Source organism: Tenrec ecaudatus, chromosome 10, assembly GCF_050624435.1.
Source record: "Tenrec ecaudatus isolate mTenEca1 chromosome 10, mTenEca1.hap1, whole genome shotgun sequence".
Taxonomy (NCBI): domain Eukaryota; kingdom Metazoa; phylum Chordata; class Mammalia; order Afrosoricida; family Tenrecidae; genus Tenrec; species Tenrec ecaudatus.
In genome coordinates this window covers 44,031,534-44,236,867 of record NC_134539.1, presented here as the reverse complement: position 1 = coordinate 44,236,867, position 205,334 = coordinate 44,031,534, and the positions used below count along the sequence as shown (strand labels likewise).

The 205,334-nt window shown below is 41.9% G+C and overlaps 1 pseudogene; it reads right to left on the bottom strand.

Moving 5' to 3' along the window:
• Positions 1–3,340: 3,340 nt before the first annotated feature.
• Positions 3,341–176,597, bottom strand: LOC142458502 (fructose-bisphosphate aldolase A pseudogene; annotated as a pseudogene).
• Positions 176,598–205,334: the final 28,737 nt, after the last annotated feature.

The following is a 205,334-nucleotide window of genomic DNA, read 5'->3' as shown; positions in this document are numbered from 1 at the left end:
AGTGGAAACCCTAACCAACTTGACACTGGGGGGAATGTAATTGTGTGGCCATTAGTGGACTTTTCAGATAAACCGGAACGTTCACACCTCCTGCGGATTCCGTCCCTAGGAGTATTTACAGACGCACCAGCCTAGTTGGGAAGTTACCTACTCCACCCAAAGGGTTAATTTGTTAATTTAAGAGAAATGTTGTGCCCCTGGGAAAGTTTCATGGATACATGGTAACGCCTTGAAATTTGCCCTTGATTGTTGTACCCTGTGTCGTTCTACTCTGGAGTCCTAAGGGATTCAAGCCTATCTTGATGTCCCAGAGAACACGAGTAGGCTAGACGTCTGGACTTCCTCTCCCTTATCATGGGTGACGTCCACACAAACTCCTCATAAAGGGAAATTAAGGCTCATCAAAAGATCGACTTTATGGGCATTAGAATAATGAATCTTATCATTTTAGTTCAAGAAATAGTGGGATCTTATCACCCGAGTGACCCATGCAAATATGATCCGCTAACTATGCCAACTCAAGTAGGTGAAGGATAGTTTATGAATCATTTTGGATTTTAAAGCCTCAAGAAAAGAAGGTCCCCACATATTACATATATATACATATATATATATATATATATATATATATATATATATATATATATATATATATATGCAGAAGAAGGACCTTTATAAAACATGGACAGAATCCTGTTAAGAATGAAGAGTTGATCCAGAGGTTGTATAAGAACAAACAAACCTCTCTGCTACTGAGTCCATTCTGACACACAGTGGCCCTCTACAAGCTTTCCCAGACTGCAAATCCCTAAGAAAGCAGAAAGCCTCATCTTTGCCCCCATGGAGCAGCTGGTGGGTTCAAACTACTGACCTTATAGTTAGCAGCCCAATGTCCAACCCAGATTACATTAAAAAGGTAAAATTTTAACTGAAATGTGCATTAATTAATGTTCTAATTAATTAGAACATGGTTTCAATATTTACATCGACCATATTTCTAAAAAGAAAAATGTTCTCTTGATTCCTACCAAAATTTTAAACTCCGGTTGATAACTTCACTTTTTAAATTCCAGCAGAAAACAGTTCAAGCTGACTATTTCAGTACGACAGAGAGCAGTGGAGTAAAGAATATGTTTTTTTTTTTTTAACTCTTAATAAACATTTGACCAGATGCCTCCTTGGTCACTCTTGATCTTGATGGCACTGATAAGCCTATGTATAACTTTCCTATGCAATTAGGTGTAATTTTTTTAAGTGTGCTTTTTAACTGATTATTTCTACTGAATTCTTGAAATCTTTTTTTCTTGCTGGAAATTACTTAGTCCTCAAAAAATAATCTTCTGAACTTTACATTGGAGAGCTATGGATCTTCCAAATATCAGGAAAATGAAGTCACTACTTTTTGCTCAATATATTCTTATAAATTCATATTCAAACCTATGTAGCTGGTTGACTAGTATACATGCTTAAGGAGAAATGGCTAAAGTAAGACAAAGGTGGAAGTGTTGTTTTAAGCAGCTCTCACAGAAATAAAAAAGGAATAAAAAGTGGAATCACTTAAACTTACTCTTTGATATATATATATATATATATATATACATATATATGTATATCTTTGAATAACAAACAATGTTTTAAACGCAATGTTCCAAATTTCAAAACCGAAGTCTGTCCCATAAGAAGAAAGTAAAAGTATAGCTATATCACACTAGTTATCTTGGTATAGAACATTCCTATTTAACACTCATTCAGTAACTGAGTATTGGTTCACCATCCACAACGTCTCATACTGAAAGCAGAATACAAGGGCTGCAAAGTTGAATAAAAGAAAATATATCAAAACTACAATGCATGATTTACTTCGTGAACCACTAGCTTCAACAATCACACTTCAAAATTTTTACTTACTCAAGTCATATGATAATTGAACAATAAAGAAACCCGGATTAAGCATTTCTGTTTACTATGTAGTTATTGAGGCACAACATTTTGTTCAAAGATATTTAATTAGTTTATTTTGGAGTTAACATTTGTTTTATAATTTTTAAATGAAATTCAAACTAAAGAACTTTTTAGGAAAAATAGGAGTTTTACATCAGCTTTGGCTAGATGAACCAAAATTCAGAAGGAAACACACACACACACACACACAGAGGACTGAAAGATACCTGTTTGTTGAGGCACCTTTTCCAGCAGAAAGACCCCTGCTTCCACTTGTTTCCATTTGTACTGAAACACAGGAGGGGAAGTAACTTCTTGAAGAACACAACTGGTGGGGGTGGGGCAACAATCAGCAGTAGAATTTGCATTTCCATGGCAATTTGTCCAAATTATCATTTGAAACCACCTTCAAGGATTTTTTTTGACTTGTTTATATTCTACTCATATGATTTCTTCACTTATGAATATATTTTAAATCAATTTTATAAAAATCAGACCTTCCGCATAAGCAACGGTGTTGGGAGAAGTTGTCAAGTGGATTCTGACGCAGAGACAAAATGTGACAAGGGTGTTGCCCCCATTGAGTTGGTAAATTCTAACTGCTGGCATTTTGATTACGAGCCAGACACTCAACCATTGAGCTAACAGGATGCCTTAAAAGACTGTGCCATCGAATGGATTCTGAATGATAGCAATCTGACAGAGCAAGAGTAGAATTGTTCCCGAAGCTGAGAAATTCAAACTCCTGACCTTGCTGTTCCAACCTAGGGGCCCAATGCCCAAGCCACCAGGGCTCCACAGGATACCTTAAGCGATACAAAAAGTGGGTTTCATTTCATTTTGGTTTTATATGGACTTCTCAGGTTTCCGTCATTTCTCCTATGAATGCACCTATTTGAAATGAGAGAAGGCAGTTTCAGGACTTGCTCGTTAGTTTTGCCAGCACAAAACTTCTAAATTATAAAGACTGACCAAATCAAATGCTCGTCTAATTTCTAAAAGGATTCTTTTAAAGCTGAGGTTTTAATGATTCCTATCATGTTTAAAAACACACCTGGAAATTCGTGATGTCCTAAACTTTACTCAGGCTCAGTGATCACAATAAGAATTTTAGGGAATACTTACCAGGGCCACGTGGCCTTGACCCACTGGGTGGCCTGCTACACCAACTCCTTGGAGGTTTCATGTTCACGGCCTTTTCTCTGTAACAGAATCTACCCATACATTCTAGGTTGTGATTCGATACATGGGCAGGCTACTGAGAACAGTGTTTCCCAAGAGTTGCTCATTGCGTGTGTATATTATATTTTTCAAGTGCCTTAAATATGGAACACGTTGATTTTTAAATATCCCTTTCTGATGTTTACTCTGAAAATCTGCTCATTACAAGGATCAGGTCTTAAGTGTGCATTCCTGATTCAGTGTTCAGCGTCAACATAAAACCAAATTCACGAATAAGCATCCAGTCACTGGTTCCCAGCTCCTGCTCTTGCAGGCGATAATCTAGGGCAAGAGCCATAGTTAAGTGCAGCACTTTCCACATCTGTAGAGGGAATAATTAAATACTCGCAGGACTGCTATGAAGATGAAATAGAATGGACACAGAGAACGTGGAAGTTCATTACTGTAAATGAATACCGCCTCGTTCCTTTTTAAGCAGTGCCAATAGTGCAGTGGTTATGGGCCGAGCTGCTAATCAAAAGGTCAGTGGTTCAAATCCACTTACTTTGGGGAAGGAAAAAAATGTCGCCGTCTGCTTCTGGAAAGACTTACCAAAAGAGAAAGAAAAAAAGATTTACATCACTGGAAACCCTAGTCAGATGAGGCGGTATGGAAAAAGAACAGCTCTAGATGTGGAGGCCAGAAAAATTAATCTAAACCAGAATAAGTCCTCCTCGTTTAAAAAAAAAATCACCATTTGTGTTAGTCTGGATAGACTAGAGAAACAAATTCATAGACACTCGTGTATATGGGAAAGAGCTTTATATACAAGAGCAATTGAATGGTGAGAAAACATCCAAGCCCAGTCCAGATCAAGTCTGTAAGTCTGATATTAGTCCATGTGTCCGATAATTATCTATAAAGTTCTCTTCAGATTCACAAAAGGCATGCAATGACGCAGAATACAAAAAGATCACAGGCCAGTGCGTGGGAAGTCTTGTGGATCCAGGGGTGTTGTGGCCTCTCCAGCTTGTAGGACTCTGGTTGTATCAGGGTAGGTCCATGTGGCTTCTCCTCAGGGCTGTCTTGCAGGGAGTGAGACTTGTCAGTAAAGAGTCCCCAAGGGAGTGAGCCTTGAGGGTCACAGGGAGTGATCAGAGAGAGAGTGTCTCCCGCTTCCGAGGAGGAAGTACTGGAGTTCCCAGAATCCTCAGGAGAAGGCCATGCCTACACAGAGGCCTCATTGGCTATATCTTGATTGAAAGCTAGCCTCCACCCCTACACTTTTAATCCTCAAATTGACACCAGGTTATGTACCTACCATACTATTATTTAAACAAATAAAAAAATCAACAACTAAGCCCCAAACAACCCCCCAATTCTGACTCATAGCAACCCTAGAGGACAGGATAGAATGGCCTGTGGGTTTTTGAAACGATAAATATTTACAGGAGTAGAAATACAATTTTTTTAAAAAAGGAGGCATAGCATTGCATTCGAGTTCTTCTTAAATAAATAAGTATATTGCATTTAAGTTCTCAAATAAATAAATATTTATTTTCAACTTGGTGGTTTACGTGGTCATTTGCTGGTACTCAGCTACCTGTGAAAGGGCAGAATGGCAAAAGATGTTTTAAAGCAAAAGAAAATAAGCTCAAAATCAAGGAAATTTTGTTCATTGATTTCTCAAATCCAAGAAACAGAAGGGTTGAGCACGGGGGTGGGGGGATATAAAAAAATCCACGAAACAAGTGAATAAGTTTAGAATATTTCATACAATGCAGATATTGTTATAATAAATGCCAATAAGCCATGAACGCATGCAGGACAATGCTACGCAACTTATTTTTTCCGTGAGTTGTGTAGAAGCTCTCATCACCCGTTGGTCTCCTCGGGATTGGCAGTCTCTGCTGGAGCACAATCTGAAAACCACTGATCTGTTCCAGATGAGAAAACGGCTCAAAGAAAAGGGATTTGCACAAGGTTACGTACAAAGTTATTGAAAAAGCTTAGATCCAGATCTGCTCAAATACCTCTCTGTGGCTATTTCCACCGCATCCAATTTGCCTGTCCTACCAAGAGATTCCCTTGAACTGGCGTTGAACTAGAAGCCTACTTATTGATTAGCTTACCTCCCTTTCGTCTTTTTCTTTTTCAAATTATTTTATTAGGGGCTCATACAACTCCTATCACAATCCATACATACATCAATTGTGTAAAGCACATTTGTACATTCGTTGCCCTCATCATTTTCAAAACATTTGCTCTCTACCCAAACCCCTGGCATCAGGTCCTCATTTTTCCCGTCCCTCCCCCCTTCCCCCTCCCTTATGAACCCTTGATAATTTATAAATTATTATTTTTCATATCTTACTTTGTCCCACGTCTCCCTTTACCCAGTTTTCTATTGTATGTCCCCCAGGGAGGAGGTCACATGTAGATCCTTGAAATCGGTTCCCCCTTTCCAACCCACCTTCCCTATGGCCTCCCAGTATCGCCCAAACACCACTGGTCCTGAGAGGATCGTCTGCCCTGGATTCCCTCTGTTTCCAGTTCCCATCTGTACCAGTGTACATCCTCTGGTCTAGTCAGACTTGCAAGGTTGGATTCAGATCATGACAGTGGGAGAGGGGGAGAGGCAGCATTTAGGAAATAGAGGAAAGTTGTATTTTTCATCGTTGCTACATCACACCCTGACTGTCTCCTCTCCTCTCCAAGACACTTCTGTAAGGGGATGTCCAGTGGCCTACAAATGGGCTTTGGTTCTCCACTCCGCACTCCCCCCGCTCATTCACTATGGGAAGATTTATTTGTTCTGCTAATGCCTGATACCTGATCCCTTGACACCTTGTGATCCCACAGGCTGGTATGCTTCTTCCAGGTGAGCTTTGTTGCTTCTGAGCTAGATGGCCGCTTGCTTACCTTCAAGCCTTTAAGACCCCAGACGCCATATCTTTTGATAGCCAGGCACCATCAGCTTTCTTTGCTTATGCACCCATTTGTCTTCAGTGGTAGTATCAGGGAGGTGAGCACACAATGATATGATTTTTTGGTTCTTTGATGCCTGATAACTGATCCCTTCAGCACCTCATGGTCACACAGGCTGGTGTGCTTCTTCCATGTGGGTTTTATTGCTTCTGAGCCAGATGGCCGCTTGTTTTACCTTCAAGCCTTTAAAACTCAGATGCTATCTCTTTTGATAGCCGAGCACCATCAACTTTCTTCACATTTAGTTGTTCACCCACTTTGTCTTCAGCGATTCTGTGGGGAAGGTGAGCATCATAGAATGCCAATTTAATAGAAGAAAGTATTCTTGAATTGAGGGAGTACTTGAGTGGAGGTCTAATGTCCCTCTGCTACCTTAATAGTAACCCTATAATTATATGCACATAGATCTATTTCCCCATCCTCATTTATAAATATACATGCATATGTACATGTCTTTATCTAGACCTCTATAAATGTCCTCTGCCTCCCAGCTCTTTCCTCTATTTCCTTTGACTTCCCTCCTGTCCCACTATCATGCTCAGTCCCCACCAGGGTTTCAGCAATTCCTCTTAGTTACATTACCCTTGATCATACCCAACCAGGCCTCCCACATCCTCCTCACCACCGATTTGGATCACTTGTTTTTCCCTTGTCCCTGGGTTTATTAACACCACTACCTTTCCCCCCACCTCCCTCTCTCCCATGTCCCCTCAGAACTGTCGGTCCCATTGTTTTCTCCTCCAATTGTTCATCCAGCCTATCTTATTTAGAGAGACCTGCGGAGATAATAACATGCACAAAAACAAGACAGAGCACAACTAAGCAACAATATACAACAAAACAACAACAAACCAATGACCAAAACAAAACACAACAAGAAAGAAAAGCTTGTAGTTAGTTCAAGAAAGGGGTAGCATTGAGAAGAATGAGAATCCTAGAGCATTCATTGTGTTCATGTGGTGCCTGTATTTGGATCAAGAGGCAGTCATCAGTCAGAACAAAGATATACTGAGCTGTCATTAAAATCGGGCAAGATGTGTGTCAGGGTTGTACACTTTCACCATACTTATTCAATTTGTATTCTGAGCAAATAACCGGGAAGCTGACAACAGAATTGGAAGGAGATTTATTAATGACCTGTGATATGTAGATGGCACAAAATGTTTGCTGAAAGCCAGGAGCATGTGAAGCACTTACTGATGAACATCAAGGCCTCCGGCCTGCAGTAGGAGTTGCAACTCAATGTGAAGGAAACTGAGGTCCTCACGATACACCAATGGCTAACATCATGGCCAAAAGACAAAAGAGTGAGATTGTGAAAGAATTTCACCTTGCTTATATGACAATCAGTCCTCATGGCAGCAGCAGTCAAGAGATCAAACGACATGTCCCATTGGGTAAATCTGTTGCACACGACCTTTGTTTGTTTTATATTAATTTTATTTTATTGCAGACTCTGACAGCTCTTTACATATACTCATTGTGTCAAACACATCTGTACATATTTCATCATCATCTTTTTCAAGATTTTTATCATGAATAAATTCTAGAACAGACAAAGCCCAAGTGTTAAACTCACTCATCCTGAAGTTTCCATGGGAATAGACAGTGATTGTAGTACCTTGCCATCACTATATTGGTCTCGGAGTGTAGAGTTCTTTTTTAAAAATCATTTTATTGGGGGTTCATACAACTCTTATCACAATCCATACAAACATCCATTGTGTCAAGCACATTTGTATATTTGTTGCCATCATCATTCTCAAAACCTTTGCTTTTCTGCTTGAGCCCTTGGTATCAGCTCCTCATTTTTCCCCTCCCTCCCCGCACCCCACCCTCACGAACCTTTGATAATTTATAAATTATTATTATTTTGTCACGTCTTACACTGTCCGACATCTCCCTTCATCTACTTTTCTGTTTTCCATCCCCCAGGGAGGAGGTTCTATGTAGATCCTTGTAATTGGTTCCCCCTTTCCACCCCACCTTTCCTCCACCCTCCAGGTATTGCCACTCTAACCACTGGTCCTGAGGAGTTCATCTGTCCTGAATTACCAGTGTACATCCTCTGGTTTAGCTGGATGTTTAAGGTAGAATTGGAGTCATGATAGTGGGGGGAGGGGTAGGAAAGTTGTGTTTCATCGTTGCTACCCTGCACCCTGACTGGCTTGTCTCCTCCCTGCAACCCTTCTGTAAGGGGATGTCCAGTTGTCTTCAGATGGACTGTGGGTCCCCACTCCGCACTGCCCTTCCCTCTCAATGATAAGATGTTTTTCCCTTTGATGCTTGATACCTGATCCCTTCGGCACCTCGTAATCCCACAGGCTGATTGCCCAAGACCTTTTATAAGGGGTAACAAACAAGGATGTCACTTTGAGGACAAAGCTATGACTGACCCAATCAAGATATTTTAACCACCTCCTATGCATATGAAAGCTGGACACTGAATGAGAAAGACCAAAGAATCCATGCATTTAAATGATGGTGCTGGGGAGGCATACTGAAAGCAGCACGGACTTCCAGAAGAACACACAAATCTGTCCTAGAAGTGAGCACAGCCAGAGGCTCCTTAGAAGCCAGCACAGCGAGCTAGATCTCACACACTGCGGCCATGGCCACGTCGTCGCGAGGAAAAGGACATCAGGCCTGGTAAAGTAGAAGGGTAAGAGAGAGGAAGAACGAATGGAAGACCCTCCATGAGAAGGATTGACTCTGGACTCTAGCAACGGTTGTGATGCTGGCTTGGGACTGGCAGTGTTTTGTTGAACATAGAGTCCCTAGGAGTTTGAGCCAACTTGACAGGGCCTAACAACAACAACAACAAACAACAGAGAAACGTATAACTGTTCTACACATGTGGCCTCATATCTACACATGTGACCTCATATGAAGCAGAGGTTAATTCTTCTGTGTCTTTTGTGGCTGTTCTGTTTGATAGCCCCCTCACAGAAGACTTGTTCTCATGTACCAGGAAGGTCTACCAGGGCTCTCACTCAGCTTCAGAATTCAAAACTACATTTATAATGTAAGGGACATGGGACCGTGGCACTATTTTGGCAATCAAATCAACTCGGTGGATATCAGAATTGAATTGCAAAGTAATTGACATGGAGGAAGAAAGCAATAGCGTCATCATTACTGTCTCACTTGATGTCCCTGAAGCCACAGTCCAATAGGATGCTCCTGTCCCATTCACGGAGGACATTGCAAATCCTCACATCAACTTGTCATTTGCAGATTATTCCTTCTGTTTTATATTTGAAGAAACCAAGGCCCCAAATAGCGATTTGTCCACATCATTCAAGCAGCACAGGGATTTGAACTCAGGACTTCTAATTCCAGAGTAGCATTATCTTTCTTCATTGTCAAGTACCAAACTCCTGACATTGTCTAGTAAGGTCATATATATTTGCTTCAAAAAGTCTAAACAATGGAATTAAAAGAAAATGAAAAATTTCTAGGAAAGGACCAGTGGTTAGAAAACAGGACCTTGGTGATAGAAGTGAAGTGAATATTTCAGGATATAATTTGGCAATGAACATTTTGAAGCCCCCTCTGTGTGTGTGTGTGTGTGTGTGTGTGTGTGTGTGTGTGTGTGTGTGATTGTAAAGGCAGCAAGAATTGTAGCAAATTTATTACCCACAGAAAAGTTCCACCACATGTCTGTCATTTCCCAGTCCTGTGGTGACTTCATGTTGCTGTAATTCTATGCTGGAAGTGATACCACCAGTATCTCACATTCCAACAGGGTCACTCATAGTGGCCACGTTTCAGTGAAGCTGCCATACTTAGGACTAGACTGAAGAAAGGGGCGAACCACTTGCAAAAGGTTAGCTGTAGAAAACCAGTGACACATGGTCCAGCACAGTGCCAGCAGGTGATCCCCTCAGATTGGAGCGTACTCACAATCCAACCGGAGATTGCCTCCTCAAAGAAGAGGACCCAAAATACCACTGAAATTCTTGAACAATATCAGTAATAGGACAGCAAGTGACATTTTGCTGAAGATCATCCAACAATGGTTGTAGCAGGACATTGACCAGGGAGCTGCCAGATTCTGAAGAGGGGATGGCATGGGGGTGTAATTGACATCACATCGGTCTTGGCTCAAAGCAAAGAATGCCAGAAAGAGGTTTCCTTGTGTTTTATTGACCAGGCAAAGGCAATGAACTGTGTGCACCCCAACAATTATGGACAACATTGTGAAGAATGGGGGCTCCAGAGCACTTGAATGTGCTTCTAAACACAGTTACGTTGGACAGAATGCAGGTAGATGTTCAAATAGAAGAAGGGGCATGAGTCAGTCAGGGTGCGATGCAGCACCCAGGAAGAATACAGCTTTCCTCCAGTTCCTAAATGCTTCCCTCCCTCCCCCCCCCCCCCGATCCGAATTCTACCTTGCAAGTCTGGATAGAGCAGAGGTTGTACACTGGTGCAGATAGGAGCTGGAGACACAGGAAATCCAGGGAGGATGATACCTTCAGGACCAGGGGTGTGAGGGGCGATACTGGGAGGGTAGAGGGTGAGTGGGTTGGAAAGAGGGAACCGATTACAAGGATCTACATGTGACCTCTTCCCTGGGGGACAGACAACAGAAAAGGGGGTGAAGGGAGGTGTCGGAAAGAGCAAGATATGACAAAATAATAATTTATAAATTATCAAGGGCTCATGAGGGAAGGGGGAGCAGGAGGGAGGGTAAAAAAAGAGGACCTGATGCAAAGGGCTTAAGTGGAGAGCAAATGCTTTGAAAATGGTGAGGGCAATGAATGTACAGATGTGCTTTACACAATTGATGTATGTATGTATGGATTGTGATAAGAGTTGTACGAGTCCCTAATAAAATGTTTTTAAAAAAAGAAGAAAGAAAATGAGGCATCCGGTTGGAAGAAGAATCATCAAACCCTTGAGATATGTATAAAAAAGAAGGAGGAGGAGAAGGGGCTACAGACTGGTTTAAATGCAGGAAAGATCCAACTGGGCCGTGTCTTTTCACCATACTTATTCAAATGACTTGAGCCAATCATCTGAGAAACTGGACTACATGAAGAAGAACATGACGTCGGGATTGTAGGAAGGCACTTTACAGCCTGTGATGTGCAGAAGACACACCCCTCCTTGCTTGCCGAAAGCTAAGATTTGAAGCACTGACAAAGATCAAAGCCTTCAGTACAAATGACAACTCAATTGGAAGAAACCTCAAATCCTCACAACAGGACAGATAGATCACATCATGATATACAGAAAAGATTTAAATGGTCAAGAATTTCATTTTGCTTAGATTTGCGATTCACCCTCATGGAAACAATAGTTAAGAAACCAAGTATTACTTTGGGCAAACGTGGACATGATCTCTTTAAAATGTTGAAGAACAAAGCTGTCCTTTTGAGGACTAAGGTGTGCCGGCCCCAAGCCATGGTATCTCATTGGTCTCAAATGCATGTGAAATCTGGGCCATGAATAAGGATGCCTGGAAAGGAATGGACGCACTTGGATGATGACACTGGTGAAGAATATTGCACAGAATACACTGCCAGAAGAACGGACAAATCGATCTTGGAGGAAGTACAGCAGGATCGCACCTTGGAAACGACTTGGCCAGGCTTCGCCTTACTTATCCTTGGGGAGCAGGCCCTGGAGAAGTTCACTACCCTTGCTCCAGTGAAGAGCCATTGCAAAGAGGAAGACCCTCCAGGGGATGGACTGCCATTGTGGCCAACACAATGGGCACCGACATCACCTCAATTACGAGGCTGGGGCAGGGCAGGTCAGTGTTTGTTTTCTTGTACGGATTGTTGCTATAAGACAGACCCGAATCAACAGCACCTAACCACAAACAGAAAAGCTGAGAGATAAAAAACCTAGCCTCCAAACACCGAGAGAATGATGATTACCAGTTCTGTCTTTGTATTTGTCCTTTATGACTTAATAATGCATGTCCTTTTATTATTTTTTATTGGAATGTCTTTACGTTGAATTTTGTGATGTCACTTTATAAAGAAAGCAAACTCTTATATTCGTGTAATAAAATTTTTATTAGTTTTTTGTTTGCTTTGAAAATCAGTAATAATATTTTTGATTTATAGAAGCTAAAATTTGAGTTCAAATTGATAAAGTATTTTGATATTTCTATATCAGTAGTAGTAAATACAATTTATATACTAAATATATATCATCAATAAATGTTAAAGTTTTCAATAATTTTCTTATGCCTTCTAACACTAGTATAATATGAGAAAGCTCTTTAAAATCCTTAATAGGACAAAAATTAATCTATGTGTTCTATTATTAATTCTGAGATTTTAATTTTTACACTTAACTTTATAGTCTATGTAGAATTTATCATAATTTTTTCCAATCAGAAACTAATTCCTATAGCATTAAAAAAATCCTTCTTTATCCACTTAAGTTTCATTTATCTTTTTGTCTTCCCTAGCAAACAGATTGAGAGAATGACGAGGCTATTTCAGTTGAGCTAGTCTCAGAAACCCACAAAGGCAGTTCTATCCAGTCTTGTAGGGTCACTATGAGTCAGAATCGTCCCAATGACAGACATTAACATATGCTTTTAAAACTTTACATTGCAAGACTAAATAAATAAATACACTTTAAATAAAAAAGATCCATAGCATTTTTCAGTTTAATTATTCTTGATTCTTACTTACTCGTTTATATCAGACTTTTTTTTAATTTCAACTGAAAAGGTCACTATTGTTTACATTTTATTGAATACTTGAGCAAAATTTAAATAAAAATAATATATATACATATATATCCCAATCTGAATTCCCTCAGCATATATTTATTTTGTATCCCCCAAATGGTCCCTCTATCATTTCACTACCTACACACGTGAAACCCACTGCCATTGAGATCATTTGGTTCATAGTGAGCCCGAAAAGCAAAGAGGAATGCTCAATGTGTTTCTGAGGCTGTAAAGCTTCAGGAGTGTATGCCCTGTCACATCTTTCTTCAGCAGAGAGACTGGGGTGCTCAAACTGCCAGTCTTTCCATTAGCAGTCCAACACTTCACCCAATGTGTCACTAGGGTTTCCCACTAGTCAAAAGCCATTAAAACATGTGCATAAGTTGTTTTCTTAAAAAATACATATATAGTTTAGCTTTAGAATTCTTAAGTCTTATATTACTTTTCGCTATTAGACTTTGTTTCATCTCACTGAAAAAGCAGGTAAGGTAATAGAGCAAAGACTTCCAAATTCATGGAGGTAGTGGTTTTGAGGCTTAAATTAGATACTCAATCAAGATATCTTTCAGATATGAACGTTGAGGTCTCAGAAGCTTTACAATACAGCAACACTTTAATTTTTAACCACTCAGTCATGAAAATCTAACACAATGAAAAATTGATTCTACGGAATAGAAAATATAACATCACACAGATCTGTAAGCAAAGAAATCAGTAAGGTGACTAAGACATTTTAGGATTTTTTTTTTGAAATGTTAGTTCAAAAAAAGCAAATAATAAAATATATAAAAATCACAAGCTCTTAGTGCATAGAATAGAAGGGTTTTTTTTTTCCCTGCAGAATATCTGATGGCTTAGAATTGCTGACTTTGAGGACTGAAGCCCCATGGTCCAAGGTAGAAAGACGGGGCTTTCTAGTCTGTAAACACGTATGACCTCTGGGGAAGTCAAGGGTCACTTCTCCCCTGTCTTATGGGGTCACTATAAGTTGTCCTCAATTCTATGGAGTGAGTTGGATTTGGTTTATTGAAAGTAGAGAGAAAAATAAACCTTCGGTAAGAGTTTATCTTATATCCCTGAAAGGGTATCCATGGTGATGAGTTCTTAATACTGATAGTAAGTTTATAATATGTCTTTGAAATGTAAGAGGAACTACTCTGTATGGGCATAAAATAGGTAACTTTGAGACCCAGAGGAAAAGAGGTACAGGAAAACAGTCTAGCACAAGGAGAGAAGACTTCTCAACAAACAAAATGATAATGACAACAGAAAACACATGTAATGTCAGAGATTTAAAACAATTCAGATATCCACTTGGTCCATACATTTATATTAATGTTCAGGATAAATGTGAATGAATAAAATGTGTCTATTGAGATTAAGTTCTCCTTGTTAAAAAAACAAAAAGAAAATAACTATCAACTTTAATCAAATTTGTTACATGGGCTTTTCAATGCCCTAATATTTGTTTTTATCTAAGGGCAACAGAATTTTTAGTTTCCAAGGAAGGTATCTTAAACAACAAGATAGCCTAGTAAAATTAAAATAAATAAATAAAAACAAGAAAATGCAAGCTGCTCTTTAAATAAGTAAATAAAACTAAATGACCAGAGTTTCAGGACTGAAAGAGATAGAATTCAACACTGTGATAGGCCGGTTTGATTAGAGAAACAAATCTAGTAGTACTCATATATGTTTAAGAGAGAGCTTAATATCAAGAAGTAATTATATATCAAGCAAACATCCCAGCCCAGTCCAGATCAATCCATAAGTCCAGTACTAGCCCAGAAGCCCAATGCTAGTCCATAATTCCCTCTTCAGACTGATGCAGCCACATGCAATGATTCAGAATGCCAGAAGATCACAGGGTGGTGGATACAAAGCCTTGCGGATCCACTGGTGGTGGAAGCACCACAGGGCTCTGACAGGTCTCAGTGTGGCCTGACAGCAGGAAGGTGAAGACAGGGAAAGAGAGGCAAGTTTCCAGGGTTCTCCTTATAAGAAGGCCACACCCACAAGGAGGTATCAGGCTGTGATCTGATTAACAGATCCTAGACTACACACCTGTACTTTTACATATCCAATTGACATGAAATTATTTAGCTGCCAAAATTACTATCCAAAAGAAAGCAGAAGAGGATGTGGTAATAATCATAAAATTCAAAGTTGACAACATAAGTATAAACACAAATTCTAATTACTAATAAAAGTATTCCACATTTCACCCAATAACATCATATATCTATCTATAGATAGATAGAGATAGATACAGAGTAGTTGAAAAACTTCAATAATGGTATATTTTTTACAAAACTACTTACCAGAAATTGATAAATTAAGTGGTCCTCAAGTGTAGAAAGACATAGAGGATTTGAACATCATATTAACTAACCTTGATTAAATAGTTGCATGAATGGAATTGTTTGCCTGCAGTTCTTTTCCAGTACCCACGGAGCATTTACAAACATTGCCCAGTTATTCACCCACATATAAAGAGAAAGTAGATGTCCAGAGTAGAATACAGACCAAAATGCAATAAAACTATAAATTAACTGACAAAAGAGAGAAATACAAACACAATCTACTAGAAAACTTTAAAAGACTTTTGAAAATAATCCTTGGTTAAGAATAAAACGTACTGAAATGACATAGTACTCTTTAGATATAAACAACAATGAGAATGCTGTTTCAAAGCCTGTACAATATGAGACATTCACCAAACCAAAACCAAACTCACTGCCATCGAGTTAATTCTGACTCTTTAGAACAGGCTAGAACTACCTTTGTGGTTCTCTGAGACTCTCATTCTTAACAGAGGTAGAAAGCCCCTCATTGTCCAAAGGTTTTGGTGATAGAAACAAAACCGATTTTGCATGATAAAATCATACAAGACCAATGACTAGTTTGTCCCAAATATTTTTTTCAACAACACCAAAGGTGATTACACTCATGGGCTTCTCCACATGGAGTACACAGAAATCAAATTGACTACATCTCTGGGACAAGACAATGACATTGTAAAAAAAAAAATTAATTGTCAATTAAAGCAGCTAAAACGAGGGCAGGGGCTGATATTGGAACAGAGCTCTATCAATTGCTTATTTGTGAGTTTAGGTTGAAGCTGAAGAAAATCTAAACAATTCGGGAAAACCAACATATAACCTTGAGTATTCCCACCCGAATTCCGAGAACAGGTCAAGAAAAGAATTAATGCATGGAAATCTAATGACAGAAGACCTGATGAGCTGTGGAAGGCCATTAAGAACACCATACATGAAGAAAACAAAAGGTCATTAAAAAGATAGGAAAGAAAGAAAAGATTAAAATGGGCATCAGTAGCTAAGGCACATGGACGACGAAATGATGAAGTCAAAGAACTGAACAGAAAATTTCAAAGGGCAGCTCAACAAGACAAAAGTAAAGTCTTAGAAGAAATGTGCAAAGACCTAGAGTTAGAAAAACAGAAAGGAAAGTACACTCCGTATATCATAAACTGAAAGAACTAAACCTCAAGTTGTATTATTGACAGACTTTATGGGCAAACTAATGACTGTTACAAGAATCATCCAAAGAAGATGCAAAAAATACACTGCGTCACTGTATCAAAAAGATAGCCATTGAAATGTCCTTTCTGAAGATGAATGTAAAGGCATTCCTCTTGAAAATGTCACTCCCAGCTTGGCAGACCGTGTGATTTTCCAATTCAAAGTGGCCAATCCCAGTCCATTTCAGCTCACCAGGGCCTAGGCCATTGATCTTTATGCGTTCCATTTCATTCCTGACTAGTTTTATTTTCCTAGATGCATACTTCGTACATTCCAAGTTTTGCCTCATCAGCAAATGACTCTCAGAGGCTTTTACTTGATCCGTGCCATTACGGTCGACTCTCCATGGAGAAGACCGCTCTTCCTCAGTCACGTGCCTGGGGGCTCATCTTACACAACATCTGGCAATGCTCGGCTGCTGTTCATGTCAGTCTGCGACGATGGTTCACTGACCCAGGAGAGTTTCAATGCCTCATTCCTCTGAAGCGGTCGGCCTATTTCTTCTTTGTAGGCTGTGCCTGGTCTGGAAGCTCTGCTGAAACTTGTTCCCTTTGGGTGACCCTGCTGCTCTTTGGAATACCAGTGATATCACAGAAATTCACAAGCCGCCATGAAGTACAACAAGCTGACTTCAACTGAAGAAGCTCAAAAAATCCTTTAAACCTAACATGAATGAGCATGAAAAGCAGACTTTTGTTTGAGCAGCAACAAAAAAACCCCAGAAAATGAGCAGGTAACATTGTCAAGCAAACTCTCAACAGAAAAGTCAGCTAAGACTGAGAAAGTTAAAAAGAAGACACAAATTTAGATAACATTATAATAAACAACTAAAGAGAGAGGAAAATGAAAAAATTGTAGGAATATAATATCACTAAGTTTAAAAAAATCTTAAATGAAAAGGATAATTTTCTTCAAATCCATACACAAATGAAAATTGACTCACTCAAGAAGAGGAAAAAAAGAAAAATATTGTTAAAGAAAAAAAATGAAAACATAGTCAAATACACAGCCCTCACCTTATAACTACTAAATAAATTCTGCTATACCTTATAAAAAGGAATAATTCCTTCTTGTAGATTTTATGTATGCATGTTTTTATCTTTAACTTTTAAATTATAAATGTAATAAATATTTCTAGGAATTTTTAACGATTACAGAAAATTTTGGAAGTAAAAGTCTTATGCTATTTAAAGATTCTATATTTGTTCTTGTAAGTAGTGTTATTGTATTATCCAACAAAATAAAATCCAACAAACCGACAAAATAAACCTAATACCTAAGCAAAAGGTTATATCAGTATGGTTTATATATGTAGGTGCAATATTCCTATATACCACATATATAAACCATATCTATATATGTGAAACATATATGAAAGAAAATAATTGCCATGAATAAATAAGGTTAACCCAAGAGTAAGGATGATAAAACACAGAAAATCTATTGACATAGCTCATTACATTAACTAAACACGGTAGAATTAACATTTGATCCTCTTAATAGATGCCAAGCAAGTATAACATACAATTTAATACTTGTTTCTGATTTTTTTAAAAACACACAATACAACAAAACCGAATTTTAGTTTTTGACTTCATATCTATATTCCCATGGCCACACTATGGTTAGCCCAATCAGGCATCATGCTTACTCAATCATCATTCACAACAGGAAGAAATAATGGGGAGAGAACGCAAAAGAGCTTTCTTTGTATCAGGAGGGAAAACTTACCAGAATTTCCTTTATTACACATTGGGTAGAACTAGATGATTCGGTGAGTAAGGGTGGCAGGGAAATTGAATTTCTAGCAGAAAGCACAATCATTTGGATTGACTTGGTTCATCCTCAGGAAAAGGGCACATTGTAACTTCCAAATAAGATCAGGTTCCTGTTAGTAAGGGAGAAGTGACAAAACGGACTACATTTTTCATCAGTTAGGTCTTGCACTTTTCATTATTTATTCTAGATATGGAAGGGGTTAAACTTTGTCACTTGAGTGATTGGGATCTTATTTCTCTATCATACTGTTTAAACACAAGGTCAGTAGTTTGAACTTACCAGCCACTTGGAGAGAGAAACATGAGGTTGCCTATTCCTGTAAAGATTCACAAAGCCTCAGAAATGCTACGGGATCTCTATCAGTCAGACTCAACTGGACGGCAAGAGCTTTGGTTTCTAAACACATAGAACCATGCCTAGAAGGATACTTCCACAGATGATTTCTGATAGGTTGGGGTTATTATTGCAATGGTTCGGGGATGAGGAACAACCGATATAAGGGACCTGCAGTCTTTTAGTCTCTATATTTCTCCTTGTTCAAATGTTTACACTAAGCTTGTATTGTCTACTCTTGTGCACAAAACCAGAATGCTAATACTTTTATATATATTTATACAGATAGATATGTAATATAAGAAATAGACAGTTAATTAAATGATAAAGCAGTACAAACGGCTCAGTGCAACTCACTCCCGTGAGACAGCTGTGAGACACTGGCAGTCCTTCAAGTCTGTAGAGCAATTCAGGCTATCTGGGCACAGGCCGCAAACAGCAAGGCAGGTCACCAACAGTCAGCCGGATGACAGAGTCCAACAGTCCCCAGCTCAAGAGATGTAAATTCTAATGGTGTGGCGAAGTAGGACTTGAAGGAACCTCAAATTACAGCAACACAGTCCAGGCCACGGGTTAGGTGTTCCCCAGGTAGTGTAGCTTGCAAATTGAGGCAAAGAATAAGCAAGGCAGCCGCACACTGGTCTGATGATCAAAGAGCAAGAGACAAGAAAGGAGAGGCTTGCCGAGCCATTTATCTGTCCGCCCTTCAATTAATCCCACCTGTGTTTATTAGCCAGGTTGGCACAATAAACTAACTACCTCATCTTGCAATGAGAAAATATTTTTGAAAAGTCCGGTTAGTATTTGGGTTAGACAAATCCAGATTTAAGTCCTGTATGTATCACCTTCTTGCTGTGTGACTTGAACATTTTATTTAAGTTCCCGGAGACTCAACTTCCTTATGTGCAATTTAAATAAAATAATATTAACTTCATACATGTATTCACAGATCAAATGAGATTATGTATGAAAATACTTGGTACATAGTAGGTGCTCAACAAACACTGTCTTTTTTAATGCCTGCATTTAGAGACAAGTAAATTATCTTCATCGTTTACTTTTCTTATTTGGGATTAAAGAAAGCAGAGTTTAATCAAGTCTGGTTTGATCAAGTGCCGGTACTTGGAATTTTCATTGAAAGGTGACAAATATGGCATTTGAGATGAAATATTTGATTGGCTTAATTTAACAGTGAGTATAGTAATATTTGCTACATGCCAGCCATGTGGTAGGCACTTCAAAGTTTAAAGATAAAGAGCACACAGTCGTTTCTTTTGAGCAGTTGGAGGTGCTGTAATTGATTGCGTTCAGTTTGTTGAGATATACACAAGTCCGGAGGCATTTTTTAAATGCTGAAAATATAGAAAAGGGATGAGAAATCAGGGAATCTTTGAATTGGGCAAGACCAAGAGATCGTTTATTCAACTTCCAAACTAAATAAAAAAATATATAATTAATCAAATGCTTACTGTTGTATGATAAGCCATCCATTTTTAACATTACAACAAAAAAAGAGAGCTTGTTAGCAGCGTGCTTAAGATACAGGCAATACCTGAGACCCAAAGTGGTGAAGTAACTTGTCCAAACCTCAGTAGCTAATTCACAAGACTAAAACTTGAACCCAGGTCAACCTCAGCCCAGAGTCCATCTTATCAATCTGAACGAGCACACTCTCCCATCTACAGCTGGAACAATTCAATGATTAAAAACTCCAATATATTGAAAGGCAGCCGTTTCACGCCTTATAAAGTTCTTCTTTATAATGCTGTTGAAGCTTTCCCCTTTGCAACACCAATTTCCCATTCCCCCAACGATCAAATGCTATTTCCAGTGCAAACAGACTGTGACAGGAAGGCAAAGACCCTTCAGACATGGTTTCTACCTTCAGGCAGATTCTAATCCCGATCTGTCCTCTTTGGAGGAGCAAAGAGCAAACACTTTCTTCCCCAAGAGAGCTCTTCGAGCATCTGAAAACAGTTCTGACCTTCCCCTGTTCCCTCAAAAAGCAGAACAAAGCAACATAAATCCCACAAGAAGTAGAACAAAAATCCCCCCCAAACATCAACTCCTATGGATTTCCCCCCTGCTGTACGCTACATATTCTTAATCCCATTCACTGACGCTAGGCTTCCAGAGGCTTCTCCACCTAAATTTTCTTTCTCATGATGGGTATTGGAGAGCGGCTCAATAACATTGCTATTTGAATCTGCTTCACTCTTTTTCCTCCGTAAATGCTTATCTATTGAAGTTTTATTTTTCTACTTTATTCTGGATTTATGAAATTAAAATTCTGGTCATTAAAAAATCTTTATTACTACCTTTGTTAAACACAATAGTTGCTTAAAATATTTTTAGTTTATCATTTCCGACCACCAAACTCTTTTTCAGTTTTGATATTGTTTCCCACTTTATCCCGTATTTCTCCCAGCTTTATGAAACTCTCAATCCTAAAAGCCCAACGTTTTTGTGATCTCATAGAAGGATCCAGACAGAGTGGAGAGTTCTGAGTTGTGTCACTAATGACCTCGTTCAAAATTGGACTCGGTTCATTCATCAACCCTCCTTTGTTATCATTATTCAATGAGAGATGGAGCTAACATCTAATCTACTTTATTATAAGAAACAAAAAATATCCCAGAAATTAGAATATACTATATGCATCAGGTTTCCCTCAATCTGCTCATTTGACCTGGGTCATTCTTATAGAACTCACAATGTACCCCAGTAATCACTGCATTCTGCTCAAAGGCTCACAAGTCATTTAGTTTACCTTCCTCTCTTCCTTCCTCCCTGTCGACTTACCACCTCCCTCGAAGCCCCAGTGGTGTGTAGTGGGTATCCACTTGGCTGCCAACCGCAAGGTCAGCAGTCAGAAACCATCAGCCTCTCCGCCAGAGAAAGATGAGGCTTCCTACTGCCACAGAGTTACAGTATCGGAATCCCACAGGGACCTTTCAACCCTTGTCTGACAGGGTTACTGTGAGTTAGAATTGACTTGATGGCAGTGAGTCTTTGGTTTTCCCTAAGATATTCTTTTTTTTCTTCTACTAGTTCCATAAAGTATTTTAGTCAATTTATAGAAATAAACTCAGTGGGAAAAGCAATATGAAAAACCGGAAGGCATCTGGACAAGGGGGGAAATGAGTAAACAATAACAGGCATCTACGATGGTTGTAGTTAGGTGTTCCCTAGGCAGTTTTTGACTCAGAGACCCTGAGTGATAGAGCAGAGTTGTCTCCTGGGGTTTTACAGGCTGTCGCCGCTACAAGAGCACGTCACCAGGCCTTTCTCCCACTGAGCTGCTGGACAGGTGTGCACTGCTGCTGTTCTGTCCTTTAACAGCAACGTAACTAAGCATTAGAGGTAAGATTAGCAGACAGAGCTGCCTTTCATGGACTCCCACAAATGAGCTAGAGGGTTATATGTAGATCATTGTGATGGTCTGCCCCCGTGTACATGCTCTGGTCTGTCCCTGTGTACATGCTCTGGTCTGTCCCCATGTACACGCTCTGGTCTGTCCCCGTGTACATGCTCTGGTCTGTCCCCGTGTACATGCTCTAGTCTGTCCCCATGTACACGCTCTGATCTGTCCCCGTGTACATGCTCTGGTCTTTGTAGCAGCAGACCACTCCCTCCTTCAGAAACACTCTCTTCAGTTGACCTTTGAGACTCCGCTCACCGTGTTCTCCTCCTGTCTTACAGGACATACCCTGTCAGTCTCCTGTCATACATGTGCTCCCCTCATATTCCTACGTCCACTTCTTAGAAAAATTTAAGCTCAGTTCCTACACTACTTTATTTGTCTATGTACATTCTGTTTTCTAACACACAAAAAACCAATAACTCACAGCTATCAAGTCAATTCTGAATCATAGCGACCTTATAAGACAGAGTAGAACTGTCCTTCTGGGTTTCCAAGACTACACATCTTTACCAGAGTAGAAAGCCTCCTTTTCACTGACGTTATTGGACTATTTATCTAGACATGTTTTAAATACCATAAGGACACAATAACTCCTCTAAATTCTAGAACGCCATGTCCAAATGGCTAGCCAGCATCTCAACTGTATGTGTTATAAACATCAACCTAACATAGCCAGAACAAAACCCTTGTTTTCCTCTCCCCACAGTCTGCTCTCTCCTATTTCTTCATAATCCTTTGCTTTGTAGTCTTGAGCTCCCCTTTGAAATCTTCTGTTCAGCTCTTATGTCATCATTCTTCCTTCCTTTTTAGCTACTCTATTTTCAAAAGCGAGTTTCAAAGTCTCTTCTGAAAACCACTTCAACCTTTTCTTTCTTTCCTATCTTTTTAAAATGACAACAAGCTTGTGACGTGTCCTATGTTTTTGTAAAGCAGATCACGACCATCAGTATTGAAACTGGAGTAAAGGTTGGAGTCACCATTGCTTAAATCAACCATTTTAATAAATAATTTCTGTTGGCAAATAAATAAATAACCTTTTGCTCTCTTCATGTGTCCTTTATGTCACACCATAACTTGTCCAGTCTTGGATCATTAGTGCTTAATGTGTCAAATCTATACTTGAGATGGTCTCTACATTCAGGTGGGATCTAGCAAAGGTCATATTTTGGCTCTCATGGATTTGTTTTAATTACCTCCAGCTCCAACTTCAATTTTCATGTGAGCAATTGATGGTCTGTTCTGCCATCAGCCTCTGGATTTGTTCTGACCTGTTTTTGAGCTTCTCTGTTGTTTCTTTCCATGATTATACTAACTTTGATTCCAGTATATTCCATCTGGAGAGGTCCATGTGTATAGTCACTGTTTATGTACTTTAAACAAAGGGTATTTGCAATAAATAAGCCTTTGGTCTTTCCGTGTTCTATGATGCAATCTCTGGCATTGTTTCTGTAACCAAGACATGTTTTCCAACTTCAATTCCTTCTATTTTTTATTTATAACTTTTGCATTCCAATCGCCATTATCAATTCATCTTGATTGCATGTGTGATCAACTTCAGACTATAGAAATTGGTAAAAATCTTCAATTTAGTTTTAAAATTAATTAATGGTCACACTAACTGGTGTTCCTTGCACGCACATGGATTTTACCCATATAATCAATGCTCATGGAAGCAGCAATCAAGAAAAGCAGCAATCAAGACATATTGCATTGGGAAAAGCTGTTATGACAGACTTCTTAAAATGTTAAAGAGTATTGAAGACTAAACGCACCTGATCTACACCGTGATATTTTTTTGTTGTCTCACAGGTATGCAAAAGTACTTAGAGAGGAAGACGACTGAAGAAGAATTGATGTCTTAACTTTGCCTCACGTCCTCTTGACATGTTACCAGGTGGAGCCATCCGTGGAAAAGGACATAATGTTTGGTAAAGTGGGGGGCGGGTCATTGAAAAGGAGTATCCTTAATGAGAAGGATTGACACATAGACTAACAATGGGCTCAAAATAGGAATAACTGCGATGATCGTTCAAGAACAGGCGGGTTAAAAAAACCAAAACTTTTTATCGGCATTTCTTACTCGTTCCAATGTCTCCATTCACATGCAGTTCTGCTGTTCAGTCCCATCAGGTGGGGTTCTACATTCAGCAATGCTACCAACTCCTCTCCCCCTACCCCACTTCCTATATTCTCAGGGAACCATTACTCCTGTCACTGTGTCTGATGGGTCATCTCTCTTGACTACCATGTACTGAGCGATCTTAAATATACAAATGAGCCAATGCAAATCTAACATGATTAATGAAGTATAACACATAAAAACCTTAATAGTAAGGGGAGGGAATCTTAAAGGACTAGAGGATAGTTATGTGGTTCATCAGTGCCATATCACACCCTGGATTTATCATCCTTTCCATGTGGCCCTTCTGAGAGGGGCTGTCCAAATCTTGCTCATGGAATTTGAGTCTCCACTACATCCACTCCTCTTCATATCAATTTGGTTGCATATTTTATGAACTTCTGATACCTCTTCCTGTTGGCAACTCATGATCACCCAGGATGGAGTGCTTCTTTCAAGTGGGCTTTGTTGCTTCCCTGCTCGATGGCCACTTGTTCAACTACAACAGGCAGGTCTTTATCCTGTTCTCCTTGGGGTTGCCATGAGTCAGAACTGACTGGATGGCATCTAGCAACAGCGTCCTCTCTGGTAGTAAATGGAGGTTCTAGGATTCAAAAACTCTAAGTGTCATCCTGAACTACTTCCTGTCTCACCCGGGCATCATTAAATTCCCTTTCTCCGCTTCAGAATACATTCCTAATTTAGCTACTACTTTCTTCTATTGTTTCCAGTCTGGGTCAACACACCACCATCTCTTGACTAGATTGTTTTAATAGACTTCCTAAAGGATCTCTCTGCTTTAATATTTGACCCCTTACAGTTCATTCTGTCTTTAGTGGTCCTTTAAAAATATTAACTTAGATCAACTATGTTATGGTATTAACTCTGCTATGGATCAACTGTTATGGTATTCCAATTTATGCTGAGTAGAATCCAAAGTATCTTGGATTTTCTTGGACTACAGGTTACGACACAATCTTATCTTCATTCTTCCCTTTGCTCACGACACTATTTGAGTCTTATTTACCTCCATGCTCTTACTGGATCTCTTGTACTTTCTCTCTCACTCCCTGGAAGATATTTGCATTCCAGGCAAACTTCTCTTGACCAAGATGCTTATTACAATACTATTATAGATGCTTTATCTCTCTACTCTATCACATTCACCACACACACACACACGCACACACACACACGTGCGCGTGCACACTCACTACCCATCCATGTTAGTATCCTCTGACTTTACAGTTTTTTACTCGTCTATTTTGTTGCTCCTCACCTTGAGCATGAATTTCTTGAGATTGGGGGATTTGTGATTTGGATAGAGCACTTCTCTTTGTTCTTGGCAAAAGCAGACATCTAACACATATTTTGAATGATGTATCAAGCTAGTTATACATTCGGGAAGGTTGACCTGCAAGATTTCTGTGATCTCTTTCCTTAAAGTACTAACTATCAATGTGTAAGAAAGGTGCTCTAGCTTGCTTATCAGACAAATGGCTTGATTTGACTAAGTCTTAATCTTCTAATGGTGCCTGTCAACTCACATTTCCCAATTCACTGGGGAAGCACTTTCAGGTCAACACAATGTTTATCTTCTTATTTTTCTTCCTACCCTGGTTGCCTTGACTACATTTATATGAATGTTCCAATTTTCTTTATGTACATCATATCTCCATCAAGATTTGGATGAAGGAATAGAAACAAATCAGATTCTTTTGTTGGTCACATACTTTTCACATTTTCATTCACCCGTATGTTATTTTTAAGGTGCTCTGGTAGTACAATGGTTTAGGAGCCTAGCTGCTAACTGCAGGGCAGGTGGTTCAAAGGCACCAGCCAGCTGTCCCTTAGGAGAAAAGTGAGTGTGCTCTCTAAAGATTTACAGTCTTGGAAGTCCTTTGCAGGGTTGTTATTATTCAGAACAGAATCAATGGCTGTGAGTTACACATTGTTTTAGAAAATTGAGAGTAAATGGCAAATATTTTTTTGCTTATACCTTTAGGCCCATGATATGGAGTCTCACCTTCTCTTCTTCTTCTTTTTAAAATCTATTTACTGGGAACTCATAGGTGTCATAAAATCCCGTAGTTCAATCACATCAAGCAGTTGTACAATTGCTACCACAATCAGTTTCAAACATTTTCTTTTTTCTTGAACTCCTAGATACCAGCTCTCCCTTTTCCCCTCCCTCCCCCATCACACTCCCTAGGAAACCTTATTCCTTTTTGTTCTATAATAGTTTTCCCCTTTCCTTACACAATCCAATATATCCGTTCACATACAATTCTGTTATTCAATCCCAGCAAGTGGAGTTAAACAATCATCAATGCTATCAGCTCCCCGCTCCCTCTTCTCTCTTCCTGTACCCTCAGGGAACCATTGCTCCTGTTACTGTTTCTGAAAGGTTACCTATCTTGACTTTCACACACCAAATGATCTTAAATGAACATACACAAGTCTAACATATGTAATGAGGTAAAACAAATAAGCCATAATAGTAAGGAGAGGAAGTATTGAAGAACTAGAGCTACTTATATGGTTCATCAGTGCACCCTGGATTTATCATCCCTTCCATGGGGCCCTTCTGAGAGGGACTGTCCTATTATCTTACAGGTGGGTTTTGGGGTTCCACTACATACATGTCCCTTCACATCGATTTGGTTGCTTGTTTTTGAACTTCTGATACCTCTTCCCATGGACACCTCATGATCACACAGACTGGTGTGCTTCTTCCATGTGCGCTTTGTTGCTTCTGAGCTAGATGGCCACATGTTTAACTACAACCCTCTAAGACCCCAGACTCTATGTCTTTTGATAGCCAGGCAACATCAGTTTTCTTCACCACATTTGTTTATGCACTTATTTTTGTCTTCAGTGATTGTTGTCGGAAAGGCGAACATCACAGAATGCCAGGTTATTAGAACAAACCATTCTTGTATTGAGGTAAGATTTAAGTAGAGGCCCAGAGTCCATCTGCTTCCTTGATGTCTTTGCACATATATACCTATACAACTAAATACATATATGTTTATATGCTTTTCTTCTTCCCTCATTTTCCCCTCCTACCCCACTATTATGTTTCCCCATCACTCACCTCTCAGTAATTTCTCTCAGATACAATTCGATTGATAAAAAATGACCAGAAAAGCAATACCCTTATCATCAATTTTAGAACACTATTATTCCCCTGTACCCATCATTGTTGGCTCCTTACTCACCTGCCCCCACCCACCTATGCCCCCCAGAAACCATTGGTCCAGTCGTTGTCTCCTTAAGATTGCCTTTCCTACCTATCTTGAATAGATAACTGGTCCCCCCAAACAAACAAAACAACAAACATACAGATCATCACAAGACTAACAAGGATCCGAACATAGAGCAGATGCCGCTCTATGCTAAGCAGAGAGATCACCTTCTCGTCTTCTCTCCCCAAACAATATGTGCTCATTACCCTACAGTTTTTCCATCTATCTTTATTGACTATTGTTTTATTTCTAACTTCAAAAATTATTTAGAAAATTATAAAATATCGATTTATAGCTTATAGTCACGGAAGTATTAACTTCTCTTAACTCTTTGCTGAAGACTGGGAGCAAGGGAGTTTCCCTTTTGCATTTTCCACAATAAGAAAGGCTGATATTTCCTTGAAGCCTTCCATAATTTAGACTTGGATTCTAGCCTTTCACAAATCTACCTTCAATCTAAAGTACAACTGAAAACCTTTATTTTTCAGAAACTCTGTCTTTCTTAGCTAATCCATAACTTTGACTTAGTCTATTTTGGGGGGAAGGGGGAAGCTTCCCCCTCCTTTATTGATTGTTATGAAGTGCTTTATAGTTATTTGCCAAGAAGAATTTAGCTTGTGTTGGTTCTTATTATTTTTCCAAATATCTCACTACTACTTGCACCTTTAAAATACTGGCAAAAACCACACACAAAAAATATATGTATTTTTTTTAAACTTTGAATAACGATCATGTCTGTGTTGGAAAATCCTGGGGAAAAACACAAGGCCATGGACGATCTCCTATGAATATCGCGGTTCTCACTGAGAGAACTTCAACTTACCATGATTCCTGGTGCAACTTTGATGACTTCTTGGTAAGTTTCAGCGGTCTTTGCTTTGGGGCTAAACACAACCAGGTAGGACACTAACAGTGACAAAAAGGAAGATTCAATTACTTTATTGATTTGTAAATATGTATTAAGTGCCCGTGCTGGACCATGCAATGTGTTAGATAATGGAGCTTCAATTGTAATCCATTTCCAACAATATCGTTAGTTTTCTGGAGCTTAGCTAGTCGGGTAGAATGAAACATCGTGGTCCAGAAAGAGAAATAGCTTCATATGAAAACTGTCTGTTAAATGATGGCTATGATACGTGGTTAGGAAGATAGGGTCACGTGGGGTTCTGTAGGCCAGGAATGAGTAACGTCTGGACAGGTGCCTAGAAGAAGGGCACCTCTGTAGTTCCCCAAAAGTGGGCTAGGAAGACTCTGTAGGGGAAGTTCATGAGAACACATATGCTGCAGAGACGCTAGCGCCGTTTTCTTTGAGGGGGAGTGAGACAGGATGGCTGCTGATAGTCAGCACAGAGGTTCTCAACTGTTTCTTGAGCAAGTTTTGAGTGGGTAAAATGAATTGTGATCTGAAAAAAGAGAGTTAAGTAGGGAATGAAGGTGGTCGTGGGTGGGAAGGCCGTGCAAAGAGCCCTCCAGGCAGAGAGACCAGCTGTGCACCAGGCCCTGGAGCAGCTGAAGGAAGGAGGACCGGCTGCAGCCAGAGGTGGCGATGAAGAAAAGCAGACACAGGTCAACCAGGTCAACCTCCAATAGGTGGGCCGTCGTCAGGCATGCGTACTGGATCGCTGTGAGTTGGAATTGAATGGGAGGCACCTAACAAGATCAAGAAGTGGTCTCACATGTCTGGGGAAGAGGAGGAAGGAGTCCAGTGGGGTATAACAATGGCATGAAGAGATCTGTGTTTGAATAGATCTCATCTTGCTGCAATGTGCACGCTCAGCGACTACTGCAGCGATGGGTAAGAGATGCAGAGCCACCAATAAAATGATTTAAAAAAAGAGAGATGCAGACAGATCATGTCAATACCAATAAAAACATGTCATGAAATCAGGGTAAAATGCTGACAAAAATCCTGTTGGACAGAAATATTGTAAAGGGAAAGTGTATATGGTATGAAGAATAGGATTCATGAACCTTAAGCTCTATGGTAGGGTTTCTTGTCTTAGTAAACAGCACAGCACAATTTAATTAATTATTTCTTTTAAAATATAATGATGGTTTCCATTATGATGGATTATATGAATTTTTATAAAGAGAATCTGGGGTGATGAACTGACCGTGCTGGGGAATTAGCAAGATGGCTTTAATGTTTTTAATGAATATTAGGCTTGTTTCTTATTCTTTATTTTGTTTGCCTAAAAGTAAATCTCATTAACAGTATAGGTAAGTGTTTCCTTCTCCATTCTCTCACCAGAAATAGATATTTCATTGAGAAATCAAGCTTGGCCAACCTTGTAGATAAAAAAATTTTTAGTAGTATTTTATTATATCATTATTTAAATTTTATTAGATTTTTCTTTCAGAATTAGCAACTATTTCTCAAGATAACCACTACTCAAATGTCTATTGCATTCCATACAACTTTTTATTGATTTTCAAGTACTCATTACATAGTAAATCTCCTTTAGCATTTTAATAGGATGAAAACATTCTGTCTTTTCAATATATTTTATTGTATTGCTTACATTTAACTTAATGAGGAAACGTCCTCCCACCCACAAACTTTAGAAAATGATTGCCAAAGATTATACAAATTCAACCTTTTGCAACTTCATGCATGAATGAAGCATGCGGAAACTGGCTGATCATTTACTTTTTTTTTAACTTTAAAAATTAACACAGCTTTATTTGCATATAATTTTTATACTATACAATTCAATAGTTTAAATATATTAAGGGGCTATGCAATTATCACTACAATAATTTTTGAAACATTTTCTACACTGTTACAACCATTATTATTAACTCCTCATTGCTCCCAATCTACCTTGCTGTACCCCTAAGGAATTTGAAAGTTTTTTTGTGTTAATCTCTTGCTTGTAATATTATCAACCTTTTTTTAAAATAATAAATCTTTTTATTGGGGCTCATATAACTCTTGTCACAATCCGTACATACATCAGTTGAGCAAAGCACCCTTTGATCATTTGCTTTCTAATGTGGCATGCCACCATGACTTGCAGGACTGAGTCTGAATCTACTCCATGGCAGTGAGCTTGGTTCAGTTTGAGCAATTAGAATATTATGGTTAATTGGTAATTATATTTATCATAATAGCTGATAAACATGCTGGTAAATGTTTTGCATTTTGCTTTCTTGTAGTTTTGGCATACTTTGTTGGTGTAAATACTCCCATTAGGTTCAATCTCAAGCGACCAACTTGAAATTGCATGATGGACTCTTGAAAACTGGTATTGTCATCAGCACACCATTGTTTGAAGCAATGCGTGAAACTCCATCAAGGCAATTAGGTCCTGTTGGATGTAGTTGTATTGCTTCACATGTCACATTTTTCAAATATTGAGTTTATGAACACTATTTGATTCATTGGAAAACCTTGTCTACCAAATTAGTTTGTCAAACAAAATTTTCTTGTACATTTTCTGTTTAAAACAATGCATTAAGAAAAATTCTAGGAGTTTTCAGATTAACTAGAAACTAATTAAATGTTGCAATTCAGAGTTATAAGATAAATGGGGAATATGACACCTGGGCGAATAAAACACATGACAAAGGCTCATAAAAATTTGAATGAATCTTGAAAAAAAAAGAGGTATGCACTTGCATTAATAAATATCTTCAAATGCCTGAGATGTGATATGTAAAAACAAAACAAACCACCAAATACACGCACACTTCCCCATTTCCGTGAAGATACAGCGAGAAAATAAACACACTCAAAGAATCTTTGGTTGAAAGTAGACCCACTGGTTGTAAAGAGCTTTACTGGCTGTAAAGATCAGCAAGGAGGTAGTTTATATTCTCCTTCTTCTATCTCTCTGTTGAACGTAATAGAATGCTCCTGTCTGGAAACATCGGGTGTGATTTTATAGGAGGTCTAATGAACCTCATGCCTTGAAGGTACGGTAAGTCGTTTGTTTTTCACTTGAGAGAAGGAGATCGGATTAAGGGAACACAAGTTAAGAGACACTGAGCAACATGGAGTCCTTGAACACGCAAAGTTAAAGTGCCCCCACCCAGGTGAATGGCTTCCCGTGTTTCAGCGGTGCCGAAAGGAACGCTTCAAGATGGGAGCAGAATAGCTGGAAAATTCATCCAGTTACTTGGAAAGATCAGCGTAACTCTGGCTCAAGAGTCACCGTTCCCACTTGTGTCTTGTCTCCAAAAATAAAAAACGAGGAAGCCACCAAGGAGAGCCTGTGGTACCATCAATCAACCTGACTATTGTTAGAAAAACGGGTAAGGGTTCTGAACCGCGTCTAGCGGTCCTGACCAGCCCTGTCCACTCACCTTGAGAAGAACCAGAAAAGTAAGAAAACAAAAGGAATTCTTTCTCTCTCCATCCACCAGTCCTCAGCAGTGTTCTCTTAGGTCTCCTGGCATCTGGGCCAAGTTGCTGGGTTACAGGCAAATAGAATCAAAACAAACGCTAAAAGGTACTCTTTTGGCTCTTAACGCATCGGAAAGGTCTTCTGCCTTCCATCCTTCATCCTCGCCAGTTGTCAAGGTCCTTTCTCTTTCTTCCTGCGGGACCCCTCCTGATTAGGAACTTACTGTGGAGTGCAAGAAACCCTGAATTACCAGGCCATTAGGTTCTCTAACTTCCTCCTGAACAGAACCAGGAATTCTAGTTGCTTCCAGGCACACTATCTTTTGGTGGAGTTACCTCCTGGCTCCAAACCTCTGAAAACTGGTGGGGAACGGGGACACTTCCACAGCTGCTTTAACCCTTAGCTCTCCATTTTTTCCCGTTGCCAAGGATAGATTGCCAAGGAAACAAGTGGTATTTTCCACTCAGGACTGAAGTGCCAGATTTCAGTGATGGACTTCCTGCTTCTCAGCACTTGTGATGTGTTAGACTATATTTGAACTTGGACAGGAAAGCTACAGGCATGTTTAGAAGTTTGGGAAATAAGATCTATGGCAAAAGTCAATCAGTTCGCCAGTTTGTCAGCCCACAGGGTGCCAAGCACTTTAATAGAATCAGGGCATTCCAGCTTGCTCTGCAGAGGTGACAAGCACCAGGATGATTTGTTCTGGAGAAGTGTGAGAGGAATCTGTGTAAATCCTCCAATATTTAAAGAGGCATTATGCAGAGGGTGGTGACCCACTGTACTCTAACACCACGGAGGTCAGAGCAAGAGGAAATACACATGAAACATCGGCATTCTATTTTTAAGGAAGAACTTTCCCAAAGTGCGGGCTGCGGAACAGCTTGATGGGCTTCCTAGAAGGATGATAAATCCCCCATCTGAAAGCTGGACTGAAAAGTCTGTTGACTGGGACGGGTCGATGTGTGTGTGTGTGTGTGTGTGTGTGTGTGTGTGTGTGTGTGTGTATCTTAAGACAGGAGCTGACTATTTTCTGATGTACAGAACTTCTAACCATGACTGATATTTTAAAAGCAAATATTCATTACATTTCTGGAAAGGTCAGAGATATGTGTTATTATCCAGTGGTTTGAAAAATCTGAAGCAAGGAAGACAAGGTATCTTTCAGGAACACCCAAAATACAACTGTGAGAACAAAGACGTGTATATTGGATTTATGTATTGTGTTTATTAAAAGTTGGAAGACTCCAGAATCAATTTTATAATCATGGCTCAACGAGATGACTGCATCTTCCTAAAGTTGATTTCTAGCATTTTTTTTCTCTTCCCTTTCATCATTGTGACTGCTGCTCTTTGAGCTGCTGCTGTGTGAGGCACTGGGTACAATGCTTAGTGTATGTTTTTTTCTCTTAATCCTTACACCAATTATGCAAGGTATGTATGGTTAATTTTATTTATCGGATGATGAAACTGGGGCTGAGAGAGATTCTGCAACAACTTGTCTAGTTGCAGCAACTCAACTCGTTAGTTCATGAAGCCTGGATTAAAATCCTGATATTTCTGAACCTATTGTTCTCAGTCAAGGAGACTATGTATGACTCAACTGGTGTCATGTCCAAAGGATTTCATTATCATTGATTAAAATATCATTCATACGTATTAACTTTACTCAAATGAAAACATGCACAACATAAAACATACATGAATCGTCCGTGAAACGTCTTTAAAAATGATTGAAATCAAAATATGTTCCAAGTAGAAACCGCTTTAAATCCCTTCTTCCCATTCTATTCCTGAAATGTGGTTTTTTTCCTGATTATAGTCTTAGGACATAGTTCATTGAGGTTGCATCTCATAACATAGATAGGCTTAGCTTTCGACATCCTTCCTGTTGGCCTGTGTCTTAGTTAGCTAGTGCTGCTATAAGAGAGAGCCCACAAGTGGGGTGGTAACAGTGACTTTTTCTTTTACCATTTAAGAGGCTGCATGTCTGAATTCAGGACAATGACTTTCAGGGAAAGTGTTTTCTCTCTATGGTGGTTCTGGGGGTCAGGTCCTTGCCTCTCAGTTTCTGTTTTCCGGATCCTTGGAGAGCTCCCGTGACCTGGCGTCGGACTGCCTCCATCTCGGCTTGGTCGCTTGCTCATTTTGCTCTTTTGCTATCTCAAGACATAACCTATTGTCTCAATGACATTGAAAAGAAAACTCATTCCCAAATGCTATTATAGTCACATGTATAAGATTTAGGATTTATAAGAAAAAAATTGGGGGTGGGAGTGGGATACTGTACAATCCATAACTGCCTGTATTTCATTTTGAATACTTTTATTGAAGATTACAATCTGAATGAGGTATGTCTTTTATTAGGGCTTCTGGACAACCCCAACTGCCTTTCAAGAAAGACTTTTGATATTTGACCCTCTTTAGCAGGAGCTTCCCCCCTCTTCTCTTGAAGGTGACTGACAAGTTCACTTCATAATAGGCCAGGGCTGCAAGGTGGGACTAGTGCTGGAACAAAGGCAGATACTTTGGGTTCTGGAGCTTTTAAACTATTTACGCCTTGGGCTTTCATTTGCAAAGTACAGATCTAACTCGTTGTCCTCAAATTGATTCTGGTCCATAGCAACTCTGTAGGTCCGTCTAGTGGAACTGTCCTGTAGAGTTTCCATGGCTGTATTCTTTACACACTGTCAGATTTGTCTCACCCAGAGCAGCTCGTGGGATTGGATCACGGACCTGTGAGCAGCTGAGTGCTTAATCGGTGCACCACCAGGCCTCCTGAAAGTATCACCCTCTCTCATCGAGTGAATTCTTGCTCACAGCTACCCTATTAAAAAGCGAAACAAACCCACTGCCATCAAGTCAATTCTGACCCATGGTGTACCCGATAGGACCAGGGAGAATTACTGCCCAGGGTTTCCTGGACGGTGACAGTTCCTGGGAGCAGGAAGCTTTATCTTCTCCCTTTAGCAGCTGGTGCAGTCGAACTGCTGACCTCGTTGTTAGCGGCCCAACTTGGAACCTACAAGGCCATCAGGGCTCCTTGGGTAACTTTAGAGAACAGAATAAAACTGCCCCATGTGTTTCCTAGATGGCAAGTTCTCCTCCTTCTCCCGAAGTGCAACAGGTAGATCCAAACTGCTGGCTTGTAGGCTGGCAGCTGAGTGTTTAACCCACTAGGTCACCAGAGCTCCTCCAAATGGCATCCCTTTCAGGAGGGAGGGAGCAGTTGGCGAGCAAATGTAGAAGGCATATTTTATTTGGGTAGGAATGTAGTAATGATCTTAATATCTCACAGGGGTTAAGAAGTTTCCTGTGATAAAGTAAGCTAGTTAATTATCTCTGTTGCTCTTTGCATCTGCTATGTTAAATGAGATATGCCTTGGCTAACCTTAAACCTAGACACTTATGGAAATTAATTAATTTTTTCATTTGACTTACTTTTATTATATTTCATAAGAAACAAGGAACCTCCAAGGATGACGAATATAATTCTATTGACCTTTTGCCTCTGCCCAACCAGACTCTATTGTCTCCATAAAACGTGTTCTTCCCATATCTTACATCTTTATCATGATGTCAGAATATACCTAGTTTTAATCCCAATGGAATATTTTGGAGCTAGTCTCTCTTTTTTTTTCCTACTCTCTCTATCACAAACATTTCTGCCTTCCCCAATTCAGTTGAACTCCAAATATACCGGATTCTATCCTAAGATGTTCAATGAATCCATCTCCTACTTGCTGTCCTCGCAGCCACTAGTCGAGATAAGGCCTTGATTTGATGTTGCCACGGCTGCTGAATCCTTCACTGAAGGGTAAATATGAACAAGGCTTCCATCCAAAGCCATTGCCTATGAATTTGCATAGAAGAAAAAGTTAAATCCACAACAGCCTACCTGTTTACCACACTTTTCTGGTGACCTGGGCTGCTACTGCAAGTTTCCACCTTAGGAGCGAGTTTAGATAGCATGTCTATCCAAAGGGTGGCTTATGGCTGGAGTAGACGTTGGTCTGGTGCAGGCTCCTTTTCCCTTGTTTTTTGGTTGTCCTTCTGGGATTGCAGAGGTTGACAGAGGGTGAGGACCAGGCTCAGTCATGTCGTAACGTACTGGCTGGATGGGTGGGAGGATCATTGTAAGAAAGGGAGGCCAGGGAGCAAGATCTTCCCCACCCATCTTTTCATATGAGATCAAGAACTTTCCTCCTGTTTCTGCAAAAGTTTCTGCTCCAGGATTTACCTTTGAATTCATGAGCTTAACCCATGACTGAAGTTTAGTCTATTCCTAAGGAGTGGAATTGAGAAAGGGAAAGAGAATGAAATGTTCCCCCAAATGGTGTTTATGCCATGTGATGAGTCAGGAAACAACTCATTAAAAACATACCACATGAAAGATATCATCTAGAAGACTTAGGTGCCCCTGACCCAAGCCATGATATTTTCATCGGTCTTCTATGCATGCAAAAGCTGAGCAATAAATAAGGAAGACCAAAGAAGAATAGATGCATGTGAACTATGGAGGTGCAAAGAATATAGTGTCTTGTGGCTTACCAGAAGAATGAACAAAATGATTTCTTGGAAGAAGTGCATCTAGTAGACTCATGAGAAGCGAAGGGCTCCTGAGTCAGTTATTAGGAGAGCTCAATCCTTGGGCAAAGGTTTGGTAAATCACAGAGTCAGGAAAAAAAGTGGAAGGCCCTCAGTGGGATTGGTTGACACAATGGCTGCAGCAATGGGCTCAGACATAGCAACGGTTGTGAAGTTGGTACGGGACCGTGCCAAGTGTCAGTCTGCAGTACAGAGGGTCACTATGAATTGGAACTAGCTGGATATTACCTAAATACTAAACTATGGAAAAGAGTAGCACAGCATTGCAAACATGTAGTAACATAGACTGAAAAAGAGTTGAATAGAATATTATAAATTATAAGAATATATGGCACAAGGTCAAGATATGACCTTTTAATGAAACTTTGTTCTAGTTGTATGTAGGCAAAAGTTCACATATGCGTGGATGTCTTGAGTCATAGTGTAAACATATTTGCAATGAATCATAGTATCAAAATTTGGAAATTGACAGGCTCGATTGCAAAGACAGCACTCTGCTTCTAGTTTCTCCCTGTGTCATATCTTCCATCTGCCAAATTGCCACTTGGATAGTCTTTTCACAGCAATGTGATCATACAATTGCCTTGTGTAATATCGCTACTCATAGGACTATTTCATGAGTTGGATATCCGAGATCATCAGTATCCTGCTTCCAACTATTTTTTCAGTCTAATTCATTCATGCATTTCTTCTTATTGTTAATCAAGCTTTCTATTTAGAGGTTCTGAAAAGATTGTGTAACAGCGCTCAACAAAAAAGGCCTGGTTTGTGGCAGCCTGGGGATTGGTTTTGCCACCACAAGAATACATCTATCCACACAGCCTTGTCAACCTGACAGCACACCTCTCTTGCCCCATGCACCTTACTCCCATGAGTCACTTTTGTTTTTGCAATTGCAGAGGGACATGAAAGGACAGCGATTTGACGATGTAGAAGAGGTGAAGAAAACAATGAGGGAGGTGCTGTCAACCATCCAAACAGAGGCATTTGAAAAATGTTTCCAAGAATGGAATTGCAGGTTTGACAAATGTAATGTGTGTTAAGTGTAATGGAGAGTACTTTGAAGATGATAAGGTTGTTTTGAAAAAAAAATTTAGATACATAGCTTTGACCAAAAAAATTCCATTTTGGGGGGGATACCCCCTCATATAACCAGAATGCTCCTTAGAGGCAAGGATGGCAAGATGCCAACTCAGGAGCTTTGGACCCTTAGGAAAAATCAGTCCCTGGAGAAGAACATCATGTTTGGTAAAGTAGAGGGGCCATGAAAAAGAGGAGGTCCCTTGACAAAGTGGATGGACAGAATGACAGAAACAATGAGCCAAACACCAAAAGAAGGTTCGGGGTGGTGCATGCCTGGGTAGTGTTGTGCTCTGCTGTACACACGGGTTGGTGTGAGTCAGAACCGACCGGATGGCACCTAACAACAACAACAACAACAATTGAAATAGAGCTGGGAATATATTTATAGGTTCAGTAGTAGGGTAGCAGATGGACATTGGGCCTCCTCACACATACTCCCCCAATACAATAGCACCTTGCCCAGCTAAACGGTCATTGCATGATAACCACCTTCCCAACATGATCACTGAAGACAGACGTGTGTAAGCAAACGTGGTGAAGAAAGCTGATGGTGGCCGGCTATCAAAAAGATATAGCATCTGGGGTCTTAAAGGCTTGAAGGCAAACAAGTGACCATCTAACTCAGAAGCAACAAAGCCCACAGAGAAGAAGCACACAGCCTAAGCAAATACAGGTGTTGAACGAACCAGGTAGCAGACACCAAGGAACAAAAACAATCACTGTGTGATCACCTTCCCCACATAAACGCTGAAGACAAATGTGTGCATAAGCAAGTGTGGTGAAGAAGGCTGATGGTGCCCGGCTACTGAGAGATATAGCGTCTGGGGACTTAAAGGCTGGAAAGCAAACAAGCGGTCATCTAGCCCAGAAGCAACACAGCCCACACGGAAGCAGCACACCAACATGGTGATCATGAAGGGCAGAGGAGACCAGGTCTCAAATAACAAAGGCAGGGAGTGGGGGGGGGGGGGAATCACATCACCGAGAATGAGGGGGAGTGCGAGATGGGGACCCAATGCCCATCTGTAGACAGCTGGACATCCCTTGTAGAGGGGCAGTGGGGAGGAGTGAATCACTCAAGGTTCAGTGTAGCAACAATGAAACTCAAAACCTTCCTCTGGTTCTTGAATGCTTCCTCCCCTCCCAATTATCATGACCCCACTTCTACCTTGCGGACCTGGTTATACCAGAGGATGTACAGCTGTGCAGTAGGGATCTGGAAACACAGGGAATCTTGGACGGATGAACCCCTCAACACCAGTGGTGGGAATGGCGACACCGGGAGGGAAGTGGGTGTAGAAAGGGAGACCCGATCTTGGAGATTGATCTGTAACCTCCTCTCTGGGAGATGGGCAATGGGAAGGTGGGTGAGGGGAGATGCCGGGCAGTGTAAGATAAGATAAAATAATTATTTGTAAACTATTAAGGGAGCAGGGGGAAGTGGGAAGTGGGGAGGGAGAGGGAGGGGAAAAAAAGGAAACCGAGCTGATTCCAGGAACCCAAGTGGAAAGGCGAATTTTGAGAATGACGAGTACAACGAATGTGTAGGGGTGCTTTGCTCAATTGATGTATGTACGGATTGTGATGGGAGTTGTATGAGCCCCAATAAAAAGATTTATTAAATAAAATTAAAAAGAAATAGAGCTGGGAAAAGAGCTGCATAATTATCTTAGTAGTTAACTCTCTCCTATTTGGATCCTTTATTTTCATTAAGTGATTTTTGTATATTCAGTCTTTTCACTCTTTCTTCCCCCAGCGTATTCTTGCAATGTTAAAACTAACCTGCTGGTTGAGAGTCCCCCACCGTGGCTTTTTAGGAGGGGTATTTGTTTCGTTTTTCTCAAGTGAAGGGGCTTTGATTACACGGAGGCTATCATTGTAAAATTCCTACCCACAGAGGATCCTCCTCTAGACGCCCGGCAGATAATTTGTGTAGGGTTTGTGTAACCCCCATTCATTCGTGCCTTCTTCTTTTCAACTAATAGTTACTCATTGTGCCAGATACTGTGCTGAGCGTTTCATGTGGCTAAAGACAGAATAACAGTCAAGTGAGGAGCAGAGACGAAATCCTACATTCTCGAAGCAGAGTCTGATTATACAGTACTTCCTTTGTTAACTATAATTGCTTGTTACCTTACGACCCTCTCCTTTAATTAGAAATGCCAATACAGGAAAATGTTCAACTAGGCCTCACACCTATTATCAACAGTATGATATGTCAAAATTGCAAGCAATTGTAGAAATATACACTCATAATAATAGTGATAATCATAATAATGTGCCTAACATGTGACTGACACTATGACAAACACCTTACATTTAACCATCAGACTGTCAGTTCTCTCAAGGCAGGAATTGTGTGTATGTGTTGTTCATGTCTGCATTTCCAGTGTCTTGCAAATAGTAAAAATTTTAAAAATCTTTTTTGATATTTACTTTTAAAAAATTCTTTTATGCATAGACAATGGAATGAACCCACGGAATGTCCACGAGATAGGTATTATTTCATCTGGGGATTCAATTCTGGTTTTGACAGATAAAGCATTCTTGGCAAAACTAGAATTTAAATCCAGTCCTGATTAACTCCAAGATCTGTGGTTCTCCTGACTGGGCAGTGATGTCTCCGGTTTTGTGAATCCTACGTCTCGCTAAGGAGAACTGCTGAAGCAACGGTGAAGCAGTGGCCCCGCTGCTGTCCACAGGACTTGGTGGAGCAACTGATGCCCTTCTGCAGGGCCAGTGCTCAGAGGGAGAGTCCGAGAATACACAGGAAGACGTTCCCCTTGCCCCTGAACCTTTCTGGGGTCTACTCTTTCAGGAAAGCCACCATTATGTCAAGAGAGGACGCTACAATAGGACCTGGTGGAGGGTCTAGAGTTGGGACTACATGACCTCTGAAGGCCAGTCCAGCAATTGAAGTTTATGATTCCAACCTCTGACCAAATTGCCACGGTGACTGAGATGCTCTTGAATGACCTGTAAATGCATTCAGGCCGACCAATGTAGTGCTAAAGGAAAGAGGGGGAAAGAGAAACTTCCTATGTCCCCAATTAAAAGGCCTTTTCTGCGGGTGCCTTTATCTAAATGGCGTGAGGAAGAATAACTTAGCAGACTTCAGAGAATGTGCTGCACTCCCCATAGCACCCCAAGAAGGAAACACTCTGTACTCATTGAATTTCCTACATGGAGTCTCATTCAGAATATTACCAAAGCACACAGGAATAATAACTTCCCAAATTTCACGTTGAAAGGACGGGCCACAATGCACTGAAGACCTGCTCTGTGCCTTTTACTGGACACAGACACAACAATAGAAGAGAAAAGCTCTTCAGCCTCCAGTATCTCAACTACTGTAAATAACTGGGGCAAGATATCAACCAATATGGCAGACTCAATTGATCATTAAACAGAGGTGAGAATAATGCGTTTTGGAAAAGCATAGATTCAAACTAAGACACAAGGGACACGTTCCACGGAGAAAGTAGGCTTTACGTGGAGCCTTGAAAAAGAAACAGCAAGTATACTAAGGAAACCTAACCGAAACACAAACACCTAATCAGAACTGGACAAAGGCCTTGGAAAAGCAATTTCTTTAAAAGGCAATATAAATGACAGGTGAACATGAAAAAGTTAACCTTCCCAGTACTCAGAAAATGCAAATTAAAGCAATACAAATTTACTTTTCATCTCTACACCTAGTCAACTATTTTTAATGAAAATATGCAATATTGACAAAAATGGCCACATTTTATGCACTCCTTATGAGAGAACAATCAGGCAAGAACCTGGAAAATGTTAATATAATTTCAACCAATATCCAAATCTAATATTTTATTCTAAGGGGGAAAAATCAGAGGGACTCATAAAGACATACATCAAGGCATTATTTATACAAGTAATATATTAGAAACTCTTTAAATGTTCACTTATAGTTATGTACTATTTATAGAGTTATATATAACTATACTAGTTATATAATGATGTGTAACACATTTTAATATATTTTGTAAGAATATTGAATGACATTGGAAAATTTTCACTGAATATTAAGTAAAAAGAAAGGTTTTAAATATACATGTGCATACTTCTTCCAAGATAGATTTGTTAATCCATGGTAGTTCCAATATTCTTTGACAGCAACACAGTTCAAATGTGTTGATTCTTCTTCAGTTTTCCTTATCCAATATCTAACTTTCACATGCATATGAGGCCATGAAAATACCATGGGTTGGGGTCAGGTGCACCTTAGTCCTCAAACATCTTTGCTTTTCAACACTTTAAAGAGGCGTGTGCAGCAGATTTACCCACCACAATGTGTAATTTGATCTCTTGAATACTGCTTCCACGATCATTGATTGGGGATCCAAGCAAGATGAGCTCCTTGACAGTGTCAATCTTTTCTCCATTCATCATGTTCTTACCTATTGGTACAGTCAGGAGGATTTCGGCTTTCTTTACATTGAATTGTAATCTACACTGGAGGCTGCAATCTTTGATCTTCATCAACAAGTGTTCAAGCAAGGTGTGGCATCTGCACATTGAAGCTTGTTAATAAGTCTTCTTGCAGTCTTGATGCTGCATATAAATCTTCCTATAATCTAGCTCCTTTGCTTCTTTGACTCTTTGCTCACTTTACAGATTGAATAAGTATGGTGGTAGCATAAAACTGTGACACACAGCTTTCCAAAAAAATGAGGCAGTATTTCCTTAATCTGTTTACACAACCGCCCCTTGATCCATGGACAAGTTCCCCATAAGTACAGTGAAAGATTATGGAATTCCCATTCTTCTGAAAGCTATCCATAGTTTGTTAGGATCCCCACAGTCAAATGCTTTTGATAGTCAATAAAAGACAAGCGACCAACCTTCTGGTATGTTAGGTTAGATCTTGAAACGTCCTTTGTTGATGAATGCAATACCATTCTTCTAGATTGTATCATTCCCAGCAGAGTAAACCATGTACTTTTCCAATTCAAAATGGTCAATAGCAGTCCATTTCGGCTCACTAACATCTAGGATACCAATCTTTTTGTGCTGTTTCATTTTTTACAATTTCCAATTTTCCTAGATTCATACTTTGTACATTTCCAATTCCTATTATTAGTAGATTTGTTGCAGTTGTTTCTTCTCATTTTTGTTGCACCCCACGAGCAAATGAAGGTCTTGAAGGCTTTGTGCCCACAGGCTTCACTTCCTTCACATCATTCTGGTGGACTTGGCTTTGAGAAGGCAGCTCTTCCTCAGCCATATTTCTTAGGCCTTCAGTATCTGACAATGTTTTGATGCTATGCAAAAGATTTCCAGCAACTAATTCGTCTGAAGTGGACATCCAATTCATTCTTCATAGTCTGTGCTAGTCTGGAAGCTCTGTGGAAGACTGTTTACCTTCAGTGACCCTGGTGATATTTGAAATACCACTGGCATATTATGCTAACCCCCACAGTATGACAGACTGACAGACAAGGAGCGGATGTTTCTCAATGGGTGCATCTAAGTGTCACTGTTTGAGTTAGCAATTTATAATACTTTACTATGTGAGGGGGGGATGGATAAGTAAGAAGAGAAGGCCGTATTTTGTGGAAATAATTTTTATATTCACTTATAGCATATCATTGATTGCATTTAGTAATGGAAAGAACATGTGGTATAGTGCTCTGAAAGACTTCTGTCATGTCAGATTTAAATTCATAAAGGCAAATTTGTTTATGTGAGTTAAATTCCACTTCTACAAATACTTGGCAAAAAATGAAAATGCCCAGGTAATCATTTTTCTTTATAAAATCTGCTCACATAATATAACTATTCATGCAATATTATAAAAATCTGAACTTTGATTGAGTTTAAGGACATGGAATTTGACCCATTGACTATTTAACTATGATTTAATTGGCATATTTCTAAAGTATCTGGAGAAATCTTCTCTTCTTAATAACATCTGCAAATGCTAGGGATTATTTAAGTTGATTTTTTACTTTCCTATTTAAATTAATGAATACCATGGAAAAATGATGTGAGCATGTTTTTACCCTTAAAGAGACATAATAACTAACCAGCAGGCCAAGGGGTGTTGACAATTAACTCTGAAGGGAGTTATCTCTTTCTCCCACCCTCCATCCCACTATCACCTTATGTAAATATTATAAATTACAAGTACAATATAAATTTACCGGAATACTCAGGGAATTAATATTTGCCCTATACATTCAAGCACACATACGCGGTTCATGTGTTTTCTTTCTTTTTCTTTTGCCTTTTAAAAGAAATATGTGTATACTCTCATTATGTACCGAATGGAAATCAGAGAAACCGACACTTCAGGGACCTACCTCGCCTTTCACAATCGATCTATACAGGAATGCTCATGTATCTCCAGCCACAATTGTATGCATGTGTGCACGATGATTACGCACGGTGTGTAAAAGCTGTGTTATGGTGGGTGCGCACAAGGAAAATAGAAATCAGCACTAGTGGAAGCCCGGCATGGTGTGTGTAGGTAATGTAATAGCTTCTTTCTGCAAGGCCTCCTAGGTTGGCTGCGGCATCCCAATTCTGAGCTAAAACCTTCATTGCTATTCCAGTCATAGAACTCAAAGATGGAAAACACCTATTAGGTTACTTCGTTTATCCCCCAAGGGCCAGCCCTGAAGAGTACTCTGATAGCATATTTTGTTTCTCCTCCTCTTTCTCCTCTTTCTCTCTCCTCCTCCTCCTCCTCCTCCTCCTCCTCCTCCTCCTCCTCCTCCTCCTCCTCCTCCTCCTCCTCCTCCTCCTCCTCCTCCTCCTCCTCCTCCTCCTCCTCCTCCTCCTCCTCCTCCTCCTCCTCCTCCTCCTCCTCCTCCTCCTCCTCCTCCTCCTCCTCCTCCTTCTCCTCCTTCTCCTTCTTTTTCTTCAGGATTAGGCCTACCATTGTCTGCACTGGTAGAGTTTCAGCCTCTTTTTTGTGGATAAGTATATTCTCCTAAATAAACATTTATCTAACATTTAGATACATTTTCCAGTTTTATTACTGTTGTGTGCTGGTAATCAAATCTAAGCAAACACCCACCTCCCCCTTTTATCATGCTAATCATCGGGTCATAGCCTCCTAAGCAGTGCGGGGGTGGGGGGGGGTGGGGGGGGGGTGGGGGGGGTGGGGGGTGGGGGTGGGGGTGGGGGGGGGGGTGGGGGTGGGGGGGGTGGGGGGTGGGGGGTGGGGACAAGGCTCCTAAGCAGTGCGGGGGGAGCTAATCACAATCTCTCACATCAAAAACTGACAATATGCTGGACGTTTCTGCAAGCACTAGATGCATTTCATTCTTATAAGCACGTGCTGGGGTCGGTTCTAATAACCCTCACTTTAGTGAGGAAGCTGAGGCTCAGGTACACTTGCCATAAGTCACGGGATTGAGCAAGGAAGGAAGTTGGGGAAGCATCCAGTAGTTGTGCTTCAGAACTCATGCCCAGAACCAATAAGCTGATTCGTGTCAGGAAAACGAAGGAAAGAGAACACGCTGAGGAATTAGATGGCTAACTTTCAGTCACAATAATTATGGCAGAGCCAATATTCATATTAGAGTCTATTTTTGCAGACTATCAATTCCTTTGTCTGGTTGTGAGTTAGTCCTGCCTTCCAATTTGAGGGCTTACGTGTATTAAATAAGAAAAGACGTATTACTTCTGAGCACAGCTCCGATGAGAAGCTGCTGCCGTTAGTAGGTGCGGTCTAGTCATTTCAGATTCACAGCAGCCCCGTGGCCCATGGGAGGCGCGGCCCGGTCCTGCGCCATCCCTCTCATTGAGGACCTTCTTCCTTTGGGCCGCTCCTCCGCTTTACCCAGCCGGATGTCCTTCTCCGGGGACTGGTCCCTCCTGACAACGCGTCCAAAGTTTATGAGGCGATGTCTTGCCTCCCTGGCCTCTAAGGAGCATGCTGGTTGTACTTCTTGCAGGGCAGGTTTGTCCCTTTGGTAGTCCCTGGTACTTTAACAAACATACCTAGGGGACATCAGCAATATTATCCCTGTTTTAGATCCTCTTCTAAATCCGGACTAAACTTTGGCAACTCCCGGTCACTGTATCGCTGCAATCATTGCTGAACAACTATCAGCAAAATTTTACTTGCATGTGACCCTAATGATATTGTTCTATAATTTGAGCATTTGTTGGGTTACCTTTCTTTGAAATAGATATAAATGTGGATCTTGATCAGGCCAAATGGCTGTCTTCTAAATTTCAGAGCATAGATTTTCATTGTCAGTCCATCAGTCTCCTGAGCCTGGTTTTTTGGTTAATGACCTGTTTTCTTCATGCCTGATGTTCTTGATCACCCCCAACAGCTCATCGGGTCCTCAGTCATCAGTGTTCAGTGCATCAAATCTGCTCTTGAAATGATCTCAAAATCCAGGTAGGATAGACTCCAGGTCATATTTTGGCTCTTGTCGACTTGTTTGAATTTTCTTCAACTTCAACTTGAACTTACATGTGAGCAATTTGTGGAGTGTTTCACAGTCATCGCCTGGCCTCATTTTCTCTGGTGAGATTGAGCTTCTCCATAGTCTCTTCCCACAGATACAGTCGTTTTAAATCTATGTATTTCATCTGGAGAAGTCCACACCGACAGTTCCTGTGTGTGTTATTGGAAAAAGGTATTTGGGATGAAGAAGTCATTGGTCTCGCAAAATTCTATCATGTGATTTCCAACTTTGTTCTCTAACCAAGACCATATTTTCCAACTACTATTGTTTCCTCTTTGTTTCCCACTTTTGCATTTTAATCATCAGCACACCACATGAGTGTCTGATTCTAAAAGGCCGATATCAGTCCAGTTCAGCTCACTAATGCCTGGAATTTCAATCAATCAATATGAATTCCATTTCATTATACAACTTCCAGTTTTTCTAGATTCATACTTTGTACATTCCAAGTTCTGAAGGCTAATTGATGTGTACAGCTATTTCTTCTCATTTTTAGTTTTGCCTTATCAGCAAACGTAGCCCCTGAAGCCATTCCTCCCACTGGCTTTACTCCATGCAGTCATATGACCCAGTCTCCCTCGAGAGGACAGTTTTTCCTCTGCCATCGTTTGATTGCCTCCAATCTTGTGGAGCTCGTCTCCTGGCACTATCTCTGAAAATGTTCTGCAGTTATTCATGAGGGTTTTCAGTACCTGACCGTCTTCCAGTGCTACCATTTCTCAGTAGTGGCCAGCCGATTCCTTCTTTGTGGTCTCTTCTTAGTCTGGAAGCTCTGTTCACTTTGGGTGACCCTGAGGGTATTTGACATGCAGTAGCGCAGCTTCCGCCATCACAGCCCCCCTCAAACCACTACAAGGGGTGGTTAAAGGCACATAATCAATATCAAATAGAGGTTCTTCCTTATAGTCTTGCTCTGTGTCGGAATCAGCTTGGCAGCTGTAGATTTTGTTTGGGGTTCCATTTTAATGTTATGGCAGCAGGTTAGCCCCCATCTTACTTTTCACCAACTCGTCTACCATTCTGAAATAAAAAGATCCAGAGAATGGATCTTTGTTCTCCATATCAGGTAATATGTTTGAGTTCAGAAGTGTTCAAGATTTTGTGATCTGGAGCGCGGTCCTTGTTGGATTAATCAGAGGCGCAGTCTGAAAAGTGCCTCCATTTTATTTCATGTTTAGTTGGCAGAGACCTATGTGAGGACAGTTCCTAACCAAAAAATTAGGCTTTGATTCCAAAGTTTGCTGCAATGCAGAATTTTGACCAAGTTTTCTTTCCTAATTCACTGTTTTAAATTAAATTGGGGCAATTAGATTAGCTCATCCAGTCCTTTTCATCACTAAAATAATTAAACTATCATATAAGAATAGTCTATCAGAATGACAATAGATGATTTGCTTGCCATAGCTAAATTCCTCTTTCATCCCTGGAAGAGGTTGAGTCAGGTACTGTAAGTCCCAATAGTGTTTGTTAACAGAATTTTAGAGACCTCAGCAATTCCCACCTACCATGTGCTCTGTGAGAAACAATGAGATATACAGTCTCAGAAACCCAAAGGGGCTGTTCTGCTTTATAGCATCGCTGAGAATCAGAATTGACCCCAAGAAAATGGGTTTAATTTGGGGCTATAGGGAAGGCTCAGTGCAGTGGATGAAACATTTGGTGCTAACGGTAAAGGCAGGGGTTAAACCCACCAGAAACTCTGTGGGAGAAGGCTGAAGTTCTTTGCTCCCCTAAATAGTATCATCTTGGAAACCAGAGTGAGCGATTCTACTCCATCCCATAGAGTTACTCTGAGCCAAAAGTGATTCCACAGTTTGGTTTGGTTGTTTTTTTATATACTCATAGTTCCTTACACCAAATTAGAATATTAGTTGTACTGCGGTCCAAGAGATTGTCTCTCTAAAATTAGAATTGACTCACAAAAACGATTGTCTAACTCGGCTGGACACTGAAATCCTACATTCACGAAGAGTTGGAGACAAGAGTCTATGCTGTAGCTGTGTTAGGGATGAGGCAAGAACATCCAAGCTGCGATAAGAAGTGAAGAATGACGCAGGTGCACAGCAGAGAAAGAAGCCACGTGACTCAGAGAATTCGAGATGGAATCAGTCGGTGCCTAATGACTTCCCGTTCATCTAAGGCCTCTTAAACTTGTTTTTGTGGGGTTTTGTTTCAGGCAATAACACTCTTCCTAACAACGTGAATGTTCCTAGCCCAGAACCCTTCTGCACTCAGCGTTAGCCTTTTACTAGTCTATGTGACCTCTCAAAGGGTAGCTAGGCTGGAACACTGACACTTGGGCAAGATGTCATTAGGAGAGAGCTTGGAAACTCAAAGGAGACTAGAGGGAGGCCTAGCTTTGATAAGCGTCTCGTGTATGCGTGACCTCTAAGGACTTACTGCCACCTTCTCAGCCCTTCCCGGCCACTTACAATTCAACACCCTCATTCTTATTTACACCATTGTCATCTTCAATGCATTTTAATTTTTTTTCTACTTGTACACATTTTATTTCTCCTTCATTGCACCAAAAGATGAGTCGTAGAGAATCGTAGGTTCACGGCTGGAAGAGAACAAAGCCATCGAGTCCCCAGGCTCAGAGTAGTTAGTTGCCTGATGACGCTGGGGTAGGAAGAAAGTGCTACTGGGTCTTGAATTCATTTTCTGATTTCACTAGTTTTTCCACTGGATCATGGTTGCTACTAACCCAGAGGATTCTTTTCCCTCTGCTCAGTTCAGCAGTGACCTCCTTAAAATGCAGAACTTAATTGCATATTTGCTGCCTTATTAACCTGACTTGTACCTTTTTGTTATTGTTATAAGGGGATATCAGGTCAATTCTGACTGATAGTGACCCTCTAAGACAAAGTAGAATTGCCCCAAGGCTGTGAATCTTTTAAAAAAATAATCTTGCCTTGTGGTTTCAATAAAATTATACACACCGGAATTTCAAGAAGTTCTATACCGACTGTTCAGTGACACTGATTGCATCCTTCACAAGGCAAGAACATTCTCATTCTTTCTATTCCAGTTGCTCTGTTTCCGTTAGTCTAGTTTCCTTTTCCCCCTTATATTCTCATCTTTACATTAATGTAATTGTTGGTCATTTGGTCTCCTAGAAGCAGTTCTTTATATATAACGTAATATCTGGGAAACTGGTTGTGCATTTGACACAATTTTGTGTGTATGTGTGTGTGAGACGTTGATGGAAATTTCTGTAGTGTAACAATCTTCTCTCCACTTTCTGGCTGTGTTTACCCTTTTCGTTCATTTTTCTCCTCTCCTTCCCTGCTTTCTGAGCCTGATGCCTGGGTGAATCCTGCCCTTTGGCCTCCTATGGCTGCTTGGTCTAGGGGATGTGTACCGCCTAGATGTCGTTATTCATCTCATGGGCCTGTTTCTTGTTTGTCTAACAGCCGTGCAACCGGTGGCTTGAAGGGTTAAAGGGTGCCAAGGGCCATAGTCTCAGGGGTTCAACTAGTCTTAATCAGGTCAGTAAGCCTGGCCCTTTTACTTTTTCGCTTTGTTACACATTTTTCTTCTACTTTATGCAAGACTTTCTGTTACAATCCCTTTCAGAATGTCAGCAATGGTAGCAGGGCATCAGCTAGCTTCTTTTGGTTTCAGATCCGGGAGCCTGGTTTCCAGTAGCTTATTAACCCTTTGGACTAATTGCTTCCACGTGTCTTTGATTTTCTTCACTATTTTTGTTCCGGTTGCGGGGACGGCGATGGGGATGGAGGCCAATAATTTCACCTTGGATAACCACTCGGAAGTTTTTAAGATCCCTGTGGTTGTCACCTAAGCTGGTGTCAATTTAAGGATGAAGAGTGTAGGGGTGGAGTCTAGGCTGTCAATCTGGAGATAGCCAATGAGGCCTCTGTGTGGGCATGGCCTTCTCCTGAGAATTCTGGGAAATCTCCTACTTTCTCCTTGGAGGTGAGAGACACTTCTCTCTCTGCTCCTCCTTGGGAGACATTGCAGAAGACAAGCCACATGGACCCACCCTGATGCAGCCTGTGTTCAGAGAGCCATGCAGAGACCCCTGCCAGTGCCGAGATGTTTCCAATGTCACTGGATCCAAAGACTTTCTACCCACTGGCCTGTGATCTTCCACATCTGGCGTCATTGCATGTGATTCGTGAGTCTGAAGAGGACTTTATAGATTGGTATCGAGACATATGGGCTGATATTGGACTTATAGACTTGATCTGGACTGGGCTGGGAGGTTTTCTCAATGTTCAGTTGCTCTTGTATATAAACCTCTTTCTTATACACATATAAATCCATGGATTTGTTTCTCTAGTCTACCCAGAGTAACACAATCCCAGTTGCCGTCCACCAAAGAAGGACACAGAACATTGTATTTGTAGACTATGTTAGGCCAGTTGATCTTGAGGCTATAGTCCTGAACCCACAGATCCCACTACACATTCCCTCAAGGTGTTTGATTATGGCTAAGGAGTTTTCATAACTTTGTCCTCTGTTTGGTCTAGTGTATTTATGAATTTTTTTCCAGCACATAAATATGCATGTAGAAAAAGCCTGGCAACTCTATATGCATTCCTGAATGTAGTCCCATTTTCCTTCCTAGACCTGTTCAGCTGTGTGTCTATGTATCCAATTATAGATTATTGTTATTACAAGATTATGTTTTTAACTTTTGTGCTCATCAAGGTCTATTTTGTGCCATTGTATCTTACTGTGTTAGTTTGGGTACTTTAGAGAAACAAATTCACAGAAACTCATGAATAAGAGAGAGTTTTATATAAAGGTTAAGTGCATATCAAGAAAACATCCCAAACCAGTGCTGCCCAAGCCCACAAGTCCAACATTAACCCATATGTCCAACACCAATCCTCAAAGTCCTCCTCCATCTCACAAAACACACACTATGACACCTACTGTAGGCGGAAAGCCAAATCAGTGAATGTGTAAACATCTCAGCACTGGCAGGGGGCTCCACACAGCTGCTCCAGCACCCAAGGCTGCATTGAGGTAGTCCATGCTGTTTCTCCTTGGGGATGTCTTGCAGGAAGTGAGCCTTGCCAGCTGAAGCAGGGAACTGGCTAAGGCAGCTGCACCCTGGTCCGACCATCATGAAGCAAGAGACCTGAGAAGTCGAAAGGCTGGGCTCACTGAGCCCTTATCTCTTCACCCTTCAATTAATCCCACCTGTGTTTATCGGCCAGATTGACACAATAAACTAATTCAATTACTTACTCAAGTAAATATATGTCTGTCTTCTAGTTAGTGATTTATCCTCTCTTCCCCCTGATGCCTGGTAACCTTCAAAAAAATCTTTCTGGACTTTTTATAGTCGGGGTCTGATACATTGTTTGTTGTTTTGTAACTGAGTAATTTCCCTCAGCTCCATGTTTTCCAGGTTCACCCATGTTCTGAGGTGTTTCTCGGATCTATTGCTGTTCTCTAACATCCCGTAGCATCCCAATGTGTGAATATCCCATCGTGCATTTATCCATTAGGTTAGAGTGTTTCCATCTTTTTTCTCTTGTGAATAATGCTGCAGTGAATATGGGTGTACCCATAGTTGTTTGTGTCAGGGTTCTTATTTCTCACAGGGGGCCTCAAACTTTTTAAACAGGGGGCCAGTTCACTGTCCCTCAGACCCATTGGAGGGCCAGACTATAGTTAAAAAACAAACTATGAACAAATTCCTAGGCACACTGCACATACCTAATTTTGAAGTAAAAAAACCCAAACGGCACAAAAACACCCGGCAGGCCAGATAAATGTCCTCGGTGGGCTGCATGTGGCCTGCGGGCAGTAGTTTGAGGACAACTGCTTCTAAGACATATACCTGGTATAGGGATGACTAGATCATATGATATTTATATTTCCAATTATTTAAGGAAGCAAAATACTGTTTTCCATAGTGGTTGCACTACTTTACAATCATACCAGTCGTGTACGAGGGTTCCAATCTGCTCACCCACAACAATACCTGTTGTTCTCTGTGTTTTTGAAAGTCACTATTAAGTAAGGCTGCAGTGAGATGATATCTCATTGTTTTGATTTGTATCTTTCTCATGATTAGTGAGCACAATAAGCCTGTTTCATATCTCTGTCGGTCCCTTGTTAGTGCTCTTTGGTGAAGTGTCTTTTCATGTCCTCTGCCCATTCTTAATTGAAATGCTTGTGTTTTGTTGTTGAGGTGTTGAAGTTTTCTATACATTTCAGAGTCATGTCCCTTGTCTTTCCATGCCAAGACTGTACATCTCTCCGGAAGCAGACTGCCTGATCTTTCTACCAGCTGGTGGGTTGGAACTACCAGTCATTTAGTGAGCAGTTGAGCACTGGTTGGCCACGGTGATGCAAGGGCTCCTTTTAGCTCTTGAGCTGCTCGTCCTTATATCTATATACAGCAAGGCTGTTGAACACATAAACAGTATTTTCTTTTAGTGTGTATTTTCTTCTAGAACTTCATACATTGCCTGGGATATATGTGATCCAAATATTTCTGCTTTTTCTTTAGGTTATTGAAAGTATCATGTGGGAATTAATGAAGAACCTCAGAGGGTTCCGTAACTAGTATCTACAAAAGACGAAGAATATGTTTCACAGAACCATGTCCCAAGAAAGCAGTTTTATTCAACAACTTCTGGGTGCATGGAATTTTCATTGGGAAATTAGGGATCGGACCTTTTCAATCTGAAGGAAAGGCAGATTCTAAGCCTGGAAGCTTCATTAGCTGCAGAAATTAAGGGATGTTCTGTGATGACACACACACACACACACACACACACACAGCGTGTGAGAGAAAAGGATTATGTAGCAGCAATTCTCCTCGTGTTATGGCTGGAATTTTGTTCTATCCAGTTGAGGTAGATGATATGATTTATGAATTGATTGTTGCATTTCAAGGTTAGAGTCACGTGTTCCTTAGAACTAGACCTTGAGTGGTCTTGTAAGATTTTATTGTTTGTAGGGAACATAGATTGCTGGGCAGGTTAGATTTTAGGAGTGTCAATTTGGTACCTGGTCGTCACTCCGGACAATTGTATCAGTGTTAACAATTATCTTCATGGCCCCAGCCTTTATTGTTCATACTTATAACACCTTTTAACGCTCTGTTTTTCCAAGAGTAGCTAAAAACAATCAGATTAGTTCATGAGAGCCAGTATTAGCTCTACCTTTCACTGTACTTAGTATCTTTTCACCATACGCATTCGATCTGAATCCTAAGTAAATAGAGTGCTGAGGTACATGAAGAAGAATGCAGGATTGGATGAAGGTTTATTAAAAACATGCAATGTACAGATGACATAACATTACTTGCTGAAACAAGGAGGACTTGAAGCACTTGCTGATGAAAATAAAAGACTATAGTCTTCAGTATGGATTGTAACTCATTGTAAAGAAAACCAAGATTCTCAAAACTGGATCAACAAACAACATCATGATCAACAGAGCAAAAATTGGAGCTGTCAAGAATTTTATCTTGTTTGTATCCACTATCAATGCTCATGGAAGAAGTGGTCAAGAAATCCAAGACTGCATTGTGTGGGGCAAGTCTACTGCACAAGATCTCTCAGCAGTGCTGGGTGTCATTCTGAGAACTAAAGTGTGCCTGCTCCGGTGTGCTCAATTACCCCATGTCCATGTGGAAGGGGAACAATAAGGAAGGCGGTGGGATTATGGATTCACGTAGTGAGCCCATCTTTACTGGGACTACAACTTGTGAGTAGCTGTTCAATTATGTCTCAGAGACCTTCCTTACCATTCAGTTAGGAAAATCCAGAAGGGTTTCCCTGACTTGAGAATGCTCAACAACCTAGACATTCTGTCCAGCTATCTTCCGTTGAACTGGGTCAAAGTGTCCTTTTAAGCCCCAAGTTGCTCCAAAGCAGCCTTGAAGCAATCCTATCCTGTGGTTCATTCAGCAAACAGAGTTTTACATAATTGAAATGGTCTGTTTATCTTTTCTTCCTCTTTAGTTGATAACCCATCTAAGAAAGAAATTGGGGCTAATAAAGTATACATGTACTGTGTTAGGTCAGGTTGACTAGAGAAACAAATCCAGTGACACGCATATATGTATAAGAAAGAGTTTTATATCAAGAAGTAGTTATATATCAAGAAAGTGTCCCAGCCCAATCCAAGTCAAGTTTGTAAGTCAGATACTGGTACATAAATTACTCTTCAGACTCACACAGCCATGCACAATGATACAGAATGCAGGCAGATCACACAGGCTGATGGATGCAAAGACGTGTGGATCCAAGGTTGGTGGATACATGGCAGGGCTCCAGCAGCTCTCAGGGTGGTCAGCCAGTGGGAAGGTGAAGGGGGAGATAGGGAATGAAGGAAAGAGAGAAACACACACACACACACACACATTCTCCACAGAGTCATTACATATCTAGGTCATACCTCCAAAGGGCTTCACCAGGATGCAACCTCAACCTGATTTACAGTCTAAACTCCACCTTTATCTTTTTACAAGTGCCATTTTGGCACCTCAAAAACTATGACACATGCATAGATAGAAATTTTAAAAATATTTCTATCTATTCAAATATTATTTCAAAATATTAGACAGGTAGTAGGATTAAAGTGAAATTTCCCTCCCAAATTTTGTAAAATGAATATAGATTACTTTAAACTCAAGAAAGTAATATATATATATATTCTTAAATGCAAAATAAAGAAATTTGAAATTTATAATAATATCACTATCAAAAAATAATATCACTATCTATATCAGATGAAATTACAATGTTCCTAATTAATTTTTATATTAAGACAGCATAGTTTTGAAGTATATAAGGCAGAAAAGACATAATATCCTTTCCAATTCCATGATTTATATAGTCATTGCTCTATGCTCAGTAGTATTAATCTAAATATGCATGCTAAATTCCCCCATAATCTTAGCTCGCCAGATGCTCAAAGGGAAGGGCTGGTTCTCTGATGAAAGGAGGATTTCCCATAAAGTTTAAGCAATTAGCTTATCTGATTACCAGCAAAGTATCTACTTTTAGTGAAATTCAATTTTCTTATCATATAAAATAAATAATAGTTACCATTGTAAATGTCAACTTATAGAATGTGTATATATGTAATGATTTTTACAGTGTGGCATTCTTTATTTTATTTTGTTCTTTGAAGTGTTTTATGAGTCTAATAATAACAATAATTAGTCTCTTAAAGTTTATGCAGCGAAAATTGGCCTGGACATGTTCATGGCACTCTCAAGTGTGTCAGAGTACATAACCCCCTGCTTCATCAAGTGGCTAAACATTTGGTAGGAGATTATACACCTTTCTTCCAAGGCACCTCTGAGTAGTCTCAGATCGTTCAATGAACAGCTGAATTGATTAACAATTTGCACTAGCAAGTTTGTAGACATTCTTACAAAGCTCTGTTCTCTTTGTTGAGCTTGGATGGGCCAAGGCTCTCTTTGGGCCCAATGATCGGCCCACGGTCAGTCAAATCCATCTTCTGTAAATAGGTACCACCGTGCCTTTGCCTATACTATTCTCTCCTTCTGGAATCTTTCTTCTATGTTCTTATCAAGCTGCTTTCTCTGATAGGCATGACTACTCATCTTTCAGTCTTGTTGGGGAATCTCCCACTTTTGTAAAGCCATCTTTGGCAACCTCATCTTCTATGTTGACCTATTTTTAGAATTTCTTATAGAAGATTATAATGAATCAAAACCAAAAGCCATGGGGGTTGCTCACAAGGGGGCCACACTGAAAGTCTAAAGGTGTAATGGGTTGGGGTGGGGGCACTAGACCGCTCCATCCCTGACCGTAGGAAGAGCAACGGGTACTTGTAGGAGGCAGGCCTTTCTGTCACAGATGCTGAGGATTAAATGGGCTGTTAGGTAAGCAGGTCTCAGGATATGGAACCCTGAAAGAAAAAAGGATTGGATTGGTGAATTATAACAGGGACTGCTCTCTATTTAATAAAGAGATATTCATCTACTCTGGGTCAGGATACTAGTTATACGTGGAACTATTTGCATGGTCTTTCTCTTTCTCTCTTTTCTTTTGGTGTTTATCTATATGAGATAGGCAGGATAAGCCATCCTAAGGAGACAGCAAGAGGACCAGTGGTTCCGAGGGAAGGGGGTTGGGGAGGAGGGGAGGAGGCAGGAGGACATGAGCAGTGTGCCAATAACTACAAGGATGGGGGAGTAGCAAGAGTTCTAAAATGATGAAGAGGAAGGTGTAGTGTTCCTGGTTGTGTTTGACCAATTAAAAAAATGCATCCAAGAGGAATTACTGAGAGGTGAATAATGGGTAAACATGATAGGGGACAGGAGGAGAGGGAAAAAAAAAAGAAAGTAAGGAGAGAAGAAGAAAGTAAAAAAGTATATATATATAGGTATAAATATAGATATGTATATATGTAAACATATAAATATGGGTGTATTTGTCTATGTATGTATATGTATGTAAATACAACAAGGAAGCAGATGGACTCTGGCCCTCTCCTTAAATCTCAGTACAAGAATGGTTTGTTCTAATCATGTCACACTGTATGATACTCACCTCCCTGACAAAATGGGCGCATAAACAAATGTGGTGAAGAAAGCTGATGGTGCCCGGCTATTAAAAGATATATCATCTGGGGTCTAAAAGGTTTGACATTAAACAAGTGGCCATCTAGCAGTGTAGCAACAAAGCCCATATGGAAGAAGCACACTAGTCTGTGTGATCATGAGTTGTCCACGGAAAGTGGTATCAGAAGTTCAAAAACAAGCAACCAAATTGATGTGAAGAGGCATGGATGTAGTGGAGCCCCAAAACCCACCTGTAAGATGATTGGACAGTCCCTCTCAGAAGAGCCATTTGGAAGGGATGATAAATGCAGGGTGGTACAGCACTGTTGAAACATGTAACTATCCTCTAGTTCTTTAATATTTCCTCCCATCACTATTATGGTTTTTGTTTCACCTCATTAATCTTGTTAGAGCTGTGCATGCTCATTTGCATAATTAAGATCATTCAATGCATGAAAGCCAAGATAAATAATCCTTCAGAATAAGTAATGGCAGTAATGATTCCTTGAGTGTGTGGGATGTGGGGTGGGGAGGGAGAGTTGATAGCAATGATGACTGTATAACTCCACTCAAGGAGAATGAATAACAGAATTGTAGGTAAATAGATATTGGATGGTGTAAGATATGGATATATATATGTTCCTGGGGGCTAGGGTGGGGGAGGAAGGCAATAAAGGGGGGCTGATATAAAAGAATTCAAGATGATTAAATAATTATGGTTGATAGTTGAATTATGAATTGTTATATCTATAAGAGCTCCTGATAAAATGATTAATAAAAAAGTGGGAAAAATAAAAAATAAAATTATGACATTAAAAAAAGTGAAGCAACAGCAGCATCAAGGTGAGGACAGAAGCTCAAGGTTGTGTTGATAGGTCCTGAGGGCTGCTGCACAAGTTTCCAATGCCCCAACATAGGTGATGGCCAGTTTGCTGGCTCAAAGCCAGATGCTATCAGAACCCATTGCCAGGGTTACCAGGCTCCTGGATCCTTCTTGTGGACCAATCCACCTGTGTGCACCCAGACATTCACCTAGGCACATGGTCTTTTTCTCTTTCCCCTCTCTAATTGACATATCTCGGGATTTAGCCGCGTAGAACTTACTTAGCTGGGCCAAAGAAGACTTTGACCTGGAATGGAGATAGATGAGGTAAAGCTCCACTTATAAGAGCCAAGGGAACCAGGAAAGCATCACGCTACATTTCTGATTACTAGAGAGACAGACAAAAAAAAAGAAAGAAAGGAAGGAAAAGCAAACAAACAACCAAAGCTGTCGACATCTAATGAATTCTGACTCACAGTGACTGTGTAGGACAGAGCAGAAGTGCACCATAAATTTTCCAAGGTTGTACGTCTTCATCAAAGCAGACTGCCCCATCTGTCGCTTATGGAGCTGCCGTTGACTTTTCCTTTAGCAGACAAATAAGCACTACTACCGGAGGGCCTAGAATTGTAATTGGTATATATAGATCTATCTCTTTAATCAACTCATGGTTTTTGAATGGTGTGTCAAGATTGATAGATATGTACATCATGAGCCTTCCCCAAGTGTACCACCAAAATGTGATTCAAGTGTAAACTAAGCACACTTATACACACACACACACACACACACACACACACACATGATTTGTCAGAAGGTATGATGAACTTAGGAGCTGTGCAATTTGGTATAAAGTAGAGAGAATGATATTTGCTTCAAGAGAGGTAAGAATTGTTAACATCTGAAGTGCGGCAGTTACATAATCTGTCAACTTGGGGAAGGGGAGGAGTTTGGCCTTTCAATCAGGTTACAGCTTGATGACCTAATTTGGAGGCATGGCAATGACTCACTGGAGGTAGGATACACTCACTCCCTGACAGACAATACTGACAGTGAGCCTGATGGAGCTATGCTGACGCAGCCAGAGCCCTGGAGCTGGAGGAGCCACTTGTATACCCACAATCCCACTGAGATGCTTTTACTGCCACTGGATCCACAAGACTTTCCACCCATTGGCCTGTGATCTTCCTGCATTTGGCATCATTGCATGTGTTTCATGAGTATGAAGAGGATTTATAGATTGGTATCAGACAATGGGCTAATATTGGACTTATGGACCTGATTTTGACTGGACTGGGATGTTTTTTCAATATTCAATTGCTTTTGTATATAAAGCTCTTGCTTATACACATATGAGTGTCAAGGAATTTGTTTCTCTAGTTTTCTCAGACTAACAAAAGGTCAGTAATAAATAAAGATCAGATATCTATGCCAAATCAGGGCAGTCCACAACAGTAAGACAGTGTTTTATGATTACTAGAGGAAATTTAATACCTTCAAATGCTGTCCAATATTTTTAGTATTTTCGAATACCTTACAAATGCAAAAATGATTGAGGAGCTCTATATTCTCTGCTTTAATCCCTTCAGAATTTGCATTATCATTTCAGTGGGAAAAAGGAGTAATATGGAAGATCCCAAAAGGGAGTCAAGTGGATTTTAGGGTAACTTAAATCCTGCACTTTTCTCAGATGAAATAAGGAGGTTGTCAATGCCCCAAATTTATGGGAAAAAAAAGAAAGAAAAGAAAATGAGTCTATTTCATTGTGTGGTTAGCTAGGGGGCTTTGAAATAAGATGGATTGAATAGTCTCCTAGCCTACTTTGTTATTTAATATTTGTTTGGCTTGTTTGCATAACATCAACAAGTCTCTTCTTACCTTTAAATAAAGTTGATAGATGATGTGTACTGGTATAATTGTGGTTATAAGTGACATGTATTTTAACAATCAGGGGAATGGTTATTTCATGTAGTCAGCAGTTCAAAGGAACAGTGTCATCCAGGGATTTTAGATACATTGATCCGGCGATGCTATTTCAAAAAGTCAGTTACTTTCCCTCAGTGTTATATGGTCAGGGTTAGCTTCATTCAGAGGAAAAAGTGGGTGCCAACATATTTCTGGGTCTTCTTTTGAAGCGAGAGAAATTTTATCTGAAGACTACTGGGTTGATGGCTTATTCTCAAATCAATGATTGGCCAGGAGGACGGAATTATCATGACCAGACCAGACCTATCATCTAGGAAGTAATCCAACTACAGCCACTGTCTATGTTTTTGTCTTAACTTAAGAAATCAGCATTGGTAACATTTTAGCTCATTGTGAGAACATTTTAAGTACAAGGTAATTTTTATCATATACCACTATTTCAGGCTTACAAAATCTTTTTCACTTTCCTTTTTCTTAAACATTGTTTGTTTGATCCTTGCTTTAATGCTGGTTAAATTTTGCCACATCTGGGTTTCAGATGTGTATCGAGGCTCACAGTGAACTTTATAATCAGTGTCTCTTGCCTACGTGTTAGTTCTCTTATTATAATGTGGAAAATGTCCTTTGGTCTGTGCAGTGTGAATTTGTTGAGAAAGGATGGAAGAAATTATGAGAAACGATGTATCATGTACTGGGATAGGTCTCTTGAGGTAGAAGTTATTTTAGAAAAGTCCACCCAGTAGCTGAGGAAGCCACACAGTTTACAGTTTCTTACACCTTCATGATTTAGGGATCCAGCAAAATTTTGCCAAAGATAGTTCCAAAATGTTTGCAGTCGTCCAACAACAGGAAATACTGGTCCAGCTACACTTAGCAGAGGCCACAGAACACGGGATATCATTGCCGGTACCACATGGATCTGGCTGAAAGCAGAGAATACCAGAGAGATGTTTTCCTGACGACACAATGGCCTTCAGCTGTGTGAATTGTAACGAATGATACACAACCCTGAAAAGACGAGAATTTCAGCACTCTTACTTAATTTTGCTTACATAGAACTATATATAGACTGAGGCAGTTATTCTCACAGCACAAGGGGATATTGTGTGGTTTAAAACCATTGAACGAATGTATCTGGGCTTGTCCTTTCACCACACTTACGTAATCTGTATGCTGAGCAAATAATCAGAGAAGCAAGACTAGATGAAGAATTGGATTGGAGGATGGCTCATTAACCACCTGTGATTTTCAGATGACACAACTTTTTTTTTTCTCCTGAAAATGAGGAGGACTTGAAACATTTACTTACTGATGAAGCTCAAGACTACAGGCTGCAGTATGGATCACACTTCAACACGGAGGCAACCAAATGCCTCACAACTGGGCCAATAGGCAACATCGTGATAAATGGAGAAACGATTGAAGTTGTCAAGGATTTCATTTCACTTCTATCCACAATCAGTGCTCATAGGATCTTTGGAAAAGAAATGAAATGATATTTGGAATTGGGCAAATCCTTTGCAAAAGACCTTTTTAAAGTGTTATAAAGGAAGCCTATCATTTTAAGGACTCAGATGTGCCTGACCCAAGCCCTAGTATTTTCACTCACTTCATAGGTTGGTGAAAACCGGACAATGAACCATGAAGACAGAAAGACCTGATGCGTTCGAATTATCGTGTTGGTGAAGAATATTAAGTATGGACTGTCAGAAGAACACACAAATCTATTTTGGAAGAAGTATGGCTGGATGCTCATTAGAAGTAAAACTGGCCAGACTTTGTTTCATGTGAACATGTTATCAGGAGGGAACAGACCTTGGAAATGACATCATGGAGGGTCAATCAAAAAGAAGATCCTCAACAAGACGGAGTGACCCGGTGACTGCAACACCGAGCTCAAACATGACAAAGATTGCGAGGATGGTACAGGATCAGGCAGTGTTCTGTGGTGCATAGGATGCCTATGAATCAGAATCAGCTCAACCGAACTTCACAACGACAGAGGAATCAAGAAGATATTATTCGGGCTTGGAAAGACTTCAAAACAGTTGAACTCTATGAAGACTCCTGTTACTCCGACCCCCACTTACATTAGGTGCTTGTCTATGTAACATATAAGCATGCAGTAAGTAGAGAGGCAAACTCTCAAACCAGCTAAGCAAGTGACTTGATTAGGGGAGCAGCTTCCTGTGTAAAGGACAACAAAACAGCGACAGCAACAGAAACAACAGCCAGCATCTTCTCATTTTCCCTCAGAAATATCCAAATCCTTGAACTTTCTAATGACCGCGGTGGAGTGTCCCCTCAGCGCTCAGACATTGTCTCTGATGCAATTGGAACAATATGCCTGGTTTGTTTGCCCTTTAGACCTGGCTGGGGAATTCTCCACAAAGAGAAACACCATCATTTGCTTTTATGCGGATTGATGGACACATTGTCACAAACATCTACACATTTGGAAAATCAGTAAAATGCACTCCAGGATGAGTGCCGTTTTCTAGCGTGCTCATTTCTGAGGCTGAGGACTCCAGCAGTTGGAGTCGTATTTCAAAGAATGAGAACTGCCCTTCCTTGGAGAGCGGCTTCCAAACCAGGTGACTTTCAGGGCTAGTCTTCGGCCTAATCTAAAACTGAAACAGACACTGCACATGGCTTTGTTTAGGGACTTGAAAGGTGAACATGGGAGGCCCTCTGAAGCTCAACATTCCTCCAGATTGTAGAAACCAGCTGATGTTTCCTGACAAGGCCTCTCACGAATCTAACCTGTTTTAACCAAGCGGTTCTAACTCTGGTCTTAGGTTGATATTTCTCCTAGCAACACATCTTCTCCTAAATAAAAACAGACTTCCCAAATGGCCTTGTGTACTGTTACTTGCTATTGGCCATAGTTGGCAACCGAGTCACATCACTTTCTGTTGTTGCTGGGCGCTGTCGAGTCCTTCTGTCTTGGAGCAATCTTGTGTCAAACAGAAGAAACACTGCCCATTCCTGCCCCATCCTTACAATTGCTGTGTTTGACTACACTGTCATCCACCCATCTCTTTGAGTGTCTTCCTCCTTGTGCTGACCCCCTGCTTCACTAAGCATCATGTCCTTCTAAAGTGACGGATTCTTCCTGAGGACATGTTCAAAGTCTGTGAAGTAAAGTTTTCCTTTTCTAGTTCTAAGGAGCATGTTGGCTATATTTCAATTTTTCTGGCAGTCAGTGATATATTCAGTATATTTGTCAATATCATCATGCAAAATTTCCCATTCTTTGGTTTTTCTTTTTCAATGTCCAGCTTTCACCTGGCATAGGCCTCAAGCTTAGAAATTGTCTTTGCTGGTTTGTTCCCTGTCTTTAACTTTTAAGATAATCCTCTATGGCAGTGCTGTGCAGTACGGGTACCACTGGCTACACGCAGCTATTATCATTCTTAATCCATTAAAAATTATAATAGAGAATTTTGTTGGGGCTCTTACAGCTTTTATAGCAATCCATGCATGCATTGTGTCAAGCACATTTGTACATTTGTTGCCCTCATCATTCTCAAAACATTTTCTTTCTACTTGAGCCCTTGGTATCAGCTCCTCAATCTTTTCCTCCCTCTCCACCCTCCGTCCCCAATGAAACCTTGACAATTTATAAATCATTATTATTTTCATAGCTTACACCGATTGCTGTCTCTCTTTACCCAATTTTCTGTTGTATGTCCCCCCTGGGGGGGGCGTTATACATGGATCATTGTGGTCAGTTCCCCTTTTCTCCTCCCACCTTCCCCCTACCCTCATGGAATCTCTGCTCCCATTATTGTTCTTTAGGGGGTTATCTGTCCTGGATTCCATGTGTTGAGAGCGCTTATCTGTACCAGTGTGTATGCTCTGGTCTAGCTGGATTCGTAAGGTAGAACTGGGGTCATGATATTGGAGGAGAGGAAGCATTAAAGAACTAGCGGAAAGTTGTATGTTTCCCTGGTGCTACACTGCACCCTGGCTGGCTTGTCCCTTCCTTGTGACCCTTCTGTGAGGGCATGTCCAATTGTCTACAGATGGGCTTTAGGTTACCCCACCCCCGCCCTAGCATTTATATGATTGTTTATTTTGGGTCTTCTGATGCCTGATACCTTATCCCATCGGCACTTTGTGATCACACAGGTTGGTGTGCTTCTTCCATATGGGCTTTGTTGTTTCCCAGCTAGATGGCCGCTTGCTTATCATCAAGCCTTTAAGACACCAGATGCTTTATGTTTTAATAACTGGGCACTATCACCTTTCTGCACCACATTCGCTTATGCACCCATTTGTCTTCAGTGATCATGTCAGGTTATTAGAACAAAGTGTTCTTGCATTGAGGGAGGATTTGGGTAGAGGCCTAATGTCCGTCCATGCATTTCTTTTTATTTAAATTAATTTCAATTCACCCTCTGTTATACTAGTCACCATTTTGAATGTTCAATGTCCACACGGAGCTAGTAGACACCAAATTAGACCACGTAGACAGAAAACATTTCTACTGTCACAGAAAGTTCTATGGATAATGGTGATCTAGGTTTGTGATTAAAAAAAAATTCTTTAAGTACCCCCCAACTTTCCGCTTATTTATACCAATGTTTACTCTCATTTATAGAAATAAATCAAATATATAGGTTTGACAGAGTATAGTTACATTTGTCTATTTACTTTTGCTGCTAATACATTTGTGAATATGGTGGTGTGTACAGGGGACAAATTATGGAAACTTCTTAGGAATGACGAAAGTCCTTGAAGGTTTGAGTTGCTAAAACTGGGAGGATCAAGACAATAGTCTCAGGGGACTCTTTCAATTGACATGGCATAGTTCATAAAGATCATGCTTTACATTCTACTTTGATGTGTAGCGACTAGAGTCTTAAAAGCTTGTGAGTAGACGTCTAAGAAGCAGCTATTGGTGTCTACCCACTTTGGAGGAAAGAAGAGAGACAAAAATTCAAAGACACATGGAAACAATTAGCTTAGCAAACTAACAGGGCACACAAACAGCAGTCCCCAGAACCCCAGGAGCAGAGAACTAGATAGGGTCTGGCTGCCCCTACCAACTGCTCTCAAAAGGATCCTTTTAGGGATCCACTCTATAGAGTGGGGGAAATGTGGAGCAGAACTCAAAATTGTGAAAGAGATCAGGCCTAATGGTCAGAAAGAGACTGGTGGAACCCCCAACACAATGACCTTAATCACCCTTCAGCTTTGGAACAGGAAGTCACCTCTGTGTTAAAATAATAAGCCATTTCAGATGCAAAGGGAAGTCTTTACCCAGGACAAAGTACAGAGGCTTAGGCAAAATGGAGGAATGGAAACAGGAGACACAATGAACAAGTGAGAGAAGTGATGGGACCTTGTGAGGATTGTAATGGATGAGTTGAAGCCGAATGAATATGAATTGTTGAATGTAAATTATGATCTACTCTGTAAACCACCTACTTCATAATAAAGAGGTGTTTTTTTTTAAAGACTTGAAGCTACTCATTAAAAACAAAAGAAAACTCTTTGCAAGATGTTAAGATATGGGGATTTAATGCTCTTCTTCCCCAGGAGGCATAGCCATGTCATATTCTTCCTTTTCCACCAAGGAAAAGAGAGTTGATTACGTTTTTAGATTGTTCACTTTCAAAAATGCAGTTTCACATGAACTATGGAGACATGTAACTTCTTGTTCTCTGGGTTTCTGTCAACTCAGCTCAACAGTGATTCCTGAGACTTTGCCTTTAAAGGGGTAGACTCAGCACCGAGATGTCTGTACAAGGGGCCCAGACCTAATGTCTCTATTTCATTTCTCTGCCTTTTTGCTTTTGAGTCTCTGCCAGCTTTCATGTTGACTTCTTCCTCAGATTGATTCTTGCATCCACCTTGGCATCTTTTTCCTTTGAATCAGTTCCTGATCTCAGTCTGTTTGCTATTTCATTTCCATACTGATCTCACTGAGTTTGATGACTCATCTGCATTACTCTCATCTGTAATCTCTCGCATTGTTCTCAAATATAATCTCAGAGTTTGCTTCGGTCTTCATAGTTTGAAGGTATATTTGTAACTCATTGACATTAATAGTATGAATTCTGACATTTTCCATTTGTGCTCTATTGAGCTTAGAGATGCTAAAAAAAAATAAGAATGATGGATTGTCATAAGATTTTTAAGAGCCCCCCCCCCCAAATTTTAAGAGAGGTAGAAGCTAACTGGATGGGAAATTCAGACAAGAGTTGGACTGATCACATGAAGAAGACATCATAGTTGGTAGAATGGGCAGGAACATGAAGCAAAACTTAATTTGGATTTGCTTTTTCTCTACATTAGTTGCCTTCCTTCTGCATTTTCTGTGGACAATCAGGTCCACCTCTGGGTGTCACCAGCCTTCGCTCTGGCACTTACTCAGGAGTGGTTTTTCTTGACTTCCCATGGTGATGACTGCCACAAGGAGCTTAAGGTTCATTTATATTTTATTTCTATCTTTGGTCATATATTCAGGAATTTTACATGTTTCCCAAGAGATAACAGCCATTCACTCTAAGACTCGAGTTTCAGTCTGTGACTAATTGTCCTCCAATCTTTCACAGTAACAAGAACAAGAAAATATTGACCGGCGATCATTTTCTTGGGGCTTCTGTGTTCTTAATTACTTGAAGCATTTCCTTTACTCTTGCTTTTGGGTGTGTATTATTCTTGGATGTAGGCAGGTGTCAAGGGTTTAAAAACCTTATTTTTCAGATGGTGCATCAGAATTTCTGATGCGCAATGATGAGCTCAGGATGTGAGCGCCTCTGGGGGCTTAAGCTGTTCTTTTCTTTTTATCCCTGGTGCCTAGTGCTGTTCCTGGAATGCATTAGGTTCTCAGTAAATGTTTTCTGGGTGAATATTTAATGAATGTCTCAGAAAAATCAACAACAATCGTTCAGGGTGTTAGCAGAGCTCAGCTCAGCCGATTATGCAGAACTTCATTTTTTCAAGTGATTTAGAGTTCATTTAACGGCTCAATTGGTCTGATTGTCTACTGCTGCTGTCACAGAAATACCACAAGTGGGTGACTTTAACGAACAGAGATGAATTTTATCAACGTTTAGGGGGGTGGAAATCCAAACTCAACGTACCAGCACTAGGGGAAAGGTTTCCCCTAGTTGACTGTGTTGACTCTGGAGGAAGGCCCTCATTGCCTTTCAACTTCTGCTTCTGCATGATCTTCATGTGGTTTGACATCTCTTTTGGCCATCTCTGCTTACTGGTTTCCTTGTTTAATCTCTTATGTCTCAAGAGAGATAGACTCAAGAAACACCCTACACTAGTTCTTTCTTATTAACCTAACAATGACAACCCATTCAAGAATGGCCTTCTAACCACTGCCTTTGAGTTGATTCCGATGCATGGTAATTCTATAGAACAGAGTAGAACTTCTTGGGGTTCCCGACACTGTAATTCTCCCACCTCCTTTATTCTGTTCTTTTAATTCTCCCACCTCCTTTATTCTGTTCTTTTAATTCTCCCACCTCCTTTATTCTGTTCTTTTATTCTTATTAATCATCTTATTGGGGGGCTCTTACAAATCTTATGACAATCCATCATTCAGTTGTTTTAAGCACATTTGTACATATGTTGTCATCAAAGTTTCCAAAACATTTCCTTTCGACTCGAGCCCTTCGTATCAGCTCCTCCTTTCCCCCCTCCTGCCCCACTCTTCTATCCTTGTGAATCCTTGATCAATTAGATATCATTGTTGTTATTTCGTGTCTCACATTGTCCGTTGCCTCCCTTCACCCACATTTCTGTTATTTGTCCTCCAGAGGGTTGAGCTGTATCTCCAATCGTGTGAGGGGCTCCCCTTTTAATGATATAGCTCCACACCCGTCTTTAGACCATCACAGTTCTTAAATCTATATCTCTCACAAAGTCTGCTAATCAGCTCATCGACTTTCTTAATGTCTCTTGTATCCTGTTTTCAGCTAGCATGAACGTATCTTAACCCAAATACCTGAGACCATTTAGTCAATTTGAATTTATAGGGACCCTATAAGCAGAGGACCCCTTTGGGTTTTAGAGACGGTACATTTTTCCAAGAGGAGACAGCCTCATGCTTCTTCCACAAGACAGCTCATGGATTCTAACTACTTACCTTGTGGTTCGCAACCTATTGCCGCGGCACACTCTAATACCAGAACTCTTTATATAAGCATCTTCACTCCCAATGAGTCCATGACAACTCACACTGTAGCCCCTAGAAACCCTACAGGACAGAATAGAACTGCCCCATGGGTTTCCAAGACTGTAGCTCTTTATGGGAGTAGAAAGCCCCGTGTTTCTCCCAGGAGACATTCCTGTTTCTAGCTGCGGTCCTTTTGGTTCACAGCCCAGTACATGACCTACTATACCACCAGTGCTCTTTGTAAGTATCTTAGAGGTACCCCCAGCCCCCCAAAAGTCTCCCTTCACCCACACTTCTGTTATGTGTCCCCTCGGAAGTGAGCGATATATCCAACTTTGTGATGGCTTTCTCCTCTCTCCCACTCCCCTCCCCTCCACCATTTCCCAAGACTGCAATTCTTTTTTTTTTAAACATTTTATTAGGGGCTCATACAATTCTTATCACAATCCATACATATAGATACATCAATTGTATAAAGCACATCCGCACATTCCCTGCCCCAAGCCAAGACTGCAATTCTTAATGGGAGCAGACAGTCTGGTCGTCTTCTCTAAGAACTCCAAGCATAAAGGCTAGAATTTACAACACATGTTTTGGGGATACACAATTCAGTCTATAACACTGATATATCAGATGATGTTCCCTCTGAAGTTTAGAATGACACCTATCCCTTTCTGTTTTATTCACAAATTTGTGATTCCACAGTATTTTTATTCTTGAGAGACCCAAGCACGTTATCTTTTAGTGCTCTATTGATGTCTCTTTCCTCATCCGGGTGTTGAACTTTTGCAAGATATGACTTCTTGCTCATTTTCGTAACTCTAGCACCTGGCCTGATCCCTAGCACATAACCAGTCATCACTTGCCGCTGTATCAATTCTGACTCATGGGGACCAGATGAGGGTCCCAACACAGTGGTGTTCCAGGGCGTTCTCTGTGGCAAAGTAGACTTTCAGGCTTTTCTTCTGAGGTGCCTCCGGGGGACCTAAACCTCAAACTTTTCCATCAGCAACCGAGTGTTGGCCTTTTGCCACACCCAGCGACTCTACCTGGCAGATCGTATCCCAGTCCCATTGGGTCAATTACAACTCATAGTGACCTTCTGTAGGGTTTCTGAGATGTAAATCTTCGGGGAAGCAAATGATCCCATGTGCAATGCTTACACGACAGCTCTACTCGGGCTAGCACATAGTAGGCACTGAAATATTATTTGATAAAAAAATGAAGATCACATGCACCATTCTAGATGCTGTTGATGACCCACACATATTCTCATAGATAGCCTTCTCCCTCTGTCTTGTGTGCTCTGCTCCTCACACCTCGTGCCAGTGATCTTCCTGAGAGGACGACCCTCTAGCTGCTGCACGGTGCCCCAGCCTTTCAAGAGCTGAGCGTGCTTCATAGTTTCCTTCCGGGTGTCCTGGATCCAGTGATTTTATGGTTGTGGGAAAAGGAAATCTCAATTCAATTGCCTCAAGGTGGAATATACTCTATGAAACTGTTTACCTTCCAGCGCTCCTCAGAGCGAGGTACAGCTCTACCTCACCTCACACGGGGGTTGGCTTTCCCCCGTTCCTGCCCTCCTTTCTCCACCCATATTAATGTCTCTGGAGAACTCTTTTTCACTGAATCATCTGTCCAGGAATACTCATGTCAGGCCAGCTCCTGGGAAATTCAAACTAAGACTTACATATATTTTCGAGTATAAGGCACTTAATTTTACCACAAAGCTGTGCGGGGGCGGGGGGGGGGTTAACATAAAAATGTGCTGCAGGGAACAAGGGACCGGACCTCACCCGGTGCTCCAAGATGGGGTTGCAGCATATTGCAGGAAGCAGGGGACTAGTAGATTGATCTGTGGGGCCAGCCCCAATCCCAACTATGTGGACAATCACCCCTCCCCCCAGAAGAGTTCACTGCAGAGGACATCACTGAAGCCAAAGCTCAGGGAGAGGGACATGTCTAATCAGAGCACGTGGGAGGAAATTAAGCGGGAGAAAGAGAGAGAGTGGAACACATCCTGGCCCACCAAGCCTTGAAGACAGTATTCCTGACCAGAGCAGCCAATACCCAGAGAGGACCATACGGCTGGCCCCACTATGAGACACAACATCCCTCACTCACCCATAGTCCTACAGGGGAAAACACTGGAAAAAACCAACAGGACCGATGTTTTTGGAGGGACATGGGAGAGGGGAAGGCGGGGAAATGAAGTGAGTGTTAACAAACTCAGGGACAAGGGAACAACAAGTGATCCAAAATCGATGGTGAGGGGTGTGTAGGAGGCCTGGTAGGACTTGATCAAGGGCAATGAAACTGAGAGGAATTACTGAAACCCAAATGAAGGTTGAGCATGATAGTGGGACAAAAGGAAAGTAAAAGGAAATAGAGGAAAGAACCTGGAGGCAAAGGCCATTTGTAGAGGTCTAAATACAGGCATGTACACATGTAAATATATTTATATAGGATGATGGGGAAATAGATCTATGTGCATATATGTATAAGTTTAGTATTAAGGTAGCAGATGGACATTGGGCCTCTACTCAAGTACTCCCTCAATGCAAGAGCACTTTGCTCTAGTAACCTGGCATTCCATGATACTCACCTTCCAGACACAATCTCTGAAGACAAAGCAAGTACATAAGCAAATGTGGTGAAGAAAGCTGATGGTGCCCGGCTATCAAAAGATATAGCATCTGGAGTCTTAAAGGCTTGAAAATAAACAAGTGGCCATCTAGCTGAGAAGCAACAAAGCCCACATTAAAGAAGCACACCAGCCTGTGTGATCATGCGGTGTCGATAGGATCAGGTATCAGGCATCAAAGAACAAAAAATCATACCATTGTGAATGAGAGGGAGTGCGGATTGGAGACCAAAGCCCATCTTATTTTTTCTTTTCTTTTTTTTTTTTAGGGGCTCATACAACTCTTATCACAATCCATACATATACATACATCAATTGTATAAAGCGCATCTGTACATTCATTGCCCTTATTATTTTCAAAGCATTTGCTCTCCACTTCAGCCCTTTGCATCAGGTCCTCGTTTTTCCCCTCCCTCCCCGCTCCCCCCTCCCTCATGAGCCCTTGGTAATTTATAAATTATTATTTTGTCATATCTTGCCCTGTCTGGCGTCTCCCTTCACCCCCTTTTCTGTTGTCCATCCCCCAGGGAGGAGGTCACAGGTAGATCCTTGTAATCGGTTCCCCCTTTCCAACCCACTCACCCTCTACTCTCCTAGTATCGCCCCTCACACCCCTGGTCCTGAAGGTATCATCCACCCTGGATTCCCTGTGCCTCCAGCTCCCATCTGCACCAGTGTACAACCTCTGCTCTATCCAGACTTGCAAGGTAGAATTCGGATCATGGTAGTGGGGAGGGGAGGAAGCATTTAGGAACTGGAGGAAAGCTATATTCTTCATCGGTGCTACGTTGCACCCTGATTGACTCATCTCCTCCCCTAGACCCCTCTGTGAGGGGATCTCCAGTGGCCGACAAATGGGCCAAAGCCCATCTTTAGACAACTGGACATCCCCTTACAGAAGGGTCGAGGGGAGGAGATGATCCAGTCAGGGTGCAGTGTAGCACTGATGAAACACATAACTGTCCTCTAGTTCTTTATTGCTTCCTCCTCCCACTATCATGATCTCAGTTCTACCTTACAAATCTGGCTACCCCAGAGCATGCACAGGGGTACAGATAAGAACTGGAAACACAGGGAATCCAGGACAGTAATAAGATTAGCAATACCTGGAGGATAAGGTGTGGTAAAAAGGGGGAACCGACTATAAGGATCTACATATAATTCCTTCCCTGCGGGACTGATAAAAAAAACGTGGGTGGAGAGAGATCGGACAGTGTAAGACATGACAAAATAATAATAAGTTATAAATTATCAAGGTTCTGTGTGGGAGGAGGTGTGGGGAGGGAGGGGAAAAACGAGGACCTGATACCAAGAGCTCAAGTAGAAAGCAAATGTTTTGAGAATTATGATGGCAAAAAATGTACAAATATGCTTGACACAATGGATGGATGGATGGATTGTGATAAGAGTTGTACTAGCCCCCAATAAAATGATTTTAAAAAGACAAAAAAAGATATGAAAACAATAATAATGTATAATTTATCAAGGGGTCACAAAGGTGGGGGAGGAAAAAAGAGGAGCTGATACCAAGGGCTCAAATAGAAAGTAAATGTTTAGAAAATGATGATGGCAACATGTGTACAAATATGCTTGATACAATTGAACTATGAAATGTTATAAGAGCTGGAAGAGCCCCCAATAAAATGATTTTTTTTAATGTGTTGAGAAAAAAACTTGGTTAAAAAAAAAAAGAAAAAAACCTCGGCATATACTCGAGTATATATGGCATGTTGATTTTAACGTGCATGTGCAGAATAATAATAGCAAAATGATAAAAGTATCCAAATAGGATGCTCTTGAAACATTAAAGATAGAGTTTCATGATCATTTTCCAACTTCATTTTCATAATGCAAAAATTTCTTTTGATAGGCATGTTGACAGAGCAAGTTGGCCTTCTCCCTAATAAAAAGAAGTGGCTGTATTCTTTTAAAAAATTATTTTATTGGGGGTTCATACAATTCTTATCACAATCCATATATACATCCATTGTGTCAAGCACATTTGTTGCCATCATCATTCTCAAAAACATTTGCCTTCTACTTGAGCCCTTAATATCAGCTCCCCACTTTCCCCCTCCCTCCCCACTTCTCCCTCCCTCACGAAACCTTCATATTAATAAATTATTATTATTTTGTCATATCTTACACTGTCTTATGTCTCCCCTCGCCCACTTTTCTGTTGTCCATCCTCCAGGGAGGAGGTTATACGTAGATTCTTGTAATCAGTTCCCCATCTCCACCCCACCCTCCCTGCACCCTCCATGCATCGCCACTCTTACCACTGGTCCTGAAGGGATCATCTGTCCTGGATTCCCTGTGTTTCCAGTTCCTATCTGTACCGGTGTGCATCCTCTGGGCTAGCCAGATTTTTAAGGTATAATTGGGATCCTGATAGTGGCGGGGGGTGGGGGGGAGTGGGTGTATTCTAAGAAAAGAATTAGAAAGCCAACACTGATATTCTATCAGACCACTCACTGAAGAGATGGGACCCTAACGTGTGAGTCACAGAGAAAACACAGCTGGAATGAAGCAGACATTCCAGCACATTCAAGAATGTCACTAATTCATTTTTGAATTCTTGGGAAAATGTGGTCAACTGTGTCACAGATACCTCTTTGTTTGCTATTTCTCATTTCACTGCGCGTGTTCTCTCTTTCCACAGCTCCTCCCACTCTGGCCTCCCTGCGGTCCTGAAATTGACAGGCACATTTCATCGCCCGTCTGGTCATCATAGATGTGCTAGGACCCCAGGTGCTAGTGGAGAGTAACAGCTGAAACCCCTGGCTTTCTTAATGGCTGTGTCTATTTTTCAAGAACGGTAGATCACTGACTTTTTAAAGGGATCCTAACGGCCCCATTCATGAAACTGGAAGCCATCTTTTCAGCAGCCAGATTAGTGTCAGGTGTTGACACCATTTCTAGAGGAGAGGAGAGCGTGAACCTAAAATTACCAAGTCCCAAATATCTCCATGCCACATAGGTGTTAAGTGAATGACACTTCGGGAGACATTCACATCAACTTATATTTTTAAAGTAACATTTGTATTGTGCTTTAGGTGAAAGCTTGCGCAACAAATAAGTTCCGCTTCAACAAATTTTATTGTTTTATGTCATTAGCTACAACTTTTAAAATGTTGTAATATTTTACACTTAAATAATTTCTGTGCTTTTGCTCCATTTCTATTGGTGTAGCTGCCTTTCCTCTCCTTGCTTTCTCATATTTGTTTTTGGGTAAAGGTTGACTGCTTGGTCTCATAGATTTAATTATTTAAGGGAGCACTTTACTCATGGCTGATGCTTTTTTAAATTTTATAAGCTAATCTATTATTTGGCTCAAGTGTCACCTATTCCAAACTCCAAGGGTGTCTTAAAGAGCTAGTCTCCGGGGTCCACTCATCTCTATTGGTTGTGTAGGGCTGGTCTTTTCTTAGAATTTGAGTTTGGTTCTACATTTTTCTCCCATTCCATCTGGGCCCTTCTCTTTGTGTCGTCGGTCAGAATGATTGGTAACAGATCCGTGTCTTTTTAAGTACAAACTGTCCCTTCTGAAACCCTTGGCTGGGTGACAACTTGACACACAGGAGACAGAGCTCTGTGTAGACTATTTAACCAAGGAAAGAAGACTGGCAGTTTTCTCTGGTTTCCTTTTTATTGATAGTCTCTAAACACGGATGTCCCTATTACGTGAAGATCTTTTCCTGTATTTGAAATCATCCCTAAATTGCTCTACAAAAATATTTTATAGCGGCTGCAGCCTCACTGAACACAAACTTTATAAGCACACTCCTCTTCCCCTGGTTCCCAGTGCTTGCTGCCTGTCCTCTGACTCCGCGTGTATAATCAGGCCCAGCTCCCGCTGAGCACCATCAGGAAAATGGCAGCTCTCACGGAGAGACAGCAGAGCCATTCCCAGTCATGAAGCGATTGAAACATTGACAGATATGACAGACGTTTCCAAAGCTGTGCGAAGCATTAATTTTAATGTATGCTGTGTGTCCTTACTTAGTAAATATTTATTTGACTGTGAGAGATGGGAGAGGTAATCACTGCTTTCCATCAACTGCAGTTCCTGTCTGAGTCCCTGCCCCATTTTCTTAAGGAGAGCGCAGGACACAGTCCTGGAGTTTGGAAACAGCACGTGGCAGAAGATGCGATGGGCAAGATCTCTATTCTAGAGTCAGACGGAAGTGGTCATGTGTATCTTACTTAAAATGTTTTCCTCTGTCTCACAGGGTATAGCAGACCCCGGTGGTTAGAAACCAATGAGAATTTTGCTTAGCTTGAAAATAATTTCTGAGAAATCAGGATTCCCAACGTGCTCTTAACTGCAGACGTATCAACCTGGCTGTTGCTCTCTTCCTCTTGAGCGTTTCCACCTGGGTTTCCTATGGTGTCTTCCCAGTCAACCTCTGTAGCCACTGGCTGTCCCATCTTTTAGGGGGTTGGGGGGGGTGTGTGTGTTTCTATGTGGGACTGTCGTCTTTTCACATGCACAGCGACCATTTTACTTGACTTCAAACTAAAGAGCTGCACAACTGGAAAGGCGGTGATTTGGGACATCACGGTCATAAAATATTTACCAAGGGCTCGCTGTTTTCACACGAACCATCTCAGTTAACCAAGACACCTCCTTAGGATGCAGGCATTGTTATCTCCTTTGCACAGGGCAAAGCTAGCTAGGCATGCGGCGGATCGATCACTCTTCCTCGTGTCCCACAGTGGCAGAACAGAGATCTTCCAAGTTCACTGCCTGGTGCTTCATCTACATTGCAACCGAGAGAACTGCATACCTAACTGCACTTTGTAAACCTTCAAGTTTTATTCAAATTTAGTTACTGCCATTCTGAATAGTGAAAGAAAAGAGAGAGAGAGAGAGAGAGAGAGAGAGAGAGAGAGAGAGAGAGCTTGTTAGCTTTGTCTGGCTGGTCAGCTATCCAGGGCCTTTCTAATGAGGCAATGAACCCAACAGGGGTGAGGGGATGAGCTGCCAAGCCTTCACATCAACTTGTGTGCACTAATTAAACAGCATGCCTGGATAAATGGCCCAAGATGACAAAGTCCACAGCTTCTCACAGGCGGTTCCAGGAAGTCACATGGTTGGCTGAAGAGGATTTAGCCATGAATAAGATGCAACTTCAAACCACCTCTACTGGCTCAGTGTGACCAGGTACATTAATCTTTCTTTGTATCAGTAGCAAGCTGTGGGTGAATGCTAGGTGGGTCTCCAGAAACCAATTTCCCACTTCGTGAATACCTGTTAAGCATGTCCTTATTTCATAATGGTATCTATGGTGAGTGGCATATGCTGGGTTTGGGATTGAGCTCTGAAATGTTCATTTGCTATAGATGTTTTCTCTTTTCTTCCTCTCTTTCTTTGAACCTATGTTGTTTATCTTGGCAAGTTCCTTTAAATATTCTTTGACCTTTTTCAAGCCGGTTTATTTGCTAAGGTTGATCTCTGTTCTTTGTATTCAGCAGAATGTCTTTGGAATACTCCTCCTTCCACAACACCCTCCCCCCTGCCCCGTCCCATAAAATTTTATACTGAAGAGGGAAATATACGTAGTCAGATTCCCTAAGGAATAGAAACAGGTTTGAAAATTATGCAAGATCTTAGTCATGTACACTACAGTACAATATCAAGATAAAGCCAGTTGGGGTGTTAGAGGCATATAGCTCTCGCTACAAAGTATTAATGAAGCTAGAGGATGCTCAACCTTTTTTGCCTTAAGTTCTACAAATATAATTTTTTGTTCCTTTTAGCAGTCATATGGACAGAGGATTATGTTTTCCACATCGTGGCAAAGGTATATTCTCTTGTGGTGCTTCAGAAAAAGCACAGAAAAGGAACTATTTCTTAAAAGTCCCGGATTTTTTAGTCACCCGCGTAGAAATATATTTGCTGATGGTGAATATGAAGATGACTCATCTACTAGTTGACTTAGGCATTCTGTCATCTCAGTGTTATTACAGCAAAGACGAAAACCATTTGGTGTGAGCCGATCATCGTATGATTTAGATCCTAAGCTTTCATTCAGATCCAGTGAAGTTTTTCAGACAAGTGTTACTTCGTTGGCATTGTGTTGAGTGTGAGGGCGGCACTATTGTCAATGCTTCATAAGTGAAGGTGCCAAACCCTGTGCTCCCTGAAGACCGTTGAACTGTGGTGGGGACGCAAGGGTTCAAAATGTCAATTCTGTGTCATTGGCATTGGTGGCTTCGTACATACGGCTGGTTACTATTGCTCACAAGACATGGTGAATTGAGCAATGAGTGAACTGCCATGCTCTTCAGGTTACTCTAATTCATGAATTAACTTGAGGGCGTCTTTGGGAGTCTTCGCCTTCTTAAAATTTTTTAAAATTTTTTATGGGATGCTTGGTTTGAATGTGATCAGGCATGATGGTTCCTTAAAAATGCTCCAGCCCATAAATATTTTACACTCAAAGAAAAGTAATGGTGAACTGACTGATAAAGTCTGATTGTTCATTCACTTCCTGTAACTGGTCTAATGCTTATGTTTGAGGTAGAAATGGGATCATTGCAAGTTCTTTGAAGACATCTTCAGTAATAAAATGTTCTAGTCTTGGAAGGGTCCTACAGAATCCTTCTATACCTGGGACTCAATAAGGATTTCAATTTATCTGAGAAGACTTTCCTCCCAAAGACTCGAGGTGAAGGCACTTTGCAAAGTCTCTGTGGTAGAGGGGTTTTTAAATCTCTAAGTTCAAAGTAATAAATGGTTCTTGTAATGTTTCAGAAGGGCGAAGACCAGGGAAAGTGAGACAATGAACTAAGAATATAGTGGTAAACTTAACTCCCACTCTTGGAAGTATTCCCAGACTTTTCACTGCTCACTATTCTCCGTGAACTCCCAAGTTTGTATGGGTAGCTCAGAGCTTTGCAATTTGAACCCCAGACGGAATTCCTAGCTGCCTGCTCGACAGTTTCCACAAGCATGTCTTGCACACACCCAACTTTCCTCCAACACGTTGCTTATCTTTCCAACAAAATCAACTCCAACTCCACCTTTGCTTTCCTTGTCTTCCTTAAGTCTATCCAGATTTAGTCTAGATGCTTCTTTCCCTTTCATCCGCCACATTCTATCAACCATTAGGCTGGGTCATCCCACCTTAGAAATAGCCCTTAAACCCAATTCTTTCACTTCATTGTCAGCTACTGCCATTACCCTGGATTTTTCTTGCCAGGATTATTGCAAATATTTCCCCCTGATATTCCTGCCACTGGATTCTCTTCTCTCCTATGTCTCACATACTCTGCAGCCCAAATTTTCTTCCTAAAACAAACAAACATCATAGTGTCGCTTCTCTACTCACAAACCTCTGTTGGATTTTCCTTGCCTACAGGATAAAGCTCAAACTCCTTATGGGCTTATGGGGTCTTTCACTGTCTGGCTTCAGTTCATCTTCCCAATCTCATGCCTTGCCACTCCCCTCAAACAGCAGGCCCTGCTCAAGAGCCAAACTGAGCTGCCTTGTTTCCTCAACACATGAAGTGCTTGCTGAATTATGTTTGCATAGTTTCCCCTCTACCCAGAATCCTCTTCTTTACGTCATGTCCCTGAGAGCTCCTGCTCACCTCTATCAATGCAGCACAATGACCAATAACAGGTGCATGTTTGTATCAATCACTTAGTGTTAGATACAATGCCAAGTGCTTTGCATTGTATCAATCACTTAGTGTTAGATACAATGCCAAGTGCTTTGCATCTAGCCGTTTAATTAATTTTTAAAAATTCCATGATATGGCTATTATTCTTGTTTTAGAAAATACATACTGAACTTGTGGTTAGGCACGGCTGGCTTGGCTTGGAGTCATGGTGAAGTCATGTGCAACAGAAGAAGGCGCTGCCCAGCACTCTAGCGTCTTCATGTGCTGTACGAAAGCACTCTAGCGTCTTCATGTCTTCATCTCTGGCTCTTGTCTCCATCCACTTCAGTCCAAGTTAAACCCATCACTCCTAGCAGCCAGGAGGGACTGATAAGGCTACGGGAGTGTGTGCTGCAAAGATGGAATAGCAAGATCTATACCTGGAGTAAGAATGAAAAATGGGGTGAGAGTGGTGGTGGGAAACAGTGGCCAAAGCTTAAATCAATAGGAAGATAGCTAGAGGGATTGACGATTTCACAAGTAAATGTTACACTCGAGGGGCGTAGCGAGACACCCAAGATCAGATTTGATAGGTACATGGAAGCATATAACGTATATGAGCTTTAAAAAAGACACAGCGAATCCCATGTGATTTCCTTGGAACATATTTTAGAACTTAGACATAGATGAGTCACTTTGAGACCTGCCCCCAACTAAGTGACATGTAAAATAGCCCACTAAGAAGTTGCTAGCTACTACCCTCCTACTACTGCAAATTAATTCTAGAAGACTAGAAAAAGGTACAGGTCTTTATTATCATTTCTTGAAGTGTTAGGTCAAGTTTTACCCGATCACATTACTTAACAAAAATACATTAAAGTTTTCCTTTACTCGCTCATCAGTCTAAACACATAAATATCTTTCCTCTTTCTACTTCTAATTCCGCTTATTCTCCTTATGTTTTTGACGCTCTTCTTTTACGTCATTTTCCTTTCATCGGTCAAGACAGTGATTCTAGTCATCCTATTCCTGAACCATCCCTCCAGTTCCCCGGCCCAGATTTCTAGCAAATGTCATTTTGTCTTCTCATAGACGGCATAGGCATCCCTTTGTAGACTCGGCAGTACACCGAGACTGGCTTTAACTCTTATACCAGTATCATTCTTCAGCGTTATCCTGATACTGGAAAACCTTATGTGGAAAATAATTTACAAAGAGATGTTATGCAGCTTGACATGACCTTTCACAAGTGATGACCGCCTCATCAAAACCAGCTGTTGACCAACTGGTACAAGGCTAAGCTTCTCAAGGTCCCCACCCCTGAAGAGGACATCCAGACCCCAATTTCCAAAGACCTTGTGTATGGATGAGGCTTCAGAGTTTTTGTTTGCAGTACTGTTTTCCCACAGTGCACCATTATTACGAAAGAATGAAACGAAGACCATGTTTGAAAGGAAGGGCCGGCTTGAAGACCCTTAGACTACTTGTTGAAAATCTTCCATTACTCCTCTCACTTTTTGAGTCAAAGACTAGATATGGCGTGAGACCGAATTGGTACGCTGGTCAAAATCAGAATGATAGAACAAACATATGTAGATTCTTAGTTAATACTTCAGGAAAGTTTTTGCTTAATCTGTTTACAGCAATTGAATTATCTGCATGATATTACAAGTGAGAAATAGCAATACACTTAGAAACATAATGTGATAATATCTAGAGAGTATTAAAAACAATGAATTCCTTTTCTGAATGTCGATTATAAGAAATAAGCTTAAATGTACAAAGATACCCATTGCATTGTTCTTAACAATAGCTCTCAATGGGATAAACCTGAAATGGCCAACTGTAAAGAAACATATTACAGAAGCCATGCTAACAGTGCTCAATAGACTACTATGCTCTCCTGAAACAGTGTTTGTCATGTCCATGTCATGATGACTGATGAAAAGGTAAGGTCTAAAATTACATGTACATCGCTTCTCAACCTTTTGGCTAAGATCAAATGTGAAGTTACAGCATCGTATGATGAAATTGAGTAGGAGATGATGACGAATGCTGCAGAAGGATATCGACAGTACCGAGGGCTGTTTGCTAAAAAGACAAACTGATCTGTCTTAGAAAAGTATAGTAAGTATGCTCCTTAGAAGGAAGGCTGGTGAGACTTAGTCTTAAATACTTTGGACATGTCGTCAGGAAAGACCAGTCCCTGGAGATGGATGTTATGCTTGGTAAAGTAGAGGGGCAGTGGAAAGGGGCAGGACTTGGAGAAGATGGGCTGACACCGTGGGTGCAACAATGGGATCAAGCATGGGCACAAAGGTGAGGATGGCAGAGGACCAGGCAGTGTTTCGCTCTGTTGCATGTAAGGTCACTATGGGTCAGAACCCACTTGATGGCACCGAACAACAACAAAAATGGCTATACAATTTTAAAAGGGCAAAAAAAAAAAAACTAGCCAACAAACAAAAAACCCCAAGCACCACACACACAAAAATTTAATTATAGCTGACTTGGGACCCTGGAACTACAAAGATCTCAATTTGCTTTCTAATTTTTAACGTAAACATTTCTTTATTAAGAACATGTATTTATGTAAATATATTTATATATAATGATAGGGGCATAGAGCTATGCACATGTATTTATGTGTTAAGTATTAAGGGAGCAGACAGTCTATGGGCCTCTACTCAACAACTCCCTCAATACAAGAACACTTTGTTCTAATAACCTGACATTCTGTGAAGCTCACCTCACTGACACGACTGCTGAAAACCAAATGGGTTTGTAATTAAATGTGGTGAAGAAAGCTGATGGTGGCCGGCTATTTAAAGATATAGCATCTGGGGTCTTAAAGGCTTGAAGGCAAACAAGTGGCCAACTAGCAGGGCAACAAAGCCCATATGGAAGAAGCACACCAACTTGTGTGATCATGAGGTAACAACAGAATCAGGCATTAGAAGACCCCAAACAATCATAATGATGCGAATGAGGGGTATAGAGGTGGTGGAGAGGAGACCCAATGCCCATCTGTAGACAATTGAATATCCCCTCACAGTAGGGTCACAAGGAAGGGACAAGCCAACCATGGTGCGGTATAGCATACAACATTCCTCTAGTTCCTTAATGCTTCCTTCCCCCACTATTATGACCCCAGTTCTACCTGACAAATTCGGGTAGACCAGAGCATGTACACTGGGTACAGATAATAGCTCACCACACATGGAATCCAGGACATATAAATTCTTCAGGAACAATAATGGGAGTAGTGATACCATGAGGGTAGGTGGGGAGAAAGGGGGAACCAATCATATTGATTGACGTATAATCTCCCCCACCCCCAGAGTGATGAACAACAGAAACATGGGTGAAGGGAGACAGTGGACAGTGTAAGATATGAATATAATAATAGTTTATAATTTATCAAGGGTTCATGATTCTGGGAGGGTGGGGGAGGGAAGGAAAAAATGAAGAGCTGATACCAAGGACTCAGGTAGAAAGAAAATGTTTTGAGAAAGATCATGGCAACATATGTACAAATATGCTTGGCACAATGGATGTATGGATTGTTATAAGAGCTCTAAGAGCCCCCAGTAAAATTATTTTTTAAAAAAGATCATGAATGTGGTAGTTATATAATTGTCAATTTAAGGATAAAGCATGTAGGGGTAGAGTCTAGCCTGTCAATCAGGCCATAGCCAATGAGACTTCTGTGTGGGCATAACCTTCTCCTAAGGATTCTGGGAATTCTGATATTACCTCCTTGGAGGTGGGAGACTCTCTGCTCACACCCTGGGAGACACAGTAGCTGACAAGGCACATGGACCCACTCTGATGCAGCCCTGGGTGCTGGAGAAGCCATGCAGAGACCCCTGCCAGTGCTGAGATGTTTCCAGTGCCACTGGATCCAAAGACTTTCTACCCACTGTCTTGTGATCTTCTACATTCAGTGTTATTGCATATGTTTCGTGAGTCTGAAGAGGACTTTATAGACTGGTATCAGACATATGGGCTAGTATCGGACTTATGGACTTGATCTGGACTGGGCTGCGATGTTTTTTCAATGTTCCATTGCTCTTGTATATAAATCTTTCTTATACACATATGTGTGTCCATGGATTTGTTTCTCTAGTCTACCCAGAGAATTAAAAGGCTCTTGACCCAAACCATGGCATTGTTAATTGTCTCATGTATATGTGAAAGCTACACAATAAGTAGGGAAGACAGAAAAATTGATGCTTTGGTGTTACGGTGTTGGTGAAGAACTTTGAACGTACTGCTGGAAAGCACAAAGAGACTGTCTTGAAGGAGGTATAACCAGAATGCTCCTGAGAAGGGAGGGTGGTGAGGTTTTGTCTCACGTTCTTTGAGCACGTTACCACTGAAGAAGCAGAACATGCTTGGTCACGTAGAGAATTGGCAAACCAGAGGAAGATCCTTTACAAGGTGTGTTGACACAGTGACTGTAGCAATGAGTTCAAACAATGATGGTGAAGGTATCAGGACCAGCCAGAGTTTCGTCCTACTGTCTGTAAGGGTGCTATGGGCTTGATCAGGCTCAATATCACCTAACAACCACAACTACAATTGTAAAGACCCGTAACCATGCCTAAATAGAAACTCAAGTGGAATGGTTGCTTTGGGCACTGAAGCGTATTGCTATAAGTTCCATTTTTGTTCATTTTTTTTTACCCCCTTGCAATGACAACTCACAGTGAAATTTCCAGCATAGTCAACTGTGAGATTGTTGTAATCTCAAGGAATGCATGCTGGTCTTAACAACCATGGCAACAGACTTTGAAAAGACTTTACTGGAATGTGTCTGATTAAAGATCTACCACAATTCAGTTCAATTTGAATCTTAGTCTTCAAGTCAAAGATGGAGTTTTATTGCTAAATCCTTGAGGAAGTGTAAGAGAATTGCGCCGCGAAGCCTTTAGGTATCATTTGTATTTAAAGCCTCAGTTTTCTGCTCTTTACAAGGAGCATAGAGATAGAACCAGCAAGGCAATCAACAGACAGGAAGGCACCACGTGAACACTGGTAATGCGCCGTGTAGGCAAATTCACCTGGCTTTAGTTCCTGGTTTAGCCAGTTAGTCTCAGGGCTTCGGAAGAGAATCCAACATTCCTGATCCTTAGTGGTTTCATTCGGAAAAGGGACATAAGGATATTCATCATGAAGATATTTGTTAAAATTTTCTTCAGAGGAAGCCTATAGATTAGATATTTTTCAAAGATAACTCAACCTGCATTCTCTAAATATGCTCCAGCCCTTGACATTGACAGTGTTTGAATAACGAAGAACTCCTGATGACAGGTTACGGGCACTGTTAATGATTTCTCTGGACTTCATTCTCATGGAATCTGATGAGCATATTCTGCTGAGATGCTTCCTTTTGGAGAACTTGAACTTCATGTTGCTAAATTTGTGAGCAGCCTTTTCCTGTGAGTCTTCAGCTTAGGAGGGTTGGCTGTATCTGAAAATAATGATGGAGACTGCGGGATGGGCACTTTTTTTGACGTGTCACGCTTTTTTCTGTGTGGCGTCAGTTGTTAAAGGTTGTTTTCTATGTGTAGGGAAGGCACTTGTCATGAAAGTTCTGTGCAAGTTTTCTGGGAGCCTTGTTTTCATGGAGAGATTTTCTTGGGCCATTAACATGATCTATAATGTTTTAATTAAGTGGAAACTTTATAGCAGTTGGCTCACCCTGGTCTTTCTCAAATGAGAACATCTTGAAATATGCATGCCCTTTTCCCTCATAAGCCCTTGATAATTTATAAATTATTATCATTTTGTCATGTCTTACACTCTCTGATGTCTCCCTTCACCCACTTTTCTGTTGTTCGTTCCCCCAGGGTGAGGGTGATATGTAAATCATTGTGATTGGTTCCCCCTTTCTACTCTACCTTCCCTCCACCCTCCTGGTATCACCACTCTCATCACTGGTCCTGAGGGGTTCTTTGATGCCTGATACCTGATCCCTTCGACATCTCATGATCACACAGGCTGGGGTGCTTCTTCCATGTGGGCTTTGTTGCTTCTGGTGCTAGATGGTCACTTGTTTACCTTCAAGCCTGTAAGACTCCAGATGCTCTATCTTTGGATGGCTGGGCACCATCAAGCTGTAAATCTTTATGGAAGCAGAAAACCTCACCTTTTCCCCTCAGGGTGACTTGTGGGTTTGAACTGCCAACCTTCTTGTTAACACCACCAGGCCTCCATTGAATACAAGATGGCTCTGTCGTCTGAATTCCCACCTTTATGCATAATTGTTCATGAAAGAACAAAGAAATAAATGAATAGTTGAGGTTGTTTCCATGTGGGCACTGACAATGAGTGAAAGCTTGTGTCAGTGGATTAAAAATTTAAAGAGAAAAAAAACAAAATTGAGAAAATTGTATCCATTACTATTTTCCTCCCAACAATGAGAAAGAGACCGCATTTTTTATGCAGAACATGTCAGTCTAACTCATGGTAAACTGGGTCATCATTTGAGAACTACTAAAATATGAAAAAGGGTATTGAGCTTGGGGTAAAAATATCCTGGTTTCTTTCTTCTTCTTATATGATTCTTGGAATGAAGCGCTAGAAAGAGCTTGGAGAGTAGGAAATGTACTATTCGCACACACCTAAATGTCTCCTATCAGGTTGTCTTGACTTACACCCTTGCCACTGCCTGGATTGAACCTTCTCCTATTTTGCTGCTGTTTCACTCATAGTTTGCTGTCCATGCAGTAGTCCTGTGCTTCTGCAGGAGACCTTGCTGGATCACAGCTGTTCCTCACGAAATTCACGTTAGCTTCGTAAATGCTACTCTGCAGAGAAGGACTTGGGATGTTTTCAAGCTGTTTTATGCAAAACAATCACAGCTCTTCAGCTCGAAGGTAAACTTCTTGGGCTCAGGGTATGCGTCTTTTTGTATACCTATTTTGCTTAAAAGGGTCCAGGACATGGGAATTGAATAGTCATTAACTTAAAGCTACTCCGACATTCATATCTGAAAGGGCAATGCATAACACCACCAAAGATGGAAAGGAAACATTTTTAGGTTTTGTATAGTATCCTATCCTTCAAAGACCCACCGCCTACCATGAAGAAAGGTAGCATCTGTTCAGTGGAGGGCTGTTTACCTGCTGAGACCTTTGCTGAAGTGAACTATGTAAGTGTGAAATAGGGCCTAGGGGGAATTGACTTGGTTTAAATGACAAAGGGAGAGGGATTTGGATTCAGGGGATCCAGGAGGGTAAAGGGTATAGGAGATGGGGCTGGGAGAGGGAAGAGGAGCCAGGAACTGGGGGTCATGTGGATGCTCTGTGGAGGAGAGGTCACCCAAGACCTCCTTGAGAAGGGAGATAGCCTGATAGAGTTTTTGGTGACTAAAAGCATCAATGATGAGATTGTCACTTGTTTGATCTCAGATTTGTTGTCAGATTTCTTTTAACGTTTGTGCGTGTGTGTGTGTGCGCACGCGCATGCGTGCATGCACTGATTTTTTGATTGTTGGATGATTTATTTTTGTGGAAACTGGAGGAAGTACTCAGTATTACATCTGGTTTGACATTTTGTAAAACAGATTAGAAGGAACAGTCAAGAGGCAGACAGGGCTTAGGCTCATAAGGCCTCTGGCAAGTTGCAGAACTCTTGGAGAAACATTGAAATGGAATCCAAATGGGGGCTAGATCTTCAGGTCAAGGATGTCTCAGGTGATATTTAGATTAGATTTGGCACTTTTGTGTCTGACTCCATTGCCCTTGGACCATGAGGTGTGTGGAAGAGGTAGCCCCCGGAGAGTTGAAGGATAGTTTGTATTTTGACTCAGCAACTTTTGTCCCGAGCCTCAGTTTCATCATTTATCCAATCTACCTACCTACCTACCTACCTACCTACCTACCTACCTACCTAACAGGTATGAATGTGAAGTTAAAATGTGGAGCACATACCAGCATATGGCTTGCTTGTTACATGAATAAATGTAGGTGCTTGGAACATGAAAAAAAAAACGTAAAATAGTCAGTAATGTGAAAATGAAATCACATTAAAAAAAACATAGCTGAAGAAATGCTAGGAAGAGGGTAGCATGAGCCGGTCTAGGATTCTGACCTCCCTCTCCAAATGCTGTTATATTCTAAACCCTAAATGTGTACTCCATCCTGGAAGGCCTCTGTAAAGGAGGTCAAAGGATGCCAATGAGGGGCTGCATAAAGAACAAAAACAGAGACAAATTTCCCATTAAATGAGATTCTCTTCTTCTCTTCTCCCCACCTCCTGCCCGGAGTGGCTGCTAGGGAGATGGAAACCTTTGTAAATCGAGAGTGTTAGTGGTTGTACACATGGAAACTTACTTAATGCCACTGAAGGGTACAGGAACACATTAATATAAAAAGATTTTGCTGTTTATGCTTTTAATCACAATGAAAATATGTATTTCATTCAACTCTCACATCTGTAAGGTATATTAGTTAGCACAGGTTGTATCATGTGATGATTATTTAGTACTTTATGGCAACAAAAGTTCATTTCTTACTCCGGCAATCCTGTGACAGTCATTCTGTAACATTTGACTTCTGCTAGTTGGTATTCGGGGGTATCTCAGAGGTGCGTCGCCATTGAGGGGTCACCTGCTTAAAGCTGGGTTATTTGTTCCTCTGGATTTGGGTAAATGAAACACAGGGCCATGGAGCATACTTTGGGGTGAGCAAGTAGAACTAGGGTTTCCAGTGGAAGGGGGATCTAGGAGGTGTGCGTAGCTGAGATAAGAGGGAGATGATGTCGGGAGTCCAGGAAGGGAAAGTATGTTTGGAGAATGATTATAGATGCAATTGTACAATTCTGTTGGACATGATTGAACTATGTAATTACATGACATATGTATTAGCTCCCAAGATACAGCAAAAACAAAAAGGCCTAGATACATGAATGGGTTTGGGGCTCACACTAAATCCTCGCCCAGCCCAGCGTAAGACCAAGTAGTTCTTACACAATGGCCCTGCTCAGTACTCGCCCTCAGGAGGGGAACACAGAAGATACCAGTACTAAAGAAGAATTCAGATAGTGCCTGACTATCAGATAAAACAGCCTCTGGGGTCATAAAGTCTTGTCTCCAAACAAGCAGCCATCTAAGAGAGATGTCAACTAAGCCCACATGGAAGAAGCACACCATCACCAGTCTCTGAAACATTGCAATACATGTAATCGGGTGCTGAAGGAGCGATCGGTGTCCGAGTCTAACTGGTGAGAATCGGTGTGCAGAAGGCAATGGATGAAGATGGGGGACCAAGATTCATTTGAGGAACCGCATAGGAAATACGCCTCCGGAGAACTCCCCCGCCTGAGATTGAGGGATGGGAGGAAAGTGGTCATTTAACAACGAGTGCTTGGGAGAGAGGAGTAGACAAGAGCAAAGGCAGGAATCTGGCTTAGACAGTTAAAACCTTGTCAATAGATCCCCCTATGAATGCAGGCTGAACCTGATCTGGTTTCCAAAATGTTCTGCATTTTTGGTTGGTTTTGGTTTTTCCTATTAGGGTGTATCTCAGAGGTGTTATGTCAATGGAGATCACCCTCTTGAAGTTGTGTGTTATGCTTTTCCAGTTTTCAGTATATGAAATCCAGGATTGATGAACCTATAGGGACAGCAAGTAGAATAAGGGGTTCAGGGGGAGTAGGGTATAACGGTGGGAGTGGGGGTGGGGTAAAAGGGAGACGATGTCAAGGAGTCCATGTAGAAAAAGAATGTTTGGAAACTGATTGTGGTAGCAATTGTACAACTCTGCTTGATGTGAATGAACTAGGAAATGATATGATATATGCTTTAAATTCCAACTAAAAAAGGTTCATTTCTTATTTATTCTTTATACATATGGCAAAGCCATGTATATTGTTTTTTTGTCTTGTCTTCACTTTGGACCCAGGAAGATAAAGCGCCATTATCACAGATCATCTTGATAGAATGGGGAAAAGGAAAAAGCTCTACCTGGTGGATCGAACCCTCGAATTAGGAGGCACACAGCCCTGTTGCTGCTGCGGGCTGTGGAGTCAACTCTGCCTTCGCCGAGCTCGGACATAGAGTGAGTGAACTGTCTGATAGACTAGGTCACCAGACCGCTTCTTCCGTGGAGTGGCTGGTGGGTTTGAACGACAGCTCGTTGGTTTAACACTTAACCATCGCTGTGAACCCCCCAAACAAAAATTGTGTTCCCTATTGTTTCTCTGATGTCTTCCTGAAGGATGAACCATAGAGTTGCTCGATTGCAGTTTTCTTTCTTTCTTTATCTCTTTCTTTTCTTTGTTCATTGATTTGAAACTAGCTTGTGTGTCACAGAAGAGTTTAATTCCATTTCAATTTTACTTTTCCTCCTTTGATAGCCACTCACACAGTGTTTAGGTCTGATGGGTAAGCAATCCGGAGGGTTTTTAAGGCTGCGACCTTTATTTCTCTCTCTTTTAAATGCAATTCCTTAATTTATTTAAAAATATGATTTCCTTTTGTTTGTGGAATAGAGCCCATGCAAAAACAAGCACCCTCTATGTAGTGTACAGCCTATGTCAGCAAATGGGTGACAGGTTCCCGTTCTATGTGGTTCCTTTCGGTTCTTCTTTACCTGCTCTCTCTTCCTCCCTCCTTACTTTTCTATCCCTTCCCTCCCCACTTCCCCCTTCCCCCTCTTCCTGCACCCCCCCCCCCACTGGCCCTGGCCTCACTCTAGTCTTTAAAAGTTGTATCCTTTGGTGCGAGAACTATTTTTATTCTGCCCTTTTATAATAAAGGTGTCATAAAGTATTTATCTTTATGAAATTGACTAACTCTGCTGAGCATACTGCCCTCCAGCTTTGTCCATATCATGGGCTGTTTTCTAAGGATGTATATTATTTCATCGTGGGTTCGTACCAGGGTTTGTTTAGCCATTCCTCTACAGACGGGGGGTTTGGTTGTTTCCGTCATTTTGCTATTATAGAAATTGCTGCAATAAACAGAGGTGTGCATATGTCTACCTGTGTTTGGTCTTTATGTTTTTAGGGTGTACACCAAGTAGAGAGAATGCACAGTCACAAGGTATTTGTTTAAGGGAGTCTCCTAATTTTTTTTAGTGGTTGTATAATTCTGCAATATATGAGCAGTCTGGTCTCTCCAGTATTTATTAGTTTCTGTTTTTCTGAATTTTGCTAAGAGTGCCGGTATGAGGTGGTTTCTCCTTGTTGTTTTCATTTGCATTTCTCTTAGGGCTAATGAACATGACATTTCTTCATCTGATCATTGGCCGCCTGGGTGCCATCTGCAGAGTCACTTTCTGAACAAGTGCTGCAACTCACTAAGCCAGAACGCTTCCTGTACAAATGGCAAGGAGGTCCCATTTGTCTCCCTCTGGCTTCCCTGTTGCCACAAATGAGGCGGAGGTCCAACATGCCCCCATTCTTCATTACTTATTCTAATACCAAACACCCCTCCCAAGATATTCTACTTCTGTGCTGGGTTGGAACTCACAGACAATATTCACAATTAAGAAAATTTATTAAGGAACTCAAGAGGTTACCACAAGTCAAGATCAGTAAATATTAAGAATGTAGTCACTGATCCATGACAATGCCACTCCTCAGCCAGCAAGCAACCTTAGCCTTAGCCTTAGCCTCTCAGCCACGTGGAACCTTGGCTTCTGCCTCTATGGGGCAGGAAGCCCATCTGTTCCTTTACTTCACAGCCTCATAGTGTCCATGGTGTCCCTCCGCTCTATCTTATGGCCTCCTTGTCTTGCGTGGTCTCTGGTTTCAGCGTGGCATGGTGTCTGCTATCTCTGCCACTTTAATCAGGGTTTTCCAAAGAACTCTGCTGATGAATTGTTCTCTCTGCTTCTGAGATGGCTCTGGTACATAGAGGAATGGTTTTGATGGAGGTGTGGTTTTTTTCTTTAAATAGGCCATGCTCCCAAGAAAATAAAAGTTGGTGACAGAAGTCAGACCCTCTACTAAGGTAGGGTCTCAGAATACAGCTCACTTTAATTCTGTAACACAGAACTTTCCTCCAGGATGGGATTATAACCACGGGTACAAAGGGTAGAATTTACAATACATGACAAAAGGGATTATAGCTATAAGGACCATATTATGTAACTGACTACATCTCAGCATGGTATGTGTGGATCATAGCAAACTGTGGACAGCCTTGAGAAGAATGGGGATTTCAGAATCCTTCCTTGTGCTCATGCAGAACTATTGTGCTCAAGAGGCAGTTGCATGACCACAACAAAGGAATACTACATGGTTTAAAATCAGGAAAGGTGTCAGGGTTGTATATCTCATTATCGTTATGCAAATCATCAGAGAAGCTGGATCCTATGAAGAAGCATGAAGCAGCAGGATTGGAGGAGGCTTATCAACAACCTGTGAGATGCAATTGGCACCAACTTGTTTGCTGAAAGTGAGGAGGACTTGAAGCATGTCTGACAAGATCAATAATTGCAGCCTTCAGTCTGGATTATAACCCAATGTAAACAACACCAAACATCCTTACAACTGGACCAATGGGTAGTAATGTGTTAGTCCGGGTAGACTAGAGAAACAAATTCATAGAGACACTCACATGTGTATAAGAAAGAGCTTTATATAAAGAGTAATTGTACATTAAGAAAACATCCCAGCCCCACCTAGATCAAGTCTGTAAGTCCAATATTAGCCCACGTGTCCAAAACCAATCTATAAAGTCCTATCCAGACTCACGAAACACATGCAATGATGCAAAATGCAGGAAGATCACAGGCCAGTGGGTGGGAAGTCTTGTGGATCCAGTGGCATTGTAAGCATCTCAGAGCTGGCAGGGGTCTCCACGTGGCTTCTCCAGCTCCCAGGGCTCTGACTTCATCAGGGTAGTTTCATGAGACTTTTTGTCAGAAATGTCTCGCAGGGAGTATTCAGATAGATAGATAGATAGATAGATAGATAGATAGATAGATAGATAGATAGATAGATAGATAGAGAGTCTCCCGCCTCCAAGGAGGAATACAGGAGTTCCCAGAATCCTCAGGAGAAGGCCATGCCCACACAGAGGCCTCATGGGCTGTGACCTGATTGACAGGCTAGACCCCACCCCTTCACTCTTAATCCTGTCAAATTGACAAACTATTATATAAGGACCACTGGTAACATCATGATAAACAGATTGACGTTGTTAAGGATATTTTCTTGCATGGGTCTAGAATCAATGTTCATGGGAGCAGCCATCAAAAAGATCAAAGGACACAGTGCTTTGTGTAAGTGTGCTGCACAAGACCTTTTTAAAGTGTTGAAAAGCAAGAATGTGACTTTGAGTCGTAGGTGCTCTGGACTCAAGCCATGGTGTTTTCAATTGCCTCATATGTGTGTGACAGTTGAAAACTGAATAAGGAAGACCAAAGAAGAATCAATGCATTTGAATTATGGTGCTGGCAAAGAATACTGAAAGTCCCACAGACTGCCAAAAGAACAAACAGATCTCTCTTGGGAGAAGCACAGCCAGAGTGCTCCTTAGAAGCCAGGATGGGAAGACTTCCTCTCACTTACTGTGCACATGTGGTCGGGACAAACCAGTCCCTGGAGAAGGACATCATGTTTGGTAGAGGGCCAGCCAGAGAAAAAGAGGAAGACCCCTGATGAGACAGATTGACACAGTGGCTGCAACAATGGGTTCAAACCTAAGAACAATTCTGAGGATGGCACAAGACCAGGAAGTGTTTCCTTCTGTTGTACATAGGCCACTTTGGGTGGGGACCGCCTGGATGGCACCTAGCAACAACAGCAGCAGTGGCATTTACCCATTCCTGACCAATCATCCTCTGGTGCACAGCAAAGGATTGCTTTCAGTCTTCCAAATTGAGTTTGGCACAGTAGATTTTAAACATCATTTAATTGAGTCAGAGAATTAGACATGCAATTTCAAGATATCCTGATGCAAATTTTAATGTGCTCAATTTTCTGACATTTATGACTGCTTCTTATGTCTCAATACAGCTACCTATGTTTCAACTCAAATATGAATAATTATTGGTAACCTTGATTGCTTAAAATGTATCTCATTGGTAATATATCTCATGATATTTTTATAGGCTAAAAATTTATTTGCATACATGTATGGTTGTGCATGCAGAGAAGAGAAATTGGTAGAGGTGGATTTTATTTATGAATTAATTTATTGAAATATCAAGACCATCGGGCCAATGACAGTGTTTAATTTGTGAAATGATCTTAGAAACAATGAGACAGCCTTCCGGTCTACCCATGGTCCCTGCTCTTTTCCCACTTGCCTGAAGTTCTCACCTCAATCCCTCAAGCTCCTCTGGGAGGGACCCATCCTGCTTCCTTGCTTCACTCCTCTCCCCCTCAAGCTACAGGCTTCTGCTTTTCCGTAGGTTAGCTTCTTTGACTAGCTTCTATATCTAGAAAAATAGATATCTGCTCCTTAATTACTTAGCTCCAATTTCATGTCTTCTGTGAGGCTGGCTTTCTTCCAGAGAGGCCAAACTGTTCCCTGCTCTGTAATTCCAAAGCACTTTGATGATGACTCCTTTATACCACTTAGCACATTTCATTGCAATGGTCTTTCCCTCTCCCTTTATCTTTTAGCACCAAGCATAATACCTGGTGCATAAAGAATGCTTCATAGATAAAACCAGGGCAGGAAACCAGGTCTTCTAATCTTGACTGTGATCATGCGTCATGTTAATCACCTGGCCTGTGGTTGGCTTGGCAGTGGAGAGGTTCTCCTGCCAGTAAAGGCACAATAATCTCTGAGCCAACACTGGCAAAATAGCCTAAGAAAGTAGAGATCCTCCCAGGAATACAAGTGCCTTCTTGGAAGCGTGTGCTCTGAGGACAAGGAGTTGTTTTTTTAAACATGTATTCAGTGTTCTATTGCTGGTGTCTAAAATAGAATCTGATCTATAATAAGGAGGCAATAAACATTTGTTGAATGAATAAACAAAATGGCTTTTGAAGCATTTAAGATATTGTTACCTCCTCCCAGTATATAAGAGAGAAAGAGAGAGAGAGAGAGAGAGAGAGAGCGAGAATAGGATACTGGGAAAACTCACCTAGATGTTTCTGGAGAGGAGGGATGGCCCGGAGCATGAGATTAGGACAGATAGGCAGCTCTGTTTCTGGGAATAGCTGATCCTTCTCTGTGTGGAAAGCCACCGGGTGATTTTGAACCATAGTTAATCTGCTTCCCACCATTCCTGTGGCCATCACCCAAACTCTTGGGGACTTCAGTGTCTGGACTGGAATGATGCTTCTTTATCAAAATCCTATCAGTGAACCTGTCAACTCTTTTAATAAACTCAGCTTCAGAAGCTCCAACTTTGGCAAGAGAGGGAGCAGGCTACGAGGGAGAGGGCTGGCAGCACCCCATCGGCATGGCTCTCCTCTAGCTAAGAGTTCTCTTCCCCTAGAGACCTCTTTGCCAGACTGCCCATGGGAACCTACTGGCCGAAGTGGTGCTATAAGAATGGATTCTTCCACCTAGCAGATATCCTTGGTTAAAGTCTTGACTTTTTCACTATGAAAAACGACGTTCCCTCCAGTGTGAAGAGAGGGGAAATGTTATTGCTGCTGGTGGGTGCCAACGGGTTGACTCCGACCAATAGCGATCCAACCCACAACAGCACGGAACACCTCATGGTCTTGCTCCCACCATCCTTTCCATTGTTTCGTTGCCTATGCACATTGTTGCAGCCACTGTGTCAATCCATCTTGTTGAAGGCCTTTATCCTTCTCCCCTGCCCCTTCACTGTTCTAAGCGTGATGCCCTTCTCCAGGGGCTGGTCTCTCTTGACAATGTTTCCTAAGTATGTAAGACAGAGTCTCGCCATCCTGGCCTCTAAGCAGCACTCTGGTCATACTTCTTCCAAGACAGAGTGCTGTGTCCTTTTAGCAGCCTGTAGTACAGCCCGGGGGAAATAACACTGTCTAAGAAAGCTGTTTTGAGGGCCAATTCTGTCGAATAAAGCTCCTAGGAGTTCTGGGGATGCCACGGCGAAGGCACTCACCTGCTACCTGAAACGCTGAAGGTTGGAATCCACTCAGCAGCTCGTCAGGAGAAAGCTGGCAAGAGAAGAAGCGTCAAGGAAATCCAATGGGGCCGTGTTATTTCCATCAAACGGGGCTTCTCGCAGTCAACAATGGATGCAAGGGCACTTAGCAACAACAACATAAAGCTGTTGTGAGAAAGAGGCGAATGTTCAGTACATGCACATATTATTAGTTGGGCTCAAGCAGGTAAGAAAAAGGCGAGACACAAAGTCCAACTTTCTTAGAAGCCCAAGGAGACCCCGGGAGCACACTGCTTGCTGTGCAGTCTGTTCTGATCCCTCGCGAGCCTCCAGGACAGAGACGAACTGGCTTAGACCATCTCTAAACAGTGCTGTCACTGCCGTGCTCTGCGGGAGAGGCGCAAACTGCACTGTGACACTGTCAGAGGGGTGACACCCAAGTGACTCCAGGGTTCGTGTGGTGCCGGTGGCAGCGGCAGGTGGATCAGTGTGGCAGTGAGGTCACTGCGTTGGGGCCATGCTTTGCTGAGGTGGTAACTGGTCCAACACTCCCTGGCCACAATCACCCACAGTTTGGGTGCAGGCAGACCAATAGTGACACCCTCCATTAGGTAAGAGGAGAGTCTGCCCCTTACCCAATGGGAGAGGGGAGGGGCTGCCAGGAGCTGTGGAGGCATGAGGGGAAATTCCCTTAGGACAAGGGCAAGGGTAGGATGGGCAGGCTGCAAGGTAGGGCTCAGGGTCCACTCACGGTCGGAGGGGATGGCATGACTTACTTCACTAGGCAACACCACTATCACAACTTCCATAAATCTTTCTGGAAGCTGCTGGTCACGTGGTTATCCCACAGAGTGGCGGGCATGTTCTAAGTGTTGTCTTTTTGATTAGCAACTGAATGCGTGACTGCTATGCCACCAGGACTCCTTCCAAAGGAAATATGCGAATAGACAAGTTGGTTTAGAAGACAGAATTCACTCATCTCCAGCTTGAAACTTCTAAAGGACCGTTTCCATGTGCGTAAGTCCTGTTGCCCATGTCACTCGGGTCTGCCCCCCAGTAGGTTCGACTGTAGGGTGTCTGAAACCAGGGGGATGCGATCCATAGAGAGAGGAGCGTCCTGCGCGATACGTTCCAATGTTCTTTTCTGCTTGCTTTTAATAGACATAACAACATGTGGAGATACTGACCCTCCAAGCGGCAGACTCTTCCACCAACGTTCTAGACCTTACTCTATGGCCCTGCCCAGACAAGCGCATCAAAATAAGCCACGGAAGAAGTTTCTACAGGAGGAGGGGTGGGCCAAGACGTTCTCAGGAACGTCTCTCTTTTAAGTTACTTGAAGCCCAAACAACTTTCTTCTTTTTTGTTAAACAGCTTTATTGCAAAAGAACTCACTTATCACCGTTCAATTTTTTATTACAATTTTCTATGACAGATACATGCATCTCCTAACTGTTCCATTTTTAATGTTTATCAAGGCTGAGTTCTCTATCCTTAAATCATGCCAGACTTCGGGCATGAGTACAAGAATCCTGGGATTTCACAGAGCCCCGACCAGATCACCTGTAGCAGTCTTTGTTTAGTCTCAGGGAGAATCTCCGATGGCTCCTTTTGTTCTCCTCTGGGTGCTGGTCCCGAACACACAGAGTCCCGTGAGGAAAAGAAACATGTTGTCCACCTGGCGCAGCTCTAAGGTATGTAAAGTAGCGTTCTTACAGGAATCAGACTCCACCCTTCCTCAGGCACCAGGGAGCACACCTGCCATAAATTCAGGTTTCCCTCAAAAGCCAGTTGATCTCCTTTCTTTTGGTGTATTCTCTTGTGTGTTCAGTCTCCCTATTTAAGTCCCACAGGAAAGGTTGTGGGTTTTTGCATCTGGGGCCATTTCAGCTCCCGGGCCCAAAGAGTAACAACCAGAAAGACTACAGAAACATAACTCAGCCTGAAGATAGCCCACATTTACATGACTGCACACATCACGATAGAATTGACCTTAGATCAACAGAAACGGTTTTGAATTTTAATCTTAGAGCTTTCCAGAAATTCCACTTTACATACCGGCTAATCAAGCCGTTCCAAAGTGCCCGTGTTCTTGCTTTTTATTTGCATAACCAATCATAGTCTCTGGGACTGGTCTTCCAGAGGAAAGGGAAAATACGAAAGGTGTATTCAAAAAGCCCCCTCTCACAAGACAGAGACAATTGCTTTACGAAGTTGACATGTCTGATTTTTGCAACTTCTCCCTCTCTTGCCAAATCTCTGCTTACCTGTCTGAAGCCAGAGCTCCTTTTCCAGTCTCCCTGCGTGTCTCTCATCCTGGCAGGTGCTGCCAAGACGGAGGCTACTCTCATGCACAAGCTAAGGAATGGGCCAAGGAAAATGGAGGGCTTCTTGAGCCTTGGCACCTCTGCTTTCTCCTAATGTCATGTCTGGGTCGTGCTCTGTACAGAATAGTAAACACTCAGTTCCATGGAGTCGGTTCTGACTCATCACGACCATAGAGAAACCATAAACTGGCCCCGTGTGTTTCCAAGACTATAAATCTTTATGGTAGCAGAAAGCCTCATCGGTCTCCCTCAGAATGGCTAGTAGATTTGAACTGGTGCTTAGCAGCCCAATACAGAATTCACCATACCACCAGGATTTTCTTTTTAAGAAGGACAAGTGTAACAGAAGTGAACTTATGAATTAGAGAGAAAATAAATAGTGTTGATGTTATTGTTTGGTCTAGGGGTTGGTGGAAGAGACCTATAGAGGTCTTGGCATTGCTGAATTTTTGGTATTGTGGTCGTCTTAGTTACCTAGTGGCAGTACATCAGGAATATCACTAGTGGAGTGGCTTCAATAAACAGGCTTTTATTTTCTGGTTGTGTCGGAGGATAGAATTGTGGATTCAGGGTGCCTGATCTAAGGAAGCTATTCTTTTTCTCTGGCTTTGGAGGAAGGTCCTTATTTCTCCAGCTTCTGTGTGGCTTTGCCCCAGTCTCATCTCTTCGCTCACTTTCTTGTCACAATTTTCTACAGTTCAAAAGATATCAACTCAAGACACACCCTACACCGATCCTATCTGTTAAAAGAATAAGGACAATACATTCCCAAATGGAATTGTAACCACAGGCATGGAGGTTAGGAATTGCAACACAGATTTTGGTGGGGGATACAATTTAATCCATCGCATCCCACCCATTGACCCTGAGCATTTATATCCTTCCCACATACAAAGCACATTCACTTCATCACTTCATGCCCGAAGACTTAAATCAACACCAACTTCAAAAATCTCTTTCGAATCACCCAATATGGGTGAGGTTTCAGGCAACATAGGGCAATGTTTTGTTTTTTTTCCCTCTGTGAACCTATGAAATCTAGAACACAGGTTATCTGTTTCCAAAGTGTAATGGTAGAATAGGCTCAAGGTAAAGATTTCCATTACAAATGGAAGATATTAGAAGGAAAGAAAGGGTAACAGGTACCAGGCAAATCCCAAAGCCAGCAGACGAATGCACATGTGCTCTCTGGGCTGGAAAATGACAATCTCATCAATGACCGTGCCCTACAGACGCTGGGTGTTGGTCACACCCTGTGGATTCTGGGGGGAATCCCCTTGGCCTTGGGCTTCAGCTCTTCCAGTCCCGCTGGGGTGGCAATTCTGCTCCATCAGTCTCATTCTCTGAGACTGAGTGGGAACCTCCCCCACCGGCCCTGGCAAGCACTGTTCTTCTGCCCCTTGGGTCTGGCAGCTCCGCCCCCTCAGTTTGGGTGGCAGCTCCGTACGTGGCTGGTGTACCTTAACAACAGCCGCCTTCCTCTGGAACTTAGTTGGTGAAGATCCACCTCTGAAAACGAGAAGCCTATGGTCTCACACTTTGAATCCAAACTCTGCTTCCCATGTGTCTTCCAACAGTTCTGCGGATACGGGGTGCGCCAGATCCTTTTATTTTCTGGGGGGACAGCAGACGTAGTACCAATAGCCTGTTTTCTGCCTGTTGAATTCAAGGAGGGAGACAGTGTTCTTTCCTTTTGTTTTTGTTTTTTTTCCCTCTAAACCCATGGTTCTCAACCTTCCTAATGCTGCGACCCCTTAATACCATTCTTCATGCTGTGGTGACTCCCTAACCATAAAATTATCTTCATTACCATTTCATAACTGTCATTTTGCTACTGTTATGCATCAGGCGACCCCTGTGAAAGGATTGTTCGACCCTCAAAGAGGTCGTGACTCACAGGTGGAGAACCGCTGCTGTAAATCGATGGATTTTCTTTTTGTGGTAGTTGGTTAGAAGCACCAGTCACGGGATTGGCCTCTTTCATAAAAGATCGTGCAACTCTGTCCTTGGTAAATATTCGAGGAGGTGTGTCCTTAGCGTGTACAACCGACTTTTTCAGAGTTCTGTTTTCCGTTTGCCTCATTAGCTTTTAAGTTCATCTCTTTCCTCTCATATTTTACTATAAGCAGCAAGGAGAGGCCATGGTCCCTTTACGATCTGACTTAGAAATGTCTGCAGTCAGCGACTCAAATTCATCGTTCACAAATTCTACCTTTTACCAAATATTCAAACATAAAGCAGACGAGTCCTTTGCTACTTCAGAAAAGCAGCATCTTTCTTCCCTCGCCCGCTCACATCTTCACCATTTTCCTTTGAAGCCTCACCAGAAGCACATTTAACATTCACATTTCCAGCAATGTTCTGTTCCTGGTGCCATGCGCAGGGTCTAAGATGATGAAGATGTCCTCTGTAACTCTCTTCATTTCCTTCTGAGCCCTTATCAGAATTGCCTTTGGCAACTATTAGTGTACCAACAGTCCCTTCAAGGCCACATTAGCTTTTCCCATTAGGCACCTCTAAACTCTTCAGCCTCTACCCAGCACACATCCCTACACCACTTCCGCACGTTACAGCAGCATCCACTCTCTGTACCACATTTCGTCTTCACCACCTCGTGTTACCATAACAGAAGCACCACAAATGGATGGCTGGAACAAGCAGAAATTTATTTTCTCACGGTTTAGGAGGCTAATGTCTGATTCAGAGTGCTAGCAGGAGTTCTCTGTGGGCTCACGAAGGACGTCCTTGTCCCTTCAGCCTCCTAGTTGCCTGGAGATTTCCATAGGCCTTGGCATCTATCTTACTCCATTTCACCTCCAGCTTACTCAGTTAATCTGTTTGCATCTCAAAAGAGACGGACTCGAGATATCGTCTACAGTCATCCTGCGCCACCAAGATATAGAAGAGTCTCTCGAAGCGCACACAATGCCCACAGTTCCAGCAACTTGAGGCCCGTGCCATATGGATTCACTAATAGAATTGTTCTCTGTAGCTTTCCACACTTCATTCTGAGCCCTTGCCAGAATCTTTGGTAACCACAATTCTACCAGTTGTCTCCTCGAGGCTTTTGCTATTCAAACCAAACCAAGCCCACGGATGTCAAGTTGATTCTTACTCATAGTGATCCTGTAGGACAGAGTAAGCTTTTTCATAGGTTTTCTGAGGTTACAAATCTTCATGGAAGAGGACACCTCATCTCTCGCCCTCAGAGTGGCTGGTAGAGACTCACTGTTGTTCTCACAGTGACCAGCCCCATATTTAACCCACGATAGCAGTTTAAACATTTCCAGCCTCCAACAATTACCCACATCCAAACCCACTTCCCTATCTTAGGTGGCTGTTGGAGCAGCACCTTAATCCTCATAATGAATTCTGTCTTACAGAGCTAGTGTCACCACAACAGAACTACAATAGGCAGATGGGCTTAACAAAGAGAAATTCATTCTCCCACAATTTAGTAGGCTGATGTCGGAGTGCTGGCTCTAAAGGAAAGCTTTCTTTCTTTGTCAGCTCCGCAGGCAATTCCTTGTCTCTTCAGCAGCAGTTTCCTGGTTCTTAGAGATCTCCATGTGACTTGGCATGGCTCTACTTCTTTGGTTTAATCTTTTATAATCTCAAAGTGATTGACTCAAAACACACCCTGTCTCATTATCAAAACAAAGATAACCCATTCCCAAATGGGGTTATAACCATGGGCATGGAGATTGACCGCATATTTTTGAAGGTCTTCAGGCCATGCCCCTGATGAAAACTCCTTTCTTTCAAATGTATCCAGGCTTTGGATTTATTAAGTGGCCAGCTCTCCATCTTCTTCCCATAATTGCTTGGCTGCTCACAGAAGGACCCATAATTGAGTTGATTACATTATGTTAGATCACATCATGGGGGAAGTCAAGTTGACACAAAACCCACCACAGTGCTAATTCTTAGTTTAGTGCAGGGGTATCAAACTCAATGAAAAGGCTGGCCATTCCTCTACTCAAACACTCCCTCAATGCATGGATACTTTCTTTTATTATATTGGAACTCTATGATGCTCACTCTCCCGACACAACGGCTGGAGCCAAAGGGGGTGAACAAGTAAATGTGGTGAAGAAAGCTGATGGTGCCCGGCTATCAAAAAGATAGTGACTGGGGTCTTAAAGGCATGAAGATAAACAAGCGGCCATCTAGCTCAGAAGCAACAAAGTCCACATGGAAGAACACACCAGCCTGTGTGATCGAGTGGTCCCGAAGGGATCAGTCACCAGGCATCAAAGAACAAAAAATCGTATCATTGACTGCACACCTCCATGATAGGATCGCTGAAGACAAATGGGTGCATAAGCAAATGTGGTGAAGAAAGCTGATGGTGCCCGGTTATCAAAAGAGATAGTGTCTGGGGTCTTAAAGGCTTGAAGGTGAACAAGCGGCCATATAGCTCAGAAGCAAAAAAGCCCACATGGAAGAAGCACACCGGCCAGTGCGATCATGAGGTGCCAAGGGACCAGGTATAAGGCATCATGCAAAAAAAAAAAAGATATATGTGTGTGTGTGTATATATATGTGTATATGTATATATATGTGTGTGTATGTATATATATATATACACACATATATATACCATATTAAATGAAGGGGGAAGTGCAGAGTGGAGACCCAAGGCCCAAGTGTCGGCCAATGGAGATCCCCTCATAGAGAGGTTTAGTAGAGGAGATGGGTTAATTAGGGTGCGAGGTAGTACCGATGAAGAACACAGCTTTCCCCCAGATCCTGGATGCTTCCTCCCCCCAACTACCATCATCTGAATTCTACCTTGCAGGGCTGGATAGGGCAGAGGCTGTACACTGGTACATATGAGGGCTGGAGACACAGGGAATCCAGGGTGGATGATACCTTCAGGACCAAGGGTGTGAGGGACGATGCTGGGAGAGTGGAGGGTGAGTGGGTTGGAAAGGGGGAACTGATTACAAGGATCCACATGTGACCTCTTCCCTGGGAGAGGGACAGCAGAGAAGGGGGGGCGGGGAGACTCTGGATAGGGAAAGATATGACAAAATAACGATGTATAAATTACCAAGGGCACATGAGGGAGCGGGGAGAAGGGAGGGAGGGGAAAAAAAAAGAGGACCTGATGCAAAGGGCTTAAGTGGAGAGCAAATGCTTTGAGAATGATTGGGGCAGAGAATGTATGGATGTGCTTTATACAATTGATGTATGTATATGTATGGATTGTGATGAGTTATATGAATCCCTAATAAAATGTAAAAAAAGAAAAGAGGAGAAAAAAATGATTAGGGCAAAGAATGTACAGATGTGGTTTATACAATTGATGTATGTATATGTATGGATGGTGATAAGAGTTGTATGAGCCCCTAATAAATGTTAAAAAAAAAAGAAAAAGAAAAGGCTGGCCATTTGGTCCAACAGGCAAAATTAACGTGGGGCACATCACATTTACAAATTTGGTTAAATTTCTATTTTGAAGTGATGATTCAGGAATATGGATAAGATAATTAAAACACTATATAATTGCTTTTATTTAAACAATTATTTTATTTAATGTATCTATAAAACTAAAATTATCCTTTTTTACCTGAAACTTGTCAGTGCTTTCCTCCTACTAGTTTTCCCTTACCTCTTCTGTTGTGACTGGAAAATATAACAAATGAACTAATAAAAAAAACACAAAATTTGGACAGCTGACGAACATGATGCACAATCGCAATGGCTTCCCTCTAAAAATGTGAATTAACATTGCTTCTAGGTATGATTCATAGCAGCACAACCAAGAGTGCTTTTTTAAACCTTTTCGCTATTGGGGTCTGTTTACATTAAGTGACACCGAGAGTGGCAGACATATGGCTTCCAAACGTCGCCGGAACTGAGTCAGCACGGTTATACACGTCCACAGGCCCCCAGGAAAGGCACTGGGTCACGTGTATACTCGTCTTCAGTTGCTAAAGAGTTAACAAGGGAATTGTGTGTACAGTATTGCCTTGATCTCCCCTAAGCAGTATTTTCTTCATAACCATTTTTTCTATTTTGATTTTATTTCAGAGCATTACAGGCCACAAAAAATTGTCTCGGGGGCCGCATGTGGCCCGCAGGCCACCAATTTGACACCCCTGGTTTAGCGAATGTGATTTTACTTAGGAATAGGGTGTTTGCTGATATGATTCATTAAGTTTACATATACTCATGAGTAGGAAATCAAACTCATTGCCATTGAATCGATTCTGACTCCCAGGGACTCTATAGGAGAGGGTAGAACTCCCCTTGTGAGTTTCTGAGACTAAAACTCTTTATGGGAGTAGAAAGCCCCATCTTTCACCTTGAGTAGCTGGTGGTTTCGAACTGCTGAACTTATGGATGGCAGGCCAATGTGTAACCACTATGGGTCCTAATTCAGATGAGTTTACAAAAGATGACTTGGCGTTTTTATAAGAGATACAGAGAGATGAGGTCGAGATTACATTGATATTGCCACAAGTCAAGCAATGCTTGAGACCACGCGGAACTAGAAGAGACCATGAAGAAGTTCTCCTCCAGAGCCGTCTGAGAGAGTATGGACCTGCCAACGCTGGGATTTCAGGCTTCTACAGTGCAGAATGGTGAAAGAATATCTTTTTGCTGCCTTAAGCCATATTGTTTGTGATACTTTGTTCTATAGCTTCTCATTTCCTATGGGCAGCTCTATGATGGTTGTCTTCTTCAATGAATATGCTATATGATCTGGTCCCTGGCTATCATCTTCCTCTGTTCGGTTAGCTCCACCTCCAGCCTCCCTCTGTCTCCGGGACCAACCCAAGTTCTTGCACTTGTTTCCTTCGTTTGCAGATGCCGGATCGCTGAGGCATTCCCTCTCCATCTGGCGTCTAGCTGCTGCCCTTCCTTGTTGGACATTCCTTCTCCCCAGGGACACATTGAATTAGTTCGGTTTTGTGCCAACAAAATGGGGGATTCTTAGTGGTTTGGCACTGAAGCCTAGTGAAGCCCTAACACCATGTAATGGACTCTATAAGGCATCTGCTACGGAGCAGTCAATCACTTGTAAGAAGCTTAGAAGGGGATGCAACACCCTTTCTCTGCTCACAGCCCTGACACAATTGGAAGGAAGTTTCTTCCGGGGTGTAGCCTTCTTGCTTCCAGTGTAAGTGGATGCTCTTTGCTTTTTGCTGGGTCTGTATCCTGCATCTGGCTCTTTGGACTTGAGTCAATGCCCTATCTTTCCTGATAGTCATCAGTGGCCGACAGTTTGACCTGCTGACCTTAGCTTCATTTGACTTTGCAGCCACAAGCCTGCCCTGATGGCTGGATTCAGTTGCCTCTGCAGCCATCAACCTGTCATATTTCTTCAAATCTTAGCTTCATCAGGCAAAGCCTGAAGCCTCACAGGTGCCTCAGGGACTTGGAACCTGCCTGGGCTTGGGGCTGTCCACTTCTCCAACTCTGTGAGCCATGCTCTTGACATACATTTCTAGACATCCACTTCCTTACATCATCTGTCCCTTCTACAGGAGGGTGGGGACATGGTTAGTGGATGCGCAGCTGAAGCCCCAGGATGCAGAAAATGTTTTATTACACTGGAGAGATTTAGTGCACAAGTTTCAAACGTGTAAATTTTATCTATTTTAGAAATGCTTTCTGGGAGGCTTAGACAATGTCCACCTCACTTAGGCTCCCTCTGAAGTTGGTCATGTCTGGTTTACTTACTCAACACTGCCTCTCCGAAGATCTTAGTCAGGTCCCTTCTTCTGTTACCTCACTCCCAGCCTTCTCAGGTGATACTAGGAGTCCCCTCTACCACCCAGTGACTCACTCAGTAGACTTGGTGGCCTTATTGCGAACAATTTACAAGGGTACCCTGAGAAAGATGACATACAGAACTCTGGACAGTAATGCCTTCTTTTTAATTTAATGGTGTGTCTAATCTGCGGCAGACTTTGTTAAACAGAGCAGACATAAGCACAGGTGATTCCTGGGAGGGCAGCCAGGTAAGTAATGGCTAGTCTCAATACAGGGGGCATCTACAGTGGGTGAGCTGATGGCTCTTTGGGAGTGCAGAGGAAAGCTCCCACAGCGCGTTGGCCCAGTCTATCTACTAAAACCAGGTCAGTCATGCATTCTCTGCTTACAGCACTGAGTCATCCATGCTGTTGAAAATAAATAGGCAACACAAAAATTTGCTGAAAATAGTTGAATGTAATTGGTTTTCACAAGACAACCTGGAGGCATGCTATTGATTGGGTGGCTGTCTGTGGTTTCCAGAGGTTAGGTAAACTTTCTTCATATCTTGCAGAAGTAGCAAACCTTTATGTTTTCTTATTTGTTTATTTTATTTCCTTGCCATGATCACGTGTCCTTTAAAAATCCATATTATTCTATGGGGTCAGACACACTTTCTGCCCAGTATCCTCAAGGCAGGGCGCTGCTTCCCTGAATGTTAGTGGTCTTCACTTTGCCTGTACCAGAAACACATGCTAGGTCCAGAAAGACAGTCATATGAGTGCCTTAAGAGGCCAAGAAGTGAAATCCTAATCCTGATCAGCGCCCAAACCTAAAAATAGCTCCAAGCCCAATACCTCACAGAGAAGTCCCATCAGCTGAGAAACCTGCTTCTTCTTCTTCAATCACCAGGACTTTTCTAACTTGCATCCCTTCCTTCAGCTGGCTGCTTCACACTTCATGAAAGGCACATCAGATCCTAAATTTTGTGGTTTGTAGACTGGGAAATTTTTCTTTCTTTTTTCTCTTTTTTGGGCAGGATTTCTCACTTTCATGCATTTAAGGGTAATGCATATTCTTGGATTGCTTCGAGTTCGGGAATTAGAAAACAGGTTTTGTTGCCATGCCTCTTAGGAGGCTTGGGTTTAGATTTTACCTAGTCATATTTGAGAGGCTGTTTGGGATTGAGAGCCTGAAGGGGATCGCCAGGAGTTTCCTTACACATGCTAAGTCTTACACATGCTAAGTCTTACACATGCTAGGTCTTGCACATGCTAGGTCTTGCACATGCTAGGTCTTACACATGCTAGGTCTTACACATGGTTTTAACTATAATCATGTTTTCAATGGGCCATCAGAGTCCTCCAAGAACCATCCTTGTGTTTGTCTTAGAAATTGGCTGTGTGCAGCTTGGCTTGAAGACATATTCCTTTTTTTACCCCAGAAAATTTCCCAAATCTCTTCTACCTTTCCTCTTTGCTTCCCCCTGGCTTCCTCTTCCAGCCCAGGACTTCTAGCGGGACGTGAATTCATCTGAGGGAGGCTTCTCGATTCCTTATCTCTCCCAATGGCATGTGAGGGAAGAACACAAGATGTTTTCAAGTGCTTACCTGTTACCAGGTTTATAAACAATCCGAACCATGGTAACTCAGCCCTGCCCAAGCTACAGGCACTGACGGTACCTCCTGGTCTCAGGCCCCCACTTCACAGTGGCAGCCCTGAATAGGGTTGGCTTTGTGGGGGGTCCGATATGTAGCTTGCTGCTGTCAGCTCACTTTCCAAGTGATCTGGCCTGAGCCCAAATACCTGCAGGCCCATTGTGCGGCTGAGAACCGTGGCTGCCTTGGTGTCTTAACTGTGCTCTGCTTCTCACGAAACGTAGCTCAGTCTAACCCTTCTGCCAGCCTCGACCAATTCAATTCACCGAAATACAATGGGAACCTTGCATGCGAGACAATGTGTAATTTCAAATTTTCTAGTAGTCTCATGAAAAAAGTAAAAGAAGCAGGTGAAATGAATTTAAATAATAATTTATTGAATTGAAAACATATTTAAAATATGATTATTTCAACAACATGAAGTCAGTACAAGAAAGATTATTTATGGGATTTAAAAAATAGTAACTCCTTGAAATCCAAGGTGGATTTTACACTGACAGCATACCTTAGTTTGAGTGAACCACATCTCACGTGCTCAAAAGCCACCTGTGACTACTGTCTATCATGTCGGGCTCTGCAGGCGCACACCAAACTCGAGTTTGTTTAGTCATTGTGCCATCTGAAGGGGATCCCAGTGTCCGATCACTGGTATTCTTGTTGAGGACATCTCTAATAGCAGGCACTGTTCAGAGCAGCCTCCGTTTTCTCCTGGAGAGATCGTCTTGCAGGAGCAGTCATTACAGTTACCTGGGCCCAGGCCGTGTGCTAAGAACTTTACAAGCCAGCATATTTCGTTCCATCCTCACACAATCTGTAGGGTCGGCTATTACCTTTGCGACACGGGGAGGTTATGTAATCTGCCCAAGGTCAGAGAGGTGCCAAGTCAGAGACAGTGCCAGAATTCAAAGCCATTTCTGTCTAACTCCAGAGCCCAAGCTTTCACCTGCGACACGACACCAACATCTTGTCACTTTGGACACAAGGACTTGAATCGTTCCTTTCTCTATTGAAACCAGTGCCTTGGCAGGATTTGCCCATCTCTTCCAGCCATGCCTTGTTCCTGCTTACTCATCTTTCTTGCTTGACTCAGCATGGAATTCCCAGAATGCTTTGCATCTAACTCAGTAGAAGTTATGGTGGTAACAAGTCTCTGTAGTACAAGGTCCCAGGAAAGCAGATCGATGAAGCCATCCATGGGAAATATTCCCTTCTTGCCTGCTTGGAAAACCCGAGAGCTCTGGGTTTCTGACAGGTTTGCAGCAAACGAACACAGGGAATATGGAATTAGAAAACACACCTAAAACTGGTTGCTTGGCTAATGGAGACATATTGTTGCGCCTCAGGAGTTTGTTTCATGTCTCTAGGGACAGGGAGCCTCTTGTGTTAAACAGCTGGTTTAGCACATTATCTGCCCTGTGAGCGGGTGCAGTGGAAAGCTCTTAGGAAGAATCCTCCGGGACTGGAAGAATGTTTACTCTGAGGTGGATTTTCTTGATGGAAACACTCTGCTGATCTGGTTTTCTCCTGGGAGGAAAAAAAAAGGGTTTGGACAGAGGTGTGTTGGGGATGCAGTGAGCAGGGGGTGAATTCATGGACCTTTAGAAACCTTGCGAGCAATATGTGATGGGGCATTCATTCCTGTGAAGCACAGCGCATGTTCTTAAGCAGATCACTGCCAACCAGCAGAGGGGGGAACCTAGGATAATCCAAACACCCTAAAAACAGGAAGTGAGCGCAGTGATACATTGTGCCTGCCAATTGGAGCCCAGGAGCTGGGGTTCTGGGAGGAGTCACTTAACATGAAGTTCTTCCACTTCTAAAATGAGAATCTACCATGTGTCTGTTTTACTATAGTTAACTTGCATGGTCCTGGAATGCTGGGAGTTCTACATCCAGTATTTCAGCTATCAGCAGGGTCATCCCCGGGGGACAGATTTCAGCAGAACTTCCAGACCAAGTTTAGGCAAGAATGAAGACCTGGTGACCTACTTCTAGAAAAACTGGCTAATGCAAACCTTATGAATATGGTGGCACATCAGACATAGTGCTTGAAGAGAAATCCCTCAGGTTGGAAGGCTCTCAAAATACGGCTGGGAAAGAGCTGCTTCCTCAAGGTCGAGTCAGCCATAGGTTCATGGACAAATAAAGCTTTAAGGACCATCACATGCTGATGTGGAAACGCAAAATGAGGTAGACAAATGATAGCATTCACCAATAGTCAGAATGTGAACTAGTGATCTATAAATCTATGAAAACAGGAAATGATAAAAATGAAAAGGAACGCAAGATTGATAGTCCTCAGCATTAGTGAATTGAAGTGGTTTGGTATTGACCAGTTTGAGCTGGACAGTTAGGTAGTCTATTATGTAAAGAAGGCAAAATTGAAGAAGAAAGAGATTACCTTCACTGCCAACAGGAATACTTCTATGAACATCACAAGATCTAGGTTGAAGCACAATGCTGTCAGTGATAGGATAATATCAACGTGTCTATTAGGAATCCCTGTTCAAGTAGTAATTATTCAAATTGATGCGCCAATTACAATCACCAAAGAGGAAGATATAGAAGATTTCTATCAACTTCTGCTTTCTGAAATTGATCACACATGCAATCAAGATGCATTGATGACTAGTGATTGGAATATGAAAGATGGGAATAAAGAAGGCTCAGCAGCTGGAAAATATGGCCTTGGAAATAGAAATGTTGCAGATGATTATGACAGAGTTTTGCAAGCCCAATGGAGTATTCACCAGAAATGTTTGTTTTAAGCAACATAAACAGCTACTATACATATGGAAATTATCAGATAGAATACACAAAAACTAAATCAACTACACCTGTAAAAATTAATGATGGAGAAGCTCAATATCATCAGGTAGAACAAGGCCGATTGGAAGCTGAAGAAAATGAAAAGAAGCCCATTAAGTCATAGTGTGACCTTAATGTATCCCTCCTGAGTTTAGAGACCATCTCAAGGATAGGATGCTTTGAACAATAATGACTGAAACCCAGATGAGCTGTGGAACAACATCAAGGATGGAACACAGAGAGAAAGCAAAAGGTCATTTAAAAGGCAGGAAAGAAAGAACAGTCTAAAATGGATGTCCAAAAAAACTCTGCAGCTTGCTTTTGAATGTAGAGTAGCTAAAGTAAGTGGAAGAAATGATGAAGTAAAAGAGCAAAACAAAAAAATTTAAAGGGCAACCCCAGAAGACAAAGTATTATAAAAAATATGCAAAGATCTGGAGTTAGAAAACCAAAAGGGAAGAACATGTTTGGCATATTTTAAGCTAAAAGAACTAAAGAAAAAAAATTCAAACCTTGGATTGCAACATTAAAGATTCTTTGGGCAAAATGCTGAATGATGTAGGAAGTATCAACAGAAGATGGAAGGATCACCCAGAATCACAGTAGCATTTTGAGAGGTAGCATTTGATCAAGAATCTGAGTATTGAAAGAAGCTTTCTAAACTTCACTGTGCGCATTGTTGAAAAACAAAGCTTCCGAAATTGACAGAATATGAATTGAAATGTTTCAACCAACCCATGTAGTGCTGGAGGCACCCTCTCACTAGTCTATATCAAGAAATTTGGAAGACAGCTTCCTGGTCAACACATCTGAAGAGATTAATATTTATGCTCATTCTAAAGAGACATGACCCAATAGAATGTAGAAATTATTGAACAAGATCATTAATATCGCATGCAAGTAAAATTTTGCTCAAGAGTTCAAGAAGGATTTCAACAATACACTGACAGAGAACAACCAGCAATTCCAGCTGGATTCAGAAGAGAATGTGGAACGAGGCATAGCATTGTTAAGGTCAGATGGATCTTGGCTAAAAGTAGAGAATAACAGAAAGATGTTTAGTTGAGTTTTATTGGCTGTGTGGATCCTGATAAATTGTGGATAACTTTCAAAAAGTGGGAATTCCAGAACACTTAATTGTGCTTATGTCTCAAGCCATGATACTTTCAATGACTACATATGCATGCAAAAACTGGTCAATAAATAAGGAAGACAGATGAAGAATTGATACATTTGAATTATGGTGTTGGTGGAAAATATTGAATACACTGCCATAAGAACCAGCAAATCTGTCTTAGAAGAATTGCTACAGGAATGCTTCTTAGAAATGAAGATGGGGAGACTTCAACTCACATCTTTTGAACAGGCTATCAGGAGGGATCAGGGTATCATAGTTGTTAAAAAACAGTTTCATGGACAAAGAGGCAGACCCTCAATGAACTGGAATGACATGGGGGCTACAACAATGGGTTCAAACATAGCAAAGACTGTGAGAATGGTGTAGGTTCCAGCAGTGTTTCATCCTGTTGTGCATTGGGTCACTATGTGTCCAAACTAACTCAATGGCACCTAACAACAACAACAGCAACAGCAACAACAAGAGAATGTTATTGAACAGTGTGGGAAGCATCGAAACAAGATGGAAGGCATAAACAGTCTCTGTGCCAAAAAGAACTGATCAAATTTCAACCACTTCAGAAGATCGCATATAATGATGAACCAATGATCTTGAAGGAAGAACTGCAAGATGCACAAGGATGGCATTAGTGAAAACCAAGCTCTAGAAATTGTTGGGACACCAATCAAAATGTTCCAACAAATGGATGCAGCACAGGTGGCACTCACTAGTCTGTGCCAAGAATTTGGAAGACAGTTACCTGCTTAACTAGAAGAGATCCGTGTATGTACCTATTTCTAAAATAAAAACCCAATCCAATATAATGCAGAAATTATCCAACAATATCATTAACATCACAAGCAAGTCAGATTCACTAAAAATAATTGAAAAATGGTTACTGCAATCAACCACTGACATTGGCAGGGCAGACTTAGAAGAGGATGTGGAAAAAGTAAAATCATCATGACTTCCCCATACTTTAGACACGGGGGTGGGGGGTGGGGGGGTGGGGCAGTCTTTGGAGAAGGACATTAGGGTTAGTGGAGATTTCGTGAAAAAAGAGGAAGCCAATCAAACAGATGCAATGATTGCCGCGATAGGCTCAAACACGGCATCAACTCAAAGTCAGTTGAGGTGTAATCCATACTGAGGTATCATCCAGTCTTTGATGGTCACCAGTAAGTGCTTCAAGATCTCTTCACTTTCAATCTCTTCTAACATCTAGCGTGGTCTTTTCTTTCTTTCGTGTCTTTTTAGTGACCTTTTGCTTTCTTCATAGATGATGTTCTTGATGGCCTCCCACAGTTCATCCGGGTTTCAGTTGTTCGTGTTTAGTGTTTCACATCTATTCCAGAGAGGGTCTCTACATTTAGGCGGGGTAGACTTACGGAGTATTTCAGTACTTGTGAACTTCCAATGTCTGAGATTCATACGTACTATACTTCACATTCTCACTCCCAATGGTTGCTTGCCGCAGTTAACTTTCATTTTGAGTTGTGCTCGACCAGCAAATAAAGGTCCCAGAAGTGTTGCTGTATCCAATCCTTAAGGTCAACTTTACTTTGAGCAAAGAGTTCTTCCCCAATTATATGTTGAGGGACTTCTAACCTGAGTGGATCAGCTTTGGCACTCTATCAGGCAATGGTTAGTTGCTATTTATAAAAGGTTTAATGGCTAATTGTTTTTAAGTGGACCACGTCTTCCTTTTTCCTAGCTCCGCTGAAACCTACTGACCATAGATTACCTTGCTGGCTTTTGAAATACTGGCGGACTAGCTTTCCAGCATGACAGCACCATGCTAGCCACGACTGAATGACAGGCTGACAGTTTAGGTGAGGTTAATGGGAGCAGAGGCTTTGAAGGTCCTGTTTGGACTTGACTTTGATACGTGAGAAATCAGAAAGATGGGAGTTTAGAAATATTGGTGGGCGTGCTTAGGGAGAAGTGGGAAGTTGCCCTTTGGTAAGGTCTTTCCTCATTGGGTATGCATTTCTTTGATTCTCATTTCCACGTCTATAAAGCGAGATGCACCCGTATTTTAGATCTATCTCCGAGGATTCTTGTGAAAAGCAAAGAGATAATGGATTTAAACATGGACTATTGTGCATAACAGTACAAACAATAAAGACGTTTTTCTATTAAATTTATGTTTATAGTATATATAAATGAAGTGGTGCTGAAGGCTTAACAGAAACTATAAGGGTCTTGCCCCAATTCTACTTCTCTCTCCAGCTCTTCCAAAAATCCAAACAAACATCAACCCCACTGTCATTGAGTCCATGCTGACTCATAGAGACCCAGCTGTGGGTTCCGAGATGGTGTTTGGGAGCAGGACACCCAGTCTCTCTCCCACAGAGTGGCTGGTTTCTAACTGCTGACCATGCAGATCACGTCAGTGCTCCTTATCTTCAGAGGGAACTAGTTCCAACTTCTAACGTTGTTTCCTCTGTCATTAACTTCCATTTCTTCTGCTATTAACCATTAACTTTTAAACTCACTGCCATCAAGTCGAATTGCATCGACCCTGTAGGACAGGCCAGAACCACCTGCGTGAGCTTTTAAGACCGTAACTTTTTATGGGAGTAGAAAGCCTGGTCTTTCTCTCTCAGAGAGGCTGGTGCCTTCGAACAGTTCACCTTGAAGTGCAGTCCAACAGGTAACCACTACGCCACAGGGCTCCTGATGTTAACTTTTATGTGGCTACCGACCACACTTAGAGCGTTATGTCTTGATATTATCTATTTATTCCTCTTATGTTGAGGACTTACTCTCTTATAAACCCATTTCTTTCTTTTCCAATCCTCCAGCTTCCCAATACAATTCTGTCACCGCTCTTGGCTTCACGTGTGGATAAAATGACTGTCACTAACACCTAGTTCACTGCTTAACCAAGTAGTATATTATATGTCTATATATTTCCAATCGTACAGATTTTCCCCCTAAGTTAGTAATGGTCTTAAATTTTGGGAACTTACTTAGCCTTTTAGTACTTAACACACGATGCCTTTTCCAAACACATCAACAGGTATGTCAAACATATAACAATAATTTTTCCACTTGGACAAACACAATTCTCGACTCTCAGCTTTTTCTGTGCACAGTTTCTTCTTACCGTTCTCAATATTCCTGAATTAGTTTGGCTGGTTTTCTCTTTAGGCCTGATGTACATAAAACGATTCTGCTTGGCACTCCCGAGTGTTGGAGTCCTTTATTCATAAATTCTTTGTCTTTCACCTACTTGACATAATCCTTCTTCCCCCCAAAATACATCCTTTAGTAGCTTTCAAGGACAGTGCCTAAGAGTTAAAACAGTTTGTGAGGCTTATATAAAACATGAAAAAAAATGATCTTCTTTTTTCCCTTTTAATAGAAATGACATCTTAGCTTCATATAAAATTCTGAGTTGAAAATTTTTTCTCTTCATACGTACTTATCTTGTTCCTTGTCTTTGACCTGCATTTTATTTCTGGAATATTTGTGTGTGTGAGTGAGTGAGTGAGTGAGTGAGTGAGTGAGTGAGTGAGTGAGTGAGTGAGTGTGTTTGTGTGTGTGTGTGTATGTGTGAAGATTTGGTGGTGTTTTGGCAAATGTTTATATAGCAAATTACTTTACCCTTCAATCACTTGCCCGAAAATGTTCTGTGGCATCGGTTGCCATCTCTACTATGTATGGGGACTTTCCTGATTTCCGCCCCGGGCTTCTTCCCTGCCTCATTTTCTACTTTCCTCGACTCTTCTTGCCTTCTCATCTTTGTTTTTGGGAAAATGTTGTCCTTTTGATCTCATCTAGTTTATGATTCTAAGATTCCATGCCTCACAGGTGCTCCTGGTTGTTTTATAGGCTAGTCTGGGAATGGCTTCAATTCCACGTGAGAAAGGTAAACAGTCTTAGGAGTTCCTCCTGTCTCTATCAGTCTCATCTTTTTCATGAATTTACATTTTCTTCTACATTTTTCTCCAGTTCTAACCAAGACCTTGTATGGTGTTCCTGGTGAGAATGCTAGCCAGGCACCCCTATGGGTCTCTGGCTAGAGGAGGCGGTGGCTCCTGTGGACCATTAAGACCATTGGACTAATTGCTTCTTTGAGTTTTTGGATTCCGTCACTCTTCTTTTGCTCTGGACAGGAAGAGACAGGATTCTGGAAGCTCCTTTTTTTCTCATGTTTTATCTATTCCCAGTGTTTTGAAATTGTACGACTATTTGCATAAATGTGAGTATTTTCTAGTTTTGTCCTCGGCACAGACAGACTCTCACTATCAAGGTTTGTACTCTGTTCCTTTGAATATTTTGTCCTTTTTTTTTGGTCAGCCCTATTTTTCTTTAAGTCCTATTAATAAGACATTGAATGTCTTGGTTGATCACTTCCCCATTTGTTGTTTTTTTTTCTCCCCTCCCCTTTTCTGCCTTTTTTGTGATTTTCTCTATTTTTGAAGGACTTTTATTTAAATGAGTACATTTTAAATATTGAAAACAAGCAACAAGTCTGCTGCTGTACAGCTGGTTCTAACTCATAGCAACCCTATAGGAGAGGGTAGAGTTGTGCCCTGGGATGTCTAAAGTTATCCATCTTTATGGAAGCAGTCTGTCATGTCTTTCTCCCCCCGAAGAGCTGGTGGGTTCAAACAGCCGACCTCTTGATTTGCAGCCGAATACTCACCACTGCACCACCAGGGCTGCTGAACAATCTAAGAGCCCTCTATTATTAGCTGATATTGCTTTTACACAGCCCCTGCTTCTTACTGTATGGTTATAACATCATCTCTTATCATTTTAAAGGGATGAAATATGGTGCTTAGAAGAAGCCTACTTAAGCTCCCTACCCTTTCTTTGTTCTCTAAGTTTATTCTGCCTTCGATTTGCTTGTTTCCACTCTTCCAAACAGCATGTTGGTGGTATTTCTAAAATGTCAAAGGATCTTCCACTATCTGTTCTCATTCAATAAGGAGCCATTGTTTGTATGTGTATGTGCATTATATTTGTGTCACAGGAGTGGTTATGAAATGGTGGGCTCAACATTAAGAAGAACAACAATCAAGATAACCAGACCGCTGGTAAAATCTCTCTCTTTCTCTGTTCTTTTCTCTACAACTATTCAATTTCTCCTGAGCTAGAAGTTCAAATGTTTTGCTTCAACTCTTTAGATCTGTGGTTTGGGCTGCAGATACTCCAGAGCTGGATGGGAAAGTGGACTCTCCGGCCTATAGGTCAGTAGGTTGACTTACTCTTAAAGGCTTATTTCAATCTGGCACTTTACCCCTGCTCCCCACTGTGGCTGGTCCCTGTGAGTCTGGGCTTGTTCTGAAGCAAATTTCTGTCCCACTGCACTTCAAGGTGAGTTGTTCGAAAGCACCAGTCTCTCTGAGAGAGAAAAACCAGGCTTTCTACTCCCATAAAAAGTTACGGTCTCAAAAGCTTGTATGGTCTTTCTTCTGCTCCACTAAGCCCTGGGATGGATTGAATTCTTTTATCTTATTAAGCTTTTAGTTGTTGCTGGTCTTGTCTTTGGACACAATGTACCCTTTTCTTTATTGTAATTTTAATGGGGCTATTGGTAGCTAGGTGTTGTCAAATTGGTTCTGACTCAGGGTGACCAGGGACAACAGAATGAAATACTGCCCAGTCTTGGTCCATTCTCACAATTGTTCCTACATTTGAGCCCATTGTTGCAGCCACTGTGTCAATCCATCTTCTTACAGATCTTCCCCCCCCCCTTTTTTTTTGCCGACCCTCTATTTTACCAAGCAAGGTGCCCTGATCCTTCCTAATAACACGTTCAAAATATGTAAAACAAAGTCTTGTCATTCTAGCTCCTAAGGAGCCTTCTGGCTGTACTTCTTCCCAGACAGATTTATTAGTTTTTCTGACAGTCTGTGGTATATTCAATATTGTTTGATAACACCAATATTCAAGAGCATCAATTCTTCCTTAATCTTAACTTACTCATTTTCCAGCATAGAAAATGATAGGAGATGATTGCAAATACAGCTTGGGTCAAGTAGACTTTAGTCATCATCTTTACTTTTGGACATGTGAAAGAGGTCTCTTGCAGCAGATTTGCTCAATGCAACTTATCCATCATTTGATTTTTATGACCGCTGCTTTTATAGGTGCTGATTGTGGATCCAACCAAGTAAGATGGAATCGTTGGCAATTTCAATCTTTTCTTCATTTATCATGAAGTTGAAGATTGGCCTAGTTGTAGGGCAGTTTTAGGGATGCTAAGGTTTGGAATCAAGTCCATGGCTGTGGTTTTGCAGTGTGGAGCTTAAAGAGACTATATTACTGATTTTAAAATTGCCATCTATTTTTGTTGAGGTATCATTTTCATTCAATAAAATGCGTCAGCTTTGTGTGAGCAGGATGATCACCTTTGATTGATGAATATGTAGCCACCGTAATCAAAATAGGAGCCCTGGTGGCATAGTGGTTATGTGCAAGGCTGCCTTCCTCATGGTCAACAGTTTGAAACCATCAGCAGCTCTGCAGAAAAAAAGAACAGACTTTCTACTGCCATCAGCAGTTATGGTCTCAGGAACCTGCCACCTGTTGCTATGAGGCGACATGGACCCAATGACAGCGGATGAGCTAATCAACATGTGGTATGTTCTTATCATCCCCAAATTCTTCTTTGAATACCACTTGGATACCATTTATCAGTTTTCTGGCACAGTAGATTATATATGCATGCTTTTTTTCCTTAAAAATGTTAGGAGAGGTTAGTTGAGCTGTGAGATTGTGAGGAATTTTTAAAAATTCCTTTGTAGTGAATAAACTTTCTTTATTTTTTGCTATTTTTTGTATATAAGATGCAAGCCTCATTTAAAAATTGTCCAGTAGACTGTAAAATGTTGTGGTCATTACATAATCTGTTGTCAGTTTGAGACTTAAGAGTCAAGGGATGGACTTAAGCTTGTCAATCTGGTCGCAGCTTGCTGACCTCATTTGGAGGCACTAAGGAGATAAATAGCTCCCTGGAGCTAGAACACACAGACACTCCCTGTGAAACATTCCTGTTGAGAAGACACATGGAGCTACGCTAGAGCCCTAGAGCTGAAGGAGCCACGTGGAGAACCCTGCCAGTGCTGAGATGCTTCCACTGTCGCTGGATCCACAAGACTTCCCACCCACTGGCCTGTGATCTTCCTGCATTCAGCATCATAGCATGTGTTGTGTGCATCTGAAGAGGAATTTACAGATCGGTATCAGACATATGGGCTAATATCGGACTTATGGGCTTGATCTGGACTGGACTGGGATGTTTTTTCAATATTCAATTGCTCTTGTATATAAAGCTCTTTCTTATACACATATCAGTGCCTGTATGAATTTGTTTCTCTAGTCTACTCTGACTAATACAAATGTTTTTATATTGTTTGTTATTTTACCAGCTCCTTCTACTCGGGAGAATGACTTGAGAATGGGTATTTTTCTAGGGAGGAATTGGAGGTGCCAGGCTAGGGAGAAGATGCTGAAAGCAACACAAGGATCAGCTAGAGATGTCCAAGTAAAACTGCATCAGCCCAGGTTTCCTCTACAGAAACCAGCCACTAGCGAGCGGACACCTCTCTGGGAGGTGCGGAGTCAGCTAAGCAATCAGAAGTCTCTTTCTAGTTGGTGCAGAAAGGTAGGATTATTCTTGCATAAACTGAATGCAGCTGCGTTAACAAGGTACCTTGTTCAGATGGCATTTCTCGTCTCTGCTAGCGGCTCAGCACAGCACAGGTAACACAACCATTGTTCAACAGCAGTAGAAGCAAGCCATCAGGGACAGATCTGAATCGAAAAAACAAACAAACAATAAAACAACCCTCAAATTAAAAGCCCATGTGTCTGGTGGATATCAACAGTGTGGGAGATGGAAATGTCCCCAGAGTCGAGAAGCATCTTCAAGTGCTTGTAGTTGGATGTTTCAAAAATGCAGAAATGTACATCTCTTTTGGATGAAGGTGATTATTAGCTGGTTGCAATGATATACCATACAATGTTTATTTTCCTTTTAAGCTCCTTAAAAATGAATTTTTTTAACTTTAATTTTGATAGTGTAAATCTTCTTTATTGCTAGTATGCATTCTTAATGGACAAGAGGTATGAAGAGACTAAGTGAAAAGTTGGGAGGAGAAACAATTTCTATCAATGAGCACACTTAAACCTAGTTTAAGAAAAATCAACAACTATATCCAGGTTGTTGTGGGAAGGTGGCCCAATTAAAATTCATTTTGCACATGAGGCTACATCCTGAAAAAAACCATTTTCTGATGCTGCAGGGAGAATATAATTGGGAATTTAATATTTTAATTTATTGAAAGTGTGTCATAGCTGGGATTTTTGATAACTCTGGACATTAAAAAAGGCAAACCAGTTATAATAGGAAGGATGTTGCTGAAAGCCATTGTGTAGAAAATGTGTAGGCAGGAGAATTTATGTTAATTTTACATCAGCTGGGTGGGGTTTGGTGATCTAGATTTTCTGTAATCCTATTTTACAAATCTTAGTATTTTCTTCTTTTTTCTTGTGATAGTGGACCAAGGAAAATGGGCACTGGCTGGGTGATCAAATGGCTGGCAAATACAACAGCCTCGTTAACTTTTGAGATTCGGGTTTTCGGGTGGAAGAAATAGTGTCTTTAGTTGGTCAGTAAATGCTTGTCCAACAGTGGGAAGCGACAAAGATAACAGGAAGAGGTGGCTGACCCAACTTCGGGCCTGAAATGTGAAGTATTTTCTAGTAATTTATCGATTGCTCTGCTTTAGGAAGATGTTACTGGAAAAGGGACATGAACCACAAAACTACCATTACTTGGGAGATTGTGGTTTTCTGATGAATCAGGTTTCTGCTTCATCCAAATTTCAAGGCAACAATAATAAAAATGAAGCCTAAAGTTGCTGAGTGCGAAGCTTGGAATTTTTATAGTTTAAGAGCCTGATACAATGCCTAGACCTTAGGGAGGATTTTCTCTCCGTACCACCATGACCTCCACTAGCCATCAAGACCACGACCATCAATGATAAGTTCTGAGTGTGACTCTAACATCTGTTTTATTTAGAGAGTGTAGAAGATTAGGTAAGAAATTTGATCCATTGTGTTCAGTCTTGATGCTTTAACTGTTTGGAGATATTTAAAAATGCTGTAAAGCCCATTTTAATAGAAACCAAAGGGAGATTGACAGGACTAGATTGACCCTCAAAAAGCTGGAGGTTCTAGGATAGGCCATGTAAATGACATGGCCATCATGTGACTGTGGACACATCTTATCTGTCTCAGTTTTTCATCTGCAAGCCCCGGAGGTTGAATGAGGCAACTCATTCAGTGTAGTGAGCATGGCTGTCTAATGTTGGGCAACCTCTCATGCATCGTTTGAACTCCTTGAGCCTTGAACCTTCATCTGTATAATGGAGCCAATCGTGTCTATTTCACATGGTCATTGGGCAAATGGATTGAAGCTATGTCAGCACATTGCTTGGAGCGTGTGTACGTAGGGGTGCATTAAGTGTCTATGGACTTGATGCGTGTTTCCACTCAGCAAGCATTCATTTAACATCCAACTCTGACAGTCTCTGAGAAAGTTCTATCCAATAGGAAGACTCTGGTTCACTGTGCTATTTTCTAATTTAAATCATCTTTTCTCATTCATTAATTTCCTCAGCCAGTTTTTTTGTTTGGGTTTTTAATTACTTCTATGGACCAACCACTTAGCTAGGTGCTGAGTAGTCAATGGTAAAAAGCAAAACCCAGAAAACATTCATTAAGTCCTGAGTATACAGGCAAGTGGGGAAGATAGAAAATAAGTAGATGAGTAAATACATAATTGTGTTTTATAAGCGCTATGGAAGAAACAGAATGTTGTGGGAGGGAATATTGGAAAAAGGAAGGATAGACCAGGAAAAAAAATTGGTCAAAAGGTAGCTTAAAGCTGAAACCAAAAACAGGGAGAAGAAACCAGGAATGGAAAGGACAGAAGGGAGGCATATGTCCCAGCTACAGGGAAGAAAATGTGCAAAGACCCCATATGGGAAAGAGCCGAGAGAGAGAGAGAGAGAGAGAGAGAGAGAGAGAGAGAGAGAGACAGAGAGAGAGAGAGAGAGAGAGAGAGAGAGAGAGAGAGAGAGAGAGAGAGAGAGAGAGAGAGAGAGAGAGAGAGAGACAGAGAGAGAGAGAGAGAGAGAGAGAGACAGAGAGAGAGAGAGAGAGAGAGAGACAGAGAGAGAGAGAGAGAGAGAGAGAGAGAGAGAGAGAGAGAGACAGAGAGAGAGAGAGAGAGAGAGAGAGACAGAGAGAGAGAGAGACAGAGAGAGACAGAGAGAGAGAGAGAGAGAGAGAGAGAGAGAGAGAGAGACAGAGAGACAGAGAGAATAGGAATAGTAGTTTGGATTTCACTAGAAGTGCAAGGGGGATGCAGGGAATGATTCCCAGCAAGGTTGGTGATGTGATCTTATTCATATTTCAGAAGTCATGTAATACTTGTTCTCTACCCATCTGTCAGTTTATCATACTGTGGGTTGCTATGATGGTGAAAGCTAGGCTACCAGCATTTCAAATTCTAGTATTGCCACTTATGGTGGGCAAATTTCTTTTCTTTTTTTTTTTTTTTTGGCTTTCTTTCTTTTCTTTTTTTTAAATTTTAAAATCGTTTTATTAGGGGCTCATACAAGTCTTATCACAATCCGTACATACATCCATTGTGTAAAGCACATTTGTACATTTGTTGCCCTCATCAGTCTTTTTTAAAAAATCATTTTATTAGGGGCTTATACAACTCCTATCACAATCCATACATACATCAATTGTGTAAAGCACATTTGCCCATTCTTTGCCCTCATCATTCTCAAAACATTTTCTCTCCACCCAAGCCCCTGGCATCAGGTCCTCATTTTTTCTCCTCCCTCCTTCCTTCCCCCTCCCTAATGAACCTTTGATAATTTATAAATTATTATTTTGTCATATCTTGCTCTGTCCCACGTCCCCCTTCACCCACTTTTCTGTTGTCTGTCCCCCAGGGAGGAGGTCACATGTAGATCCTTGAAATAAGTTCCCCCTTTCCAACCCACCCTCCTTATACCCTCCCAGTATCACCACTCACACCACTGGTCCTGAGGGGATCATCCACCCTGGATTCCCTGTGTTTCCCGTTCCCATTTGTACCAGTGTACATCCTCTGGTATAGTTAGACTTGCAAGGTAGGATTCAGATCATGACAGTGGAAGGGGGTTGGGGGGTGGAAGGAAGCATTTAGGAAATAGAGGAAAGTTGTATTTTTCATTGTTGCTATATCGCACCCTGACTGTCTCATCTCCTCCCGAAGACCTTTCTGTAAGGAAATGTTCAGTGGCCTACAAATGGGCTTTGGGTCTCCACTCTGCACTCCCCCGCTCATTCACTATAGTAAGAGTTTTTGTTCCGATGATCCCTGATACCTGATCCCTTGACACCTTGGGATTGCACAGGCTGGTGTACTTCTTCCATGTGAGCTTTGTTGCTTCTGAGCTAGATGGCCGCTTGCTTACCTTCAAGCCGTTAAGACCCCCAGATGCTATATCTTTTGATAGTCGGGCACCATCAGCTTTCTTTGCTGAATTTGCTTATGCACCCATTTGTCTTCAGCGGTCATATCAGGGAGGTGAGCACACAATGATATGATTTTTTTGTTCTTTGATGCCTGATAATTGATTCCTTCAGCACCTCGTGGTCACACAGGCTGGTGTGCTTCTTCCATGTGGGTTTTATTGCTTCTGAGCCAGATGGCCGCTTGTTTACCTTCAAGCCTTTAAGACCTCAGATGCTATCTCTTTTGATAGCCGAGCACCATCAGCTTTCTTCACATTTAGTTGTTCACCCACTTTGTCTTCAGCGGTTCTATCGGGAAGGTGAGCATCATAGAATGCCAATTTAATAGAAGAATGTATTCTTGCATTGAGGGAGTACTTGGGTGGAGGTCTAATGTCCCTCTGCTACCTTAATAGTAACCCTATAATTATATGCACATAGATCTATTTCCCCATCCTCATGTATAAATATTTTTGCACATGTACATGTCTTTATCTAGACCTCTATAAATGCCCTTCGCCTCCCAGCTCTTTCCCCTATTTCCTTTGACTTCCCTCCTGTCCCACTATCATGCTCAGTCCCGATCAGGGTTTCAGCAATTCCTCTGACTTACATTACCCTTGATCATGTCCAACCAGGCCTACCACACCCTCCTTACCATCGATTTGAATCACTTGTTGTTCCCTTGTCCCTGGGTTTATTAACACCACTTCTTTTCCCCCCACCTCCCCATCTCCCATGTCCCCACAGAACTATCGGTCCCGTTTTTTTCTCCTCCAATTGTTCATCCAGCCTATCTTATTTAGACAGACCTGCAGAGATAATAACATGCACAAAAACAAGACAGAGCACAACCAAGCAACAATATACAACAAACCAATGACAGAAACAAAACAAAGCACAACAAGAAAGAAAGGCTTATAGTTAGTTAAGGATTGTTTGTTGGCCTTTAGGAGTGCTTTCCAGTCCAGTCTGTTGGGGTTCCATGCCCTGGTCCCAAAGTCCACCTTCAGCATTCCCTGCGTACCTCACCGCTCCATTCCCTTGCTGTTCTGTTGCACTCCCTTAATGTTTTGCCTCAGTGTGGTGGCGGGATCAGATCGGGGGCAATTCTCACACTGTGTCTCTGGTGTTGTCCCCTGTAGGGCTATGGGTCAGTGAGGGACGTCATGTCTCATAGGGGCCGGCCATGTGGTCCTTTCTTTCGACTGGCTGCTCTAATTAGGAACATCGACCTCCTAGCCTGGTGGGCCATGATGTGCTCCACTCTCTCCTCCTCTCCCTTCATCTGCTCCCATGTGCTCTGGTCAGATATGTCCCTTGTCCAGAGCTGTAGATTCAGTGTGGTCCTTTGAAATAAATTTTTCTGAGTGGAGGGGAAGGTGTCCACTTATTAGTTGGTGTTGGGGCTGGCCCCCCAGACCTCTCCACTGGTTCCCTACTCCACGCCGGCATGTTGCATTCACATCTTGGAGCACTGGGTTGAAGTCTGGTCCCACTTTCCCTGTGGAGACACAAACAATACCCTCCCCTTTGGTGGGTTAGTGCCCTGTGCAGTGGGCAAATTTCAATGAAGTTTCCAGACTAAGAAAGGCATGGCTGTCTACTTTAAAAAATCAGCCAATAAAAGCATCATGGACCAGAACAAAATATTCTGTCATACAATGCTAGGAGATTAGTCCTCTGAGTTGAAGAACACACCAAACTCACTGCCTGTGATTCAATTCTGATTCATAACTACTCTGTGAGTTTCTGAGGGGGCTCGTACAACTCTTATCACAATCCATGCATCCATCCATTCTGTCAAGCATACCTGTACATCCGTTGCCATCATCATTCTCAAAACATTTGCTTTCTACTTGAGCCCTTGATATCAGCTCCTCTTTTTCCCCCTCCCTCCCCGCTATCCCCTCCCTCATGAGCCTTTGATAATTTATAAATTATTATTATTTTGTCATATCTTACACTGTCCAACATCTCACTTCACCTACTTTTCTGTTGTCCACCCCCCAGGGAGGAGGTTATATGTAGATCCTTGTAATCTGTTCCACCTTTCTACATCCCAGCCTCCCTCAACCTTCCTGGTGTCACCACCCTCACCATTGGTCCCGAAGGGTTCATCTGTCTTGGTTTCCCTGCATTTCCAGTTCTTATTTGTACCAGTGCACATCCTCTGGTCTAGCCAGATTTGTAAGGTAAAATTGGGATCATGATAGCGGGGGAGGAAAAGGCTGTACATCTTCATGGGAGCAGAAACCTTCATCTTTTTCCCACAGAACAACTGGTGGGTGTGCACTACCAAACTCGTGCTTGGTAACCCAACAAAGAACCCACTGTCCCATCATAGCTCCTTCCCTAGCGTGGAAAGTATTCAAAACGCAGAGCGGTAATCACAGGAGACTCGAGTATGCGATGATGTTGAGAGAGGGAGTTGTACCTAGAGTTGTTATGAGTTGGAACCAACTCCATAGTGACAAACAACAACCACCTTGGTTATCGACTATAGCATGAATTAGGTAGCTTGAAAGTGGAAGCACAGAGTTCAAGTGGAAGGATCTGCGTCAGTTCAGGAAAGAGATGATAGTAGCTTATCTAAAATCTAGAATGAAGGACAAACGCAGGTTTCTGGTTTGAGCTACTTGAGAGGTGGTGGCCCATCTGTGGCACTCCTCCTCTAAGTATTTGGGTCAGGCAGACACATACACATTGGTTATAATCATTACTAGAAAAATATACCTCACTCACTTTGGTTCATTTGTAGCCCAGTCATTGGATTTGTTCTCAGAAGTGTCACAAAACTCTCTTGTAGACACTTGACCATCCTAAGATACTTCCTTTATGACCCAGAGTAACTTTCCTCTTTCTTCCCAAGATGTATTTTGTGGTTCAGGCACTCTTACATGTTTATGTTCAGGAGAGGAAAGAAAAGCTAATAATCCAGACTTTCCTGGACTTTATGGTCTATAGATAGATGTCGCAAAAATTATTTTTACATGTGTTTCCTTAGGCCAGCGAATAAATCTAACAGCTAAAAATACACTGCTCTCAAGTCAACTCGGATTCACCTTGAGGTTGTTAGGGGTGCTCGGTGCCAGTCAGTCAGTTCTGACTCATCGCGACCCCTCTGAGCGGGATGTGGACCACCACCCTGCCCTGTGTCTCCTCACCATCGTTCTTACGTTTGAGCCCATCGAGGCAACCACTGTGTCAATCATCTTGTTGAAAGTCTTCCTCGTTCTCATTGTCCCGCTACTCTACCAAGCATAATGTCCTTCTCCAGGGTCAGGTCTTTCCTGACAGCATGTCCAAAGCATTCTGGCATACTTTTCCAAGGCATATGAAAATATCACGGATTGGGTCAGGTTTACCTTAGTTCCCAACGGAACAGCCTTGCTTTTCAACCAAGAAGTCTTGTGCAGCAGATTTATAGCAATCCCTAGACAGGACGTTGGAGCTGATAGCCTCCTTTTTCACTCACTGAGCAACTGGTGGGTTTGAACTTCTTATCTTTCGTTTAGCATTCCAAATTCTACCTAACAGTTCCACCAGGCCCCTGAACAGATTTCAAATATTAATCTTTCAAAAGAGTCCAGGTGGCACACTGGTTAACTACTTGCTCCACCAGCCACTCTGCAGGGGTGGGGTGTGGGAGAAAGGCAGTAGTCAAAACGTGGAGACTCCAGGGGGAGGTTCTGCAGTGTCTCTATGGTTTGGAATTGATTGATGGCAATTGGCTTAGGCTACAGGTTTTATTAGACTTTCACTTTATTTTTTTGTCTTTTTCTTTTGTCTTATATTTTGTTTTGTTTTGTTTTGTTTTGGTGGGGGGGATAATTAGTTGATTGTTTGCACTTATGAACCAAAACAACATAGGCTCACATTCACATGCAATCACCTACCAGCTATGTGACCACAATAAAGTCCCTTCATGGTCCTGAGCCTCGGTTTTCCCTTTTACTTTCTGGCTGCCATGGAGTCACTTATGACTCCTATCAACCGTACAGGACAGGGTAGAATTGATCCTGTGCTTTGGTGAGACTCTAACTCTCTACGGGAATAGAAAGGCTACTCTTTCTCCTGTGGAGAACCTGGTGGTTTTTGAACTTGACCTTGTGGTTAGCAGCCCCACATCTAACTTGCAGGGTGATTAAATTCACGCATATGGGATAGTTTGTCAGATTGTAGGTGCTCAACAAATGATTGCTATTGTTATTACGCTAATATAATTTCCACTGATAATTACTGACATTCTGGGCTAGATGCCCAAGAGGAGGAGCATAGCCCAAATACAAACTTTCAGATCATGGAGACCAGTTTTAGTAAAAAGAGTTTTTTCCTGGGGTTTACCCAGGCTCTAATATTTCTTGTCCTCATGACCTTGACCAAATCAGTTTGTAACTTTAAGCAGTCATTTGCCCATTTGAAAACCCGGGAGAGTAATATTGGACTCACAGTGTTTCTTTAAGGATCACAGGAGCAGCAAGAACGTGTGTGACAGCACACAGCGAAGCAGCAAAGGGTAGTTATTATCGTGGTTAGTGATTAAGAGTAGGCAGTCTACAGCTGGACTTGCTGGGCTTCAATCCTGGCGCCTGCATTTACTGGCTGGTGAACTCGGGCAAGTTACTTAAACTCTGTGACTCCATTTTCTGATCTAGAAAAGGTGGTAGTGGCGGTGGCAGGGTCAGCACGGTCCCTGCTGGGGAGTGCTGTTGGTGGCGTGGAGGAGCTGTGCTATTAAAAGGCCTCCAGACCTGGCATACACAGACACTCTCTTCCCGTGGGTGTCAGGTCCACTCGGACGCAGGTGACCTCCTCTGGGACAGAGTAGAGCTGCCTCCCCAGGGTTTTCATGACTGTGAGCCTTCAGGGATAGATGGCCAGACCTTTCTTCCAAGGTGCATTTGGGTGGTTGCCAGCTGCCAGTCTCTCAGTCAGTAGCCCAGACGGAGAAGCAATAATTTCCACTTTCTAATTGAGGCGCTAAATGAGAGCTATGATTGCCACCATCATAATGACCGTACTCCTCTTGGCTACCCTCTGTTAGAAAGCCTATAGACTGCCTTATAAAGCCATTTATAACCTCCCTTTTCGCTACATTAAGTCAATGAGGCCTTCAAAAAAGGGGGAAAGGATTCCCCACCCACAGCCCAAATCCTCCCCCTGGGAGGGCTTCCCGTGTCTCCTGCTTGCGGTGGCACCACCTGGAGGGAGCCCCTACCCGAGCGGGGGCTCCTGTGCCAGGCTTGCCGGAGATGGAAGCAGATGTTTGTGCCTTTCAGAGGCAGGCATTTCCTCCCTCCTAGCAGCACATGCCAGCACAGTCAATATCTGGGAACCCGCTGCTTCACAGTAGGGCTGAGGACTAAACTGGTACTTTACTAGAAAATGGTAATAAAGCAATTTGAATTGCTTTTCATCCTCCTTGCTCTTAACAGCTTTTAGGTTCATATGAGACCAATCAATTAATCCTGCTTCGGAGCTACAGGAATGGGGTGTTTTCCAGTTTCTGAGCAGGAGATGGGCCCACAACAGAGATGCTCTAATCCCATCCCATGAGGGAAGCTTCTGGATGACGCATGTGGTTAAGCACTTGGATGGTAATGGCAAGGTTGGAGTCCACTCAGGGCCACCTTGGAAGCCTGGCCTGGTGACCTACCTCTGGAAAAACCCCTTCCACTGAAAGCTGCCCGAGGGCCAGTTCTACTGTGAAATAAATCGGGCTGCCTTGAGCTAGAGGCCCAGGACAGTCACTGGCACCCCTTGAGGCTCACCCTGAGCCGGTGGGGGTGACGTGGGGGGTGGGGCAGGACCTTCTCAGACTGTGCTCCATTCAGCCCAGCTGGCTCCCTACATGGTAATGAGCTGAGCAACCTCTGCCCCAAAGGTGAGTCATCATTGTGATTCTGCTTTGCAAGGCTTCTTGACCCCTAACTTCCTTCCATCCCAGGTGTCCCTCTGGGAGAGTCAGTGAGGCAGACAAGATGATTCACCTGGATGGAAACTGATGGGCAAACACAAAGAGGGGGCTGCCCTTTCCTTCTTGAGCGAGTGCAAGCGGGTTCTTTGAAACTTCTCACCCATCCCAGCATCCCCAGGGCTGTGCTAAATGCCCAGTAGCTGAGGGAACTATGCGTGAGGGGAATGAAAATAGAAACGAAAGGAAAACTTGGCAAGGGTGAACGGCAGCTACGGCAAGGTCTTCTCTCCCCCCCTTACTTCATGACCAAGTTTATTGAATGTTATACTTTGAGGAATTAATTTCTTTAATTTTTTTTTTTAGTACCAGAGGACAAATGATTAATCCATACACGGAAGGTAACAGATTGAAAGTGATCAATGAAAGTGGACGGACTCATGGACGCTCTTCCGGACAAATTGGTAGCGGGACAAATTAATGTTTTCCCTGAGTTGTAGAGTCAGTGTGGGGCTATTCCTCCATCTTAGCACAGACTTTTGCCAGCAGTCATCTCAAGACCTCAAGCACAACTTGTTTAGACATTTTCTAGTTGTAATTTTTTGGTAGGCTGTTAAAAATATTGACTCTGACAGCTTTAAACTGATGGCCTCAAAATTGGAATAATTTACATTCTGGAATTAAGATAATTCAGGCATTTCTGCTGGCAATGACTGAGGGTAGGAGCCAGTTATATAAATCCCGGATTTGCGAGAGACTGCGCCATTAGCATAGATTGGTCCTGCTGTGGATATTCAGAGCAGTCACCTTGCCTTGTAAATGAATCTTTATGTCTCTCCCAAGCAGGCCCAGATTCTGAGCTATTTTGGGAGCTCCATTCAGATCAGGTGATCTGGGAGAGGGGTGGATGAAGGCTGAAGACTCAGGCCACACTACTATTGCCTCTTGGTGTTCTTCAAGAGACATGGAAAGCCAGAGGAAAAATTCTAGTCTCTGACCACTGTGTGTTTGCTCTCGACGTTCCCCCCCTTCAACTCCTGGGTCTCAGTTCCAGGGCGTAAACATAGAAGGCATTCAGACTAGCTCCGTGGTCCTGGACCTGACCCAGCCTCCTCTGCCAGATTCCAAACACACCTGCTAAACAGATTCCTTTCTCCCAGCACTCTGCTGACATTTTCGTTTGGACGACGACGAGTCACTCTCTTGGCCCATAGCGTTCCTGGCACTGCTAACTGGATTGTTGTCCACCTCATTCCTCGGGAGTTGCTCTTTGCTTCTGACTGGAAGCACCTCAATCAGATCACTTTGTCCAAACCCTGAGGTTGTGGTTGGGGGATGATTGGATGGTAATCATTTCCTATGGAGAAAAATTAAAGCAACAGCTTCCCGAGTTGATGTTCTTGCTTCCTTTGTTGTGGTTAGGTGCCCTTGACTCCCCTCTGACTCATACTGACCGAATGGATGGCAGACTGAAGCACTGCCTGCGCCTGCTTGACCCTCACATTTTTTTCTATAGTTGAAGGCCATTGTTAAATCCACTGGTGCCATTTTGTTTCATTGAGAGTCTTCCTCTTTTTCAGTGACCCTCTACTGCATACAAGGTCCTTTTCCCAGGGACTGGCCCCTCCTGATAACATGCCCCAAGTACCTAAGACTTCTAGTGAGAATCCTGGCTGTACTTTAACCAACCCGTGTTTCGGCGAAAATGTACCCTTGGGTATCTTCCACCTGAATTTAGAGACCATCTCAAGAGCATATTTGAGACACTGAGTGCCAATGACCAAAACCCAGATGGCATGGTGTTAAGAATATCATACACAAAGAAAGCTAAAGGTTCTTTAAACAGGAAAAAAAGACCAAAGTGGCTGTCAGAAGAGGCTCTAAGACTTGATCTAAAATGTAGAGAAACTAAAGTGAATGGAAGAACAGTAATGAAGTAAATTTTGTCCTTCATTGCAGGCCATCGGTTCCCAAAATTATTTACCTACTTCTCAGGAAAAAAAAAATTACTCAGCACTGCTGCTTCCCTGCCCATTCATCGCCAACAATGAAACCACTTTTTTACTCTGCCCCATAATGCAGGATAAAGTGTAGGTATCTGCTTTCCCAGCTCCCCTGAATCTTTTCAGTGCCTCCCACTTTGAGAAACACCACTTACGCATTTCGTTCTCTCCAAATGGCTCTGCTGTACCATGCACATTTAGGATTCTTGGGTGGTGCAAATGGTTTTCACTTGACTTCTGACCTAAAGGTGAGCAGTTCAAACCCATCCAGCGACAGACACTACAGAAGATAGCCTGGTCTTTCTGGCAAGATTCGAGCCAAGGAAAACTTATTCTGGAACACATGCCATTTCCATGAATTGGAATCAACTCGAGGGCAATGGAACTCCACAGAGAGAAGAGACATGGGAGATTACAAGAACCAATCCACAGCTGCGGAGTTGTTCCCCATGGATGGCAAACCCGTGTGCGAGAGTCCAGCTGTGCTCTGTATGGTCTGGAAGTGACCGCCTGCTCTTTTTGTCTGAGGTGTTTCCTGGTGGTCTCAACCCTCCGACCTTTAGGTTAGCAGTGAGTGTGTTCATGACGGACACACTCACAGACTCCTTTCTGTCAAATGTGTGGAGTGTGAGTCCACAGCGATCCTGCCTTCATTGACCTTTGGAGTCTTACGCATAAACAGGACACTAAAGGCTATAAAATTCAGATTCTTAATTAGCATGCAATGCCCGAACTCCCTTTGGGGAACTGAAGTAAATGATAGTGGTTCTCAACTGGGGTGATATTGACCTCGCAGGGAACATTTCTCAATGTCAGGAAACATTTTTAGCTTTGACATCTTGGATGAAGGTGCTCACGGGTAGTAGAGGCCAGGGATGCTGCTCAATCGTCTACAGCCTACAGAACAGTCCCCTCGCTCTATTGCAAAGCACAATGTAGCCCAAAATGCTGTTAATGCTGAGGTTGAGAAATGCTGTTTTATGGGAATGACAAGATGAAAGAAACAGATGTCAGAGACAGCCTGAAACAAACTCCTAATTGTCATAGATGGGGAAAAGATTGTCGAACTGGCTCTGAATTCTGGTTGATAATAACGCATGGAATATCTGTAAACAATAAAATACAAAATTGTTGGTAAATGCAATAGTTCATTAAAATTAAAATCAAACCAGACTATTCATGACTCTCATCACCAGGTACAGTCACCTTTAGTCTGCCACATCGTTACACTATGTACATGAGGAATACATGTTACTCAGATAGGATTTCATTTGAGATACAAAACAAAATTGTTGGAACAACTGGCATATAGAGAGGGGAAAGATTTAGCTGGGAATTCACAGTTAGTAAGTGGCAGACTTTGGAATTGAACCCCTTTCTTTTTGTTAACTCAAAGACCTTTGGGATGATCAGTCAAGGTGTTGGTTATTTTCATGACTGAAAAAGACATAAAAAGAAAGAAAGTGCACATCTCTATAAGTGAGCATTGTAAGGTGTTCACGCATCTATAATGGTGTCTGCATTTGATTTACCTCTGTGTCTCAGTCCATTGCTAGGAAGGATGATTACTGCTCTTACTCCTGTAGGCACTTCTTTGGGCACATACATTGTTGTGAAATTTCTGGAGAGTAATTAAGCTCTGCATATGAAAAGCCATCCTTTGACAGTAATTTTACTTGGAATCGACCCTCAGAAAGCAATCAGAGTGGCAGGTAGATGTATTTACACACAACCAAATGATCCTACTAATGGTTGGGATTTATCATGCTCATACCGTTCGGCAGACGCTGTGTGGACAGGGATTATTGGATTTCCTCCCCAATAACAACTCTCTAAGGTGAATGCTATTTCCATCCCCATTCACATACAGGGAAATTGAGACTCAGAGAGTCTTAGTAATCTGACCAAGGTGACTTGACTTTACCAATTGCTATCACGTTGATTTTGATTCATCACAACTCCATGCATGCCAGAATAGAACAGTGCTTCAGTGGATTCTTAAGGGCAGAGTTTTTGGAAGTAGCTTGCTGAACTTTTTTTTCAGAAGCACCTCTGGGTGGACTCAAACCTCTGACCTCTCAGTTCATAGCCAAGTGCGCTTACTGTTTGCATCAGCTAGGGTCTCCCAAGGCTCCTTGGCTGCCACGTGGTAAAGAGGATTCCAGCCCAGGCAGCCAGATCGCCTCTTCATTGCAATCACTCTGCTCCAGACTGATAACAGGAAACCACAACTGGAAAGAATCTGTGTCTCTAACAGGAGTGAACTTGGTCAGGTGACTGACTAACAGGTCTGCTTCCTTCTTTGGGGACCTTGGCCAGAAATAAACTTTGAATGTGCCTGCCTTCCATTCAAAAAGGACAGCATATGTAGATTTGCCTAGTGCTTTGCAGACAGTTCACACTTGTGTTTAATGTTATTTAAAGCTCACCTCTGGCGACAGGAAGGAGAAGGCAGCCCATTTGAAATCGTATAGACGTCAGTTTGAATCCTGGCTCGACCCTATCCTACACGTTTAGTTTTTGATAAGCCACCTTTATTTCTCCCAGTCTCATTTTCTGCATCATTGAAACAAGGATGTCACATTCACTGGTTCCGTGGGTGTGTGGCATCACCTGTGAGTTGCAGAAGTGTTGGGTGCCCTGCAAGGGGTGAGCACACAAGAGGTGCTCACTAAGAGTTAGGCATCTGGACATGGGCTATCCTGCTCAGGGCACTGAGGAGGAGAGCTGACTGTGGTCTGAGGGAAGTTGATTCTGGCTATAGTTACGGATATGACGAAGTAAGGGAAAGCCACTCAAGTGTCTTGCATTCTTGTGGCAGATTCCTGTGAACAGCTTCAGAACAATGTAAACAGGATAATTGGCTTTGAGACTTGACCCAAGCTGGGAAAACAGACTGAGAAAATGGGAGAACTGAATGCCCAGGTGTGAAAGACTCTTTCTCTGGAAATCCAGGCTGGTCTCTTGGACCGCACTTGACTGTGCATCCCAAGGAGTGAAGCAGGAAAGAGGGTGCTCCTGACCCTTTCCTTAGCCTCAGGATGGACCTACTGGTTCCCCGGGGGGCTCCAGATGATACTGGAATGATTGGACTCACAGTCCCGGGTCAGCCCTCAAATAATCCAGCTTTAGAGGTGACTCAGCTTGGGAAAGGCCAGAGATGATGGTCCCTTATCACAAGGGTTTGACTCACTGACTAGAAGACTCAAGACGGTCTGGGAGATAAATCAGCAGCTCTATTTGGGAAGCAAGAAGCTTAGAAAAGGGAAAGAAAGGACTGAGGTCTAAAGTCCAGCCAGATACTAAACACAGTGTCACAACATTGTCCCATGCACTGCTGAGTCAGAGGCTAGAATTTCCCTTTGTCTGTCTCTCTGAAAACATGAATCTGTTTTTAATCTTTGGGATCCATGTGCTGAATTATGTATCTTTACCTACAGTTAGGAAGCTCATGGATATTTGGGGGAACTCAAAATATATATAATGAAAATGAGAAATTACTCATATAAACCCCATCCTGTCCATGAATGTATCATTTCTAATTCAAAAATCTCTCTTGAATCCATTTGCATGTCTCCAGTTCCAAATTACCACCTCCCCCTTTGGATCTTTGAAACTGTATTCTCGTTCTTTGGACCTTTATTTAGCCCTGAAATCAGAATAGTTTTCAATGAAATCTTCAAGGGCCCCAATGCTTACTGAAAACAAAACAAAACAAAAAGTCAAAACTCCTCAAACTTCTTAGGAGGGTATTGAAGTCTTTTCTAAACTGAACTCAGTTCAGCTTGCTCAGTTGCTGTCGAGCAGTTTGCTGGGTGCCCACTTGGGCTTGATTTGTTCCTGTTACTGGGAGCAACAGTGGCTGCTGTGTGCCCCCTTGCCTGGAAGGGCCATTTTTCACATGTGAACCCAGAATATTTTACTCATGGCTTTTTGAAGCCCACCCTCACGCTTCTCCAGGTAAAGCCCATCACAGCTCCTGTCGTGTTTTTCCAACCCTTTGTCCACACCTGCATGATCGCTTGTATTTTATGGAGATGCGTTATTCATTGGTTTAGGGGCACTGGTGGCCCAGTGGTTACATGTTGGGCTGCTAACTGCAAGGTCAGCAGGTCACAACCACCAACGTAGCCTCAGGAGCCTCAGCATCGACTCGATGGCCGTGAGTTTGGGTTTTGGTTTTATTCACTGGCTTGTCTCCTGAAGGGCACAGGGAGTGAGCATTTTCATGAGAGAAATCATGTCTGTCTCATTCACTACCAAGTCCTAGCTACAGGCTGTCACAGAATATGTCTTCTATAATATTTACTGAGTGGATGACTGGATTATTCAATTAACATAAACAAAATGATCTGTTGTTTGCCCATGGCCCCGCTGAGCAAAGTATCTACCTTGATGTTTGCCAAATCTGGAAAATATTTTTAGGATGGTTGGAGTTAAATGGCAGCCTAGGTAGGACAGAAATATGCATGGACCGAGACGATTCCAGCTGTTTTAGATGTGAGTACCTTATAAAAATCATCAAGGGAGATGCTTTGAAATGAAAATGTGAAATAGAAATGGAGCTGGTCGCAAACTCCAGGGTGAGTGGTGGCTGTCGTTGCTAGCCCCAACTCACGGGCACTTCATGCCTTACACAGTGTAACTGCTCCAGGGGGATTTCTTGGTTGCCATCTTCCTGGAAGCGAAGAGGTTCCTCAGGCCTTTCTCCTGGGGACTTACTGGGTGTGGCAGACCCACCAATGAGCACAAACGCCGGGCTCCACCCAGGCTTATAGATTAGAGGGTGTGCATTGAGATCAGGGAGAGGTGCTGCCTTCTAAATGCAGTCCTGGGAAGGTCAGCAAGAATGCGTGAACGTGCTTGAGTTGAAGCATGTCTCCCGGTTGGTTGTGATGCAGGGTGCTCTAGCTAATCAGCAGGGAACCTAGGTTTATCAAGGATGACTCAGCTAGACCATCACCACTGCCATTACATATGTACTCTTCTGATTGCACAATAATCAAAGGAGTTCTTGCTTGTCTGTTGACCCATCAAACAAAGCAGCCACCTTGATGTTGACTTCCTTGATGTTTTGGACTTGAAGTTCTTGAGTCAAACTCTGTAGAAAGAGGAAATGAGAGCTAGAATGTTTCAGCCACCACATCCATGGAGCTAAGTGTACTCCAAAGGTGACTTGATTGGAGATGGGGTTTCCCTATTATCCACTCTCTCACTGATGTGGCATGGATGCTGACTCATAGTGACATGAGAAGACAGGAGAGATCACCCGGCACCCTAACACACACATAATGGGTTTCTGAGACCATCCCTTTTTACAGTAGGAAGCCTCGTCTTTCTCTCTTAGAGCCACTAGTGGTTTCAAACTGCTGACCTTGTGGTTAACAACCCAGCATGTAATCACTACACCATCAGGGCTCCTCTACCTTCCACTAGTATTCTCTGTTTCCTGGAAGTATGGAAATAGATTTGAAACACATAGATCAAAAGTGACTCCTTTGGATTTTTCAAAATGACAATATTGTGTTGCTGAAAATTGATATTTTTTCTCTAAAAAAGGAAATCTGTATGATTTATTATTTTTATCCATTCATTTTAGTCTAGTGTTCATGGTATGGATAGGGAAAAGCAGACCATGTTGAAGAATATTTTCTTATACCGACAGAGCATCGCATGCTGGAACACCTGTCATCTTACTCTCTCTTCCTAATGAATTGGGTGGTAGAATGCAATGTGCCCATTTTACAGAGGAGACCTCTCAAGGACAGAAGGGTTAAGTCATTTGCTTAACAACATGAAGTGGCACAGCTGCGAATTAGAGGTAGTTGTCCCAATTTAAATCTAGATTTTGTATTGCAAGAGCTCCTGAGTTTACATATTGTTTCCACCACTTCTAAGAGGCATGATTTAGGTTAAATTGTTAAATTAATTTTCTGAGCTTCGATTTCATCATCTGTAAAATGGGCATCTTGGTACTTCTTCCTTGGGGTGCTCTGCAAGGAAGACAATAAGACGGGCACATCTAAACCAGTCCAACTTATGCCTTTACATGGCTGGACTCTAGGGTGGGAGGCCGGTCTTGAAGTACGCATTTCTCAACTCAAGGTCAAATTTTGACATATTCCACTTTTCCCGCAAAGGCAATGAACATCATGGTGAGCGCTGTACTCTATTTGCCTGAAGTGCTTCCAACAGTCTCTTCTCTGGTCTGATCTCACCACAGTCTCCTAGGTCTCGCATTTCACACTTTCTCCCATCTTGAACCCAGCCTCCACAAGGTTATCCCAGTGATGTTCTGAAACATCTGGTCATCCGGTCTTCTTGTCATAAAGTGCACTCAGCAGCTTTGTTTTCCCAGCGGATGGAAATACAAATGGTGCATGGGAGCAGACACTCAAAGCCCGGAGCCCCCCACCTCTTTCAGCCTCTCGGGCCTCTTGTTGCTCCTGCTCCCCTAGCTCTGCAGCCCCTCTGCAGCTGCTCACCGCAGGAAGGAAAGCCCCTGGGGTGTGGCATCTGTTTCTTGCCTTTGCACCCACTGCTCCTGGGGGAGGAATATTTTAGTTTGGTCTCCTCGACGGGATACAAACTTAATCATCTTCAAGCCCAACTCGGTTAGCTTCACTCCTGCTGCATTGTACTGCAGTCATGGGGTTGTTTCTTCCATCTGAGGGCCAGCGGGGTGACACCTAACTAACAGTTAAGTGCTGAATTCCTAACTGCAAGTTTGGCAGGTCAAACCCAGCAAGAGGTGTGTTGAAAGAAAGACCTGGTCATGGCTTTTTCTGAAAGGGCATTGTCACAAAAACTTTGGGGACTTGTTCTTTGCAACACAAGGGGGTCTCTGTAAGTTAGAGTCCGCTTGATGGCAATTGCTATCTATCTATCTATCTATCTATCTATCTATCTATCTATCTATCTATCTATCTTCTTCTTCTTCTTCATCATCATCATCATCATCATCATCATCATCATCATCATCATCATCTATGTCCTCCATTGGACCATGAACTCCTTAAGAAAGGGGGCGTCCTTCATTCATCTCTGCCTTTAGCAAGCCACGTGGTGCTCAGCATAGCGTAGACACAGCAAATGTGCGATGAATCATATGAGCTCCCAAGGCAGACTGCCTGAGTTCTAATCCACGCACTGCCGCAAGTTTCCAGTTCATGTACCATCTTTCAGTTTCGGTATCCTCATCTGTAAGTGGACCCATCTTACACACACACACACACACACACACACATCTACACATGTGTGTATCTACACAGACACACATATAGGATTCAGGAAGTTTGTGGGAAAATGGAATTAAAAGATAATGCCATTTTCCCCCGAACCTTTTGAAGCCCCTTTGTGTGTGTATGTACTATAGAGCATGACTACTGTGGGCAACACGAATTGCCTGTATGCACGCTGTGTTAGTCTGCGTACTTTAGAGAAACAAATCCACAGAAACTCATGTATAAGAGAGAGTTTTATATAAAGGTTAAGTACACATCAAGGAAACATCCCAACCCAGTGCTGCCCAAGCCCACAAGTCCAACATTAACCCATTAACCCATACGTCCAACTCCAATCCACAAAGTCCTCTTCCATCTCACAAAACAGATGCAATGATGCTGACTGAAGCAGGAAAGTGAAATCAATGAATGTGTAAGCATTTCAGCACTGGCAGGGGTCTCCACACAGGTGCTCCAGCACACAGGGCGGCATTGGGGTAGGTCCACGGGGCTTCTCCTCAGGGATATCTTGCAGGAAGTGAGCCTTGTCAGTTGAAGCAGGTAACTGGCTAAGGCAGCTGCACCCTGGTGCAACCACCAGAAAGCAAGAGACCCGAGAACTCAAAAGGCAAGTCTCACTGAGCCATTTATCTCTCCACCCTTCATTTAACCCCACATGTGTTTATTGGCCAGGTTGGCACAATAAACTAACTACCTCACACGCACACACACAATTACATGTGTCGCTGCACAGTACATGTAGATGTGAGTGTGTGTGCGCTATCCTTGTTCTCTAGAGTAGTCACGCTCTCTAAAGTCACTGTAAACACTGAATTAGTGACTACTGAACCAAATTTCCCACAAGCCTGTGATCACAACATTCGTCACCCAACCAATGCATCTTCTTGCTTTGGGTGCTGTTGTTGTTAGGTGCCATCAAGTCAGTTCAACTCATAGCGACCTTATGCACAACAAATGAAACACTGCCTGGTTCTGCCCCCTCCTCCTAATTGTTCCTGTGCGTGAGCCCAGTGTTGCCGCCACAGTGTCAATCCATCTCCTTGAGGACCTTCCTCTTTGTCACCACCACTCCGCTTTACCAAATGTGATGTCCTCCTCCGCTTTACCAAATGTGATGTCCTCCTCCGCTTTACCAAATGTGATGTCCTCCTCCGCTTTACCAAACGTGATGTCCTCCAGGAATTGGTCTCTCCTGACAATATGTCCAAAGGATGTAAGACGAAACCTTGCCATTCTTGCCTCTAAAGAGCCCTTCTTCCAGGACAGATCGATTTGTTTTCTTAAGCAGTCCATGGTGGCTTCCATATTTTTCTCCAACACCATGATTCAAATGTATCAACAAACTTATAGACAAGGGATGGGCTTTGTGTGTGTGTTTCCATTTTAAAAAGCACCTTATTTAGTGCAGAGTGTTTATCATTAACATTGTACTTCCAGCCATGAGCAGCAGCATAACTCAGGCATGCCCAGGGCTTATCTAACAAATTTTTTTCTTCATAAGGCACAGCATAACCTTCTAGCATATAAAAACATTGAATGGATCTCAGAAATTTAGCACTATACTTGAGGATCTTTTTAAACATCAAGAGCACCAGTGATACTAAGCTTGGCATAAAAAGGACACTGATTTACAATATGTGAGCTGAAACAAGAAGAAGAAGGTCATTTTCAAGAAAATGGAGATGATGCAGCAGAGATGACTCCAAATTCTCATTCATCTGCTCCTGTCTGTGTGTGGCAGCGGTTCTCAACCTTTGGTTCATGACTCCTTTGGGGGGGTCAAGCGATTCTTTCACAGGAGTTTCCCTATTCATAACAGTAGCAAATTTACAGTTATGAAGTAGCAACAAAATAATGTTATGGTTGGGGGGGGGGTCACCACACCATGAGGAACTGTATGAAAGGGTGGCGGCATGAGGAAGGTTGAGAACCCCTGGTGTATGATGTTATTGGGACAGAGGTCGGTATAACGAGAGCAGTGCAGTGTGCTCTACATGTCTACCTTCAACGGGGCAAACATCTATGTCGCCTGTGAAAAGGGAATCCTGAAAAATGGAGATCTACCTACAGAAAAATGAAGCAAGACTCTCACCTCACTCCACGCACAAGAATAAACTCAAGGTGGATCACAGAGCTTGAGGTAAAACCCCAAACTATTAGGGCCATTAATGATGGAATTGGACAAACCTGAGAACCCCCACCAGGAATACATAGGCTATCAGAAATAGGGAAGGATACAAATACAGAGGAGTCACAAATTGACAAGTGGGCTATACTGAAGATAAATCACCTACGTACATCAAAAGAATTCACCAAGAGAGTGATAATGGAGCCCAGTGACTAAATAAGAGGGGGAAAGAAAGAAGAAGAAAGGAACATGGGTAGGTGGGGAGCAGGACACTAATCCACCCAAGGGGAGGGTATTGTTTATATCTCCACAAGACAGGGAGAGAGAGACCAGGCTTCAAACCTATACGCCAAGACATGAATACAACACGCCGGCTTGTACCAATAGAGAGGTCTGAGGGCCAGCCCCAATCTCGACTATGTGGGCCCCCTCCATACACTCCCCTCAGAAGAATGCACTTCAGAGGACAGCACTGGGGCTACAGCTTGGGGAGAGGGGCCCGTTGGATTAGAACACACGGGAGAAACACAAAGGGATGGAGAGGGAGGAGGGGACATCCTGGCCCACCAAGCCCCGAGGACAATGTTCCTGCTCAGAACAGGCAATGCACGGGAGCCCACCACGGGGCACAGCGTTACTCACTGAGCCATGGCGCCACGGGGACAGCACTGGAGACACAGAGCTGGAATAATGCACGGTCTGGCCTCATCATGCTGGGGCGAGGCACTGAGGGCATGCCGCCACACAGCAGGGGGAGCAGAGTGATGAAACCTCTGGGGAATATAAAAAACAGACTTGGCAGACAAGAGTGTGACACCCCAGCAGTCTCAACTGGAAAACACTTGTAAAGGCTAACAAATATAGACCTTGAACTATTTATAGGCTTTTCCATTTTTTGTCAGTGATTTTCTTTTTGTTATTTGTGTTTGCTTTTTGTTGTTGTAATTGTTTTGTTGGTTTTGACTTCCTTTGTCGCTTTATTTGGCTTTGCCTGGGTTTTGCACTTATTAATGTATCTGCATGTCTATCTAGATAAGATAGGAGGGATAAATAATTCGGAGATGAAAAGAATGGGACCAATGGTTCGGCGGGGGGTGGGGAGTGGGGGGGGGTTGGATACGGGAGAAGGGGAGGTGGGAGAAAGGAAGGGGAAGGGGGATCAACCCAGGGACAAGGAAACAAGTGAACTAAAATCAATGGAAGTAAGGTCGTAGAATGCTTAGTGGGGCTCAATCAAGGGCAATGTAGCAGCGAGGAATTACTAAACCTGAATGAAGGCCAAGCATGATGGTAGGACAAGAGTGAAGTAAAAAGGAAATAGAGGAAAATTGAATGAGAGGGGAATAGAACTATGTACTCCTATCTATATGTTAAGAATTAAGGTTTCAGATGGACATCGTGCCTTGATGCAAATATTCCCTCAACACAAGAACACTTTGTTCTAACAATTTAGCATTCTGTGTTGCTCACCTTCCCAAAATGATTGCAGAAGACAAAATGGGTGCATAAGCAAATGTGGTGAAGAAAGCTGATGGCACATGGCTATCAAAAGATATAGCATCTGTATCTGGGGTCTTAAAGGCTTGAAAACAAACAAGCAGCCATCTAGTTCAGAAGCAACAAAGCCCACATGGAAGAAGCACACCAGCCTGTCTGATCATGAGGTATCGATGGGATCAAGTATCAGGTATCTAAGACCCAGAATAAAACCATATACAAGGTGAATGGGCCGGGGGGTGGGGGATGGAGTGGAGACCCAATGTCCATCTGTAGACAATTGGACATCACCTCACAGAGGGATCACAGGGAAGAGATGAGCCAGTCATGGTGCAGTATAGCACTGATGAAAGACACAACTTTCCTCTTGTTCTTTGGTGCTTCCTTCACCCCATTATCATGACCTCAATTCTACCTTACAAATCAGATTAGACCAGCGCATGCTTACTGCTACAGACAAGAGCCCACAACACAGGGAATCCAAGATAGATGAACCCCTCAGGGCCAACAAGTAGAGTAGAGATACCAGGAGGACTAGGAGAGGGTGCGGGGAGAAAGGAGGAATCGATCACAATGATCAAACTAGAACCCCATCCCAGGGGGACAAACGATGTTACACATGGAAAAAAATAATGTATAACTTATCAAGGGTTCATGAGGGAGGGTGGGCAGGGGAGGGAGGGGGAAGAAATGGGGAGCTGATCCCAGGGACTCAAGTGGGAAGAGAATGCTTTGAAAATGATGATGGCGGCATATGTGCAAATGTGCTTGACACACTGGAGGAATGTATGGATTGTGATAAGACATGTAAGAGCCCCTAATAAAAGTATTTTTTTTTAAAGAAAAGAAAAAGAAATCCTGTCTATGCAAGTTCAAAAAAAACACGGAAAAATAGCTTGGGATATGAGATAGTCTTTATTTGCCCAGGATTACTGTTGGTGAATGCAGTCAAGCCAACCCTTCTGAAGACCACCTGTAAGCAGCATGCATGTGAGCCTGAGGGTGAAGTGGCTGATGTCCATTGTGGCAAACCTTTTCTCTTACCCTTGGCTTCTTGCGCATCTCTGAGCTCTAGTTTCATAGGATGCTCGGCTTTGCTTACTTCTCTCTTCATATCCATGCTTAATTATCTCTGTTCTCAGTTTCTCAAGTCCCTGCTCTGTTTCTTCAGTGATGTGATCATGGTGGTTAATGGCTTTCAAATGACTGTGTTCAAGTTACCAGGCCAGGGCCTTCCTTGTTGAAAAGTACCCCTGGTCTATTCATTGCAGACTGGTTTGGGCAAAAGAGAGTTTATAAATCTAGCTTCTCAACTGAAGGCCAATGCTGGGGATTTCAATACCCTTCTCTGCTGATACTGCTGATGATGTTGGTAGTATTCATTTGAGATGATACACCACTTCCTAGAAGTGATGACCCATTTTGTGCTTATGGAAGATGGGGTCTCCCTTCTAGGACATAGATCCCTTGTACATTTCTGGAGGCCCATTCAACGGATAGTTAACTTGTAGATGTATTCAAGGATGCTTAGAGAAAGGCTCACTACAAGGGAGCTGAAGAGATTTGTAGGAAAAGTCCATTACCTTTAAATTCCATTCTTTCTATAAACTTTTTGAACCCTGGTGCTGCTGTTGGTGGAGGAACAGTAGGGAAGAGAAAGAAAACCCAACAACCTCTAAGAAAACGATTCTCCTCCATTTGGGTGTCTTCTGTCTCAGATAAAGCTGTGGATGGGAAATAAAGGGAGGGGGTGTATTATAGTATAAAAGACATGGTGCTGGATTGGGGGGCGGTAGGGGGGGAGACAGGGGAAAAAAAGACATGGTACCATTTTCATTAAATTGAGTGATTGTATTATAAATAATAGATACCATATAAACCAGAAATGTTTGTTCGGTAGAGCTGTTCATTCAGCTGCTAAGATAGACATCCTGATCCACTCTCTCTTTTTCCTATTAAAAAAATCTAGCTCATTGAAAAAAAATTGCAACAACTTTCTGACATAAATGCTAATATAATTTTTCAGAAATGTATAACTTGATGAAAAGTATACAGTTTGTCTACCAAGGTTTGCAATCCAGCTGCTTAATGTTTATTTGAAAGGACAAAGAGCAAAGTAAAGGAAGACAGTGTGTATCTGGGGAGGAGGAGGGAGCAGGGGTGTGAAGTCTTGCTCCTGGGCTTTCACAAACTGGCTCATCTGTTCCCTTGAGTAAATTACTCTTCCCCTTTTCTCCGTAAGGCTATCCCATCTGAAACTCATGCAATTTTAACTGGAAGATAACGGAACTTCTTGATCTGTGGTCAAAAGCCCCCGATGCCTGGAAAGGCTTCAGAATTCATCTTTTCTTACCTCCTGCCAAATAAACAAGCATCAATGCATACTGTGCTGTTTAAAGCTTTTCCTGCTACTTTGTTTTAAACCGCTAAAGAAAGAGGTCTCCCAACTGGCCTCTAGTTCAGCCCATTATTTAACAACTCCTACCATCCTGGAATCCATCCTTATACATTGAATGTTATAGAATGTTCAAAGAACACACACACACACACACACACACACACACACACACACACACACACACACCCTGGCTGCAGCAGACTCTTCAGATGCAACAGGTGCAATGAGTTACAGATCTTACAAAGAACACAAAGAAGCATCCAGTCAGCAGGAACAGCAGTTGCCAAGAATTTAATTCATGAGTACAAATCCAAATTTACAAAGAACTAATCCCACATAATGGAGAAACGACAAAAAAAAGAGAGAGAGAAGGATTAATGGGGTTGGGGGTGGGGGATTGGTTCTGAAAATTCACATCTCAAATCCACTCAATTCCTCCTTTGGTTGCTTCGTTTTCCATCTTTGCCCAGCAGGCCTTCATTTATTTTTCTTAGGAAACATAGAAATGACGGGAGGAGTGTTGCATCCTAAGCACGTTGTGTGTGTTCCGCTCCTCTGCAGGTGGGTTGAATGTACCTGGGTGTGGGATAACATTCGGGTCAGGAATGTGGAACGATTACAGGTAAAAATAATGAATCTCTTCCTCCTGGCTTGTATTGCCCTTGCAGAGTCAGGGCAAAATCTGTTTCTTCTCAAATGAAAAGAAACCTGTCTCTCAGCCCTGGAAAGAATCCTGTCCTGGTGACAATCTGAAAGGAAAGATCGGGCCGCTGCCCAACCACGTTCTCTTCAAGACCCACTTGCAGCTCCTCGGGTGTAACAATGGCTCTCCAGGTCGGAAGGGGCACTGTTGTGTGGGTATTAAAGTAGACAGCGTCTTTTCTAGCTGCCGGATCTCGGGGATGACCTGGTTTAGGACGGATGCAAGGAGAAGCATTTTTCTGCACAGCTCTTTGTCAGAGTTTTAGGAACATGGGTCTGTCTGGGATTTCCTCTTTTTAAAGCTCACTCTATTGGCTGAGTTTACTCCTTGCCTCTTACCAAGTGTTTCTCTCCCATGGTATGACTACCATTCTCTACTGTTTCCACTGTGGTGTTAGGGCGGGTTCTCTAGAGGCAAAACGTTGTTCTTACGTGCCATCAAGTTGGCTCTGGCTTACAGTAACCCTTCGTCGATCGGAACGATATGAACCCAGTCCTGTGCCATTCACACAGTTATTGTTATATTTGATTGGATCCCATTTTTGTAGCCACTGTTTCAATCCGTCTCCTTGGGGGGTTTCCTCCTTTTTGCTGACTCTCTGTGTTACCAGACATGACGTCCTCTTCCAGGGACTGGTCTTTCCTGACTACATGTCCAAGGTGTATTAGAAGAAGTCTCACCTTCCTTGCTGAGGGGTTCTCTGGCTATGATTTTTCCCAATACAGATTCGTTTGCTTTTTTGGCAGTCCATGGTACTCTCAAAATTCTTTGCCATATGTGTTTATGTGCATGTGTATGCACACATTATATTATATACTCATTAAGTATTATATAGACCTTATACAATAGTCATGAGTATAGACAAGAGTCCCTTTCCTTGGATGAAGAATGGAAAAGCAGGTTTTGTTTAAGACATAGGTGATAAAGTTAAAACATGCCTAACCAGCCGAGAGGGATTGGGGCTGAGAAGTGGGTACTGGCCTCTCTGCAACAGTGGGCCACTTTCCCCACCATCATCCAATGGTCCCAACACTCAGCCTGCTTCTTAAATTTGAGTCACTTGTCAGGCCGCTGCAAACATGTGACCTTGTAGTTACGGTCTGAGTATAGGGCAACTGCTCAGAAGCTGTTTACAAAGTGAGCGCTACTTTGCTATGCGAGCCAGCATCTCTGGGTGATACAGGATCTTAAAGATTTTCCAGTCCAACATTTCTATTAGATGTTAAAATCTCTACAGTAGGTTTGGGGATTCATTTCAGTTCTCTGACAATTAATCCGATTGCATGAAACCGTTAGTGAGGATCAGCTCTCCGCCTTCATAGACAGCTCATCTCAGCCCAGTGAAAGGCCTCTAATTGTTGAAAAGATCTTCCTCCTATTGAGTTGAACTCAATTAGAGAGCACTATAAGGGCACACATCACAGTGCTGAGTAGTATGGTGGGGATTTTAAAGTGCAATCGGAGTATTTGGTGCAGTAAGAAATCAGATTAAATTGGGAAAGGAGGAAAGATCATAGACAATTCTTTGAAATAGGTGCCACCTAATATGGGCATTGAGGACAAAATAGGACTTTGCCCGAGGAGCATGTGAGGATGCCCATTTATAGAGAAGATGCAAGAACAGCAGTGCCAACATGGGACACTCTGTGAACAGCCACGGAGGTCTAGGCAGCTGAAACATGCATCTGAGGAGAGAGAGAGGATGAAGAGAGTCACGTGGCGCAGAGTTGGAGAGTTCTGAGGAAGACTTCGATGTCACCAAATCCTTCTTCTGACTTTTTGCTACTTGTTTTGTTCACTTCCGGTTTCAGCTCTTCCCCTAGCCCACCTCTTCTGTCCCACCTGCACGTGTCAGTCACAGCACATCTGAGATAACACTTCAGCTTCTTTGGCTCGCCCCCATCTAGACTCTTTCTTGTTCCCTTCGCATTGTAATTTTTACACCCCAAAAGGGAAGCCAAACAAAGACACTGTCGCCAAGTTCATTCTGACTCATGGGGTCCCCGCAGGACAGATCAGAAGCCTTTGGGTTTCCAAGACGTTTAAAATCTTTGCAGGAATCGCCAGCCTCCCCTTCCTGGAGGGTGCAAGGCACTGGCTTTGTGGTTTGCAACTCAAATGCACAATCCTCTGTGCCCCCCCCCCCCCAGTTGCTCCTTTGGCACAAAGCTTGGGGCAAATGCAAAAAAAATAACATTCTTATAGGGAAAAGGTCTAAAACCCTTCAAAGAAGGACCGGGGGGTCTTTCTGAAGGGAGAGGAGAGAGAAAGATTTTTTTTTTATTTTAACAATTTATTGGGGCTGATACAATTCTTTTCACAGTTCATACATATACATACATCAATTGTATAAAGCACATCTGTACAGTCTTGGCCCTAATCATTTTTTTTCTCTTTTCTTCTTTTACATTTTATTAGGGACTCAAACAACTCTTACCACAATCCATATATATACATACATCAATTGTATAAAGCACATCCATACATTCCCTGCCCCAATCATTCTCAAGGCATTTGCTCTCCACTTAAGCCCCTTGCATCAGGTCCTCTTTTTTTTTCCCCCTCCCTCCCCATTCCCCCCTCCCTCATATGCCCTTGGTAATTTATACCTCGTTATTTTGTCATATCTTGCCCTATCCGGAGTCTCCCCGCCCCCCCTTCTCTGCTGTCCCTCTCCCAGGGAAGAGGTCACATGTGGATCCTTGTAATCAGTTCCCCCTTTCCAACCCACTCACCCTCCACTCTCCCAGCATCGTCCCTCACACCCTTGGTCCTGAAGGTATCATCCACCCTGGATTCCCTGTACCTCCAACCCTCATATGTACCAGTGTACAGCCTCTGTCCTATCCAGCCCTGCAAGGTAGAATTCGGATCATGGTAGTTGGGGGGAGGAAGCATCCAGGATCTGGGGGAAAGCTGTGTTCTTCATTGATACTACCTCACACCCTAATTAACCCATCTCCTCTCCTAAACCCCTCTATGATGGGATCTCCATTGGCCGACACTTGGGCCTTGGGTCTCCACTCTGCACTTCCCCCTTCATTTAATATAATATATATATACATATATACACATACATATATACATATACACATATATACACATTTTATGGATGACCTCGGAGAAAGAAACTACCATGCTGTGACAGGGCTTATGGAGGCTGCTGTGTGGTGTGGTGGGGACCTGAGGGTGTCCCTTCGGAGTTGAGAATAAGCAAGGAAAGGAGGAACTAATTTGCATAGCTGCAAGGAGATAAATTCTGAATGAGATTTGCTGAGTCTTCCTCATCTGAGCCTCTAGATCGGGGCACTCACACTTTGTCAGCATGTGAGCTACTTATAAAATGATCAAGTCAAAATCATCTCCCAACGACACAAATGCAAAACATATTTATTTATTCATAAATGCAGTGAGAATTCTTTACATGTACAAGGTTTGTTTATGTACCTTGCATAACGGCATGAGTCCATATTGCACAACACAACACAATTAACTGCGTACATTTTTGTCATGACCTGAGTTTACTCTGATGACTTGCACCGAAGGAATGAGCCAGGGATACATAGTTTGGACAGTAGCTGCTGACAGCCAGCCTCAAGCACACTTCCAAATGGTCATCAGTCATGGTGGAACGGTGCTTGGACTTTATGATCTTGATGTGGGAAAAGGCTGACTCACATAAATAAATAGAGCTGAATAATGCAGTCAAGGAGGTAGTGCATTTTCTCATGTTTGGGCACCTTCCCTCTGCGAGTAAGTTCCAGAACTGTTCATGCGTTCTGGACTTCAGCTGAATGTTGGCTTGTAGTGTCAAAATCTTCCATTCCGTATGAAAGTGATATATTTTTGTCTTCTTACTTGGTCCAGCTCCCCCACTCATTGTAATACCCTTTCTTACGTTGAAGAGGAAAAAAAAAAGGTCTAAAAGTTGGTAATAATTTAGCTTGTCAATTTTGCTGCACTTAATGCAGTTGTTTGTGCATGCGTTTGACACCTAAGATTGCAGCTGATTGGCTGCGCTGTATATCAACTAAGTGATGGAATTGATGAAAGGCTTATGTCTATTTTTTTAATGTCATGCGATCTACCCACATTACATTTGAGATCGATTAGTAGATCAGGATCGATGTACTGAGTACCCCTGCTCTAGATCTGTGGTTCTCAATCTTCTTAATGCTGCGACCCTTCAATACAGCTCGTCATGTTGTGGTGACCCCCCGAAGCATAAAATTATTTTTGTGGCTACTTCATCACTGTCATTTTGAAACTGCTATGAATTGGGCGACCCCTGTGAAAGGGTCGTTTTGACTCCCAAAGGGGTCACGACCCACAGGTTGAGAACCGACGCTCTAGATGGAACTGAACCCAGCTGACAAATGGATCATACTGGTGTAACACCAAGCAGAGGCTCCAGTGCGGCCATGCATGTATCCGTGAGTCATAGCAACTACCTGGGAGTTCACAGTCTTGATAATGTCACCATGACTTCGGGATGATGTCTTGCCCGGTGGGATTGTTTACTGATGTGATGAGTTCCCTCCTACAGAGTAGATTTCTGAAACATCTGCCTACAGTTGATAGTTGCAACTCTAGGATGATTAACTTGCCGGAAGATAGAGCCAAAATGAGAAGAGAAATGTAGACAGAGCATCAGCATCGCCATCGACACTGGTGTAAAAGAGTAAAAATTACTGAACAGCAACACAAAATAGAAGCAACTCAGGACAATACATTAACCCACTAGTCTAGAACGTAGCATGTTAACAGATAAAAAGCATCTATTACTCAGTAGTTCTTCAATGCGGATTAGTTTTGCACTCCCTTTATTTTCCTAGATGGTTTTTGAAGAATATTTACATTTAAAAAAATTTTTATTCATGTTATATTACCACAGTCAATGAGGTAGGTGCTGTTCTTATTCCTATTTTACAAATGTATAATCCATGGTATGAAGATATGAGATAACTTACTTAAGATCACTCACTTCATCTATGATTAAATTAGGGTCTACATCCAGTTCTCTGACTCCATGCCCTCTTTTATTTAATGATTTAGAAAGATAGGCACAAAATATTAACATTTACACAGATAATTCAACCATGATCTGAATTACTGGTTGGCTCAGAGACTGAAAGAGGTATGAGGAGCAGAGGTGTGGGGAGCAATAGAGAAAGAGGAAGTTATAGTGGGAAGGTGTTTTGAACTGAATTATCTATTCAAAATATGTGTTCACTTGGCTTCGTCAGGATTCTCAGTATTATGTAATTATCCTCCCTTGTGTGATCTGATAAAATTATCCTATGTGTCGTAAATCCCAATCTCTATGAGGCAGGATTAGACCAATGAGTAACATCATGGTAAACAGAGAAAAGGTTGAAATTAGGATTTTATTTTACTTGGATCCACAGTCAATACTCATGGAAGCAGCAGGCAAGAAATCAAGTGGCATATTGCTGTGGGCAAATCTGTATCACAAGATCTATTTTAAGTGGGAAAGAGCAAAGAAGTCACTTGGAGGATTAATGTGCTCTTGATCTAAGCAATTATATTGTCAGTTGCCTCATATGCATTTGAAATCTGCGCAATGAAAAAGGAAGACTGGAGAAGACCAAATGCCTCTGAATGATGGTATTGCAAAACAATAATGAAGAGACCACAGATTGCTTGAATAAGGAGCAAGTCTATTTCGGAAGAAGTCAGAATGTTCCTTAGAAGTGACGATGGCGAGTCCTGGCTCAAGTGCTTTTACCACGTGATGAGGTGGGACCAGGCTCTGGAGAAAGAAGCCATGCTTGCCAACGCAGATGATAAGTGGAGAAGAGGAGGCTTCCCAACATGTTGCATTGGGATCATTGCAACAGTGGGCTCAAGGATGGCAACAATTGTGAGTGTGACTGCACTGTTTACATCTGTTGGAATCAATTTGATGACAAGATGGGTGTGGTCGTTATACAATCTGGTGTCAATTTGAGGATTAAGAGTAAGATATGACAAAATAATAATAATTCATAAATTATCAAGGGTTCAGCAGGAAGCTGGGAGTGGAGAAGGAGGGGAAAAATGAGGAGCTGATACCAAGGGCTCAAGTAGAAAGCAGGTATTTTGAGAATGATGATGGCAACATATGTACAAATGGGCTTGACATAATTGATGTATGTATGGATTGTGATAAGAGTTGTATGAGCCCCTAATAAAATGATTTTTAAAAAGAGTGTAGGGGTGGAGTTTAGCCTGTCAATCAGGATATAGTCAATGAGGCCTCTGTGTAGGCCTGGCCTTTTTCTGAGGATTCTGGGAACTCTGTATTGCCTCCTTGGTGGCAGGACACATACACACTCTCTCTCTGCTCACTGCCTGAGAGACATCTCTGTGGAGATGATACATGGACAGAGGCTGATGGAGCTAGACTTCTGGAGCCAGAGAAACCATGTGGAGACCCCTGCCAGCACTGAGATGCTCACAATGCTACTGGAGCCACAAGACTTTTCACCCACTGCCCTGTGATCTTCCTGCATTCGGCGTCCTTGCATGTGTTGGTGAGTCTGAGAGGGATTTATAGATTGGTTTTGGACATATGGGCTAATATCGAACTTATGGACTTGATCAGACTGGGCTGGGATGTTTTCTCAATATTCAATTGTTCTTGTACATAAAGCTTTATCTTATCCACATATGTGTGTCCATGAATTTGTTTCTCTAGTCTACCCGGACTAACACAATGGGGAAGAAGATCGGAAGTACTATGGACTCTCAAAAGAACAAGCAAATCTTTCTTGAAAGAAGTTCCCCCAGTGGAGGCAAGCATGGTGAGACTTTGTGTCACGTATATTGCTCATGGTGTCAGGATAGGCTGCTCCTGCGGAAGAACATCATGGTAAAGGAGCCGGACAGCAAAAATGAGGGAAGTCCTCAGCAAGATGGATTGACACAGCAGTTGCAACACTGGGCTCAACCAGAACAATGAGTGTGGGAATGGGGCAGGACTGGGAAGTGTTCTGCACTGTCATGCATAGGGTCTCTATGAGTAGGGGGCAACTCCAGGGTTCTAACCTAACAGCAGTAACAGTAGGAAGAAGAACAAAAGGGGTGGTAAAAGAGGACTGTAACAGAGTGCTCATATATCAGAGCTCTCTTGGTTCTTTGACTAGCAAGTCAATCAACTTTTCTCCAGGAAACCAAAGGTACCATTCTTGTTTCTGGTGGCTTTGGTGTTACATGTAACACATGTGAGAACTAGCATTATTGTAGAGAAATGGGTATACCTAGTGTCTTTTATCAGTGTCAATTTCCTCTCTTGACAATTCTGTGTTTGACACAAGAGGCTTTTGTTTTTCCCATCAAACTCACTGCCATTGAATCAATTCTGACTCAGTGATCCTTTAGGACAGGGTAGACCTGCCTCTGTGGGTTTCCAAGATTCTTAACTCAAGGGAGTAGAAAATGGGAGTATAAAGTCTCATCTTTCTCTTGCAGAGCGGCCGTGGTTTTGAACTGCTGACCCTGAGGTTAGCAGCTCTAGGAGTAACCCACTATGTCATCAGGGTTTCTTCTTTCATCAAGGATGTCAATAGAAATAGCAATGATACATTTTTTCAATGGGAGATAATCAATTATTTTTATCCATACACTACACACTGTTTCTTTTGTAGGACATAACCAGTATTAGAGTTCATATCACCTCTATTTTTTGTTTTTTTTAAAAAAAATAATTTTATTGGGGGCTTGTATAACTCTTATCACAATCCATGCATCCATCCATTGTGTCAAGCACATTTGTACATTGGTTGCCATCATCATTCTCAAAGCATTTGCTTTCTACTTGAGCCCTTGGTATCAGCTCCTCTTTCCCCCCCTCCCTTCCCACTCACCCCTCCCTCATGAACCCTTGATAATTTATAAATTATTTTTATTTTGTCATGTCTTACACTGCCTGATGTCTTCCTTCACCCACTTTTCTGTTGTCCATCCCCCAGGGAGGGGGTTATATGTAGATCCTTGTAATTGGTTTCCCCTTTCTACCCTTCCTCAAACATTATGAATAAATTCATTTCAAACTGTAAAAGACAAAAAAATAGTAAAGATAACAATGGATGGTGTTTAAATGCCAGGCACTGTGCTGTGTTACCTACAGATTTTTTAAAATTTAATCATCAGAATAAGCTTGAGTAGATTTTATTTTTGTTTATATTTATTTTATTTTCATTTATGAAATGAGGAAACTGAGCTTTGGTAAGATTCAGAGCCTTGTTATAGGATACCCAGCCATCAGGCAGAACAAGTATTTGGGTGAAGACTTACCTGCCCCCAGAGTTCTATAACTCTTGACTGCTGAGCTATCTAGCCTCTAAGTTACACGACCCTTGATATATGTAACCACGGAGCTATATACAGCCAACAAATGATGTAACTACCAAGTTCCATGACCATTGTGCTACATGACAACTGAGCTATGTGGGCGTTGGATGGAAAATAAGCACCTTTTCCAATCTAGCTATCTCAGTGTTTCCTCTTTTTAAAGTTGTTACAACAGTACCAACAGGTAAGCAAAGCACTCTTAGAACTTAAAAGAGCATGTGTGCATATGAATTGTTGAATGTGAAACTGAGGATCTGCACTTTAAACCTCCACACAATCAATCATAAACTGGATTTGTTTTTTGGGGATGGGGTGGGCGGACAAAACAGACATGTGACTGACAACCTGAAGTCTTGTCTTTGTGCCATTCTCACAGTTGAACTTGATCAATTCAACTTCTACAAATGGTTGACCACATACTTTGTACTCACTGATGTGTAGCTCCCTACTTTCATGAAGCTTAGAGTCCCAAATAATTAGACACAGATGAGTTTTATAACAGGGTAATCTAGAAACACCCAGTGCAGGAATCTACTCTAGTTATTTAATTATTTTGAGCACCCTTCATTTACCTAACCAAAGAATGAAAATGGTAGCAATAATATGCCCTACCCATTGCATCAAAATCAAATAAATTACTGTCTGCGATTGCACCCTGTGAACTGTAAAAACTATACATTTTAATTCTTATTATTTAAAATTGTTATGATCGGTTATGTGATAGGTCCCCCTGCATTGTATTTTATAGCCATATGTGGATATTAAGCCCTGCATTGTACGTTATTAAGTTATTAAGCCCTGCATTGTAAGTTATTAAGCCCTGCATTGTCTTTTATAGCCATATGTGGATATTAGCTAACATAGTAGGGGACTTCAAAAACCTTGTGGAACAATTTCATTATCTTTTAATTCCGTTTTCCCATGAACTTTGGAAGCTCACTCAGATTGACTTTATAACTCAGATACATGAAAAATATGAGCAATGGAAATGTTTGCCTTTTAATCCTTGAATTCACACAAATGATGAATAATTGGTTGGGTGAATCCGTAATCTGGAATGAGATTTACCTAGAGATCAAAGAAAGAGGTTGCAACTCAGTGTGGACAAATTTGATGGGAGATTTACTCCCCTCCTCCCCACTCCGTGCCCACCCCCAACTTCTCTTCTGTTTTCTTTCCATTGTTTCAAGTATTTGTCTCAGGAAAGGAAATCGTTCTATTTACCCAAACACATGTGCATTTCCCATAAACTCTGCAGTCATGATCTTGAAGTGAAATCTCAAAATGGAATTTCTAACAGGATCAGTTGGAAACTGATGCTTGATGCAGGGAAGGAAAAGCTTTTACTCAATTATCTACAATAACAGCAGGGGAAAGGCTGGAAATTACTGACACAGTAAATGGATTTTTGCATAAATGTTCTCCGTTTTCAAGTTTACCTTAGTGTGAAAGATTTTTTCTTAAAAAATTTTTATTTTGTGAACGTACCCTTCTACCTCCTTCTCTTCCTTTTAAAAGAATGGAAGACGTGTATTTCTGTCAGGGCAGTGGGAAAGCCACTGTGACGGGTGCTTGTGCTGTAAACATTCCCTTTTCCAGCCATAGCGTGATCGGATCACACAAGGGGTGATATGTAGTGGACAGCTCTCTGACTTTCTCATTCTTCCTCTTTTTTTCTTTTCTAAATAGGACAGCTTTACTGAGACACGATTTATATTTCACAAAGTTCACCTCGTTAAGTTGTAAAATTCAATGGCTTAATTAGGATATTTGAAGAGTGGTGAATCTATCTCCATAATCTACCTTTAGAAGACTTTTATATTCCCAGACGGTATCACTGGAACCTTTTGCAAGGAAGGGCTAATCCCCATGCTCCCTCCGCCCTCTCATCTTCTAGACCCGGGTAACTCCTTTCTGCCTCCATGGATTTTCCGGCCCTGGACATTTTCTATACACTTTTTTCACAGATGGTTTTATTTATACTTAGGTCTAGGGTTCCTTTCTTTTCCTTTGTATTAATTTAAAGAGAAATTTTATTAAGTATTCAATGGGACAAGAACAAGAGAACTACCGAGACGTATCACCCAGATGAGGGAGACCATTACTCCTCTCAGCCCACACCTTTATCTCATGGCCATAAAGTTGTCCCAGGGTTTGCTGAAATATAGAGCTTTAAAAAGGACATGGGCGGTCAAAGAAAACTGTCACAGATCAATCATTCACAATTACCAAAGGGACTCCCCATGATTGAGATATGTACATTATGTTAGGCAGAGGAGCTTACCATATCGGTTCAGCAGCTTCCCCTAGGCAACAAGAGCATACCTCCTGACTATTCAACCCCAGGACAGTGATCTACATCAAGGACACACCCAAGTAAGCCCTCACCCTCAAGTAGATGGCCCCTCCCTTCACAGATGGTCTTTTGTATAACATCTTTCACCTAGCCTGTTTTTGAGTTTCAACGCTGTTGCAGCATGTACGTTGATTCTTCTTTTTTCGGAATCGTCTTTAATTATCTGGATATACCACATATTGTTTATCCACTCCCCTCACCCTCTACCATCGTCTCCTGGCAAGCATTTGCTTCTGTTGTGATCTCCATGGAAATCTTTATTCCTTTGGTTACTGTAATATTGCCACTAGCTTTTCTCTACTCTAATGGCCATTCCACCTCAGACCCATGGAATTTATGGAATTCCTTTTAGCTGTTGGTCTTTTGTTTCGACTTAGATTTTTATTTGTTGATTTTTTTTTCCCAATTGATAAATTCTGAGCATGTCCTTCCTTTTTGCTTTTCTAACTCCAAGTCCTTTTCCCATTTTTGACTGAAACAACTTTAAAATACCTCAAAAGGGGCAACAAATGATAAGATATTACATTTTAACTGAACTACTTGTGTTAGTCCTGGTAGACCAGAGAAACAAATTCATGGACACTCATATGTGTATAAGAAAGAGCTTTATACAAGAGCAGTTGAATATTGAGAAACATCCCAGTCCAGTCCAGATCAAGTCCATAAGTCCAATATTAGTCCACATGTCGATACCAATTTATGAAGTCCTCTTCAGACTCATGAAACACATGCAATGACATCGAATGCAGGAAGATCACAGGCCAGTGGGTGGAAAGTATTGTGGATCCAATGACATTGTAAACTCAGCACTGGCAGGGGTCTCCATGTGGTTCCTTTAGCTCTGAAAATGTCTCAAGGTAGCTTCATGTGGCTTCTCCTCAGACATGTCTTGCAGGGAGTGAGCTGAGAGAGTGTCTCCCGCCTCCAAGGAATTCCCAGAAACAGGAATTCCCAGAAACCTCAGGAGCAGGCTAGACCCACAGAGGCCTCAATGGCTTTGACCTGATTGACAGCCTAGACTCTACCCCTTCACTCTGAATCCTCAAATTGACACCAGATTATGTAACTACCACGCTACTTCTGCCATGATCAATTTTACGATGCTCTCTGTCAGATAGCAAGGTTATTTCCATCCCTGGACCATAGGCTTCACCCATGTGGGCACCCTGCAAGTAGATTTTGGGTGTCCACTGTCATCCATTGCCTTTTGCAAACCACATGTTCACAATTTGAGCTTTGATATCATTCCCTCTTTCAGATTTGAATTTTATTATTTACAATCCTTGCGCTACACAGTCTAATTCCAATTCTGCACATTTCATTATAACACTTTATCTTCTCTAGCTGTCCTTTGAAATATTCTGTTCAATTTTTTTACTTCATCATTTCTTCCATTTATTTTAGCTACTCTACAATCAAGAGCAAGTTTCAGAGACTCTTCTGACATCCACATTGATCGTCTCTTTCTCCTGATGTTTTGCTTTCTCTATATAGTATTTCTCGATGTCATCTCACAGCTTGTCCAAGTTTCTGTCATTAGTGTTCAGTGAGCCACATCTATCCTTGAGATGCTCTTGAAATCCAGGTGGGATCTGCTTCAGGGTCTATTTTGACCCTTATGGCACATTTACTAGTCTGTTCCACAGTCAGTCCCAGGCCTCATTTTGGTGGATGATCTTGAGCTTCTTCGTTATGTGTTCTCAGAGGGGTAGTCAGCTTGATTTCTGTGTATTCTATCTCAAGTTGTCGTTGTCCTTGTATATTGTCATTACTTGTGTTGCTGAAAAATGGTCTTGGTGAAGGTCTCGCAGAATCCTCTCATTCAGTCTTTGTCTTCATTTCTACTCCAGTACCATATTCTCTAACTACAGTTCCTTCATCTTTGTTTACGACTTTTGCATTGCAATTATAATTGCTTTTTGATTGCATGTTTGGTCAATTTTGGACAAATGATATTGGTAGAATTCTTTAATTTGTTCCTCACTCGTTTTAGTGGTTGGTGCATAAATTGGAATAATAGTTGTAGGGCTACATTTTCTTGTATGGCAATAGATATTATCTTATCACAGACAGCGTTGTATGCCAAGATACATCTTGAATTATCCAATTGAAAGATGAATGCCATGTAAGTCCTCTTGAATTTGTCATGCCCGGCAGAGTAAACCACTTGAATATGTGCTTAGGATATCGATCTTTGTGTGTTTTATTTCATTTTTGATGACTTCCATTTTGTCTATGCTCATGCTTTGTACAGTCCAAGTTCCAATTACAAACATATTTTTGCAGGTGTTCTTATTTTGAGTCATGCCCCATTAGTAAATGAAGATCCCCAAAGCATTCCTCCGTCTACATCTTAGAGTGGACTCTGTTTTGACATGGCAGCTCTTTCGTCCTCAGTCCTATTTTGAGCACCTTTCTATTCGAGGGACTCATCATCTGACACTACATCTGACAGTGTTCTGTTGCTGTTTATGAGGTTTTCAGTATCTGACAATGTTCTGCTGCTACTCGTAAGGGTTTAGGGGATAATTCTTCAGAAGTGGACAGCCTATTCTTTCTTCTCTAGTCTGTTCTTACTCTGGAAACTCTGTCAAAACCTGTTTACCTTGGATAGTCCTGCTGGTATTTGAAAAACAGCAACACGCAAGCTGCCACACTAAGACAAACTGACAGGTAAGTGGTGGCAGTTTCAAGTGGGATTATAGATACGAACTATCAGTTAAAGAGCATGGATACCACTTTGAGGAATAATGTGTGCCTGACTCCTGCCATGGTATTTTCAATCACCTCATATGCATGCATGTGAGAGTTGGACATGGAATAAGGAACACGGAAAGAAAAATCAGTGGATTTTGAAGTATGGTGCTGGTGAAGTAATTGAAAGTCCTGTGGACTGCCAAAAGAGCAAACAGGTCTGCCTTGGAAGCTGTACAGCCAAAATAGTCTTTAGAAGCAAGGATGGCAAGACTTTGTCTCATGAACTTTGGGCATATTGTCAGGAGAGACCAGTCCCTGGAGAAGGACATCATGCTTGGTAAAGCAGAGAGGCAGAAAAAAAAGGAGAAAGATCCTTGATGAGATGGATTGACACAGTGGCTACAACCATGGCCTCAAACATGACAACAATTGTGAGAATGGTACAGGACCTCTTCTACATAAGGTCACAGCCAACAGGATGGCATCTAACATGTTTGGACTCCATAAGAGGGCCCCCTTATTCTGAATGTACTCTTGATAAAGTGCTTCATATAACACCCCCAGTAAGCTTATTTAAGTGCATAATTTGAAATCAGGTACTCAGTTCTGGCACAAGATGACCCCCAACCCTTGGCATATGATCTTGTGACTAACACTGTTGTGACCCTAGGGAATTTCCCCCTATCTTTTGCCCCATGTCCTGTAAGCAAAAAGTGTCTTAGTCCCATTCCTAGAAAGGTGTAGTCGACATTGCTGTGGGAGTAAAATATGGCCACTGCTTCGGAGGCAAGGCAGAGGCAAAAAGCAGCAAAGTATTTGGAAAAGAGAAGAGACAAATTAATTAACGAGTCAAATCTTCTCTTTCAGATAGTATGGATGCAGTAGATCTTGCCTAATAAAGTCTTATTTCTCCAAAATGCCAAGTGTCCTTTTTCAATTTCAATTCTCAAAGTCCTCGTGATTTACTATGAGATTTAGAATTGTGGCACACACCGACAGAGAAAACATTTTGTGATACCAAACAATCCTAGTGCTCTTTTTCTATTTGTACATCTGTAGGGTTTGATATAATGAATGCAATGTGTGGTGCTGAACGCTTACTTTACTTTATGTATCAGATGCTTTAAGAAATAATAACATTAAAGTTATGTGGTCTAGTTTCTATATATCATAAACTTTACATTTTGCAATATTTGAACATGGTATATAAAATTTAATATGTAATGATCCATTTCTGAATCAAAATATTGTTTTAAGAATTTTATTCATATTTTCAGTTATCACTGCCTCATTTCTCCAGTACTAAAGTGTATTGCTATGGAAAGAATGACATGGAAATGTTGATGATAACAAAATAATCAGTGCATCTGATGAAATGAAAATAAATAGCATAAATTTATGAAGCATATATTTTCATCCTTTATTTGCATATTGCTGACCCATCAATAATTGAACTTGGTCTCTTATTGTTACTACTTTTTGTTGTTGCTCACTGTCAATCATATGTCTATCGCCCTCAAGTGTATTCCAACTCACAGCCATGCTCTAGAGTCAAATCTCTCCTGGAGCAGTCTCTTCTTCCTTTTGACAAGTGGCTGGTGGTTTTGAACCACCAACTTGTGGTTATCAGGCCAACAGTACCACCAGAGCTCCCTTTCTTTCTTTTATTAAAAAAAAAAAACATTTTATTCAGGGATCATTCAACTCATCACCATCCACCCATCCACCCATCCATCCATCCATCCATCCATCCATCCATCCATCCATCCATCCATTGTGTCGAGCACATTTGTACATTTGTTGCTATCATCATTCTCAAAACATTTGCTTCTATTTGAGCCCTTGGTATCAGCTTTTTCCTCTCCCTCCCCATCCCCTCTTCCTCATGAACCCTTGATAATTTATAAATTATTATTATTTTATCAAGTCTTACACTGTCTGATGTATCCCTTCACCCAGTTTTCTGTTGTCCATTACCCAGGGAGGGGGTTATATGTAGATCCTTGTAATCAGTTCCCCCTTTCGATCCCACCTTCTCTCCACCCTCCTGGCATCACCACTCTTATCAATGGTCCCGAGGGGTTCATCTGTCCTGGATTTCCTGTGTATCCAGTTCCTATCTGTACCAGTTTACATCCACTGGTCTAGCCAGATTTGCAAGGGAGAATTGGGATCATGAAAGTGGGAGGAGGAAGCATTTAAGAACTAGAGGAAAGTTGTATGTTTCATTGTTGCTATACTGCACCCTGACTGGCTCTTCTCCTTATGACCCTTCTGTAAGGGAATGTCCAGTTGTCTACAGATGGGCTTTGGGTCCCCACTCGGCACTCCCTCATTCACAATGATATGATTTTTTGTTCTTCAATGCCTGATACCTCATCCCATCAAAACCTCATAATCACACAGGCTGGTGTGCCTCTTCCATGTGGGTTTTGTTGCTTCTCAGCTAGATGGCCACCTGTTTATCTCCAAGCCTTTAAGACCATAGGTTCTATATCTTTTGATAGCCGGGCACCATCAGCTTTCTTCACCACTTTTGCCTATGCACCCGCTTTGGCTTCAGCAATCATGTCGGGAAGGGGCGTATCATGGAATGCCAGTTTAATAGAACAAAGTGTTCTTGTATTGAGGGAGTGCTTGAGTGGAGGCCCAATATCCATCTGCTACCTCACTACTAAACCTATGAATATAGGCACATAGATCTATTTCCCCATTGTCATAAATATATTTGCATATGTAAATGCCTGTATTTAGACCTTTATAAACACCCTTTGTCTCCCAGTTCTTTCCTCTATTTCCTTTTACTTTCCTCCTGTCCCACTGGCATACAGAGCTCCTTTTCACTCTTAGAAAACCTCTTCCATCAAATTGGCTCTGATTCATAATGACCTTGAGCAGCTGGTGGGTTCAATCTGCTGACTTTGTGATAAGCAGCCCAATGGTAACCTACTGCACCACCAAAACTCCTTTTCAGTCAAATAGGAAGCATAATTTTATGTATTTTAAAATTGAATTATGATGATGATATATTTGCCCAGGTACAAAGATAATTCATTATATTTACTAACCTTTTAGTGTGGTACATTTTAACTGTATACTTGTGCAAATTCATTGGTAGTCTTGTTCAAGGTCCTGCAACTACGAGAGGGCTTTTAAAAAGCTCATGGAAAAATGGAATTGAAAGATAATAGAATTTTTCCATGAACTTTTTCATAGTCTCCTCAGGAATCTCTATTAGGACTTCCTTCTTCTATCTTTGAGCTGGCTACAGGTCAGAGTGGTAGTAATCCGACTTTCAACTGCACTCTGCCTGAGGACATGAGAGTTTACATCATCATGATAACAAAGAACTCAATGGAGGCTGAATCTATGTGGAAACTCAATTTGGCTTTAGGGTTCCTACTGTAAATCTCAGCCTTCCACAAACCTAGTATTGAGAATAACAGTAGTTTCAGCTAATAAGTGTTCTTGAGTCTAAGGACTAAATGATGAATCACCCACTTGAGCAAATGACATGATTGGCAATGGGTACCGAACACTAGAGATATGAGGAGAAAGTGGCCTGTAAAACAGATACCTGCTTGTCCAGATGTAACATGTCGGAGAGTTGGCAGCATTACAGCCTAACGTCACAGCTAACATTTTAAATAAAGATGATTTTGGCCCCAAGTGACCGTATGCTAATTCTAAATGGCTTTAAAAACACAGAAGAAGTAGAATCTCATGTCACACGAAGTCCAGGGGAAGACAACACCAGTGATGGTTATTCCGCAGCTCAGCAACAGTATCAAGTATTGAGGGTCATTAGCAAGTATTGAGTGTCATTAGCAAGTATTTAGGGAGGGTCATTTCATCTTTCTGCTCACTCATTCTTGTCCTTGCCCTCAAAGTGAATTCTCTCTGGTTTTCAAGGTAGCTGCTGTAGCTAGATATCACAAGGAGGCAAGAAAATATTGAGAACAAAAGAGTTACTAGCTTTTCTTGTGCTATTTTTTGAAAAAGAGAGTCTTCACACAATCATCCTTGAGATGGTCTCTTGAACCTCATTGGCTTGAATTGCACTGATGTTAAAACAGAATCACTGTCAAGGGGGAAGAATTCAGGAATTACCCTGGGGCTAGAGGTCAGGCCATGTTCCCTTAAATCCTGTAGTTGTCAAGAACCAGGAAAGAAGGGGAATAAATGTTGTGTGGCCAGCCAACATTATTTACTTTACCTGGCCACCTCTAGTCTGAACCTATGACTCAAAGCTTTGCCAAGGAAAACACATCCTGGTTTCCACAAGTCCTTGCTCCCTGGTAAAAGGCAGCCAGAATTACAAAAGAATGGATACATTTGTTTTTTATGTAGACTTATTAATACATTGGAAACATAGTCAATGGGTCCATCTCAGTGGGCCATGTGTAAATTATGGAGTCTGGTGGAGCAGTCTGGGAGGGAAGATTAATTGCATAATGCATAAGGGTGATTAAGCATAATCACTATATTTTCGGCCCACTCTTACAAAGAACCGCCTAGGTGGGGGTTTCCCAATCATATCAATCTGTTCCAGCTTCCAGGCTAGTAGTATTCATGGTTATGTGGCCCCAGAGTAACATTTTCTGTCACCATTAACCAGAGGAGCCACACGAGGCTAGCATAACAGAATATTCTAATGCAGAAACAAAAGGTCTTGCAGCCTCGCAGGTTAGGGAAGAGGGACCCACACTCAGCCTATTAGCTTGTGCCTGAGAGTGTGATTTCTTTAGATACAGCTCCAAAGCTTGGCTTTGCATCCTGAAAGAAAGAAACTGGTCCAACCAGTTTATTTCTAATCCTTTGTTTTCCTTCCACCATTTTCCCCTTTGAAAACATCTTTTTTTCCCCCCAGACCACCATGCACACAAAGATACGTCAAGAGAAATTCATCCAAACTGGATGTTTCATGCACATCCAATTCAATTCTAAATATACATTTTGAGCCCCTACTATGAGTAAGGGATAAGCGTAGGTATTGTGAGGACTATACAAAGAAACACTATATTAAACACACATAGCTTTTGCCAATAACTAGTATTCATTAGGAGATGTAAAATGAAAAAGATATTTCACTGTCTTCAGAGGCCACATAGCTTTGGGGTGAGGGAAGGCAATTTGATAACTAACTAATTCATTGAACGTCATTGTGATTTCTCAAATTGGTATTGCTATGGGATCGAAAAGAGGCCAGACCCTGGGTGGAAAATGGAGGAAGCCATTACCCTGCAAGTGATACTTCGGTGAATGTTAAAGCATGCACAGGGATTTGCTAGATGATCCTGAGTCGCGATTTATAAAAGAAGAAATAAGGCTTTTACACTGAAAGACAAGACAAGACAAACGAGCAAAGTTCTCTAGAGGACAGCACGGAATGCTTCAAGGATGTTTTGTTCAGGGCTTTGGTGACTGAGTGGGCTTTTGAAAGTAGGAATCAACAAGGGCATTCCATGCAGAATGGACATTGCAAATACGACAGAAATGAGACAAATTCTATCAGCGCACACCCCCACCCCGACACTGTACCCAAGACTTTTCCTCTTTAGCTACCTTCTAATGAGATAGGAGTTTCTACTTGGTTCAGCTCCAGGGCTCTTATATAAAAATTCTGAAAAGGCAGCTAGCCTGGAATGATATAGATATGTGGAGTTTAGTTGAGGAGCAACAGAGACAAGAAAGCCTGCATCTGGGCTCAAATGAAATCTTTAAGTAGGAGCTTAGAGTCAGAGAGTACAAATACCGACAGCTTAGATACACGAGAAAAATGGGAGAAAAGAACGGAAAAAATCATTTTTAGGAAGTTTTATTATGGACCGAGCATGTTCTCTCTTATGATGTATTTCTGAAAGCCTACAATGAAGATTTACATAGATTACCCTCATTCATGTACAGGGCTGATGTTCCCTTGAGGCAAAAGTGTTTCGAGATGGTGCTGAGTGGCACCGAGGCTTTATTGGAGTTACTTTGGTTAGGGCACGCAGGGCACGAAGTTGAATTGGTATGGTAGGCAAGAAGTCACGCTGCCTGGTAAGAGCCGTATGGACAAGTACTAGTGCAGTTTTGGTTTTCGTTGCCACTGAGCTGGATTCAGGGAAATCCTGTGTACATTGCTTCATATCGGGCCACCCCCATGGTAGGTCGCTGATCACATCACTGTGGTCTGTAGGGTTTTCATTGGCAACGTTTGGAAGTAGCTTGTCAAACCTTTCAAACAAGTTTGGCCTTAGTCTGGAAGCTCTGCGGAAACCTATTCAGCATCCCAGCAACCTGCAAGCCTCCACTGACAGATGGGTGGCGGCTGTGTTGAGTGAGGCACATTGGCTGGGAATCAAATCTGAATCTCCTTCATGGAAGATGAGACTTCTACCACGAAACCACCAACACCTGGCCAAAGAAGATTTGTATTGGGACTGAGGCTAGGCTTAGTCCAGGGAGTGGAGAGCTTAGCAAGCGAGCTTAGCTAGGTGGTGTGTGCTTGTGAATAAAGTAGAGTCTCTAAAGTTTCTGAATGTGGTATTTCAGTATCAGAGATGTATTTTAGGGCAATTACATTGACAGTGGATGACAGCAGAATTGGTGGGAGAAGAATAGGAAATATAATTTTAAGAGCGGTTGCAAAATCAGATGCCAGAGAACAGATTTGGAAGATATTTCAGTGAATTAACTTTTTTAAAATTTGAATTGATTGACCAAGGGAGGACTTTAATAGTAGACACAGGCTCAATCAGGGCTACACAATGACAGGGTGCTTGCCAACTTCATTACTATTTTTTATTTCCATGATTTAGGAGTGACAGACGACTTGCAAAGTGCTCAGAGTGAATCTGGAGTACAATGCAATAGAACAAGTTTTTATTGAGCCCCCACCAGGTGGCTGGCACAAGGGCCTTGAGCACTGGGCTTACCATATAATTAGAGTTACCAGATCAACACACAAGCCAAGCCCCAGTGCAGAGGGAGATGGAGGGCTGTAACTTAATGAGAGGCAGATGTCAACGGGGAGCAGATGTTTGCAGCTCTTCAGTTATATCAAATTAATCATCTCCTGACTTCAAGGTGCTTCTTGGAGTCCAGGAAATTTCCCTGTAATAAATTGCTACTGGGATTGATTTTTGAAGTGAGAATGTATATGCCACTGTCTCAAATGCTGTAGAAGAGTTCTACCTAGAAGCCAAAGGGGGGAATGGTTTTTTTTTAAATGTAGCTGGCAAAGTTAGGTGGAGGGGAGAATATTAAACTCATAAACCTATTTCTAAAAAGAAAAAGCAAGAGAGAGAGAGAGCGAGCGCTTTATCTTTTGGTTAACCTCCAAGTGCGTAACTTGCACCGCCAGGGCCTGTCCGTCGAGATGACCCCAGTGAGAGTGCATATAGCAGAACACACGGGGCTGCACTGAGTTGAAATCCACTCATTGGGACTAACAACAACAAGGACAACTTTTTATTAATAAAAATTGGTGGCTGGCGCTTCTCAGCTAGTCTTTCTACATTGTTGTTTATTTAGCAACTGATTTTGAAAGCTACATTACTTATGGAAGTGACAATAGTGAATGAAAACAAAGACCCCGGCCTCATGGAATTTATGGAATTTATGGTATGGCCGGGAAGATAGACTTTCATGAGAAAAAAATGGCACAAATATCTCTATAAGGACAAATATGGTAAGCACTGTGAGGGAGCGTCCCATAGCTCCTGAAAAGAGTTAAGGCAGGATATTTTAAGTCTGGGAGATCAGAGAATTCTTTTTTTTTTTTTTGAGCAAGAGCTAGGCTACAGATCTAGCTCCTGTTTTTTCTGCCTCTGTTTGTCTGGTGGATCCCCTACCTTCTTTGTCTTCCCTCCCTCCCTGTCTGTTTCTCACCTTTCTCCCTGCCCCCTTGCCTCCCTCCTCTGTACCCGCTACACTGTCCTCTGCTTTGTCTTTGCTCCTCCCCTTCCTTGCCACATCTGTCCTTCACTCTAAGCTTTTCTTCTATCCTGTCCATTCAGGTGAAATCCAGAAGGACAGGTACTCTTTCTATGGCAGGTGGGTGCAGGGTCTCCTGGGAACCCATAATAGGGGCACTAAATTTAGGCTCGGGGTTGGGGCATGGGCAAGAGTCAGGTGAGAATGTAGATGTTGAAACCTTTGTTCTTGAGACAAAGCCTTACAGGAACTCTGGGTCACAGCATGATGGAGGGCTTTGTGCTGAGAAGGAATCTAAATGTAAAACAAACAATCAACGTGTGATGGTGACGCATATCTTGAAGAAGGCAGGAAACACAATAGGATCTGGGGCGACATGGGAGGCAACAGAAGTACACTGTGGTAAACACAGCAGAGAGTGGGGCTAGAAATGAAGAAGAAGATGTGCCTGGGACTGTGAGCAGGTGCCAGACGGTGGGACCATCATGGAATTGCAACCTGTGTACAGTGTCATCTAAGTTGATCCACCATTTTGGAAGATCAAAGCATGTAGTGTTGTAGTCCCACCTTTCCCAGCAAATGGACATTTTTGGCTCTTCACACTTGCCATCTCGAAACACTGGCCTAGGCCCTGTGGTCCCTGGATGTATTTGGGGACAGGGGTTTGAGATTAAGAAATGGAATTAAGTATAAAATTACGTGATTTTGAAAGTGTTGCAGTAACACCCAATCTCCTTTCTAGAAGACCCCAAAATTAAGATGGGTAAACACTATTAGAACAACTTTGTAATGGTTGAGACTCTCGTTACTGTGATACTAGTGAGATAAACCAGTTCTTCCTGTGAGAGTGGGTAAGGCGTTTCAGGTTGCAAAACCAAAATAAGTCTGTAAGACAATAAAAGATCAGAAAGTATTCACTGTTTCTAAATCAGGGCATATCACTATTGCCATCTTGAGCCTGGTAATTACTTGTTGTGGGGCTGGGGATGTCTTCCACGGCAGCAGCATGCCTCTGTCGCACTGGATGAATCCTTCCCCCAAATTTGGAACAATCAAAATTGTCTCCCAGACATTGCTGAATGTCTCCTGGAGGGCAAAAATTGTCCCAAGTTGAGAACCACTAGTCTAAACAAAGTGGTTGGAAGTATTGCTGATCTGAAGAAATCCAAGTCTTCTCAGAAGGATGTTGGATAAATTCTCTCTTAATTTAGAGTCCCATGGAGTGGACCTGATCCCATCCCAGGTGAAAGGCATTCCAGAGTTACAGCTGGAAACACCACGTCTCTCCACTCTCAGGGCCCCGCTAATTATTAGACCACCTCTTATTTCCTTTCATTTCCAAATGCCTCTAATGTGCTATCATGGCACGGATCCTACTTTCTCTCCAATTACATGATCATATGGACCTTTTTCAATTTGGCTTTCAGAGCCGCTTGCTCCTCAGAGACATCTTTGCTAAAAGCATTTAATGATCCTCAAGGTAGCCAACCCAGGGAGGTGCTTTAACGCCAGGGCCAGGCTGGACGAGGAAGCTGTCTGGAGTTCTGTCCATCTTCCAAGGCTGCCACAGTTTCCATTTCTCTGTCCTCCCAGCCTAGGGCCTGCTGACTTCTTTAGGTTTTGCATTTCAAATTCCTGTTTCATATGATGCCAGCAGCGACATTTCAGGCATTCCCCGGCAATATGTGTGGCAGCTTCTGCCTGCCTGTACACAGACACTCAGATATTCAAATCGCCTGTTGGGGGTCATCTTTAATCTGATGCCTAGACTTTGAACCCCTTGAGAACAGGGATTTTATCTTATTTTTCTTTGCTTTCCCAATGCTCATGTCTTCTCTAGTGTCTTAAGGACGCTAAGAGCTGCACCACAGCGGGCTTAGAATGAGTGTGCTGGAGAACACACGCCAGCGGCACATTTGGTGCACTGCGGGTATCCCTTCATTTGGGGGGTCTCTAGGATGTAGGTGAACCCATATTTTACTCATATGTTTCAGCTATTCTTAATAGTGTTCCTTTCTGCCCAACCTGGATCTTTAACAAGGTCATGTCATTATCAGTTATCTCATATTTCTAAAATTAGAAACAGTTTCATCGTCCTGGCAGCTTGACCAGGAGGCCAGTCTCTGAGTCTTCTTACCTTGGGCTACGGTCTTCTGGCGAATTCTCCAGTCCTCTCTTTCTAGTTTGCAATGTATTTTTTGTTCTTTTTTTTTTTAAACTCCATTGCCAACTTTCAACCAGAAAACTAGAGTTGAGCTGTCTAGTTGATCATCAACATTGTATACTGAGGGGGAGGGGACGTCTGCATTCAACTAGCTCGAGATAGCTCTCTGAGCAGCCGAGAAAAACAACACATCAGTAAAAAGAAATATAAGTATGGTTCCTTCCAAGGTATCCAGCCCGGTGCTCGCTTACAAAGCAGCCTCGAGTTCTGGGAATAATTAAGAGGTGGGGAAATAAAAAGGAAGTAGAAGAAAAAGAAGTGAAGATGCACATGTTGGCTTTGCAAAAATCTCTCCTTCACCTGCAGCATGTAGACCCTGTGCTAACTGGATGGAGAGAACACTTAAACCTGGCCTGAGGCCAAACTCATTAGCCACATAAAGAAAGAAGATGGACAGGGAGAGCAGGGGCATGATTTAAGCTTATCTGGAATCCTCCGACCCCCGCCCCCCCCCACCAGAACTGAATTATAAAGAATTGTAAAGCTACTATCTCTTGGAATCTCTAGGTTGCAGGCTCCATTTTATGGAGGAGAATAAGGAAGCTCTAAGAGATTAATTAACTTGTCCAAGGTCACCTTTCTGACAAGGGATAGAGTCAGGGCAGCAACCCAGATCCTCTTGACTCCACGTTCCGGGCTTTCGACTGTGAAACAGTGAGTCTCACTCCTACCCTCAGTGATCTCTCAGTTCTGATCTCCTGGCACTGTCATTTGGTCCTCATGCCATGCCTAATAAAGTCAATATTTGTTCTTATTCTCACACGGTTCCCTGCTGACAGTAGGATTGCTTATTCGGTGCAATGCTCACCTTCAAGGGCAGCCTTAAAACAGGGTCTTCAGGATGGTGGTTGACAGCCTGCTGCCATTTCCCACTGTGGAGCACCATTCTCAAGCACTTGCAAGGACTTTTTGCTCACAGACCAGCTCCTTGTAATAGTAATTAACAGGACGACCTGCAGAAGGTGAATTCTCCTTTCCCCAGGGACATGGCTAAGTGGGTCTTTGAGCTGAACTAAAAATAAGGAGAACCACCACAGACAGAAATGCTTTCCCAAAATTCTCTTTTCCCCCAAGGAGAAAGGAAGATAGTTTGCTCCCTTATGAAGGTTTTGTTACTTTCCTAAATAAATGGAAATATAAGTAGGAGGGGTCTTCAAAAAGTTCATGGAAAAGATCATGGAATTTGCCCATCCATTTTTTGAAGTCTCCTCATCTATATCATCTACCCTGGATGAACTATTGACTGTGGGCTATAGAGGGGGAAAATATGTAAAAGCTCCTAGCACATGAAAGTGTTCCAAACTAACTGTTAAATATTCAATCAATAAGTAAATGGTTTATTGTCACGTTATGTGCTGAAGGTGGAAAAACTGTAGTGGCTCAACTGGGCATTTTGACCACATCACACCAAGAAAAAGAAGCAAAACAGAAACTGCCTGAATGTTTTCCATGGTAAAGCTCCACCAGTGTTGAGGATGTATTTAGGATAATAGGAGAGTACGTTGGATTTTAGAATTGCCACCTGTGCCAATTTAAGCACATGGCCTTTAATTATGCTGTGGAACAGTTTTTAAAAAATCCAGGGAGTAAAAAGATTTGGGTTCAAGTTCCAATACTGCCTCTTACTAACTGTGAGAACTTGGGCTGGTCATTTCACCTCTCAAACTCTTAGTTTTTTACCTCTGTAAAATGAAGATAGTGCTAACAGCGAACTCAGGTATTGAGGGAGTGTGAGTTACAAGTCTGAGGGAGTGCTTTGTCCAAAATAAACAGGGATTCCAGTGTGGGTTATGAATTTTATTAGTCACCTGTGTCTACGTGGTTGAACAAAAGAATGAATGATCAGCTTTCCTCTTAAAATGCTAATGTTTTCAATTGCTCCTGAGTCAGCTGGGACTCATGATGACTTTAGATATAACTGACTGAAACCTTGCCCAGTCCTCTCCCATTTTCTTGACCATCAGTGTGTTTGAGCCCATTGTTGAAGCTACTGTCAGTCAATCGCTTTGAGTGTTTTCCTCATTTTTGCTCTCTACTCAAACATGATGTTCTTGTCTCGTGATTAGTTTATCCTGAAAAACCAAATAAGTGAGCTGAAATCTTGCCATCGTGAATGCATTAGGTGCATTCTAGTTGTTAATGTTTACAGATATTAATTAATTTAAAGTGGTCCACATGATTACTCAGGGATATTACTCATGGAAGCCGGAGGAAAAGCTCCCTGAATACAGTTAGAAGAGGCATGGAAATGTGGGTTCCACCCATCACCTGTGGTTATTTTGGACAACACACTGACCGAGAGTAGCTGAGTGAAGAGTTCTGACAGTCTCCCCACAATGTGTTAGGATCAGAGGAAATGGCTGACTGACCTCATGGGTATCAAACCACGACCATGTGTGTCAGTTGTACTTTACCCGTGTGTCTGGAGCTGACTCCAAATTATTGTCTGGAGCTGACGCCAAAGAAGAGACAAAACAAAATACTTACTTCTGACCCTGACAGATAGAGCCCTGTTTGCTGAAGGGCAGCTGAAGATGAGAAAGAGCTCTCACCCTTAGTTTATTCTTTTTAATTTAAAAATCGTTTTATTGGGGGCTCTTACAGCTCTTATAACAATCCATACATCAATTGTATCAAGCATATTGGTACATGTGTCACCAGCATCATTTTCTAAACATTTATTTTCTATTTGAGCCCTTGGTATCAGTTCCTCTTCACACACCCCCACCTCATGATCCCTTGATAAATTATAAATTATTATTATTTTCACATCTTACACCTACCTCTGTCTCCCTTCACTCATGTTTCTGTTGTGTGCCCCCTTTGGGGGATGGTTAATGTATTGATAATTTGTGATTGGTTCCCCTTTCTTCCCCCATTCTCCCTCCAGTTTCCTCCTTCCCTCCTGGTATTGCTACTCCCATTTCTGTTCCTGAGGAGTTTATGTGACCTGGATTCTGTGTGTCCTGAGCTCTTATCTGCACCAGTACACATGCTCTGGTCTAGCTATAACTGAAAGACAAGACTGGGGCTATGATAGTAGGGGGTGAGGAAACCTCCAGGAACCAGAGGAATAGTGTGTGTTTCATCGGTGCTATACTGCACCCTGGGTGACTCAGTCCTTCCTTGTGATCCTTCTGTGAGGCCATGTCCTATTGTCTGCAGAGGGATTTTGGATCTCTGCTCTGAGCCCACCTCATTCTCAGCAATATGTTGTTGTTTTGTGTCTTCTGATGTCTGTTTTGTGTCTTCTGATCCTGTCAACACCTCATGATCACACAGGCTGGCGTGCTTCTTCCATTAGACTTGTTGCTTCTCTGCTAGATGGCCACTTGTTTAGCTTCAAGTCTTTAAGGCCCCAGACACTATCTTTTGATAGCTGGATGCCATCAGCTTTCTTTACCACATTTGCTTGTGCATCCATTTTGTCTTCAGCGATCATGTTGGGAGGGTGAGCATCACAGAATGCCAGGTTGTTAGAACAGTGTTCTTGTGGTGATGGAGGGCTGGAGCAGAGGCACAAAGTCCATCAACTTTCTCAGTGTATTGCCATATAAATATATGTACATAGGCCGATTCCTCTATTTTTATGAATTAATATATTTACATAAGTGCACACCTATGTGTATACTTCTATCCATAGCTTTGCTTCCTAGATCTTTCCTCTGTTTCCTTTTACCTTCTTCCTGCCCCACCATCACACTCACTCTTTTTCTGCCTCTTAGAAATCCCTCTCAGCTAGATTGCTGTTGCTCCAACACCACTGAGATTGCTACATCCTCCTCGTTGTTGATTTCAATTCCCTAGTTATTCCCCTGTCTATGGCGTTGTTTGCTCACTGTTCCCTTCCCCTGCCTCCTCCTCCGCTTAAGTTCCCCTAGAACCATTGGTTCTGTTGCTTTTTCCTAGGACTTGCTTCCCATGCAGATCTTATATAGATAGGCAAAACAATAAAAACAGAGATAAAACAAAGGATTGAATGAGAAGAGAAAAATAGCCCCCAAACCCTGAAAAAACATTCACAATTCCAGTTCTGTCCACTGATCTTTATGACTCTCTCCCCACAGGTCCTGGGGGTTGGGGACCTGCCTCACTTAGCTTAAAGTCTATTTTGGAGGCCCCTCAGGGGCTTTGCGGCTTTGCTCTGCTCTCTGTGCTTTAGCAGCTTTGGGCGGGGATGTTGTCCTCAGGGCTTGGTTTGTCAGTAAGGGCTCTAGTCACTTACTCTCTCTTTTCTCCCCTTGATTTGCTTCCTTGTGGGCCGGGCAGGCTGGTCCCTCTCCCAGACCTGTAGGTTTCGTGTTGTCCTCTGTAGCACACACTTCCAAGGAGGGGTCAGTTTGGTTCTGATGGGGGTCAGCCCTGTAGGCCTCTGTGTTCATGAGTTGCCCCGTGTACTTACCTTGCCCTGCCGTGCTGTGGTGGGGTCTGCACCCTCCCCCTGAGTGGATTAGTGCCTTGCTGAGCCAGTGCCATCTTCCCCATCTTTTGTCTCCCCTTTCTCCCCTCCCCCCCTCTTTCCCCTTTCTTTGTGTTGGAATGACATGTACATTCTAGGATTTGGTCTGTCCCCTGCCAGATTGCCTGACCCTCAACCCATCAAGTGTGAGGTAAGTGGATTTTCTTCTATACCTACTGTGATGATTATATTTACCTCAGTGACTCATGTTGTACCTGTCCTTTTGTGATCAGCTAAATTCACTTAGCATAATTTCCTCCAACTCTTCCCATGAGAAAATGTGCTTCATGTGATCAACAGTGCTTTTTGGTGATGTGTATGTGCCAGAGTTTTCTAATCCACGCATATATTGATGGATATTTAGGTTGTTTCCTTTTTTTTTGTGATTGTGAATTGTACCGCAATAAACATTGGAGCACAGATGACTTGTTGTGGTCTGTTTCTTACCTCTTCTGGGTCATTGCTAAAAATCCTGCCAGGATGTGGGTTCTTTTGCTACTCTTTTGGTGGTCTTTTGACGCACACAGGTGTTTGATCCTTAGTATATCCCAATTGTCTATTTTAGCTTGATCTGAAATCTCACTTAGTAGAGTTATCTTATGAATTCCCTGCATCAAGGTTCTTAGGTTTGTCCCAATTCCTTCATGGATGGTCCTGAGAATTTGAAGGTTTACTTCTATTTAAAAAAAAATCATTTTATTATGGGCTCATACAACTCTTATCACAATCCATATATACATCAATTGTGTACAACACACATTCATTCAATGCCCTCATTATTCTCAAAACACCTGCTCTCCACTCAAATGCCTGGCATCAGCTCTTCATTTTCTCCCCTCCCTCCCCGCTCCCCCCTCCCCCACGAATCCTGATAATTTATAAATTATTATTTTGTCATATCTTACACTATCCAACGTCCCCCTTCACCTACTTTTCCGTTGTCCACTCCCCAGGGAGGAAGCTATATGTAGATTCTTGTAATGGGTTCCTCCTTTCCACCCCACCCTCTCTCCATCCTCCCAGAATTGCCACTCTCACCACTGGTCCTGAAGGGTTCATCTGTCCTGTATTCCCTGTGCTTCCAGTTCCTATCTGTACCAGTGTACATGCTCTGGTCTAGCCAGATTTGTAAGGTAGAATTGGTATCATGATAGTGGGGGGTTGGGGGAGGTAGCATTTAGGAACTAGAGGAAAGTTATATGTTTCATTGTTGCTACACTGCACCCTAAATGGCTCATCTCCTCTCTGCGACCCTTCCATAAGGGGATGTCCAATTGCCTACAGATGGCATTTGGGTCCCCACTCTGCACTCCCCCTCATTCACAATGATATGATTTTTTGTTCTGGTGATGCCTGATACCTGATGTCTTCGAAACCTCATGGTCACACAGGCTGGTGTATTTCTTCCATGTGGGCTTTGTTGCTTCTCAGCTAGATGGCCACTCAAACCTTCAAGCCTTTAAGACCTCAGATGCTATATCATTTGATAGCCGGGTATCATCAGCTTTCTCCACCACATTTGCTTATGCACCGATTTGTCTTCAGTGATCATATTGGGGAGGTGAGCACACAATGATATGATTTTTGTTCTTTGATGCCTGATAAAAGATCCCTTCGGTACCTCGTGATCACACAGGTTGGTGTGCTTCTTCCATGTGGGCTTTGTTGCTTCTGAGATAGATGGGCACTGGCTTACCTTAAAGCCTTTAAGACCCCAGGTGTTATATCTTTTGATAGCTGGTCACCATCAGCTTTCTTCACTATATTTGCTTATGCACCCACTTTGTCTTAAGCTATTGTGTCGGGAAGATGAGCATCATGGAATACCAGTTTAATGGAACAAAGTATTCTTGCATTGAGGGAGTACTTGAGTGGAGGCCCAATGTTCTTCTGTTACCTTAGTACTAAACCTATACATATACGCACATAGATCTATTTCCCCATCCTTATATATAAATATATTTGCATATGAACATGCCTTTATTTAGACTTTTATAAATGCCCTTTACTCCCTGGCTCTTTCCTCTATTTCCTTTTACTTTCCTCTTGTCCCACTATCATGTTCAACCTTCATTTGGGTTTCAGTAATTCCTCTTGGTTACATTACCTTTGGTCACACCCTACGAGGTCTCCTCCACCCTCCTCACCACCAATTTGGATCACTTGTTTGCCTGTTTCTGGGTTTGTTAAAACCATTTCCTTTCCCCCCACCTCCCCCTCTTCTATGTTCCCCCAAAATTGTCAGTCCCGTTGTTTTCTCTTTCAGATTTTTCATCCAGCCTATCTTATTTAGACAGACCTACAGAGCTAATATACACAAAACGAGACAGAATAAAACCAAGCAACAATATACAACAAAACAATACAACAAACCAATGACAAAAACCTAAACAAAACACAAGAAAGAAAAGCTTGTAGTTAGTTCAAGGGGCATTTGTTGGCCTTTAGGAGTGTTTTCCAGTCCAGTCTGTTGGGGCACCATGCCTTGGCCCCAAAATACACCTTCAGCATTCTCTGGGGCCCTCACCCCTCCATTACCTTGCTGTTCTGTTGCACCCCCTTAGTGTTTTGCCTCTGTGTGGTGGGATCAGATCAGGTGCAATTCCCACACTGTATTTCCGATGTTGTCCCCTGTAGGGCTGTGGGTCAGTGAGGGGCGTCATGTCTCATAGTGGGGCTGGCCTTGTGGTCCTCTCTGTGGACTGGCTGCTCTAATTGGGATTATTGTCCTCAAGGCCTGGTGGGCCAGAATGTGCTCCATTCTCTCCTCCTCCACCTTCATCTACTCCCCTGTGCTCCAATCAGATATGTCCTTCTCCCAGAGCTGCAGATTCAATGCCGTCTTTTGAAATAAATTCTTCTGGGGGGAGGGGTAGGTGTCCACTTATTATTTGGGATTGGGGAAAGCCCCACAAACCTCTCCACTGGTCCCCTACTCCATGCCAGCATGCTACATTCACATCTTGGAGCACTGGGTTGAAGTCTGGTCCCTCTTTCCCTGTGGAGATATAAACAATACCCTCCCCTTGGGTGGGCTAGCGCCCCGTGCCCCTGCTACCCATTTCTTCCCTATTTTCATTTTTTTCCTTTCCCCACCTCCCCCCAGTTGTCTACCATGTGTATCCCTGCATTTGATCTGGTCCCTGCCATACTACACGGTCCTCACCCCAAGAATGTTTGTATACAGTAGCTTTTTCTCTATGATCCTTTTGCATTTTTTTAGCGCTTACTTCAACGGACTTATGTTGTACTTGTCCTTTTTTTTTGTGCCTGACATACTTCGCTTAGCATGATTTACCTCCAGTTCTTCCCATGCAGCGATGTGCTTCATACGGTCATCACTCCTTTTTAGCGATGCATAGTACTCCATTGTGTGTGTGTGTGTGTGTATACCACAGTTTTTAAATCCCATCATCAGTTGATGGAAATTTGGGTTGCTTCCAACTCCTTGCAATTGTGAACTGTGCCACAATGAACATTGGAGCACAGATGTCTGGCCTTGGTTTGTTTCTTGCCTCTTCTGGGTATATGCCCTTAGGGGGATTGCTGGGTTGTATGGTAACTGGCTTTCCATCTGTTTTAGATATCGCCAGATCGATTTCCATAGTGGTCGTACATACTTACAAGTCCACCAGCAGTGGATGAGAGTTCCTGTCTCCCCACAGACTCCCCAACACTTGTAGCTTTCTGATTTTTTGAATTGGGCTACCTTTGAGGGTGTTAGGTGGTACCTCATTGTGGTTTTAATTTGCATTTCTCTTATGGCTAAAGATCGGGAACATTTTCTCATACGTTTGTTGGCCATTCGGATTTCTGCCCCTGTGAAACTTCTGTTCAAGTCCCTTGCCCACCTCTCAAGTGGGCAATTAGTTTTTCTTTTTGAAAGCTAGCAGAGTATTGTAGATTTTAGTAATAATGCCTTTGTCTGATGTGTCATTGCTAAAGATGTTTTCCCAGTCCGTGGACTCTCTTATTACTCTCTTGGTGAATTCTTTTGATGTACACAGGTGTTTTTACTTCAGTATATCCCATTTGTCAATTTGTGCTTCCTCTGTGTTTGTGTCCTTCCCTATTTCTGATAGCCTATGTATCCCCTGCGCCAAAGTTCTCAAGTTGGTCCCAATTCCCTCACTGATGGCCTTAATTGTTTGGACTTTATTGTTGTGCACGGAGACCACCACCACTTGTTTACAAGGGCATTGACCTCCCACTGGATGCTTTTTGTGCCTTTGTCAAAGATCAGTTTTCTATATGCTGATTGTTTTATTTCTGGGTTTTCTGTTCTTTTCCCTTGATCAGAGTATCTGTCATTATACCAGGACCATGCTGTTTTGACCAGTGTGGCTGTGTAGTAGTTGTTAACGTCAGGTTAGGTGAGCCCTGCAACTTCGTCCTTCTTCATGAGGAGTTCTCTGCTAATTCTGGGCTTATCCCCTCTCCCGATCAAATTGGTGGTCAGATTTTCTAATTCTTTGAAGAGGGTCGTTGGTATATGAATCAGGATAGCATTAAACTTATATAGTGCCTGGGTGAGATTGACATCTTTACTATATTGAGTCTTCCAATCCATGAGCATGGGATATTCTTTCATTTTTGGAGGTTGCTTGTGGTTGTCTGAAGTAGGTTTCTGTAGTTTTCCTTGTATAAGTCTTTTGTTTTATTGGCTAGATATATCCCTTGATATTTCAGTTTTTTTCTTGGCTATTGTGAAGGGTACTGCCTTCCCCCACCCAACCCCATTAAATAGTTTATTGGCAGTGAGCTCAAAAGGGTGATGGAGTTAGCATATACAGATAACACCACATACCACTGTCAGAAAGGCCGTGAGAGTGAGAGGAAAGAGTGGCCTGGTGTCCAGGTGGCACCCTCCCATCAAGAGGTGGGCATGGGAGGGGGCGGGGGGCCTGGAGTGTTGAGGGGGCAGCCTCACAACACCTCCATTTAGTAAGCATGGTTAAAGACAAGAGGAACTTGCTGGCTGCAGCCTCAGCCTGAACCCTTGGAGAGTATTTATTTGGCAAGTGAGGCTGTTGGCCACGGCTTGCTTGGTGCACTCTTCCTGGGCCACCATCAGGTTCTCCTTCTTGCAACCCCAGACCTTTAGGGAAGACCCTTGTAGGGCTCAACCATAGAAGAAGGTCAGGGTCTATGGCTTAAGCAGGGGGCACTTGTTGATGGCATTGCGGTTGATGGACGCCTCCTCCTCGCTCTGATCTCCAGACAGGGAGGTGACCCCAGTAACATAAAGAGCCCTGTGCAGCGCAGTTGCAGTCCAGTGTGGTGATATTTGCCATGGTAATGTCCTCATCTAAAACTTCTGTGTGTAGGCATGACCAGGAGTGATCATACTGGGCTGTAGCAAGGTGCCATCCAGGTAGACATGGTGATCTGGTTGGTAGACGCCAGCCAGCACTTTCTCAGTGACCTACTGTCAGCGTTTCAGGTCATGGTCACCATCAGGGAGGATCTTGGATTCCACAATGGGCACAGTGCCAATCTGCTGGCATTGGCATTTTCCATGATAGTGAGGGCTGAAAGTGTATATTCACCAATCTTTAGCACACAACGCCACTTGGCAAAGTCAGCGCCATCTTTATCGTACTGGGCACAGTGCTCAGACAGCCCATCCTGCCCTTGGGTAGTGATCTTACCCTTTGTTTCTGCCAGGGGCACCACACCCTTATCCACCTTGATGCTCACGATACCAACCTTGGATTTGATAACTTGAGGGAAGGGGCACACATTATCCGCCTTCTGGGAGAGTGGCTCATGGAAGAGGATGATGTCCCCACTGCAGGTTTTCACCTGATCATCCGTGGTCAGCAACAGCTGGCAGTAGAAGCAATGGTTCTCTTTGGTGTTCTCAGTTCCAATAGACTGTAGTCACTTGGCAATGCTTCTGATAGATTCATCTGCAGCCAGGATGCCCTTGCCCTGAGTCACAATACAATGGGCCATGTCTGGCAGCTCCTTCTGCTCTAGGGTGAGTGCTGGGATGGGTAGGACATAGTGGTGGTGATGGCATGTTCCTTCCTGGAAGCTAATGGAGCGGCAGCTGGCCTGGTCAGCATTGAGTGCCTGAGTACTGCCTTCTTGGTCTCCTCTTTCATGGTCTTGTCTGCTGTATATAGCAAAATGGTAGACTTCAGTTTGTTGATCTATTATCCTGCCACTTTCCGTATTCCTCTATCACTGCCAGTACGCGTGCTGTGGAGCTTGGAGTTTTCAATGTATAGATAGAATCATGTTGTTTGTAAAAAGTGATAGTTTCACCTCCTCCTCTCCCAGATGGATACCTGTAATGTCCTCCCACTGCCTTATATTGTTAGGTAGGACCTCCAGTACAATGTTGACTAGAAGTGGGCATCTGTGTCTGGTCCCCTTTTTCAGTGGGATTGTTTTTGTCTTTTCTCCATTGAACCTGATCTTGGCAGTTGGCTTTTTGTAAATAGCTTGTATTAACTTGAGGAATTTTCCTTCCATTCCTATATTCTTTTTTTTCCCATTCATATATTCTTGAGCGTCTTAATTAGGGATGGGTCTTAGTTTGTTCGTAACCCACTTCTCTCTCAGAAGATCTGTGGATGAAGAACTCATCTCAAAGATAAACACAGGGCCAGGCTAGATAGTGGAGACTGGAGCTTTTACCCAATCCCTCATTTTTGGGTTTTATGCAATTTGGCATTGGAATGGAATCAGACAAAACACATAAGCCCCCTCCCCTTATTACTATTTAAAGAACACAACTTTATTTCCTTTGCCTAACAAATTTTCTTTTCCATAGAAGCTTTGTCTTTGCCACCATTTCAGTAATTTGTATCTCTGCTAGCTCTGCTCCACTTGATCAAACTAACCTGGATAATGTGTGAGCTATTAAGAGAACAGTCTATTTCCCTGGGGATTCATTTATTCCCATCATCACTGATAATAGAAAGTCCTTTTCAGGGCTTGATGCTAATGAATTCTCAATCCAGACTGGGTGTATTTTCTACAATTGTTGGTTTTTCTCAGCTATCACTTGCAGTTTTATGGAAGCAGGGATAGAATATGCTTCATGAACCCATTTTGTGTTCTGTTTTTATTATTGTCAGCAATGTGAATAGGCATTAGAAGTGTTGGATAATCAGTTTTGCTGGTGATTAGACAAAGAAAACATAAAGGGGTTCTGTTTCCTTTCTTGTTTGGCATTTATAAACAAATATCGGGAAGGCACTACAAAACTTTACTTATTTGCGATTGAAGTTTAGGTTTGAAAAGGGAGATTTTTCATAGGTATGTAAAGAAATATTTCATTAGTTCCTTAAATGTTTAAAGTTATCATCACTCACACACTGATTCTCCCTCAATGGAGTCACATTGTTTTTGTCATTCCAGCATAAAATTCCAGAGTCTTGTATGACTCTTTCTTCTTTATTCTACATCCTTAGTCTATTAATTTCTCCACATCTGTTCCTATAGTTAATAATTTGTGTGTATCTCCACCTTTATCAAGTTTGGTGAGTTCATTATTACCTTGCATTGAGTTAAATAAAAGAGCCTCTTACTTGATCCCCCATCAGTTGTCCAACTTGTGTGGAGATCAGTCCTCTGAAAGCAATATGTGTTTCATGTCATTCCTTGCTTCAAGTCTTGACTGACTTTTCCTTTCTTGTAAGTAAATGTCAGACGCGTCACTAAGAGGCTTCAACCCCCTATTTTACTATCCTTTCCAGACTTTCCTCTTTATTTCCCATCTACATGTGTCCTGGGAGAAACATGGGGCTTTTAGTCCCATCGAGAGCCTACCTTTCCCTACAGGCTCGCTTTGAGGTGCACTGAGTCCACAGCACTTAGTTTAAAATGGTCCCAGAGGTGTCAGGGGTTAGCACTAGTGGCTGCTATCTGAACACATTGGAGATTTGAGCCCACTAAGGGACATCTTCGAAGAAAGTCCTAGTAATTTGCTTCCAAAAAATTAGCCACTGATAACTCTTTGAAGAATAACTCTACTCTGACATACATGGGATTGCCGTGAGTCAGAGTGGATTCAATGGCAACTAGTTCTTAACTGGTAAAATGGCCTGGTGCATACTGTCTCGCCACTGTGCCAGCTGCTTTCTGTTTTGGGATTCCCAGTCCCTTACATCTGAATGTCTATGTTTGAATGCCTCGCTTTTAATTAATTCCTTAATGATCAATAAGGATTAATGTATAATAGTCTTATTTATCTCTATTATGTCTCCCCCATAGACAATTAGATCATAAACAATAGAGCCATGCCTATATATTCACACCTTATATACAATGCATAATGTAATGCCTTGCACAGAACACACTTTTAGTCACTGTATTTACTGAATGCGTGAACGTGAAAATAGAGATAGAGTCAACATATTGTTTAAACTTTGGACTATATCATACCCTGGAGTATAATGAACTGATACTTTTGGGAAACTAGCTGGTGCTTGCCGAGCAGAATATAATTGAGAATCTTAAATGTTCTAGCATTTCAGGCTAGAACTCCCCACTGTTCTTTCCTTCATCCCCTTCTCATTTCTTTTCCTTGGGTCTCTAACCCTTCATTTTCTCATATCTATAGCATATCATATAGAAAAATGTCTAAAAGGCTGTTAGCATTTAATGGTAAGTGGCAGTTCAGTCCCTTATCCTCAAATCTGCCCAACTGTTTCCATTATTTAAATACAGCGCATAAACAAAGGCAGCACTTTGATAAGATCATGGGTGAAATCATGCAGAGGGTCTCTGCAGTCAGAGCCACGGCTAGAACAAGTCAGCATAGAGAAATGATCCTTTAGCAGTTTTAAATTGGCGCCCTCATATTCTAGAAAACGGACCTCCTGGAGATGTTTTTCCGAACTCTGGGGGTGTAGGGATGATCTGTTGGGCTGCTCAACTCAAAGGCAACAGTTTGAAACCACTAGCTGCTCCTTCGGAAAAAGGAGAGGCTTTCTACTCTTGGAAGCTCACAGAGGCAGTTCTATCCTGCCCTATAGGGTTGCTATGAATCAGGATTAACTTGTTGACAGTGAGTCTGGTCTGGTAGATGCTTTGGAATGGTACACATCCTCTCTGCAGTGTCACATGCCACTGGGGCACATATGCACACACGAACAGCACATACATGATCTATACATAAGTCTGTACCTGTTTGACTGTATGGATTGGTTTTTATGCATGATGCTTCCAGATATTTTAAGACATATAAAATGAGAGCAAGTCTCTACTTATTTCTGATTTAGATAAGGGCCCAAGTCCAAGGACTCAGAGGTTTGGTTTGGAAAACACCCGAAGTTGGGATGATGATCTGAACCTTTTGCATCTGCTCATTTGGGCTGGATCAATTGAGGACAGAAGCTGCCTTGACTTTTTCACTGTTCCTCTCCATAATACAATTCAGATTGGGGAAGCTGGAAGAGCAAACAGGAAAAGGTTGGGGGTGGGAAGGGCGGGTTGGAGAGAGAGATTGATTTACTTTCTTTCCAAACTTCCATTCTTTCCCTTGCCTCCAGAATTGTGATTACATTGATAGACTGTTAAGAGCTGGCTCAGGCTATGGCACACAAATGTTATGAGTTAAAATCGGGCAAGGTTACAATAGAGCCATAGAACTTGAGAGCTAAAGGGAACCTTGGGGACCTTCTGGTCAAGTCATTTTCTTATACAGATTATAAAACTGAAGCTTGGAGAGAAGACATGGCTTACCAATGTCTCAGTGGTACTGGGACCCATTCCAGAGCCCTGACATTTAGTCAGCGTGGTTACTTGGAATCTTCACCTTCTCGGTTCTACTGCAGCACAGCTAGATGGATTGAGTGGGCTGAAATCAGACTAAAACTGAATTTGACTGTAATTCTCATTTTTATTTAACTGAGTTGACTTTTGCCAATTCATCTCCAGAATGAGAGCTTAAAAGGTGGGGTGGGTTAATATGTGAGAGTGAGCAGCAAGGGTGGTAGGACGGTCATCGGCATTCATCTGTTGGGAAGGAATTGTCTTGAGGGTGCTGAGCCAGGAGAGAAAATGCTTTCCTTTCTGATGGAAGATGAATATACCAGTTTGGAGGAGAAAATCCAGTAGAACCAGAATCCCATTTAGAGATGTAGATATCACCAGCGAGAGCATCAACCGGCCAAGAAATAAAGGAGACAGGTCAGATTGCACAAAACCTTTAACCAATAAAAGGTATAAAAGACAGAAGGTTGAGGCTACTCATAAAGAAGAAGAAATTCAGAGGCAGGAGAATTGGTCAGAGCACCCCAAACGAAGATGCTTTTGCACGTAAACCTGTGACTAAAAGCAATGTTTGAAAGCCCCTTCTTGCTCTCTAGCCTTCTTGCAGTGCATCTTCCAGATGTCTCTGTTCTTACAAATCAGATTTACACATAGAAATGTTAGTGAAGCGCACGTCCAGCTTGAAGCAATCGTAAGACTGGAGGATGAAATCTGAAACATTCCTCGACAAGCAGCTTGGCAGCTTATCCAAGAGAAGACTCCTTAACTGAAGATCTTGCATAACAAGGAAATCAAGATTATTTCATTGAGTTCTTTACCATCAGTTACCAAACCCCAAACCAAACTCAATGTCATCCAATTGATGCTGACTCGTAGTGACCCTACAAGACAGGGTAGAACTGCCCTGTGGGTTTCTGAGACTGTAACTCTTTCCAGATATTGAAAGCTCCATCTTTTTCGAGTAGAGTGGCTGGTGGTTTTGAACTGCTGACCTTGCAGTTAGCAGCCCAATGCATACTCACTATGCCAGCAGGGCTCCTTTCTTCAGTTGTGTGAGGCCTTTTGATCTCCTGACTCTCTTGTTTTTGGTCTTCAGTTTGAGAGTGAGAAAAAAGGATATTAAGGCTATTATATAATTGGTTCAGTATCCAAGAATCTCTAATCTGAAACTATGGACCGAAAAGTTAACTTTCTTTATGACATGAAACAATATTGTTTCTAGATCAATTATCAGCCTTGTAATATGTTATATGACTTAACTGTAGGAGGGAAAATTGTAAATTAATTAATTACTTTAGGACTCGATAAAGAAGTGGGCATATATAAGAAAAACAGGGCAAAATTTACTTATTATAGACTTTAAAGCTTGTTCTTAGGCAAAAGCTTCCAACAGATCACTAAGGAGATGGATTATGAAATTTGGCAGCTTAGAATGGGCTTTCTGAGATCTGGTAATGCTGAATGTGATGGCTGAAATTATGTGTCAGTACTGCAGAGGACAGCCTTAAAGGTACAGCCTGGGGAGAGCAGCCAGTCTGACCTGCACCCATGGGAGCAAATTCAGAGGGGAGAGCAACAGACCAGTGATGAAAGTGAAGCCATAGAGTCCCTGAAGTACCCCAACTGTAGGCTTCTGACATGGAGGACAGCACTTGGCACCCCATCTGACCTGGTTGGGGGATTATTCAACAAGGAGGCCACACTGAATGTCTAAAGGCATAACCGGAGGGGAACGGGGCATGGGACTGCTCCATCCATGACTGCAAGAGTAGCAATAAGGACCTTTAAGATGCTCACCTTTCATACATGAACGCTGAAGACTAAAAGGGTGTACAAGTTGTTAGGTAAGCAGGACCGGGGATGTGCAGCTCTGGAAGAAAGGGGGGCTAGAATGATGGTTTATAACATCCTTCTCTCTATTTAAAGAGAGATATTCTTCTGCTCTATGTCAGGATCCCTGTTAGTCTTGTGACTATTTGTATGTTCTTTTGTTTTGGTGGTTATCTATACAAGATAATCTTAGGGAGATAGCCACTAGTCAGATGGTTCCTGGGGGGCATAGGAGGGGAGGGTGGGGCAGTGAGGTGAGCAAAGAGCCAACAATGAAGAGTAGAGGGAATAATAAGTGTTCTAAAATTGATGGTGAGGAGGGTGGAGCTTTTCTGGTCATGTTTGATCAACCGCATTGTATCTGAGAGAGATTATTAAGAGGTGAATGATGGGTAAACATCATAGTCGGGTATGAGGAAAGAATAAATAAATAAACATATGTGCTTGTTTACATATGTATATATATATGCAAATGCAACAAGGAAGCAGAGGAACTTTGGGCCTCTACTTAAGTTTTATCTCAGTACAAGAACAGTTTGTTTTAACAAAGCAGCATTGTATGAGACTCACCTTCCTGACATGACCGCTGAAGGCAAATGGGTGCATAAGCAAATGTGGTGAAGAAAGCTGATGGTGCCTAGCTATTAATAGATATAGCATCTGGGATCTTAAAGGCTTGTAGTTAAACAAGTGGCCATCTATCAGGGAAGCAACAAAGTCCACATGGATGAAGCACACCAGCCTCTGTAATCACGAGGTGTTGACAGGAAGAGGTATCAGAAGTTCAAAAACAAGCAACCAAATTGATGTGAAGGGACATGGATGTAGAGGAGACCCAAAACTCACCTGTAAGATAATTGGACAGCCCCTTACAGAAGAGCCACATGGAAGGGATGATAGATCCAGGGTGTGGTATGGCACTGATGAACCACATCACTATCTTTTAGTTCTCTAATATTTTCTCCTCTATTTTGACTTTTATTTGTTTTACCCCATTAAGCATTTTAGATTTGTGTATGTTCCTCTGTATATTTAAGATTATTCAGTACATGAAAGTCAAGATAGATAACCCTACAGAAACAGTAACAGGTGTCATGGTTCCCTGAGGGTATGGGAAGAGAGTGAGTGGGGAAGAGGGGGTACGGGGAATTGATAGCATTGATGATTGTATAACCACACTCACTGGGATAGAACAACAGAATTGTATGTGAATGGATACATAGGATTGTGTATGATATGGGAAAAACTCCCAAAATTATTAGAGGAAAAAAAGAAGAAGAGTTTCTGGGGGGTACATTGGAGGAGGGAGGGAACAAAAGGGAGCTGATATCAAGGACTTCAAGGAGAAAATGTTTTGAAACTGATTATAGTAGCAATTGTACAATACTCCTTGGCATGACTGAACAGTGGAATGTTAGACTATCTGTAAGAGCTCCCAATAAAATGTTTTTTAAAAATGTAAAAAAAATGAGTCATTTTGGCTGGACAAAGAATCTCAGGGACTTGGCAATTATGATATTTCCTACGAAGAGATGTGACATATGTAATGATTTCCATCATGTGATCTGCTATGAGCAACCAATCAATTTAAAGGGAATTTCCTTGCGGGGAAGAGGCATCAAAACAGCATCCCTACATGTCAGTGGTAAAGAAAAGTCCTTCCAATGGGCAGGACTTTGAACAATGTACCTGGTTGTTCACTCTGCTGAGGAAGATAAATGGTTAGATGTGTGAACGTACATTGAATTATAGGCTGTAGTCAATGGCTTGGCTAGATGACCAAGGATTTGGAAGGAACATGATTGGAAAATTGGTGACAAGGAAGAATAGGAAATCTATGTGGATAGACCTTTCAGAATGGGTAAATGCTCACCAAAGTGTCCCTGCTGTGGAGGAAGATTTCAACAACCATGTGGAAGCCAGTCATCCTCTTTCCTCAGACAGTCCTCTCCTCGCCCAGTGGGCTCATGGACACAATGGCTATAGTGTTAGGGATGGGGTTATACTGGGCTCAGTAACATGGAATTCCATTATTCAATGGGATTTGCTATTACTGCTAAGTGTCAAATCTGCTAAAAGCAGCAGCCACACTGAGTCTGTGATATGGAACCATTCCTTGGGGCAATTAGCTACCATGCTGGTGAGAGACTGATTACTTTGGACCAACTCCACCATGGAAAGGGCAGCATTTTATTCCTATCGGAATAGTTACTTCAGATATGGTTTGTCTTCCCTGCACACAATGCTTATAATAAAATTATCATCAATGGACATCTAGAACTCAGTGTATACCTTGATGGCATTCCATACAGCATCTCCTTGGATCAAGGGACTGAGTTCACAGCAAAGGAAGTTGGCACTTGCCCATGCTTAAGGCATTCAGTCGTTTAACCACATTTCTCATTTTCCTAAAGCAGCTGATTTGATAGAATGATGGAATGGCTTTTTAAAGACACAATTAGGGCACCAGTTAAGTGACAATACCTCCCCCCTAAATGCTGTCCATGCACTAAACCAGTGTCCAATAAATGGTACTGTTTCTCCAAAAGTCGGGATTTATGAGATCAGGAACCAAGGAATCAAAATAGAAGAGACACCACTTGCAAACATTTTGCATCTTGTCTTACGATCCTAAGCATATGGGGTCTTGAGATATTAATTCCAAAGAGAGGAGTACTCCTATTTGGAAACACAGAACGTATTTAATTGAACAGGAAATTAAAAATGGCACCTGGCCACTTAGGGTTCGTCATGACTCCAGATGAACAGGCAAAGAAGGCACTTACTATCTTGGCTGGTGTGATTGACTCTGAGCAGCAAAAAGAAATTACATTGACACTACACAGTGAAAATAACCCAGAAAAGGTCTGGAGTCCAGGACATTCCTTAGTACCTCTCTCAGTAGTACCATACTCTGTGATTTAAATTCATGGAAAAGTCAGCAACATGACTAATAATGGCTCTGACTGTCAGGAATGATGTTTGGGTCTCACCCTAGGTAAAGCACCACAGCAATTGAGGTGCTCCCTGAGGGCAAAGGGAATTCAGATGGGTGGTGGAAGAAGGTAGTTCTAAATTCCAGATACAACCACGTGGTTAGTTTGAGAAAGACAGACTGTAATTATTACTATGTAGGTGTGCATCTAATATATATATTTTTTGTTTCCTTTTGAAATATTAGATCTAGTTTGGGCTGATGTGGTTTTGGTTGTATACATGTTAGTTGTTTCGTGGTAGGGGCAAGTATGAGTTTAAAATGGTCTTTAGTTAGAAATTATGTATGGTTTAAAGAGAAGGATACAGGTGCCAAGGAGTGGACTGCTATGGTTAAGGCTGTGTATCAACTTGACTGCGCCAAGGTTCTCAGCAGTTTGGCAGTTACATAATGAGAGCCCATGATGAGATCTGATATGATGAAATTATTTCCATGTTGAGATCTGCTATGAGCTTCCAATTGATTGAAAGGGAGTTTTCTTCTGGGTGTCCCCTGCTTCTAAGTCAGCGGTTCTCACCCTGTGGGTCGCGACCCTTTGGGGGTTCAAACGACCCTTCCACAGGGGTTGCCCGATTCATAACAGTAGCAAAATGACAGTGATGAAGTAGCAACGGAAATAATGTTATGGTTGGGGGTCACCACAACATGAGAAACTATTAAAGGGTCTCGGTATGAGGAAGGTTGAAAACCACTGCTCTAAGGTATGTGGACACTGTCAAACCTTGTTTGCTTTTTGCTGAAAATGGATCTTGCCTTTTTATTGTCACCTGTTCTCTGGTTCTTTGGGCTTGAATCAGCAACCTTCTGTATTGCCCGCTGAGCTTTGATCTTACCTGTTGACCTTGGATTCATTCACCTCTGCCGTCCGAAGCCTGGTTGTTTGCCACTGATCTGACAGTCTTAGACTCATTCAGCCTCTGCCACGCTACAAGTTAGAAGATTCTCACCTCACACCTGACCTACGGACTTGGAACTGTCCCACTTCCACAACCGTGTGAGTGAGCTACTTTCTTGATACAAACTCCCCTGTATGGGTGCATATACATTTCACTGATTTCGCTTCTCCAGAGAGCAACAGAGAAGACATAAAGGGTCAGCCCAAAACAGGGAAGCAGTTGCTAATGATGGTCTGGACTAAAATGCGAGTGGAAATTTTCTTCGCTGAGTCTAGGTAATACCACGTTCTCGATGTGCTGAGGGTTTCCTGGGTAGGAGAGGGATTAGCATCAATTATCTTAATGATTTGTTTCAATTCTTAGATTCTATGCTCTTTTAATCTATGAAATTGCTTTTTGTAAGGAAAATGACTTCTCTCTAGCCATGCAAATAGTGTGCTGCGGTGAAATACTTATTCTCTTTAACAAAATACACTCTCTTAAGGATGGGCTCATTTGTACGCACATTGTTAACCTATTCATTTATTAAAGTAGGTCCTTGTGATGGACAACAGAAAAGTGGGTGAAGGGAGACGCCGGAAAGTGTAAGACATGACAAAATAATAATAATCTAGAAATTACCAAGGGTTCATGGGGGGAGAGGCTGTGGACAGGGAGGGGAAAAAGAGGAACTGATACCAAGGGCTCAAGTAGAAAGCAAATATTTTGAGAATGATGATAGCAACAAATTTACAAATGTGCTTGACACAATGTATGTATGTATGGATTGTGATAAGAATTGTATGAGCCCCCAATAAAATGATAAAAAAGTAGGTCCTTGTAAAAACTTGTGCATCGATACTGAGTCACTTTAATATAATACCTATATTTTCTTAAAAGGAACACAATGGATCTAAAAATTAGTTTGTAATCCACAAGTGTTATGAATTCTAACAGATTTCCCCATTAATAATGCTAAATAAATCAGACTGTTCTGAATATGTAAATGCCATGTATGATAGAGAACTCATAACAATAACAGCTTACATCAATGGAGAGTGCTTACTATGCACTTGGCATAGTTTTCAGTATAGGTTTACTCCCTTGCATGGTTTTACTTTCTAAATCATTTAAAGTATCAAATATGTACAATGTTTATCATCATTTTATTGATGAAAACACAAAGCCCCAGAGAGGTTAAAGTGAATCCCAGGTCTAGCTGTTGGTAAGAAGCAAAGGTATGATTCTGGCTCCAGAGTTTGTATTTCTGATAAACGACTTTTCAAATTTTCCAGTTACAAGTATAAGTGAATCTTGGAATATGTGCACATGGTTAGGAACATCTTAACCTAGCAAAGTGTCAAAAAAAAATCATGTGACCTGCTACCAGATTGATGGAGACAACAGTCACAACAATGGACTCAAATATACCAACAATCACTGTGGTAGTCACCTAATCTGGTGTCAATTTGAGCATTAAAAGTGTAGGGGTGGAGTCTAGCCTGTCAATCTGGAGATAGCCAATGAGGTCTCTGTGTGGGCCTGGTCTTCTCCTGAGAATTCTGGGAAATCCGGTACTTCCTCCTTGGAGGCAGAAGACACTTCCCTCTCTGACACTCCCTGGGAGACATAGTGGTAGATAAGACACATGACCTACCCTGATGCAGAGCCCCCTGCCAGCCACTGAGATGCTTCCAATATCACTGGATCCAAAGACTTTCTACCCACTGGACTGTGATCTTCTACATTCGATGTCATTGCAAGTGTTTTGTGAGTCTGACGAGGACTTTATAGATTGGTATCGCACATATCGGCTAATATCGGACTTATGGATTGTGATCTTGACTAGGCTTGGATGTCTCTTCAACGTTCAATTGCTCTTGTATATAAATCTCTTTCTTATACACATATGGTGTCTCTGTATTTGTTTCTCTAGTCTACCCAGATTAACACAATCATGAAGATGGCACAGGATCTGACGATGCTTCATTGTACCCTGGGTCACCGCGAGTCACAGCTGACTCAGTGGCAACAAACAACAACCTGCTACAGAGGATAAGTCTTGGTTTTTCAATCCATTCGTGCTACTATAGAGGCAGGTTGAACATCTCTGTGATGTAGCAATTACTTGATGTTTAACTCTAAATTATTCCCAAAGGATGATGCATCTGCTGTCCGCCACTTTCTTTCTTTCTGCGTGCCCACCCCCCCCACCCCCCGTCCTGCTCATTTTCTTGTTTGTGACTTATTTTTCTCAGCATAATAATTTCCAGCTTTATCCATCCTGTGACATGTATCAAGATTCCATTTCTCCCACTGGCCGAGTATTTCATAGAAGGTGTGTACCACATTTTGTTGATCCATCCACCTGTGGATGGACACCTTTGGGCTATTGTGAATAAGGCTGCAATGAATGTTTTGTCGCACAAGTCTCTAAGACTGTTTTCTTTTGTGTCTATGCCTAGGAGGAGACTTGCTGTGTTATATTTATTACACTTCTTTTTCTTAGTATTTGGTTTGCAAAAAGCTCTGGCCCACAAGGCAATCGAATTGTGTGCAAACTGTTTTGGGAACACGCAGAATAAATAAGGGAAAGGCAAGGGAAGCCCTTCTCCCTGACTACCACATTAAATGTGCAAGGGAAGGACCTGCATAAATGATGTCTTGTGGGCCGAAGGTGGACCTTCCCACATCACTTTTGGTTTCTTCTGATGGCCGCAAACAGATGTTTTTCTCCTCTGGGCAGCTGGCCTCATAATCAATTTTTTGACTCTCTTGACCTTTGGAATACAAGATAGTATTTAAGTAGATGGTCTACTGATAATTCTTTTTGTCCATTGAAAAATACATTTTATTGTCCTAAAGTAATACACACACGACACTACAAATTAGAAACAAACACATAAATATGCAAAGGAAAAATGAAAGTTATTCACAACTCATTATGTAGAGGTCATCTTTATTATAAACATTTGAGAGAATTTTGCTTCCAATTGTACCCATTTAGCATCTTTTCCTTTCTTTTGTTTTCAAAACTCAGTGCTGAGTTTTGGGTATTTTCCTGGATTGTTAAAAAAAGGACAAGTGAGTGGAACCACTTTAGAAAGGATCTGGCAATTACTTATTAAATGGCACATAAACCTACCCTATTCACCTACCCTACTCAGTCATTCCATGGTAAGTAAGGTATCCCAGAGGAAAGAATAGAGTGGTTTATAAAAACATATGTGTAAGCATGTTAGCCACAATAGTAAAAAACCAAAAAAACAAAAACTGGAAATAGGTCAAGCAGTGAATGAATAAATGAACTGGTATATTAACATAATGGAATACTACTCAGCAACAAAAAGAAAGAAAATACTAATATATGCAGCAACACAGATGAACCGCAAAACGATTCTGCTGAGTCAAAGGCACCATGGTGAGCAAAAACGTATGCATCCTAGGATTCTATTTGTATGGAGTTTTGGAAACAAAAATGACCCAGGATGGAAAATCTCAGAATAGTGTTTTCCTCTGGGGATAGGGTGGAGTGAGCAGGAACAGAATTGATTTCAGGTGGAGGGGATAAAATGAGGGAATTTTCTGTAGTGATGGCAATATTTCATCTCTTAATAGAGGTGTTGTTACATAGATATATGAACTTGTCAGAGTTCATCAAACGACACACTTCAGACTTGTGCATTTCGCTGGATATGAATTTTAGCTAAAAGAAATAGAGTGTGCGTAATACAGAAAATACATACTGAATTTTAAACCTCAGTTTCTTCATCAGTAAAAACAAAGAAACAAAACCTACAACCAAACAACAACAAAAAACAAACAAACAGATACCTATGTGTCCGCAGTGGTTATGAAAATTGTATTTTTGAGCATGGTGCCTTTACATAGCGCTGCTCCATAAATGGCTACCATCTTTTAAAAGAGCCATGGTCAGGGAAGGTGTGACAGGATATTATTGTTGATTTCATCTCCTGAGATGGGCTGGGTAAATAGATCTAGTATGTTTCTTTAAAAACAAACAAAAAAATCCCTCCAGCTTCCTTATCTTTCAAACCTAAATAGTGGGTAGAGTGGCTTACATTAGAGAGAGAGCAAAAGAGAGAGAGAAGGAAAAGCAAAGTGGAAATGAACTTGGACTGAAAAACTAGCTCATTTCAAACAAAGTGAAAACTTTTCAAAACAAAGAGTGAATAAACGTAACCCAGAAAAAAAATGCATGCAACTCACTAAAAAGCAATCACTGAAACTTAAAGACTGTGTAAGATAGTTATAGTTAAATATTTAAGAAAAATCTACATGCCAGAAGCCATGAAATCATGTCTAAACTCATTACTGATAAAAGAATAAAAGTCTTTTCATTAATCACCTGATAGAGTTATATGCATTTATATAGATGATAAATAAACTTATCAAACATATTTCACCTCAGAGGTAATCTGAAAATGAACATAGTAGCTCACTTTGCCCCCTAATAAATGAAAGATTAAAAACATACAATAATGCTGAGAGCAGTGCCCTTGGAGGAGGGCTCCCAAACATTCCCAGCGCGCTCTGACTTGTGCTGCTTTCCAGCAGGTGTTTTTGCAGAATTGGTTGAGTTTTGAAAAAGAACTGACACCTTGAAAGAAGTAATTCCCCTTCTGGAATCTTTTCCAGGAATTGATCAAAGAGTAGCCCCAAATGGAGGCCTATAAATGTTCATTTTGACATTACTGGTCATTGCAGACAACTGTCCTGTCTGAATGCTCCATGGCGAAGCCTGATAAAATAATGTAGGAGAGTGTACCTATATAGTGTCGTCATGGAAAATCTGTTCGTTTTCTTTAGATTGTTGACCAATCTACCTAACCCCCCAGTTCCTCCTCCCTCCCTCGAGTCCATTCGGATTCACACTCTCGGTCTGCACATCTTCATGGAAACACCGAGCCCCATCTGCTGCCTTGAACTTAGCAGTGTCATCATCTTACTTAAGAGAGACAAAAAAAAAAAAAAGGAATGGTGATGTGTAGAACATTTCCTTTTCTGATTCTGACTTTGCGTCAGAAAGGAAAAGGGCAGGATTCGGGCCAGATTTACCCCAGTCTTCTAAGTGTGCCATTCTGAGGGATTTGAAGATTCTACAAGGAGAAAAACCTATGTTTGAGTAAGTGTCATTTCCACATGTCTCCTTCCACATATCTTTGTCATTCTTTTCTCTTCTCTCACCCTTCTTCCTTGCCAGGATCTCTGGGCAAAGAATAAATCCTGAAATTTAAAGCAGATGCCATCGCTGGGCCACACAACACAGTGGATGGGCAAAGTCTCTTAGGGCTCCCTCTCTATGCTCTTACAGCTCTGCACACAATCCTGTTGCACGCTTGTCATGCAGGGTTCAACTACCTGCTTACGTCTCTCTTTCCCCCATGGACCCCTGAGGACACAAACAATACCTTATTCACCTCAGTGACATTATAAGTGCTCATGATACCACATGGAAAAGTTGTGTAAACCAGTTGTTAAAAGCAGCCACCCTCCCAGGTTTTAACTCTTTTTTACCTGTGTGACACACTTATTTATGGGTTACCTGCTCAGCTGTACTCCCATTTCTTTATTTGTAAGATGAGGTGAGTAGTAGTCATCAAATTCATGGAGTGACTGTGAGAAATAAGTGAGTTCTGGGTGTAAAATGCTTAGAATAATGCCTAGAAGATAGGAAGTCTTCCATGAAGGTTGACTGTTATTAATACTTGCATATCCATAGCAGTTGTTCTTTTATACAAAAATTGCTCTGTTGAGATAAACATAATCTTGATAGTTATTCAGTTCTAATCACCAGATAATCAAGCAGCTGCTTTGCTGGGCATAGAAATGCATCTTCTTTATCTCTTGAAGTTCAGTGTTTGGCACAATGCCTAGTACATAGTAGATGCTCATTGAATGTTTGATGAGTAGATAAACATATGCATCAATTACAGGTGATGGTGGGAGGAGGGAGGGAGGGAGGGAGAGAGAGAGAAAGGCAGAGAGAGAGAGAGAGAGACCTATGGCTGCTTTAACAAAAGTGCACGCTCTATTGTGAGTGTTTTAATGACTAACAAAGGGTCCTGAATGGAATGTGAATGCATACCTACATGTTAGAGGTATATCAGATGAACAAACAGAATCCTCCTTGACTGTACAATGTACTTGGTCATGTGAAAACTGGGCTCATTCAGACAAAGTATTTAAACTCTGCCATAACGTCATACTTGGTCAAGCAGCAGCTCAGCGAAAGAGAGGAAGCCCCCCAGTAAGATGAATGGACACAGTGGCGGTGACAGAGAGCTCAAACACAACAATTGTGAGGATGGGCGGGCCCGGCAGTGAGGGTTCTGTTGTACCTAGAGGGTCGCTATGACTCCGAAACAACTTGACGTCCCCAAACGTAAGAATTAAACATCTTATCAATTGACGTATGTTCCCCTAGGTATGTGCTTTAAATACTAAACCCTTAAACTTGTGGATGCAATCCATTTGGAAAGAAGGCTTTCTGTTATGTTCATGAACCCATGCCAACGAAGGGTGTCTTAAACCAACCACGTTTAAAGTAGGAGAAGAAGAGATCTGGCACACAGAAACAAGCACAACAGGAGGGGGACATGCATGCCACATGCATGCCATCAACTAACTGAGGAGCAGAAGCTGAAAAAAGGCACGTGCACATCTCCTAGAGCCAACAGAGATGGGGGTCTTCCCTTAGAGACAGCACTTTGATTTTTGGCTTCTAACCGCCTGTGGTGTAGTGGTTTACTCGACAAAGCCATCAGCTGTTAGGGGGAGAAGCACAAGGCTCCCACGGAGAGTTACAGTCCCGGAAACCCACAGGGGAAGTTCGACCTGGTCCAATAGGGTCGTTATGAGTGACCATGGACATAATGGAAGTGAGGTATTTTTGCTTTGAAAAGAATGATGAGAAAATTAAATTATTGTTACAGCTACACAACTGTGGTATTTCTGGGATGGAAATCCCAGCTATCCCAGGCATATGATAAAGCATGCACAGTGCCTTCCATAGAATGTTGTAATTAATTATTTTTACTTGACCTTGCTTTATCTGGTTCATAGACTCGCAGAAAACTCACATAAGACTCAACCTTGAACCTGAAGATGAATAGAACATAATCAATCTTAAAGATGGGGAATTAGAACCTAATTTTTAATACAATGCAAATATATTACTATATACAGCATTATTATTATTCTATTGTGACTTGTTTTGTATCCAGAAGGTAGTACATCTGTAATAAGTGGTTATTGTTATGGATGTTAATGAATAAATGTTAATATTCACAAATAAAAACTATTATTTTTTGATAGAAAATTTGTTGCATATGGATTTCATGTCAAGTAGGTTCAAGAACCCTCTCCTGAAAGACTCCTTAGGATTCTCTATGAGACATCTTACCTAAGAAATTGCATTTTGATTCTATTTCTTTAATTCAATCAAATGTATTGATTGCCCTGGTCTAACTTATAGTGGAATATGTCATCAAATTTGTAGCTGGAATTAAAATAGAAGATAGAGATGGGGATTTTGTCTTTTGAGCCAGAAAGCAAAGACTGTATTTTATTAAAAATACCTCGAACTATTTATAGGCATCTCCGTTTTTCATCAGTGGTTTTCTTTTTGGTTATTGTTATTTTGTTCTTGCTTTCTGCTGCTGTTGTTATTGTTTTGTTGGTTTTGACTACCTTTGTTGTTTTATGTGGTTATGCCTGGTTTTTATACTTATTAATATATCTGCATGTCTATCTAGATAAGATAGTCTGGATAAATAATTTGGAGATGAAAAGAATAGGACCAATGGTTCTGGGGGGATACGGGAAAAGAGGTGGTGGTGGGAGAAAGTAAATGGTGGGCGGGACCAATCCCGGGACAGGGGAATAACAAGTGATCCAAAATTAGTGGAGAGGAGGGTATAAGAGGTCTGGTAGGACTTGATCAAGGGCAATGTAACCGAGAGGAATTTCTGAAATGCAAATGAAAGCTGAACATGATAGTGGGACAAAAGGAAAGTAAAAGGAAATAGAGGAAAGAGCAAGGAAGCAAAGGACCTGTATAGAGGTCTAATTACAGGCATGTACATATGTAAACACATTTTTATATGATGACGGGGAAACAGAATTATGTGCATATATTTGTAGGTTTAGTATTAAGGTAGCAGATGGACATTGGACCTTCACTCAAGTACTCCCTCAATGATAGAACACATTGTTCTATTAAACCATCATTGTCCATGATGGTCACCTTCCTGACACGATGACTGAAGACAAAGTGGGTGCATAAGCAAATGTGGTGAATAAAGTTGACGGTGCCCAGCTATCAAAAGATATAACATCTGGGGTCTTAAAGGCTTGAAGGTAAACAAGCGGCCATTTGGCTGAGAAGCAACAAAGCCCACATGGAAGAAGCACACCAGCCTGTGTGATCATGACATGTCGAAGGGATCAGGTATCAGGCATCATCGGAACAAAGTCATATCATTGTGAATGTAGGGGAGTGCGGAGTGGCGACACAAAACCCATCTGTAGGCAGTTGGACACCCCCTTATGGAAGGGTCACAGGGAGGAGACAAGCCAGTCAGGGTGCATGGTAGCAACAATGAAACATACAACTTTCCTCTAGTTCTTAAATGCTTCCTTTCAACCCACTATCATGATCCCAATTCTACCCTACAAATCTGGCTAGACCAGAGGATGTACACTGGTACAGATAGGAACTGGAAACACAGGGAATCCAGGACAGATGAACCCTTCAGGACCAGTGCTGAGAGTGGTGAAACTGGGAGGGTAGAGGGAAGGCAGGGTAGAAAAGAGGAATAGATTACAAGGATCTACATATGATATCCTCCTTGGGGTACGGACAACAGAAAAGTGGGTGAAAGGAGACGTCGGACAGTATAAGGCATGACAAAATAATAATAATTTATAAATTATCAACGGTTCAAGAGGAAGGGGGAACGGGGAGGGAGGGGGAAAATGAGGAGCAGATCCCAAAGGGTCAAGTAGAAAGCATATGTTTTGAGAATGATGATGGCAACAAATGTACGTGACATGTTGTATGTATGTCTGAATTGTGATAAGAGTTGTATGAGCCCCTAATAAAATGATTTTTAAAAAAATACCAGCACCTAGGTGGTCACCTAGACTTGTTTGACTGTATGGGGTGTCCAGGGCTGTGCAGAGGGAACTTCGGGATCAGGTTTATAGTTCTGCAGCCATTAAACACACCAGTAAGAACACTCTAGACTAGGTGCCATAGATAGACGGATGAACAGAATTCTGGCAGATCCTGCCTTGAAGGAGACTCCCTCCGAAGAGGAGGAAAACACATCTGTAAAATGTAGTTTAATCCATGCTCCAGCAAAGACCTGTGACAAGTATGATGAGGCTCTGAGTGCAAGAAACTAAAGTCCACCTAGAGTACTGCAAAGGAAGCAGGATGGTGGATTGGTTCTTGGAGGATAAGTGGGGTTCACCGGAGAAATAGGGAAGGGTGGCTCTTCCTGCAAAAGAAAGCAGTGCTGACAGAAGTAGCATGAACTGGAGGTGTCTGTCTTGTGTTTGGACCCAGAATGGAAGGGGGAGTGTTGAGAGAGTGATGAGGCCAGCTTATTGAAGAGTTGGGTCGGCAACTTTTGGAAAAATAAAAACCTACAGTTTACTTTTAGATAACATGGGTACTAAAAGCAATGTTATTGCAAAATGTAAAAAAATAAAAATATGCTGAAGTGAAATGTTAAAGCTTTAGTTCTTATCCCAGCTCCCATTTCAGGGGAAAACCCACAAATGACAGTTTTTTCCATGGATGGGTTCATGTAGTTCAGGCACATAAAACACACATATATGCATGTATTCATACATGATTTTTAATACAGTGGAAATATATTCCTGTGTGCAGCATGAGTGCTGTGTTCGTGTTAGTACTCTGTGCAGCTTTCTGGCTGTACTTCTAAGAGAGGGCTTTTCATTGCTCTGGCTGTCCTTGTCCATTGTCTCTGCCAACACCACCATTCAAAGCCTAGGTGTTCTGGTGTTCTTAATCATTGTCCAACTTTCATATGTACATGAAGTGAATGAGAGTTCCATGGTTTGGATCTGGTGCACCACCATCATCATTCAAATGATGTCTTTGGTTTTTGACATATTCAGAAGATATTTGGGGGCAGACCCATCCAATGCAATATGTCACCTAATTTCTTGACTGCTACTTTTTGAATGTTGGTTGTGGAGCCAAGTAAAATGAAAACCTTGACAACTACTAGCTATTCTATGGACCATGAAATTATCTATTGGTCTAGTAATGAGGGTTTTTGTTTATGTTCAGATGTGAGCCATACTGAAAACCATCTCATCTTTGATTGTCATCAGTGAGTAGTTCAAGTCCTCCTTCTGTAGCAAACAAAGTGGTGTCATCTCTAGGACAGTGTCTAATGTGTTTTCCTCTAATCTGGTGCCACATTCTTCTTACAGTCCAGCTTAAATAAATATGGTGAAAGGAAAAGGATACAAGCCCGGTACACACCTTTACTTATTTCAAACCGTGAAATATTTATTTATTCTGCTCAAATGATTGCTTTTTGGTCTATTTATAGGTTCCATGTGAGCAGAATGAAATGTCCTGGAATTTCCATTCTTCTCAATGTTATCAATAATATTTTATGACCCATAGCATTGAATATTTTTTCAGACTTAATAAAACATGGGCACACATTTTTTGGCATTGATCTTTGATAAGTATCAAATATATCAAATGGGAATCAGATGCCCTCTTTAACAAGTGGTGCTGGAAAAACTGGATATTTACCTGCAGAAAAATGAAGCAAGACCCTTATCTCACTCCATGCACAAGAATAAACTCATGGTGGATCACAGACCTTGAAGTTAAACCCCAAACTATTACGGCCATCAATGAGGGAATTGGGACCAACTTCAGAACTTTGGCACAGGGATACATAGACTATCAGAAATAGGCAAGGACACAAACACAGAGGAGGCACAAATTGACAAATGGGATATACTGAAGATAAAACACCTGTGTACTCGAAAGAATTCACCAAGAGAGTAATAAGAGACTCCACAGATTGGGAAAACATCTTTAGCAATGACACATCAGACAAAGGCCTTATTACTAAAATCTACAATACTCTGCTAGCTTCCAAAAAGAAAAAACTAATTGCCCACTTGAGAGGTGGGCAAAGGACCTGAACAGAAGTTTCACAGGGGGAGAAATCCAAATGGCCAACAAACATATGAGAAAATGTTCCCGATCTTTAGCCATAAGAGAAATGCAAATTAAAACAACAATGAGGTACCACCTGACACCCTCAAAGGTAGCCCAATTCATAAAATCAGAAAGCAACAAATATTGGAGGGGCTGTGGGGAGACAGGAACTCTCATCCACTGCTGGTGGGACTGTAAGTATGTACGACCACTATGGAAATCAATCTGGCGATATCTAAAACAGATGGAAAACCAGTTACCATACAACCCAGCAATCCCCCTACTGGGCATATACCCAGAAGAGGCAAGAAACAAACCAAGACCAGACATCTGTGCTCCAATGTTCATTGTGGCACAGTTCACAATTGCAAGGAGTTGGAAGCAACCCAAATTTCCATCAACTGACGAATGGATTTAAAAAATGGTGGTTTATACATACAACTACGCATCACTAAAAAGGAGGGATGAACATATGAAGCACATCGCTGCATGGGAAGAACAGGAGGAAATCATGCTAAGCGATGTAAGTCAGGCAGAAAAGGGCAAGTACAAAATGAGTCCGCAGAGGAAAGTTTTAAAAAATGCAAAAGGGGCATAGGGGAAAGCTACTGTATACAAACATTCTTGGGGTGAGGTCCGAGTAGTATGGCAGGGACCAGATCAAATACAGGGATGCACATGGTAGACAACTGGGGAGAGGCCGGAAAAGGAAAAAAAACGATGAAAGTAAGGAAGAAATGGGTAGTTAGGGCACCGGGCACTAACCCACCCAAAGGGAGGGTATTGTTATATCTCCACAGGGAAAGAGGGACCAGATTTCAACCCAGTGTCCCAAGGTGTGAATACAACATTCTGAAATGGAGTAGGGAACCAGTAGAAAGGTCTGGGGGCTGGCCTCAGTCACAAATACTAAGTGAACACCTGCCCCTCCCCACAGAAGAATTTATTTCAAAGGATGGCATTGAGTCTTTGGCTCCAGGAGAGGGACATATCTGATCAGAGCACACGGGAGCAGATGAAGGGGGAGGAGGAGAGAGTGGAGCAGATCCTGACCCACCAAACCTAGAGGACGATGACCCTAATTAGAGCAGCCAGTCCACAGAGAGGATCACATGGCCAGCCCCACTGTGGGACATGATGCCCCTCACTGATGCATGGCCCTGTGGGGACAGCACCGGAGACACAGTGTGGGAATTGCGCCCGACCTGATCCCCCCACACAGAGGCAAAGCACTAGGTGGGGTGGGTGCAGCGGAACAGCAAGGGAATGGAGCGGCAAGGTTCCCAGGAAATGCTGAAGGTGGACTTTAGGGTGTGGTGCCCAACAAACTGGACTGGAAAACACTCCTAAAAGCCAACAAATGATCCTTGAACTAATTACAAGCTTTTTTTTCTTGTGTTTTGTTCTTTGTCAGTGGGTTGTTGTTGTTTTGTTGTATATTGTTGCTTGGTTTTGCTCTGTCTTGTTTTTGGTGCATGTTATTATCTCCACAGGTCTGTCTAAATAGGCTGGATAAACAATCTGGAGGAGAAAACAACGGGACCGACAGTTCTGGGGGGATATGGGAGAGGGGGCAGTTGTGGGAAAGGAAGTGTTGTTAACAAACCTAGGGACAAGGGAACAGCAAGTGATCTAAAATGGTGGTGAGGTGGTTGTGGGAGGCCTGGTAGGGCATGATCAAGGGTAATGTAACCAAGATGAATTGCTGAAACCCAGGTGGGGACTGAGCATGATAGTGGGACAGGAGGAAGGTCAAGGGAAATAGAGGAAAGAGCTGGGAGGCAAAGGGCATTTATAGAGTTCTAGATAAAGGCATGTACATATGCAAATATATTTATATATGAGGATGGGGAATAGATCTATGTGCTTATATTTATAGGTTTAGTATTAAGGTAGAAGATTGACATTGGACCACCACTCAAGTACTCCCTCAGTGCAATAATACTTTCTTCTATTAAATTGGTATTCTATGATGCTCACCTTCCCGACACAACCACTGAAGACAAAGTGGGTGAATAAGTAAATGTGGTGAATAAAGCTGATGGTGGCTGGCTATCAAAAGATACAGCATTTGGAGTCTTAAAAGCTTGAGGGTAAACAAGCGGCCATCCAGCTCAGAAGCAACAAAGCCTACATGGAAGAACAAGCCAGCCTGTGTGATCACAAGGTGCTGAAGGTACCAGTTATCAGGCATCAAAGAATAAAAAATCATATCATTGGGTGCACACCTCCATGATACGATTGCTGAAGACAAATTGGTGCATAAGCAAATGTGGCAAAGAAAGCTGATGGTGCCTGGCTATCAAAAGATATAGCATCTGGGGTCCTAAAGGCTTGAAGGTAAACAAGTGGCCATCTAGCTCAGAAGCAACAAAGCCCACATGAAAGAAGCACACCAGCCTGTGTGATCACGAGGTGTCGAAGGGATCAGGTATAAGGAACCATCAGAACAAAAATATCTTACCATAGTGAATGAGGGGAGGGGAGTGCAGAGGGGAGACCCAAAGCCCATTTGTAGGTCTCTAGACATCCCCTTGCAGAGGGATCTAGGGGAGTAGATGAGCCAGTCAAGTTGTGATGTAGCAACGATGAAAAATACAACTTTCCTCTAATTCTGAAATGCTTCCAACAACCATGGCTCCCCTCCACCCACTCCCCACCCCGCCGCCTCACTATCATGATCTGAATTCTACCTTGCAAGTCTGGCTATACCAGAGGATGTACACTGGTACATATAGGAACTGGAAACACAGTGAATTCAGGGCGGATGATCCCTCCTGACTAGTGGTGTGAATGGCGATACTGGGAGGGTAGAGGGAGAGTGGGTTGGAAAGAGGGAACCGATTACAAGGATCTATATATGACCTCCTCCCTGGGGGATGGACAGCAGAAAAGTGGGTGAAGGGAGACGTCGGACAGGGCAAGATATGATAAAATGATAATTTATAAATTATCAAGTGTTCATGAGGCAGTGGGGAGAGCAGAGGGAGGGGAAAAATGAGGAACTAATGTCAGGGGCTTAAGTGGAGAGCACATGTTTTGAGAATGATGAAGGCAGTGAATGTACAGATGCGCTTTACACAATTGATGTATGTATGGATTGTGATAAGAGTTGTAAGAACCCCTCATAAGATGATTAAAAAAAATTCACCTGACACCAGTAACTATATCCCTTTTCCACTTCTTCTGAATCCAGTTAGACTTGCTGGAATTCCATGGCAATGTACTACTACAGCCCTTTTTGAATTATCTTCAGCAAAAATTTACTTGCATATGATTGGATGCTATTGTTTGATAATTTTTGCCTTCTGTGAGATCACCCATCTTTGGAATGAGCACAGATGTGAGTGCATTTCAGTTGATTGGCCACATTGCCAAGGATTGTTACTATTGTTTTGGTTGTCTCCATATCTTAGAAAAGACTGGTGCTTTCTTCCAGCATTGCATTGGGATGTTGAAACATCTCAATTTATCTTCACTCTCAATTCCCGAAGCCTTCATTATTCTCCAATTTCCTCCGTGCATCTGGGACATCTTTCTTCAGTATCATTAGTTCTTGGTCGTGTGTTACCTCCTGAAATGGTTTAACATCAACCAAGTATTCCAGTATAGTAGCTCTGTGTATTCCTTCTATCTTCTTTGAAGCTTACTGCATCATTTAATATTTTGCCATAGAATTCTTCAATAGTTTACAAATCCAGATTTGATATTTTCCCGCCCAAGTCTTTTTCGGCTTGAGAAATGCCAGACATTGTTTTTTCATTTTGATTTTCAAACACAGAATTTTATACCGCTCATAATTCTTTATTTTGCCTTCTGGACCTGCTGTTTGGCGTCTTCTATGTACAGCTTTTGCTTCATCATTTCTTCCATTTTCTTTAGCCACTCTGTGTTCAAGAGTCTCTTCTGATATCCATTTTGGTCATTTTTGTTTTTTAATGACTCTTTACACTTTTCATGTTTGATGTCTTTGATGTGATCCACAACTAGTCTGGTCTTTGGTTATTAGTGTTCATTGTGTCAAGTTCATCCTTGGAGATGGTATCTAAATTCAAGTGGAATATAAGCAAGGTCATACTTCAAGTCTTGTGAACTTGTTTCAATAGCGGCAGCTTCCATCTGAATTTGCATATGAACAATTCATGGCGTTTCCCAACCTGCCTCTGGCCTGCATGATAGTAAGCTTCTCCATCATCTCTTTTCACAAATGTAGTTAATTAGACTTTTGTTTCTTATTACATCTGGTGAAGCCCACGTACAGCATCTCCATTTATGTTGTTTTGTTGAAAAGGGGTATTTGGAAATAATAAGTCATGGGTCTTGCAAATTTTCATCGTATGATCTCTGGCATGATTTCTATCACAAATACCATATTTTACATCTACTGGTCATATTTTTTCCGATGATCATATTCCAATCACATGCAATTATAATGCATATTGATTGCATGGCAGCAGTTTCAGAGTGCTGACATGTGTAAAAATCTTCAATTGATCTTTGCATGAGTGGTTGGTATGTAAATTTGATTAATTATCCTATCAACTAATCTTTTGGATAGGCTCACAGGTTTTATACCATTAATGGTGTTGTACTTCAGAATAACGCTTGATTTTTTTTTTGGACACCAAACGATAATCCCTTAAAGTTGTCATTCTGGCATAGTAGACCATATGAATATTTATTGGAAATGACCAATACCAGTTCAATTCGGGTCACTAATGCCTAGGATAGCTATCTTCAAAGATTCCATTTTATTTTTGATGACTTAATTTTCGTAGATTCATACTTCATATTTTCCATATGCAAATTATGCCGGAGAAGGACACCATGCTTGAGAAAGCAGAGGCTCATTGGAAAGGCGGAAGATCTACAAGGCAGTGGATTGATCCATTGGCTGCCACAATGGGCTCAAGCACAAGAAACCCTGAGTGGATGTGACCGCATCGGATGGTGTTTCACGCTGTTGTGCATATGTAGTAGGGGTGCAGTAAGTCAGAATGGACTCCAAGGCACCTACCAACAAAGCATACAACTTGAAACATTTTATCTGTCCAAGAATTCCACTATAACTTTTAGGTTTCTTTTCATCTTATTACTCTGAGAATTCTCATTGACTTTCTCAGTTATCAAGTGAAGATGGTAGAAGGATAATGCCGGGAATCATTCCACGTGCAGTTTCGGTTTAGCACAATCTTCTTAGGGGTGGAAGAAGCTCTCTGTCCAGGTTTTTACAGGTCCTCTATGCAGGTTATATTTGTTTGGACCAGGCGTTCACGAAACTTTTGTGCTACTGAGAATGTTGCAGAGATGGTAACAGTTGGAGTTAGATGTTGAAATATCAGTAGACATCAGTCAAGAAGGCTTAATTCTATTCTGGGTAGAATGTTGCCGGACAGGATTCAGCTGGGAGGGTGGCTATTTCCTCATTTTAATCAGTCAATCAACAAACAAATTTTGAATACCTGTAGTTGCTCAGGATGAAGCAGCAGGGGAAACGTGTTTCTTAGTTTTGAATGACGTCATCTAGTTAAGGGAACAAGATTCATGAAGCAGGTAGTAAGATCTATCAAGCAGTATGTCCGCATCAAAGGACTGTAGGGATTGCTCAGCAGGAGGACATGAGCAGGAGCTGGAATAATCAGAAAAGTCTCTTAGGATAGAGTCAGTTGGGAGATGAGCCTGAAAGGGTGAGTAGGGTTTCAATAGAGCACTTACAAGGGACTTTCCAAACAAAGCCAGTGTCCAGACATGAACACTGCAGTTGTTTGATAGCGTTGTTCAATCCAGTTGTTTGGTTAAATAACAGGATAAGTTTGAATTTCTGTCTGTGTTCTGAGACACTAAAACATCCTACAATTCCCCTTGCCTGTGCACCACGGGTTCTTCCTGGGGATAAGGAAATAATGAGTACTTACTGTCGTGAAAAGAAGTGGCCAGGCTTTGGCATGGCTGTTGCTTTTGCCCTGCTCCCTCCTATTTTTAGTCACATCATCATTCTTAATACCAAGGTTGCCGGAAAACTTTGATTCGTTATTCAGATCAAGACATTGTGTTTGACTTTCGGATGCTTTGACCACAATCAGAAGATAGTTTGAGGTTTTTCAAAGAACTGCCCTAACTGGATATGATATTCTCATGAACTCTGGTCCATTTGAAAACCAGTGGGTTGGTGACCTAGGCTATCCCTTTTAGTCATTGTTGATTCCAAGTTCTTTGGCAGTGTTGTGTTTCAGTAGATTCTTTATTCCTCCATATGATTTGCATAGATAAATGTTGTAGAGATTCTTCTCTTAACCATAATATAGAGAAACTGAGGAGGTTTCAAAATCTAAATGAACAAAAATGAGATAGAAAGAACATGACTAGGGGAATTAGAAGATCTAATTGTATCCAGTGTCTTTTACTTAATTTTTAAAAGAATCTTGGGCAAGTTACTTCATCACTTGGAAGAAATATTTTTTCAAATATCAGAAATTCCTGTTTATTTGCACAGAAAGTTGCATCCTGCTCTAGAATCTCAGAAAAGCAAAGGTCGGGTTTTCTTAACTTATGGAATTATGAATTAACATAAAGGAAGTCTTTGATTTTATGAAAATTTGGTGTATATTTACTTGAAAGAGGCTCCACAGCTTTCCCTAGATTTTTGAAGATGTTCATGACCTTCCCAAATGTCACTACTATTGAATGATAGAAATTCTGAGGACTTTTAAAGTTTGTTCTTTGATTTTCTACCTTTATAGTAAAGTTGATAGAGTACATATTTTTATAAGGAGAGGAATTGGCACAAAATTTAAGTCATATCCTTTAATTTGAGACAAACTCAGCATTATGGAGGGACATTTTTCCCTTTGATAATCCAATGAGATTTAAGCTTTTAGATATTTTGTTCAGTTAAACTTGTAAGTGTTTGTAGTCCTATGATTTTGTTTACTGCAGTATTACCTCTAAAATTCCAAACCAAACCCATTGTTTTTGAGTTGATTTGACTCATAGGAATTTTGTAGGACAGAGTAGATTGCACTCTAGGGTTTCCAAAACCGTAATCATTATGGAAAAGATCCCTCATATAGAAATATAGTCAATCATATCTTCTTTAAATTTAATTTTAGGAAAAGAATGTATATGGAAGATACATTTATTTCTATCAAACAAACAAAACATGGCTTACTGCAACATATAAGTTACCTTTTCTGCTAGGATCCTAAGAGCTAAAATCAGTGTTCAAAGATATTTTTCAAGGACTTTTTAATTATAGATGTCTGAATCCAGTGATATTTCCTTGTGATTACTCAAATATTGCATTTTATACCTTGTTACTATGGAGTAGTACATGTTCAATGAAGAAGAATGTAAGAATCGTTTGTAGTCTCTAACTTCCTTATTACTCTACAGAAGTTCTTCATGTATTAAGCAGAACAACTCTTTGCCATCGATGCCATGCTGCTTTTCCACTGTTGGTGGAGGAAGACCGTGCACTCAGTTATCAAAAGGGCGTTTGAGTCAAACTCTCTGGGTTGTAGTGCAACCCTGCCTCTTAATGGCCGTGTATCATTGTGTGAATTATTCTATATCTTTGTTCATTATTTTTCTTAGTTATAACCTGGGATAATCATACTATCTCCTTGACATGTAAAATGCTTGAAACAGTGCCTAGAGTATAACTAAGTGAATATTTGTTTTATTAATTTGAATTTTATTTTAGAATACCCTGCTTTATATTCTACCTAATAATTTTTATCATTTCTGACATCATTCTGGAAAAGGGACAACCAAAAGAAAATAAAGAATGTCTGGGTCTCTACCATTAGCTCTTCATGATCGTTTTGTAAAGAACAAACAATACTTCCTCCATTCCAGGTTGATTCACACTCCAGGCAATTGTGGGTGCATCCAAAAAAGGTTACTTGATCTATGGGGGATGTGCTGATCACCAAACACGTAGGCAGGTTCTTGCATCTTTTTAATTGTTTTGTTTTGAATGGCAGTTGATGTCCCAATGACTTTTTCCTATGAGGATCTCAGGATGTTCCCCAGGTCTCCATCTAGGACACAATCTGAGTAGGGCCTTCTTGCTCAAAGGGAAAGAACAAACGGCAGGTAAGGTGGGAGTTTCTCTGAGGAGGAGTTGCAAGTTAGCATTCGACCTTGGATGGGCGTAGGGTAACTTCAC